The sequence below is a fragment of the Mixophyes fleayi genome, chromosome 7 (genome assembly GCF_038048845.1).
Source record: "Mixophyes fleayi isolate aMixFle1 chromosome 7, aMixFle1.hap1, whole genome shotgun sequence".
Classification (NCBI taxonomy): Eukaryota; Metazoa; Chordata; class Amphibia; order Anura; family Limnodynastidae; genus Mixophyes; species Mixophyes fleayi.
In genome coordinates this window covers 137,736,287-138,005,463 of record NC_134408.1, presented here as the reverse complement: position 1 = coordinate 138,005,463, position 269,177 = coordinate 137,736,287, and the positions used below count along the sequence as shown (strand labels likewise).

The 269,177-nt window shown below is 40.7% G+C and overlaps 4 protein-coding genes across 8 annotated transcripts; 3 read left to right on the top strand and 1 right to left on the bottom strand.

Annotated features, from left to right (window-relative positions):
• Positions 1-63,533: 63,533 nt before the first annotated feature.
• ACVR2A (activin A receptor type 2A) lies at positions 63,534-94,864 on the top strand. 2 transcript variants are annotated; one of them, XM_075180927.1, is made up of 12 exons: positions 63,534-64,009; positions 81,302-81,515; positions 82,636-82,745; positions 83,236-83,390; positions 86,738-86,761; positions 87,481-87,624; positions 88,602-88,745; positions 89,025-89,170; positions 89,333-89,447; positions 89,749-89,887; positions 89,980-90,110; positions 90,248-94,864. In XM_075180927.1, exons 1-12 carry the CDS (start codon positions 63,955-63,957, stop codon positions 90,440-90,442), a joined length of 1,572 nt encoding a protein of 523 aa, XP_075037028.1. In that variant the 5' UTR covers positions 63,534-63,954; the 3' UTR covers positions 90,443-94,864. The 2 variants fall into 2 exon arrangements, with proteins under 2 accessions (XP_075037028.1, XP_075037029.1); XM_075180928.1 differs by lacking the exon at positions 86,738-86,761 and having other exon boundaries at positions 63,535-64,009.
• A 9,498-nt stretch (positions 94,865-104,362) lies between these two features.
• ORC4 (origin recognition complex subunit 4) lies at positions 104,363-126,590 on the bottom strand. Of its 3 annotated transcripts, none has more exons than XM_075180925.1 (14): positions 126,513-126,590; positions 124,011-124,086; positions 121,586-121,662; positions 118,501-118,591; positions 116,541-116,616; positions 116,366-116,451; positions 115,807-115,855; positions 115,197-115,348; positions 113,248-113,421; positions 108,839-108,925; positions 108,283-108,391; positions 107,406-107,501; positions 105,931-105,998; positions 104,363-104,614 (listed from the first exon to the last, which is right to left on the bottom strand). In XM_075180925.1, the coding sequence occupies exons 2-14, from the start codon at positions 124,065-124,067 to the stop codon at positions 104,432-104,434; spliced, it is 1,305 nt and encodes a 434-aa protein (XP_075037026.1). In that variant the 5' UTR covers positions 124,068-124,086; positions 126,513-126,590; the 3' UTR covers positions 104,363-104,431. The 3 variants fall into 3 exon arrangements, with proteins under 3 accessions (XP_075037026.1, XP_075037025.1, XP_075037027.1); XM_075180924.1 differs by having other exon boundaries at positions 126,443-126,560; XM_075180926.1 differs by lacking the exon at positions 126,513-126,590 and adding an exon at positions 124,183-124,206.
• On the top strand, positions 126,591-181,449 carry MBD5 (methyl-CpG binding domain protein 5). 2 transcript variants are annotated; one of them, XM_075180922.1, is made up of 13 exons: positions 126,591-126,931; positions 142,568-142,650; positions 151,005-151,102; positions 151,190-151,575; positions 153,424-153,526; positions 155,183-155,276; positions 158,729-160,801; positions 169,984-170,307; positions 171,633-171,817; positions 171,918-173,081; positions 175,216-175,289; positions 177,436-177,511; positions 177,648-181,449. In XM_075180922.1, exons 4-13 carry the CDS (start codon positions 151,463-151,465, stop codon positions 177,708-177,710), a joined length of 4,269 nt encoding a protein of 1,422 aa, XP_075037023.1. In that variant the 5' UTR covers positions 126,591-126,931; positions 142,568-142,650; positions 151,005-151,102; positions 151,190-151,462; the 3' UTR covers positions 177,711-181,449. The 2 variants fall into 2 exon arrangements, with proteins under 2 accessions (XP_075037023.1, XP_075037022.1); XM_075180921.1 differs by having other exon boundaries at positions 155,183-155,363.
• Positions 181,450-210,820: 29,371 nt separating this feature from the next.
• Positions 210,821-253,438, top strand: EPC2 (enhancer of polycomb 2). The gene is made up of 14 exons (XM_075180920.1): positions 210,821-211,249; positions 240,388-240,547; positions 241,473-241,618; positions 244,207-244,413; positions 244,538-244,686; positions 244,848-244,980; positions 245,339-245,527; positions 245,608-245,697; positions 246,606-246,751; positions 247,002-247,330; positions 248,545-248,684; positions 249,303-249,465; positions 250,938-251,271; positions 252,213-253,438. Exons 1-14 carry the CDS (start codon positions 211,097-211,099, stop codon positions 252,283-252,285), a joined length of 2,412 nt encoding a protein of 803 aa, XP_075037021.1. The 5' UTR covers positions 210,821-211,096; the 3' UTR covers positions 252,286-253,438.
• The last annotated feature ends 15,739 nt before the right edge of the window (positions 253,439-269,177 follow it).

Sequence of the window (269,177 nt, the reverse complement as noted above, 5' to 3'; positions counted from 1 at the left end):
AGGGCTGCACATGTTGCAGCTAGCTAACATCAACAGCATACTAAGAGAAAGTGAGACTTTTGTTACAGTACAGTAGATACAAAACGACAAGAAAAATGGTTCTAGTGATGGAGACATATTGTTTTAAACTGCCAGTTCTAAGACTCCAAATTATTTTTTAAAGTAAATATATTTTGAGTTATTAACAATTAATTTTATTTCTCAAATTGTTAAAATGCGTATCCAAGGTACAGTATATAACGTCCTGTGATGTCCAGCGAAATATTAAAATAAAATTGTGACATCATCATTAGATATTTATATAGCGCCACTAATTCCGCAGCGCTGTACAGATAACTCACTCACATCAGTCCCTGAACCGGAGCAGGTGTGAGTGTTGTCTGATAGTGATGACTGACACGTATGCATGCCACAACATGTGTTTGAAAGTAAGAGAAACTAGTGAACTAGTAAAATGCATTGTATGTACAGTACGTATTAAGAACATCCTGATTTATGTATTTCATGTAAAAAAATATATATATATATATTTTTTTTAATACATGTTTTTTATTGCATGTCTTCTGATGGGACTTTTCATTGCACATATGCATGTGTGTATCCTGCACTGTGTATTGTCTGTCTACATAGAGCAAGTAAGGTATAGCTAGAGCATACTTATACCCAGATTCAAATGGAATTTTTTTTGAGATCTGCTTGTCGGGCGGATGTGAGTACAAGTTACATCTGATATTATATTAAACGCAAGTTGCGTTCACATTAGAGATGCTCACTGACCCCTGTGAACTGGTTTTGGTTTTGGATCTCGATTAGCTTCGTGTTTTGGTTTTGGTTTTGGCAAAACCGCCCTCATGTGTGTTTTGGTTTTGGATTTTTTTAGAAAAAATCCTAAAATATGCTAAAATCACATAATTTTGCTCTTTTTTTGTTCCTACATTATTATTAACCTCAATAACACTAATTTCAAGTCATTTGCAGTCAATTTTGACCACCTCACAGATCATAATATTGTTTTCATAGACTTTCAAACAAATACTGCAGCGACCTGGCTGGATGGTAAGCGGCAGAACAATGACACAAACACACGGCAGTTCCTAGCACATCTAGGACACATTGGCACAGCAGTGGTAGAAAAGAAAAATGGGGGTCCGCTCTCGCTCCAACCCTCCATGATGTTGGAGTTTAAAAAGGAATCCAAAACTCGCGAGATCCGATGGTGTAACGATGACGTTTTGCCTCGTTTTCAAATCCGAGAGTGCGCGACAGTCCCAAGCCAGCTCGGCTCGGTACTCAGATCTGCTAAGTTCGGGTATGTTCGGTTATTATTATTATTATTATTATTAATTTTTATTTATAGGGCGCTACTAAGTGTCCGTATCGCCGTACAGGGACAAACGAAATTACAATACGAGGAGAGACAGCACAGTACAGTAAAACAATAAGCACAATAACTCTGAGAGCTCAAAGCACAGCTAGTGGTGGGGGAGGGGAGAGGGGAAGGTCCGCATACGACGGAGCCCAAGAAGGAATGACAGGAAGACCCCCAGGGGGGAGAGGAGGAAGTGAGAGGGCACAGGGGGAAGAGGGTCCTAGAGGAGGAGGGCAAAGTAGCTGGAGAGCAGAGTTAAAAGTGGTGAAGACAGGAGGAGAGGGTTCTCGGGGAACCGAGCCTGAGCATCTCTAGTTCACATTGAGTTTGAAGATCATCATCATCATCATCATCATCATCATCATTTATTTATATAGCGCCACTAATTCCGCAGCGCTGTACAGAGAACTCATTCACATCAGGCCCTGCCCCATTGGAGCTTACAGTCTAAATTCCCTAATATAGACACACACTCACACACAGACACACACTCACAGACAGAGAGGGAGAGACTAGGGTCAATTTTTATAGCAGCCAATTAACCTACCAGTATGTTTTTGGAGTGTGGGAGGAAACCGGAGTACCCGGAGGAAACCCACGCAAACACAGGGAGAACATACAAACTCCACACAGATGAATGAGGCCCACAATGCGCACTACAATGACATGCTTACTGTACTATAATAAATTAGAATTAAATCAGACAGCAGAATTGAATTTAATATACAGATTTACAAGGATTATACTGTGCACTCGGTCAGTAGTGAATAAAAGGGAATTTGCTGGGACAAACATTTCCAGCGACAAATCTTTCAAACTTGGGACCATCTCATCTATGGAAATTAAGATCGGTTGGCAACCATGGCTCAGTCAACAGCTGCACAAACATCGTATCCATTGTACTCTGAGCCAACATAGTCTGTAATAATTACTCCTGTGATAGATTCACCACCTGATTACTGTTTTCATATACAAGACCTGATCTCTTCAACATCATTTTCTTAAACGAATTACAACACGTAAACATGTTGAAATTGTTTAGGCTTTTAAGCTCAGGCACATGCACCATATGGGTCCCACAATTCACTTTCTCCCTGTCTGATTTTTTTTTTTTTTTCGGCAGACCAGGAGACTGAAATCCAATACTTTTGTCTGCATCTGTTCCTAAAAGGTTTTTTTTCTCCCCAGCCGTCCCACAGATCCCTTGAGGCTCATTAAGCACATTTACATTCTCTCTTAAAATCCTAAACAGTCCATTTCACGCCTAGGAATTGTGTATTGATAAAAGGAGAAAGAAACAGGCCTCTTAGACTAACAAATAGTTTAGAAAGCTGTGAAGGCCCACAAACATCTCCGGTTTATTGGCATGCTTAAAAGAGGGTTAATGCGTACGTGTGAAATCCCCCCTTCAAATATAGAGATAGCTAACTGTAGACATATAAACATAAGTTTACTTAAAGCTAAAGGTTTAGTTTATACGAGGTGCATTTAGTTATTTATTTTTATATGTGTTTACTAGGCACGCAAAGAAGCCACTCCAAAGGGACAATAGACTTCTGGGTAATGCCATTTATTTAGCAGAATACGGTCTCAGGCCAAGATTTACATGTTTGCCCCTTATTCAATGACACCCCCTTTTTATACCGTGAGAAATAGTCTGCAAGGGCACAGCCACTTGTGATGTTGTGTGGGGGAGAATAGTTTAACATGCACAATGCCTTATCACTGTCTACTTTGAGTACCATGTAACTAGATTTCACTCTGCTTTTTAACCTAAAGCTGTTGTGTTGAACTATTTTGATCATTTGATCTATGGAAGCCCCCTAATCTTACTCATAGCCCCTTCCAACATTGCTTTACTAATTTGAGAAACGCGTGGGTGGCGAGACCCAGAGGAGACAGCTGGTGCAGGAACCTACCTATCCAATGAAAGTGTTGCTTTTATCTATCATAACACATGGTTATATCAGTACTTAGCCTGGGTATACAGTACAGGGTTTTCAGGCGCTTATCGGGCCATTCAATGGATAAACGACCGTTTGGCCCGATATCGCATTAGTGTGTATGCTTCAAGGATGATCGATTATCAGTCCAAAGCACATCGTATCATTTGATTTGATTTTTAAACTGCACTAAAACTCTCATTCAACGATGGAACAGTGTTGTGCAAATTCTGCAGTGTGTACACACTCAGGACTGGCAGTGTCCATAGATCTCTATGGAGTGTGCAGAGTCACCATCTTTTCAGCCGATGGTTATGACAGATGAAGAGCACAGATCTGAAGGTAAATCATGTAAAATGTGTATTGTGTACACAGGAATCGGCATGCTGATCGGGACTTTTGTCTAGTGTGTGTACCCAGCCTGAGTCCTTATGATTATTGGATTGATTTTGCCACTCGGCATGACATATATTCCCGGTGACTTTATGCAGTTGCAAGACAATTTGCAGGAAACCAACCATGTTACATAGAAGACCCATGCTGCACTATATCCCCAAGTCACGGATCTAATTGGCAGCCAATTTGCAGACATCCCATTTTGTACAAGATGAAAATCTGTCCCCCCCTACCTCCAAATGTGAGCTACTTTGCATATACATCCAAACTGCCCAAACCCCATTGCTAGCCGCTCTGCATAACAACCTCCCTGCACATTGCTGAGACTGTGGAGAAAAGCCCTAGATCCAAAGATAACGGGTGTTTTCACCAGATTTAGGGTTTCTCCATATTAAACACAGCCCCCAGGAGGGTAAAGCCAGAGATAGCCTCCTCTGAAGCACTAGCAAAAATGTGTACATGTAGAAAATCCCCTGATGAAGTCATACAACGAAACGCGTAGGGTCAATGAGAGCTGAGATTCGTTGCTTAGCAACCAGTATCCGGAAGTGACTGAGATACCGGACGATGAGGAGATCCCCACCGAGTGTGGGATTCAACTCGATACCGTCAGCATGAGCGTCTGAGTCAGAACACGTTTAAAGAAACCTTTATGTGCACAGTTGGACTTAGTGAATGTAAGTTCATTTTTATTGTCCTTGAATTAAATGTCTATATGTTATAACACCATCGGAGCTCCTGTGTCTTCTCTCACCCCTTTCTTTGTATGAGGTAGTTTGGAGACACCAGGAAACCCAGAGGAACATTTTATCACGACATGGATGAGGACAAGGACTCTTATACATTATTATGCTATATGGGATCTATATACTGACTTTTATTTATGTTACAGAGCATCGCCATTTATTGTCTGTCTGTTGCATTGTACATTTTAGTTTCCTATATAATCCATTGACAGCCACTTTGGTGGTTATATATCAATGTTATATTGATACAGATTTTTGATTTCCTTCTCTGTTTTTCCCAATCCCTTTTGCACCTTATCCCATTTCATCATGTTTTTATTACGTAGGATTTTTAGGCAACCCCAAGGGATTATAGGCTGCATTCCAAACCCCCTTCCCATATCCTTAGAGGAGCGCAGGTAAAGCAGTTATCCATTTTTGTTTTAACATGTAGAAGATAGAATAGATCCAGTGCTCAAAATCCGTACTCAACACAGAAGTTTATCTGATGATAAGTCTAAAAATCTTATTTAATGGAAAACAAACACATGCAGAAAATATCACAATTCCAAATGAACAATAAAATAATCAAAATAGTCTAGTAGCATATTATATAAAAACAAGTCCTCTAAAATAGGTGGGCAGTGTGTTCACTAATGCAAGTCCCAAAATCTCCCAAATCGGCTGTGGATAGAGGATAGGTATCCAAATGTCCAGTACTGAGAGAAGAATCACATCCCGATGGGAACAGAGAGAATCACAAAATTATGAGGTATTCCAATATACTTCCTGTTGTGAGATATCCCCTTGATTGCGATGACACAGGGTAAGCGTTGGCCGACTTCTTGATAGAAGTGGGTGTAGGATGGAAACGCTCCTTATGGGGTGTATAGGTGAAGAGAATTGGCGTGCGTTCCCACTTCCGATCGGCGAGTAATGTCATGACAGTGGAAAAGGCGGTAACCAAACGCGTTTCGTCACCATAATGCGGAATGCAGAAGTCCTAAGTGTATCGGTTTATATAGCTCACAGAGTAGTTAACAGCAAGTAATTAGCACATGATCCAAGTAAATGTCGTGATTAATTTATATTAACAATTCCTTCATATAGTGTGTATATTAATAACATGTCATAAGTACAGGCAATAAAGAACAATAACAGATGTAATGAATTAACCTTATACACACAGATTGGTTGGCAACTGACATTGACAAATGTAGTACAATCTCCAAATGTATAATCATACAGACTATAGGCAACTGACAGACAAATACTGAATAAACGAAAGGAACACTATAATTTAACTTAATCCCAAAAGCATAAAAATAATATATAAAAATAATTCTAATATAAAAATAAAAATGGTAATATAAAATGAGTATGCGGGGCTGAAATATTATTGTACACAAATATTATTGTACACAAATATTAGTTCTATATTTCAATCCCCTTTCTGATCTGCCTATTGAATTAATTTGTCCTCTGGGGGTGCACTTAAATATGATACAGTGGTAACGTCTACCCCTGTCAGCCTAATGTTTAAAGAAAAGACCTTGGGGTAAATGTATCAAGCTGAGAGTTTTCCAGTGGGTTTGAAAAACCAATCAGATTCTAGTTATCATTTATTTAGTACATTCTACAAAATGAAAGCTAGAATCTGATTGGCTGCTATAGGCAACATCTCCACTTTTGAAATCCGCCGGAAAACTCTCAGCTTGATACATTTACCCCCTTATGTCTATAATATGGTTGATAGCATGATCTCCAAAAAAAATGGGGGAGGGATCTAGATATGAGGATGGCGATAAGTAATAAGGAAGAACGGACGTGCTCAGTGATAATATCCCCGGTGGTATAGCCTGTTGGTTTACAACACTAGGTATTCCCAAAGCTTCCAGACTTCGGTACTTACCTAGGCCAACCTGGCTTCACTTCCAAGTTCTGATAGGTTTGGGCTTATTCCAAGGTGGTATGGCTGCAGATGTCAGGTCAATGCCACTATGGTATGATAATGATACTAAATGCAGCTCTGTATTTCAAAATCTATATTCACACCCCCTGGGGGCAGAGTCTTTAGCTCATAGATCCATCTAGTCTCAATAGTGTTAAAGGTTTTTAGAAAATCTCCTCCCCCTCCAATTTCTATTGACCTTTTGAATGGCCAAGAACTGTAAAGATGATGGATCTCTATTGTGTTGGCGTTTGAAATGGTACAATACACTATGTGTATCCAACCCTTGATATTCCGGATATGTTCCCCTATTCGGGTTTTTAGGGAACTGATCGTTCGGTCCACATACTGATAAACGCATGGACACCGTAAGACGTAAATCACATCCCTAGTGTCGCAGGTAAGTGTGTCCTTGATATATCTGTTGCGTTTGATTGGACTTGAACTCGGTAATGGGTTTGGTACTATTTTTTGTTGTGGATAAACATGCTGAACATGTGAAAAGGTTTGTACATGAAAAGGTGTGTAAATACCTCACAGACATAAGACCTAATGAGATTTGGAAATATCCCCAGTTATGCTTCTCAGGAAGTATGTCTATGGCAAGACACTGCTAAAACCTTAATTCATGCACTTATCATCTCCCGCATTGACTATTGCAATTCCCTCCTTACTGGTCTTCCCAAAAACAGACTCAAACCCCCTACAATCTATTTTGCACGCTGCGGCAAGACTGATTTTCCTTGCAAATCGCTATTCCTCTGTTGAATCACTCTGTATGTCTCCACACTGGCTACCTGTCTTCTACCGAATCCAATATAAAATACTTTTGCTAACCTACAAGGCCATCAACAAAGCTGCACGAACATACATCTCCTCTCTTGTCTCAAAATATCTCCCAACTCGGCAACTCCGTTCTGCAAAAGATCTACGTCTCTCATCCACCCTCATTACATCCTCCCATTCCCGGTTACAGGACTTTTTTCGGGCTGCACCCACTCTATGGAACTCTCTCCCTCTCGCACAATAAGACTCTCCTCTGGTCTACAAACTTTCAAGCGTTCTCTGAAACCTACCTAATCAGACAAGCTTATAATATTCCTCAACAACCCTCTTAACCTCACTACCTTTAGCCTGTTACTGCCTGTTACACAATTTCACACAAGACAACTACCCCCTAACCAACATTGTTGTGTGACAGGATCATTTAGCTTATGGGCCACTTTTACCTTTGCAGTCTGGCTGGGCCAAGATGCAAAATGTAGACTTAACCTCATGTGTCAATCTCCTATTGTCCCATAGATTGTAAGCTTGCGAGCAGGGCCTTCTCACCTCTTTGTCTGTTTTACCCAGTTTGTTTATTAGTTTATTATGTTTGTCCCCAATTGTAAAGCGCTTCGGAATATGTTGGCGCTATATAAATAAATGATGATGATGGTGTAAAGATACGTGCTGATAAATGATGCGACCAGTAGCACCATCTAGCTGTTTCTGATTGGCTGTTTGTGTATTCCAACTATATATATTATGTCAAGTTGTAGCTGTCCAATCAGATTTCTTATTTTTCATTTCCATTTGGACTACTGCATTAATAATATTCCTATAAAGAGGTAAACAGCAGATGTGGGGGTGTTTGCATTTAATTGCCTTTTATACAGAAAATGCCATTTGCCAGTTATTAATAACACTGTCTAAATGCTCTTTTCTCTTGTGTATATGACACTTTATTACATGATATTGTGAACGAATAGGATAATGCGACTTTCATCTTTATAACAATGTCCAGTTCCATCTCTACACATCTCCATTATATGGCCATGCCTAAAAGCTCCCCCTTTACCTGATGAAAATCAGGACTGCTTTAAGGGGAAATGGGATACTGTCATACAACAAGTGTGAGATAATACGTGTGCTATAAGAAAAGTCATTGTATAATTAGTCTGCGGAACATAACTTGTCCTGATTGTCAGTAGCCAAGTGTTACATAACAGTTGTGATATATCAGCTGTGAAATAACAAGTGCGACAGACCAGGCAAGACGTAAATATAGCATAACCAGTGTGGCAGGCCAGCAGTGATATATGTGGTGTAATAAGTGTGGCTTATGTAACTGACATATTATGTGTGACAAAAGAACTGTGACAGAATAAGTGTGGCATGCGAAATATGTGACAAACTGGTGCACTCTACTAGCTGCACAAACAAAGTAGTTTAACCCATAGTAATCAGACGTGGTTATCTCTGGTAAAAGGTAATAACATATAAACAGGGGCACCAAGTGAAATTTTAGGCAACTTCTTGAGGCCTTCCATAGCCACTGAAGGGGGCAGGGCCAAACCAGATTGATGGCTCCTCCCACTACACAGGTGGGCCCAGGGCCCGGTACTTTGTCCTGTTGGGACAAAGTGGGTGGCCAATGTCACAAGGGGTCACACTCAAGTCATATTGGCCAGTTAGACTGCCCCCAACATCCCTGCCCTCCACTAAAACAACTCTGGGAATGCCATGTGGCACCAGGTCTAGCGGTAACCAGGAATCCCCTCCTGCTGGTATCGTCCAGCCAGAACAACGGTATGAGTGGATGGGGTGGTGTATGGGATAATGCACTTCCCAATGTCAAGTATATGGATGTTAGAATTCACCTAGGATCTCTGTGACCAAGGCCCCCAGAATTCTAAAGAGAATATATGTAGTCATTTACAGTAGGGGGTGTATTATTTTTTATAATACACACAATTTTAGTAATGAACACTGAAGCATTTCTAAGCCATGACACCAGAGCGGACTGTTAGATATTAACACCACTTGTGTATTTTTATACATAAATTCTCATACTGCCCTTCTTCAACTGTGAATATTAAATTGTGTCTGCACCAGATGGAGGCAGCCATTTTGGTGGCTGACCAGGAGAACGAGGCCTACCCATAGAAATGAGTGACATCAATACATACACTTTGTGCCTTTGTGAGGTCACTATTTCAAATGGATAGGCTGCATTCTCTTAAACCTAAAAAAATATATTAATAATTAGAGACTAGTGACATTAGTTACTGTGAGGGCCTCTCAAAAATGGTTCAGTCCACAAAATGGCTGCCACGACTGTGAGTGGGCGACAGATACTTTGTTTTCCCTAAATCACACTGGGGGCCATCTCAACTGCAAGAGCTGCGTCTGGAATGTAATTTCCTTCCTTCCGTGATAGGTCGGTCATTAGCAAAAATAATCATCTATCATTAATGTGCCTGAGGTAATCACGCTATGACATCAAAAGAGTGTACATTGATTTCCACAGTCATCCATTATGTAGGGCATGTCGAGGCATGACCAATAACGTGTTGAAAAGTCTCTTTTTTATGTTTAAAAACAAGCAGTTCTTCCCTCCCACATCGAAGAAATCTCAAGTAAAATCAGGCAATACCTGGGCTTTGCTTTGCTTGCAGGAAGAGAAGAAAAGGCTGTTTCAATGCAAACAACCATTCTCCGGCTAGGCGCTGACAGATCGCTGCGGTGTTTGATATCGATCAACAGAACAAACTCCTACAATCCAGAGGATAAATAAACACAGCAAAAGAAAAAACGGAAGAAAAGGCATCGCATAGAGAATTTACAGAACCCAGGGGCTGGGATCTAGAAAGAAACAATGAAGTATATGAAAAACAAATTATAGGCTGAACTCACATCAGTATTTTCTCAGATCAGTCTGTAATTTTTTTCATATTATTAAGTGTCTCATTGAACCTTCATTGTTCAACCTTTGTAAATCACTCTTTAATGAAGCATAATAAATATAATAATATACTGTAAATGATGGATAATGTCAACTTTTTCCAGGATAAAGTGAAATACAATAAAGTGAGAAAAGCTTACAGGGTAATTTTTTCAGGAGACCGACAGGTGTGATACTGGCCAAGGGGCTGCCTGGTGGCCCAGTTTGTTTTATTTGGATAGTCCAATAATCGCTGGATAGACTGAAGTTATCTGGATAACGTTGATCTTTGTCACACTCCCGGTCTGCCGATCGCTCGGTCGGGTCCCGGATCACATACCTGGAGGGTCTGCCGTGGGTGGTCTTTCTCGGGGAGACGCTGTTCCTGCCATGGTCCAGCGCCATCTTGTTCCCGGTCTGCGCATACGCAGTTCGACCTTGTGACAGCTCCCATTCATTTCCATTGGCAGACGCCCCATATTGGTTACACTATTGAAAACACCTATTTTTTTCTATTAATTGCCAGTTTGTTGAGTCTCTCCTAGTGTGAGGATGTTAATCCTGGCTCCTGTTTGCTTTGACAGCTATTTCCGTATTTCCAGCCTGTTGTACCTGAGGTGTTTTCCTGGCCGCACTCCCGCCTTCTCTGCTTTACCAATACAGCGCACTCTGTATCCCTGCCGCGAACGCTGTACACGTCCTGATCCAGCGTCAGTGCTCCCAAGCATATCTAGACCCAAGTGTACATCAAACCGCAGATCCATAATCATCGATCAGTACCTGTATTGCCATATTAGTATTCCGTGGATTCCTGCCGCTAACACTGTACCTCTCCTGGTCCAGCTTCCATGCTTCCGAGCGTACCTGGACCTGTGTACATTTAGCCGCAGAACCATACCTCCGCCAATACTTGTACTATTTATCGAATCTTACCTGGGCCTAGTACTTAAAGGGCCATAGACTCAGGACCTTTTATTCCTGTTATCCTACTCAGAGCATCATCTTTTTCTCTACCTTTATATCTCCACTAGATCTCGACTAACACCTACCAGGGAGTCAGCGACCTGCGGCACAAAAGCAGCCAAGTCCATATCCCCTTGCGCGAGTCACTGGTGAAAACCTTTCGAGTCGTTAGACTCCGGCACCTCCTGGGAGGTAGAGCCAAGTTTGGCAGGTCTAAAGGGCCCTACCCAATTGCAGACTTGTGACAATTTTATCTAAACTTTGATATTATCCATATTATAAAGAAAAAAAAATGACCTCTTCACATCCAAAAATATGATGCTGTTGTCACATAAGCCGCAGTGTGGGGTCCCCCTCTTATAGTGTGACCAACTTGTCAAATTGTGGTGCTCATTGCGGCTTATGACCCTCCTACATTGCTGGATACCAGCCCAGGCTAGTGATTGGTTCACTTTGGGTGGAGCTGAAAGTTTATCGCTAAGCTCTTAATAAGGCAGCTTCTAGTAAATGATTTCAGGTTTTTACATTAAAGTCATAAATCAGGATGTTATTAATGCGTACTGTACATAAAATGCATTTTTATAGATTGTTTTACTTGCAGACATATGTTCGGTGCTATCTAGTGACACACATACGTGTACTCATCATATCAGTCACCACTTATTACTGCCCTGTAGCTGGTGCAAATGATACAGCTCAAAATCACGTACTTTAGAGATACCTTGAACTTGAATCGACCTCCGTTAACACGCCCTTGGTCTACATTGCCTACGTCTGTCCACTCCTGCCTACCCTATTCTGCCCTTCAGGTCACAGGCAGTCGTAAGTGTCATTAAAGTACATGAATTGCATGCAGTTGCGTTCTTTGGCATAAGTCCCGTTCAGCAGAGCTATTTCACACAACATACGGCACATAAATGAACTTACGTTCAAAGATGGATCAGGCCCTATATGTTAAGCCCATTTGATTATTCTTAGTCCTACCTTGTGTCACTAATATCCTAACTCTTGACTTGTTCCTATACCTTACACAACTTGACTTCTCACCTCTTCTTGCCAAATGCAACTGCCTCTTCTCTACACCCATTATATTATCTCCATTTCATCTCCCCTCTTTAAAAACTCACAAGTATTCATTTACATCCTAGCATACAGATACTCACACCCTCAGTTCCTTATCGTCAAAAATAAAGATGGAGTACAACACCACCCCAGAGGTTATTCCACAAGACATCTAAGAACCAGCCATAGCACTCCATGGCTACAATTGAATAAGCACCCCTCAAGATTCTCCCATTTTCGGCAGGCACACACCAGCACAAGACCTGCAGAGATTGGGTACAAAGGAATAGAATGTCCTGTTCTCAAAGTCCTTCTACTTAGACTCCAATCCTTGACAGTCAAGTAAAAGCCGCAACCCCTGCCCAGTCCCGTCAAGCTCTCCAGATCTTCAAGGTCTTCAAATCTCTTTACACCACAGTATGCAATATACAGTCTTGCAGTTAATCACAGTGCAGCTTACTCAGATTTTCATTAATCATGACAAATCGCTGCATACCTCCACCCCAGCAGTGAGTTTTGATTCACAGGAAAACACAAGAAGGATACAGGGGCAGAGAGGCAAAAACGTGACAATCCTGCTGAAATCGGAACAGGTGGGAGTTATGTGTATAGATGCAATATTCAACAATGTATTTTTTCCTTTCCACCAATAACAGAATTATTGAACCAGTCTTATAAGTCTCACTTCCTCCTCCTTAGAGCATAGCAGCGACATGAGAGACACCAGAGCAGCAGACGTTGGGAACCATTCTAAACCCTCTGTGATGGTCCACGTTCCTTCACAAATTCCACTACTGCTGCAGTAGGGCTAGTGGAAATAGTGCTTGACCACGTAAGATTCCTGGAGAGGTGTTTCAGCCTCTGAGAGAGCTGAAACCGCATCTGCTTCATCTCCTGTCTATCCTGCCCACTTCAATTATGACATAACTTTTGTTACAGAAAGGCCCATGAAACCTCCCAATATGGCTCAATACTCTGCTATTTAGAATTCATACAAAGTCGTCATGATACTGGGGATTGTCCAAAACTGGCAACTTTTCATCATCTCAACAGACGAGCAAAACTCTAGGCTCTGAAGGCAGAAAAATGATTGGTCCAAAACAGGCAAATGAGTTCAACCACTTTTGCACCCACATATAGAAATTAATTTTCATTTTGCAGAACAAAATCTCTTAAATGAGGTAAAGGGGGGAGCAAGGCGAATTTAGTTGAAGGAAAATCTCTGCTCTGCATCAGGGTGCACAGCCTTTAACTATCCAAAAATAGGATTTGATTTTGGAATCCATGGAACCCATATGCTCTACATACAAAGTGATATGAAGAATATCAGTGTCGGGATGACTGCAATTGCCTTTACCCACAAAGTATGCCAGGCAATCTCTTGAACTAACCAATCAAAACCATCTCACACACGTGCAACAATATGGCAAAATCCATGTTTCTGACAGTGACAAAGGGGTCACAATCATATGTCGTTTATCAGCAAAACAGCAAAATAAATACAAGTATTTTGGCTGCACCTGTCTTGACTGGTTCACAGCTCTCAGAATGAAAAGCGTTCAGCATTAGAAATGCTGCCACCTCATATTTACAACTTCTAACAAAGTTTTTCATTGCCGTCAGCAGAGCTGGAATATTGTTTTGTCATTCTGCGATGTACCATGGCCAGCGAGGCAAAAGCAAATATTAGTTTGAGCTGTACATATATATACTGTATTTTTATGTTTAAGTACACATATTGCAGAAATGTGCGCTATTTGCAGAAACCATTACAAATACTAAATAAAGTTAACCTGGATGCTCTGTCACGATACCTATAGCATTCTGGCATTTTTACAGATTAAAATGCACCTGTCACCTGCTTAAACTGGAGTCAGCCTATCAATATCCTAGGAGCAAGTGACATCATTAAGGCTCATTTACAAACCCCCAAAAACTACAGACCACATCTTCTCTCCTTGCACAAGTGTGTCTACTGGATATTCAAGGATGTAGCTTGGACAATAATGTTTGTAACAGTCTCTACTATGGGCATTTCCTGGTGTATCTACAAAACACGTATATAGGCGCAGATTAATTTTACAAGCAATCAGAAAGTGGACGTGCAACTTGCAACATTACTGTCCGAGCTACATCCACTTAAGAGCCACCCCTTCATTAATTTCAGCTTTTACATTTTTCTCCTAACATATTGCTCAGTTTGTGTTAGATTATTGATAAGAGTTAGGGGACATCAGGACTGCCTTTATTCAATGTCACTTTGTCATTACACTGGTCAAAGTGCGCCTACAAATGTGTTTTCTTGCAAGCGTGCAAGTAGAAAGTGCAAACTGCAACCCATTATAGGTATTGGGGAGGCAATCGCTGGTGGTGAATGCAATTGCTGGGGGGGTGGATACAATTGCTGGGAGATCATTTTTCTTCCTTAGTGATTTTCTTACAAAGTGATGGAGAGCCACACAGCGCTGTTCGGAGAACTCATTTACATCAGTCCCTGCCCCATTGGAGCTTACAGTCTAAATTCCCTAATATACACACACAGACAGAGAGAGAGACTAGGGTCAATTTGATAGCAGCCAATTACCCTACTAGTATGTTTTTGGAGTGCGGGAGGAAACCAGAGCACCCGGAGGAAACCCACACAAACATGGGGAGAACATACAAACTCCACACAGATAAGGCCATGGTTGGGAATTGAACTCATGACCCCAGTGCTGTGAGGCAGAAGTGCTAACCACTGAGCCACCGTGCTGCCCCACTAACCTATCTACTCAGAAAACAGTTGATAGAGGCCTCATGTGCTCATCCCAGCTAATTAACATCTGTAATCTCCCTGTCCGTTGGTATTGTAATTAACCAGAAGTCTTAAAAGCTGTCTATCTATGAAACCTTCGGTAACAGGTCAGTAGGAGGTACCAATGCGTTAAAAAAACACTCCAGGTTGCACTATTGGCTGATAAGCAATAACTGGACTACCTGACTATTCAGATGCTGATTGAAAACCCGTAACAGTATCTGTCCATCATTATTCAAGCATGCAGATATTAAACCCCTTTTCTAAAAAAGGTAATTCTGATTCTCTGTCAGATCACTGTCCCATCTCTTAACTCCCAACCATCTCTGTGCTTCTTGAGAGATACATATACCTACACTCGCCTCTAACACTTCTTTTCCTCCCACATTCATAGGACCCTCTCCAGTCAGGCTTTCACTTTCAACACTCCACAGAGACGCTGATATTAAGTGGTCAATGATTTGACCACTGATATGTGCTGGAGATGGAACACCCAGCACATATCAATGGTTTGCAGCGAGGTGGAAAAATCTGAAGGTGACCTCTTCCGTTAGATTAAATATTTCATTTTTTTTCTCCTAAAATACTACTTCATTAAACCTCATTTATCATCAGCGTCAGGGAACATTGGATATGTGTTACTGCATTACTGCATATGATATTTTAGGTTTACATTGAGCAAAGAGCTTTTTTTCGCTCTACTTTCCTTAATGAATCAGGCACTAAGTGTTTTGGGTACCACTGTTTTGTTCTCTAGTATGAAATGACTATAAACATTTAGATTTTAAGAAAAATTGCTAAACGGACTGTTAATAATACTAGAAATACTGACTTAGTGGGACTTTCTTCTCCCAGTGCAACCGGCAAGAATGCAGAAGTGAATATGCTGGAGCTCACTGCAACATAGTGAAATGGGATATATTAAAGGTTCTCCCCCTCCCCCCCTCCCAGGGCTTGCCTAGGGGTTCCCCTAAAAACTCCTTTGAAATGCTGTGCAGACCAGCGACAACTGCCTCTGGTATGTGTGTACCCAATTACCATCATGAATGGGGATATAACTCCCAACTTTACGCAAGTTGGAAACAGATGGACTGTGGCCCATCACAATCAGGGGCGGACCTAGACTTTATTTTTAGTGGGGGGTGATTTTGCATAACTACGTCCCTCCTTTACTCTGATTGGATGGCCCGCGTTTAGCCCTGCCTGCGATTGGCCACACCCCTTTCTGTTTTGATCGGCGGCTGGGACCTATTTTAAAGGTAGGCTTTCTGTTGAATGCCCCGTTCGCCCCCCCCCCCCCTGGATCCGCCACTGATCACAATCGGTATGTGGATCAGGGACGTTCCCATATATGGTAGGGGCGTCCCGTAAGGATGCATCTTATTTTGAGTTGAATACTTTAGCTACAAGATGTAAATATTGCACCTACATAAACCTGGGTACGAGTTTTGACTTGATGATGATTGTCGCACCTTCTGCTCCAGACGCTTTTCTACACGAGATTTATATCTTAAGATGTGAACAACTCAAACTGCAGACATGGAAAACCAAGTCTGCAAACGCATTTTTACTCCTATATAAATTAGGCATAGTAATGTTCAGCTCTAAATCATGAATAATTAATTAGGAAGATCCCAAGAAACGCGTTAATCAAAACAAGACACAGGATTCCTTGAAGTGAAGATACACAAGTCAAATTTCCTGCAGGCCATCGAGTGTAAACAAGTTTTGCATGCGTACAAGAACTATTTGGACAGACCATCAGCTGCGAGAGTGATTGAGCACAACGGGGCTGTCAGCGACTGGGGCTGGTTTATGGGGCCGGGGAAATCAGTAACTTAATTTGCTTTAGATCCATCCCGCACAAAAATAGATTTGAGGTTTCAAAGGGACTTATATTCTTCTACAAATAAGACGCCAGGGTTGTAGCTGACAGATATTAAATTACTGAGCATCATGTAATCCATTACAGGACTAATTTGTTGCTAACAGATGTGAATGACAAAACAACGCTTTCTTCTAAATGAGTCTCGTTAATGACCAGAATATGTTACCAGCTACATTCTGTGACATTAAGTCCGTTAGATGTATAATGTCGCACACCAACATTTCCATACTTGAAATATTTTTAGATATTTGGCTAAAAAAACTATGTAAAAGCTCCTGAATAGAAAAGAGTCAGGACAAAATTTTCTGAAGTGAACTCTGACCATACACCACACAAACACACACATATATATATATATATATATATATATATATATATATATATATATATATCTATATATATATATATATATTGTGAGAAGGTACAGCATTCACAGGAATCCGACACAGGTACACTGAACCACTTAACTATTTATTAGCAGTTGTCAGGATGGTAAACAATTCTAGTGATGGTACAGCAGTCATCCAGAAAAAAGGTACACAAAATCCCCATCACCTACACCTGGCTAAACATTACTTCCCTGTCTGCAAGCCGGCCACTTACTGGCATCGGTGGTCCCACCCACACATACAGACAGTGTCTTTATGCTCCACCTCAAGCACTACAAACACATCACAGCAAAGCATAACCAATCACACCCATGTGGAACACCTGTGTGTGTGTGTGCTAAAAGAGGATCCCAGGGAACCTTTAACCCTGTCTGCTGCTGCAGACTAGTTGTGTTTCTACCAGTTCCCTTATTGGGGAACTGTGGCAAATATGCCTCTTTGCCACTATATATATATATATATATATATATATATATATATATATATATATATATATATATATACCCTTGCCTAGTCTCTTCACCAGAATAATATAATTTATGTGAAATGAATCATAGAGAGCTCTGGCTCAGGAGCACTCAGTATAGTGAAGAGATTTTAGTAAGAGGGGGGTCTGCACACCGAGGTCTTAATCAGCTATTCCACTAGTCACAGAGCAGGAGAAGAGAAGCCAAAGTGGGAGAATCTAATATACAGCTAGCGAGTGTCAGCTCCTGATACAAGTGAACTTTGTCGATAATCTTGAGACAGGGTGGGATGATGCAGCACTGATAATGCAACGACAGTTGAACGTGCTCAAGTGATTTATGTTTAAATACCCTATGGAATGTGAGGTCATCAGAATGTCCATTGAGACTTTCAATATTTATAAGTTATTCACCAGTGGCCAGTATCATCCGCCTCACCTGTATTGCTTGTTTCATCCTGTGTGTCCAGGATTCCGAGAAGAATCCAGGTGGTCAGCCTAAGGGCAAGACCAGGTATGAGTCATAGAAAACACACTACCCACACAGGCAAGCAGGCGTTACACTATTAATAATCTGATCTGACCAAAGTACATTCCAGAAACATGGCAGGGTTACAGGCCAAGCTAGAAAGTCAATTTAAATGCACCACTTTCAGGGAAAGGTGGTCAACCAAAATGTTCCATAAAGTTTCCAGCGAGGGTCTTATGTTAACAGAACACACCCAGCTGAGACCCCCACCCTTTCTCTGTGCCCTTGTGTTCATTCTAACCAAATGCACATGTTTTAGCCACCTGCCTCGCTTTCCATTCTGTTCCCCATCAGTTGTCAAGTAAAAGCATATGTTTTAAGCACATTTTATTGGAAATACGACCCCGTTTTTAATACATTGACAGGATTCAATATACAAACTGCAAACACAATTTTCCATATTACACAGCTAATGCAGCTCTATGGGGACATCTGTGCAGGGATTATGTTGGCATGCAACCTTAGCAGACATCTAAACACGTCTGAAGACGTGTTGTTAGGTCCCAGAAACAGCAAGATTCGCTGGGCTCTTTATTTATGTAGCAGGGAAATATATGTAGATGGAGAGTGGGCTGGGATAGAGCGGGAACAGAACACTCAGTATTCAACAGCGAAACATTGCAGGAGAATTGTCTGAACACAGTCATTGTCAGGGGACGTGTTATGTTTTATTACGACACGGGATCGAATTAGCCTTATTAACATCATTTTGCAGAATCAACAGGATTTTTAAGCACATTTTACTTTTAATTTTAAATGATATAAAAATAGGCAGTAAACATTGTGTAAAACCACTTAAATATGGCCAAGTAAGACTCGTTCTGTACAATTTTTTGCATTTAAGTACGTATGTGATAGTTATGGCTAATTAGCCAGGCACTTTGGCTAAAATTAATTATATTCTATAGCATTGTCAGGATTCATTTTCATGCATATGTTATGTAAGAGTTGGATGGTGATAACTTTATATAAATTTACACAACTCTCCTGCTAAAAACTGTCAGCAAACAACAGTTTGTATAGTTCAGAATTCATTGGATTTTGGTCTCTTCTCACTTTTAACCTCAGTATCGCTCACACCTTCATTCCACTATACGATTGTGGTTTTAACTTAAACGAAGTGAGTGACGAAGATAGCTGTGTCCCTTTAAAAAAGCCAAGAGGAAGTGAGTTTTGAAAACACGAACATGTAAACATTGGCGAACGACGAAGAAAGCCGAATTTTAATTTTTCATTTTTTTTTTTATTGCAGACAGCTTATGGGCCTGGTGTGAAAGGCAAGGTGGGGGCGCTATGAGTGTATTCGGTGGTAATCGTTTTTACGATTACCACTATTCACTTTTTCATAATTTCGGATTTTCTTTGTAGGCCTTCTCCATGTCGGATTACTGGTAATAGGCAAAGCGCACCCAACCCAGTGTATTAGCCTAGGCCTGAACCCTTAGTCAGGCCATCTATCCATAGCTCTTTTCAGTCATACCGATGAACTCATATCTGCTTATGGAATATGATAGTGGTGCAAGGAGGGGGGGTGAAGGGGGCGGCACAGCTGAGAGTAATACAGGATACCACTGTAGTGCTGCATGTGTGAATGGAATTAGGTGCTTTCCACTTACCACACTTGTGCTGCATCAATTCAGAGCTGCCCCGCCGTCTCCAGCTGACTGACGCAGCTTCCACTGTGACCACAAAGGCGTGCCCGTACCTTAGACCACTGAATATAGCAGTGAATGAGGGATTTTGAGATGTTATAAAGGGGAGGGTTACATCACTGAAAGGGTGGGTGTACTGATCAAGTGATTCTAGCGCAGGGAGCGTTTCTGTACCACAGGAAATCCCCCCCCCCCCTCCTTCTAATACCTCTTTCCTACTGCAGCCTTGACACAGGTTTTTGTCGGGTCAAGGCTGCAGTATGAATGACTCCAGGGGGTAAATGTATGAACCTCCGGATTCTTCAACGAGTTCAGCGTCTTCAGCGCTTAAATTTAAAGCGGCGCTGCCTTGTAAAGGGAGACTTCCCATTACAAGGCAGCGCCGCTTTAAATTTAAGCGCTGAAGACGCTGAACTCGCCGGAGTTGAAGTATCCGGAGGTTCATACATTTACCCCCAGGTCTAATTCGCCCACACTATAAATGGTGAGGCCGGGGTTTTTCAACCCGGGTCTCCCCAGACATAATGTTAAAGTTTGAAAAAAAAAAAAAAACATCACAAGAGGAGCCAATCAGAGCTCCTCTTGTGATGTTGCCATGGAGACCCGGGTAAGAGCCTCATATACCTGGGATATTGCCGCCGCGGCAGTATGAAAGCGGTATTAGTGTGCCCCCGGGACAAGTGTCTGCCCCATTGAGCATCCATCATAATCAACATTTTCATGGTGAAAATCAAATATACATCTCTCACAAGTGAAAACGCCAAATGCCTTCTCCAATGAGTTAAACTTTTTTTTCTGCTTTTATCCCAACATGCAGGTCATGTTATTCTCATTTATGCTTCCTTCGTTTGTTTAATGTTATAGTGGTTATAGCATACTTGCCTACTCTCCCGGAATTTCCGAGAGGCTCCTGAATTTCGGGGACTCCCGGAAAAGTAGGCAGACCTCCTGGATCCTATAAAATGCCGAAATTCATGGCATTGAATAGCAGGGGGGGGAGGGATTAATCGTCACATTAAGCCCTATCCCTCGATATTCAATACCTTGAATTTCTGTATTTTAGCGAGGGCGGGGCTATAATGACGCAACGACTTCATCACGTCCCCTCCTACCCTCTGTCACATGACCTGTACTCCGGGATCTCAGATTTAAAAAGTAGGCAAGTATTGGTTATAGCTGGCGTATGTGCAAGGTAATTAAGTTTATGATGTTGTGAAAGGCATGAGCAGATAATGGCACAAGTAGTGTGTAAGGTGTGAGTGTGTATGGGTTCATTAACTGTACGATTGTGAGCATATTAGTGTGATTAAAAGTGATCCTGCCATGTGCTCTGCGATCGAAGTTGATCACTATTGGGTTGTGCGTGCGATATCATATTTTAACTACACAAACAGGCCCCAGTGTAAGCCAGAGGTAATCGAGACGCCCATATAAAGAGGTTCAGGCAAGTTGTTATATTTAACAGCAATCAGCCCAGGAAAAACTTGAATGGAGCCGGATATTCTGGGGCAAAGACAATGGCACGTGATTGGTCAGCTGTGGTCTATGAACCAATCAGTGTCATTCTCTGAGAGACAATGTTCCATGATCCTTTCCAGCTTTTTATCTGGGCCAATCTCTGTCAGACACAGCAATTGATTTACCTCTAGGAGGTGATCCATCTTCTGCTTTTGACAGTACTTGCCTTGTTTATGTTAGTGTGCTTCCGTTTCTTTGTCATGCAATTAAATTACTTATTTGGGTAAAGTTGATTCAATAAGAAGTGTAATTTATCACCGCCAGCATGAAGGAGGAAGGAGTATTCCCATCCAACCACTGTACAATTCAATATCAAAATATGAATTCTTATCTTGCAAATGGTTTTCTGCTAAACCGTGGATACTGCAGTTTATTTAATTTACTTTTTTATTTATTATTTTAAACAAGTGCGATGTGGTTAATCAGTTTAATGCATTCTTGGAGTCATGTCGTAAATACTGCAAATGCACAAAATAAATCTAGCTCAATTGCTATTGAGGTTTAGAAGTAAAAGGATTTGTGAGCTGATCACCCAAACCAACAGTTTCCAAACCTCCCGAGCAAATGTCTGTTTACACTGTGCCTTGTTAGACACATATGGTGTTAGGCAGATGGACCTTTTTTCCCCAGAAAAGGAGCCTCACAAGGAGGGGATTAAAGAATTTAAGTCTTTAAACAAGGTTCTGTGTCTCCGTCTTTACTTGTGTCAGCATTTTCCATAGACTGGGATTAGCTGTCAGTGAATAGCCGTTTACAATATATATTAAAGAGACACCTTATTTATAGAAATGCTTTAATGTTAAGGCGCTATAATGAACAATTTAAACACATAGGTTCTTTTACACAAACAGGGCATAAACAATTTTTCTCCCTCTGCAAATGGCAAGACATTGAGTACAGGAGGAGTAAAATTTGGGCCTATAATTAGTGTCTTTACTGCTAGAAATCAGCCTTGCTGGCTACCAGGGGTGGGCTGGACCAGGGGGCAGGGGGGCAGCGGGCACCCGGGTCGCTCAGTCTGACGGCTGTTCGGGCCAGTGCTAGGGTCCTCGGCGCCCTAGGCACAATGTAAAAGGGGCTACATAAATAAACAGCAATAAATCTCTTTGCAAGGAACTAGTGACATAGGCAAAAAACAACTAAATTCCGAAAAGGTGAAAGCACAGTGATGGGGTTTTTCTTGCCTTACCCAGACTTGCCTACTTTTTAAACTTTTCCTGCGGGAGATCCTGGAGGAGAAGTCATGTGACTAGGAGTGGGAGGGGGCGTGAGCATAGCCCCGCCCAGTGTTAGGAAAAGCCGAAGTTCACGACATTTCAAAGCAGAGGATGGGGCGTAATGCCGCGAAATTGCGTCATTGAGCCCCGCCTCCATCACCTCCGGGAGGACACCTACTCCACCCTTTTCCTTCCCCTGTCCCACTTCTCCAGCCACTGGCAGGCGTAAGTGCCAGGATCTACAAGTCTCCAAAGGCGCATATTAGTGGGCCCCCTTTCAGAGCGATTTCAGCCAAGATACACTACACAAACTGGGGTACATCCCACACTGCTTCAGCCCCATACAGTCCAAAGGGAATGCTGTTTCGTTGTCAGACTGGAGTGCTTCAGCTGTACAAATGCTGTACGGCGTGTTTATTTTCAGCTGACATATATGTAGCAATAACACAGTTCACTTATCCATTAAATATAATATACTGTGCAGCTTTATATTTTCCAAATGTGTTTTATTTCAGCAGAAAAAACCCACAGACTACCTACCTCCCAAGGACAGCAGTGCTTTTGTGCCTAAGGCCATGGTAGAAGGCAGCCTTCAGCAAGGTTCTGAACGCCATGTTTTCCCTGTCAGCTGTATTTAACATCTGTGTGCACCAGCCACACAGTGTCAATATTTCTTGTGATTTCGCTGTTCGACCCTGGATGTCTAGCTGCGTTTCAATATTGTTCTATTGTAAGCTGTCTTACACAGTGGCACTGTGGTTAGCATTGTTGCCTCAGAGTGCTGGGGTCATGAGTTTAATTCCTAACCAAGACCTTATCAATGTGTAGTTTGTATGTTCTCCATGTGTTTATGTGGGTTTTCTCCTACACTCCAAAGACATACATGATAGGCAAATTGGATGCTGAAAAAAAAGACCCTAGTCTATGTGTGTGAATTAGACTGTAACCTCCAATGGGGCAGGGACTGATGTGAATGACAAATATTGTGGGGTATATTTACTAAACTGCGCATTTGAAAAGCTGGAGATGTTGCCTATAGCAACCAATCAGATTCTAGCTTTCATTTATTTAGCACATTCTATAAAATGATAGCGAGAATCTGATTGGTTGCTATGGACAACACCTCCACTTTTCCTTTTTTAGAAGGTTTGATAAATATACCCCTTAGCGGGGTGTTTCCTGATTTGAGGGAGGGCATACAGCCATTTCCCCTTCACAAAATATCTTAAATTCTCTGCCACATCTGCGGTCCTCTATGTCTCATCCCTATATTACAAGGGTTGCATGATTAGGAGCACTTTGTCCAATGTGGTAAAAAGCTTCAAAGACACAAAAGTGAAACATACACGATGTCCCCTAACTCTCATTATTAATTTATCTCATAATTGAGGCTAATCCGACCCATGTGACATTTTTTGCTGTTCTCTTCCTGTGAGTGTCCGGCAACCCCAAATATAGGTGCAGTTTCATTTCGTAGGGGTGTTTCAAAGAGGTGAAGGGAGTGCCAACATTGAAATGCCCTTGGCAGACATATAAACAGACTTATAGAATCCTCAGAATTCTTGGGGTTCCGCAGATTTTTTTTTTCAATGACCCTTAATGTTTATTCCATAGGAAACTCAGTGGAATATGAATGTATTACTAAAGGAAAGCTAGAATGCCCATAACATTTCACAATGGATTTTACATGGTTTTGCAGATAAAAAAGATCATTAGCAAGTCTGGCTTATTTAAATGAGAACTAATGACTGTATCATCATATGTTATGGCTGAACACCTATAATACTGCTTAAGAGCTTTTAATGTCTGATATTTTCCTAATGGGATTATTAGACAGACAGGGAGTTGAAGGCATTGGGATGTTTATAATGTCAGCACCTGAGGAGCAGCCCGGGAACTCAGGAAAGACTGCTTAATGCTTCATAAATATCTCTAATCGCTCAACATGATAATCTTTCTCATTTTGCTGACACGTCTCTATGGTTGAAGAAAGGTGACGAAATGTGTGGGCGTATTGACATACACATAAGGGGTCATCTCCAAATGGACGAAAATCCATGTCACAGCTCAACCACAACTACACACATATACCGTACACATGTGTGCACAGTGTGTGTTTGTGTGTGCACAAAATCAGAAGAAGAAAGATGCAGCAGAACATCCATAAATCGTGAAGACTCAGGGCTAGATTTACTAAGCTGTGGGTTTGAAAAAGTGGGGATGTTGCCCATAGCAACCAATCAGATTCTAGCTTTCATTTATTTAGTACCTTCTACAAAATGATAGCTGGAATCTGATTGGTTGCTATAGGCAACACCCCACTTTTTCAAACCCGCAGCTTAGTAAATCTAGCCCTCAGTCTAAATGTTATAATTTATTTATTAAGACGTCACACAAGGCAACATTTTGGGGGTACAGTGCTCCATTATCCAGGCATTTGTTTGCGGCAGCGCACAGTAGATTTTAATGTCTAAATTGGTGTCATATCTTACACCTAGGGCTAAATGTATCAAGCTGAGAGTTTTCTGTCGGGTTTGGAAAACCAATCAGATTCTAGCTTTCATTTATTTAGTACATTCTACAAAATGACAGCTAGGATCTGATTGGTTGCTATGGGCAACATCTCCACTTTTCAAACCCGCCGGAAAACTCACAGCTTGATACATTTACCCTCTAGTGTCATATTATCTTGAATGCCGCATATTCTGATGCTATTACCACACATGGTCAACTAACTAGTAATTTTATAAATAAAAATCATTGGTCTGTTTGTTTGTCCAGTTATGCATTCGGACACCCCTGCACCAATTGGGATGAAACCAATGCAAGGTGTTCCAGTTGGATCCCCAGGTTTTAGTGGGGGTTAGGGTCCTGACCGGACCTCCAGTTGGTGTATACTGGCCAGAACTTTGACACACGGAGCCTCTTCTGAACCTTCCACTAGATGGATTTGGATGACATCTTAACTGCTAATTATTTTAAAAATGTTGACAGTTAACAACTGATTGATAACTTAATAACTTGAATATTTAAACCTGGCTGACGCCGGATACTTCAGCTAGTAATGCAATATAAACTTAATAATGTGTATACAAGGCTCAAATAATACATGGAAAGTATCCAGGGTGCAATTCTTATGTAGAGTTTTGTCTAAATCAGTGTGCAGAAATACATTATCAGCCACTTAAAGTAAAGATTTGTCACTGTTCAAAGGGTTGATATCACCAAATGTATCTCAAAAAGAAATGTTAACGAGAACATGTATCCGAGAATAGACACTAGTCTCATTCACCGTGACCAGGTAAGTAAAGAAAGTGCATTATAAGGAGATTCAGGACAGCTGATCTCCCCAGGCACACAATGGAGTCCACTTAGGAGTTACAAAAACAGCAGCAAGCAAAGGCCTGGTTCATCAAGGGATGATGTTTTGTGATTTTGTGCACAAGATCGCTCTATGAATGCCCAGGGACGGACAATACGCCACAGAACACAGCCACGTTCAATTCATCTTCCAACGCAAAGGACACTTACTACAGACTACAATTTCATGGAGGGAACGGAGCGTCGAAGAGGCGTTAGATCATAGTCAATGTACAGTAAGGGCGTGGCAAACTGGAGCAAACAAAATGTAAAAGAAAACATTAAAGGGTCTATGCAACAAGCATATTTGACACATAAAAGATACGGAAACTACTCTTTCCGCACCTTTTATGTATGTTTGCTATGCATTACATGCCTAAAGGAGGAGATTTCACAGAAATCTCCTCCATTTACGCTAACACCCTGCAGCATCGCAGTCCCCATAGTTTAATATGGGAACTGCGATGTTCTCCAATGCATCAAGCTTTGCATTGCGCAGACAGATATCGCCATCTCAGGATGGCGTTACCTGTCTTTTCCTATGGGATTTTGATGAAGCCTCTCTGGCTTTGCAGAATCCGATACAGTGTTAGTGCTGTGCAACTTCCTTCCGCTATCACCGACAGCTAGGAAAAAAGTTTGCAACATAGGGGTCACTTTGCCGGGGCTCCAAGAGTAACCCCGGCATAGTGCATTGCAGCGGTACATAAATATGCATCACTGCTATGTGCAGTGATGAATATTTAGCTGTACCACATCTAATTGATGCATAGACCCCTTAATTTTTATTTTTTAATGTTTTGTCATTAATGACTATATTATTAACATGCTATATTAATTACATATTTTTTTCCTGTGCATTCCTTTGAGAATTCATATTACACATATGTATTGGACATATCCTGTGTATTAGAGCAGATCAGACCTACACCCGAATTCATCAGCGCAGGTATCTTCATATCTGTTCCTTGTTGAATTCGGGCATGCGCAAATCTGAATTCCGAGCATTCTGAAACAATCGCACATTGCGCTCAGTATGAATGTCTTAATGAACCAGTCCCACTATCTCTCAAAGATATTCCAGCGTTCTTCTAAGGCAATTGTTGTTACTTCCAGAAGGGGTAAACATAGTCTAAAGAATAACAAAACTACCTGATAGGTCCCTGCTTAACTGGTTAAAGTTGATCAATTTTCTATTAAAAATGTACAATTTACAAAGCGACAGATCAGCCTATCAGACTCCGGTGTCAGTGTAAGGTGCACCCACAAATGTTCTGAACACTTATAAGATGACAAACCTTAAGTCAGACACCACTACAACAACATCTTCAGCATCTAGTGGATCTCATCAAGGCCTTAACTTATTCTTTGATCAGACAGCTGGAAAATCTCAAAATGTCGCAGTCAGTTTCTACAAAGGGAAGAAAGTGAAGGTCACAACAAACTTCTCAACGAGTAGCAGAATTAAACAGTGATAGGACCAGCTGAGTTTAACAGCTAAATACATTCCTTAGATAAATAAATGAAGGATTAGAGATACCAGTTAAATAAAGACTTTTAATTAATACATAGGGGATGTACAGTATATGGACTCTGATTTTAAGAAATCTACTGCTGTTGAGGATTATGGTAGGGTGCATGTTGCATTAAACCTAAATATTGAGAATTGAAAAAAAACTCCTTCTGCACAGCAACTTGCAGAGGGATAATTTACTTATGACACTAAGATATGTGGCCATCACGGCGGCACAGTGGTTAGCATTGCACTGGGGTCATGATTCTGACCGCGGCCGTATCTGTGTAGTGTTTCTATGTTCTCCCATGTTTTCTTTGGTTTTCTCCCACAGTCCAAAAAATATATTGGTATTGGCTACTGACAAAAATTGACAGCAGGGTGGCTCAGTGGTTAGCACTTCTGCCTCACAGTACTGGGGTCATGAGTTCAATTCCCAACCATGCCTTTTCTGTGTGGAGTTTGTATTGTATGTTCTCCCTGTGTTTCTGTGAGTTTCCTCCCACACTCCAAAAACATACTAGTAGGTTAATTGGCTGCTATCAAATTGACCCTAGTGTGTGTGTGTGTATGTATGTTAGGAAATTTAGACTGTAAGCTTCAATGGGGCAGGGACTGATGTGAATGAATATTCTATACAGCGCTGCAGAATTAGTGGTGCTATATAAGGTTCCATTAATATATTTGGTGACAGGACTATGTACCTATGCTTAGGAAGTGATCTTACCTCTGCTTTTATAATGAATTTAAATTGATGCTTATGAAACCAGTATCATGGATGCCAAAACATTAAAGCATTTACTAAGGGAAGACCTAGGAGGTAAATGTATCAAGCTGCAGGTTTTCGGTGGGTTTGAAAAGTGGAACTGTTGTCTATAGCAACCAATAAGATTATAGGGCTTGATTCATTAAGGATCTTAACTTAAGAAACTTCTTATTTCAGTCTCCTGGACAAAACCATGTTACAATGCAAGGGGTGCAAATTAGTATTCTTTTTTTGCACATAAGTTAAATACTGACTGTTTTTTCATGTAGCACACAAATAATTGATAGCTTATTTGTACACTGAAATTTACAGTTGATATTTGTGTGCTACATGAAAAAACAGTCAGGATTTAAGTTATGTGCAAAACAGAATACTAATTTGCACCCCTTGCATTGTAACATGGTTTTGTCCAGGAGACTTAAATAAGAAGTTTCTTAAGTTAAGATCCTTAATGAATCAGGCCCTAGAATCTGATTGGTTCTCCACTTTTCAAACTCACTGGAAACTCGCAGCTTGATACAGTAACCCCCTAGACTTCCTATACTCTAATTACTTCTGAAAATACATAAACATTTCTCGTAACCCGAAAGAAGACCCATAATCTGTGATATCAACTTCCTATTACAAACATAAGTTATCTATGTGGAATTTTTTTTTATGTAAAACATTTATATAACTGTTTGAAAGACACCACAAACTTTCTTTATAAACTTGATTCAGCAGATGAAAAAGATGTGACCTTTTAATGTTACCTTGATATCTGTAGCAGATATACATCCATCTAACACATAGTGTAAAATTTGGTGTTATACAGGATGTATCTCTGTTTAATCTTATGGTCAGTTTTCTAATAACTCTCCTGGAACCTAGTTTAACTAAAATATCAACTTCTGGTTTGGTGTTAAATGTTACATACAGTCACCAGGTTCTCTTGTAGCTCAAGATTTGCAAAATATCTTTATGGCAGAAAATGAGGACTTGTATATTGTGAGCTACGGGGAATTTCATTTATTCACTAAACCTTGGTATAGGTACGTGGATGACATTTTCATGCTGCGGATAGGGTCAAAGGAGAAGTGAGTAAAGGATGTTCTGAATTCTATTCATAGAATAGTCAAGTTTACACTTGAGTTGAATATTGCATTTATATAGGCTTAAACTGTAAACACCCTGACTGTGGCTGGATCTTCCATCTTCCACATGATGATGGGAAAATATAGTTTATTGTATACATTTATTGATGGTGCAATGTATAATAGTACAGGGGCTCAGTGGTTAGCACTTCTGACTTACAGCACTGGGGTCATGAGTTCAATTCCCAACCATGGCCTTATCTGTGAGGAGTTTGTATGTTCTCCCTGTGTTTGCTTGGGTTTCCTCCGGGTGCTCTGGTTTCCTCCCACACTCCAAAAACATACAGGTAGGTTAATTGGCTGCTAACAAATTGACCCTAATCTGTCTTTGTGTTAGGGAATTTAGATTGTAAGCTTCAATGGGGCAGGGACTGATGTGAATGAGTTCTCAGTACAGCGCTGCGGAATTAGTGGCGCTATATAAATAAATGGTGATGATGATGATGATTTCAGCATGCTTTTTGATGTAATTTTAATAGAATGTGCTGTGATAATTTGCTTGCTTTTTGCTGATAGAGTAGGAAGGCATGTTACTGGGCAATCATTGAATACTGTAAACTGTATTTAAGTGTATTTTAGACAGCCTATTGCCCCCTGTTGCAAGAGCTACACCCTATTAGTATACTATATAAATTAATAATAATAATTAATAAGAATAATGTAATATCACTATGTTGAAAGCTGTCCTGTTTGGAAGAGGAGAGGCCTGCCTTCATGTCTAAACATGGGAGATGCTATGTCCACGCGCCTCATTGCCGGCAATTAAATACCCCCCTCTAAGAGTTCTATAAACAAATAATGAGATCATTCTACAGACTGGTAATAAATAGCAGAGCAGCAGTTGTATGTACATACTGTGCTAAAGATACTGGTGTTTTATTATTAACAAATACTGCGGCATTTTGCAGAAAAATCCTAAATTTGGGAATGCTTTTCAAAGAAATTGTAAAGCGCTACGGAATCTGCTGGCGCTATATAAATAAATGTTGATGATGATGATGAAAGGACTCCCCCTTTGTCTTTTCATATAGGAAAAGTAGAGCAATCACAAATCAAATATTGATAAAGACTCCTCCTAAAATCTAGAAAGTTAGGATTTTTGAGGATTATAATAGGATTATAAAAGGTTATTTATTATGTTTCATGTCAAACTATTTGGTTAGAATATTCCCATTAACGTTTTTTTTTACCTGTAATAATAATTGCATGTCCGTGTGGTCTCACCTACGTCGGACAGATTAGTCCGCCTGTATGTTTGAGGTTAAAGGAACATAAATCCTGTATACCTACTTTTGCCAAATCTCTTGATTCTGTGGAAAGCTGTAAAGATGAAGGTTAAAGCGAGAAAAATAAACAGTTACCTGACACCGTGGTACGTCGCTTATACTTTGTAAATTGTTAATGGCAGCTAACAGATGTTGGACAGTCAAAAGCATCAAGTCCAGGGATTGCCTATTGTTTTTAGTTATCATCCTTCACTTTAAGGCTTACGCTGGTTGATTTTTAAGTTAATCCTGGGACTAATGGGAGAAAGAAATTGTCACACTGTGACACACTGGATATTTGCACTCAGTATTGTACGGCCCCTCGGTATTACTGAACCGTGATTATTTACCTGTTCTCTCTAATCCTCTGTTTATCTCTTTAAGAAATGTATCCCACTAATCAACTCAGCTTGTCCTACAGATAGATACAGTACTTCATTATGTTATGTATTGAGATGCTTGTTTGGAACCTGATTTTTCTCTTTGTAGAAACTCCAGTGGTGTAATAATTCCCTTAAAATATTCTTTACTTGCAAGATTATCTATATAGAGACAGACAGACCTGCAGACAGGTGAGTGGGCAGAAAGTCAGATAGATAGATAGATAGATAGATAGATAGATAGATAGATAGATAGATAGATAGATAGATAGATATGAGTTAGATAGATAGATAGATAGATAGATAGATAGATAGATAGATAGATAGATAGATATGAGTTAGATAGATAGATAGATATGAGTTAGTTAGATAGATAGATAGATAGATAGATAGATAGATAGATAGATAGATAGATAGATAGATAGAACCCTCTGAGCCTCTCATCAACATTGCTGTGTGACTGGATCATATGGCCCACTAGGCACTCTTACACTTTGCATTCCGGCTGGACCAATATGCAATAAGTGGAACTTGACCTCATGTATCAGACTCCCATTGTCCTATAGATTGTAAGAGCTTGTGAGCAGGGCCCTCTTACCTATCTGTCTGTCTGTATAACCCAGTATTGTTTTATTATTGTGTTTGTTCCCAATTATAAAGAGCTACAGAATTTGCTGGCGCTATATAAATAAATGTTGTTGATGATGATAGATAGATATGAGATAGATAGATAGATAGATAGATAGATAGATAGATAGATAGATAGATATGAGACAAATAGATAGATAGATAGATAGATAGATAGATAGATAGATAGATAGATATGAGACAAATAGATAGATAGATAGATAGATAGATAGATAGATAGATAGATAGATATGAGACAAATAGATAGATATGAGACAAATAGATAGATAGATAGATAGATAGATATGAGACAGATAGATGGATAGATAGATAGATAGATATGAGATAGATAGTTTGATAGATAGATAGATAGATAGATAGATAGATATGAGACAAATAGATAGATAGATAGATAGATATGAGACAGATAGATAGATAGATAGATAGATAGATAGATAGATAGATAGATATGAGATAGATAGATAGATAGATAGATAGATAGATAGATAGATAGATAGATATGAGATAGATAGATAGATAGATAGATATGAGATAGATAGATATATAGATAGATAGTTTGATAGATAGATAGATAGATATGAGACAAATAGATAGATAGATAGATAGATAGATATGAGACAGATAGATAGATAGATAGATAGATAGATAGATATGAGACAGATAGATGGATGGATAGATAGATAGATAGATATGAGATAGATAGATAGATAGATATATAGATAGATATGAGATAGATAGATATGAGATAGATAGTTTGATAGATAGATAGATAGATAGATAGATAGATAGATAGATAGATAGATAGATATGAGATAGATAGTTTGATAGATAGATAGATAGATAGATATGAGATAGATAGTTTGATAGATAGATAGATAGATATGAGATAGATAGATAGATAGATATATAGATAGATATGAGATAGATAGATATGAGATAGATAGTTTGATAGATAGATAGATTAGTCAGTTAGACTTCTAGCCTATAATAGTTTCTAACATTTAAACAGGACATAAAATAAAATGAACACACATAAGCTCCCGCTTACTATATGCAACTATAACTGTTATATCCACTATAACTCACAATAACATGCATAGACAAGCCATGTAAGATACTGGTGCCCAAACCTCCCACCTCCGTATACTTCTACACCAGAACTTTTATTTGACACATAAAGAAGTCTTTGCACCACACAAGCACTTTCTCTGGCTCCTATATGAGCAGCAATTTCATGTGGCTAAATTTCTTTGTTGAATGTAATCAGGGCAGCACCTCTATAACCGGGTCGGGTAAGAAGCTTAGACACATGGACAAGCTACTGTTACAGGCCAGAAGAGCTACACCTGGAGAGGATTGAAGACTTTACCATCCCATCAAACTTTCTGCATGTAGTGGATGCAGTGACGGTGGCAGCTGGCTATGACGAGGAAACAGGTATATTTAAGACACGCTCATTGGCACTGAAGGTCAGGCCTGGTTTGCCAAAGATATCAAGCTTTGTGGAGTGCTGAGCAATGGTGGAGAGCTGCACTGCTGTGGCTGAAAATGCACCAACTTCAGGAAGATCTATAGTACAATTAAATGTGTTCATCTCATCGGCTGTCTTGGAAACTCTTAAGGAGTTGCATTGGAACCTGCTTCAGCGCTCACCTTTCACTGAAGATGTGAAAAAGATGCACTGATGACAAAACAACAAGCATACCAAGCAATATATCCACCGAGCCTACGCTTAACAACTGGGCATTTCTTACAAAGGTCATCCTGGCATAGGTGATCTCGTTCAATCGGAGAAGGGAAGGGGAAGCTTCCAAGAAGCTGTTAACTACCTTCTCTACAAGAGATACTTTGGATCTCCACGATGTTAACCTAGCACCTTCCGGGTTTGAAAAGAAGCTCTGCTGGCACTTCACACGGAGGTAACAAAGTTCCAATCCTGCTGACACCAGCAATGCAAAGTGCATGGGAACTTCTTGCAGAGAAGCGTGAAGAATGTGGGACTAAAAATCCCACAACACTGTCTTCCAAGAATCTTCAAAAGCATATGACCACTCTTTCAAAATTCCTCAACCTAAACAACACAGAACTGGAACAATTGGCAGACTTAACTGGGCTCCACATTATGGTGCACCAGCAGTGTTACCACCTCCCAGAAGGGAGATCAGCAAACTTTTAATGGCTCTCCAGAGTGGTAGACTGGTTGAATTCAAAGGCACGAAGAGATGGACATTGATCTAGACGGTAAGTTGGAAATCTTATATTTCTTATGTATGTTTGAATTATACCTACATATTTGTTTCTTTTTAGAACCGGTCCAGCTAGAGTGACGGGTCAGATGATGAGCACTCTCCTGTAACAGTGAGACAAGTGCATTCAGTCGACGCTCCCCCGTCTGAAGGGAGACAGTGCATGGACCTGGCAAAATGGGGCAATGCCCAGCCAAGGCTTTCCCAGGTTGGTGTAGACACAGTTTTGTTATGCAAAAGCAGGTTGCCTTCTTTGTTTTTTGCAGATTCGTAACGGACCACTCTGCTTCCTTCCAGGTTGTGAGAGAAAACCTGGGACGGAGGCGAGATCCAAGCTGTGGAGAACACATGATCATTTTTATCCAGACGTACTGGGTGCCCATAAACATGATGTCGTTGCATGCATCATGACCAAACTATCAGCACCGAAAGATTGAAACTGGTTAGCTGTGAAATTCTACATAAAGGACTGTATAATAGCTGTAAAGAAAAATAAAATTAGTTGAAACAATACCCAGTGGTTGACCATAACTGTAACCTGCCTGTTGGTGTATGCGGGTCTATGGATGTCCTCAGACGGTCGAGATACATGAAACCTTCCCCACCATGCAGTCCATGTCAATACTTTAATCAAAGGCAAACTGAAAATCTCAACTGTTAATTTTGGTGACAAATAGCTCTTACACATACCCCTATGATTGTCCTGTTGACAGCATTAGGAAAAGGGTGTCATTGTGTGTCATGTTCCAGACAAGAGTCCTCACGATGCAATACAAACAATTGTGCGTGTGTGGTGATTGGAATCATATCCAAATTCCATTGGTCAGCTAAAAATGTTCAGATATATACTGCTGATATCTGCGTGTTGAAAGCTTTTGATTTAGTGATAGAGTTTAAGTCGTTGGGATGTTACAATTATAGTACCTGAGGAGCAGCGCAGGAGCTCAGGGGCTGAATGTGGTACAATTATCTCTATTCTTTCAACATTGTAATCTTTCTCGATCTGCTAACTTGTATGCATGGTCCATGGTTAAGGTGAGGTTATGACATGTATGTGCAAAGTAATTTGGTCTTATTTATATTGTAATATAATTCCCATTTTCCAATAAGTGAGATCCAGGGGCCAAGTGCAGGGGGCGGGAGGGGGAGTGAATACATAAATCTCATCATTAAGCCCTGCCCCCGAGGATCAGTGCCTCAATTGTTGGCCTAATACAGTGAGGGACGGTGGCCAGGATGACCCAATTCACTGTCATTTGCTTCATTAAATCATCAGGGAAGTGGGCAGGATGTTTCTCTCGCACTCCTAGAAACTCGGGAGTCTCCCAGACATTCCGGGAAAGTAGTCAACCATGATATAATGAAGAGAGTGACGGGACCTTGGGACCGTCTTTAGTACATGTAGTAACGTTTGTGTGTCTGAAAGTTTTCATTACATCGGTTGAAGCTCGTCTAAAAAATGAGGTATTCAAGGTTAGGGTGAATTATACATCCACAATTCATAGCACTCATGCCCCTAATCTGTATGCAGCAAAGATCGCCCTCGCAATTAGTTCCATCAGACGGCACAAATTTTTGCACCCCTGAAATACACCCATGTATTTACAGCAAAGTATGCTTATGACACCAGAAACAGGATCTGTACTGAGCTTTTGCACTTTCAGTAATGAGCATTCGTACCTCCGTCCTGAAGTGCTCCTCATTTGGCAGGTTCAGAATATTGTGTGTCAGAAGTTTAAAGAAAGAGAAATGAAGATCTCTTAATCTAAACATGTTGTAACATGATTTGTATCGCATCATATAAGTTCAAAACAGGTTTAGGTTGTGTAGTCTTGGTTGTATGCCCAGAATATTTAACATATAAAATACAATGAATAGATAATAAAGTTGGTTTATTATTCATGGCAGACAGAAGTCATAGCACAACAAACAGCGGGCCAAGCTAAATGTATACAATCCATGTATATAGTCTATTGCCTTCATCATCATCATCAGCTAGTTACATAGCGCCACTGATTCCGCAGCACTGTACAGAGAACTCACTCACATCATTCCCTGCCCCATTGGAGCTTACAGTCTAAATTCCCTAACAGACAGACAGAGAGAGAGAGACTAGGGTCAATTTTGATAGCAGCCAATTAACCTACTTGCAACACAGGTAGAACATACAAACTCCTCACAGATAAGGCCATGGGCGGGAATCAAACTCATGACCCCAGTGCTGTGAGGCAGAAGTGCTAACCACTGAGCCACCATGCTGCCCACCTTCTCTTGTTCAGCCTCTCAAGTTGTAGTCATTTACGTCATTTGCATTCAAACAATGTGCAGAGCTAACAAACGTTACTGTTTATGTCACAGGTTTATGATAGGAACAGTGCCTGAGCATGAGGATGTGCGAATTGATTGCCCAAATAAGAGAAGAATCATATGCAGATTTCACAACTGTCCCTGATTAATACATGTAAATTCATCTAAATATCAGCAATCGTGCATGCAAAATAATTTGCAATAAAATAACAATATATCTTCAGACCAGTATTACTTCAAGAATGGGCGGGCGGGAGAGGATTATGTCATTATCTTAGATGTCTCTTTCTCGTGTTATGTCCATGTCTTTATGGGTTTCATCACTATGTGAATTGTTTAGAAGCACAATACTCTTTAAACTGCAGAAACATATGGGAATATACATGTACATGCATCAAATGACATTACCTTACAGAATTGCCTTAATGTACAAGTCTGCATTCATATATAGCTGTATATTTATATACAGAATTACATTCATACATTCTCCCCTCTGATATCTGTGCAGGGTCAGTGCCAGGTTGTAGAGCAGCATTTCCCAAATCCAGTACTCAAGTACCTCTAACAGTGCAGGTTTTCCGAGTCTCAAAAGCTAAATACCACCTGCGGATCTGTGCGCTCCAACAAGGACATATCCTCATCAATTTATATAGCACCACCAATTCTGCAGCATTGTACAGAGAATACTAGACTATGGTTAGTTTTTGTAAGCAGCCAATTAACCTATCAGTATGGGTTTTTTTTGGAGTGTGGGAGGAAACCAGAGCACCCGGCAGAAACACAGGTAGAACATACAAACTCCTCACAGATAAGGCCATGGTTGGGAATTGAACTCATAACCCCAGTGCTGTGAGGCAGAAGTGCTAACCACTGAGCCACCGTGCTGCCCATACTATGGTTTTTGTTTTGTAAGCAGCCAATTAACCAATCAGTATGGCTTTTTTTTGGAGTCTGGGAGGAAACCAGAGCACCCAGATGAAACACAAACAAGATGAGAGCTTACAAACACCGTACAGACAAGGCCCTGGTCGGCAACTGAACTGGTGACCCCATAGATTATCAATAGCAGTCAGAAGAAAAAGAGCAAAGGAAAATGGTGACTACCAACATTTTTCTTATAGCCTACCACAGTGATACGTATGTATGTATTGTAGGAAATAAAGATTCTTCAATGCCATTGCTATTGGTTCTGAAGCACAAGAATTTTATTTTCAAGATAAATAATAAATAAATAAATTGAACTGGTGACCCCACCTGACAAAGCTCAGAGGGGCATTCCAAAGCCTCTCTGCTCACTACATGATTTGCCTTGTGACTGTGGTTGCCATGGCAGAACATAATCATAAATCATTAATAACAGTCTGAAGAAAAAGAGCAAAGGAAAATGGTCAATACCAACATTGTTCTTATAGCCTAACACAGTGATACATCCACATGTATCATATGAAATAAAGATTCTCTGATGCGATCGCTGTGGTTCCAAAGCACAAGAGTTTTGTTTGCAAAATAAATTACAGGGCAAAGTATTGCATGCATACGCCCAACAAGCTTCTATTTGTATGCTCTGGTTTCTAAAGCCAGAGGTGAACAATTTATACACATTCCTCATTCATAGGTAGATGGGTCGTGACCTCCCAAGAACTCGACACCCCATTGGTCGATTCCTTTGATCATTGTTCCTTAAGGTGGGGATCATCTTTCCATGTGTGGCCAGGTGTCCTTCCTCAGGCTCCCACCTCTAGACCAGTATAAACTGGTCCTTTTATGACCTCTCTGGAGTTGCTATTTGGTGTATGAAAAGTAATATTAGCTATAACTGGCGTTCACAATTTGCGAACGCTTCATAAATAGTACCGGAAAGGTTCTCATGTGAACAGAATGAGTCCAAACTCGATGTAATAATATGTTGGAAACATTAATTAGCTTCTTCACAAGATTATATTTTGCATTTACTAAAAGAAATAGATTAAACTTATTTATATGTTATTTGCTAAGATTATTGTTTGATTGCTCACTAATTGCATCGCAGCTGATATTAGTGTACAGAAATTGTTGATTACCACTTTCATCCAATTATTAAACTTAAACAACAGTGATTTAAATTTGAAAAAAAAATGCTGCTTTAAGCTTAAAGAGGGATAATTTTATCATTCATTTAAAATTCTTTAAGCTGCGAAATTCAAATTACAAATACAACTACAACTATCGCCATTAGAGGGTACGACAGCAACAAAATTCAAGTGAAAAGCAAATAGCCAATTTTAGGAGAAACAAGTGAAATAAAACACAAATAATATTCTGGTTGCATTAGTGTACACACCCTTTCGTAATGGGGCTATAGATGTGTTCAGAGTTAACCAATTACGTTTAAGATAATGTTCAAGTTGTACAACAAAATTCCAGGCTTGCAGCGCTTAGGTCTAATCCCAGTAAATAAACAGTGGATAAAACAACCAGAAATGTGTGTCATATGCCTTCAATACACTAAAGCTGCTTCCAGATGTTTTTGCACCTGTGATCCCAGAAGAGCCAGTTATGAGGTCAAGATCTGGAAATTTGTATTGAGCCTCCTTTCTCAAAATAGCTTCAGAGTAATCCAGTTCATATCCAGGAAAGGACCTTGGAAATGTGAGCTATATAATATACTTTATAGTGTAGTCATAATTTTATTACTCTTATTTCAACAGTTTTTCAGCATCCTACTGGGATAGCCATGGTCTGAAAGTAGGTTTAAAAAAAAATACGGGATATCATTGTTGAAATGTACCAATAAGAAGAGGGGTAAACATGAATGTCAAAGGTATTACATGGAAGACTGTGAAGACGATCATCAATAAGTGGTTGGGGACTAGATCAGGACATCCATCCAAAGTTGATGACAGGACAAGGAGAAATCTCCTCAGGGAGGCTACCAAGAGGCCTAAGGCAACAATAAAGGAGGTGAAGCAATTAACAGCAGGAACTCGCTGCATGAGACAACAATCTCCCTTATTCTGCATGTGTCTGGGCGATGGGATTGGATGCCAAGATGGAAGCAATTTTTCACAGAAAAGGAACATCCTATTAATTTCACAATAGCTTTAACATCCCCATCGATAACCTCTCTGACCCGGTTTCCATCAAACTTCTTGCTCTTTCCTCATCTTTTGGCCTATCACAATGGACCCCCTTTGATAACCATTGTCTTGGACATTCCCTTGACCTTTTCTTCTCCCTCGTTTGCACTCTTTCTGACTTGTCCATCTCTCTATTCCTTCTTTCTGACTATCATCTCCCCTTCTCATCCTCTCCTGATCTCCGACACCTCTCCCCTCGCCTAAACACTCTCTCACTCGGCACAATCTTGATACCCTTGACAGTGCGGTCTTTTTCTCCTCTCTCGAAACTCTCCTCTCACCCTTAAGCGCCTTGACCTGTCCCAACCTGGTAACCTCCCTTTACAACCATACCTGCTATTCTGCCCTTGACTTGCCTGTCACACCACCTCTGTTTGCACCGCCATTCCAGTCCCCAACTTTGACACTCTGAACTTGTTTCCTAAATAAATGTTGAACGCCACTTGAGGAAATCTTGTTCCCTGGCAGATTTTCCTTATTTTAAGTTTTTCTTCTTCTCCTACAGCTCTGCCCTCTCCCTAGCCAAACAATCCATCTTGCATAACATCTCTGTTGTCTAACATCCATTGCCTCTCTCTGTTTCTAGTTGAGTTGATATTTTAAATGCACACTGCTTATTGTATTGTCCAGTGATGCTATAGTCTGCTTTTTCCTATGCTCTCTGTATGGTGCTGCAGACCCTTTGTTGCGCCAAATAAGTAAAGGATAATAATAATAATATCATCCTAACCTGTCTAAAATTAGCAAATAAATACAATCACCACAAGCCTAACGATGGTTTGATGAGACCACGGTTGAACATTTTGGCCTTAATTCGAAACGATATGTTTGGCGCAAAGACAACACAGTTTATTACCCAAAGAACTCCATACCTAGCATGGTGGGCAGTCACATGCTTTGGGATGGGACATTAGTCAGGATAGAGGGCATAATGAATAGCACCAAATATCAAGATATTTTGGCCTCTGTCAGAAAGCTGAAGCTGATGAGAAACCTTTCGACATGATAACGATCTAAAGCACACATCTAACCAAGGAACGGCTTGTCCGCATGTACTGTGCAGTCAGCCTTAATACTCCCAGATCATCATGGTATCGCTGACCTCTCTCTGTGTTCCAGAACTTCTCTCTCAGAACTCTGACATTCTTGAGCATCAAAAACCTATTAATCACATTAACTTGAGCAAGATGCCTGATAATGAGCCTGTTTTTTTTTTATAGGATCATTTTTGTTCATTAAGGCTATAAAGGAAACGTCATCTAAACTGTAAGGGCATCTTCGAACCACACTGACAGGCTACAGCTGTGTTGGGGATCCATAATCGCTTACTCTTTTGGAATGTTCAGGACTCTCCTGAATATCAGTGAGTCCTCCCTGACTCCCAGCACAGTAGGCCCCCTCCAGGGCTTCCTCTGTGGAGAGGTGAGGCCTTGATGACACGATTCAATGTGAAACATGTAAGAAGACCCCATCCACATTGCACACTGACGGGAATAGTACCGATGTGCAACAGGGTGGAGCTGTGATGTTGCAAATCATGTTGCCACTTCCCACTCACACGTCGCTTGGACCCACTCCAGTATCTCCTGGAGGGGAGGACCAGTGTTGGACTGGGGCATGAAGGGCCCACCGGGGGACTGCAACGCTAGGGGCCCACCAGAGGCGGTGTGACAAGCCATCATAGAGGCGAGACCAGACACTGGAGTGGGAGTGGTCAGCCCACGGAGGACAGCTAGCACCATAGTGTAGTATATAAAGAATGCAGTGTGTATATAAAGAGTACACAGTTTTGACTTGCCCCTTAGATTGGGCAGAACAGTCATTAAAAATCAGGATTGTATCATTAGACCAGGCTTAGCTACCCTGTGGCACTCCAGGTGTTGTGAAACTACAAGCCCCAGCATGCTTTGCCAATATATAGCAGATTTTTGCTGGAATAGAAGAGTATGCTGGGGCTTGTAGTTTCACAAAACCTGGAGTGCCACAGGTTAGCCAAGGCTGCACTAGATTCAGAACATTTGACAGACTGTCCTACCTGTTCTTGTCACTTTTACCACCTGTACTGCTGGTTTCTTTAGTTGCGGCTTGTCTGGATCCTGGAATGTTGAGGGCCCTATTTGGAAAAAATAATGGGTACATTTCGAAAATTTCAACCAGTCCCGGCGTTAAATCAATAGGACCCACAATTAATACTTAAGCCTTCCTCCAGCCCCAACATTAAAGAAATAGTATTCCCATTTAATAAACCTATTTCCCTCCCTCCAGACAGCCCCTATTTCCCGCAACCATTACTTGCCATTAAATAATTCATATTCACGTTTAATAGATAGACCTCATGCTCCTCAAACTCAGCGCTTCATTCAATTAATAGCCCCCAAACCCCCCCATCTTAAATTAATAGTCCCCACTATAAAATTAAATTGCCCCACCTTCACCCTACAAACAAAATAGCAACCATTATTTAGCCACCACCTACCACACACACATTACATTGCCACAAGCCCACTGTGCCATCACACACACATTACTGTGCCCCTTAATCACCATGCTGTGCCTGCTTATGCTTCCCCCACCAACAAAGAGGGGAGCGATCAGGGTCGGGGCCTACTGGGGGATAGCCCGGTCCCCCGACGGGCCAGTCCGACCATGGAGAGGACCAAAAAGTAGGGAAGTATGGGTTGCTGCTAGGTCCTAATGTTGAACAGTTGGATTTTGTCTACTTTGATCATCCACACGTTGGGCCACATTTGAGAATAATCCTATCCCTCGACTATTTGGTAACTATCATTACATAATGCCTACATAACAAGACCAAGATATCAAGGTTCTTAAAAAATTCTGAAAACACAGATTTCAATCTTCTCATGCTTATGACCCATTGATGCAATTATTCTGAGAGTAAATTAAAATCTCAAGCTGCAAAAAAATATATAATATAGTCATATTATATACTGAGCAGCGAGTCATATTTACATGTTTCTAATTAATGCTTTGCTTAAAGAAGTAAACAGCTGGTCACATGATCCTAAACCCTGGGCAGGGGTCACCCAGGAGGGATAGTATGAACTTAAAAAAAGATTCGGGAAGTAATTGGAACCTCAAGTAATACTGAAAATGTTTCTATGAGCTCATGCTAAGCTTATAAATGATACACTGGTGGTAGTAAAATTGAATATTTGAGTTATTTTGGGAAACCAAGCAGGCCGCTGATTGGTTAGCTATTAACTAAGGTGACATAAAAGTTTCTTTAGTGCTAATTTTAAACATGAGTTTAGGATCACATCATGGTAAAAATATAAGGCTGTGGAGTGCGCTGTTTAAAGACTAACCGATGAGATTAAATTCATTGTGGCGATGTAAAGTCATTTATTGAGCCCTGTAACCTCAAGATCAACCCTCCCAGAAGTGGCTCACTGACATAATAAACGTAAACAGATGCATGGAAGGCTCTGAATCCAACATTCATGCAGAACAAACTTTGTGATTTTCAGCACGCTTCAGCCAAAAAGCAAATGTGACTTGTAGTTTCAATATTAAAGGTTTAATGTATTAAAGAATGACATGCACCTTAGTGAAGAAGACACAATGGGTTATTTATTTCAGGGGGCATTTATACACTAAACCATCATCATCAGCTATTTATTTATATAGCACCACTAATTCCGCAGCGCTGTACAGAGAATTCATTTACATCAGTCCCTGGCCCATTGGAGCTTATAATCTAAATCCACTAACATACACACACACAGACCGAGAGAGACTAAGGGAAATATAATAACAGCCAATTAACCTACCAGTATGTTGTTGGAGTGTGGGAGGAAACCGGAGCACCCGGAGGAAACCCACGCAAACACGGGGAGAACATACAAACTCCACACAGATAAGGTCATGGTTGGGAATCGAACTCAAGGAACCGTTTTTCATCAGAGGTCTACATCCCATTTCCGAACTATCTCATAAGACGGCATGTTGTGTTGCAGGTTTCATACGTGTAAACATTCAGCATTTATGCACAAAAAATATACTTATATATTTAGATGGATGTTTTTATTGAGAAATAGAATAGAGAACATACTTTTATAACTCAAACTTAAACTTTGAGAGGAAGAGAATAAGGCTCTGATTCATGTCCGAATGCAACTTGCACATGCGTTGTGTTTTTGAAAAGTGCATGCACCTTGAGCGCTGTTCCGTCCATATTCAAATCCAAGCGGATCTCAAGGAACGTTTTGATTTGAATCTGGGTATAAATAAGCCTGAGCAGTACTCGCCGTACGTAGACACACAGAGCAGACTGCAGGATACGCACATGCGTAAGTACAATAAAAGTGCACGTTGCATAAAAATTCTAATTTGTCAAAATTCTGTAGCGCTTTACAATTGGGAACAAACATTAATAAAACAATACTGGGTAAGACCAGTAAGGAGGGAATTGCAATAGTCTATGCCAGAGATGGTGAGTGCATGAATTAAGGTTTTTGCAGTGTCTTGTGTGAGATATGTGCGTATTCTGCAAATGTTCTTTAGATGTATGTAACATGATTTAGATTTAGAGTCGATGAAACAAACCAGGAAAACAAACATAAAATAAGTAAAAATTTTCCCCAAAAAGTTTTAACATAATAAAATGAAACATAATGTGATTTCACCTTGCTGAGAGCATTTCAGATCTACTACATTCAAAGATTTTCAACGTGCTGCAGTGTTAATGAGCTCAGATTAACAGTTTCCTACTCTTGTGTCATACTTTATTTTTTAACTTGTGTGGTTTGGAAACAACGGAACTAAATAATTTCCAAGAATCTGATGTCATGCAGAATAATTTGCCAAGAGAAAGTTTTCCCGTCAAAATGACAAGAATTTCAACATCATGTACAGCGTAGAAGTATCAGAGGCTGTGCAGCTTGATAAGAATGTGAGCCGGGAGTTATGATATCCTCCCATTATTGTGAAGGATGATAACCAGTGAGATGCTGAAGTAGAACCATATTGTTCTTGAATTCCTAACTTGACGTTTTTGTGTTACTCCTTTCCTGTTTCTGCATGCAGATAGCAGAGGCGGAGGTTTTCATGTGCTCTTTGTTTGCTATGTACTCTGTTTATAGGCAATGCTAGTATTTTATTACCTTTTTATTGCTATGCCTATTTTAAATTGCTTTTAAAGTTGTATCAGACTGCAAATCAGAGAGATAGATATGCAACATGGTAACTGTGATCAGTGGGGACAGCCCGGTGGCTCAGTGGTTAGCACTTCTGCCTTACAGCACTGGGGTCATGAGTTCAATTCCAATCCATGACCTTATCTGTGTGGAGTCTGTATGTTCTCCCCGTGTCTGCGTGGGTTTCCTCCGGGTGCTCCAGATCCCTCCCACACTCCAAAAACATACTGGTAGGTTAATTGGCTGCTATTAAAAATTGACCTTAGTCTCTCTGGGTCTGTGTGTGTATGTTAGGGAATTTAGACTATAAGCTCCAATGGGGCAGGGACTGATGTGAGTGAGTTCTCTGTACAGCGCTGCGGAATTAGTGGCGCTATATAAATAGATGATAGTGATGATGATGACAAACACAAAATAACCTGTAATGTCAAAGCTGTTTGTTGATTAATTGCAAATGAAAAAATGAGACAACATTTTATACCTTATTATTCATCCCTTTTGTTAAATGACATCTATATAAACCCTAGTGCAATCAGTTGTCTTCAGAGGTCACATAATTAATTGATCGGTGTCCATCAGTGCACAATTAACGCGTTTCAGTTCATTTCAAATTAAATACACCTGTGGAATAAACCAGATTTCACCCCGAGTCAATACCTACCCCGCTTTCAACTGTGGTTTAAGAGAGGCATCAGGATGTTTTCGGACATCTTGGAATCTGAAAAATATGTCCCACTGGCTACCTTATGGGTAAAATATAACTATATAATATATAATATATAATAATATAATATATAATATAATATATCCCAACAGTCAGCCCTTTGCATTCTTCCAAGTGAAACATTTTATTGACATTTTGTTGGCTCTCTTTCCAAACCTGATACATCTAGGTCCCTGATAAGACCAAGACTGAAATTTTTGGCCAGAACACTGGGGGCTATGTTTAGCACAATTCTAAAACTGCAGATCGTCCCAATAATATTATTTCTACTGTGCAAAAGGATCATAATGCTATGGGGAGGCTTCTATGCTAAGGGCTGGAACACTTGACAAAATAGAGAGCAATACGGACATAGCAAGATATAGGAAAATCCTGGAGGAAGATCTACTACAGTCTGCAAGACTTTGGAGAAGACTTATATTCCCGCAGGACAGTATGTATAGATATATTATTAGAAAGTGGAGGCATTTAGGAACAACAACAACTCAGCCACGAAGCAGAAGACCACGTAAAATGACAGAGTGGGGTCAACGACTGCTAGGACACATGGGGGTATATTTACTAAACTGCGGTTTTGAAAAAGTGGAGATGTTGCCTATAGCAACCAATCAGATTCTAGCTGTCATTTTGTTGAGTGCACTAAATAAATGAAAGCTAGAATCTGATAGGAAACATCTCCACTTTTCCAAACCCGCAGATTAGTAAATCTAGTCCATGGTGCATAAAAGTAGTCAACGCTCTGCTGATTTCATAGCTGAAGAGTTCTAAACTTCCACTGGCATTAATGTGAGCACAAAAACTGTGCGACGGGAGATTAATGGAATGGGTTCCCATGGCCAAGCATCTGCATGCAAGCCTCACATCACCAAGACCAATGCTAAGCATTGGCTGGAGTGGTGTAAAGCACACTGACATTGTGCTGTGGAGCAGTGGGAACGTGTTCTGCGGAGTGATGAATCACGCTTCTCTGGCAGTCAGATGGACGAGTCTGTGTTTTGTGGATGCTGGGAGAACATTATCTGCCTGACTGCATTATGCCAACTATGAAGTTTGGTGGAGGAGGGATAATAGTATGGGGCTGTTTTTTAGGGTTTGGGCTAGGCCCCTTATCTCCATTGAAGGGTAATCTTAATGCTTCAGCATACCAAGACATTTTGCTATGCTTCCAACTTTGTGGCAACAGTTTGGGGAGAGCCCTTTTTTACTTCAACATGACTGTGCCCCAGTGCACAAAGAAAGGACTACAAAGACATGGTTTGATTAGTTCAGTGTGGAAGAACTTGACTGGTCCGCACAGAGCCCTGACCTCAACCCCATCGAACACCTTTAGGATGAACTGGAACGGAGATTGCGAGCCAGGCCTTCTAGTCCAACACCAGTGTCTGACCTCATAAATGCTCTACAGAATGAATGGGCACAAATTCCCACAGAAACACTCCAACATCTTGTAGAAAGCCTTCCAAGAAGAGTAGAAGCTGTTATCGCTGCAAAAGGGGGACCAACTCCATATTAAAGTATATGTATTTGAATACAATGTTGTTACAGTCCCTGTTGGTGTAATAGTCAAGCGTCTGAATACTTTTGTCCATCTAGCGTATATATATAATATATATACTATATATATATATATATTACTTTTTTTTTAAAAAAAAAAACTTTATAGTTTTCTATCAAAACTATTTATCCCTTTGGTATTCTTTTTAAATTGAAAATATTTTTATTAAAGTTTCAAAACAGAAAAGTATACATAGACAGTCACAGTTGAAATGACTGGTAAACGCATCAGGTATCATAAACAAATACATCCCTTTACTATTTTTTGTACATTTTAATTTCTTACATCATGGAGTTGAAATTAATTTGTCTGAGAATGTTTACCATTGATAAAAAACAAAAAACTCTGTGAATACATACTTCATATACATTGTCCAAAAACTTACTAGTAGATTAATTGGCTTCTATCAAAGTGACCCTAGTCTCTGTGTGTGTATGTGTGTATGTTAGGGAATTTAGACTGTAAGCTCCTATGGGGGCAGGGACTGATGCAAGCGAGTTCTCTGTACAGCGCTGCGGAATTAGTGGCCCTATATAAATAGCTGATGATGATGATGATGATTTGCTAGCTGGATAAGTGACAGATTACCAAAAACCAATATGAAACTAGAGAATATACTTTTTATTGATAAGAGTGAACAAAATTAATTTTGTTATCTGCCATACTTTATTTTGTTTTACGTCATTTTGTAGACAAAATATATTTTTGACGAACAGCGTCTCATCAATTCTGTAGAAGCCACTTCTATAGGGAAGTGTGTCTTGTGTGGGAAGGAGCTTGGCAGTGGTCCACCAAAATAGTGTTTTCTAGAATGCTAGAAGAAATGTTTTGCAGACAATTTTTTTTTTTTCGTTCAAATTCTTTACATGAAAGGCTGATAACAAATACAAACAACGCACAACAAAGCAACATGGCATGGTGGTCTCATTAGGAAAAAAAATAAAGGCTGGCCTTGCTGAATACCAGTCAACAGTGTCAGAATTGTTGATGAGAAAGGTATTGCAAGGGGGATTTTTAAAGGAGAAATTAAATATTTTCAGAAAAAAATCTTCTCGACCAGGGCCATCTTAACAACATTATGGGCCCCCGGGCAAAGCAGTGCATCGGGGCACCTACATATACATATACATATATATATATATATATATATATATATATATATATATATATATATATATATAGATGTATAGAGATATAGATACAGATAAAGACCTAGATATACAGAGATGGAGATAGATATATGTACTTGCTCAGTGACCCTTGAAGGTTTTTTTGCAGGTTTTTTCTTTTGCAGGATTATTTATTCTAATTAAGAGCCCTGCCTATGGGGCCCCCTTGCCTGTGGGGCCCCCGGGCACCTGCCCATCGTGCCCAATGGAAAAGATGGCCCTGTTCTCGACAAGACATATATAACACGGACAGTTAGTTCACCCACTGACTTGGCCCCACAGCTCAGACACTAGAGACATTTATGCTACCTGGTGCAAAGAAAAAAGTTAGCAACCAATCAAAAGTTTTCGTTTTCTAAATTACCCTAGGAAAATGACAATTAAAACTGCACAATCTATAGGCAAGATCACCCTTTACTTTTACATCATTCCATTCTTGCCTACACTGGCATCAAGCTGTACGGGAGGTGGCTCCATCATGGGGCATGGCCACGAGATTTGCGCCATTAGGATGACGCTTTTTAGCCCGCACCCACCCTCTTCGCCAACAAAACGGAGAATGATCCGGGAGGTTGCCCTGCTTTCTCGGGAGTCCGGGAGAGCTCTCGCGGACATTCCAGGAGACTAGGCAACTATGGTTTATTCATAAATATCCCCAATGTTTTATACTACAGTCTCTTTGCTTAATTGTCAGATATCTGTCTATTTTCACAAAAGCTGCTTGTATACAAATAAAATCTTGCCAAGGCAGCTGAGCGATACTCTTGCTCCATAAACCTATGAGATACTCAGCTGTCTATACCCATATATGCATGTGTGAGGTGTTTAGAAGGGTCCCTCTGGTCCGGTGATGGGCAACAGATGGCCCTAGGGCCACAGGCAACCCTTCGAGCCTTCACCTGCGGCCCTGAGCTCCTTCCTAGTTTACTGTAGATTTGTTTGTTATAACTGGTAACACTTGTTTAAAATGCCCGCTATGTTATAACCGAAAGGTCCTTCTTAGATTAAATGTATTGTTTGAAATTATTATTTAGAGTAAGGGTGTGGCCCTTTTGAAGTCTGAGACCCCCACTCCAAAGTGTCTTAGGTTGCCCGTTACTGCTCTAGCAGATGGGGTGTAGCTTACATCACCAGCGTGTGTTTGTGTCTATAGGATCCCCAAAAATAAATATGGGCATACCAGACACCAATCATTTGTATTTTAACGGTGGTTGATTTTATTTCATGTATGTCACTTTAGAACCTTTGTTCTAAAGTGTCAGCACAGTTATGTGATCATGGCTCAGTGGTTAAATGCTGCTGTCATCAGTATTTATATACACCGATCAGCCACTATTTTAAAACCACTGACAACTGAAGTGAATAACATTGATTATCTCGCTACAATGGCACCTGTCAAGGGGTGGGATATATTAGGCAGCAAGGCTCATTGATGCGTGTGGCGAGGGAAGACTTAACCACCTGATCCAATCCCACAGAAGTGTTACTGTAGCACAAATTGCTGAAAAATGAATGCTGGCTATAATAGAAAGGTGTCAGAACACACAGTGCATCAAAGCTTGCTGCGTATGATGCTGTGTAGCCGCAGACCAATCAGAGTGCCCATGCTGACCCTTGTCCACTGAAAGCGCCTACAATGGACACGTGATCTCCAGAACTGGACCACAGAGCAATAGAAGAAGGTGGCCTGGTCTGATGAATCACGTTTTCTTTAACGTCATGTGAACGGCCTGTTGCATGTGCGTTGTTTACCTGGGGAAGAGATGGCACCCGGATGCACTATGGGAAGAAGGCAAACCGGCGGAGGCAGTGTTTCATCAGGATAATACGCCCTGCCACCCTGCAAAAATTGTTCAGGAATGGGTTGAGGAACATGACAAAGAGTTCAAGGTGTTGACTTGGGCTCTAAATTCCCCAGATCTCAATCCGATCGAGCATCTGTGGGATATGCTGAAGTACGAGCCATGGAGGCCCCATCTCGCAACTTACAGGACTTAAAGGATCTGCTGCTAACATCTTGGTGCCAGATACCACAGGACATCTTCAGAGGTCTTGTGGAGTCCATGGGCTAGATTTACTAAGCTGCGGGTTTAAAAAAGTGGGGATGTTGCCTATAGCAACCAATCAGATTCTAGCTTTCATTTATTTAGTACTTTCCACAAAATGACAGCTAGAATCTGATTGGTTGCTATAGGCAACATCCCCACTTTTTCAAACCCGCAGCTTAGTAAATCTAGCCCTATGTCTTCATGGGTCAGAGCTGTTTTCATGGCACGAGGGAGACCTACACAATATTAGGCAGGTGGTTTTAACGTTGTGGCTAATTGGTGTATGTCCTAAAAATAGAGACGGCACTAAGTAAAAAAAGGATAAAACAATCTTGTCGTTAACTCCATTGGAAACAAAGGAGTTAAATGCATGCTTGTTTGTAAATAACAGGATTGTAATAAACTAGAATGAGAATATATACACAGTATAACCATAACGATACAGTCCTAATTGGTAATACTTAAACTAAATGCATGCCTGACAATACCATAATGGGATTCAAGAGGATACTTTAATGGCCCATGTTTAGCAGATCATGAAGAGCACATATAGAATAGATATTCATCATTAAATGTATCTTTCGATGGAGATGTTTGACCTTGGGGCCATTAATGTCTTTAAAAGTATCTGTAGCAAGATAGTGATTCATTGTTATTGTCACAGTAATTCCATTAGGCCAACAACAACCATTACACTCCTTTCCCCTGTAAGAATAAGAACTCTGCTATAGCCAGCATGCGATAATTAATGTTTTGAGCTTTAAGAATGCTATTACATGTGCAGAGGCAAGTGGTTTTCTTCCATATGATAGATTATGCTATTATTTAGCATGGTGATATTTATGCAGCCATGACTGATTAGAGAATGAAAAAAAAAGCAGTTTGTTATGTTTCCAGGCAAATGCACTTTAAATGTAATTTTAATTTAGATTGAATAATATGTTAAAAGAAGGGGTACTGAGCCTCTGCTACCACTGGGGTGGAGGCCCGGAAAATAGAGGCTTTTGGGTGCTACAAGATCTTAGACCAAAATAGAGGAGGGAACTTCCTCCAGCATATGGAAGTATAAGATTTTATACATAAAGCACGTTCTTCAAACACTCAGGAGGGGGTATAGTAGGTGTTCCATTCAATCGCGTCTAGCACCTGAATGATCCTCACGTCCTAGTTCATAAATGTGTTCTAGAATTCTCAAGGTAGTAAGCCAAGTAAGAACACTCCTTGGGGTGAATTCAATCGCTGGCGATGTGGTGCGCCAGCAATTGTCGGCATTTACAATAGAACTCTCCGCTCATTTTTCCTCAAAAAAATGAGCGGAGGTTTCTGTCAAAATTTCAACCGCAAAGTGTCTCCGTAGAGTCTGTGAGGCGCTAATTGAATTCCCCCCTTGAAGTTCATTAAATTATCTTGTCCAATAAAAAAATTTGGGCGTTTTTGCGCAGAATCAGGTGTACTACTGCTGCCACAGTGCATTCGCCATGGATCTATCCACATCCATACACCCCAATCCATCCATGTCCATCCAGATTGACCCTCAGATCTATGTGCAGCCAGTTTAAAAAAAACAAGTAAAGCCACTATTTCACATTACTATAGATCAAAGTTGTGTACCACTGAGTTGAATAGTATAAATTAAATATCTGCTTTGTTTATAGTTCACTAAAGCTGGGTACACACTACACTGTTTTCATCCAATAATCGGCTCAAACAGCCGACATACGACCGCTTGTTCAAAAGTCGGGTCAGTGTGTGCAGTGACACGATGGTCGAAAGTCTGCCCAAATGGACGATTGTCACCTCATTTGGTTGGTTGTACCGTTTAATATTTTCGGTCCAATCTCGTTTCCGTTGTGTAGTGTGTATAAACTTCCGACCGAGCCACAACAGTGAGTACGAAATTACAGTCATTGCTCACGACAAAATGGCTGTAAAAAGTCGCTAAAGGGACGTCCACTCTTCCCTTTATCGTCCTAAACAAGGCTAGAGTGTATGCAGTCCATGGACCGAGCGATAGGAATATCGATCGCATGTAAAATCGCTCTGCATAAAAAGTTGGTCGAAATTTCTGTAGTGTGTACCCAGCTTAAGAGGTTTAACAAAGGGAGATAAGCTCTAAATCCTGCAAAAACGGGAATTTTCACAAGATTTAGGGCTTTGGTTGCAGAGCGGAGACCCCTTCGAGCTGCACATGTGCATTGCAGAGCAGAGCAGAGACCTCTTCCAAGCGGTGCATGTGCATTGCAGAGCAGAGACCTCTTCTGAGCTGCACATGTTCATTGCAGAGCAGAGACCTCTTCTGAACTGCACATGTGCATTGCAGAGCAGAGGCCTCTTCAGAGCGGTGCATGTGCATTGCAGAGCAGAGACCTCTTCTGAGTTGCGCATTTGCAATGCAGAGCAGAGACCTCTACCGAGTGACGCATGTGCATTGCAGAGCAGAGACCTCTTCCGAGCGGCGCATATGCATTGCAGAGCAGAGATCTCTTCCGAGCGACGCATGTGCATTACAGAGCAGAGCAGAGACCTTTTCTAAGGGGCAAATGTGCATTGCAGAGTAGAGACCTCTACCGAGCGACGCATGTGCATTACGAGCAGAGCAGAGACCTCTTCCAAGCAGTGCATGTGCATTGCAGAGCAGAGACCTCTACCGAGCGACGAATGTGCATTGCAGAGCAGAGACCTCTTCCGAGTGGCGCATTTGCATTGCAGAGCAGAGATCTCTTCCAAGCGGTGCATGTGCTGCTGGGTCCCTACCCAAAATTATTTTATGGAGCCAGCAATGCACTGTTCCACCCCGTCACCAGTTACAAAATCACAAGTTATCCCAATTGTAAAGCGCTACGGAATTTGCTGGCGCTATATAAATAAATGTTGATGATGATGATGATATTCATCTACTTATCTGTGACAGTGATATTGATCTATAGAATGAAATGAATTAAGGTGCAGGGAGGAGTGTTTATTAGGTAATTAAAGGTATGCCTGCAGAATTGTATCCTCCCTCACTTGGCACCAATCACCTTCTCATCTCACATACTAGGTGACAAGTGACTTCTATAGACTGTATGGAGTATAAACGCATCTGTCCCCACTGCTATTTAACAAATCTACCAGCCAGTCATGGGAAATGTGCTAAGAGTGCTGTAGGGAAGGGTAAGACAAAGACCCCAGTACCAGCTATTATACTCCACTAATCTTATGTTAATTACTTCTTATTTATGTCTCTCCTGCAGCCTCTCAGCCCACTATTGTTTTCACTAACTCTGCAAACTGGTCAGGAAGTGAGTAATTACATTTGTATCTGTATTCACAGCCATCATAATACATATTATACATAACAAAGCCAAAATTGGTGATACTGAACCTGTGGGTACTGGGCCATTATTAAAATTAAAGTAAAAACTTTCACACCCAACAACAGAGTGGTTAATTCTTCGGAATTCAGTTACATTTATTCTCTGTAAATGTATGTAGCACATAGACACTATATAAAAAAATGGTTCACAAATAAATAATAAATACATTAATGTACCTTTAATTATAATGAATGGATGATAATCATTGGATAAATGTCAAAAATGTTTCGATCACCTGTCTTAGTGTGCATGAGAACAGAGGAAAACTTGTTAACAAATTTGAGTTTCTATGAATTTCACTGTTTTATGGCTGGCAATTAATTTTTTAAAAAAATCCCTAAATTTGGAACAAAATTGTCTTTACAACCTAATTTTTAACACATTCTAGAAATAAAAATAACAATTAAACAAACATTATAATTAGACATGTGCGTTAACCCTCAGTGTTTGGGATTTGGATGTGGTTTTGGTTCTAAAATGTCTTTGTGGTTTGGTTTCAGGTCTTGCCCAAAATTCCTGAACGGTTTTGGTTCTGGATCTGTATTTAATTTACAAATGTGAAAAACAGGTAAAATTATGTGATTTTGAGTTGTTTTTACTCCTATATTACTATTTATAGCATTAACATTCATTTACAATCTATTTTCTTGCATTCATTACTGTAAACATATTCCTGAGAATTTCATATATCTATATATAATATATATATAATAGATCCGCTAAAACAACTTCCTATCAGCACAACTTTCTAGCAGATATTAAACAGCAATTTCTTGGCTGAGAGAGGCGGATAAACAGAATATAACAACTGCCGGGGATTGTTAAATGTAAGCACTGATTAATTGAAATTCCAGCACCACTGCTGGTCGTAGAGAGGGATATATACAGCGCTGACCTTCTCCAAGGCAATGCTGACTACTGTAGCTGATCTGAAACAAAGAAACACTCATTTTTTTTCCAGCAGGATAAATATTGCTTGTTCTGCATTCACACCAGAATGACAGGGGGCTTCTGAGCACTCATTTCGTCCCACAAAGAATTCAAGGGAAGTTCCAATCGGCCCCTCATTGCAGTGGTGTGAAAAGCTTTAATTGTCTGACAGACGCAATTGGAAAAATGAATGGAATTTGAAATGTTTTTTAACAAACAATAACCACCTCATTTAAGAACTGAGGCCGCAGGACGAGAAGTCAACAAGTTGTTTGCGTAATTTGAAGGACTTACTAGAAGAAATGATATCAACGAGCAGCTACTGCTTCCTTTAGATCATGACAACAGTTTTAATTATTTGTGACATGAAACGGCCACATATAAATATATGTTTGATATGAAAGCATACATTTGGGGACATTTATAAAACTGGTCCAATAGAAAAAAGTTTTATTGCTCATATAGCAACCAATCAGAATCTGTCATTTATGTAGTGCTGTTTATAAAGTGAAAGCAAACATCTGATTGGTTACCATGGACAACGTTACACTTGCGCTTTGCATCAGTTTTCATAAATGTCTCCCACACAATGCTAACGTTCTAATATAGAGGTGAAAATGAGTTGACGAGCATTTTCACTTGAATTTTTAACAATATTTCAAGCTCACTGTAGGCTTAACTTCACTTTAGCCTAATTAGTAACTTAAATTAATCATGAGTGGACATCATTACACGTGGGACTTTTGTGTGTGTGAAGATTTTCATTGTATTGGGAAAAAAGTGCTCCTACAATAAGCTTTTATGCCAGAGGTGGGCAACAGCAAGCCCACAGGCCGCCATTGGCCCTCTGAGCCTTTTTCTATGGCCCGCCCCAGCCAACTGGTCCCGATCTTATCAGAACTAGGGCAGACGACTTCCACATCACGCAAACTCAGCCTTCACAGTGCAGAGAGGCATAACCGTATAGGCAAACCGAGGGGGAGGGGGGGTTCCCTAGTGCCTGTAAACCCCACTCCAAGCCTGGAGCACTGTATAATTGAGGTGGCTGGACCCTGCCCCTGCTTTACACGGCTCTGCTTGAAAAGGGAGAGCTGTGTGCACCTAACAGTAGTGCACGCAGCATTGCCCATGTATATTATGGGGATAGGAAGAGTTGGAGAGCAGCCAAGCACTGTCTAATATTATAGCCACGCCCCCATTTATGCTGGTCACGCCCACTGGTGGCATGGTGTGGAAACCCCCCTCTACAAATCCTGCATTTGCCCCTGAACCGTGCACTCCCTCCTTCCTCTGCGTAGCCCATTTAAAGGCTTGAGGTCAGGCCCGGCGCTCCCATTAGGCAAGGTTAGGCAATTGCCTAGGGCGCCGGGCTTTGCAGGGCGCCTCGAAATTAAAAAAAAATGACTTTCACTTGCCCCTCACTGTTTTATGCAAAAGTGCAAATTGAAGGCGAAAATGTGTCCCACTAAAAATATAGGATGAGACCTAATTTCCACCAACTTTGAGACTGGGGAAAAAAATAAGATCCTTTTGCTAAATGAAAATGTCTCTGCACCCCTCACCCTACCCTCCGCCGCAAAGGAAGAAACTCTAAAAATGCCCACTCCTTTTCCCTTTATTAATTTCTATAATCTTTCTCTGCAAACTGGAACCTTGTTGTTTGCACTGTCCTTCAAAAGTAGACACACCAATGCACCTATTCCGTACTTAGCAAGAAATGCAGTTAACTCAGCCAAACTGCTCCCATTGGCTGGTGCAAAAGTCTGCTCCTTCACGAACGTCATTTGCCCCCGCGCTCATACACTTTAGTGCACAGGATCACCAAAGAGGATTTTGTGATGCACATCGGCCCTTTTGAGCTGCATTAAAGAGGCCCTCTGTCTCTAAATTTGGATCCCGTTTGTCGCACAGATCTGAAGGTAAATCGTGTGTGTACGCATGTATCGGCGTGCTCAACGGGAATCATTGGTGAGAACTGTTAAGCTGTCGTAAATTGAGATAGTAAAGTAAAGCGCTACGGAATATGTTGGCACTATATAAATAAATGATGATGATGAATGATGATGATAGTAAGGCTACAAAAAAAGTAAATGATCAAAAACAAAGCTTCACTTATTTTTATGTAAAAGAATACCAATTTCATAACTTTCTGTATAGAGATAGTTTAGCAAAAATCATAAAAGCCATGTTGATATTTTGATTTGAACAGTGATTTTGAGGAAGATGCTGTTTGCTGATGATAATATGAATGCATGCCAGAGCTCAGGAATATTGTGCAGGCCTACGAGAAGACAGGTGTCTGCATGTATCAGAATTAGGCACAGACAGACTGAAGAGTTTGAAGAGAGCGGCCACACATGTAGTCGCCTGGGGTACTTAGACTAATAAGACTGTGGCAGAAAGTCAACAGGTTATCAGACAACTTGCTTTGATGGCGTCTGTATTTTTAATAAGCGCTGCTCACAGAACACATTGTTGCTTATTTATTAACATGAGATAATGTGCATAAATGTGCAACTAATTGGATTATAGATGTGATATTTCTACCATAGATTGAGAATAATAGCTAAAATCTGATTGGCTGCTCCATTTATTAAGCTTTGCCATCTCCCACAGATTGATGGGGGAGGCATTAAACACAAGATGCAAAACGCCTTAAGCTCCAGCAAACATCAAAAGCTCCAGAGGTAAATTGATCAAGCTGCGGGTTTGAAAAAGTGGAGATATTGCCTATAGCAACCAATCACATTCTAGTTATCATTTATTTATTACATTCTAGAAAATGACAGCTAGAATCTGATTGGTTGCTATAGGCAATTGTAAAAAGGAATCCTCTCCTCTCTGTAACTCTTCCCCTCTTCTAACTCCTCCCCTCTGCCTGTGAAAACTTCTGCTCCTGGTGCAAACAACACCATCTATAGCTGCTTTCTCAGTTGAAATTTTTCACTTCATAAAATCACCTCAGGAGGCAGCCATTTTGAGCACTGAACCAATATTTGAAAATGCAGACAATAGCATTCAGGACAACATTTTGTAGCTCTAGGTGACAGGTTCTGGGGAGCGTGCCACTGCAAATAGCATCTTCAAGCCCCTCCCCCGGTAACAATGATGCAATTCACACAAATGTTCCTTCATCCCACAAAATGGCTGCAGCCACTGAGTGTAGGAAATAGGTACACTTTATAAAAGCCTCAATATGTTTTATGAGCTTTGCCAATAGAATTGCATAACTACACTATAATGATCAATTTGGATAGCTTCATTATTGGGCATTGCAGTTCATTTGGAGCTACACAGGCACCAAAATACCCAAAAGTCTTCAGCTACTACGCTTTGTCAAATACACTGGTGATAAAATGTTTAATTTGCCATCTTGGTAACAAATACTTGGTAACAAAGAGCTATCGATCTGTCAATCCTTTCCGTGTCCGGGTCGGGTGAGGTTTCCCGTGTTGGGTCAAATAATATATACAAAACGAACATATTTGATATCATTGCCGTTGATGGTACTTTTCTCTGTATGGCTCAAGCATATCAAACACATACTTGCCTACCTTTGGCAAGTTGTATCCGGGAGAGGGCCGTATCTGGAGGGCGGGACACGGTGAATCGCGTCATTTTGGCCCTGCCCCCGGCGTCAAATATGCCATTTTTGTTTCGGGGGGACACGAAGTGCGTCATTTTAGCCCCGCAATTGCAGGATGCGGGAGATTTGCCAGCTCCCCCGGGAGTCTGTGAGACCAACCCGAATTTCGTGATTCTCCCAGTTGGCAAGTATGAGCTAACATATGCAATCGTTTTCCAGTGCACAAAGCAACAGGTTTTCAATTTCATCAGGTACAAACATTGACACACAGAGTGATCGAACTTGCATAATTTACATAAAACTGATCTTTTGTCTCTCTCCACACACAGCAATTTGAATCTGCACAACCAGATCAAAATGTCTTTCATATGCAGATTCCATTCAGGCATGAAAGAACTGGTTACTGTTCAAGAGACAGAAGGCTGTAACACCAACTTAAATGATTTTTGTGATCAAATTTAACTTTTATTAAACAATATGCATTTAATCCGATTATAGCAATTGCTAGATTTTTACTTCCGGGTCTACATAATTACCTCTATAGGACCAAACTTCTTTGATGTGGTGCAAACCTGGTATATGCATTATAACTAGTAAGCAATGATCTTATTTTTCTGCCCAGTGCAATTGTGACAATGAGAGCAAATGTCTAAATGTCTGGTTTCTGGTTGCTAGGGTAGATCTGCACCTTTCAGCATTGTTAGTAAATAGCACTCTCATCTCCCAGCAGTATGTAACAGCTTAGTGTTGCGTATTTTTGTACTATAGAGTGAATTATATATAAGACCTCAATAATTACCCAGCAGTATAATGCATCTCTGTGATGGTCTGCTAAATCTGTCTTATGCTGAGCTTTGTGGTCAGTATATAGCTGCTCTGTGTCATTCATTTTCTCTTACTCTTTACTAAGGCTAGATTTACTAAACTGCGGGTTTGGAAAAGTGGAGATGTTTCCAACAGCAACCAATCAGATTCTAGCTTTCATTTACTTAGTGCATTCTACAAAATGACAGCTAGAATCTGATTGGTTGCTATAGGCAACATCTCCACTTTTTCAAACCCGCAGTTTAGTAAATATACCCTTAAGGGTTATTACAAGATCGCTTTGCTCCAGCAGTCTAAGACAGCTTTGTATTATATCTGTCTTCCTCGCTATGGGGTGATTATATGTACAAGACCCTCTGCCCCAGTAGTCCAAGGTAACGCAGTGCTATCTATCATCATCAGCAGCAGCAGCTATTTATATAGCGCCACTAATTCTGCAGCGCTGTACAGAGAACTCACTCATATCTTCCTCTACATCGAACGCTCTGGGGGATCATATAAAAAATAGCCATTACCCAACATTGATTAAAAGCTAAAATATCAATATATTAAATATAACTAAAAATACCATTTGTGGTGCCCTCTAAATAAAGGATGATAATAATAATAATAAAAAAAATAAAGGGTATTTTAAAACATTCTAATCCATAAGGAGTAGCATGCTATCAATTCAGATTTATATATATTTTTTAACTTAGAAAGTTTTTTAATTGTTTTTATAAAGTAAGGTAAAGTATAACAGACATAACAATGTATGGTGGTTACAGTCAATATAAAAAAAATGTGTGTTTTTACATTGTTAACATATCGTAAAGACACTGTACAGGATAAAAACATAAACCAAAAATAGAGGGGATATAAAAAGCAAGGAAGGGGGGGGGGGGGTGGGGGACATATCTAGAGATAATCAACAGTTTATAAATGGCACCTCTGGGAACATCATAACATTAGAATTTTCAGAGGTCTGATCACTAACTTAATAATATACCGTATTTCCCCATGTACAGGACGCACCTTTTTCCCCAAAATTTTGGGTCTAAAAACTGGGTGCGTCTTATACAGGGGTAGTAGCGCTTACCCTGTCAGATGATTCCTCTGTCCGGTAAAGTCTTTTTTTCTGTCCGTCCTGATCCTGGAAAGTAGCTTACTGTCCTCTTCGCGATGACCGGATGTGGTGCATGAACCGCAGTTGGAACGCACACTTCCGGTTTCTGCATTTGGCGTTTTGTCCAATTAGGACCTTGTCAAAGTCCAGATTGGACATCCGGTCATCGGGAAGAGGACGGTAAGCGACTTTCCAGCATCATGATCAGAATGGACAGAAGAAAGAAGACTTTACTGGACAGAGGAAGCATCTGACAGGGTAAGGCAGAATTGACAACAGCGTTAGAACTCCGTCTCTCCTCTCTGTATGAGCTGCCCAATTACTCTGTGAAAAAAATGAGGATAATGTTATCCTCAATTTTTTCACATGATTTTTACGGTTGCGTCTTATACAGTGGAGCGTCATATACATGGGGAAATACGGTAATAGACACATTCCCCAGCAGTGAGTTGCATGGTCACTGTGCCTCTATATCTTTCACACTCTGTAGTGTATTTCTCACTAGGGTGAGGATTATATGTAAGACTCTCTGTCACTCTGTACTGTGGTAGGGATTACACATAAAACCCTCTATCTTTCTATCTCCCTTACCCTGTATTATGATTGGCATTACATATAAAGCTAGGTACACACTACAGTGTTGTCAGCCGATTATCGGGCAATCAAAAGACAAACGACCGTTCGGCCCAATATCGCATTAGTGTGCGCAACGATGAACGATTATCGTTCCAAAGCATAAAAGCAAAAACATAAAACCCTCTGACCCCAGAGGCGGAACTAGACAGCTGTGGGTCCCAGTGTAGGAAGGCGGGAACCGGGGCCCACGACCAACTACCAAGCAGCGGGCTCCTGGTGATTGGCACCTGCCACACCAATGGTAGTTCCACCACTGATGACAGCTGTATACTAATATTGGGATTACATATAAAACCCTCTAGCCCCCTTACCCTGTACTAATTATGGGATTACATATAAAACAATCTAGCTCCCTTACCCTGTACTATGATTGGGATTACATATAAGACCCTCTGGCTCCCTTACCCTGTACTATGATTGGGATTACATATAAGACCCTCTGGCTCCCTTACCATGTACTATGATTGGGATTACATATAAGATCCTCTGCCCCCAGCAGTACATAGCAGCTGTATACTATGAATACATATAAGACCCTCTAGCTCCCTTACCCTGTACTATGGTTGGGATTACATATAGGACCCTCTGCCCCCAGCAGTACATAGCAGCTGTATACTATGATTACATATAGGACCCTCTGCCCCCAGCAGTACATAGCAGCTGTATACTATGATTACATATAAGACCCTCTGCCCCCAGCAGTACATAGCAGCTGTATACTATGATTACATATAAGACCCTCTGCCCCCAGCAGTACATAGCAGCTGTATACTATGATTACATATAGGACCCTCTGCCCCCAGCAGTACATAGCAGCTGTATACTATGATTACATATAGGACCCTCTGCCCCCAGCAGTACATAGAGCTGTATACTATGATTACATATAGGACCCTCTGCCCCCAGCAGTACATAGAGCTGTATACTATGATTACATATAGGACCCTCTGCCCCCAGCAGTACATAGAGCTGTATACTATGATTACATATAGGACCCTCTGCCCCCAGCAGTACATAGAGCTGTATACTATGATTACATATAGGACCCTCTGCCCCCAGCAGTACATAGCAGCTGTATACTATGATTACATATAAGACCCTCTGCCCCCAGCAGTACATAGAGCTGTATACTATGATTACATATAGGACCCTCTGCCCCCAGCAGTACATAGAGCTGTATACTATGATTACATATAGGACCCTCTGCCCCCAGCAGTACATAGCAGCTGTATACTATGATTACATATAAGACCCTCTGCCCCCAGCAGTACATAGCAGCTGTATACTATGATTACATATAGGACCCTCTGCCCCCAGCAGTACATAGAGCTGTATACTATGATTACATATAGGACCCTCTGCCCCCAGCAGTACATAGAGCTGTATACTATGATTACATATAGGACCCTCTGCCCCCAGCAGTATATAGAGCTGTATACTATGATTACATATAGGACCCTCTGCCCCCAGCAGTACATAGAGCTGTATACTATGATTACATATAGGACCCTCTGCCCCCAGCAGTACATAGCAGCTGTATACTATGATTACATATAAGACCCTCTGCCCCCAGCAGTACATAGCAGCTGTATACTATGATTACATATAGGACCCTCTGCCCCCAGCAGTACATAGAGCTGTATACTATGATTACATATAGGACCCTCTGCCCCCAGCAGTACATAGAGCTGTATACTATGATTACATATAGGACCCTCTGCCCCCAGCAGTATATAGAGCTGTATACTATGATTACATATAGGACCCTCTGCCCCCAGCAGTACATAGCAGCTGTATACTATGATTACATATAGGACCCTCTGCCCCCAGCCCAGCAGTATATAGAGCTGTATACTATGATTACATATAGGACCCTCTGCCCCCAGCAGTATATAGAGCTGTATACTATGATTACATATAAGACCCTCTGCCCCCAGCAGTACATAGAGCTGTATACTATGATTACATATAGGACCCTCTGCCCCCAGCAGTATATAGCAGCTGTATACTATGATTACATATAGGACCCTCTGCCCCCAGCAGTACATAGCAGCTGTATACTATGATTACATATAAGACCCTCTGCCCCCAGCAGTACATAGAGCTGTATACTATGATTACATATAAGACCCTCTGCCCCCAGCAGTATATAGCAGCTGTATACTATGATTACATATAAGACCCTCTGCCCCCAGCAGTACATAGCAGCTGTATACTATGATTACATATAGGACCCTCTGCCCCCAGCAGTATATAGAGCTGTATACTATGATTACATATAGGACCCTCTGCCCCCAGCCCAGCAGTATATAGAGCTGTATACTATGATTACATATAGGACCCTCTGCCCCCAGCAGTATATAGAGCTGTATACTATGATTACATATAGGACCCTCTGCCCCCAGCAGTATATAGAGCTGTATACTATGATTACATATAGGACCCTCTGCCCCCAGCCCAGCAGTATATAGAGCTGTATACTATGATTACATATAGGACCCTCTGCCCCCAGCAGTATATAGAGCTGTATACTATGATTACATATAGGACCCTCTGCCCCCAGCCCAGCAGTATATAGAGCTGTATACTATGATTACATATAGGACCCTCTGCCCCCAGCCCAGCAGTATATAGAGCTGTATACTATGATTACATATAAGACCCTCTGCCCCCAGCAGTATATAGAGCTGTATACTATGATTACATATAGGACCCTCTGCCCCCAGCAGTACATAGAGCTGTATACTATGATTACATATAGGACCCTCTGCCCCCAGCCCAGCAGTATATAGAGCTGTATACTATGATTACATATAGGACCCTCTGCCCCCAGCCCAGCAGTACATAGAGCTGTATACTATGATTACATATGGGACCCTCTGCCCCCAGTAATACATCGCAGTCTTGCTCTGCTCTGACTCTCTATCTCCCTTACACTACGCTCTCGCCCCTCCTCCCTACAGGCGATTCCACGCCCATATTCCTGCGTCACCAACACGCCCCTTCTATAAGCCCGCCCCCCTCTATAAGCCCGCCTTCTGAAGCTTTTCCTCCCATACCAGGACGCCTACCTCACTGTGATTGGCTCCGGACCCCGTCAGTCACGTCCAGAGCCGAGCCGCCCCGCCCTCCCTCCCTGTAGTCGCGGAGGAGGAGGAGGCGAGAAAACAAAAACAATCGTCCGGAGCCGCCATCTTGGTCCGGGCTCCGTGCGGCTGAATGGACAGCGATGAGAGGACTATGCGACAGGAGGCGCCCTGTAGGCCGGACACACAGTGTGGACACTGAGCGACCTCCCCGGGGCCAGTGACTGGGAGGACAGCGGGCCGGGAGCTGGGGGAGGTAGTGAGACCCGATCTCCCCCCCCTCATCGTGTGCGCTTCATCCCTCGGCTCTTCCTTCTCTCCCCGCCACCCCCGGGACATGGGGGCCCCTCTCTTCCGCCTGCTGCTGCTTCTCACCCTCCCCTCCGGCTGGTGACCCGGCTCACGTGCTGGAGATTATCATCGTTATTATTATTATTATTCTACCGTGTGGATCTATCCCCGGCCCGGGAGCCATGGGAGCTGCCACTAAGCTGGCCTTTGCTGTTTTCCTCATCTCCTGCTCGTCAGGTAAGTGCTGCACATACTACATACATGTGTCATGCAGTGCACATGCCTGTGTCAGGGGTCTCAGACCAGCCCATATGTTCCTATACTTGGAAGTTTATTTTGGGTGTACTTTGGGTCCACACACTGGTTATGTACAGTATTAGGAGTCCTGCATTGGGTATATTTGGGGTGCACTCATTGGTGTGTTATGGGGTCTACTTTAGGTTTGGGGTGCAGACATTGCTGTAGTGTATCTGGACCACATCATGTAGATGCATCCAATAGACAATTTATCTGGTGCATATATTGGCTATATCTATATAGGACATTTTATATTGTATGTTCAAGTGGGGGTAAGGGCTCTACAATGGGTATATTTGGGGTACACTCATTGCTGTGTTATGAGGTCTACATTGGGTTTAGGGTGCATGTTCTATCTGGACCACATCCCATGTAGTGACTGATAGATGCATCCAATAATCCACTTATCTGGTGCATTTATTGACTATATCTATCCTACTTGCATCTATGTGTTATGGGCTCTATGATGGATACATGTGGTTCCTATAGGGATCCTGCATTGTGTATGTTAAGGACATTTATATTGTATGTTCAGGTGGGGTTAAGGGCTCTACATTGGGTATGTTTTGGTTTCATACATTACTGATATGTATATATGAGCATGGTTATTAGATATGGCAGCTGTAATTCCAATGGTGTGCACCAGGTGAGCTTGCATTCTCCATGCTGGTTGGGAGGGAGCAAGGAATGGGGATCCTGCCAGGCTGGAATGAGCACTTTGGAGCACGGAGCATTAACTCTCTGATCGCTGGTCATGTGGCTGATGGTGGAGCATTTCAGGACAGTTCTCCATGTGCAGCCACACTGCCTTTATTGGTCGTCTCCTTGTCTTATGATGTGGCCATTTTTTTTTTCTTCTTTTGCTGAGGTTGACATGCAAGTAATGTGCATCAGCACAAGTAATGCATAAATGCCTGGAATGCCCAAATAGTAGACATTAAAAACAGCTGTAAGTTTAACGTTTGATAAAGCATCTCGCTCTAAGTGGTTTAAGCAGGTGGCTGGCTATAGGCAAACATGTAGCACAAATCCTCTCGGTGACAGATATGTTGCTGCAGTTGCATTTCTCACGTAATGGAAGGTGACATTCTCCAAAAGGCGTGTGCGAGTCCCCCCTCCCCTCCAGTGTTGTCCTAATGTTATCTCCTCTGCGGAATTGCAATTTTCCCTAAAATGTCATGCTTTAAACATTTACATTCAGATGATGGTACGCTGGTCACCTACCAGGGTGTGATCACTATTAACGAGTCTTTACATTTATTCTAAAGTGGCATTCATTCAGGTGGCAATATTCTTTCAAATGGATTTATATGTTAACATGCACAGTGGCTGCTTTTTACATTGATGCTGTGATCCTGGATTCTGACTATTATTTCCCTGTCCAGTTGGGGTCTTATAGCAGACATCTGATTCCCACACTAGGTATACAGTTTAGCCGCTCACACCTTAAATGACTTTTATTTGCTGTTGGATGATGAAATGCATGTATTTGGTTTGTGTGATTGTAGTGTAGGCCTGTGTTGGAGCTTTTTGGAAAACTATGTGGTTGCAGAACTAAAAGACTATGGGATTTGCTAACAGAAGCAATCAGAATGTCTGATTGTCTTTCCCTTCCAGCTAGTGGAACGTGTTCTGCTTCATTGGTGTGGTGTGACTGTGCCAGGGCTATTCAGCACCGTTTTCACTCCTTATTTACCCCACGGTTAGTTAGGTTGGGTATTATTCGCTAAATGCAGACATTCAGCTATGCTTATGAAGCTTTCAGGTCTTCCAGAGCTCTGCTGAATAGATCAGTTTCCTTGTGGTTAATAAATAGGGGGAGTTAAGTTTGTTGTCTATAGTGGTATTGATTCAGTGTGGCAATATTGTGCTGTGAAAGTGCAGGTTCTGCAGGCGGGTGAACCAGATGGAAGCTATAAGCTTTGTTTAAATTGAAAAGATAAACCTGATCAATTTACTTTTTTTTTTTTTTTTTTTTTTAAAGCTCTGCTGCTTGAAGTGCATAACTGTTTAATCGGGGTGAAGTGAGGCTTGTGTTCACTAGTGTAAAGGGAAAGGGAAAAATCCCACCTGAAATTATGGGAATCTTGCAAGTTCCTTCCTGCTGCAAATGATCACTTGTCACGTGAGGTTTTATTGCATAATGTGGTGTTATAGAAAGTTGGACTTCCAGTATTTTCATGTTTTACTTAAGCATTGCTGTAGTCTACCACACGTGACACTGAGGTTTTACATTTTCCCTGTAAGTATGCATTGTGCATTCTCCACTTCCTGAAACCAAGGTTGTATTAGTAATTTTATTTTATTAATGTGTAAATATTGTTTTATTTGTATGCTGCTGTTTTAATAGCAGTGAACTTCCTTGAAGACGGCAATCCCTGTGTATTTTGGTCCTATTTGTGGATACCCCTGTATTTTTGAGATGCATAACATACATTGTGATCCTTTTAGCTATCCGACATGTGATTGGATAAAAGACCAAATACATCACAATTAAGTGACGAGTTTATGGTTCTAGTTTGAAAACTGGACCATTTATAATGTTTAGGGCAATAGTGGCACCATGATATTTTTAGGAGCCTCACAAGTGGCCCATGGTACCACAAGAGCCACATTACAATAGGCGCATGAGATGGAGAAGCGTTGGATCATAATGACCCTGTTACAACTTCCTAGGTTTTGTGTGGTCAAAGAGAATGAAATGTTCATGATGGCCAACCAATAGGTAAGCCCGTAGTGGAGTAGGTGAGAGAACCTCTCCATCTAATCATGGACTATTCTGCTGTATAAGATGTGCGCATACTGTGAGATTTGCCCTTAGGAAGGGGACCATAAAGGAGAGACCACTTCTGGAGTAGGTGGCTGCGCATGACCACTTGCCCCTTACGGACCATTATTGTTGTAGAACACTTTGTTGACTCGCCAATGTGCCCTTTGTTGATGGTGCAAACCCTACAAAATACTTTTTGGAAAGCTGCATTGCAGCATAGTCATGCATATTTATTACCAGGCTCTCTTTATACTCTTGTTTAAATGCCATCAGTCTTTGAATCGGAATCAATATTTCCTACGGCGGAAAACAGCCAGTTATTCTACCTCTCGTAGCAGAGTACATAGATGCAGGAAATGTCCACTTGAAGTCTTCTGTTATTTCTCATAGATTATTGCATTTCTTTTATTCTGTCCTTGCGTGTCGGAGCTCAATTTTCCTTTAACTCGTACATGTGCTTGTTCACACAAACGTTTTATATTTATACATGTGATACACAACGGACATCACGGATAACACTCCTGCAACAAGCCTTTAATGATCAGTTCAATGTCTTTGCATTATTTTTCAGCATTGTGAAAAGTATCAAATATTTTTTTCTGGTGAAAGTAACATTTCTAACATCTTCAATTTGTGTTTTATATTCATCTCCAGGCTGGGCAAAGTGATCAGTTAAAGAGTTCTAGCATGCCCATCTGTTATGGGGGCAGGTCATGTCTCAGCAATGCAGCATGTGCATCAACCGTTTTAAGGGGAGCCCATCGGCTCCACATAAAAGCACTCTAGTGTCAACGTGATGTCACGTAAAGATCTATCCTGTAGACTGTCGTCGTAGCATAAAACAATCTTGACTTGTATCCTTTCCTCTCCCAAAAAGCTAGAATAGCTGGCTCCAGCCATAATTCTAATCCCTTCATTTGAATATTTGAGCCACTGGCATTGGGCAAAAGGATAGGAAGGTCATCAATTAAAATGGAAAACTAAATAACTGATATGATAGTTTGTGTCTTGCATCACTTGAAAAAAAGAAAAATCACAATATTCAGAGTCCTTTGGCCAGTTATTGATACATCTTTGACATATATCTTATGAATTTCTCTCCAATCACAAGGCACAATCTGCTTTTGTGGCTTTTGATAGGTCCTGCCGCTCATTTAGTGGAATTTCAGCATAGTAAAAGCTGTGAAACCCTTGGGTTATTTCCTCAATCTATAGCAATCATCAAAAGTTGCATCCTAGAACTCGAAGATATTGGAAAGAACTATTGGTACCCATCTAGAACAAAACACTGGAATGGCATGCCAGAGCATGTCTGTAAAGCCGGCTGTGACATTAATGGGTCGTGTATGTGTATTTTACACCACTCTACCCAGAACACTTGTTACCTAGGAGACGACACACCTGTCTCACTGAAGCTCGTGCCTTTGCATATTCTCAGAGTGAATTGTCCTGTGATCAGCATTCTAATTGGGGAAAACATCACTCCTTATTAATGATTTTAAATAATCATTTTGGCAGAGCTACAAGAATATTGCACAGCTTTGAGGTCTTACTTGGTGATGCCTTCTGGGATTCTTTCCACATGTATGAAGTTCTTGTTTCCTTATCATCATTCTTTTACCTTTTTGTCCTTTTTCCTGGGGGAATAGAGCCTCCAGAGGAAAACTACAGTGATGGCAGCTTCAGCTCAGAAACGTAGGACATTTATTACAGCAATAAAAGAGATTTGTGAGTACAAATGTTGTCCTCAAAGCAATCTTTGTCTATCTAAAAAGAACCGTCTTTAGTGCTCTTACATAAAAACGGTTCATAATTTAAATTTTTATTTTACTGGTATAGTTGTCTCAGTATCTGTGTTTTTCTTTCTTACAAAAATATCTATTAAAAAAAAAAAAAAATGCGTATAAATGTCATATACAGGCAGTTCCATGACCAACATATTGTAGTGTCAGTGAGCATTAATGTGCCAAGAAGTACTTTGCGATACGTCATAGTAAGTGTTACCGGTAAATGAGCAATTTAGTAGGTTGATGCAATAATTAATATGAATGTTTTACAGGACAGCGGGTTGCTGTGGTTTTATTTTCTGGTAGAATGTCTGCTCGTAGAGCCTGCTTGATCAGTTTGGGGAGCTTGTGCAAGTAATATTAAATTTCATGATGTATAGACAGGTATCAAGCAATTTGATGGTTTGAATGTGTATTGTTATAACTGGTGCAGTAATCCAAGAAGCGCACACATTTTGCCCACCCTAACATTGGTTTAAAAGGCGCCAGTTCTGTTCATTGTGAGTGGTGGAAAATGTATGCACCAGGCGATTGGCTGCTTCAGTGACCTCGTACCTAGGACTTTGATCAGTGGGATTTCGTATTGAACATGATTCTATATCAGTCGATGAGTGTTCCTTCTGTGGTCTGGTTGGATCATCAGTCCCCCAACATCTCCCTTGTGCATATCCACTACAGAAAGGAAGAAGGTTTATTGTTGAACTGTCTGCATATAATAGTTATTCATATAGTTAGGACCAACATATATTTGAGATGTATAGTGTATTTTGTCTGTGTATTCATGGGTATATTTCCACAATATTAATGACTTGTTGTAGAAAGTTACTTCCAGATGAGTCAAGTGGATGGCGGTTAGATTGGGCTCATAAGTTTATTTTATGCTGAGCATTGGTTGCCCTCTAATACTGAATAAAGTGTGGTTTCATTTATTTTTTTTCTTCTGTATCTACAAATCTGTGACCAAGAAGTAACCACATTTAAATTTCTGGTTTCTGTAGTAGTGTGACTGAAAGTTACTTGCTTTTTGTTTTTCTCCGTTCCTCATTTGCAACCGCTTCCGGTGTTTTGAGCGTCGTTCCTGTTCTGCAGCAATCATTGATTTATGGTCTGTTCTGGTTGCACTGAAAATTGAATGTTAAAATAGTGTTTGTCTTAAATAATGTGGATTTGATGCTTGTTGAGAGAGCTTTAATATTTGCTGTGAGAAGTGTAGTAGTTCAATCTAGAGGTGCCCTTTTGTGCAGCAAATTGATTGGCCTTTTAGGTGGTTATTAGAATGAACATCCACTTCATATTCATCCAGTCTTCCTGTTACTCTACGCTCTTATCAGCAAGTATACGTACTTCAGATCACTATTCTCCACCCTGTCAACAAAGCCTGTTTGCTACTGTCAACCTGCTTCTCTGCCCTCCCATACCACCCACCACCCTCTTCCCTCACCTTGCACGATTTCACTTTAAAGGTAAAGTTGACACCATCTGTCATTAAATCTCCTCACCAGTTCCAGCCTCCTTGCCACCTTTAGCTGTTTCCATCCTGTAACACAGTCCAAGGTCCTCAATCTCCTCTCCCTCAACCTGCCCCCTTGATCCCGTTCCCACCTCTCTCTCCATCTACTGCCCCGTGTCTCTGCTTCCAAGGCCCTCAAACAGCTTGTCTACAACTGCCTGACCCACTTTCTCTCCACTCACTCTATTCTCAGCCCTCTGCAGTATGGCTTCCACTCTCTTTACACAACTATAACTGTTGCTCGCTGATTTTGAAACGAACGTTCACCCTCTCCTCCTTGACAGCGTTCACTCCCTTGCCCTTAATAGTTCTGTCCTCTCCTGGTTCACCACTATTCTGATAATGCCTTCTGAAGCCTGCTTCCCTCTTCATACTCTATCTGTTGGGGTTCCTCTAGGCTCTGTTCTCGTCCCTATACTTTTCTCCCTTTACACCTCTTAGCTTGGTGATCTCATACACTCCTTCAAACACAACTACCACATTTATACTGATGGACCCAAATGTACCTTTCCAACCATGACCTTTCTCCTTATCTTATATCCTGTATGAAAAATGCTGCTTCTGCAGCAGCGGGTAGTTTATCCCAGGACCGTGGCAGATATTGGGGGGTCAGATATAGATGTCTGTGGGCAACACACTGCAGGCAGGAGAAAGGTGCAGGTTAAGGTGTTGCCCTCACCCCAACTTTTCCTTTTAGCATAATATTTTATTAAATATTATGACCCTGACACTGAAATAGAATTTTGCATGCATGCGTCTCAGTTTTGATTAGACACAGGAAGAGAAGCTTGTTTTTTCACCGAGAGCAATGAGTTTTGGAAGTTGTTCAAATAACTGAAGAGCTGTCACCTGTGGCTGACAATGATAGAAACAGGCTTTACTGTACTATATTGTGTGTGTGTTTATATATGAGGAAAATATCAAACGTGCCTTCAGCTGTTTGTGAAATGGCAGCTCTTTCTGCAGGTGAATGTTAACTATTTTACACTGACTTAAAATCTAGATCTTGTTGAATGCCACAATATGAAAAGCAGTACACCTCACTTGGGGTGTAACACAATAAATCGAGAAAAAAAACAACCCACAGTTTATGTAGTCTCTAAAATTGGCAATTTCCTGCAGTTATCTAGCTTGTACGTTCCTGTACACGGCTAGTTCACACAAGCGCTGGGGAAATGGGTAACGCTTAAAAACAACTGCCTGATTTATACGCATTTTCTATGCGTTTTTTGTGTGTTGCGTTTTTACCAACCCTATCTATTCTACCGACGTATGAGAAATGGCTTATGCCACATTCCAGGTTTTTAAAAACATTAACTTGTTAAGAGCACAATGGTGGGAACATGCACATAGGAAACCATTCATCCTAATTTTAATGTGTTTTTCAGGTGTTGGTTTCTGAAATAATGCATGACCAGCGGATAGGTGAGAATGAGCTTTTATACCTTGGGTGATGTTATCAGCTCAGAGCTATATACACATCAAACACTGAGCTGTTAATATACACCCGATCAATACGGAGCTGAGAATACGTTCGTTTTACACCCATTATCGTTTTGTAGTTCAATGTTTTTCAGTCTTGACCTACTTTAACCTTTTAACAGTGTTGTAAAACATGTAATAAACACTTTGATAAATGTAATCATTGTTGATGTACATATTATGAAAGCTTTAGAAGTTATATTAATGTGACTTTGAAGAACTTGGCAACAAGTCAATTGCAATTTCTGAGAATGGAAGTCTCTCATATGACAGAACTTACAGCATGGCATACAAATATATATCGGTTTCTATTGTGTATTAGAAGAAAAACTCGCCCACTACTGTGTTGCTCTTGTTTGTTTTTTAAGGTCTGCAAACCTCAATGACTTCTAACAACCTCCATAATTTACAATTGTCCTTTTCTATTTAGCTTGTAGTACCTGAAGGTTTGTACACTTACAACTTTTTTAAATCCCTTTCTAGTTCTGGTAGGATAAATAACTGAATGTTTTTGAGGGGTTCACAATACACCTTACCAACGCCCCATCTTTAGCTGAGCAATTGGTATGTTGCCCAGTTTTCCTGTATTAGAGGAAATGAACCACCATCAAGTTAATGATTCTCGCTGAAAAACCTATTGATCCACGTGCTCCTTGTATGTTACAATGTATTGGTCATTTGCAAGAGGTGGAGTCTGTTATTTTGTGTTGTGAACCAATTTCCAGCTTCTAAATCACCAGGAACCGGTAACCTCGCCGTCTCTAGTTTCCGGTGAGTAACAGGCTGTGTTCTTGGGCACATTGGTTTATTTCATGAAGTAGCTGCATATGTTGTCGGTAGATAATGTGCACATTATGTAGTGACTATTACAGATTGTGAACAGGTATGGGGAAGAAGAGAATGCTGAGCTATTGGGGGAAGCCTTTTCTTTGTCTTCTGTGTACACCACTTCCAATGACCCATCAGCACCTAAAATTACTAATAACCAAATGAAGGAAGCCTGCATTCTTCTTTCCAACAAGTGTACATATGTTGCAGAAGATCTTTTATTATATGTGATTGTTACAATGCCATGATAGTTTGTATGCAACCGCATTAGTACCAATTGCAATCGGTTGTCTTCTGTTACCTTACAGTGGTGGCTTAGAGAGGGAACCTTACCTTATTTTAGGTGTTTATTTCCTCATGTAGTCCCACCTCCAATACTATAATTTCTGATTAGTTCCTTAAAACGTGGTCTTGCATATTGCCATTTGTAAATGTAATGTTCCTTGTACCTGACCCCAACACGTTTAACACTTCCTCTAGATGGTAGTCCCGGGTACACCAGTGTTGCTGGACCCACACTGTCAATGGTTTGGCCTTATTGTCCATCATTATGCATTTTGGTTTCACTGCTGTGATCGACTCATTGTTCCACACCAAGAGCGTTTTTTCAGCATTATTAGGATTATAGCACTCACATGTTCCAGACAGCTGTACAATTGGGCAGTCCATGTTTCTGCCTTTATAATTTTTCCTGAAAGATGAAGATTTTCCTTTTATATAACCGTTGAATAAGAAATTAGGTTTCAGAAATGTAAAGCTTTCTCGTGGTAAAGCACCTCCACATGTGAAAGTGTCACCATAACAGCACCTTTCTTGTAGTTTGCTCTTCTGTCAGTGATGGAGGGTTGATGTTTGGGGAGCAGAATATGCTGCATATATTTGAGGTCTCTGTTTACGTTTGAAACCCTGTTTAATTTGAGTACACTGCTGGTGTACGACACTGCATGTATTGCTCCTATTTCTGATCCTTGCTACAGAACAGTGAGACTTAGACAGTGACATAATGGTATCCTGGTTTAATATAGACTCACGCGTTACTAGAGAAACACAGGAATGGTGTACACATTATTTACAGTGTTTCTGTAGCTTTCCCACTTTCCCATAGAAACAGATCAGATTCTAGCGATAATATTTCTAGTACAGTAAATGTCTGGTCGCACTGGGTTACAATACCTTTTGTGTTTTGTTGCCTGTGCGCTCACCTTTTTATAAATGTCCCCCAATGTCTCTGCTCTTAACTTCCTACTTGTAGTGAATAGTTAACTTTTCCGTAGTGTAGAAGTATCCCTGGTATGTATATCTACAGTGTGATTACAGATAATTCCGTGGCGTGTTCAAGGAGTACCTGTGGTGTGTTGGGAGGCTTACTCTTGCTGTGTCAATATCAGACCTGGCAGTAGTTATGTAGTGACTTGTACAAATGTTTTCTGAGCCATGTTGTACTTTTGATCTGTTCATTAAAGGTGCAGTTCCACAGGTTTTTAAACAGCAAGTTTTGCACCTCTACAATATGAAGCGGAGTCATCTTTTCCAGGAGGTCTTTCTATAAGCCAGTGTCCCCATTCATTGCAAAATCACTATGAAGGGTTTCCTGAGCCAGTGAGGAAGCTCCTTGGGGGTCATGTGATTCAGAGGAAGGGAGGGGCAGCTCTTTATGCTGTGAATGTACTACATATGTCATGTGACTGTGGTTGCCATGATAATCAGTGAAACTTTGCAAAGCGTAAATTATTAAAAGCAGTTTGGACTCCAAACCCTAAGGAAACACAATGTGCTTTGTAATAACCAGGGTAATATATGTTTAAAAATAAGAGTGCTTGGTGAGAGAAGTGGATTGCAGCTTTAATTTATACTTCAAAGTCTTATGTCAAAGATGATATAACAGGCTAGTCATTGGTTTTCTAGATAGATAACTTGATAAGTCTGCTCCCTATCATGCTGTCATTCCGTGCCTAATGTCTGTGGTCCTTGTATATAAAAGAGACCAACTTTACACAAATACTTTTATTATCCTTGTACAGTTATATATCAATGCATCATCATCATCATCATCATCACCATTTATTTATATAGCGCCACAGATTCCGCAGCGCTGTACAGAGAACTCATTCACATCTGTCCCTGCCTCATTGGAGCTTACAGTCTAAATTCCCTAATGCAGTATATATATTTTTTTTGTTAGACACAATTATAGACCGCCATGACCACAGTTACATAATGCACTTCCTTCTCCTCTGATAACTTAGTCTGTTAGTGTGGGTTTCCCAAAATATTTAAATTTTGCCAACTTTTAGCCATTTGAATCAGTAATTGTTACAGGTGCGCGTTATGCTGGGTGAACACTGCATGCAGAAGCCGTCTCTGTTTGTCACTATAACTACTGTATTATATACTGTGGGAATACTCTTCCCCTCTATGACTGAGCAATCTGATGAGATTGTGTTTACTGTATATTGTTCAGCAAAGGCTTCCTTCCTCCACTATGTCTACTGCATGTGTCCTGGCTCCTACATGTCTGCTATCCGAGTGCTTTCATTGATCAGCCATAGATTCTATACATATTCCGAGCCTGCAAAAGTGTTTAGGTAAAGGTGGGATATATATATATAGATAGATGTGTGTATATATATATGGCCTGAGCGTGTTTAATGTAATCTGCACATGTTGTTTTATATACTTCACATGCTCCCTCTAGTAGAAGTCAGTCTAGACTCCTTGTCTGCATTCTCTTGCTGCTTTGATCCCGACTCCCAGCTTGTAATATTGCAGATTTGCGTGCTGTTTTAGTGTAACTTTATGCTGTGCTTTGTCTTTCTCACCACAGCAGGGTATTTCAGATTTTCTTTTTTTCTATACGGAGACAAGATTAGAAGTGTAAAGCAGTCTCGCCAAAGAGAAATCGAGTTTGATCAGCAAATCTACAGATCTACGGAAAAATTTGAGTGCAGATGTGTATATAGATGAATAGTTAGAAGTAGATGCACTTAACCTATGATATGTCTGTGTAGACTGGGAGAACTGTGCTTCACTGGTTACAATTTAGCCAGTTCCGTTTATTACATTTATTTCTTTGGACACTTAGTCGTAAATGCAGTTTAGTCCTGTGGCACATGCAAGAAGGCACGCGCGTTTCTTTAGTGATGGAATTTGTGTCAATTGTTGCACAATCAGATTTATTAGCTGTTCCATTTTTTTATTAGATGAGTATAAGACAATACAATATTCCATGTACCTGTGTTGATATTTGAGATGAATAGCAGTTGTCTATTGCTGCGAGAGAGGTTAATAAATGACTTTTATAGTAGTATTTGTAATAACTGTAATGTATACAATTTTAATACATGCTAAAAAGAGGAAGTTTTAGATTTATGTCTGTGATTCATGGCAAGTCACAGTTTAAATCAACTCTGTGTTTAACAAACTAGTGAAAAGCTTGGTAATTGTACCATAACCATAAAATCAGTTCTAGTTAGAATTAGGTAACGGTAAATAAAACCAGCGCTTTACCTGTGGTCTCGCAGTTCGCTGGATTGCCGTGTATCAGTTTAGCGTAGGATATTGTATCTTCTGCGTGGACGCCACTTCTTCAAACTGGATGCGCTGTCTGGTTATTAATGGTGGAGCGATGTCCCTTTTTGGTCTGCCTTGGTGAACACCGCTTAATCACCACTGCAAATAAGGATCATTGAACCCTATAAGGAGAAGATGGTCCCAACAGCACACACTAGTGTAATTCTAAGCCTCACAGGCAGTGTATGCAGCGTATCTTGACTTTGCATCCATGGTCCATCCAGCATTGTCTCTGTTAGCGCCGTCTGCACTTAATATAGTTACTGTTTGTGCGCTGGTTAAGTTTGGTGAACGCAGCTCAAACTCAATGTTCACGGACGCAGTAAAAGTGTATTTGCCAGCACTTAAGGTGATGTTTGGTTTGTTGAACCACAGTGGCTGGACTGGTTGTCTCCAGAATGAGATTGTGATGTATGTCTTTGTGCCACAAGATATGATCTAAAGTTATAGCACTTTATTTTACTCACCAATCCTGAACATTTTTCCAAAATAGGTAGGTAACCTTATAGGGGAAAGCAAGAACCTGATTCTTTTTTTGGGGTGGTTTTAGCCATACTCCCAACCAAGGGTCTTGAAACAGGTGGTGGAAGTTGGGGCAAAAGCTATCCTGATAAACTTCTTATTGGCCAGAAACATGGTTTTACAATATTAAGAAGCAGTCACCGGGCAAAAAGCAAATAAGAAACTCAACTTACTAGTTAAGCTGAAGGTTTTGGAAATTTTTTATGTCCTAGAATAAGCGGTAAAAGTCTAAGGCAGACACATCCCTCACCTAGATACGTACGTACATACTCAGTGTTGAGACAGAAGCGTAACACAGAAATCCCTATGGAGAGATGCCAATAAAGATCATATGACTGTATTTCCAAAGCTGCTGACAGCACAGGAAATGGGGAAAGTGTAGGTGGTTCTACATTACCGGCACCTCCTTCCGACAACCACATGACCTGGATGGCCGTGTGCACGGCCTCAGCCATCCTTTGTCAAGATCAATAATCTCTAATAGTTTCTTTGCAAGCCTCCATCTCTCATCAATTTACCTGTCGGAGAACGGAGGGGAGAAGGACATTCTAAATACCCATCTATACTGCCTTGTACTGAACAAGCTAACAATGATAATGGCTTGTGGTTGTAAAGTGTTGCAGATCACTCTTTCTCCTGCTAAATTTTGGAGATAATTATTTGGGATGAATCATCAATGACGGCACCAATATATTAGATGTGCATTATTAACAAATAATGCCCTAGTAGTTGTTGGACACTAGGCTGCCATGGTATTATGGCAGAGGGATTTGTAACATCCTCTGCTTTGTCCAGATGAGTATACTGGGCCTCTCTCTTGATGCTGTGGTCATGGAGGTAAAATAACATTTGAACTTTCTTGACAGTCTCCTTATGCACACAATACAATACAAAGCAAGTTATGACCTGACTGTCATTTCTGTAGAGCAAACCCTCCCTTGCACACTTCCACTCTGTCCTGCGCACATCACATCCTCTTATATTGTGCATTTTCATTCGTTATGCTTTTGAATCAATGACTGCTAGGTAGTGTTTAACACGTGTCTTGGGCATTAGATCCTGATTTACTGGTTTGATGCAGGGTGTATTTCACCTTTACTAGAAGGTGTGTGATTCTTCCCAACAGAGAAACACGTTTGACCTGAATTTAAATATGGGTGTGTCTCTTTAGTGAAGATATAAAAAGAATGTAATAAAATCGGGTGCATGAACACACACGTTGTGGCTGTAGTAGGAAGAGTGAAGAAGAGTACAATCTGCATTTTACATGTGGAGCTCTAGTTGGTGCATTATAAATGTGTTTACACATTTTTTGCAGAAACTGTGCTTTTTGTTTGTTAGAAACTCACTAAAAATGACTGTATTTAAATTTAGTGCAAATGTATCTCCAATAGCTTTTGATGAGAAACTTTAGTGCCAGTTTTGCCTAAGGTCCCCATCTGTGTACTCGAACAATGTTTGGCAAACTTTTTAAAAGCCACGTTAACCCTTGTATAAATGTAGCACTTGCTTAGCACAGCAGATGAATCATTGATGCTTATGCAGAAAGGGATGGTTCGGTTTTTAAGAAAATGTTTGATGTTATGTACTGCGACATGCCCACATTTTTGCTTTTATTAATCCACCATGTGTTTTCTTGAAACCCCGTGCACACTACCCATCTGTTTCTACGTAAGCGTCACTCATTCCACTGCAAATAAGGACTACTCATGCCCAGACCTGTGAAGATTTAGTGCATCCTACACACAGTGCGGTTAGTCCCTGATTAGTCCTTTATTCTGAGCTATGGCAGGAATCCCATCCATTGGATCCTTTTTTTTTTTTTTTATGTGTATTTATGTTAAAATCAAATATATAGCTACCTTAGACAATAAAATATGACCTATTAGTATCTTTTAGTCAAAACTTGGTGCGTTTAGATGGCTTTCTGTGTATTACAGGGAATTACACTATTGTTTTGTCGTCCCCTATTTCATCTGCGCTTCCTTCAGTAGATCGATGGATCCTCCGCCAGTGATTTCTGAGCTGCGATCCAAACTCGTCTCGACTATAGAAAGCAGCCGGGGAAATGGCCGGTGGAGGGACTCATTGATCTCTGTTCCACAAGTCGTGTATGACCTAGAGATTGTTGTAAGAAAATAACATTTTGTATGGCTTTTCCCCTCAATGTCTGTTTGGTAGTGTTCACCGAATGTCTTGGGCCTAGGTTCTGGTGTACTGGTTTTATGTAGGATGATGTGTACTAATGTATATGTAATACATGCATTGATCGTTGCTTTTTTTTTTTTTTTTGGGGGGCCATATGGACTCTGAATTGTCAGGTCTGAAAATGTTTTGATGTCCCTTTTTGTATGAGATAAGGACTGTGTTGGTAAATTAAAAAAACAAACTAAAACCCCCACAGTACCCAATTTGTGATCTGAGTGTGAAAAAAAATACTCAAGTCTTTTGATGTATTTGGTGGCAAACTTAACTCCCTTGAAAGTTTCTTTGTTCCTCCAGTTGATTAATGTTGTAACCTGATGTCTTACAGGGCAGTATCCTGTATAGCTGTGTTTATAGCCTCTTGGAAAAGTTTACTCATTTACTTCTTCAGTTTAATCTGTAATATGTGCAAATCCTTTCATCTCACAAATTGTCCTCTTGGAATATACTGTATTGTGTGTGTGTGTGTGTGTGTGTAACATAGAGGATGTTATTGCAGTCATTTGTGTTCCTTTATACAGGTGAATGAAGTCTGTCTATAATGTCTCAATAATAACCAATGACATTTGATATGACTAGTAGTAGTGCTGTATGTATGGAATCCCCTTATTCTCTTACCTCTTATACATGTAAGGCAGGCAAAATAAGTGCAGATATGAAAACAAGGGAGGATCCTGATTGTGCAAGAGCTTACAATCTAATGGGAAATGGGTAGAGCCAGAGATAAGAGGGTGGCATTGAATGGAGACTTGGACAGTTGTGAAGGGTGGTTACTACTGTCATGACATTGGGAGGAGGGAAGATGTTGAGCTTTGGGTAACATTGGGACATCCATGCGGACATAATAAGATGTTATAACAAGCTATTAGAGATGGGGAGAAGCCGGGGGGGGGGGGGGGGGGGGTGTGTGTGTGTGTAACAGGAAGGGGTGTGTATATGAATCTGGTAGAGCATTTGGTTCTCTGGTCCCCAATTATTGAATCCAGAACACTTTCTCCTCCTCTAGTACTTGCTCCGAGTCACTGGCCCTAGTACGTATCGTTGCCCTTATCTGCCGTTGTACCTACCTGTTGCTTCTCTGTGAGGTATCCTCTTATTACAAATATATTACGAATGTGTTCTCTTATGTGATCTTTCAGTTTCCGTGTGTTCTTCCCTATGTAGTCAGCACTGCGTCGCACTACAAGAAATGTCGTCTTATTTTACTTGTATATTTTCATGTTATCAACATGCTACATCTATGTTCCCACACATGCTCCACCACTTGTTTTATCATATTAATGGAGGTACTTGATGATCTCAATGCTTCACATCTGCAGTTTTCTGGTAAAACAAATTGCGGAACTTCATACATCTGCAAGAGAGGATAATGTTTACATGTAATACCACAGGGATCATTGTCCGAGTAGTCTGTGACCAGTCAGTCTGTGTCCATTCAGGCACCTGTCTCTTTAGCGATATATTTGTGACCTGGCAATAGTGAATCCCTGTCTCCAATCTTGGCCTTATCAGATGCTGCTTCATTAATTAGTTCAGTCTCTTTCTCTGGAAACCTTTCCGGGGTCAAACAAATTATTGGTAAACAGATTGTTCTCTGTAGTTAATTTTAAATTAAAATCTTTTCAGTTATACTTGGGATTCACTTCCAGGTCAAATTGGATAATCTGTAAATGGAAAAAAACTATGAGATCTCTAAATGGATTACTATCTACAAACGAAGGTGCTTATCTCACCGTATCATAAAGGAGGTTTGCGTAATATGGCATAACTTAGAACCACTGTGCCAAGTATTGGCATTAAAACATTAATTATGTACAGGTAAAACAAAACCTATCATCTGAAAGTCTATATGAATCTTGTGTAGGTCCTTATTTTACCAAAAAGTGTTGCATCGCTTTAATACCGTGTTCAGTGGGGGGAATATGAAGAGGACACATCTAGTTTACTTTAACAGTAGCACAACTTTCCCATTTGTTTAATGGCTCATTCCTTTCAGTGGATTTTGCAGCATGTAGAAACGCCATTGACATTAATAAGAGAAGCTTCATACCTCCTATTCATTTGAAAACACTCATTAAGTCAAGTGAGCGCATTTTGTATATCGACCCTCTATCAAATGCTTGGCTTGTGTGCCCCCACGATGTTTGTTTGCTTTTTTGATGCAATGCCAGTGGGTACGGGGCCCAAGAGTCTGGTGGTATTAAAGTGACTGGGTGTGTAACGTACAAACGTCGGTCCCTTGGGCATTACATTGTGAGCTGGTTCTTAGATAAGACTGTGATGGTTGTAGGTTTCTTGCTCTTCCTCTTGTATTTTGTTAATAAATAGCTTCATCATGTTAAAGGATACCCTTAAAGGAACATTAAAAGTTGGTATTTTAATTTACAATCCCCCCCCCCCTCCTTCTATGAGCGGTTGGATTGAGTTTGGAAAAGTAAGATGGGGAGACAATGTCAGAATTATAATCCTATGTAGTTATTGTGGTCATTTAAAGAACTAAATATATATAATGTGTATTTGTTACTATGTTAATATGCAGTCTGGTCTATTTCATACAGGAGCCATACTGGGCAGGTCGGAGACCAAGGAATGTATCTACTATAACACCAGCTGGGAGAATGATAAGACTAATCGCAGCGGCATTGAGCACTGTCATGGAGACAATGACAAGAGCAAGAGAAGACATTGTTTTGCTACATGGAAGAACACCTCTGGTTCTGTAGAGATTCTTAAGCAAGGCTGCTGGCTGGATGATATAAATTGTTATGACAGGTAAAGACACATTTACTGCACTGTGTGTGTGTGTGTGTGTGTGTGTGTATATATGTATATATATGTGTGTGTGTATATATATATATATATATATATATATATATATATATATATATATATATATATATATATTTAGTTAACCTGTGCATGATACTCATGCATTCTAGTCAAATCAAGCTACTTAAGGTGTTAAAAAGGTTCTTGTCATGCATTTGGGCCTAGCCCAGGCCTCCTCAGGGGAAGAGCGTTACTTCCCGACGCAAGCGCCCTTTTTTAACGTGGTTTTGTCCACATGTCACCACCTCATCATTTTTCTCCATCACCTCATCCTTCATCTTCATCGCCACATCCTTCATCAAGTTACTTAAGGTGTTAAAAACTCCCCACTGTCACCCCCGGCAACCACCAACCACTCCCAACTGTCACTTCTCCTTCAAGAAATATATAGGTCAGTGTATAACTCTGCCCAGCAGGTGGCGCTGCAGCTTGGTTTTTTTTTTCCCACACGCCACTAGGCTTTATATAGTAGATAGAGAGAGAGAGATATAGATATAGATATATATATATATATATATATATATATATATATATAATTTTCTCCATTTAACACCGATGTTTTTTTTTCTCTAGTAAAATTGGTGGATATTAAATAGTGAAAATATTAAAATATTGACGGATGTTTAATGATAAATCTGTGTAAGCTGCAATGGGAAGCAGACGGCTGATATGAATAGGTTGTATATAATAACTGTGTCTGTTTATCCTGCCTCTTCCATGCTGGCTGACTGTTGTCACCAGGCTGCTGGGGAAACTCTCTAATCTACACCTGGATCACAGTAATTTGGACTTCTAGCGTTTTACAATAAGGAAGCGGCATTAAAATCCAAACCCTGTAGTAATATATCCTGTGTTGGGAAAGTCATGTAAATTATGGTCCTCAGTTTAGGCTGTTCTGTGCCCTCACCCCCTCCAGCATAGAAACCACCATTGGGGAGGTGGTGGAACTGTAACGGGACTATACTGTATTAAGCTAATAGAAAATGCTATGGAATTATATATTTGCAGCATGTTGTACATTTGCTGGTCATAAGTTTATAAAAAATCTTTTGTTTTGATCCAGGAATTATTGCACAGAGCGGAAGGAGAACCCGGATGTGTTTTTCTGCTGCTGTGAAGGCAATGTCTGTAATGAGCGATTTTTCCACCTTCCGGAAACGGAGACTACACACCGTAAGTTGGTTTTGTTGTATTTATTTTTTAAATATGTTTTGGGGTTTGTCTTTCACTGCAGAGAAATGTATTTGGCTACAAATGTTAGTTTTGTATTGCTTAAAAATCGGCTTTTTTCTAGGCCCTGTAATGCCTTTGGACCTTAGATATCCGTCACTTTCCCTATACTAGGGAGAGTTATGTTTTGACTCCATTTTAATTGTGTTCAAAGCATGTCGCAGTATGTGAGAGAGAGTCTATAGATTTCTGGGGGGGTTTTGTACATAACCATTAGATTATCGAGCAGTTACAGCAGCTTTATTGCCATCATTGAGGGGATCATAATACAAGTTATGTACAGTTACGATGAAGATGGCGCTACTCTCTAATGAGATTACAAACTAAGGGGGGGGAACCATTGTTACCAATGCAGAGTTCGTTTCTCTGGTGTAATGTGCTGATCAGCCGCTCGGTCGCTTGCTCTCTCTGATGATGTTACTCTATATTGCAGCAACCTCAAACCCACTTACCACGAAGCCGCCTCTGTTCAACACGTTACTTTATTCTCTGGTGCCGATCATGGGATTTGTGGTCATCATCCTCTTCTCTTTCTGGATGTACAGACATCACAAGCTTGCCTACCCTCCGGTGCTGGTCCCGACGCAGGTATGTCTCTGTCGTATTACATGTGCATTCAGTCTGATATCTGAGAGCAGTAGTCTTGGCGTATGTTTGCTCCCTGAATAAATAATCAGAGCGGTCAGTGCACCGAGACCTGACACCATCGGGTCAGAGAAGAATGTGGAGTACATTGTATTTACGGAGTCCTTTGTAATTGCTGCTTGGAACAGGAATCCTAAATCTGTTTGGTTTGATTTATATCCCGACCTGTAATTGTTCTGTGCTCCTGAGCTCTCCCTTCCGTGTCCTACCAGGGTGCAGTCATGTGTTTAGGAGATGCTGCTACTGGGACGTGTGACCAGCTTCAGAGTTATCACAGCTGCAGAAACTGAACACTTGGCTCTTTAAATAGTATATCGGGGTAGAAAAACCTGGCAAGGAAAACTAGAAAAAAATTCCCAGATTTTTATTTTTTAGTACGTTTAAATATAAAAAATTGTCCTTCATTTCAGTACCCTATGTGTGTGTGTGTGTGTGTGTGTGTGCGCGTTTTTATAGTGACGAGGGTATTGCCAGTCTGATACTGAAGGATTAATTTCCCAGAGCCAACCCTAAAACATTATATAAACATGATTTAGGTCACCATGTCCTCTGATGATGGAGCCTTGTGCACTTTCTGTACTTGGTAAAAAGCAAACCATAGCCAGGGTTCCACCAGGACCCAGTTAGCTTGGGAGAGAGCACTGAATACATAGAGCGCTAGGTTCTCTTTCTGGCAGGGGAGCTGGGAGTAAGCACTCTGACAGCCTGACTCGCCTTCAGAGTCCAGTGTTCAGGCTGCATTGTCCTTCCTCATCCCACAGCGCTCTCGCTGTACCTGCGACGGGGAAACAGATTTTTTTTATTTTTAATACTTTTTATTTACAACTACTTTTATGTAGTAAAGAAAATCTAACCTCCCAGAACCCGGTAACAGATCCTCTTTAATGTGTTCTAGAGGCGAGTGAGTGAATTACTCAGAAAATGATGCATAAAGCGCTCGTTACAGCGGCCATATTTTGCTGTCTGTCGCAAATCACAGGCCCTGGTTTGAGATCAGTTTAAATATTTTTTTTTTTACTTAACCGGTATACACACAGTACGGTTTAATCTTACAATAATGATTGTATAACGCAGTAGGTGTTATTATTTTTTAATGCTGCTTTATCCGACAAAGGGGGAACATTGTTTTAACGGACACATTGAGAGAAATGTCAGCTCTGTCAGACAAGTCGGTTACTATAGAACTGATGCAACTGGATGTAATGTCTTTAATTCCACTTTAATCTGATCCAAATATTTTACCCAGTGCTGTATACTGGCCTGTAGCAGCTATGGGATTGTTAGACTATTTGTTTGCATTTCAGCAGCTTACAGTAATTTAGGACAAGTGTGTTTTTTTAGAGGAGAGAATTGCATTGCTTACCCCAGGATTAAACAGTTTTATTTGTCTTGTAGCTGTTGCATTAATGGTGAGTGTAGGAATCTATAGGTAGATGTTTGTCCGTATAGACTGATTTCCACTGGCTGCAGCCAGGCCTCGGATATAGACGTCTGTGAGCGGTTTTTAAGATGTTTGTGTCCTGTGATGTCACCGGTGAGGCTTGTTCAGTGGTTATCCTGCAGCCTAACGCTTAGTATGGAGCGTTATCCACACGCAAGGAAAAGGGAAGTCTATAATGAATGGTAATCATAAGTGACAAGTGAAAGTTCTACATTGTCCCCAAATTACCGGGTCTGTTCCTCGCCACTGTTAGCTTTGTACATTTTTATCTGTGTTCATACCACAGGGGTAACTGGTCCAAGAATAAACTACTTGTTTTCCTTATGATATGGATCCTCTAGATTGCTCTGCCTTATGGGTGAATGTTCGTGATTGTGCAGAGAAGAACACGTGGAATCTGTGTCACAGATGTGTTGTCCACGTATCTGTAGCACACTGTCAGTACTAGGGTTCTCTGTCGCCCTCTAGCTGCCATCACTGCAATGTTAGTTTTCAGTGATATTAGTATATGCACATTGTGGGTGATCATGCAAGTTGCGGTTGTTTTGATAGGAATTACACTTTGTCATGTATGCAGACAAAGGTGTTTGCGGGTTAATGTATTTGTACACTTTCTGTGCATTATTGGTAAGCTACAGCTAAAGGAGTCCTGTGTTGGCCAAAGACTTTCATAGGGAAAACAATAGGTAAATGCTTTGTGTTGGAAAGGTTTAGTGATATTATAGTGAGACGGACTAATAAAACAAATCTAAATCAAAGTATTTGTTAGTGACTTCAAATCCGTATTGGATTGTGTTTCCAGAATAAATGTACAAAATGAAGACGTGGCACCATTTAGTACATGTTTGTGGGACAGGCCTCAGCTTGAGCTGGGAGGTCAGTGCCCCCTCTTTATAGATGTCCTGCTGGTGGACGCTGCCCCCTACTGGTTAAGGATGCAAAGTTACTGATTGTTTCAAAAACAACAATTCCAAGATGTAGTTACTTATACTGTCTGGATAATGAGCTGGAGTAAAGACTGTGCCGTTTGTGAGTGTCTGGATGTATAGATATGATCTGTCTGATGTGCTAGCAATCAATGACATTTGTACATGGTCTTTGAATCACTCCCACAATAGATTTGGACTAGTTTTCCTGTTTCTTTCCACTTATCGAGTGATTTGTTGTAGTTTGTGATGGAGCAGCTGGGCAGGTTCAGTCTCTGCATGTAGAACCTTTATTTGCTCTAGGAATCCTGTTACATATCCACTCCTCAGCCATGATGACTATAACACCCTGCATATCTGTTTGTCCTGTCCAAGCATTTGTTATTCTTCTCACCTTCGTGCTTGGATCAGCAGGATGTAAATAGGTTGTCTCGGTCATATTTCCCATGACCGTTTTGCCTTGTACCTTCTAGTTACTAGTGGAGGGATATGTATTTCTGCATCTTATGGGTAGGACGTAATGTTGAGTATAAATCTGCAATATGTCCGTTCAGTTGATTAACCTTAGATGTGCTCTGTGCGCTCCATCCAGCAAGAGAGAGAGTATGTCGGGTTCTTGTTGTCTTATACTGATTTAGAGATGTGAAGTTTTTACTACAACAGTGACCTCTTGTGCACAAAAGTAAAAGTGCAGCCTTCCTGCATGTCTTAGCGATTACATATTGGCCGAGCTGCAGATTTCTAATCATGTTTAGAAGGACTGATGGGATTTATTTGGCCTGACACGGTTATTTAGTGTCTGGTTTTTTTCTGTAGTCTTGGAGAGATTATAGAAACACATGCAATTCTAGGAATGTAAAATGACCTGAACTTAATGAGGTGCAGATAGTAATTCCTTTTGCATCTGTGTTTTTCTTCACAAGCACGCCTTTCACATTATGATAGAGGTAAGATGATTTGTTTCCGCAGATTGGTAACACTGGGCGCTATGCATGATACATTTGTGGGTGTTTTTTACTTTTCAGACTGTAACATGCAAACACACATGGCCTGCGCACGTGATCAATGCTGGATACATTGTGATGTATTAATAGCGACAACATACTGTCTAACAGTTTCTAAAAACTAGCTTCGCTCACTGTTACAGGGGCTGTCTAATGGAAAGAGGAATGTACATAATTGATGCTTTGTATGATTTTGTTTTATTCCAAGTTATACCTAAAGAACTGTATGCTATTTGCTAGAACAGTCAAAACTATTGGGCATTATAGTTAGAGCTTATTAATCGTAACAACTTAAAATAATTTTTGATCTTATTGTTTCTGGCATGCTTTGAAGCTTAAATCTGGCACATGTGTGAGGCACTTCCACACTAGGGAATACAGATATACAATATATAGCTCTCTTCCTTTAAGAGCCTACAAAAGGTCCTTCTTTAACTTGTCATATGTTGTAAATACACACGTGTCACTTTGCATGTGCTACATGTCTGCAACATTTCTCATCCTTATGTCCAAACATTATGGTGAAGAATGATTCCAGATTATGGCAGAACAGTCTGTTTTGCGATGTACATTTCCTTAGGTATTGCATGTATGATACAAACAGCCTTTTTGTCGTGATCCCGTAACACAGAACCTGACGTTAACGGCTACCTCTCTTGCAGGATCCAGGCCCTCCCCCGCCCTCTCCCCTGCTGGGGTTAAAACCTCTGCAGTTGTTGGAGGTGAAAGCTCGAGGAAGGTTTGGTTGCGTGTGGAAAGCTCAGTTATTAAACGAACTTGTAGCTGTCAAAATATTCCCCTTACAGGTATGTCATGGCATGTTTAAACTTGATTGTCCAAATACTTTATACTGATTGCACAGACTTGTTATCTCTATTCAGTGTACACAAAAATGTGTTTTTAGGAAATGTTTGTAACCTGAGCGTATGTTAAATTCCTGCCCCAGGAATCCCGCCAAGGCAGTTTGCTTGTTAGACGACACTTTCTTTACACTTTGAGAAAAACGTAACAACTGTTTAAAACATTAAAAGGTCATAATTAGTCTAATTTGGTGAATTTAGTTTATTGTGTTAAATTGTTCAGTAGCCATTAATTGTGATCACTGCTATGTCAAAAATAAAACTGCTACAGCTATTTTCCTGTGAGTAGCACTTCAAGGGGAAGATTAAATTCTGTGTCGCTGGAACGTCCCGCAAAGACTCTACCACCGCGGCCGCTTGAAATCTTTGCTTACTTTTGCTTGAACCTCATTGTTGTGTGAGCAAAAATAAGGTGAAGATTTCAGTGTCGTAATAACTGGAAGTGTGCTCAGCCGGGCTTCTCACAGAACTGAATTTGCCCTAAAAAGATTTCCTTTCACAGTCCAAAACCTCATACTTGTTGACAAAATGGACCCATGTGTACGTCTGTTGGGATTCTGGCCACATAACAAATGAAGTGTGAACGTTAATAGTTTTTTTTAAAAATAATTATATAGCGCCAGTTATATTATGTCCCTGCCCCATTGGCGCTTACAATGTAAATTCTCTAACACGCACACACGTGTCCATTTTGTCAGAAGCCAGTTATCCTACCGTTGTGTTTTGGACTGTGGGAGTAAAGTGGAGCACGCAGAGGAAGCGCATGCAAACACGGAGAGAACATACAAACGCCACAAAACTAGGGCCCTGGTTGGAAGTGAACTCATGATCCCAGTTCTGTGAGGCAGCGATACTAACCACTGTGCCACTATGCTGTTGTATTAACGGAGCTAGAATGTAATTGTGTACATGTTTCCATCCAGGACAAATTGTCGTGGCAAAATGAGTATGAAATTTACAGCCTGCCTGGCATGAAGCATGAAAATATACTGCAGTTTATTGGTGCAGAAAAGCGTGGGACTAACCTGGACACAGACCTGTGGCTGATAACAATGTTCCACGACAAGGTAAATGATTGATTTATGGTTGAAATTAATGGACTGCGTCCTAACTTCTCTACAGTCAAAGCGCATTTTTTTTTTTTTTTTTATTTAAAGTGTCCTTTTATTTGTGTATTATTCTTGTGCTGCTTTTTGAAAGTTGTAGGGTCGTCCATGCATTTTTTTGAAGTATATCTAGTTGCCCACCATGGTCAGTTAATGTTATCCCTTAATCTGCTGTGTTTGTTACAGTGATCAGGATAAGCTCTTGTGCTCTGTGTGTAACTGTGATTACTCCCTTCACAGGGGTCACTTACAGACTTTCTCAAGGCAAATGTTGTCACTTGGAATGAACTCTACCACATTACTGAAACGATGGCTCGGGGCCTGGCTTACCTCCACGAAGATATCCCAGGTCTAAAGGACGGGCATAAACCGGCAATAGCCCACAGGTAGGTCTGCCTCCATCCTCAGCCCCCCATCTTTTATGTTATGTACCAACACGTGATCATTAGGGTGTCATAGATGTAGAGCCCCCCCTGTTCTTAAAGTTCTTTCCTAATCACCTAACCACATTTTAATACATATGTATATATATTTTATTTTTTTTATAGGGATATCAAGAGTAAAAATATCCTCCTGAAAAACAACCTGACGGCCTGTATAGCAGACTTCGGTCTGGCTTTAAAGTTTGAAGCTGGGAAATCTGCTGGCGACACTCATGGCCAGGTAAGTGCCCGACTCGTGTCCGTTTGATAGGCTGTGGGAGCAGGGGTTGGGTGTGGACAGTTGTCATGGTAACCTTGTCACACACTTCCTGTTTGGAGAATGGGCAGGATATGTGTCTGGTGGTTAAACGGTTAAGCATGTTACAGTATTGCCTCTGTGCAGGGTGTGCATTGGTAATATTTATCTTACAATGTGCTTACAGTGAAAGTGATGTATTAGATGAACAGTTACATGGCAGTTTGATGCACGGAAGCAGTGTGACCGCCACCCGCTCATTTCTCTGACATCCGTTGTATTTCAGGTGGGCACTCGGAGGTACATGGCTCCAGAAGTGCTAGAGGGCGCTATCAATTTCCAGAGAGACGCCTTCCTAAGGATAGACATGTATGCGTTGGGCCTGGTTCTCTGGGAGCTGGCGTCGCGGTGCACGGCATCGGATGGTTAGTATGATATATAGCCTTGGGGGGGGCGGCTATGTCGCTGTCACATGGAACTGTTGGTGACTGGTATTTTTGCTACCCCCTCTTCGTAGGTCCTGTGGATGAGTACATGTTACCGTTTGAGGAGGAAGCGGGCCAACACCCGTCCCTGGAGGACATGCAGGAGGTTGTTGTACATAAAAAGAAAAGACCCATTTTAAGGGATTGTTGGCAGAAACATGCGGTGAGTAACCTGGCCTGCCTGGCTGTCTACCTGCAGCCAACGGTATATTTGTTATAAAATACCAGATGTTCCTGGTGCCTGTGTCCCATCTGTGAGCCTTGTAGGCTGGTTCTTAAATGGTTTCTGTTTCCGTCCAGGGACTGGCGATGCTCTGTGAAACGATAGAGGAGTGCTGGGATCACGACGCGGAGGCCAGGTTATCGGCGGGCTGCGTGGAGGAGAGGGTCATCCAGATGCAAAGACTTACAAACATTATCACAACAGAGGATATTGTGACAGTGGTCACCATGGTGACGAACGTGGACTTCCCGCCCAAGGAATCTAGTCTATGATACTTGCACTTGACCAACAGAACTCAGAGCTGCTAAGCTACGGAATGACTTTCTCAGAAAGGTTGGTCATTGTTTGCAACGTCCGTCATATAGGAAGCACCAGACTTATTTCATTCCATGGGACCTGCAACGCTTCTGCCCCAAATAGAGGAATGAATTAAATATGAAGAAAACACTGTCCTCTCCCTGGATAATTAACTGACACCAGTTTTCTAATCATGTCAGAAAGGACTGAAACCTTGAGTGAACTACTGCTATAATATATATATATATATATATATATATATATATATATATATATATATATATATATACTTTTTTTTTTATTTTCAATCAAGCATTTCATTTCAGACTTAAAAAAGGGTAACTGTTTTTATTGCATTTGCTGTTGTGTTTCTATAAATGACTATTGTACTACCAATATGACACAGCTTGTGAATGTTCCCTGTGCTGCTGTTTTATGTATAGAAACCTAAAATAATTTGTGGGACACTTTAAAGAGGCTTCCAAGCGTACTTTAACCTCCCTCGACAACCTATACCTCAGTTCCACAGTCTCTAAATTATACATTTGAAAACACTAAGCAATTTTAATAATAAATGTAACCAGTTGTACCACATTTTCAATGTGTTACTTAACAAAGAAAAATACACAGTAAGAGATGTTTAACCCATCAGAGATATCGCCTATATATCCACCCAAGGTGATGCATTGCTTATGGGTTAAATAAATGACTTACTAGCCCTTCTCACTGGAAAGGTTAATGTCCACAGCCAATAACCATTCCTAAACAGTGTTTTATAAACTTTTTAATTTCTTGGAGCCCCCACTCCACCCCAGGTAGGTAAATCTATCTTACCTGCCAGTGTATTTATATAGGTTTGCTGTGTCTGAGGAATTATTGAACATAGAAGCATGTTTCTTTTTAATTTTGCAAGCGCTAACACTGGTTCTCCTCCGTTTCTTTGTGGTGTGTGTCGTCTGTTCAGAGAACGGCCAGCACAGCTGTTTCCGGATCTCCTCAGGAAGCTTCATAACCCACAACTCCTCACTACGCTTACAGAATTAGTCACACCGTGCCATCGCGTCAGCGCAGACCTGGAAACTTGCGGTCCAGAGATCTCCCCGTTTCTATAAACTGATGCAGATTTTGCACCGCAGATTTCATGTGTTGCAGTTTTAATAGAGAGAAATATAATCAGGGAAAATTGGTGAAATATTCTCCATTATGCAAATAGCGGTGTAACCAATACTGATGTGGTTAGGACACACTAGCAGAGAAACCGACTGACACACCATGGTGTGTTTCGGCTGGACATAGGAATAGGTGCCAAAGTCTGTGTCAACGTGGAGAGGAGGAAGGTACGGTGCCTCCGTGACCCCACACATAGTGGAAGCAGCCTTGTCGTGTGCTGAGCCAGTGTTTGGTAGAAGGCCACCTCTCTGTTCAATGCACTGGGTCCCAGTATCACTGGTTCCTAGTGTATGAATAGGCTGCCTTATCCGTCAATACAGTTCAGCTAACAGAATGGCCGCCTGCACTGCTTGTTTGGCAGAGGTGCCCTTTAATTTGTTCTGTGCATGCCAAAGCAAAGCTTTGTTTTTCTGTAATTTTACAGTGAACCTACATGAGCAAGTATTACGTTTTGTCAACTTTTATATGCAGGAAATTTTGTTTTTACCAATCAGGAGCTCACTGTAAGGGTGTAATGTCCCGGGCTGCAGGTTTGGTCAGGCAAAAACATTGGTCAATTAGGGGTAGATTTACTAAACCTTCTAAAAAAAAGTAAAAGTGGAGGATCAGATTCTAGCTATCATTTATCGTGTACATTCTGGATCAGAGGTGTGCCCAAAACTCAGTCCTCAAGAGCTGCTAACAGGTCATGTTTTCAGGATTTTTGTATGCAGAAACGGGTGTGATAATTACCTTTCCAGGAACATTAACTCTGCTGTACATGATTAAAGAAATCCTGAAAACTTGGACTGTTGGTAGTTCCTGACTGCTGCGTTTGGACACCTCTGTTCTAGAATGTACGTGATAAATGATAGCTACAATCTGATTGGTTGATATAGACAATACCTCCACTTTTCCTCTTTAGAATGTATAATTAACCTGTCCCTTAAAATACAGTTCAAGCCACAGAATGACCAGCGTGAAGGAGGCAAGAAAGTGATGGACGTCTAGGTTCAACATGCAAAAAACTTTTAGTTCTTTGTGACCTTGTTTCCCTCAGGTTTCAGTAGCTGTGCCCCCTACACCCCCCTGCCCCCCACCACACACAGGAATGGTAAAATGGTACTCTGAGTGTTATTAAAATAAGAGATTCTGTTCAAAACACATTGTTTTGAGTAAATATTTATCGGATACTTTTATCAGGCATAAGTTGTGTTTTTCTTTTCTTTTTGTTTTAACAAGTATTTAAACAAAGTTGTTTGTTTTTCCCTAAAAAAATCATGTAACTTAAAATCTGCGCATTTGTACTGCGGATTTGTATTCTAGCAGTTGACCAGGAATTATTGTGTTTTTTTGTTTTTTAAAGAAAAATTGTGAGCTGTTAACTTATTTCTCCCTTTCGAATATGCCAACGACAAATGGCAGCGATGGGATTTGTCTGGTGACTTGCCTTAAATAAGTAACTGTATGTTATTCTTAAATCTCTAATTTTATCTCCAGAGGTAAAAACTCTCCCAATAGCTTGTAATGCTTTTGAGACTTTATGCCCTGGGTAGAGTGCGCCCAGGGAAAATCGGGCGTATTTTTTAATGCTCGGACGGTCTTGTGTTTGCTGAAGAAAATGATGCCCATGTATCCTGTATATTCTCTTTTGCCGTAAATGGCTGGTTTAGGGTCAAAAACTTGTTGGCCATCTTCTGCTAAGCTGGAATCCACCTCCCAGGACCCCAGCAGTATCCTCTATGGACACAGGGATGAATGGACAATAGGCCGTGTGAGAGGGGTCTCTGGTCTTGTGCTCGTGGTTCCATTAAAAAGTGATTTACTGCAAAGAAAAAAATGTCCTTTTCTGTGATCATGTCCTGTATATGATGGATCAATTCATTTAACTTACTGGTGTTTTACCAGGATCAAAACAATCAACTGGTTCCCCAAATAGTCACTGTTGGGTGGGATTTCGTGTATGTATACAGTGTATGTATATGTGTGTTACATACTAAAAATCATGTATTTCTTTAGATCAATGGAAAAAAAAATATTCCTGCTCGCTGAGCATTTTATTTAATGAATTCACCATTATAGCTTTTTATTTTGTGTATGTACAATATCACCGCCGCCTCCTGTATAGACACATTTTCACAGTATACCAATAACACCTTATTTATTTATAGTACAACAAACGCTATGCTGATTTCAGCTTTAAAACTGCTGTCTGACTATTAAATCTACTTGCTGAGGTCAGATGTACAGTTCATTTATGTACAGATGGGAACATCCTAAAGTGTGTACACCCCTCTCTCCTAATCCTGTGACCTTATCTGTTCTACTTTAACCTTCATATAGCTGATGCTGCCAGTGTACCAGTATTTAGGACGGGATAGACTAACACTATCCTCCCCCAAAATAGCAGCCTCTTATGTGTAAGCATCGGGTATATGTTAAGTCTCTCATCTGACTTATAGATCTGTAGCCAAATATTTGGCTTGAACGACAATCCGATTCAAATTTAAATTGAGCAGAAATGAGTCAAGAAACGCTAAGAATCGCTAATCGGGCTTATTCTCAGAAGCGTTTACTAGATCAGTGTTTGACAATACAAATCAGCGATACATTTCATAATCTAGAAACGAACGCTGACCTGTTTTCCCAATGCCTTGAGACATGTACTGAATGTAATGAAGGTCTTTTTAATCCCGATTATCTGTGACAATAGCTTGACTATTATAACTGCCAATTTTTTTTATTTTTGTTTGTTTGCTAAAGGTTTTTTCACTTTTTACCAATGTTTTCCAGTCTCTGTTTGAAAACTTTTTATGGCTTTTCTTACTAGGTGCATTTGGTATAAATATGCATAAAATTATTTATGGTTTCATTGCCAAACGATGCAAAGGGAAAGTGCCGTTTGATGGAAAATCATTTACCTCAGATAATTCAACCAGCAACTATGTCATTATATGCAGTTCCTCAGTCCATATAATCCGTTACCTCTGATATTTGGTAAGCAATTCTAGCTTTGGCTCTGTGTATCGGCCAGCATTCAGGAACAGCTTGCTGTACTACTGTTTAATAACTGCAGTTCTTTTTTTTTGGTTTTTTATTTGTTTTGTTTTTTTCTCTCCTTTGTTTAGCAAGTACCTACAGAAAATACCCTGGTAAAAGTGATTGTTAAATATTGTACAAATAAATAAAACCTGTATGCTATCCCCACCAAAAAACCAAAACCAATAAAAATGAAAATGACACTTACATTGAGACTTTTTTTCTATTTCTTTGAAGGTCACAGTAAATATAAACAGATCACTCGGTCATTTCATGGTCTTTAGTTTTGTGGGAATGCAACAGAAACCGGGGGGGGGGGGTAACTCTGGTTATGAAGACACAGCCCATTAATATAGGTTAAAGCACTTCTGCCTCACAGCACTGGGGTCATGAGTTCGATTCCCGACCATGGCCTTATCTGTGTGGAGTTTGTATGATCTCCCTGTGTTTGCGTGGGTTTCCTCCGGGTGCTCCGGTTTCCTCCCACACTCAAAAAAACATACTGGTAGGTTAATTGGCTGCTATTAAATTGCCCTTAGTCTCTCTCGGTCTGTGTGTGTCTTAGGGGATTTAGAGTGTAAGCTCCAATGGAGCAGGGACTGATGTGAGTGAGTTCTCTGTACAGCGCTGCGGAATTAGTGGCGCTATATAAATAAATGATGATGAAAGCGAGATGACCTCGAGCTGTGGTCTGGATGCGTCTGATTTAGAAGGCACCGTAAAGATTCCGTTTCCAATGACAACGTATTTAATAAAGGTTGCAGGGAACACTGTACAGCGGCATTGCCACCATAGACACCAACATGATAATTGTTATCCAGCTCCATTTACTTGTTGGGTTCCTGTGTGGATGAGCCCTATGGCTGTTAGTGGGACTGCACACCCAGTAATTACAAATCAATAGTTTCTACTTTTTGTTTTGTTAAATACAGGTTTCAGGCTAGTAACCACATACAAAATAACACTAGACTCTTCAAAAGTATACACAAGTGTTTGAGGGCTGAAGTGGGGTGATTACAATAATTCAGATACTGAGTAAATTTGTCCTCCATATTGCTCACAATTTCAACTGAAAAATTTGACTAGATTTTCTATTGGCTTTTGCAGACAATACATAGTACAATCGTCAAAGACCCTGAGCTGAAAAAAATAAGCCATTCTAGTAAGTATTAGTCTTCCAACCCAGAGTATTTAGGGAAGGGAAAATATTCCTCAGAGGAGATGTAGGTTGTAGACTATATGTGCTCAATTAAATGGCTTTCTGGAATCTCTACTTTAGCAAAAACACAATGGTTAAGGGTGCATACTAAATCCCAGGGCCTTAGATCTGGTTTTAGTGAAAGCTGGGGAGGAATTCAGTATTTTGTGATATGAAACACTTCGGGGGGGGAACAAAAAAAAACCCCTATGGAGTGTTGTCCAGCACTAAACTTTTTGTTGATTCCCCCAACTCTAGTTGACTGTAGGGGAGCAAGTTACCCTTGTCCACCTCTCTGCAATTCACAAACTTATGGAAGGGGCTTGGGTTGCCATTCAGTGCTAAATCCACTACGTTCGAGAGACAACCGTTTAGATGAGAGCCAGAGTAAGAGGAGCCTGAAGAGTGACTGACTGTAACTCATGCCAATGGTGATTTTCCAACTGTATCGCAGAGAGTGACTGTGCTTGTGAGGAGATCTATATATACCACAGAATAGGAGATAGATGTAAGCAGTGTACCTATAGAATGTGTGGGTCAGGGTGACCCTATAAAGTTAAGATGGGCAGCTCTATAGTTACAGGGCTCAACAAACCCCCAAGGTCAAGTCGCCATGGCACTTACCAGAGCCGGATCATCCGTTAGGCAACCTAAGCTCCTGCCAAAAGGCTCCGTTTTTATGGGTGAGTTTTAATTTATTTTTGCAAGTGGGGGGGAGGGGGCAAAATAAATTCTTGGCTAAGGCCCCATGGGGTCTTAATCAGACTCTGCACTTAACTTCATCTGCTGGATCAGAATTTACCTCCCAGAGCTGCTGTCATCTGCATTTTCTGAAGACTGCACTCTGCTCTGAGCACCAACACCGGAATCTAGTTGACACCGCAGAATCCAGTACACATGGTCCAGCATTCTGGAACTGATCGAATGGGCTCAGTGGTGGCATGGAGGTAATTTGGGCTGAGCTGATGTATAAACTGTTCCCAACTTTGATTAAGTGCAGAGGTGCAGCACAGTGGGTAAGAGAGGGGTTATTAACTACCAAATAAAGCTACATTATGAGGACTAGATTGGCTAATGATTCTTGATTGGTGACGGTGACGAAAACTATTAAATGGACCATGATGAAGTGCAGGAAGGAAAGGGGGGGAGGGTAGAGAAGGGTTGTCATTTGGATAGATGTATCATGTCTAGGGATGAGCTGTGTAAAGAGGGAGGGGGTAATGTGTGTAGTCTGCTATTTAGTAGATACCATATGGGAAAAAAATGTTTTAAGATTTAGCAGCTCCTAAAACATTTGTAGAGCCCTGCAATATTATTTTAGGCAAGGACTACTCTGACCTCCCCTCTTATGTGTGTGTGTGTGTGGACGATTGCTTTAAAGACCATGGGATAAATGTATCAATCTGAGAGTTTTCCGGCGGGTTTGAAAAGTGGAGATGTTGCCTATAAGCAACCAATCAGATTCTAGCTGTCATTTTGTAGAATGTACTAAATAAATGATAGCTAGAATCTGATTGGTTTTTCAAACCCGCCGGAAAACTCTCAGGTTGATGCATTCACCCCCATGAGTCTTTACCATGTAAAATGAAAGAATTGACCTTACTGTAAACTTGAGACGCTCTCAAGGCACCAAGACTGTGGAAAAGTAATATAATGGCCTCTATAAGAATATCATCTAGACCAAGTGTGTGGTAAGGTATGCCCACAATATTACAAGTCTGCCAGGTAAAGTTGAAATTGCATTTGAGTAACGTCACAGTGAAGACCAATAGTTAAACCTTTGCATTTTATGGAGTTCACTTAAAAACTTGAAAGCGTGCAGCTCATCAAAACAAACCGATAAATAGGCAATAGGACTGGTGAAGATTAATACATCATCGGCTTAAAGGGAGAGTAAGATTGGTGATGACAGAATGATGTGGTTCTGTCTGATATGAAAAGCTTGGGGATCATTGGTCACAGTAAAGCGGCCAGCTATGTTACGTGTCTTATAGTGTAGTGAAGGTGGTAGAACCATTCTGGATACGTTGTTTCCTAGCTGTAGGAGAGGAGTACACTGCTATATCCCATTTTCAGAAGTGTGGACCAAAACTGAATTTATGTAGTTAGATGAATCCAGTCCCAGTATAATTTAGTGACGGCATTTTCAGTGTCTAGTGATCCTGCTTCTAGATTCTAAAATATTTGTTCAGCCCTGAAGTAATATTTTAGGCAAGGAACTCAAGCTACCCTATGTGTGCGCATAATGGCTCACAAGACTGGGAGTGTGGAGATCAAAGTCTCATGTATCAAGTTATGGAATTGTTATATTGTTTCTGGTCTATTTGGGATGAAGCCTTCTGGGTCTATGTAACAGTCTTTTGTGAGGTGACCATTCAATCTAGTGGTGAGGATTTTGATTTTGAAGTAATTTCAAATCTGAGATGTTGAAAGAAATTAGTCTGTAATTTGTGCAGTTTGTAGGTGAGACTGGTGTATTGCCAAACATAAAAATTGGTGTAGTCATGGAGGGTTTAAAATAAGTCTGTCCACATGAACGTGTTTTAGGGAGTGAAAAAACCCCCACATAATTTTTCACAATACAGCGCTCGCCCATAAGAAAAGGAGCACACAAGTATCATTGTGCTGCATTAAACACCGTTGTGTTTAATTACAGACTATTAACAGAGCAAACAGGTCAAAACAGATTATTAACAGAGCAAACTGTACAGAGCTGTGACAGCTGCAGTTTGACCTGTTTGCTCCAACCGTCTTCTCCACAGTGCCACCATCCATCCACCTGAATATGTTTTCGGGCACCAAAGCCCTATTATGGGTGCCCCTCATCCTCTGGTGGCTCTACTGCTACATTGACTGGGGACCAGCCAATGACCAAGAGGTCTCTTCAGCACCATCAACTGAGGTCCTCCACGCCTCATTCCTCCAGTTGACCCTGCAGCTACCTGTCTTCATCACCTTGGGGGACTAGGCTGTACCTCTGCCTGGTCGTTAGCAGCTACTGGACTCCTTCCTGATGGATATATGGATGCTGCTCTGCTTGATCTCTGCAGGATCTCCAGCAAGTCCCTCCAACCCATGCTGGGCTGACTGGACACTGATCTTCTCAAAACCATCACAAATCTCTTCCACTTACTACCAAGTACCACCACCCTGCACTCTCTCTGGGGCATGCCAAGCTGTCTCTAGCCCTCCCTACAACTCACACTTCTGCCTGACCACTCCACTGTTTACATCCCATGCTCCCCGTCAGTACTCACACCACCTCTCCTCCACTCATACTCCCTCTTCCTCTCAAATCCTGCCTCTTTGTCAGTCTGAGACCCCCCTCTCTCTCATACTCCTCACACATCTTCCCCAATCACTTACCCCATTTGCCTAACTCTCATCCTCCTAGTGTCTCACTGCCGCTCTCATAAAGCCTCACATTCCCTATCTAACTCCTACCTCAACAGGCTGCTGACCCTGACCTCCTCCACCCACAGCTCTGCTCCTGCCAGCTGGTGACATCTACCCAAATAACAGGCCTTGTCCTATCCTCACCCTTAGCCCATCTCTTGACTCCAAAAGGCTCTCACCTTTTCCTTACCCCCCTCCATTAGTCCCAACCTAATGGGTAATGGCCGCTGCCCACCTCCCTTTATAACCACCTCCCACCTGTCTCTTGTGTTGCTCCCCTCTCCCTCTCAGACCCTCCCCCAGCATTCAATGCTTCAGACACCCCCTCAAAACTCACCTGTTCACCAAAGCCTACATACCACAGCCTAAACCAGGCCTGTCCAACCTGCGGCCCTCCAGATGTTGTGAAACTACAAGTCCCAGCATGCACTTCCAGCTATCAACAGGTTGTCTACTGGTAAAGCATGCTGGGGCTTGTAGTTTCACAACACCTGGAGGGTCGCAGGTTGGACAGGCCTGGCCTAAACCCTCCCCACTTCAGAATGAAAGCATGTCACCAACCCCCCTGCTTATTCCTCTAGGCTGCACCCCCCTCCTGCCACCTACTTTTGTTTCTGGTACGTCCTCTGCTATATGTTTATATCCAACCTTCCTCCCTGTACGCTGCTCATGTCATCCTTCTAATTCCGCCTCTGTTATGCTGCTCATGTTTGTTACACTCTTCTTTTGTCTTGTTTTATAGCACCCTCATATCTCATCTGGTTCTAATACCATGTTAATTTACATAATTGTGTTTACCCTATTTGTACTACCAGTATGGTGCTGCCTTATAAATGTTAATAATAGTAATGCAGTTTACCTAATGGTAAATGGTACAAACCTGCATTTAAAATCCTCCATGTACCATAGGGTTTACAGCACTGTATCATCACTGGAGCACAATGCTATGTGTGTATCAGTCCAACAGCATTTTCCATTATGGCCAATAATAATTAGATCAAATTCAATCAGATAATTATCAGGCTTGTTGTGAAGCCTTATATGCTGATATTGCACCGTGGCCAGTCACTGTCTGAAAGGTATTTATTATCTTTTATATAGCACCAGCCAACTGCACAGCACTTATAATTGGGAAATAACTATAGCAAAGGCTGAGCAGTATAATATATAAATAATAAATAAAATGTTTGCTCGTAATGGGTAACTTTGCAAGAGAAAAAAAAAATGTTTTTGCCTAATTAGAATCAGTTTTCCGGTTACTGTGATGACTCACACCTGACGTAGGATTTCTGCGTAACATCGGGAGCTTAAAACTCCAAAACACAATGCTGCTGGCAGATGACAGTTCTATAATGTTTGTTTCCGTGGTTACAGATGTTGTTAAGGAGTGTCCGTCTTTAACAATCTCTCAGTCCAACAGCAGCAACGGTATTTTACGCAAATGATTTCAGACAGAGTTTTATTTGAAGTATCGAGAGTAAGTTGTAGCACCTAATATAATGATCCTCGTTAAGCAAATTATTATGCCTGGAGTTACTCTATAAGGTTATATGTCCACTGTACTCCCAATGGCCCCCTGCTGTAAAATGGTGACATGTTAGGAGAGAGGGTCTTCTCCAATTGTCCCAGCAGCATGTAAGAGACAGGTGTGTTGAGCAGAAATGTTCTGCGTGATGGGCTTACACACAGGAACAAGGCCAGTGATGTTAAAGCAGCTCAACTTACATACACTTAAAAAACAAATGCAATTGTGGGGTATACATGTCCTTTACATTTAAGTTTCTAACATATCTACTTGTGAGCTGGATTGATAATTTTCATTTGACATCAATTCAGTTAGAAAACAAGTAGCCATAAACATCACTTCTTGCTTTTCTCTCTTCCCTGTTCACTACAATACTGTATTACATTTCAAGCTTAGTGCTGCAGATAAAATTAATGTATTAATTGCAGCGTAATAAAAAAAAAATTAAAAAAAAAAATTCCCTATTAATAAAACAAGCTTAAAATAATAAAATCAATTGGTGAATATAGTTTTATGGCTTCAGCGCACAGTAATGAATACTTTGGCAAGTTCCCATTCCGTGCAAGATAAGATTCCTAGGGGTATATTTACTAAACTGTGGGTTTGAAAAAGTGGAGATGTTGCTTATAGCAACTATAATGGAAACTACTGAGGAGGAAAGGGATCTAGGAGTCACTATTTCAGGTGACTTAAAGGCAGGTAAGTAATGTAACACAGCAATGAGGAAGGCAGGTCAGATGCTTGGTTGTATATGGAGAGGAATCAGTAGCAGAAAGAAAGAAGTAATAATACCACTGTATAGGTCATTGGTACGGCCTCATCTAGAATACGGTGTTCAGTTCTGGAGGCCGTATCTCCAGAAGGATATAAACACATTAGAGACTGTACAAAGAAGGGCAACTAAAATGGTGCATGGCCTACAGCAAAAATCTTAATATGTATAGTTTGGAGCAGAGAAGGGAAAGGGGGGACATGATAGAAACTTTCAAATATATCAAGGGTTATAACAAAGTATAGGAGGGAAACATTATTTAAAGGAAGAGAAGTATTAGAACACGAGGACATGTACTGACACTGGGGGGAAGTAGGTTCAGAGGAAATCTGAGGAAAATCTATTTCACAGAAAGGGTAGTGGATAAATGGAATAACCTCCCATCAGAGGTGGTAGAGGCTAATACTTGCTTGGGATAGACATAAGGATATCCTTACAAAGATTAAATGACCAATTAGGGTTTGAGGTTACCATAGGTTAAAAATGGGCAGCCTAGATGCCTTCAACACCCTCAACCTTCAACACCCACACCCTCCTGTCCCCCCCGCCCCTCCTCGCCCCTCCTCTCCCCTCCTCCCTGACAGCCACTGACTTTGCCTCCTTCTTCTCCTCTAAAATCGAGGCCATCCGTCTCGAAATCTCCTCCTCCCCTCCTCCGCCCTCTCCCTCTAGCCACCACTCCCTCTTCTCCTTTCGCCCCACTACGGGAGAAGTCCACTCTCTCATTTCATCCTCTCCTCCATCTTCCTGTCCCCTGGACCCCATCCCCTCCCACCTCCTTCGCTCCCTTTCCCCCGCCACCTGCTCCCTCCTCTTCAACCTCTCCCTCTCCACCTTCAAACACGTTCTTGTATCCCCCATTCTTAAGAAACCTAATCTCGACCCCACCTTTCTCTCCAACTATCGCCCCATCTTTCTTCTCCCCTTTGCCTCCAAAATACTTGAGAGGCTCGTCTGCAGCCGCCTCTCCACCTACCTCTCTGATCACTCCCTCCTCGATCCTCTCCAATCTGGCTTCCACCCCCTCCACTCCACTGAAACTGCCCTGGCCATAGTCACCAACGATCTCCTCTCTGCCAAAGCTAGGGGCCACTTCTCCCTTCTCTTGGATCTCTCAGCGGCCTTCGACGCCGTTGACCACCCGCTCTTGCTCCACACCCTTCAATCCTTTGGCCTCTCCGGCTCTTCCCTGTCCTGGCTCACCTCTTTACCTTGCTGACAGTACCTTCTCCGTCACCACCTCTGGATCTATCTCCCCCCCCCCTGCCTTCCAGTAGGGGTCCCCCAAGGCTCTGTTCTCGGACCCCTACTGTTCTCTCTTTACACCTCTTCCCTGGGTGAACTCATCAGCTCCTTTGGTCTCAAGTACCACCTTTATGTGGATGACACCCAACTCTACCTTTCCTCTCCCGATCTCTCTCCCTCCCCCCTCTCCAGGGTGTCCGCCTGCCTCTCCGCCATCTCCTCCTGGATGTCTAGATTCCTCAAACTTAATCTCACTAAAACCGAACTTATTGTCTTTCCCCACACTCACTCCCCCTCCCCTTCCGACCTTTCTATCACCGCTCTCAACTCCTCTATTTCCCCCGTCTCTCAACTTCGCTGCCTCGGGCGTCACCCTGGACTCCTCTCTCTCCTTTGCCCCTCATATCCTCTCTCTTGCTAAGTCTTGCGGCTTCCAGCTGCGCAACATCGCACGCATTCGGCCCTTCCTCTCCCAAGATGCCACTAAAGCTCTTGTCCACTCTCTTATTATCTCCCGCTTGGACTACTGTAACCTCCTCCTTACTGGCCTCCCCCGCTCTCATCTCGCTCTTCTTCGCTCCGTACTCAATGCCGGCACTCGGGTCATTTTCCTTTCTCGCCGCTCCTCTTCTGTCTCCCCCCTCTACCAATCCCTCCACTGGCTCCCCATCCCCTACAGAATCGTGTTCAAGCTCCTCACTCTTACTTTCAAGGCCCTCTCCAACTCCACTGCTCCCTACATCTCCATTCACACTCCATCCCGCCCTCTGCGTTCGGCTAACGACCGCCGCCTCTCTTCCCCCCTGATTACCTCCTCCCATGCTCGCATCCAAGACTTCTCCCGCGCTGCCCCCTTCCACTTGAACCAGCTCCCCCGCTCCATCAGAACTTCCCCCAACTTGTCCAGCTTCAAACGGGCCTTAAAAACCCACCTCTTCCTTAAAGCCCTCCAGTCCCCCACCTAATTGGGAGGAGGTCAATTAGGTCAACTAGGTCAGTCTCCCCTACCCCCCCCCCCCCCTCCCACTTCTGTCCCCCTCTTACCTCCCCCCTTTTCATTCTCCCCTCCCCCCTCTCTGCCTCCATTCTCCCCATTCCGTCTCTGTCCGTCCTACCCTCCCCTTAGATTGTATGCTCCTTCGAGCAGGGCCTCCTCTCCTTCTGTTCTCCACCACCTTAACTCTGCTCTCCAGCTCCTTGTCTCTTCCGTGAGGTCCTCCTGCCCTTCTACCCCTCTCTCTACCCTGCTGGGGGCTCTCACCTCTCATCTAGCTGTACATTGAGCTCCTGAGTTACTGTGCTTTTTGTTAACTGTACCGTGCTGTCTCACCCTGTACCGTGTTTCTGTCTGTCCCTGTACGGCGCTACGGATACCTAGTGGCGCCCTATAAATAATAATTAATAATAATAATAGATGGGCCAAGCGGTTCTTATCTGCCGTCAAATTCTGTTTCTATCTTCAGAATACAAAGTGCACACAAATGTATAGAAAGGTGTAGGCTGCCAGCAGGGTATTTCCAAGGTTATATGATGAGGTAAAATGAAATAAAAAAAAATAAAAAAAAATCAGATATTCTGCAAAAACTATTTTATAGAAAGTACAATTACATAAAAAAACAGAAAACAGGTAATGAAGGTTCTCAGCTCAGGGAGGACATTGCCCACTGTCTCACATCGGTTGGACAATTGGGGTACTTCTGGAGGGCTTCTGATATTTGGACATTATCCAAAAGCAATTTCATAAGTCTGTATTCCTTCTGTGTCCGGACGGAGAGACCCTCCATGGGTTTGATCAGCTCCAACTGGTGTAAATGTTCAAACGCCTGAAAATAAAATATATACATCTAAGTGCAGCCTGAGAACAACGAAACTAAGTGGGATAGGCACACAACACAGCATGCCTCTACTGTGTATACCAGATTACACTTTAATTAAACTAAACACAGATTAGCATTTAGCTGTGTGTTTGTCCATCAACACATTGCTGAATCCAGCTGTGATCTAATATTATGGTAACTGTCTTCCATCGTAAACATGGAAAATGTAATATAGGAGATAAAGGGCTTCATTTTGTCTCCTGAACGTACGCATTCAAATTTGGTAGCAAAATTGTGGTCTTAAAATGTGCACCTTGAATCTCCCGTATCTCAAGATTGGTGTCCTACAGAAAACACAGCGGTATTTCTACGTCAGACGTACAAATGCCCAACTATGGTGTAGAGAATCGGCTTGAAAGTGTTCGTTATAAATGCGAAAGTTGTATCACCCTATTCATACACAATATAATGAAGTGTCATATATATATACACAAGAAAAAAAAGTTGATTTTCCATATAAAATGTAATTAAATACAAAATATTTTTTTAATTTAGAAATCCAATGGGAACCTAATTTGCTGCAGTAATCCAAACCAAAAAGTCAAATAAAAAAATCTGAACAGGCAGCTGTGACTCGATATATACCCTTCATGCTAATGGAGTACTATCAGCTGGAGGGGTCAATAAGCAAAGAGCCAATCAGAAGTGCTGCTGGTATCTTTACACCAGGCCAATGACTTCTGCAAAAGACACATGACTTCTGCAAGAGATGCGTCCTAGCCTACTTTGGTTGCATCTCTAGGGGGCGTTCTACACTTACCCATAATCGATCTGCCTCTTCAGGGGCAGAAGTCTAAGATACACTCAAATCTAAATATGTATACACTTTGGTATGCAAGCACGAAATGGAAATGGGCATATTATGTTCCACAAACGGACAAGTCCAACAGAAAGTGATAAATCCATCTAGCTTTAGAAAGTGTGTCCAAGACAATGCATTTACTGCACAGATAACGATCCCCATTTTAAAAATCAAGATGTGAATGCAGCATAAGGGGTAGATGAAAGGCTAAGCGTGTACGTATACTGAAGCATTAAATACCAGTACAGAGGTTTCGTCATGCAGTTTACAAAGTTTCCAGCAGAGTGTGCTGTGTACTGCTAAAACCAGTAATCATCTGTATTACAATACTGCAAGATGCACATGTTTATCTCTGATTGGAATAAATATATTCCTTGTCATATCAATATTCCATAGTGTACATGGATAAGCCCACAAAACACTCACTCATGTGCTATGTTACATAATTTAAAAGTCTCACCTTCAGGACCACAGGTTTCTCAAAGTTATAGATAGAATGAGCTTTCCTCTGAATGAACTTCTGAAATTCTGCAGTAAAACAGAAAAGACGGCTTATTAAATCCATGATATAATGATACAAACACATTTCCTTGAAGAGTCCACATTACGTATAGTGATCAGTGTCTTTACTGCTTTATGATAAGTATTTACATTCAGTTCAACATGGTGCTGATTAGAAAGAACCAGTAACCTCAGAGAAGATTCCCAGCATGAAACCTCCACCCATTATACCCATTCTCTGCAGTATCCACAGCCTAGAACCTCCTCCTAAAATAATCATCCCGTGCAAAAACTCCAGTGTGAATCCTCCATTCAAACTACCCATCCTCTGCAATAACCAGAGAGTGGCACTTTCAACCATTATACCCATCTTCTGCAGTAACCCCAGCATAGGACCATCACCCAGAATACCCATCACCTGCATAACCACAGTGTAGAACCATTACCCAGAATACCCATCACCTGCATAACCACAGTGTAGAACCATTACCCAGAATACCCATCTTCTGCAGTAACCACAGTGTGCAACCTCAACCCATAATATGTCCTCCAAGTGAGGACCCTCTACCCAGAATACCCATCACCTGCAATAACCCAATGAAGGTCCTTCAGCCAGAATACCCATCTTCTGCAGTAACCCCAGTGAGGAATTTCAGAATACCAGTCCCTTGCCACCACAAATAGCCTTGGTACAGATCTTTTACCCTATTCAATGTGACCCGGTAGAGAGTTGGATATGCTTTTGCAACCCCAGAGAACTACATCAAAGTGAACCCTCTACCCATGATGTCCAGTCCCAAAAACACTGCTGAAGACCAACCATACAGAAATCTGTCCCCTATAACATTCCAGAGTAAACCCCAATGCGGAGCCTCCAACAATGACTGAAAACGACCCCAGGGAAGTTCCTCCCCTATGTGCTGCTAAGAATAATGATGGTGCAGGCTCCTATAGCGCCCATCACGAATAACCCGAGTGTGGACCCCACCCAGGATCCCATTCCCCAACACCGTGTGGTGGATGCTCATCACACAATAAACCCATTGGTATATCCTAGTGATAAATTCCAGGTGGGAATCTCTAACCAGGAAACCCCTCTCCTGCAACCCCAGACATTATCAGTGCAGGCCAAGAATTCCCATCCCATGCAATCACTCATGACCTTTTCTGTTGTGACATGCCGGTGGCTTTCACAACAGAAGACCATCAGGTTTAAAAGGAGTAGCTTGAAATGCTATTTACAAATGGTGGACTTAACCTTTTACGCCATTTATTAGTAATTGTAGAAACACATAGAATGTTGCGACAAGAATGGAATGTAATAAAACGTTTGTGTTTACTCTAAGAAAAAAGAAAGAAATAGTTCACAGTAGGTGGCTCAGTGGTTATGACTCCCAAGTTGGGTGTAAGGTAGAATATAAAACGGGATCTTACCATTGTGGACCATCTGGAAGTTGAACGGTTCTCCAATATAAGTGTCCTGCAAGTGTTTCATGGCTATTATCAGACACATTTCCAGAACAGACAGCCCTGGAGGCAGAAGAGATCAGTGACATCCTCTGTACAACAAAGCTGATCTACCAATTGCTGCTCCAACTTTTATTGTTATTGTAACATATTAACGTTATTAGTATGATGTCTGCACATAATGTAACAAGCATGCAGACAATTTATGTTGTAGGCTGGAGGGGGAGAGTTGGTGGGAGGAGTGGGTGGGTGGGTAAATAAATGTACTAATAATACAAGTACGTGGCTGAAATATCACAAACAGAAGTCACAAAAATAAAGCAATGTATTTAGCAAAAGTTGAAAGAGGACATAGAAAAGTCATACAAGTTAAAGTCGTCTGAAGGTGTAAAACGAATGAATACAAGACGATTTATCCCAGGAATGAATACAAGACGATTTATCCCAGATTTATGTTTTTACTGTGCTGCGAGGCAAATTGTTCTTTTTGTTTTATCCCAGCTGTAGTGAAAATAACGTCAACAGTTATTTCCAAACATGTGGTGTAAAGTTGCACACGGCCATTTTTCCTTATCTCAGCAAATATTCAAGAGAATGCCACTAGCATCTGGTGACATCAATGAGAATGCAACACACAATCTGTGCTTAAATATGAATAATGCATTTGGCAGGAGAGTGGAAAACAGTCATGTTATAGCTCAAGCTAGGTTTCTGCCTTATAACTGACCTTGTGCAATGTCTCTGCATGTTATTGGCACACACCAGCAGGGGGCAGTATCTTGCAGTCCCGTGTATACAAAATGTGTAGGCTATGGGGAGAATAACCTGTCCTGATGACACTCACCATGCAATATATTTGCTTTTGAATCCATGCTACGGAGTCTATAGGCTTCCACAAAGTCAGCAGCATTCAGCTGTGGGTGAGACACGTTGATGTAGCATAACGCCAGCAGCTGTAGATCAAACCACAAGTTAGAGGCCAAAGCTGTGATTAAATGACACTTCTAATGGGTTAAATTGAAACTCTACAGAAGATAAACAGATGTCTGAAAACGTCACACATTGGAGATAGATAAAGTGATACAGCGGTACATAATACAGACTTGCATTTGTTGTAAAATGTTGCTGACTAGGGGATGCCATGATGAACATGCCATAGAAAGAACACGTGACTCTGCTGGAGATATGAAACCAGCTTGTACTTAGATTCAGAGCACAAACCGGATTATTTGGACGGCCCATTCTATATCCTTTAAAAGTAAACATGAGAATGTGCTGTTGGAGGACCCTGCTCATTTCACTGTCACAGACTAGTACAGACAGGCACAAAGCAGAAATACATGGCACAGATACTGCACAGAAGACCTACAGAGAGCTCCTAAGGTCAGAGAATTACTTACCAATAGCATGTGTAAGGATCGCAGGTCTTTTGAAGCATTAAACTGCTTCTGCAGAACATCCTCAACAGTTTTACCTTCCAGGAGACTCTAAGGAAGAGCAGAGTGGGGATAAGAAAGTGAATTTTAGATTGAAAATGAAATTGGGGGTCACTGCATTAAGTTGGTGGTTTTAGATTCCTTTTATTAACTGTTACTTCCTCAATCACACTGATTAACAACAGTCACTTATCCCCCTCAGCAATGCAGCAACTACATCTCTTCCTTCCCCTGTATGGTGTAGTCTTCCTCCAATTAACTCTTTCAGTGTCTCTCTCCATTTCCAATCAAAGCAAACACGTGTTAACCTGGATTCATTGAGTGCTGTTTTCCAAACATGATGTCCGTCCGCACTCTTCCTCTCTGTTCTACTTCAGTGTATAATCCCAGGATCCCCAGTGGTCCCCCTCTCCTCTATACATGACATCCGTCCACACTCTCTCTCCTCTACTTCAGTGTATGATCCCAGGATCCCCAGCACTCTCTCTCTCCTCTATACATGACGTCCGTCTGCACTCTCTCTCTCCTCTACTTCAGTGTATAATCTCAGGATCCCCAGCATTCCCTCTCTCCTCTATACATGACATCCGTCCGCACTCTCTCTCCTCTACTTCAGTGTATGATCCCAGGATCCCCAGCACTCTCTCTCTCCTCTATACATGACGTCCGTCTGCACTCTCTCTCTCCTCTACTTCAGTGTATAATCTCAGGATCCCCAGCACTCTCTCTCTCCTCTACTGCAGTGTATAATCCCAGGATCCCCAGTGTTCCCTCTCTCCTCTATACATGACATCCGTCCGCACTCTCTCTCCTCTACTGCAGTGTATAATCCCAGGATCCCCAGTGTTCCCCCTCTCCTCTATACATGACATCCGTCCGCACTCTCTCTCCTCTACTTCAGTGTATAATCCCAGGATCCCCAGCACTCCCTCTCTCCTCTATACATGACGTCTGTCCGCACTCTCTCTCTCCTCTACTTCAGTGTATAATCTCAGGATCCCCAGCACTCTCTCTCTCCTCTACTGCAGTGTATAATCCCAGGATCCCCAGTGTTCCCTCTCTCCTCTATACATGACATCCGTCCGCACTCTCTCTCCTCTACTGCAGTGTATAATCCCAGGATCCCCAGTGTTCCCCCTCTCCTCTATACATGACATCCGTCCGCACTCTCTCTCCTCTACTTCAGTGTATTATCCCAGGATCCCCAGCACTCTCTCTCTCCTCTACTGCAGTGTATAATCCCAGGATCCCCAGTGTTCCCCCTCTCCTCTATACATGACATCTGTCCGCACTCTCTCTCTCCTCTACTTCAGTGTATAATCCCAGGATCCCCAGCATTCCCTCTCTCCTCTATACATGACGTCTGTCCGCACTCTCTCTCTCCTCTACTTCAGTGTATAATCCCATGATCCCCAGTGTTCCCCCTCTCCTCTATACATGACATCCGTCCGCACTCTCTCTCCTCTAGTTCAGTGTATAATCCCAGGATCCCCAGCTTTCCCTCTCTCTCCTCTATACATGACGTCCGTCCGTCCGCACTCTCTCTCCTCTAGTTCAATGTATAATCCCTAGATCCCCAGCATTCCCTCTCTCCTCTATACATGATGTCCGTCCACACTCTTCCTCTCTGTTCTACTTCAGTGTATAATCCCAGGATCCCCAGTGTTCCCCCTCTCCTCTATACATGACATCCGTCCGCATTTTCTCTCTCCTCTACTTCAGTGTATAATCCCAGGATCCCCAGCGTTTACTCTCTCCTCTATACATGACATCCGTCCGCACTCTCTCTCCTCTACTTCAGTGTATAATCCCAGGATCCCCAGCACTCTCTCTCTCCTCTACTTCAGTGTATAATCCCAGGATCCCCAGCATTCCCTCTCTCCTCTATACATGACGTCCGTCCGCACTCTCTCTCTCCTCTACTTCAGTGTATAATCCCAGGATCCCCAGCATTCCCTCTCTCCTCTATACATGACATCTGTCCGCACTCTCTCTCCTCTAGTTCAGTGTATAATCCCTGGATCCCCAGCACTCCCTCTCTCCTCTATACATGACGTCCGTCCGCACTCTCTCTCCTCTAGTTGTGTATAATCCCTGGATCCCCAGCACTCCCTCTCTCCTCTATACATGACGTCCGTCCGCACTCTCTCTCCTCTAGTTGTGTATAATCCCTGGATCCCCAGCACTCCCTCTCTCCTCTATACATGACGTCTGTCCGCACTCTCTCTCCTCTAGTTCAGTGTATAATCCCATGATCCCCAGCTTTCCCTCTCTCTCCTCTATACATGACGTCTGTCCGCACTCTCTCTCCTCTAGTTCAGTGTATAATCCCTGGATCCCAAGCACTCCCTCTCTCCTCTATACATGACGTCCGTCCGCACTCTCTCTCCTCTAGTTCAGTGTATAATCCCTGGATCCCCAGCACTCCCTCTCTCCTCTATACATGACGTCTGTCCGCACTCTCTCTCCTCTAGTTCAGTGTATAATCCCTAGATCCCCAGCTTTCCCTCTCTCCTCTATACATGACGTCCGTCCGCACGCACTCTCCTCTAGTTCAGTGTATAATCCCTGGATCCCCAGCACTCCCTCTCTCCTCTATACATGACGTCAGCCGAGTCAGCTACATCTCAGTGCATTGATCATCCAGCATGTAGTATCTTTCTCCTCTCTCTCATGTCCATCAGCATCTGCTTATTTACCCTCAGCTTCTACGTCTTTCCCTTCCCATGTAGCTTCAGTTGATGCTGCTTCAGTCCTCTGTCCCCTGGACTCGGTCTCCTGTGCTGTCAGTGACCTCATACACGTTTACTCTGCTCTCTGTACCATTAACGTTCATGTAGCTTTCTCTTCCTTGGATGGGTCTGTAGGTATCAGTGACATTTCTTTCTGTCTTTGCACACGGCTCTTACGATCATCACGCATGTTATATGTCTCTCTTACATTCTAGGTTAGTCTTCAAAATCTCTTCACCATTCCCCTGCCTCAAAATAATCCTCGACTTTTCCAGACCTCCCAGCATTAAAAAAATACAAATCATGTCCTCTGTTCTCATCCGGTCACCTTCCCATTTCATGTTCTGTGATTCCTGATCTCTTCCACCTGACTTACCCGTTCCCTCAGCCAGATCCACTCCATGTATTACACAGAACTCACCCTTCTGTATTCATTCACCCTCTGCTTGTCCTGTCCTTGCTGTGATCCTGGTGGCCCTTATCTTTCCCACTAATATATCATACACTCAGAGCCTCACTTAGAAGTAGCAGTAAATCCAGCTTTAATAAAAAGCCTTTATATCCACTGTATTACAACATGGTTTGTATATAGGTGACAATCTGCAGCTTTAGCTGGATTTGCTCTCAGCGATGCCCTCACTGTACAGTTCTACCATACAATACATACTATGCTTACTGACATATACACAGTATTCCATATATCCCTCATTGCTGCTACATTCAATTACCAGGACACTTCTCCTCTACACTCAATACGATAACAGTAATCAATACCTCTGACCTGACAGAAAACTCCCCATTTTCAGGTCATTAAGTTTGAGCAACTTTTACCCAATTTGTCATTTGATTTGAAGAGCTATTATATTATTTTTCTTCATTACATTTAGACGTCCGGCCACATTCTAATTTGTTACTAATACCTTTGTTGACTCATCCTTCGTCCTAATACCTTATAAACTGATCAACGGTCCATTGATTTGAGCACCTCATAGGCCCATCCTATAGTTGATCGCAGCACCTTATTACAGCATCATTCCATTCAAAATCAAGATTGTCCCTTCCCCCTGGCTTTTGTTACATTTATGTCACTACTTCAATACTTGCTCCTTCATTTGACTTTTAAGACCTCCTTGGCCCATCCTTAATGCAAACTAAAAAAAATTGAGTCCTTCTTATCACTGAATACTGCTGCATGGTCCTTACACCATCTAACTCCCTGCACTTAGTTCAGTCAAAGTCCCCTGATCAACCACAAAGCTTCTGAGAAACTCATTCATTCAAATCACATAAGTAATCCCTTAATTCATGCTAGTCCGGTATTCCATCTGCAGACCCTTTGCAAAGTTATAATATGTTGAAGAAGGCTATTTATACACACAATATAACAGAGCAATGGTATGACCAAATAATGCAGAAAACAAAACCCTGGCAGCTAAATCTAGGAGCCAGCGAGGACTTTTAAGGAGCCAGGTAATATGTGCATTCCATGACATTAATGTAGGCGATTCCCAAAAGGAATATGTTAGGTGTTTTGGCTACCTGGCTCCTGGTATTGGTGCAACCATGGATATATTTGTAACTGTTTCAGACAAGAGCCCAATATCTTTGTCCCTGTAAAGCAGAGAGCAGTGTAAGTGCTACCTGAATATTTGTGTTCCACGTCTCGGCAAACTGTGTATCTGGAAAGCCGGGAGCCAGCGACAGAAGATCCTCAAATACCTCCAGGTACTCGGAGAAGCGGAAGGAGTTCAACAGATGAATCTGTCTGTGGGAGAAGCGAGACTTCACCCTCTTCTCTAGGAGCTCCATGACATCCTGCAAAACAGGGTGTGTAAGATGTGCTAAACCAGGGAAATCCCGAGCAGATCCACAGTATCCTACAGCACGGTAATCTGCTAAAACAGGGACATGATACGCAACAGCACTGATCATAATTTTTGTGGAGGATTTGCAATTAGTTAAAACTTTCACATCACAGAATTAGTATGGCAATAAAACAACCCCAATATAAATGGTATTACTACAGTAAAATCTCGTATAGCTGCAAGTCTGCTAACCTTGTGAAAAGCTGAGGAAAGATTTATAGTGCAAACACACTTTATATTGATTTCATTTACCGGCATGTCCATTTCCAATCGATAGCTGCGGACATTAACTATGGCATTTCTACTCCTTATGCTGCAGTTACGATGAACGCTGCTGTGTAACCAGAAAACACCCAAAAACACTCTTCATCATCATTATTTATTTATATAGCGCCAACATATTCCGTAGCCCTTTACAATCTTCCATCTAACTAGATCATCGACGCGACCTGGTTATTACCACTGAAAAGTGGGGTTGGCTACATCTTTCCTACAAGCCCATGCATGCCTTTGGGACCAACATATATGTGAGCATTCTACATACAATGCAATTGTAAAGCGCTATGGAATTTGTTGGCGCTATACAAATAAATTATGATGATATCTTTCTGGCTAAAATATTGCAAGCTGTATTTATATTTACATATATATGTATTCAGCTCACTTTATGATATACAGTACAACTCAACCAAGGTTTTTGAAAGCTGGTCGTCAATTACCTGTAATAGCTATGGTTTGAGATTTTCTGTAATCATTCGCAAGTGACTTTACCTATCTGATTAGGTCAGCACTTACCACAACTGTTGTCACTCTGAGAAATCCTTAGGACTTAGCTTGCCGAGAATGCTGAGGGGCCTTAAACTAAACTAGGACTAAAGAATAAGTTATAACAGACACTTTAATAGTTCCCGTTTGGATACACCAGGACTGAATGTTAGACGACACCTGATAAGTTGAAGTAACAATGCCAATACAACAGATGTAGAGGATGGAACCCAACTCTATCAGAGTACACTGCTGCTACATCAGAAAGGTAAGTGACAACGCATTTCAGAGTAAACTGCTGCTACACCAGAAAGGTAAGTGACAGCGCATTTCAGAGTACACTGCTGCCAGACCAGAAAGGTAAGTGACAGCGCATTTCAGAGTACACTGCTGCCAGACCAGAAAGGTAAGTGACAACGCATTTCAGAGTACACTGCTGCCAGACCAGAAAGGTAAGTGACAACGCATTTCAGAGTACACTGCTGCTAGACCAGGAAGGTAAGTGACAACGCATTTCAGAGTAAACTGCTGCCAGACCAGAAAGGTAAGTGACAATGCATTTCAGAATACACTGCTGCCACACCAGAAAGGTAAGTGATGCAGAATACAAAGCCGCTACACCAGTATTCAAATGGTAAGGGCCACTAAACATACAGCCTTTGTTTTGATTTGCCTAATGTTTGGGGCAATACAGGGACTTGACATTTCTAACGCATTTTGCTATTTTATATTTAACTTCAGAATAGAACATTTTGTTCTTGTAGTGATGCCCAGGATTGGAATATGAAAAGGATAAATACAACCTTTTGAAAGCCCTGGATTCCTTCTCATAAACAGTGTGATGCTACTGTGATACATCTCGTTACTAGTTGCCGTATGTATGTGAGCGAAGAGCCAAGACTGTGAGACTTGGAAGCACGTAATAAAAAGGCAAGTACAGAGCAGAAACCTCTCACTCACCAGCCGACACGTGAGTCCAATAACAGCGACAGGAGTCTGCGCTGACTGCGCAATGTCAAAAAGATTATAAAGCAGCGTCTGGTTCTTATGATGGGCGAACAGATCAAACTCGTCCAGTATAAAGAGCACTGGGCAGCTACTGGTGCGATCACCTGGAAGTACAACACTTGCTGTCATTTATCTGCAGAAGACCTAAATATAAACACACCTCAGTTTCTGTGTTCTATAAAGACATTAAAATTATTAAACTACCTGGTAACATTATTAACATTAGATATTAATTAGTGCAATTGCATTACGAGTAACTGTAATTGCAAGCTCTTGGGACAAACAGTAATAAATTATGAATAAAAGGCTTGGAGAATCATATCCTGCCTCATCTTGGCTCCCTGGCGTGTAGATCAAATGCAACAGGGACCTTTTTTTTTTTTTTAAGTTTCTTTTGGTTTATAATGTCAGCAATGTCTGATCACCTTTACTGATTGTACAGTGCTATGTAAAATGTTGGCGCTTAAGTACATAATTACTGAAAATAAATATATACTTTACTGAAGTATGAGATAATCTGTACGGTGTAGGAAAGTATAGGTTATGCATATGGTTCACTTACCTGTTTTTAAGGCTTCAAGGAGGAAAGAGAGATTTTCTGAAAAGCTGCCCTGTGAAGCACAATGAACAGTTATAACCCAGTCGAGTACAGAGAAGACGGAGAACACAGGACATAGACACTAAAGGAAGGATTGTACATCTAATTACAACACTACTGGTTTCAGGTGTTATAACCCAGTTGTGTACAGAGAAGACGGAGAGCACACAACGTAGACACTAAAGGAAGGATTGTACAATGTAATTACATTTCATCTTCATGTCTGCGCAGCATTATATATAGAGCTGGGTGTGGAAGTATCCACCTTACATGGAAGATTTGAATATAATGCATAATTTATACAGGTGAAGCCGCCCTCTTCAGGCTTTCAGCAACATCATACAGTGTGCATCAGTGATGTCACTAGCACCTAGAGAATTGATATAGATACACTGGATCAGCCAGCAGGTTGACTTGCCTTTCATGACAGGGCCACTTTCATGTATTTTTTTAAACTAACTAATGTATAACAAGATCCCTTAAAAGCTTAAATAAACACCACCATATAGAACAATATACTTACAAAGACTCTATCTCCAACTACATTCTCTAGGTGTAATTGTCTGGTAATCTCCTTTAAAGCAATCCTGTCGTTAGTCTGCAAAAGACCTAAATAAAAACGCATCATCTTAGGTCCCTTGTCCTATAAACATATGTATATTATCTTTTTATAATCTGTTCCATGAGAACACACGCACCGTTCAAATGAACCCGCAAAGCATTCTCCTTCATTTCTTTAACTGCGAGGATATCTTCTAGGGTATCCTGTAACAACTGGAAAACAAGCGCAGGTCGAGTTATTACTTATTACACAGACGGAGAAATTCTAGTTCACAATCAAGAAGGGAGAAAATCACACACATAACCACTGATGTCAGTACCGCCACTGGACTCACAACTAAACAGGATGAACTATGCGTGCAGCATCCAGCACTGTAGACCAACAAACCCATCTTCAGAACCACCTAAATGGACCCAGCATGACTTTCGCCACCTATACAAGCACTGGGCAATCAATGGCATCACCCTCACCTTCAAATCTGCATGCAGGCGTGTTGCAGGTTGTTTGTCATAATGCAAAGTGCTACTTTTTCTATTTAAAGAGCAAACATGAAGAGGGTTCCTTTCATCCACACACTCCAATGGGACGTGGCGCCAGCATAGGCAAATCAGCATTCACAAAAATAATAGGAAATTATTTATTGAATATCATTTAAAAAGGTACTGCACCATATTGAGATTAAAATGTGTGTATATTGTTGGCCAAACTAAAAAGACAATCAAGCAATCAGTAAATAGTATACTATAAAACATGTAAGTATGTCAGCTGATTGTATTGCCTTTACAATTAGACAGTAAGGAGCAGATTTATCAAAACTTCTAAAAAAGGAAAAGTGGAGGTGTTGCCCATGGCAACCAATCAGATTCTAGCTATCCTTTACATAGTACATTATAGAAAATGATAACTAGAAGCTGATTGGTTGCTACGGGCAACACCTCCACTTTTCGTTTTAGAAGATTAGATAAGTCTACCCCTAAGTATAGTGAGTGATATAAAGTGTAACTGCTACAAAACTGTAACCATGTTAGATAACCAAGATTAAGCTACAATATTACATAGAATATCACAATAGCCTGAATGACACCGCATTAATGGTCATGCGATCAAATTGTCTTTAAGGTACATTCCTAATGATCGTGTGCAACGTAAATGTTGCATGATAAATATTTAGAAAACAACGCACCACGAAAACAAGCCACAGGCCACAAGAGGGCCTCAGGCCCTAATGAGCAGAGTAAATGTTCCCTATCTGCTGTTTTCCCAGGGACTCCAATATCTTTATATAGTAAGAGCAGTGTATGCAAATCTACGTAAGAGGTTAGTCCATATCTCCTTACTAGACAACCACAGTTTACTGTTTGAGCTTCATAAAAACTTCTAGTGCCACTAACTGATCCAATGCTTACCCATAAATATCATTTTTGGGGGGCTAAGGACCACTGTAAAATAGAAATATTGCCTATCAATGCCTTAGACCAGGGTTTCCCAAACCCAGTCCTCAGGGCTCCCCGACAGTGCAGGTTTTCCATATCTCCTTGCTGGAGCACAGGTGTATTCATTACTGACTGACACATTGTAACAGATCCACAGGTGGATCCAAATTATGTCAGATGTGATCCAGAAAACCTGCACTGTTGGGGAGCCCTGAGGACTGGGTTAGGGAAACCCTGCGGCTTAGACAAATAAATCCACCTCCCATTTATCTTAAAGCAGGCAATGGGCTCTATAGGATAGTGAGAGGTCATCACAGACCGATCCTTCACAAGTGGTTGTAACAAGACAACCTATTAGCTGTCATTACATAACAAATATGTCCTACTCCAGTCATTGTAACGGGAGTGGTGTAACAGATAGCTTAGTGATCAGCACACTGGTGGTAGGGAGTTTTCAACATTCATTTTTGCACCTGTAATGTGACCATAGTATGCATGCATGTATACAAACACAAAATGATCAATGCATGTAAACAATAGAACACATTTCTGTGAACACATACATAAACACACACATACATACATGCATACACACATGCATACATACACACATACATACATAAACAGTAACTTGGCTACTAAGAGACAATAATGAATTCTCACCATACTCTTTCCCGATCCCCTGGGACCTATGATCAGCGCAGAATTACTTTCCCCATGAATCACTGTTCTCTTCAGAAGCTCAACTAAGTGCCTGAAATTATAAGAACAAAGGCCGAGCTTCTCAAAGTCTCAGAATAGCACAGAAAAAAGTCTTCCACTGAGCTGAAGCACAGACATCTGAGGAGAGGGTTCTATCTGGCTTCTGACAGCAGCCAAGTGAGAGGCAAGCAGCTGTTTGACTCATGTTGTAGCGCACAACAAAGACATTATAGGCTTGAAGGGATCTGTACACGGCATCTTTTACATGTTCCCAATGATAATGTGTCCTTGACAAGACAAAAATGCTGATTTTATTTTTTTAAAGTAATAGACTGACATAGCACAGAGCTGGAAGAATACTCTGAGGGGGTATTAGAAGTCACTATATACTGCACTGTCCTGTATCACTATATACTGCTATATCACCATATACTGCACTGTACTGTCCTGTATCACTATATACTGCTATATCACCATATACTACACTATACTGTCCTGTATCACTATATACTGTATTTTACTGTCCTGTATCACTATATACTACACTGTACTGCAATATATCACTATATACTGCTATATCACCATATAATGTACTGTCCTATATCTCTATATACTGCACTGTACTTCTATATACTGTACTGTTTCTCTATATACTACACTGTACTGTCCTGTTTCTCTATATACTACACTGTACTGTCCTGTTTCTCTATATACTACACTGTACTGTCCTGTTTCTCTATATACTACACTGTACTGTCCTGTTTCTCTATATACTACACTGTACTGTCCTGTTTCTCTATATACTACACTGTACTGTCCTATATCTCTATATACTACACTGTACTGTCCTATATCTCTAAATACTACACTGTACTGTCCTGTATCACTACGTACTGCACTGCACTGTATCACTAATACACTGCTATATCACCATATACTGAATGGTACAGTCATGGCCAAAACTTTTGAGAATGACACAAGTATTGATTTTCACAAAGTTTGCTGATTCAGTGTTTTTAGACCTTTTTGTCAGATGTTGCTATGGTATACTGAAGTAACATTACCAGCATTTCATAAGTGTCAAAGGCTTTTATTAACAATTACAATAAGGCTATGCAAAAAGTCAATATTTGCAGTGTTAACCCTTCTTTTTGAAGACCTCTGCAATTTGCCCTGGCATGCTGTCAATCAACTTCTGGGCCACATACTGACTGATGGCCGCCCATTCTAGCCTAATCAATTATTGAAGCTTGTCAGAATTTGTTGGTTTTTGTTTGTCCATCCGCCTCTTAAGGATTGACCACAAGTTCTCAATGGGATTAAGGTCTGGGGAGTTTCCTGGCCATGGACCCAAAATTTTGATGTTTTGATCCCTGAGCAACATAGTTATCCATTTTTCCTTATGACAAGGTGCTCCATCACGCTGGAAAAGGCATTGTTCATCACCAAACTGTTCTTGGATGGTTGGGAGAAGTTGCTCTTGGAGGATGTTTTGGTACCATTCTTTATTCATGGCTGTGTTCTTAGGCAAAATTGTGAGTGAGCCCACTCCCTTGGCTGAGAAGCAACCCCACACATGAATGGTCTCAGGATGCTTTACTGTTGGCATGACACAGGACTGATGGTAGCACTCACCTTACCTTCTCCGGACAAGCGTTTTTCCAGATGCCCCAAACAATCTGAAAGGGGATTCATCAGAGAAAATGACTTTACTCCAGTCCTCAGCAGTCCAATCCCTGTACCTTTTGCAGAATATCAGTCTGTCCCTGATGTTTTCCTGGAGAGAAGTGGCTTCAATGCTGGCCTTCTTGACACCAGGCCATCCTCCAAAAGTCTTCACCTCACTGTGCGTGCAGATGCACTCACGCCTGTCTGCTGCCATTCCTGAGCAAGCTCTGCACTGGTGGTGCCCCAATTCCTCAGCTGAATCAAGTTTAGGAGACCGTCCTGGCGCTTGCTGGATGTTCTTGAGCACCCTGAAGACTTCTTCACAACTACTGAACCTCTCTCCTTGAAGTTCTTGATCATCCGATAAATGGTTGATTTTGGTGCAATCTTACTAGCAACAATATCCTTGCCTGTGAAGCCCTTGTTGTATAAAGCAATGATGACTGCATGTGTTTCCTTGCAGGTAACCATGGTTAACAGAGAAATAACAATGATTTCAAGCACCTCCATTTAAAACTTCCAGTCTGTTAGTCTAACTCAATCAGCATGACAGAGTAATCTCCAGCCTTGTCCTCGTCAACACTCTCAGCTGGGTTAACGAGAGATTCACTGAGCTGATGTCAGCTTGTCCTTTCGTGGCAGGGTTGAAATACAGTGGAAATGTTGTTTTGGGGATAAAGTTCATTGTCATGGCAAAGAGGGGCTTTGAAATTAATTGCAATTCATCTGATCACTCTTCATGACATTCTGGAGTATATGCAAATTGCCATCATAAAAACTGAGGCAGCAGACTTTGTGAAAAAGAATATTTGTGTCATTCTCAAAACTTTTGGCCATGATTGTACTGTCCTATATCACCATACACTGCACTATACTGTCCTGTATCACTATATACTATACTGTCATCTCAAGTATCACCATATGTTTGGCTGTAATGCCCTGTGCCTCTACAGAGTTTTCTGCTCCCTTGTACTATATTTTGTATCATTCATCTTACTGTGAAAGCTATTAATGTGGAGGAATTCAAACACTCTGGTAGATAAATTGATGGTGGAAACAGACATGTCTGCATAATTTGCCCATCCCAGACTCAATTACTGTTTATTACATTTAATTATAATGTTAGGCGATATAAATTCTAGAAGAATATGTTATATTTAATGATAAATAAAAAAAAACCACAAGGGGGAATATTCAAACTAACACAAAATAGAACGCATTTCTAGAGTCAAATTATTGATCCACCATGTATTTGTATTAAGTATACCAGTACAGTTATAATACTGATATAATTATAATAAATAATAACAATAATACACAGTCAGTGATTTCACAGGAATCTGTCCATTAATTATAAGCGACAAAAACATTCACTTACTTATGCTGAGATTCTACCCCACATCTTTTTCCAGGGTGGGTTTGTTGCAGAAGTCTCTGCCTCAGGTGGGCTTGTACCTACATGTACAGGGAACAGGCGTTACAAAAGACATACATTGAATGACAATAGATATTTGTCCAAATTCACTCAAGCATTTCAGTGTTACTATAGTTTAGAAAATGGGCTCATGTTTTCAAAGCACGTAAATTTGTAATATATTATATTAGAGACTGTAAATAATTATGTTGTCGGATGGGTGTATGAAGGCAGTTCTTTCACATACTACATCTTCAGAGTTCAGTCACTTCCGTGTCCCACATTTACTTCAATCAGTCAGCTCGCGAGTGGTAGAAGCTTTGGAAACAGCTTGTGTGCCACAAAGATCACATTCCATAGAGTTTAGTGGTCTAAATTAACAGCAGACATCCTCAGCTTTTTATTGACACATAAAACACTGCTTCTAAAACACATTTGCAATATCAGCCTTATTACTGGATTTTATATTTTTTCTGATGTTCCTCCTATTTAGAAGGATAACAATAATACAAAATTAAGCAGAATTTATTTATTTATTTTTAACGGCAGTGGGAAACTTCCCTAAAATTTCAGCGCCTTATAAGGGCTAGGACCTTCTAGTCCGAAGCTCATTGTCACAATGATATACACCTGGACATATGGGTGTGAAAGGGTTAATCAAAACAAAATCCACTGGTCATCGAAATATGACTACAGTCCCCCAAAATTATGTCTCGCTATTAACCACAAAGACACCCCCTAACTTAAACTCAAAAAAAAAAATCGCAACCAAAGTTAATTAACGGTGCTGTAACCCAAACAATTCCCTGCAGAAACGTAGTATTATAAAAACAAAGCCTGACAGATGCCTTCTTTAAGAACACTAAAACAGAACGTTAATAAGTGTGATTTAATATGACAAAAAATCTTATGGAATAAAATGGCGATAACAATTGGACATACAGAAATATAAATGTTAAATAGTTTCTTTAAAATAAAGACAGAAATAAAACATAGAAACAAAAGAATTACACACATATTCATTTGCGTAATCTGCCACCTTGGGAAAACTAGGAGGTATGGGAAATTCCTCAGAAGACATAAAAGTGATACATTTCTAAAATCATTCACAACTTTTTAAACTTTCATCATTGCTCAAACTCCTTTCCTCAGTGACATCACGGCAAGAGTTGTGCTGGTATGCTAATCTGTTTTGCAATTGTTTTATCACTCTCTTGTCTAAGAACAGGCCTAGAAATATGTTCTACAAATATGTAACTCTTCTGCAACATAGCAGAGATGTCGCATTAATTCTATGGAATGATATTTCTGCACATACACAAATGAAATGGTTATGTTTTATGGAGTTCCTTATGTCATTGACACATTATACAGACTTCACAAATATGGATTATGGAAAGTATTGCTTTGATCTGTGGAAGGATGATACACTGAACTTGGAATGACCCAAATACAGTCCTTTCCAAAAAGAGCAATACCAAATAAAAAATTGAATGATCTTCTGTGACAAAAGGGCATCGCTGAATAAACACATTCAGGCCAGGTGACAGAAAATAGGCCCCTTAAGCTTGCATCAAAATACATGAACCCCTTATCTGCTTACACACAGTTATGTTCTGTCAGCAGGTGGGATACATTATTCCTACAACGAATATACATACAAAATAACATTGACGTGATATAATATAGCGACATTGGCATTTCCTTATTTAAAGCAGCAATGCCAGGACCCGGAGCCTAACTCTAACCCTTACATTAGATTGTACAGTTGCCAGGACCTAGCAGTGCCGCTTTAAATAAGGAAATCCCAATGTCGCTATATTATGTCACGTCAATGTGAAGTGCCGACATTTACTCTATTCGGAATTGATAGCAGGCGGGTTGCAGATCTTCTGTGTCTCTTTTATAGTAAGTGTACATTTCATTCATATCAGACTCATACTCTTCCGAATTATTTTGGAATAAGAATCGTAGGAATAACTAGTACCACCGCTGTCAGCCACTTCTGTATATCCACAGGGAGCAATGATTTTTACGGAGTGTTCACCTTTCTAGTTATTTGTCAAAAATATAGAAGTCGGATAAAGAAGTCTGTGGTTGCATAGTCTGAATTAGGTTTCTCTTTTTATTTTTACTAGAGAGTAGGACACCCATGAAAAGTCACAGCAGTGTTTTAGAAGAGAGTCAGTATTCCATCAACTAGGTACACAACCTACGTACAATGCAAGGTAAGCCATGTGTTTCCCCTACTGGTACTCCCCAACTCAATGTGATCAATAAAGTGTGAGTTGTTCTCAGGGGTCAGCACTGACGAGTAAGCCCGTTGGATAAGAATAACTATGAGACCTTTAACTCACATCATCATCGTTTAAATAATTACAGAAGGTACCTGAGAAATACATTCTCCAAGAGGGAGGCTCTTGTCCTTACTCTTCCGTTTGCTCATCACACGCACAATAAAGTCGCTATAAGGGAGAAAACAAAGACAGTTAACAGTATTGCCAAGTGTGAACATGTAAGAAGAAGAAAAGGTTTCAAAATAACAATCATTTAATTCACACCAGAGCAGAAATGGTGACACGGAAAGCTTGGAGACTAGACTGACCAGACGCGGTTTGGAATGTTGTCTTATATTCTTATTTATTTATATAACCACCCTACACATAATAGGGAACAAGTAGTGGGTGCGAAACCCCTACAGAATTGCTACCTACTGGCATAAAAAAAACAACAGAGTGTGCGACATGCTGTGTGTAACCATCACTGACAACTGCAGACAGGGTGGGAGACCTTGTATTGAGGGCTGTTCTACATTACAACCCACAACAGACCCCCCCCCCACCGCCCCCCTGTTCTGCATTACACTCCACAACAGACACTCCCCCCCCCCCCCACCAGACACTGCCCCCCGTGTTCTACATTACACCCTCCCACACCGGACACTGCCCCCCTGTTCTGCATTACGCCCCCCACAACAGACACTGCCCCCCTGTTCTGCATTACACCCCCCCCCCCACACACACACACACACACACACACTGCTCTCCTGTTCTGCATTACACCCCAAAACAGACACTGCCCCCCTATTCTGCATTACACCCCCTCACACCGGACACTGCCCCCCTGTTCTGCATTACACCCCACCCCACACACAACAGACACCGCTCCCCTGTTCTGCATTACACCTCCCCCCCACACAACAGACACTGCCCCCCTGTTCTGCATTACACCCCCCCCCACACCGGAAACTGCCCCCCTGTTCTGCATTACACCCCCCCACAACAGACACTGCCCCCCTGTTCTGCATTACACCCCCCCACACACACACAAAAGACACTGCTCCCCTGTTCTGCATTACACCCCCCCACACACACACACACACCAGACACTGCTCTCCTGTTCTGCATTACACCCCAAAACAGACACTGCCCCCCTGTTCTGCATTACACCCCCTCACACCGGACACTGCCCCCCTGTTCTGCATTACACCCCACCCCACACACAACAGGCACTGCTCCCCTGTTCTGCATTACACCTCCCCCCCACACAACAGACACTGCTCCCCTGTTCTGCATTACACCTCCCCCCACACAACAGACACTGCTCCCCTGTTCTGCATTACACCCCCCCCACACCAGACACTGCCCCCCTGTTCTGCATTACAACCCCCCACATCGGACACTGCCCCCCTGTTCTGCATTACACCCCCAAACACTGCCCCCCAGTTCTGCATTACACCCCCCCCACAACAGACTCTGCCCCCCTGTTCTGCATTACACCCCCCCACAACAGACTCTGCCCCCCTGTTCTGCATTACACCCCCCCCACAACAGACACTGCCCCCCTGTTCTGCATTACACCCCCCCCCACACACACACACAAAAGACACTGCCCCCCGTTCTGCAATACACCCCCCCCCACACACACACACAACAGACACTGCTCTCCTGTTCTGCATTACACCCCAAAACAGACACTGCCCCCCTGTTCTGCATTACACCCCCTCACACCGGACACTGCCCCCCTGTTCTGCATTACACCCCACCCCACACACAACAGGCACTGCTCCCCTGTTCTGCATTACACCTCCCCCCCACACAACAGACACTGCTCCCCTGTTCTGCATTACACCTCCCCCCCCCACACAACAGACACCGCTCCCCTGTTCTGCATTACACCTCCCCCCCCCACACAACAGACACTGCTCCCCTGTTCTGCATTACACCCCCCCCCCACACCGGACACTGCCCCCCTGTTCTGCATTACACCCCACCCCACACACAACAGACACTGCTCCCCTGTTCTGCATTACACCTCCCCCCCACACAACAGACACTGTTCCGCTGTTCTGCATTACACCCCCCCCCCCACACAACAGACACTGCTCCCCTGTTCTGCATTACACCCCCCCCCCCCCCACCGGACACTGCCCCCCTGTTCTGCATTAGAACCCCCCCCCCACATCAGACACTGCCCCCCTGTTCTGCATTACCCCCCCCCCACACACACACACACAAAAGACACTGCCCCCCTGTTCTGCATTACACCCCCCCACACACACACTGCCCCCCTGTTCTGCATTACACCCCCCCCCACACACACAAAAGACACTGCCCCCCTGTTCTGCATTACACCCCCCCCCCCACAACAGACTCTGCCCCCCTGTTCTGCATTACACCCCACACAACAGACTCTGCCCCCCCTGTTCTGCATTACACCCCCCCACAACAGACTCTGCCCCCCTGTTCTGCATTACACCCCCCCCCCCACATCGGACACTGCCCCCTGTTCTGCATTACACCCCGCACGTCACACACTGACCGATCCCAGCAGGGGGGGGTCGGGTACGCTGTCAGGATCTGCTCTCTCTCCTCTACACGCTGACAGTTACCCTGGAGACGAGGAGACCAGTTCCGGGCTGCCGTCACTTCCGGGACCTTCTGCGCGCACTGCATTGTGGGTCCCCACCTCCCTGGTCTGGCCCGGACATGCGCAGTTGGAAAACTCCCATCTTTCTCCTGAAGAGCCAGGGAGCTAGGAGCAGCCCGGGGAGCCGGAGTGGGGGCGCCGAGGGGTGTCACGTTAAGCCCAGGGGTACATGCTATAGAGGGACAGCTGCCCTCCGGCTCCCAGCTGGATGCGGGTCGGGTTGACCCGGGGGGGAGGGGGGACTGCTCATCGGGCCTGGGCCGCACACTGAGAGGGACAGGAGCCCCCCGGAGCCCACCTCAAGAGCCGCCCTACACCCCCTTGAGGTGCTTTGCTCGGGAGTGCGCTGGAGGGACCAGGAGACAACTCTGCGGCCACTGGGTGAGTGGGGGACACTGCTCTGGTGAGGGGACTAATGGGGTACACTGGTTTGGTGAGGGGGCTAATGGGGGTGTCACTGTCCTGGTGAGGGGGCTAATGAGGGACTCTGCTCTGGTGAGGGGCCTAATGGGGGTGTCACTGTCCTGGTGAGGGGGCTAATGGGGGTGTCACTGTCCTGGTGAGGGGGCTAATGGGGGTGTCACTGTCCTGGTGAGGGGGCTAATGGGGGTGTCACTGTCCTGGTGAGGGGGCTAATGGGGGTGTCACTGTCCTGGTGAGGGGGCTAATGGGGGTGTCACTGTCCTGGTGAGAGGGCTAATGGGGGTGTCACTGTCCTTGTGAGGGGGCTAATGGGGGTGTCACTGTCCTGGCGAGGGGGCTAATGGGGGTGTCACTGTCCTGGTGAGGGGGCTAATGGGGGTGTCACTGTCCTGGTGAGGGGGCTAATGGCGGTGTCACTGTCCTGGCGAGGGGGCTAATGGCGGTGTCACTGTCCTGGCGAGGGGGCTAATGGCGGTGTCACTGTCCTGGCGAGGGGGCTAATGGCGGTGTCACTGTCCTGGCGAGGGGGCTAATGGCGGTGTCACTGTCCTGGCGAGGGGGCTAATGGCGGTGTCACTGTCCTGGCGAGGGGGCTAATGGCGGTGTCACTGTCCTGGCGAGGGGGCTAATGGCGGTGTCACTGTCCTGGCGAGGGGGCTAATGGCGGTGTCACTGTCCTGGCGAGGGGGCTAATGGCGGTGTCACTGTCCTGGCGAGGGGGCTAATGGCGGTGTCACTGTCCTGGCGAGGGGGCTAATGGCGGTGTCACTGTCCTGGCGAGGGGGCTAATGGGGGGGTGTCACTGTCCTGGCGAGGGGGCTAATGGGGGGGTGTCACTGTCCTGGCGAGGGGGCTAATGGGGGGGTGTCACTGACCTGGCGAGGGGGCTAATGGGGGGGTGTCACTGACCTGGCGAGGGGGCTAATGGGGGGGTGTCACTGACCTGGCGAGGGGGCTAATGGGGGGGTGTCACTGACCTGGCGAGGGGGCTAATGGGGGGGTGTCACTGACCTGGCGAGGGGGCTAATGGGGGGGGGTGTCACTGTCCTGGCAAGAGAGCTTATGGGGGGGTGTCACTGTCCTGGCGAGGGGGCTAATGGGGGGGTGTCACTGTCCTGGCGAGGGGGCTAATGGGGGGGGGTGTCACTGTCCTGGCGAGGGGGCTAATGGGGGGGGTGTCACTGTCCTGGCGAGAGGGCTTATGGGGGGGTGTCACTGGCCTGGCGAGGGAGCGAATGGGGGGGTGGTGCCACTGTCCTGGCGAGGGAGCCAAAGGGTGGGGTGGTGCCACTGTCCTGGCGAGGGACCCAAAGGGTGGGGGTGGGGGATAGGTGCCACTGTCCTGGCGAGGGAGCCGAAGGGTGGGGGTGGGGGATAGGTGCTACTGTCCTGGCGAGGGAGCCGAAGGGTGGGGGGGGGGGGGATAGGTGCCACTGTCCTGGCGTGGGAGCCGAAGGGTGGGGGGGGGGGGAATAGGTGCCACTGTCCTGGCGAGGGAGCCGAAGGGTGGGGGGGAATAGGTGCCACTGTCCTGGAGAGGGAGCCGACTGGGGGGGATAGGTGCCACTGTCCTGGCGAGGGAGTTGATGGGATGGGGGGATGGGGGGAGGGGGGGAGGGAGGGTGTCTCAGCTCTGGTGTGCGAGCTGATGGGAGTGGTCATCTGAAGGGGTAGATAGCTTAGCTTGGAGTCCCTACACTAGCAGGAGCCAGAGAAGTTATTGAGCATGTGGTCACAAAACTGGGTAAGAAACTAACTGAACAAGTTACTATAAGTGTAGAGGGCTCTGATGGGTCACCTGTCCTTACTGGGGAGGGCTTCTGTAGTGGGGGAGGTGTTACTGACTCTGTCACTGAGATTTATCAGAGATCTGGAGAATACTGCTCTTGTCACTGGGACTGATCGTTCTTGCCCCTGTGCATTGCTCCTTCTGGCCAGTTGGGGACACTTATAGCTCACTCTGGATTAGTTTTGAGAGGAGGGAATGTGGGGTGAACTGGGAGGTTGGGGTCCATGGTTGTAGCAAAGAGGAGGGTGGCAGTTCTGAAATCATTGTCTGAATGAAGGAAGCAACAGTTCTGCGTTCACTTTCCAGCTGGGGAAACAAAACACTTAGGGCTAGATTTACTAAACTGCGGGTTTGAAAAAGTGGGGATGTTGCCTATAGCAACCAATCAGATTCTAGCTGTCATTTTGTAGAAAGTACTAAATAAATGAAAGCTAGAATCTGATTGGTTGCTATAGGCAACATCCCCACTTTTTCAAACCCGCAGCTTAGTAAATCTAGCCCTTAGCCTAGGGAGGACACTAAACCAAACAGGAGATGTAATTGACGGGGCACTAGCCTGACCTGGTGTGGTTAGCAGGCAGCCACTGGTCTATAGGGTGCCTGAAAGCTGTCCAGAGGTTGCCAGCATGAATAGCGGAGTGAGAGAGAATAGTTCAGTAGAAGCCAGGCATAATTATATATAAATGCATGCATGGTGTATACGTCTTGAAGTATTGGTACATAGGTGTTAAAAGCATCATATTCTACAGTTATACAGATATTTCCTAGAAGTGAAATTTTCCTATTTAGATTGTAAATATTCAGTGACATCTTTGAACTTGTTAATGAATACCAGAAAATGCAAATTTGTGCAGTGCTGTTTTTATGATGGATGTTCTTGTCTAGTTTGGGATATACAGCGGTGCTAAGAAGTTTGTAAACACTTTAGAATTTTCTGAAATTTTGAATAAATGTGCCCAGATCTTCATTAAAGTCATAAAAAAGAAAAAGAACCCAAATAATCAATTCACGCAAAAAAAACAATATATACATTTTCATAAATGTTTTTGATCAAAATGATCCAACTTATATTTCTTAAGAAAAAGTATGTGAACCTATGATTTCAGTAATTAATGTGACCCTTCCTTGAACAGCAATAACTTCAATAGAATACAGCAATTGTTAATTATTCCAGCACATGGGCCTGGAGGATTTTTGGCCTGTTTCTGCCTTACAGAACTGCTTCAACTCATAGATGTTGGTGGGCTTTCTTACATGAACACCTCACTTCAGGTCCTGCCACAATATCAGAATTGGATTAAGGTCTGGACTTTGACTCGGCCATTCCAAAACGCCACAAAATTTTCTGCTTTAACCATTTATTTTTTTTATATAGACTGACTTGTGTGTTTATGATTGATGTCTTGCTGCAAAACCCACCTTCTGCTGAGTTTCAGTTCAAGGACGGATACCCTGACATTCTCCTGTAGAATTTGCTGGTAAAATTCAGAATTTCTAGTTCCATCAATGATGACAAACCGTCCTGGTTTTGTTTTTTGTTGGATGACCCCTTCTGAGGAGAGTAGCAATGCTGTTGAATTTCCCTCTTTTGCATACTATCTACCTGACAGTGGATTGGTGAAGCCCAAAGTCTTTAGAATTCGTTTTCTAACACTTTCCAGCCTGATGAGCATAGACCACTTTTTCTGAGGTCCTCAGGAATCTCCTTTCATCAAGACATGGCATGTGTTCACAAACATGTATGTCAAAGACATGTCTTTAGTAGCAAAGACAGGTTTGTTTTTGTTTTTTTTAAATAGGGCAGGGCCACCCAAATTTGCACCTGCTGGGATCTCATTAATTGACACTCCTGACTCAAATTATCCCCCTAACTTAACTGATCATTTTAGAGGTTCACATGTTTTTCCAACAAAGAAATTTACCGTTGGATCATTTTAATCAATAAATTAATTACAAAGTATATTGTTTTGTGTTGTTTATCTATTTTTGACTTAGATGGAATTCATTTTGCCTTAGGGTCTTGACTCAAGCTGCTGTTAATGATTTACGGTTTGTGAAGTGTCATCCAATTACCATGGCAACCACAGTCATATACGTGATGTTTAGAGGCTTTGGGACAGGAAATCTAATGTTCAGTTCAACTGGACTGCAATCGAACACGCTCCTCTATTGACAAGTGCTGCTAATATGTAAATAGTGCAATTTCATCAATTTTTGGTGAATGTTTAACAGGAAACAAAACACAACAAAAATAAGGATCAACTGATACAAGCTAGATGTGTACAAGTCTTGATTGAAATATATCGGTGATACACTACAGGGGCCGGATAGTGCGGTTCTCTAATCTTCAAAAGGACCGTACATTACCTTTAAACTCAGTAATAAGTTAAAACATTTAAAAGCATTTAATCAAAAAGAGACACTTCTCTGTACTAACATAAGCAGGCTGTTTAAACAAGTGTTACAATATATAACAAACAAATCTGTCAATAAAGTAGGAGTGGCGTGTGAAGGCTCGGAGGGTCTCTTGACCTTCAATGAACTAGATAAACAGCATTGGTTGTTTTGTCTTTTTGTTTTTTGGTGTGTTTTGTTTTTTGTTTTCACAAGATTGATCTGGCAATTGCCCAATGTGAGTTTAGAATTTTAATCCTAATGAACCATTGCATTATTGGAATGCTAGTGGGCGCAGCTTTTAGCTAATATCTAGGAAAGTGAATGTTATAACAGTAATTTGCGATATTTCCTGGTAAAATACAATATTTAAACTGAATACAGCATTTTTGGTGCAAATTAAATAATGTACTAAAAATAACCTTTTTTCTTTTTTTTTTTTAAATCTCCAGACTGATTATTTTCCATCAGATTTGTGGAAATTGCTTTATTACTAAAAGACCTTGAAGAGTCACTGGAAACTATAGTGTCCCGTGACTCTTTATAATTACATTTTTGTGGTTATGTAATTACATTTTTTCAGCACTAATGTGAAAACTGATGTGAACTATCTATTAATAACAGCTATAGAAACTACTATCAAAGCCCATTCAGCATTGGATGGCCTATTTCAAGTCACTTCATGTCTCATGTCATCTACCTTAGCCTGCCTGTCATTAGGGTAGGTCTGGCCAACCTGTGGCTCTCCAGGTGTTGTCAAACTAAAAGTGCCAGCATACCTTGCCAGCGATTGGCTGGCTGTCTACTGGCAAAGCATGCTGGGGCTTGTAGTTTGACTGCACCTGGAGAGCCACAGATTGGCCAGGGCTTCACTAAGTAATCTCTGATGTCACCGTACTGCTTCCTTATTCCGCCATGATTGGTGGTCCATGACTACAAAATAGAGAATCAGAAATGTGTACAGTGATGTGTGTGTACACTAGGTGCCTGTGTACTATGCATGTTGGTTTCTGACAAATGTGTTCTAGTGCAGATGGATTAATCTCTCCCTGTATCGTATTATATGAAAGTTGTGTGTATTTACTGTAGCTAGAAGTCAATTCCGTTGCGGAACCATGAATGTCCCACTTGCCTTAAGGTGCAAGATCAGTGAATTGTAATTGTAGATTTCATCCCATATGTTTTTATATAATTGGAGACAACATTGTATGAAACGGTCAACGCTCAAAGTGTAGGATCTTACCAAATGTAATAATGATTTCAACACACAAGTATAATGACAAAACCTATACATTCATTGGTATGGCTCACCGTAGGCTAACAACTAGCCACTAACATGTCCATATTTAAATAAAATAATAATTAAAATACTAGCGCTGTTCATGTAATGTTACAGAAATGCTGCAGAGTAGGAAATCTGGTGATAAGTGGTCAGAAATTTTGGGTATACAGACGTGAGGACCGTTTCATGGAGTACAAAGACACATGGAGTGTAGACAAGGGTTTAATTCAAGGATTTGAACCACGTGACATGAAGCTTCTGTAGGAGCTGGCAGGTCGATGGACAAGTGTCTTATACCAGGACCAGAGATACGTTTCCTGTCTAGGCAAATATTACTTATGTATCAGGTTCTCGCAGTTCTATATTTTGGTTGAAACCATCTACCTTTAAGATTTATTTGGAGTGCATTTATCATAATGTTACGTATAAAAAAAAAAAAAAAAAAGTTTAAAGTGTTTCTTATTTTTCAAGAGCTAAAGTTATGGCTTAGGCTACAACCATGGACAATTACAAACGCAAAACGAAACAAAGCAACAAAATGACTGTTTATGTGTTAGAGCAGAGCTGATCCACGTTTCATGGGGTTAGGTCCATATATTCCACATACATTTCAGCCAGATCATATAAAAAATAAATGCCAGCAAAACACAGTGTGATTAGTTCAAACAATATAACTGTTTAAAACTATTGTGTTCAATGTAAATGCTGCAGGAGAATGAGCGAGCTGTCCTGAAAGGCACCCTGAACACTAAGCAGAAATATGAAGCAGTCGTGTAAATGACATGTTTTATAGTCCTATTATTTATCTCTTTTGTTTATCTTTCTTCTTTTAAAGCACTTGTCATTTTTCTCAGACAATATAGTAGCATTTTACAATGCAGGTTCCAGATCCTTTCTGAGATCAGTTAGTTTACACACCAGAGCTAGAAGCTGCCATGAGTGAATGAATATGTGTATTTTGAACTTGTATTTTAAGACTTCGACAGGACTGGCATTAAAGTCCATCCAGGACTATCAAATATTAATGAAAACATATATTGCCCATCTGGCTGAAACATGGTCAGTTAAATTGACTTCAGGCCTAAAAATGGTGACACAAATTGACTAATCCAGCAGAGAAGGCTTCTCTATCTATTACCAGACATTAAGCTACTTCTGTGACGTTATTTCATTATCATTTATGTAGTGCCGCCAATTTCACAGCGCTGTACAGAGAATATTTGTCATTCACATCAGTCCCTGCCCCCATTGGAGCTTACAGTCTAAATTCACTAGTACATGCTGTAGTGTTAGTTTTTGCCAATTAACCTACCAGCATGTTTTTGGAGTGTGGGAGGAAATCGGAGTACATACATACTTCACACAGATAAGGCTATGATTGGAAATTGAACTCATAATCCCAGTACTGTGGGGCAGAAGCGCTAACCACTAAACCACTGTGGTTTCAGAAGTTTCCCACACACATTAGAGAAAAGACACTTACTGTACCACATCCTTGGGGTTACGGGACAGTGTAGAATACGTATCATGCCAGAGATACAATTCTTCCCAAATGTGTAATCTGTAAGAAGTTGTAACTTGGAGAACATGTTGGTGTAGAAAAGGGGTGTTCTGAAGGTAATGTTTATAGCAAGCCTGTCCAACCTGCGGCCCTCCAGATGTTTGTGAAACTACAAGCCCCAGCATGCATTGCTGGTAGACAACTAGTTGATAGCTGGAAGGGCATGCTGGGACTTGTAGTTTCACAACACCTGGAGGGCCGCAGGTTGGACAAGCCTGGTTTATAGTATAGTATTGAAAGGGGTGCTCCCCAGTGACGTCGGAGAGCATCTATATACCAGGGCAAAAGCTGGGAATATGAAATCCTACCAATTATAGGGAGAGATTGAAATTTCATGTGAAGTGATTGCTACAAAATGAGCAAGAGTTGCTGGATATCCAGCTTATCTATTCACAAGGAGCTCGTGGTGTCATTATTTGACTATTAATTCCTTATGTGATGTCGCTGGTTCCTAGTGATTGGATAGGCTGGATTCTAGTGAATATTGCCTCCACTGCGTGACAAGGCAGAGGCTATAGGTTGGAATTCAAAACTAGGGTCTCCATGGAGCTCTTGGCTTGGATAGTGACTTGTGTCACCTGCAATACATTTTGATTTGTTATTTTCGACTCATCCTTTTTTCTTTTCTCCACTTTATTCTGCATGCGATTTGCCACATATCACATCTCCCATTGAAGTCAGTGAGTGCGCTCCAACAAAGATGCTGCAAGCTAGGTCATGCCCTGATTGTAGTTTAATAAAGCAACAATCCGTAAGCAGAAAATACAACTTGTCACTATCAGGTTTTTTTTATACGCATAGCGCTTGATTACTACTTTTATAAACTGTGTACGTTCTACTAATAAACTAAGCATTCATCGTTATTAAGCTCACAATTTCCTATGTCACTTATTATTAAGAGTATTATGATTGGTTTGTAAGATGCCACAGTGCTGGACAGTGAAGGTGACATACTAAGTGGACAAAATAAATGCAGATATGAAAACAAAGGTTTGGGAGGGTTTCATTGAAAAGGGGCTCAGCTGAAATGAGGCGTGAGTGTGGCTCAGTAGGTGGGAGTAGGGTTAGCTCTAATATATAGAGATGGGGTTTCAGAGGGCTTTCAACGTTTTGAATGCTGTGGGAGAGTCTAATCGGGTGTGGTGGGGAATTCCTGAAGTGGGTATTGGCAAGGCGCACACAAGTCCTATAGGCCGGATTGAGAGGTGGTTAACAGAGGTAGGTCTAAAGCTGGGTACACACTACACGGTTTTCATCCAATAATCGGCTCAATCAGCCGACATACGGCCGCTCGTTCAAAAGTCGGGTCAGTGTGTGCAGTGACACGATGGTCGAAAGTATGCCCAAATGGACGATTATCGCCTCATTTGGTTGGTCGTACCGTTTAATATTTTCGTTCCAATCTCGTTTCTGTTGTGCAGTGTGTATAAACTTCTGACCGATCCACAACAGTGAGTTCGAAATTACAGTCATTGCTCACGACAACACGGCTGTAAAAAGTCGCTAAAGGGACATCTGCTCTTCCCTTTATCGTCCTAAACAAGGCTAGAGTGTATGCAGTCCATGGACCGAGCGATCGGAACATCGGTCGTATGTAAAATCGCTCGGCATAAAAAGTTGGTGGAAAATTCTGTAGTGTGTACCCAGCTTACGAGGGGGGAGTGTTTTGAGATGAGATTTCCAATGTATGAAGGGGTAGAGTTATGGACGGCCTTGTAGGTAAATGTAATTGTTTTCTGGAGGACACAGGAAGCCAATGTAGGGATTATAAATAAAATAACAGGAGGGCGCCCTCTAATTTCCAAATATATTAAAGTTGCTGCACTGCTGTGACTGAAAGTACAAAACACAATTAAAATGCAGGTGCACACTCTTAGCACTAAGACCATATTTATACATAATTAGAGACAAATCTATGTTAAACTCTGCAGTAGTATAAACTCTGTAATATAACTTAGAATAAAAGTGAGGTTCCAAGTACACATTTTGATCAAACTATAATGTATACACACAAAACAAGTGAAACAATACTTTCATTAAGAGGCAAACTGAACCATTGGTTTTAAAGCTGATGTAATGTATTAATTTAGCTTCCAACTGGTAAAATTGTGCCAATATAATCAATATAAGACACAAAGCTCAGATAGCATGTACATTATGCTAACTGGTCATAGCTCATGTATGGATATGCACCAGTCTGTACAGAACATTTAGAAGACTACAGTACATGCCTGTTTCTCCAGCTTTTGTACTGCCCTAGAGATTCAAGATAAAGAGGCCGGGCACAGGCTGGTGAATGGCGTGATGTAGAGCACAAGCTGGTGAATGGCGTGATGTAGAGCACAGGCTGGTGAATGCTGTGATACAGGGCACAGGCTGGGGAATGCCATGATGCAGGGCACATGCTGGTGAATGCTGTGATGCAGAGCACAGAGTGATGAATGCCGTGATGCAGGGCACAGGCTGGTGAATGGCATGATGCAGGATACAGGCTGGTGTCATGCAGGGCACAGGCTAGTGAATGGCGTGATGCAGGGCACAGGCTGGTGAATGGCGTGATACAGGGCACAGGCTGGTGAATGGTGTGATACAGGATATAGACTGGTGAATGGCGTAATGCAGGCTATAGGCTGGTGAATGCATAATGCAGGGCACAGGCTGGAGAATGGTGTGATGCAGGCTATATGCTGGTGAATGGCGTGATGTAGAGCACAGAGTGATGCAGGGCACAGGCTGGTGAATGGCGTGATGCAGGCTATAGGCTGGTGAATAGCGTGATGCAGGATACAGGCTGGTGTAATGCAGGGCACAGGCTGGTGAATGGCGTGATGCAGGCTATAGGCTGGTGAATGGCGTGATGCAAGATACAGGCTGGTGAATTGCGTGATGCAGGCTATAGGCTGGTGAATAGCGTGATGCAGGGCACAGGCTGGTGAATGGCGTGATGTATAATTTTTGGGTAATTTTGTTCTTGTGGGGTTTGAAGTCATCTATTGATCTCGTTTTGAACATGTGACCTATTTTTCTACAAACATTCCTGTTATAAAACCCTTTATGGATGGTATATTTCCATGTCTGCCTCAGGGCCTGTTTTCCTTTGCTGTTTTGTTCTTTGGTTGACCTCTATCACTGCTGCTGGTGTTGTCCTACAGGAATAACTTGCGGGAAAATATCTGGTTGTCTTTCTTGTGCACATATGTCATCCTTGTAGTAACCTCATCATAACCTAATAGGCCATATCTCTGCAGCCACCAGCTTTCTTTCTCACTTCTACATAGAAGCGATGGGTTCCTCTGGAACAGTGATTACAACTTCTCTTTAGTTCTGCTGGGATCCCAAGTGACGATGTACCATCTACTAGTGGTGGATTCTAATAGATTGTATTACATGTTTGACAATCAGGGGCCTCCAAAAGCAGATTTGTGAACCCCTTCCGCCCTTGGGGTCCTAAACCACAAGCTGTGCTCTTATATTTAAGAAAATAGATTCTAGGCTTTGTGTCCACCTTAATGTGTATTACACTGGGAAATATTACCAACCACCTTAACCTTTGTTTTCACTTTTATATAAAATAGTAATGACTTTGGTCATGTGATTATTCTATGCTGCTTTTTCATGTTAGTCTGGCTGTGTTTCATGCTTACATTTATAGCTTGTTTGTGATTGTTGGTGGGGGGTAATAATGTAGTGAAGAGCTCCTATATATGTAAAATCTTCAACTGACCATATGATATTGTTTTAGAAAGCGATGAGTTAGTACCTTATGGGAATACTTATTGTCTGTGCGTCTAAGTGTGATATGTTATAAATATAAACATGCATTTAAGTGCATTAAATATGTTATATGTTTTGTTATAGTTCATGCTTTGTATGTGTTAGACACTGGTGATATAAAGAGGATGTATATATATATTTATTGTGTGTGTACCTATACATATATGTTTGGGGAGGGTGTGTATATATATATATATATATATATATATATATATATATATATATATATATATATATATATATATATATGCTATACATTGTATGTGTGTAATATATATATATATATATATATATATATATATATATATATATATAGATATATGTGTGTGTATATATATATATATATATATATATATATATATATATATATATATATATATATATATATATACACATACATATATCTATATATATATATATATAATGTATATATATATATATTACACACATACAATGTATATATACATATACATATATTGAGTGTGTGTGTGTATATGTATGTGTATATATATATATATATATACACACACACATATATCTATATCTATATATATATATATATATATATATATATTTGTGTGTATATATACACACACACTATATTAATATATACAATAAAAACGCAGAAAATATATATGTATAGATACACGCACATTATTTATAATATATATCTATATTATATTTCATGTGATGTGTATGTAGCAATTTGTGAATTAAATTCCAGGCTGTGTTGCGTCATGGCCGGCAACTATAACAATATTAAAGCTTCCCTGTTCAAAATACTTAACTATAACTATAATTTAATTGAGCTGTATTTACACGTGACCACAATACTTCCCTTCTTACGCCAGCCGACATACAATAATTAGAATGCAGTAACACCTAGGTTTGTGTAGTATAAACCTCACCATATCTACATGTTTATACTTAATAGCATCAGGATATTTTGTAACTCATACATTTGAAGTGTCTGCTTTTTACAGAAACATTAACTGCCCCCAACTGATTCTTTCTCAGTGCATATACACTTTAGAGCATGCGTAGACAACCTGCAATTCTCCAGCGATTGTGGAACTACAAGTGCCAGGAAAATAAATCTTAATCTTATTTCCATATTCAGGCTGCGTATTGCAATATTGGCCAGGGAAACCCTTATGTCTTCTCTGGTGAATATTGCAAGGTTACCATTAATATATGTAGTGTGTTATTAATACACATAAACAGTGAGATAGAAGCAGCGCTCTCGGCAGACAATGAAAGCTGCGTTTGTGTACATTGTAAGCTGTCCAATTCTGAGGTGGCAGAGCCGATATTGTAGTTCAGGGGTTGCCATGGTAAGATACAGTTTTCTTATTACTATTGCAGAGCACATTAGGCGTTGAGGAAAATGCAGTGTTTATTGATGCACATAATGTGACTGCCCCAGCTCCTTCCATCTCCCACAAGCCAGCTTTGTATTGCCCACGTTAGATGTCCATATCACATTGTCATATAGGCATCTATTTTCTTGTCTGTGTCCTTTGCATACATCTGATCATTAATCTGATTAAACACTGTGATTTTTTTGTTTTTGATTCTTTCGTCTTCATGTGTTCTATAGGCCAGGTATTACTGATGGGTTATAGTATAACGTATTACATAGATCTGTGCTATATATAGTCTGTTCTGTAGTATAGATTGATATTGATCCATGGATATTTAATAGGGAATCATGCCTTGCAATATTGTGTACTGTTCTTAAAATATATACATTTTTAGATTTGGTGACTCAAACCCCTAAATATTGAAACGAGTCTTACAATTTCATATCAATTCCCCATAGATGCAGCTTGCATCAAGTACCACTTTAGCAGGTATATAAACATAAACTTGCTTTTCCCAGGTATGTAATGAGATAATGGAATCTAAAAAACTCATATAAATTAAAAATGAGAGAGAAATTGCTTTACAGAAATATATACACTTTGTTATTTTCAGTGATGCACATGTTCTAATATATATAATTTTACAATAGTGAGCATGCTCCTATAATAACATTCTATCTATCTGCACAAACAGAACATTGCCATCGTCTATAGTACCATGGAAAAATGGCAGAACACAAGTTTGGCATTACTGAGCAAAGCCATTCGACATCACTACATATAGGACATTCCAATGTCTTTACGTTATTCCGAGAACAGTCGTATACAATGTACATTGGCTATAAAACATATTCACATTTTTGCCATTTTTCACATTTTCTTGCATCATGGAGTCACAATGGATTTATTCGGAAATTCTTACCACTGATAAACACAAAATACTCTAATGTCAAATGAAAAAACACAACGACTCTAAGCCGCCCCTACCATTTGTATTTATTGGGGGGTATTCAATTGTTTGTTTTAACGCGCTAAAACAAAAAAAAACGAGCGCTCTAAAAATATTACCGTTAATATGGTAATTACTCGCTAAATTTCATCTCGCCAGCTCCCTGAGCAGCGAGCTGAAATTCAGCCCGCTGGCAGCGAGTAAGTACCATATTAACTGTTTACGCGCGCAAAATTACCGTATAATATGAAGTTTTTTTAGAGCGCTCGTTTTTTTTGGTTTTAGCGCGTTAAAACAAACAATTGAATACCCCCCATTGTGTCTACTTTGTATGTCCCTGGTTTATGTATGACCTGTTCTCCTGGAGCTGCGGGGCACTATGGTGCCTTACAAATCACAGTAATAATATTAGATTTAAGGCTTTTTCTTAATTACAAACAAAAAACAAACCATTAGCCACATACATGCTCATCCACTCCTTTATATTGATACTTGGTAGCAGAACCTTTAGCTGCAATTACAGCTGTTGGTCTATTAGGTTAGTGTCTACCTCCTTTTCACCCATACTTCTTTGCAGCATTGCTCAAGTTCATCAGGTACTGGGATGGGGACTAGTGGTGCACAGAAGTTTTAAAATAATGCCACAGTTTCTCCATGAGAATGAGGTCTGGGTATTGTCTTGGTGGCCTCCCAAACCATTACCCTTGTCTCACAGATGCATTGTGGATGCTAAACAAATTCACAGTTGTGTCTTATTCTCTCCTTTTTATGATGAACTTGATTGTATTTGGTTTGATGATATAAGTATTTGAAATCTTCCCTGATTGGTGCTTCTCAATATCCCTTTCTCAGATTTGCTTTGAATGCTTGATTTTCATGATGATGGCGTAGTGTTTAGCACTTCTGCCTTACAGCACTGGGGTCATGAGTTCAATTCCCAACCATGGACTTATCTGTGAGGAGTTTGCATGTTCTCCCCGTGTTTGCGTAGGTTTCCTCCGGGTGCTCCGGTTTCCTACACTCCAAAAACATACTGGTAGGTAATTGGCTGCTAAAAAAATTGACCCCAGTCTGTCTGTGTGTGTGTGTGTGTGTGTGTGTGTTAGGGAATATAGACTGTAAGCTCCAATGGGGCAGGGACTGATGTGAGTTCTCTGTACAGCGCTGCGTAATTAGTGGCGCTATATAAATAAATGGTGATGATGATGCTTTACGGAACTGTATTCAACAAGTGTTTGACCTTTCACACCAATATAAATGTATTTGTTTTGAAACAGCCATTGTACTCAGATGTGTTTCGCTTATTAATGGTACCTCGAAAGCTGATTTTTTTTATTTTTTTTTTACTGTATCTTAGCAGAAGGGTTGACAACCTATGTAATCAGTTAAAGCTTTTTTCATAATTAATTATGAATAGAAAAACTGCATAGTTGTCGTTTTTTTATTTGTCAATAATTTTGTGTTAACCAGTGGTAAAATTTTCCAAATCAATTCATTGTGATTCCACGATGTAAGGATATAAAATTTGAGCTTGTTTGGTGGATTATTTTACATTTATTACATTATTATTAAGGAGCTCTTGTATCATGGAGATTATTTTATGAAAGTCAAAATAGGTGTCTGGAGATAGTGGTAAGATGAGATGTTACCACCTAGCGGACAGATCTCAGATCGGCCTTATGGTAGCTAACTAGTAATGCCGTGGAGTCCCCAATTTATAATAGAGTCTGTACTATTACAGCTGTCGTTAAGTGTGAAATAGAACGGCAGTTCTGTTCTTAGTGGTACACTAACCACAATTAAGAAAGTTTTCATTTATGAATTTGCTAAAGGAGTTGTAAAGAAAGTTATTTTGCAATAATTTGTACAGAGAGGTGTTCCGTACATTCCGTGACAGCGCCTGCAGCAAACAGTTGAATGGACCATTGCTTTCATTGGCCTTTCAAAGAAAGATATATGTACTAAATTCCAACCCCACCTCCATCTGCATCCTTCCGTATTGCAGAAAAAAGTAATGTAGACAAATGTGCAATAAAAAAGTAGAAGTTGGTTGGGGACCACTTGTGTTTACTTTCCTGCACATAATACAAATAGGGAGAGACTCGTTCTTTGTTGTTCCTTTAAACTGGCCTGATGGACAAGCAACCAGATCTGTGTCCACTCCTGCCACACACATTGGACAGATCTGGTCGTTCTGCAGTCAAATAAAACTTCTAGAGACATAGCAACCTATCAGGGCTGTTGGCAGTTTATTTCTGTCTCGTTGCGAACAATGAAAAGCCTATAGGGCTTGTGTTCTTGACACATTGCCGGACAAAATGAGTTGTATAATACTATACTATACTATAGAGAAACTTCTGGCTGATGTAATTGTTTGAAGTCAGGACGTTGCTGCCATGAGATGGGGTTGTAAAGGATTACATTGGTAGGGGGTGAAAAGAGACAGGAATGGAGGGATAATCCCATTCTTCTATCTTTCAGAAATTCGTGGAGACATGTGACATTTATTTCCGTGACATGAACGAAGAACAAGATACTTAGATTCTACTCTTCTTGGAAGACAGGTGGGTTTACGTTTACGTTTTCTTGGTTAAACGTGATTCTTTCTTTTTGGGATATTCTTGTAAGCTCGACACATACCAGGCGCCAGCTTGTCAATGTCTAGAAAATGCCAAGTGTTGGTTTTAAAATTGTTGCTGTTCTGGCGCTCATATGCTCTTAAATCAATCCTAGCTCTCAGGTGTGTGGGTTTTGTAGAATATACTTCATTTCTTATGATTGTGCTTGCTATGAAAGTGCTTTTAATTAAGGCTATACAATATTCAATATATCTTGGTCATTATTGTATATAATATGTTATGGAATTTTGTTGCCTTTGTGTAACATTAATAGACATCATCCATATAGACTCACTCGCTGGTTTGCACAGACATCCGTTCCTGAGATGTCAGGACCTGTGGCCATTCTCCGCTCCAGAACCTGGTATGTTGGTACCCAGGAAACCAAGTCTACAGTACTACAGAGATCTTTCACCAAATCAGTGTTGCAGATCTACACAATGGCCAATATCGATGGTACAAATCACTTGGGGGTTTTGGATTTTTGTTTTGCTTTTTTCCAACAACCTTCCCGGCTCTTTCCTAAGCATATATCACTACAAGCAAGAAGAGCTGTCACATCTGGGTATCATGACTTCGTAACTAAGTAATGCATACATATTCCGGGGTACTTCAAATTACAACAGGGTTCTTTTAAAAAAAAAAAAAAAAAAAATCAGTTTTACATACTGATAAAATAATGAACAAATGAAATTTGTACATACGACGTACGTACGAGTTTAACTAGAGTGTGTTTTTTCCCCCCTTAGACATAATGCTAAATTTATTGTGCTATTTGTTTCTTTTATATTTAATTCTAGACGCTATTGGGCCGATTCATTGCATCACTCCACAACAGTTCAACCGTGCACATTTTTCCTCGCAACCCACAGAGGTGCGCGAGAAAATAGCGACGTTAATGTGCCGTAGTACCCGGAAAAGTGTGCAGCTGATTATCGCGTTGGCTCATCACTGGTGCTTGAATCGGCCCCTGTGAATAATAGGTGTACACTATAGGATTCTGATATAATAGTGGAAATGCTGTCGATGTATGTGATTTTTTGTTTTGTTTTTTGTTTTGCTTTTATTTTCATTTTTAGTTTTATTTATTTTGTTATTATTTTGTTATTATGCCAAACAGAAATGCAAAGAACTTGTTTCTTTTTAAGCGATTCAAGCTGTTTGTTGCCTAGCTTGCAGAGTGTCCCCTTCTTCCCAAACACAAATAAGTAATATCAAAGTATATAAATTGTGGGGCTAGTCTAATATATTAATATACAGATAGGTCAGTATTTATAATCCATTCAGAATTTCAATCCTTTGCTGTGTAATTTTCCCTTTGAGGTTTTTTTTTTTCTCATGTAGATTCAAAGATATATCCAAAGGTATACGTGTCTAAAAAAACCAAAAAGAAGTAAAAACATATGTTGCAGTAAATCAATACAATTTCCTACACTACGTGGAATATTGCACTTACTCAAAAAGTGATGTATCATTCCTATCATTCCTGTTTGTGAAGCCCAGTGAGTATACTGCCTCTTCTTCCAACATGATCCTTGTGATCTCCAGTGCTCAGAGAAAAGCAGGAGACAACGCAGCCCGATTCAGAGGGAGATGTCTGGCCGTTTGCGTAGCATATATTTGCGTGTTTCCACACCGCGCTGGTTAGAAAGTGAACGTAGACAACTTCAGCTATTCAGATCTGCCAACTTTTTGCCAATTATGACTCCTTATGACGGAATGGGTGTTCTAACTTAGGCAATGTACAGTAAGGGCGCGTTCAAGCAATTGTGTACAGATTCAGACTGGGACGTAGACGCAGATACAGATAGAAAAGACGTTTCATTTGCGAACACCAGAGCTAGAGAAACGCTTGTAAGTAGAGGTTTTGCGAATGATTCGCAGACGCTCACTGAGACTTTAGTAGTGGATCACACATAAATTAGTATTTAGAGAGTTGTTGTAGATTAGTAAAAAATAATTGTTTCTCTTACAAGCACTTCAGGAAGTTGTTCCTGCTGTATTAGGTTATTCAAGTTTAAATGATGCTTCATAGCAATTGTGTTCATAACATATAAAATAAAAGGTGTTTGTAAATGTTCACCAGTTGCACGTAAGTGTCTGAGGATTGCATCGGTTATCAAGTGTGTTCTGCTGCTCATTCAGTCCTGACTACGGAGTTCATACATATAGACTTACGTGAGCATTTTCAAATCCTGGTTATGCTTGTATACCATTCTGATTCTACTTGTTTAGACGGTCAAATTTATCAGGGACCAGTTGACACATGGGGTTGCACTTACACATTTTCCCACAGATCAATATACATCAGATAGAAAGTCATTGGGAGACCTCTTCCTTGTGTATTACCATTTAATGATTGCATAATCCAAAACACAATGGTACACTTATATTACATGTTAAAACACGAGATTAAAATGACCAAACCCTGTGGTCTGACAGGTTCCTCGTGGCTCTCCAGGTATCTCCCACCCTACACGTTCCAGAGTGTTTCACACTATAACACTGTTCTCTTAAATAAACATTTCAGTCTTGCATACTAATAAGAGAATCACAAACTTTAAAATTAAATTTAGAATTTAAACACCTACAGGTTTAACTAGAGTGTGATCTCTTTTCTTCACTAGGATCATACATATTTCTAAACTGATTGTTTATATATATTATTTACAGTGTAAATGTCCTTTTTTTAATTTAATCTTCTTTTCATTTATTGTATTTATGTTCTTAGTGTATCTTATAGAAATGTTTATTCAATAGAACTCTGCTGTAATTTGAAGTTCCCTGGAATGTGTATCACTGAATTAACACTTTAATGATTGAAGTCCTAATACTTTGTCACCAGATAAATACTCAGTAATGCCTGTTCCTACTATGATGCGCTTTAGAGCCGGTGTGAAAGGCTTGAAACTTTGTGCAAAATCTTTAGCGATTGGCAGCATTGATATTGGTTATTGTGTGGATTTAGAGGGAGTTCCGCAATATTGATTTGATAAGTTATTGGAAGCGGAGCAGCACTGTTGATTGATTGAGAGATATATCTGAATTCTACCAATGAATATTGTTTGTTTGCAAAGTGCTACATATACATAACACATGATTTTTTACATTATTTATACCATACTGTACACATTTGTAGTTTACTATGCACATTGACACTTTTTGAGTGTCGTGAGCCTGTGTACCAGAGTAGACGTTAAACATATACACTACTGGACATGATGGAGGTAGAGACACTGTGTCTGATTCATTAAAGAACAAAAAGGAGTAAATTTGATCCTGGACAAACTATGTTACAATGCAAGGGGTGCAAATTAGTTTATTATTTTGCACATAATTTAAATACTGTCTGTTTTTTCATCTAGCACACAAATACTTGATAGCTTTATTTTTAAACTAAAATTTAAAGTTGATCTAGGACATGCCCTACCCCAATTATAAATCTGTCCCAATATTTTTAATTTACCCCCCCCCCCCCCACCCCCTCCAATGCAACATAGTTTTGCATAGATGCAAAGTTACTACTTTTTTTGCTTTACTTTCCTTAACTAATCAGTCGCACTTTTGCTTTTTTTAAATTATATTTATTATGTTGTTATGTTACAAGCTAACTAAATAGCGCTCCAATTACAGTTATTGTACCAACTCTTTCCCCCCTCGCTTGTCTGTACTAGGGTATATTAGTAAGAGATACTAATCATACTTTACCCTATTACTGCAGGTTTTACATTTCTACTAATGCGTACAGCTTTTGTATAGGTTATCCCTGATCATACCACTTATGATGACTATAATCTACTATACTGTAATAGCACGCAGTATGGCCCTAGAGATGATCAAATTTCATAAGAAAAGACTTTTTGCAGTGAAACAGGCCACGTTCTGGACATACAGTCCCTGGGCCTGATTCATTATGGAAAGTAAGGCATAAAAATGAGTAACTTTGCATCTTAGCAAAACCATGTTGCATTGGAGGGAGATGCAAATTTAAAATGTGATGACAGATTTATAGTTGGGGTAGGGTAGGGCATGTTCTAGATCAACTTTAAATTTCAGTGTACAAATAAGCTATCACGTATTTGTGTGCTACATGAAAAAACAGCCAGTATTTAACTTATGTGCAAAATAAAAAACTAATTTGTACCCCTTGTATTGTAATATGGTTTCATCCAGGAGAAAACATACTAATGTTTTTGCCTTACTTTCCTTAATGAATCAGGCCCAATGTACTGTACACATCATACTGATGTAAAAATCAAGACACACATACGAAAAATCAGGACAAATTAGGATATGTCCCATATCTCTACAGACATTCCTGCAATGTGCCTTGGCACACCCCTAAACTGTTGGGCACCTTTTCCTTAAATTAAATTGGCACTGTAGTTTGAAAATCGAGACTCTCTGTATATACATAGGTATTGTGTGTCATTTTTGAGTTGCATTTAGCGGATAACCATTCTGCACTGTATTTGTAAATTAACATTTTACTGAATTTATGGTTCATAATTAGAGCTGGGTCGGTGACAGTCTATTCATTCTGCTGTGTGGTGTGCTTAGGGTAGGCCTGGGAGCACTTGAGAACAAATCCCGTCAGCTAAATTTCAAAGCCAAATGGACAATGTATTGTACATTTGTGAATGTTTTTGCGGAGCTCTCCCTGTGGCACATTAGAATCAGTTGTAGGTGGCAGAAACTCCAAAACTTGGGAATTCTGTTAAATATTATAAGTGTAGCATCCTACAGCCATGTCCTGTTAGGAGTAGAAGGGGGGAATTCAATTGGCCGCGTTACCTGCGCACTGTTATCGTTAATACGGTAATAGTGCATGTAATTACCATTATTACGGTAGTTATAACGCCGGCTTTTTGCTTGCAGTTCCCTGATCTGCGAGCTGAAAGCCGGGCTAAAACTACCGTAATAATGGTAATAGTTTTAGCGTGACGGTACTTCGGGGGGAATTGAATTCCTTCCGAAGAGTCTACAGTGGTTGCTGCCACTGCAGGATTACAGTAATAAGGTGGATAGTGTCTCTTACTAGTACACCAGTGGCAAAAGTGGAATTTTAAATGTGGCAGTATGAAGAATGGAACATGATAATTTTACAATGAAGGCAGTGGCAGAAGTTGCAGCATGGCATTACCACAGTGTAACCTCTACTTCCACCACTGTGGTATACGGTAGTTTAGAAAAGAGCGTCAGAGATGAAAAAGTTAAGTGAAACTGGGGGTCCCCATTTAATTTTGTGATCCGCAATGTCCTTATAAGAGGCGCACTCAGCAGTCAGTGTCTACCTAGTGATATTTCTGCCTGATCTATAGACAACCTGTCACCTAATAGATAATACATTTACTTGTTGTGTTGCATTACACAGTGACGAGACTGAAAGAGAAAAGCTTAATCTACAACTGCACTAACATGTACAGACATTTATTTCAACAATAAAGTGTACAATTGTATTTATTATGAAAAAAAAAATAGCCAATGATACCCCCCTAACGTTACTAGTAATCATAACCCTAAAATACAGCATTGTGATGCTAGTGTCTCTTTAAAATACAATCCCAGCTGTTTAAACATTTAGTTCTTTCTCCGTGGTCATTGACAGTCCCTCTTCTCTGGCTTAAAGCATTGTCTGAATATTCCCTTTCTTTCCTTTTTTCTTGTTTGCTGTCCCTATTGTATGAAATGTCATCGCTGCACAGTCACACGTTTCATTTATGCTTTTATTGAGAACCTATGTTTTCTTTTCGGTGTTTTGATTAGCCAGTGTCATTCCTGTTTACACGTTATGTTACATGGAATTAGTATAGGGCTAGACCACCTTGTATTTGTTCCAGTTAATACGATGTGATTACAGATGTGTAAGTATACTCTCTAGAAGCCACTTGGTGACCGTGCCGTGCCTCTGTTTCTCCGTATTCAGCTATGTTTATGTGACCTATTTTTTCCTAGCATAATTTCTATAGCAATAAGTAGGATATTTATAGATAGCTGGTAAATGAAATGGGCTGAGTTTTAACCATTTCTTTATGTGTTTACGCTGTATAACTTTACACATTGAAATGCTACAGACCTATGCTTGTCAGGAAGGTCTTATCTGTTATTGAATTGATAAAGAGGATGTACCATCTTTTTGTAGATTTCCATAGAATTCATCTTGCGTTGTATATATTTCATTGATTCCTCCATTTCTTGTTACGTACATTACCTGTGCAAAGCTAGTCCTGCTTGCGGGAGGTTTGTCTATACATAAAAAGATACAGGACACAGAACACTGACCACTAAGTAAGACCCCTCATCTTCACTTGCTTAAAGAAGACCACAAACAAGAGTCAATTATTGAAGCTAGCAATGCACAAAACATTAGTTATCTTATTGGTCATAGGTCAACCTCCCTTAAAAACAACTTAACCTCACATATTTGTGGATGATTGTTTAGGGGCTCACAGATCTCCCCCCAGTTCTCTGCAAATTTAGTCAAAAATTCAACTGGTGACAACATGCGTATTTCTGTACAGATCTTGAAGGGCTTATTTTGTACTTTTGAGATAAATTACTGTGTGCAACCGAAACGGTCTTTTGAGGCGATCAAAATGGGAACTGATAGGATATTGATACTGTAGAGAGCTTTGGCTACACCACAAAAGATTATCTATTCTCACTCTTTGAAAACACCATAGACATTTTTTTATTCCTTGTTCAGCACCGAAGAGCTTGGAAATTGAGGCATTCGTCACTGAAAACAAGGCTGTACCTGGCAAAATGCACTTGGGTATTTATGAGAGGCTTATGTTCTCTAGAATCCTATTGAAGTGGATGGAGGGGTGTTTTATGAGTGTGAGGAACCTATCAAGCATCAAATTGCTTCAAATATGCTAAAAAAAAATAAAATCCATTTGGGCATAGCCTAAAAAGAACCAGCTATTTTCTTATACAATAATAGGTTTCAGTATTATTTAAATATAAAGTTGACAGGTCCTCTTAAAAAATATACGTTTATGTGAAGCCCTCTGTTTACGTCAATCCTCAACTAAGGGTCTAATATCATCGCTCTACCATGAGCTTGCTCCCCCCTCTTCAAATCTTAGAACTCCCCATGAACTAGCCTGGGAAGGGGACCTTGGTGAAGAGCTGTTAGATGAGGAGTGGTCTGAGATTCATGAAAATGCTGCCTCTAGCTCCATTTGTGTCAGAATTAAAGAGAATGTTTATAACATCTTATACCGATGGTACTATGTGCCTTCCCGCCTCTGCAAAATCCTTCCTGACTCGTCCGATCGGTGCTGGCGAGGGTGCTCCCATGAGGGCACATTCCTCCACATATGGTGGTCGTGCCCAAAACTGTCAAGCTTCTGGGTCGAGGTTAGAGACCTGATTAATTCAATCCTCCAGGTGGACCTTCCACTGGAACCTAAATTTTTTCTCCTCCTTGTGGGGGCTCCCTCGGCATCCCGACATCAAAATAAATTGATCAGGCACATTGTCTCGGCAGCGACTTGCCAAATATAGGCAGACTGGCGCTCGCAATCCCCTCCCTCTATACAGTCTGAAATTAATAGAGTCTGGCAGACGCAACGGATGGAGTATATGACCAGTATTATTCTGAATACCTCGAAAGCCTTCACCAAGGTTTGGGACCCATGGTTATTACACTTTCAGGCGTGTTCACCTTTTTCCTAATCCAATTCTATCATCTCAGCTCCTCTTAGGACTTCTCCCTTTTCCTACGTTGGATCCAGTCACTTTTTACCTTTTCTCTTTTTTCTCCTTCTTTTTCTGTCTACTCTCCTTTCTTTTTTTTATCCTTTTATAAAACTCAGGTCATTTGTTTCTCCTTAGTCTAATAGTTCGGTTGACTTAATGTCTTACATGCTCTACGCTGGTCGTAGTTTCGATAATCTGCTGTGAATTTCTCTTTATTACTGTTTTATTGACTGTATTCACTATGCCAATCGTTCTTTTTTTGTTATTCTGACCTTGCAAAAATAAAACAATTTTTTTTAAAAAATAAAAAATATACGTTTATGTGCCAAGACCATAGAGCGTGGAATTGCTCATATCGGAGGCCATTGCGCCATTCCCAGCCCATGTCTATCCCATTGTTCATAAGTTCATAAACTCTATTCCTTCTGTTTGTTTAGTATAGTTGTAACATGTCCAGTTTATCCAACTATTGCAAATTATAACCAGGTTAAAAATAAGTAGAAGCTGGTAATTCACCTGTGCAAATGTTTCCAGCTGTAATCACAGGGGTAAGCTGTCTTTAACGTCAATGTATATGTCATGTCTCTTTCTAGGAGAGAAGAGCTGAAGAAGTGTCCTGGGAATTATTGCTATATTCTGGCTACAGGTTGCAAAATAAAGAGAAAGCAGAAAGGATGCGGCATATAAAGGGGTAATCTGCAAAAACATCTCTATTTCGCCCTGCGCTGACATAGAAAGATAAAATGTTTATCATATATGTGTATCTGTTATCGTACAGGCTACAGCGCATGGACGGACTTAACCCTTTCACAGCTGGGGGAGACAACCCCCTTCTAAGAGGTTTCTGTTCCCGGATCGGGGTGGGATATCCGAAAGCTATGGCATATGAAAACAACGATCGATTCTTCTGACTTGTCGTGAACTTTATTTACCAAATGCACTTTGTGCGGTTTACACAACTGTGTAGGATTGGTCCTCTCAAAGACATGAGTACTTGTGACATGTCGAAGTCCTCTTTCTGCTGATATCTTGGCTGAATCACAATAAGAAAATGAATGGTGGAAAGGTATCTGACGGAGGAGACAATGACCGCGTCCCACTATCAGTGCAAGTACCGGTGGGCTGGCAACGACGGGTGGACCAGTGTGGCGTTCTCTACGTTAGGTGAATATTTTTGGGCCTTTTTAAATGCGAATTTATGTTCCCTCTATCTAAATAATCTGCTGTGCCTCATTTTGTTTCTCCCTGGACATTGTATGTTGGTGTTAGATGTGGGATTCTTGAAGCATGTCAACGCAGCTCCAGCAGGGAACAGGCCAGAATTTTAGGATTTCATTAATATGGTGCTTTCTCAGCTGCATGTTTGATTGGTATAAGGTGTGTAATGCTGACTACCAACCCAAAATGCCTTCCATAGAGCATCCATCACAGTTAATGTTATAGTTAATAACCCCTGCATCTACTTTTCTCTATTTTTCCCAGCTCTTGTGCCCGGTGAAGGAGTAGGTGCAGATGCCACTGTGGCTGATTTTTTTTTACCCCAAACAATAGAGGTCCTGTGCATGGGATCTCGGTGGTTTTAGGGTGAGGAGTGTCGTTCATAAAACTTTTTCCTGGCTTTCTCCTGTAGATCTATAATGGAATATGTATGATTTATTTGCTAATTTTGGTCTTTAGACTGAAGAAAAAAATAAAATTATACCTTAAAAATGAATGATCCCTAGAGCAAGACAAATCTTAATGTATAGTGTCCTATATATAACATTCCACTTAATGATGTTTGCTGGTTGAGAGAAACAATTTCTCAATGTTATTACAATAAAATTCATCCCATAATTTGCAGAGCATTAAAGGGATTGTATGTCTTCCATTTTCAGGCAAGGGGTGGACACTTTCCCGGGGATAGTACGTCCACCTATTTTCTGTGCGGGAGGTTTTTTGTTTTTTTTAAGGTGGGATTGCCCAAAACTGTTTTCGTGCAAAACTCTACCAGAAGACTTTACTTTTCAGCTTTAAATTTATCTTCTTTTCGCTCTTTGCTTTGAAGATTTCTTTTAATGCTTTGTACTACATTAAATTTGTCTGATTGATTTGCGTTTATGGTTTGTTGCCAATGCTGATGATATACTTTATTGGATCAATACAGATAATCTTATGTTGTATTGAGAGCCCTCAAAAGCCTCTGCGGCTTTATCTCCAACTTCCTAATCTTTGCAGACAAGAACACTGAATGTTCTCTCTGTGGCTTTATGCCGCTTGCTGATTACAACCTGTATTTTTCTACACTTTGCCTTTCATAGTATGCTGTATTTTAAGCACTTACACTGCTATAGTACGAAGGGAAAAGTGGTATCTTGAAAGTAACAAAGTTGAGTATATAATAATTGCTTCACTTGATACACTTTTGTCCTCATCATACAATTTATTTTTATCTATAACAAAGATATATGATGTTTGCTATTTAATTTCTTTGCTTTTCTTAGTTCATTTCGCTTTATTGAAAATATTGGAAAATATATATAACAAGTTAACCCGTGCATGATACTCATGCATTCTAGTCAAATCAAGCTACTTAAGGTGTTAAAAAGGTTCTTGTCATGCATTTGGGCCTAGCCCAGGCCTCCTCAGGGGAAGAGCGTTACTTCCCGACGCAAGCGCCTTTTTTAACGTGGTTTTGTCCACATGTCACCACCTTATCATTTTTCTCCATCACCTCATCCTTCATCTTCATCGCCACATCCTTCATCAAGCTACTTAAGGTGTTAAAAACTCCCCACTGTCACCCTCGGCAACCACCAACCACTCTCAACTGCCACTTCTTTAAGAAATATATAGGTCAGCGTATAACTCTGCCCAGCAGGTGGCGCTGCAGCTTGGTTTCTTTTTTTTCACACACGCCACTAGGCATTTATATAGTAGATGTTTACCTGCCTCGTGAACTATTTTAGACAAATCTAAATACAAAAATAAGCTGATTTAATGCGAATCGATCTGTTTATACTTCCTTTGCAGCCCAAGCGGATCCCATCTGTCATGCTTGGACCAGGTGAAAGCGTATCTTCTCACGGATGGAACCTGCAAGTGTGGTCTGGAATGTCCTCTTATTCTACCGAAGGTACTGTTACTGGATCATCTGGTTTAATTGCCAAAAGACCTTCGTAGCTTTCCCTAACAAAATTTGCCTTCAGTTACTGAAATAAGCATGTAGAGCAGTGGTCAGGGAACAGGGGTAAATTACCCCAAATGGGGTAAAAATTAAATTCCTGGGGGTAATGCTGCCGATTCACATGCCGTCAGTTGGATTGTAGACCCCTTTAAATGTGAAATTTCTGTTGTACCAGAAGAGCCTCAAGGGTTGGCAGAGGCACTTCTTGAGCTTCGATGCAATAATGAAGCACGTATTGCATTTGAAAATAAAGCAGATCAGTCATATTTTTGGATGTCAACAGCTGCAAAGGCATTTAAAATTGCGCATGAGGAGGCAGTCAAAAAGTTGCTGCCTTTTGCAACAACCTACCTTTGGGAACAAGGATTTTCCACTCTAACGAACATAAAAACAAAGCAGAGAAATCGATTGGACGCTGAAGACTGTATCCAAATTGCTCTGACATCAAAATGCCCCAATATTGATGCTCTCGTATCAAAAATGAAGCAACATCATTTCTCCAAAAGCTGAAGTTTTGAAGTTCAAGCTTTCAAATAAATTTTGAATAGATTCAATACAATTTTGAATTGCAATAATTAATAATATATGATATATATATATAAATATATTTGGGGGTAAAAGGTAAAAAAGTTCCCTGACCCCTGATGTAGAGGATAGCTCTATTTAATGACTGATTCCTTAATGTAGCTTGTTTTGTGTAAAGTACTTTGCTTTGTGCTCCAGTTTCCAGGCACAACCTGTCAAACACGAGAAGATATAGTATATGGACCACTTGGCTGCCACATTGTTTACTGGGTATCATTGGGGAAATGGCTTTCTAATAGAGACTATGGGGTTGATTTAGCAAACCTTCTAAAAAGGAAATGTGGAGGTGTTACCCATAGCAACCAATCAAATTCTAGCTATCATTTATCATCATCATCATTTATTTATATAGCGCCACTGATTCTGCAGCGCTGTACAGAGAACTCACTCACATCAGTCCCTGCCCCATTGGAGCTTACAGTCTAAATTCTAAACATAAACACACACACACAAACGGAGAGAGAGAGAGAGACTAGGGTCAATTTTGATAGCAGCCAATTAACCTACCAGTATGTTTTTGGAGAGTACTAGATGATCAGTAATGGGTAACAGGCGTCCCTCCGAGCCTTCACCCTCGATCCCAGCTTCTTGAAGAAGAGAGGCCCGCACCATGAGGCCCCTGAAGTGTATCCGCTTCCCATCACTGAGATAGATGATAGCTACAATCTGATTGGTTGTTTTTGGCAACGCCTCCACTTGTGCTTTTAAGAAGGTTTGCTAATCCTACCCCTGTACCTTCAGATCAAAGGAAGTCATAATAGTGCATTTCATTTAATTTACATAATAATTTTCATAAATGAGGTTTGAGTTTGTGTATTTATCCTTCAAAATATCTTAGATAAAGCTGTTATCATGTGGTATGCACTGCAGGCAAGTCTTTCCAAGACTTATATGGCCTGTAACTGAGGGCATGATAGACTCCTATGTAACAGAGGGCAATCTCTATCACGCCAAATATCTTGTCAGAGTTGTGATAATTAACACATGTATATTTGTGTTTGTGTACCGTGACTGTTGTAGGTGTTTAATTTTGACCCTGGAGCTGCTGTGAAACAAAGGACGGCAGAGGACGTTAAAGCAGATGAGGATGTGACCAAGCTTTGCATCCACAAGCGTAAGATCATTGCTGTGGCCACACTACACAAGAGCATGGAGACACCACATCCCTCACTGGTGTTAACGAGCCCTGGGGGAGGGACAAGTACGTTTTTTTGTGGGGTTTTTTAAATGGAATGTACCAAATAGGAGTTAAAATCTTGTTACATCAATGCTTTTTTTATTACAGCTTTTTTATATGATATAGATTACAGCTTAGTATTTTGGTTTCTACTTCCAAATTAATAACATGACAGTTTTGTAGGGAGGAGCAGAGTGAGAGATGGCTGTGTATACTATACAGAGAGGACAGAGGGAGAGATGGCTGGGTATACTATACAGAGAGGACAGAGGGAGAGATGGCTGGGTATACTATACAGAGAGGACAGAGGGGGGGATGGCTGTGTATACTATACAGAGCGGACAGAGGGAGAGATGGCTGTGTATACTGAGAGGACAGAGGGGGAGATGGCTGGGTATACTATACAGAGAGGACAGAGGGGGAGATGGCTGGGTATACTATACAGAGAGGACAGAGGGGGAGATGGCTGGGTATACTATACAGAGAGGACAGAGGGAGAGATGGCTGGGTATACTATACGGAGAGGACAGAGGGGGAGATGGCTGGGTATACTATACGGAGAGGACAGAGGGTGAGATGGCTGTGTATACTATACGGAGAGGACAGAGGGGGAGATGGCTGGGTATACTATACAGAGAGGACAGAGGGGGAGATGGCTGTGTATACTATACGGAGAGGACAGAGGGGGAGATGGCTGGGTATACTATACGGAGAGGACAGAGGGTGAGATGGCTGTGTATACTATACGGAGAGGACAGAGGGGGAGATGGCTGGGTATACTATACGGAGAGGACAGAGGGGGAGATGGCTGGGTATACTATACAGAGAGGAGCAGAGTGAGAGATGGCTGGGTATACTATACGGAGAGGACAGAGGGGGAGATGGCTGTGTATACTATACTAAAGTAGACTTTGTATATTATGGATAGTATAAAGCGAGTAGTGGAGTGAGAGATAGCTGTGTGTGTGTGTGTATATATCTATATATAATATATATATATATATATATATATATATATATATATATATATATATATATATATATATATATATATATATACACACACAGAGAGAGAGCGATAGATAGATGGATAGATATACAAATATATATAGAGATAGATATATACGTGTGTGTGTATATATATATATATATATATATATATATATATATATATATATATATGAAGAGGAGGAGCAAGATGAGATATGTGTTTTCTAGAAAGGAACAAACTGAGGTAGCTATGTTATATAACAGCAGAGTAATTAGTTATTTGTGAGGAAGTTTCAGAAGAGTATATTCATCTTGGTAATGGGTAGAAATGTTAAGCTGGTATTTCCATATAAACTGTGTGACTGGATCACTTATAAATAACTTATGGTATAAATTTATTCAAAGAAAATAGCGCAGGGTGCTCATTTATATAATTGCCAATGCACTTATTTTTAATATTGTGTATATTTTGATATAGGAAATCTTTATTTCTAAGACCAGGGGAGAAAATTTGCTTTTTCTGTTTTAACCTTGCTAAAAGGAAATGAATTATTTCTAATGTATATATCTGATACAATAAGCCTTTGTTTAGAAAGTCTTTTGTATATCTTGGTGTATATCAAACCCCAAACATTGGGGTTTGCAACTTTTCTTGGGGAATTCTTTTTTTTTGGAGGAAATGTTTATTCTGCAAATTTTGGAAGAAAGCACCCATGCTAATCTCATGTTGATTAGACCTTTTGTGAGTGTCCAATACCCCTTAAGGGAAAGGAAGGGGTAATTAGACTTGCTGTCAGATGTACACTGTATCCAAGATAAGATGCAGGAAGTCACAGCAAGGTTTTAGGATATCACAGATAAGCGTAAATATTTTTACCTTTGCATTGAATGTAAATCCATGTTTGGGTAAACAGGTTGCATCCTGATTCTAAAAATAGCACGTGAGGCTGTGTCTAAAACTGTATAAAAAGAGAGCCCTTGTAAACTGAAATGTATCATTCTGATGTTCCATCTGACCTGACCACTGATACCTTTAATCAATGGAACTGTCTCTGTCAGGACACTTGAGCGAAATAAACATCACTCTCTGCTTCAAGACCCTGCTTGACAACTTTTTCAAAATTGCTGTAATCCTGTGACCTACATATTAGACCCTAAATCTAATCCATCCTCCGGCTGTTTCTGAGGTTTGGGCCCAGATCTCCAATACCACCACTCTGCAGCTAACCAGCAGCTCTGGCCAGTGTGATAGGCCAGGGGGATCCATCTACAGCACCCTGATCCATAGTAAGCAGTCAGGGGTACCAGCCCAAATGTATTCGCACGGGAGTACACTAGCAGCGACAGTTACTCAGAAGGAACGTGGTTCTGGATGCCATAAAGGAGTCCTTTGGTGGCAGCAGGCTCCTCCTTCTGCGGCAGGCGGGGAGTATTCGGAATAACGAAAGGGGACGGTGGCAAAGTAAGCCCAGCCGGTTCCCAGCAACAACAGACAGGGTGGCATAGGCGGTTCATGCTGTCACAAACCGCAAAAACTTTGACTCTTATGGGTATGCCAGAGATCCTAATTCTAATGTCAGCCACCTCTTTCCCAGAGCAGCCAAACCCCAGCTAGAAAATCATAATAAACATGCTCCTAATAGTAGTAAAGGAGATAACAATGGTCAGAATATAAGGCTCTGTGAGGCTAGCAGAGACTTCCAAGCCCACCCCCCCTCCCCCCTGATTCCTTTACCTCTTCAGCACATACCCTGCCTTAACTTTCTATTTACTCTCAGCTCTCTATGCAAAACACTGTTACTCCCCAAAGTCACAAGGATGACCCTGATATTGCAGCATCTACTTACACAACATCCATCATTTTAATGGTTACCTCTGAGTCTATTTAGCTTTGGGAAGTTGTGTGATTGCCCAGTGTTGTTTCTGGGGGGGTTGCTGGTCAGTATTTGTGTATGTTTGTGTGGACAATGAGTAGCCTTAGTTTGTGGTAGTGGTAGACTGCACGCGTTTATCTAACGTTTCTGTCTGGTTTTCCAATTGTTTCTCTTTTTCAACCAGTGTCTGAGTCAACAATTCCACATCTGCGAATGACTGGGTCAACTGCTATTAATAATTTAAAGCAATGTTGAACCAGAAATGTTAAAGATTTATAGTTCTGACAGGAGATAAAAATATATACGTAACTGATGTGCAGTTTTACTTTTCTCAGAGACAGAGCTCTGCCCAGTGAGCTATTAAAATACTGGGTGCGCTACTTACCCAAATTAGGGGGAAGGGATTTTTATTTGGTTCAGTGACTATCCAGCTAATTTAAAAACCTGCCTTGCACAACGACTTTTTGTATTATTATATATTAGCTAATAACTCTAATTATTAATATATTTCATTTCTTTGTGCAGATTCTGCTCCCGTGGTGTCCACACGTGCCGCAACCCCACGATCCATAAGGAATAAATCGCATGAAGACGCTGTCAGTTCTGTGCTGCCAGAATGTAAAAACCCATTTAAATTGATGGTTAAAGAACATGTGGGCACTCAACCGCATGACCTTCATTCCATGTATCCACGGCAAAGGTTAATTAGCAGTAAGCATGGACAGAAATCGCCATTTCGTGGGGGCCATGGAAGCATGCCAAGTCCGGCTTCATCTGGATCCCATATTTATTGTGATGGGTCTGCTTCTCCCAGGACTGACCCATTGGGAAGTCCTGACACATTTACAAGGAACAATCTCAACTATCATGTTCCACTCAATTCCAGTCCCATTCATGTGAACAGGACTCCCATGTCGCCACAATCCATTATGTTGCATGGTTCCCCTGTGCAGCCATCGTGTGCAATGGCTGGTAGGACGAATATGCCTCTGTCCCCCACTTTTACTAGCCCAGTGTTGAAGAAAACCCTTTGCAATTATCCACCCAACATGGATATGTCACGTGCAATGTTCCACCATAAACCAACACAAGGTCCCCCACCTTCCCTGCCACCACCGCCGCCGCCACCACCACCTCCACCACCACTTTGTGCTCTTCAGAAAAAGCCATTAACGTCTTCAGAGAAAGATCCACTTGGTATTCTAGACCCCATCCCCAGTAAACCAGTTCTTCAAAACCCTGTAATGAACACTACCACGTTTCATCCAAATGTTCACTCTCAGGTACCTGTGATGAATGTAAACATGACACCTGCTGTTGTTCCTTTGCCAAGCAATCTCCCTTTGCCAACTGTTAAACCTGGTCACATGAATCACGGTAATCACGTTCAAAGAGTTCATCCGGCCTCGACATCCTTATCTCCTTCACCGGTAACTTCCCCAGTTCACTCGATGGGTCCCGGTCTTGGAAGGATTGAGGCATCACCCCAAAGATCACGCTCCTCTTCCACATCATCCGATCATGGAAACTTCATGATGCCTCCATTAGGAACACAACCTACCTGTGGTGGCCTCAAAGTTCCACCACGTTCTCCAAGACACACTATGGGTTCTCCAAGACCATCCATGCCATCAAGCCCTTCAATGAAACATGATGGACATCATCCATACAAAGACATCCATAACCCATTGATAGCTGGAATGAGCAATGTATTAAACCCTCCAAACACAGTTTTCACCCCACCTTCGGCTGGTAACACTCCGATTAAGAGTCAGATGGGTTTGCTGGGGATGCCTTTAAATCAGATCTTGAACCAGCATAACGCTGCCTCTTTCCCTGCAAGCAGTTTACTTTCAGCAGCAGCCAAAGCACAGCTAGCAAATCAAAATAAACTTGCTGGTAATAATAGCAGTTCTGTATCTGCTGTCAGCTGTGGCAGCAATGATGGAAATAGCACTTTACCCACAATGTTTCCTCCAGCCTCCAACGTCCTACTACCCCCACCAGAAGGACAGAGCGGCCGGGCAGCTCTGAGAGATAAGCTGATGTCTCAGCAAAAGGACTTAAGAAAAAGAAAACAACCTGCGTCAACGGGGATGAATCTACTCAAGCCACCACCCATGGATAATTCGGGCCTCCAAAAACCTGTAGCGGATCTGTTGAGGAAACAAGGGCAAAATTCATTTCCAATTAATTCAATGTCACAACTCCTCCAATCCATGAGTTGTCAGAACTCTCACATGAACAGCAATAGCAGCACCGTTCCTGACTCCAACATGAGTTTGCCTTGCTCTGCCAACCAGCTGAATTATGACAACAGCCTGAACTCTACTAATCTCCATAATTCACTGGCACACACTTTACCAGTTAGAGGGGAGGGTGTCTCCTGCCAAAATCTTAACACTAACTTAGTCCATAGCAATCCAGTCCCTAACGTTCATCTCACTGGACTCATCAACCAGATGCAAAGCGGCAGTGGTTACGGGATGTTACCCCATCCAGGGAACCCTTTACATCTCGCCCCACCCCAATCAAGAATGCAGACATCATCCTCCATACCAATGTTATCCAACAGCATTGGTAACTGTTCTGATTCAGGTATGCTCTTCACTTGAGTATGCTTCTGTGTATGCCTGGGTTCCTGCAGTCATACCTTTACACTGCTATTTATAAGTAATTAATTTATATCTATATATAATATGAAAATATTTAATTGCGATTTTCCTCTTGTGTTTCTGTCTTATTTTATATATTTTTTGTTCCGTTGTAGCATAAAATAAAATAAAAAATAGGTTAGATAGAGTTAACAGAACGCTGTTCTGGATGGGTCTGAAATCAGACTGAAAATGTCATTCGCATGTTGGGATTACAAAAAAAAAGTTGTAAATCTCCTTTGCATGCAGAATGCATGTCCTATAACAGTGTTGGCTAACCTGTGACACTCCAGGTGTCACTACAAGTCCCAGCATGATTTGCTAATATATAGCAGCTTATTGCTGGAAGGGTATGCTGGGACTTGTAGCACCGGGAGTGTCACAGGTTAGCCAACACTGTCCTATAACCTAAAGCAACCAATCAAATCTCATTGATCTCTACACACTGAGCTAAAAAAACTGATAGCTGATTGGTTGCTGTGGGTTCCAGCATATCATCGTTCTTTTGCATCATATTATTAAATAAGCCTCAGCATTGTACAGTTTTACTTTGCTTTGCTCAGAAACAGAGCACTGCCCAGTGAGCAGTTAAAATACTGAATGCTCTACGTACCCATCCCTCTCCTGTGCAAAGTAATGGAGGAAGGGATTTTTATATTACTTCAAAACTCCTGACATACACTGTAAAACCGTTATGTATTTACAAGTACTGTCATTATACTCAATAATAATAATTATGCTCATATAGGTATGATTTGCTGCACACTTGTTGGGATAGCACTCTTTGTTACTCATGTTATGAGATGGGATTAATACAAGGTGTGACTCCTTTTATGATATACTGTGATCCCTTCTCACTTATATAGTGGTATAAGTTTAATACAAGAGAGGATTCTGTTGTTCACTTGCTTGAATAAGATTGATACAGGATGTGGTTCTTTTTCAATCATTGGTTGGTATAAGATGATACCGGGTGTGATTCAATGTCCTTTATGTGCTGGTATAGGAATGTAAACACAAAAAGAGTGAATCTTTATGTTTGTGTTGTCTAGAATAAGTTAGGTTTTTGCCAATTATCACAACTTGACCGCAAACAAATTGACTAATAAAAGTGCTCTGATGTTCAGTTGATATCCCTCTAACATGTTCTCATGTGTCTGCACAAAGAAAGAGAGATTCATCTTAAACACGTTCAACTACCGGAGCCCGACCTGCTCCAGATTCTATAAGACCATAGTGACTCGTCACTAGAGCCATTATTATTATATACAGTATTCCTAATAAACGTGATGTTCTGGTGTAATCAATACATCTACATGAAAAAGTTTTTGTGTGTTCCTTAGTTTGTTTTTGTTATATGTTTGTGTTTTTTACACTAATTTTATAAGATCAGAGCCCTTTTACTGCACAACCAAAATAAGGTAATGTTCAGTGTTCTTCCCAGCACCTATTTCCCGGGGGCTTCACCCGGCTGTCTCTATTTGCCACCCAACTCTTGGAGCCCAACAGAATCCTATTATAATAGAATAAACCATCGGTTCTCCTATTAGAACAGGTACTATGTGAGCACTACAGCCAGCAGTGTGTCACGGGCACTAGGAGTCTTTACCCAGGGATCACCAGGTGGTAGGCTTACCAGAGCAATGTAGATGGTAATAGGGTACTCTGGTAGCAGGGTGATCACGGAACAGGCAATGGTAGATGATGAGATGCTCAGGAAAGTCTATGACTAGCAGCACTGGTAATATGGAGGTAATAATACACGAGGAACTGTATGGACAAGGGCATGTGAAGGTAGTCAGTGGTCTGCGATAGCAAGTTGTACCACTGCTATAGTGAGGAGGAATGTCCAACAGAAACGAGGAGGTGATGAGAGTCAGCGGTCTGCGGATAGCAAGTGGTACCGCTGTCTGAGTGAAGGAATGGAATCCAAGTGGAGGTATCCGGGTAGTCAGTGGTCTGCGATAGCAAGTTGTACCACTGCTATGTGAGAGGAATGGAACAGGTGATACAGGAACAGGGATCAGTGGTCTGCCTTCAGCAAGTTGTACCACTGAATATATATGTGAAGAGGTGTACGGGGAGAGACTGCAACACAGGATGTACACGGGCACCTTAAACACGATCCACAGTAATATGCACAATATATATATAAATGACTGAACAGGTCTGCAAATGTAGAGAGTCTCTTGAAGTAATCCAGCACAAGATAACACAGTCAATGATGGCAATAGACTCAGCGGATTGCAGACTCCAGAGGAGAACCAATATAGTCCAGCAAGATATGCAATACACCAGCACAGTCAATGAGAAGTATGCATACCGTGGTTCAGAAGTAGGCAGTCAGATAGGAGTGCAGCGATACCTGAGCGGCAGGAGGCCGGCAGGATGAGAAGTCCCTGGATGTATGAGGCAAGGGTCTAGTAGGTGCAGCGCACAGGTAAGTAGACCAACAGGGACACGAATCCACAGGAATCAGTAGAACGTGGAACTGGACTCATGGAGGACCCAGGAGAATAGAGATGATCTAGCAGAGGAGTAGCTGATGAGATACGAATCCAATGCTGACAGGAGGGTAGAGACCAGCGGGACACAGGAAGGCGTGGAGAGCGGATCAGCAGTAGATGGACGATAGCGCTGACAGCAGCAGCAGGACTCTGCGGACACACGGAGGTAACCAGTAGCAACCAACAGGTGCCAATAGCGATGGAACACGGGAGAGCAGAGTAGACCAGGAGCTGTTGATCACGGAGAGTAGCGGATGGCAATAATAGCAGCAGTCTCGAGGAAACACGGGAGAGATGAGATGAGGCTGACGTGCACAGGAGCAGCGGATAGGAATCAGCTAGCAGTCACGATGATGAACACAGGCGAGTTGCAAGCTGGAGACTGTAGTGCACGGAGGCAGCGGTTAGGAATCAGCTAACAGTCACGATGATGAACACAGGCGAGTTGCAAGCTGGAGGCTGTAATGCACGGAGGCAGCGGATAGGAATCAGCTCACAGACTCGATGATGAACACAGGCGAGTTGCAAGCTGGAGACTGTAGTGCACGGAGGCAGCGGATAGGAATCAGCTAACAGTCACGATGATACAGTTGATGGTAGAAGTGGTATGAGAACCACAGTAGTAGAAGTGGTTTGGAAACCACAGAGGTAGAAGTGGTTTGGAAACCACAGGAATCAGCAGCGCTGAATACACGAGGAAACACAGGAACACCTTCAGAGACTCATAGGGAATGAGACTCCAAGATCAGGCAACGTGGTGTTGACCACAGGTGCTTAATATAGGGAGTGTTGCCTGATCTGCCAATTGAGTTAAAGGGACATACACTGAAGTATAGGAAAGGGCTGCGCATGCGCAGACCCTCAGGATGGAGGACGGCCACGGTTCCTAAATGTCCGGGAAGAAGCACTCACAGTCCGGTGAGTGACACAGTGTGTGTTGGACCACTGACCACCAGTCTGACCAGTCCTGGCAGGTGTGGGCAATAACCTCCAAAATGTTTCTGTTATTGCAAAGTATTACAACTTCCCTCGCTCGGCTACTTCTTAATGTCACCCGGCTGGCAACGTTTTCTGGGAGAACACTGATGTTAAAGTTTGCCTTCAGTAGACGTCTTTAATGTTCTGCGTAATATGTAACAGGATTCCAAATGTATTTCATTTTTTAATCGGTCTGCCATACTTATCTGAAAGTCGGTGGTCTTCCTAGAATCTACCTGCTTGATGACATAATTAACTTAAAAAGCTCTATGTTCTTATATCTTCATGTGGATTTTACCTCCTACAGTGAGAATATAAAGGTTTCTCTGTTTCACTCTCTCACTGCTGATCTCAGCAGTATGGTACATATAAGGTGCGTTCTGCGCTCCACACAGAAGTGCGACTAGGTGCATGGAGAGGCAGAATAAATCTGAAGAGAGACACTGTGCAAAACTGTTATGGTTACATCAAAAGTCCAACCTTCTAACTCTTCAGTTTTTCGTTCCAAAATAATGCTCCTTTTAGCCCCGCACCCACTGGCGTTTTCTCAAAATCTGTATGTGAAAATGCTTAAAAACGTTGTGTGGTTGCGCATGTGTCTTATATGAGGTTGACATGTACTGGACTCATTGACTTCTAACATTGAAAAACAAGAGAACACTCTCCTCCTGTTTTCTTCTTTTAGTACAGCGGGAAATATCCTTAATTTGGAAACCAAATGAAAAGCCAAACTAGATTTTTCTCTCTTGAGACGTAATCATGGAAATAATCGTCGTCTTAATCAACAGTTGATTAAAGAAAAACTAAAATCCATAAGACATTGTGGGGCATATTCAATTAGTCGTGATGTTCGGATGCACTTTTTCTATGGTAATGCGGTACAGCAACCTCGCGTATTTCCCTTCGCAACCCTATAGGGGACAAAGGGAATTTTGCAATATTATGGTAACGCGGAGTGTCTGCGTGCCAGTTCCGGAGGCAGTCGGCGCACAATTGAATACGCCCCTGTGAATTGCTCCTCTCGGACACCCAGTACAGCATGAGAGTGCATTCAACTGACCTGGTCTCGCCTTGGCCACTCGGCCAATCACAAGCGATTTCACATGCTAGCTGCAATGTGATTACGTGGCGGTGAAGGGAAGTCCTGATGATTCCCTGCCTTGATCAGACATTAATATAGATTAATTGAATCTATATAGTTGTGTAGAAAAAATAATTACCAGTACTGTGCAGCTTCATTTATGTCTATGGCCCATTTATTTCTATGGCCCATTAATGTCATTGGAGTTTTTATATGTAGTGCTCAACCCCTTTAAAATGACGGGCTATAGCAATGAATTGGCCCTAGAAGTCAATGTGAAAAAAAATGATAACTATATCCATATGTATATACAGGAACATTGGTGTCATTTCCAGCCTTTGATTCCAGATACAAACACAAAAGAATTAAAAATAAAATTTATAAGGTTTTACAACCAAATTCTACAGTAGAATTTAAGGGTATCCAATTTCCATCTGATGCATGACAGAATATGGATCATATGACTCAACAACATTTTTTTAAAATAAAAATATAAAACAGCTGAAATGATTAAGGGCCTGATTTGGAGTCGAATATAAAATAACCATCTACGTATATAGAAAAACATACTCAATTACCCAACTGAGTTTTATTTTGAGTTGCATTGTATGTTCACATACACTATGTGGCCAAAAGTATTTGAACGCTTGACCATTACACCAACAGGGACTGTAATGACATTGTATTCAAATACATATAATTTAATATGGAGTTGGTCCCCCTTTTGCAGCGATAAGAGCTTCCACTCTTCTTGGAAGGCTTTCTACAAGATGTTGGAGTGTTTCTGCTGGAATTTGTGCCCATTCATTCTGTAGAGCATTTATGAGGTCAGGCACTGATGTTGGACGAGTAGGCCTCGCAATCTCCGGTCCAATTCATCCCAAAGGTGTTCAGTAGGGTTAAGATCTGGACTCTGTGATGGCCAGTCAAGTTCTTCCACACTGAACTCATCAAACCATGTCTTTGTAGTCCTTGCTTTGTGCACTGGGGCACAGTCATGTTGGAATAGAAAAAGGGCCTTCCCCAAACTGTTATCACAACGTTGGAAGCATAGCATTGTCTAAAATTACTTTGTATGCTGAAGCATTAAGATTGCCCTTCACTGGAGATAAGGGACCTAGCCCAAACCCTGACAAACAGCCCCATACCATTATCCCGCCACCACCAAACTTCACAGATGGCATAATGCCGTCAGACAGGTAACATTCTCCCAGCATCCACCAAACCCAGATTACCCATCTGACTGCCAAACAGAGAAGTGTGATTCGTCACTCCACAGAACACGTTTCCACTGCTCCACAGTCCAGTGTGCTTTACACCACTCCATCTGACACTTGGCGATGTGAGGTTAGCATGCAGCTGCTTAGCTATGAAAACCCATTCCATTAAGCTCGTTGGCCCCGCTCTATAATTTTACATGGTCTTCCGCTTTGTGGCTGAGTTGCTATTGTTCCTAAACGCTTCCATTTTCTAATAATATCACTTACAGTTGACCGTGGAATATCCAGCAGGAATGAAATTTCACAAACCGTCTTCCCGGTACCACGCTTGAATTCACTGATTATGACCCACTTTGTATCACAAATGTTTGTTAATGGAGACTGCATGGCTAGGTGCTTGATTTTATACACCTCTGGCAGCGTGTCTGATTGAAACGCCTCAATTCAATAATTAACAGGTGTGGCCAAATATTTTTGTCCATATAGTGTATGTGCAGTTTAAATGTAGCATACAGATATGTCAAGCACAATCATGAATTCAGAAACTAGCGCAAAGCTTATGGTATGCACAAAGAAACACCTCCTAAAAGGCATATCCTAAAGATACATATAATTCAAAATCAGACGTGTCTCTAACGGGCAAGGTTGACTTGCGTCTCCATGCTCCTAATTTACTGAACTTGCACATGAACGCCCCTGACCCCCTCATCCAAGCACAAGTGGACACAAGTATGAGATCACTCCACTCAAAATATGGGTGCAAGTTGTGGCCTTGCGCAGAGCGTCAACTTTTACACATCTTTATATGGCGCAAATGGACTCACAACCAACTCTAAATCAGGCCCTTGTAGTGCTTTTATATGGCCTCACCGTAAAGGAAAACTTCACCCAAAACTATGTCTGTCAGAAAGCAGTTTGTGCAAGTTATTCCAATAATATCAGTGTGCTAAAGTTTCAAGTGATTGCTATGAAGTGCCACTCGTTAGTAAAGGTTCACATACTTTTTCCAATAAATATAGTTAATGTTAGATTCTTGTGTTGATTGTTGGAAGTTTTTTTCTGCGCTATCTCTTTAAACCAATTCTATTTATCTACGATTATGCTGGACACACAGGCTAACATGCTGCTGGGTCAGATGGTCGAGTGATGGGTTCTCTTTCCAGTTAGGAGATGCATGGGTGGCTCCAGCCATTCATCACTCAATCCAATTGAATATTTTAAGGCTTGTGAGGATACCAGATAATGCTGGTCCTTTATACCCTGCCAGATGAATGGTTTGCCCGGAAGTTACCTTATCTGTCGTACTGGCATACCCAGTACCCTTAAGTGGTTCATAATCACTTAGGGAAAGACAGTTGTATTCAAAGTACAAATATGCTTTAATATAACAGTCACACTCAGTGATAGTCTTTTAACAAACAAGTATCACCATGTGACAGACCTAACCAACAATACCACCTTGAAAGGTGCTATAATTACCATGTTCCTGGGTGATGATCCTGCTAACAAGGCACACATTCTATCTTGTGGAGTAGGGACTGAGTCCAATGTCCTCCTGCTTTTGGCAGATACACAGTGTAACAAGGCTCACAGAGACTTGGATGTTTCACTGCGGTCGATCAAATCCAGGCCAGCCCAATGGGAGCCATATCTCCTAGTCAGAACTTTCCCAAAGAGACAACTCCAGTTGTTGGGACACTGCCCCTTTGTAACAATGGAACTGGTTCCCCACAGTGGTATGGCTACACTGTCTGGGATTAGAGCCGGTTCCATTAGGGGCTGTCAGGTAGCCTTCTCACTTACCCAGGTACCATTAGGCACCCTATAGTGAGCGACTTTGGGAAGTCTAGTTGATCCTGAAGCGGAATAATGGCATCCACTTGACTGAACAAAAGGGCATAATCACAGTAGATGTTAGGTCCATCAAGCCATACCCCTCTTTTACCCTGTATAGTAAGTTTAGGGTTCTGTTCTGTACCTTCCAGCACAACATGGCAGACCACTAATGTAGGGAATCCTGCAAAAGTTTATGCCAGTGGTTGGCGAACTTCTCTGGGTGCTGCCAGTCAGTGAGTCCCCTTTATAACAACCCCTGAAGATAGCTCTTTAGGGGGACATGCTAGGGGAACTATTGGTGCCATTCTAATCCACCTGGCACCATTTAAGAATTGTACAAGAACATGTTGCATCTACATAATACAAATACAAAAGAGGGATTCCAATTATGCATAACCTTTATTTTCAATATGCCCTGTGCCCTGCTCTTACATAAAGGGCTGTGTATTTGTGATATTGAGATAATTCACAGATACTACAGAATGGATGGTTCCCTCACATTACTTTATATCACATTTTCAATCGAATTAATACAGGAATATATATATAGTGCTAAAGAATTCACAAACATATAGATATAATGAACTACATACTAGATGGATCGCAGATATTTAAAAGATTCATAGACGGACAATGGGACTACTTTACGATGGTCCACAAAATACTGTGTTCAACATTTATGTGCCTATTTTTTGCACTGTGCACCTACTCTTGTAGGACATCAAGGATCCCTGTGATTTCCTGGGTGCCTAGTGAATGACTATTGCTCCACCACATCGATTGGCTGTCTCCACTGCGTGTAGGAGTTAGGAGTACTTTCATTTTCTCTCCCTACTAATAGATGGCGAACCTAGGAGAAAGTGATTCAGAAAACATGAATAGTTTATGACCATATGTACCCTGAGCTCTATTTCTCAATATGAATCTAAAATAAATCACAGTTACAAATAGCACAGATTTTTTTTAATTTACTTTAAGGGGGGAATTCAATTGTAAAAAACATACGCGCAAGGTGCCTCCCAATACAGCTGGGAGACACCTAATGCAGATTGATTTTTCTTTTTTCAGAAGTAACTGTCATTTTTGATTGTGCCCCTAGAGGTGCACGCAAAATTGAGCGTTCCTTTTTACCGTAGTAACGATAAACATGGCGGACAATTGAATCTGCTCTTAAATGGAAAAAAAATAGATGCAAGTAAATACATTACTTTTAAACAACTTTGAGTTACTTATTGCAGGATGATACTCTTATTGTAAGGTTGCTCATTGATGTAAGTCATTGCTGTTGCCTTTTTATTGCACTCCAGTTAATGAAATGCTGTTAGAAAATGACTTACAGTGTTCAAGGACAAGAGAGACCTTCATGTTATTCCCAATGTGGTCTCTGTCGCTTACACACCGTGACGGAGCCATGTTCCTGGGAATGCAGTCTATCCACTCACTGTTATTTAACATATGTGCTCTTCAATGCGTTGTAACATCTGACCTTATGTTTGTGTCTTAGGAGGTCCGTTACCTTTGTCATCAGTAGCAATAGCCGGAGCAGGTCAGCCAGCCATCACAAAGACTACGTCTGTTCTCCAAGATGGTGTAATAATCACCACGGCATCTGGGACTCCAATGCAGGGCCACCTTCCAATGGGCAACTCCTTCCCGTTTGCGGGATCGGAGCACGCTAACCACTTTGCACAGAACACGAACAACAACCACCTTCCACGACCCGTCAACTCCAATCTTATAAACTCTATGCCAATGGCGTTATCTCTGAATCAGCAGCATCTCCTGAATCAGAATATTCTGCATATGCTGCAGCCCTCAGCGGGAGAAGGTAAGTGTCCTCCGTTCTTTCCAGTCTTATCTCTCGGAGGGCCGTCAGAGCAAAATCTTGTAAGGATTTGTGATAAAAATGCATTGAAATGCATTACAAAACAAACAATGCAGCCATAGCAAATGTTTGGTAAATGGTAACTCAAAAATGATGTTGTCCAATTAAAATCATTCTGCTAGGCACTTACCGAAATGGGATTTCTGTCTGAAATTGTCTGTTGAAATCTCAGAACCACACTGTTACTACCAAGTTGTGAATAGCTAACGGTCCTTAGCAACTTTTGTATCCGTGGAAACAAAGTGTGGTCTGCATTTGTTTCCATGGTTTCAGATGTTGCACTAGTTGCTTCCATGTTACATTCATTCATTCACGTCCTGACAAATGTCAGGCATTTTCAGAAATAAATCCGCTTTCAAATATCGCTGGTTATTCCAGTAAGTAGTTGTACCCAACATAATGATTTAAATTTCCAAAGATCATTTTTTGTAGAGTTAACCTTTAAATTAAATATGACAGAATCTAGTTGCTATTGGTTACCATACCTTTAACTGTGCACCTGTTTTTAGAAAGGTTCCCATAGAAGACTAAAAATGTTAACAACATACCACAATTTAATTTTGACATTTAGATTTAATCCTCTAAATTGTTCTTGTTTAGTTTGTTATTGTTTTATATTGTTTCCAACAACACTGGGCACACTTACACAAGCCATTATGGACATTAGTCGCTGACACTAGTAATGTTCTGAGCCATCCAAAGTGGAAAAACTAGCAAATGTGTAACCATGTTAATATTAATAATATATTTTTATTTTTAAGGTGCCGCAAAAGGTCCACAGCACCGTACATAAAATTTACAGAAGTATATAACATACAGACAGCAACGATCCATAATACATTACATTACAAAATAAATTATTAAGCTAAACATGATTATAAAAGGCCCTACCCTACAAAAAGAAGGTATAAATAATAATATCCTGCAAAATAAAATCCTGTTTTTACATGTGGGTGTATAGGTAGGATCATTCATGCTTATAACCCATGCACGGCAAAACATGCTCAGAATCTGCCCAGCTCTTGCCATCAGAAAATGAACAATGTTGCATTTTTGCCTGCAAATATTTGCACTTCCCTGAAAAACGGTTGAATTTGGGCAAACCTATATGAAGTCACAAAATAGCATTCGTTCTGTGCTTTTGCAATTTTGCCAGTGATTCTTCGTATGTGTCATTATTCACAGAGATCAATGAGTCCATGTGCACATACCCTTACTCAGAGTGAGCAATACATAACCGTAGTGACATCTCATCCATGTTTTCACAGGAGACCTGCCTTCAATAAACCACCCCTTGAATAACCATCAGCTGTCCCACCTTCAGTCATTACTGAACAATAATCAGCAACAGCAGCTCCTGCATAGGTTCCCCAATCTACACGCCTTGAAAGGACATGTACCGGGGCCCCCGAACAATTTCAACCCCATGGCCTGTCTGTTTCAGAACTTTCAGGTAATCGTACCAGTCCTCGCATCTAAAATAGGATATTACAAGAAACCAAGTCCTGTCTTCTTCCATCTCTTCACTAATACATTTATTTCCATTTCTACAGGTGAGAATGCAAGAAAACAAAGAGGTCAATGCTCAGATGGGTGTACCTTCAATACCTGAAAACCCAAACCCTGCACTTCCTCCGTTTCCAGGCAAGTCTTGTAACATGCCGCATAGGACAGAACAATATATAAAAGATAACATACGGGAAGGAGACAACTCGGTAGATGCCATTTACAAAGCTGTGGTAGATGCGGCCAGTAAAGGAATGCAAGTGGTCATCACCACGGCGGTGGCCAGCACAACACAGATGAGCCCCATCCCAGCACTAAGTGCCATGAGTGCCTTCACTGCGTCCATCGGTGACCCATTGAATCTCTCTAGTACGGTGAGCACCGTCATCCATGGGAAAAACATGGGAAATTCCGATCACGAGGTCAGAACACGAAACTCTAGAGGGAACCGGATCCGAAAAAACTTGGATCAGAACAAACACATGGCTGATGGGGACGGGTTTGATTATTTCAAAGCAGGATGTAATACACCTAAAAGACATTGGAACGGAGGTCAAAGTCCCGGTGAAGTGAACAGGTGGAAATGTGAGGAGTTCTTGGAACACAACTCGCAGGTCTACGGCAATCCTTACCAAACCAGATCTGGCAACGTCTCTATATTGCACTCCTTCGAAGACGAGCAGTGCCAGATTTTGCTGCCACCCAGGCACTGTCCAAACGAGAAGATGCTAGAGGATAATTTCACATTTAACCATTACAAAAGAACTATGATGAGTTTTAAAGAGAGGTTGGAAAGCACGATGGAACGCTGTGCGCACATGAACGGGACCCGGGCCCCGCAGCACAGAGGCTTCGGAGATTTGCTCAGCATCCCTAAACAAGAGATCAGCATGGAGGAACAATCTCCCAGCTCTTCCAACAGTTTGGAAAGTTCTTTAGCCAGAGACTATATCCATTATAATGGAGACTTTCATGCCAAAGGCATGAACGGATGCGTCCCCAGTCCCTCAGACACAAAAAGTATCAGTAGCGAGGATGACATTAGGATTCCCGACTCCCCTTCTTCGAATGACTTTATGCGCTATAGGCCAAGGACGTTTAATATGGGAGACTTGGTCTGGGGGCAAATTAAAGGACTGGCTTCTTGGCCCGGAAAATTTGTGAGGGACGATCTGCACAACTCATATCAGCAAAACTCAGAGGAAGGGAAGGTACACAACGGCTTATTACTTATTTGCCGCATGCAATATTTGTACATATTTGGGAAATTGACGTTAAAGAAAAATTTATACACACTCAACTCTTTACTTTTTTCTTCTTTGTATTCTTTACAGATGGTAGACATATTTTTTTCTCATTGCAATGTGTAATAACTGATACTGGGTCACAATTATCCATTATTATTAGATTGAACCAGTACAGCATGTTGCAATACAAATAATTAACTTATCTGTTCCATGGAAATGTAAAAAAATATTTTATTTTGAATTAAGAGTTTAAAGTGTTTCTCACCTTCAGGTTAATTTATTGTCTTGTATATGCCATCCTAAAATCTTTACTAGATGCATTGTTATATCTTTTTTTGTGCTATTTTATCTATCTTTATTTTAGGCACAGTTGTTTATTAGAGTTGCTGTTAGTCGGAGGCTACTGTGCTCTTTTCATGGATGCAGTTGTATCCAAAGGGTGAGGCTAGGTGAACACTACAATAAAACTACAATACAGTAGACACATTACCTTCAGATCTGTGCTCTTTATCTGGTCCAAGAGCATTGTAGTCCTATGCAGGTTTCTAATCTCTCTGAATTGATGTGTTTAAACCATTTAACCCCCTCAGCCCCAGCTGCAAATTTGGGCACCCAGTCCTAACCTGTGACTTTTATAAACTTGTCAGCCTTCTCCATTTGTTTACAGGAATTGTGTGAAATACAGCCGAACACACATGTAACATAATTACTGCACAGATGGAATCACAGCCGTCAGGGAACATGTATTTATATTTTTAAAAAAATTGTGCCTATCAGGGGGTTAGGAGCAGGCTGGCACTATATCAAAGTATTCTCTCAGGTTCAATTGTATTGGCTCCTGGTGTCACATGGAGGGTTTTACAAACAGTTCCTCCATCCTGCAATATCCTGGTGCACATTTCTACTGGTAAGTCTCTCAGCACCTCCGGGCCTTAGCTAAATTGTCGAGTACAGAGAAAATCCCCCAGCACACTGCTATAACCAGCAAAGAAGCTGCCATTTCTACTTGTACAGCTACATTGTCGTTCTAGTTCTGCAGAATGCATACACACTGCAGAATTGGAAAGACATTGTTCCATCGTTGAACGAGAATTTCATGTCGGCTTGAAAATCTCGATCAACGATTTTATTTGCTCTGGAACGATAATCGTTCATCGTTCCAGGGTACACACTACTGTGATATTGGGCCAATCATTTGTTTGTCGGCTGAAAACGCAGTAGTGTGTACCTAGCTTAACTTTGTGCTCTGTCGTAGTAGAATGAAAATGAATAAGGTTTATATAAATACATGGCTGCGAAACCAGTATGTAGTATGGGGTTGTATAGTATATAAGTCGTGTATTTAGTAAAAGTTGAGAATACGTTCAAGCCAATAAATTAAACTGAAGGTGAAAAAAATATAGAACCATCACCACATTGTAATAATGTCAATTTGTCTGTAATTTCTTTAGTGATTTTTGATTTTTCAATTTATTTTTCATGACACGCTTTACTATGTTGCTGTATTGGAAGGGTTAATAGGTAATATTGGTGATTTACGAGCCACAACATTTTTGCACTCATTTCATGGACCTTAGATCCACCCGGAAAATGTGCTTGGTTGAAGGACTGAAATGAGACTTCAAGGTCTACAATAAATTCCATTTGCAGGGAGAAAAAGTGTTTACACCCTCCCACGAAGCTAGGGCATGCCCTTTACACTGACCAAGACCCCTGATCCCCCCCAAACTCTTCCGATTGGATGGTGCAACATTTTACACCCCCATATGGTGCTACCATTTCTGCTGCAGATGTACTTATTTTCCTATAAAAAGAGGTCTAATTACGGAAAAGTAGGTGTGTAAAATCACAAAAGAGCGTTTGCACCGAGAGATTGTGAACTTACAGTGTTGTGAACGAGCCTTAGTGAAATCGGTAGTCCCACTTCTCCCTGCAGGGTGTAAGGATATAACCCACTGAAGCACCAGGGTGTAATAACCAAACTGAATATAAATTTACTACTTACAGTAATTGCCATATTTATGACCATTAAGTGAGTTATCACTGAGGTGACAGACACCGGTTATAGGTTTGGATAATGTCATCTGGTTTTATTTAGGTGGAGAGTGAGAAGTTGAAGACACTGACAGAGGGGCTGGAGGCGTACAATCGAGCCCAGAAGAGGAACAGAAAGTAAGGACCTTCTTATATGTTCTTTTATTGTTTTAATATATATTTTGCTTTTTCAAATATAACAATGATGGGGCACACACAGATGAAATCAGCGATGGGAGGATTGGGATACAGCACAATTGAAACTCCAAATAGCAGAAATACAATTTTAACCAACCATTGTTTGGTCATTGAACAAGAGGGGGACACTAAACCTGAAATTGTGTGGTCAATGCTTTAAAGAGATGGAAATCTGAATACATGGTGGGGAGAGTCTACATGGCAGTGAGTAGAGGGCAGGAGTTTGAGGGGAAAGGATGGACGGGACTTGTTAGTATGGAAACATGAAGAGTGAATTGGGGGGAAGGAATATAGAAGTAAGGGGTGTATGTCGGAGGCTCAATAACAGAAATAGGGAGTCAAACAAATTGTGTCTGGGGGCCCCATGATAATCCAAGAAGACCAAACGCTTAGAAGTTTCTTGGAGCGTTCGTGAAGTATGGCTGTTATCTGTTCAAGCCAAATTGTGCTGTATTATCAGAGAGCTCAGGTTTCTTCCATTGAGCCGCTAGACAACAGTTGGCTACATTTAAAATGAGAGGGATCAAGACTTTTGTGTGTTTGGGGACACTCTAGGTGGGTAGTGTAAATAATAGACAGCAAGGGAGACGGAGACCCGTGATTGAATGAATTAAGGTGTGTATTTTGTTCCAGTAATCCTTGACTTTAGGACAAGATCCCCATATGATACTCTCAGTCCCACAATTCATCCAACATCGATCTGATGACCCTCCTTATATCTTATCAATTAATTACTGAAACATTACCTATCGACTATTCACAGTAGAGGCAGCCATTTTGTGTGTTAAACCAATATATATCAGTATTCACTAGTGAGACACTTTGTGCCTTACACCTTGGTTATGTTAATAGGGAATTGATAGGAAACTTGTCGGTTGGGATCTCAGAATTTGTTCTTGGGGTCTCTGAGTTGTCAGATATGCAATACGTTATATTGGAAGCTGCCAGAGCAATGCAACACTGATGATTATTGTCTCTGGGCAATTAAACACGGATGATTGGGGTCCCTGGTCAATTGAACACTGATGATTATTGTCCCTGGTCAATGGAACACTGATGATTATTGTCCCTGGGCAATGGGACACTGATGATTATTGCCTCTGTTCAATGGGACACTGATGATTGGAGTCCCTGGGCAATGGGACACTGATGATTGGAGTCCCTGGGCAATGGGACACTGATGATTGGAGTCCCTGGGCAATGGGACACTGATGATTGGAGTCCCTGGGCAATGGGACACTGATGATTGGAGTCCCTGGGCAATGGGACACTGATGATTGGAGTCCATGGGCAATGGGACACTGATGGTCGGGGTCCCTGGGCAATGGAACACTGATGGTCGGGGTCCCTGGGCAATGGAACACTGATGGTCGGGGTCCCTGGGTAATGGAACACTGATGGTTGGGGTCCCTGGGCAATGGAACACTGATGATTGGGGTCCCTGGGCAATGGAACACTGATGAGTGGGGGTCTCAGAATAATGGAAAAATAACATTTGTGGTCCAAGCTATAAAAAATGTTAAGTACCATTTACACTAGTTCAGGATTTATATATATATATATATATTTCTATTTGTATATTGTGTGTATCCTGTACATATATGTACAAATGGCATGTAGCATTTGACAAAAAAAGTAAATGTGGCAGTGTGGGGCTGTCTGGTTCTGTTTCATACACTGAGGTTGGTGTGATCAGCAGTCTGGAGCTGACTGGTCCTGTTGCATAGGCTGAGGTCGGTGTGATCAACAGTCCAAGGCTGAGTGGTTTTGTTTCATAGACAGAAGTCAGTGTGATCAGCAGTCCGGGTCTCGCTGGTTCTGTTTCATAGACAAGTTCAGTGGAATCTGCACTATAGAGCTTATGCAATTTGGAAACAGTAACTAAGAGAGATATGGTGTGAGCAGGAGATGGATTGCTCTGGGACACTATAATGTGGTCACAGTTTTATTTCTAGTGTGTATTATATCTCTTGTACATTTAAATGTTGAAGTGTGTTTCCTAGTCTACTACACAGTTTACTTGTCCCCCAAATTAGCATAAAGTACAGAGAATAGTAACTATTTGTTCCTGTATTTTCTGTTGTAGAAGTGGAACACTAAATAACCATCTAGAAGCTGCGATACACGAGGCGATGAACGAGCTGGACAAAATCTCTGGCAATGTAAGTCATAAAGTTATGACTGGGCCCAAGCTTCCATCTTCCAACAGTTCCATCTTTACAGTTCATCATTCATCATCATGTTATTCTATGTATTACTATGTATAACCTTCTCTCCTCGCTTCCCTGTGTCTTCCAGGTGCCTCAGAGAGAGCGACAACTCAAGCCCCCGAAACCCAAGAGGAGGAAAATCTCCAGATAACATTGATAGTTCCAAGATCATATATTTGTATATAGGCATTGATATTAATATATGTATATCAATATTTCTAGATATCACCACCTGGTGTAAAGTGAATATGTGGTAAATATTTTTGCATTTTAGGCAGGTGGGGCGCTGGAATCCTAAAAAAAACCATGTGACTGAATGGAGATAATCTGTTTTTTCTATAATGCTACAATTGTGATTATAAAGAAAAACAGTCGGATGTTTCTGATACATTTTCAGTGTGTATATAAACAGATCTAGAGTTTGATGCTGATAACCCAGATGTAAATAGTGTACAATATTGTCATGTACAAGCCGACTTAATGCACACTTTATCTTTTACTGTACTATAATAGTGTACAAAAATTCTTTGGTTTCTATCAAGTTGATGTTCAAGCGGTGTATAGGTAAAAAAAATATAACTGCTTTTATACCATACTGTCAGGTGACAGCAGGGGGCGCTCCACAAATCCTGATCATTTCCTTCCCGGGGGGAGCCTCTTAACTCCCATTTCAGGTACCTGTAGGAGAGTGAGGTCTGAAACAGAATTATATGATTGCATGTCCACTGCTTACCTAACAAACTGCAATAATTCGTTTTCTCATTTCTCCTTCGTCGTTAGCGTAGAGGTAGGTTGATCTGGGCAGCGCTTGCTTTCATTTTAACTTTAGATCCTTTATCCTGTCCCTACATCTAATTTGCTTCCTGTTCTGTGGCAACATTCGGCAGTCAGGTGATTAACAGCTTTTAATTACTAGGAGGTTCTGCAACAGCTAATGTTTTATTGTTCCACTAGGGCAGTAATGGCTAACCTGTGACACTCCAGGTGTTGTGCAACTACAAGCCCCAGCATGCTTTGCCAGCTATCAGCTAGTTATCTACTGGCAAAGCATGCTGGGGCTTGTAGTTTCACAACACCTGGAGTGTCACAGGTTAGCCATCACTGCACTAGCGGGCCCTACTCTACATTGTGAAGCAAGGAGGAGCCTAGCATCCAGCCTACCTATATATCATGTAGCAGTGAGAACTATACTTACTGCCCTCCAAAGGTTTACACTGACCTGCTGCCCACCTCTGTATTGGCCCAGTCCCTATAGAAGTAAAACAGAGAATTTTTATTATTTGCTAAAAAAAAGTATATATCATATTTTAAAGCTACTACAAGAACAAGCCAATAACCGCGATCAAGTGACGAATTTAAAGCAACAAGATGCATCTTTCGGGCATAATGCATTAGATTCTTCCCCTCGAAACGTCCTCCGTACGTCTCACCTGCCCTTTTAAATTGCGCCTGTTTGCAGCGTGGCCGGCTCCGTAACAAAGCAACGTTTCCGAATAATCCATATATTACTATGATGTGCTAAGAGGAGATCCTCTTTGTGTTAGTTACAAAGCTACCGGTGCGGTAACGAGGGAAAGTGTCCCTGTATTTCACTGGTAAATTTATATTGCTAATTTCTATGACACTACAAACTGTACTGTCCCCATAGCCTTGACCTAGGCAGCATGATTCTCCGTTATCTCATCCCACAGTATTAACACGTCACAAGCTGCTGTGATAGACTCACCCTAAGCAGTTTTTTTTTTCTTTTTGTTTTTAATCAGTATTATGTAACATATCACAGATTTATTTTATTTAAAAAAAAAAAAAAAAGTATTTATACTGTTAACAGATTATATATTAACGTGGCTGAAACATGCAAGTTATTTTATTAACCAAATTATTTATGTTACGTAAAGTGAAAATGTGAAACGAAAAAAAAAAAAACACTACATATAAATGAGCCGACAACATTGTATTGTACAAGAAGATTCACTCGTACGTTGTACATATGTATAGTCACCTACGTTAAGACGTAGGTGATTATACATTTATTTTCTCCAAACCTGGTGGATTGCAAAATTCTGGTGTGAACACCACAAAGCGTTGTAACCATCCCCGCTCACGGTGGAAGCTGCCATGCTGTGGTCTGTGTGCATGGGGAGGCCGCCAATCAATCCTCTAGGAACTGGTGACATCACTGAGGACCAACAAAGCTTCTCAGTGATGTCACTAATTCCTAGGGAATTGATAGGCTGCTTTCTCATATATATATAGATGCAGCACAAAAAAATGGCGGACTTAACTGTGCGTTGGCGAGGCACGCTTTTTGTTTTTTACCCCAAGCACCCTGGCCTGTCCCCCATACAGATTATGTCAAACAATGTGTGTGTTTTAGTGTTACTTTTCAATTGTTACTCATTTTTTTTTTTTTGTAATAGTCTGCTTTTCTGCTGTTTGTCCATAAAGATGTGTGAGTGTATCTTATAAGATATTTTAATTTTTATTGTTCCATTGTATCATTTGTAAACAATCAGACATTTCTTCAGTGTTTCCACCAATTCTGTTCTGTACTGCTCACCGCTCCGTACTTTACTTTAGTCAACTATGTAAAGTATGTGCGACCTTTCTCTTTCGTTTGTTTCTTATAGTGTGGATGATAGAAGTAGTTGTTTCAGTCCATACTGTTGTTTTCCTCTCGAGTTTTTTTCTCCTGGTTTTATGTATGCAGTTAATGTAAATATTGTGAGCATTACAGGTCATTGCAGTGTTGACATTTTTTTTTTTTTCCAAAAAAAATGTTGCACCAATTTAAGATTAAAACAAAAAACTGGTCACATACTTGAATCTCTATCTGCAGAACCATTTATTTCTGTCTCCAAGCAATAATTGTCTTCAATGGATCATTATTTTGTTTAAAATAGAAGAGAAGTTGTTAACGAGACCCACATCACCATCTGACCCTTTTACCTGTATATTAGGTTCCCTCCCCTGATACCCCCTGTGCCAGAGGGGACCCCGAAAGGGATCAAGGGTGCTCATCGAAGCATTGTGTTAGGCACAGCCCACAGCACATCATCCTGGCGTCAATTTCAGGAAGTTAATGTGATTTTGAAATGAAGTTGCAGTATGACGCGTTTTGGGGTGAGCAGAATAGAACTCTTCAGGGTAGAACCCTGCACATTAACTATATCGTTGTGGAAGCCTGATCTCTTCTAAAGTTTCTTTCAATGCAGACTAAGATGTACAACAAGGGGGGCATATATTTAATTTTTTTTATAATGTCCTTTAACATCCGGACCCAACGCGTTTTATGGGTTCCCATGCTGGTTGAGGTGGATCTCCAACGTTCTCTTTTTGCAAAGCTGTTGTGCACTATAAACTAAAAATATGTTATTAAAGGTGTTGTCCTTCAATGGTTTTAATACTGTAGCGTGTCAGAGTTAAAATTAAGGTCATGGCAAGATCATAAGCACAAATGTAGCCAGAGCCAACACAGCTCTAGGACTACCCTAGCTAGTACAAAGGACGTCCTACAGGTGAATCTCCAATTATTGTCAAGTTGATGCGCGAATGCTCCTATTTAGCATTCCAAGCGTCACCATAACCAGCGAATCACCCCAAAGAGAGATTGAGAGGCCACTGAAGGCCTTAAAGTCAATCTTTATTTAACTTCCAGCTACAGATATGCTAAGTTATATTTTACTAAAAAAAATAATATAGACTATATATATTACGTAGCCAACGGTAAGGTAATGAAACGGAATCACGTTGTTAATTCAAAGCTGAACAATGGGTGCTCAAGCTGACTCTGACTTAATTTGAGACCTACAATTATAAAGATTAGGAACCTCTAATTTAGACTGGTCAATAAGGTGACATAAGGTATAACTTAACTTTCAGACTATAGTATGGATCACAGTTTTTTTTCTTTATTATGTTAAAAAATAAATATTGATAAGTACATTTTTCATGAGATTGCTTATAAAGAATCAAAAGCACAATGTACTGTATAAAAAAAAAATCCTCGTTATTTTCACAAATATGTATGTAAAATGGCCAGGAACTTCTGAGAACGGAATATAATTAAGATAGTATTTTGTAGGGGCACATTGTGTTTCAAAATTTAAGGACCTTGCACTTCTTCAGCCTTAACATTGATTATTTTTTTAAAGCTTTCCTCCTTTTGAGGCACAGTTGTTTATTTTAATTAAAAATATACAATGTCATATTTTTAAAGGTATGTTGGGATATGTTAGATGTTTTCTTGACTTTTACGTTAAATCAGCAATCCCACATAAAACATTTATTTTATTTTCCCTTTAAATAGCAAGTTAATTACTTTCTAATAATGCATTTGATAATGCATCTTTTTTTAGCTATCCTACAAATCATCTCCTTTTCAAAAGCTCTGTAGGCAAGCAAAAAGTCTGAGACACAGGCTCACAGCTGTCAGCATGTCATGTGATGGCAGAGGGAGGAGAAGGAAGATAGTGCAGACAGAGCTCAGAGGAGTGTTCCAAAGCCTCTACCTCATGTGAAATGTGACTGTGGTTGCCATGGTAGACCAGCATAATAAATCATTAATAGCAGCCTGAAGAAAAAAAACAAGGGAAACTGGTAAATACCAACATTCTTATAGCCTGCCACAGTGATTTATGTTGGGAATAAAAACACCTGGGGCTAGATTTACTAAACTGCGGGTTTGAAAAAGTGGAGTTGTTGCCTATAGCAACCAATCAGATTCTAGTTATTTATTAAGTACATTCTACAAAATGGTAGCTAGAATCTGATTGGTTGCTATAAGCAACATCACTACTTTTTAAACCTGCAGTCTGGTAAATATACCTCCTGATTTTTTTTCATGGGGTTGCTGATTTAAGTGGGCCCCTAAATAGATTGATAGATATCGTCACTGTACTTTACCAGGTTGTAATTACACTCAGCCAATCATGTGGAAGTAACTCAATGCATAAAAACATGCAGATATGGTTAAGAGGTTCAGTTGTTGTTCAGACCAAACACCAGAATGGGGAGGAAATGGAATCTAAGTGACTGTGAAATAACTTGGAGTGGTTTGAATATATCGGAAACCGCTGATCTCCTGGTATGTTCACACACATCAGTATCCAGAGTTTACAGAGAATGTTGCGCAAAACAAAAAACATCCAGTAAGTGGCAGTTCTGGGGGCGAAAACACCTTGTTAATTAAGGAAGTCCGATGAGAATGGCCAGACTAGTTCAAGCTGACAGGAAGGTGACAGTAACTCATGTAATCATGTACTACAACAGTGGTCTGCAGAAGAGCCTCTCTGAACGCGCAGCACGTCAAGCCTTGAAGTCGATGTGCTACAACAGCAGAGGTTCCTGTCAGTTATGCACAGGAAACAGGCTACAGTGGGCACAGGCTCTCCTAAACTGAACAATTGTCACCTGGTCTGAGGAATCTCGAATTCTGCTGCGATATGCAGATGGTGGGGTCTGAATTTGCTGTAAAGACCATGAATCCGTGGATAAATCCTGACTTGTATCAATGGTGCAGTTGGGGGTGTAATGGTGTGGGGAATATTTTCTTAAAACAAATTAGGCCCATTAATATCAATTGAGCATTGTTTATATGCATAGCCAACCTGAGTATTGTTGCTGTCCATGTGCATCACTTTATGGACACAATCTACCCATCTAATGGCTACTTCCAGTAGGAGAACACGCCATGTCACAAAGCACACCTCATCTCAAGCTGGTTCCAAAAACATAAAGAGTTTGGTGTACTCCAAAGGCCTCAACAGTAACCAGATCTCAATCCAATAGAGCACCTTTGGGATGTGGTGGAAAGGGAAATTTGCAGCATAAATGTGCCGCTGACAAATCAGCAGCAACTGCCTGATGTTACTATGTCAACATGGACCAGAATCTGTAAAGAATGTTTCCAGCCTTGTTGATTTCATGCCACAAAGAATTCAAGCTGTTCTGGGAGCAAAGGAAGGTCCTACCCAGTACTAGAAAGTTCTACCTAATAAAGGATCCACTGAGTGCAAATTGTTGTAGTGAATATAACCTGATACCTTTACACTAAGCTAAATAAGTCTGTTCCTTCCTGGAGAAAAATGACAAGTGGACTTCTCTCAGATCTTATTACCGGATAAACCTATACCAAAACTATACAAAATTGGAGATGTTTTTTTTTTGTTTGTTTCATAGCCCCAGCTGATGATTATGTTGTTTATGTTTTTGCTGGCTATAGGTGATCTGTCACATGTGATTTCTTCCAGCAGATGCAAGACATTGCTGCAAGTGTAGGCATGGCTTTATCTTTAATTATTAAAGGCTTAACCTGTTGTGTTTTTGACTGGCTGACACACACAACCATTCGCGGGTCAAGATGTTAAAGTACTCCATGGCAGCACTAACAAATGGATTGATCCTTAATCAGTTGTAGGGACAGAAACAAAAGTTGATACCGCCTGGAAAACATAGAGTGTGGCCCCTTCATGCATTGTGTTTGAGTGACTTCCCAAGCTCTCTCTGAAAGATATATAAACAGATAACATGGGAGGAAATATTTGAGCTGTCATGGAGTTCTTCACGGAAATTAAATTATTGGTGAGTACAGTTTGCTTATTTTTTCTCCATGGCAGCCCTAATGATAACACATGATTGGCCCAAGAAATCAAGCACTGATCAATCCATGCATATAAAATATTTGATCAAATGCTTGAAGCATTTTCCATCCAAACTGAGCTTTAGCCGAAGCTACGACATCCTGAAGACAACGTTTGAAGACGGTATGAATGATGACCAGCCTACTGATCGCCATAGATAATTTGCTGAAGCCTGAAACCTGTTTGCCCAGGAGATGGTCACGGCCCTTGTGGAATGCGCCCTCAGTATTTTTGGCACCTCACCTCTGCTCCTCTTAAAAGTCTGTGAAACAACTTGTCAAATCCATCTTGCAAGAGTGCCTATGGATGGAGCATACCCTGAACGTGGACCTTAAGGAAGTACAAATAGATGATCTCTCTTTCTGATTTCCCTTGTTCTCAAGAGATACATTCAAATTGCTCTGACCAGGTCTAGTGTTTGTCATTTCATTTCTCGTTTTCTTAGATGGTTTAGAACAAAGGGACAGAAGTACAATTTCTTCATTGAAATGTAATGTGGAAACTACCTTAGGCAAAAAAGTACTATGTTATCAGTGTACATGTTAAAAAATTGTTCCTTAAAGCAGCACCATAAAGCCTTAAGTTGTTCTTCTAGCAGATGTGATTGCCAACAAGAATAGGAATTTGGCTGTAAGCCATTTAATTGAGACTTCATGTAAGACTTCAAATGGTTCTGATGCTATTATTTTTATTGTCGTAGATTTGTAAGGCATCACAGTGCTCAGCAGCACCGTACAGTAGGGAAAACAGGACTTACGTAAAACAGAGACATGCAAAGAAGACGAAATAAAGAGTATGGAATGCCCTGCTCATTAGAGAGCTTACATTCTAAGTTGAAAGGAGCACAGCTGAAACAAGAGGAGCGAGTGTGGCTCAGAGTGGAAATTGGTATGGTTCTCATGGTGTATTAGTGTGAATAGTGTAAAGAGTAATTAGGTGTAATTGTGTACATGTGGATTTGGGTGCAGGGAGGAGGGCGTGAAGTAAGGTGAGGCTGAAGCAAAGAAGGTTGTGGTAGTTGTTGGAAGTACGGGGTAGATGGAAAGTTTTGGGGTGGAGTGAGTCGTGTGAGCAGTGGGGATTGTACAGGTCCCAGGGTTAAGGGAGATGTCACCAGCAGCCATGAGAAAGAACACAAAGTGCTGAAAGCTGTACCTTCAATGTACTAAGGGCAGGGCCCTTCTATAAACCTTTTTGAAGGAAATTTAGCACTTGAGGTATGTTAGACGCAACTACATTGAGCAATCTGGATTTGCACCAAAGTATGAGTAGGAGCATCTCCCATGCTACTGTGAACCACGGCCAACAAGCTCGAATGAAACTGCTACTACTTCCACTGCCTCTTTCTTGGTCTTCAGTGTGTGTGCAATGAGCTGAACAGGACAGAGTAAAATTGCTCTGTCTTGGTGTTTTAACTTGTGCCATCAGATCTATCTGATGGACCCTAAATCTATCTGATGGACCTCCTTGTGCAATGCCCACTCCCCTAGGTGGATGTCATTCCGATGGAGACAATCTGCAGATTTGCTGTTCTTGCCCGCTACTTGAACAGCTGACAGAGGTATCAGATTGTTAATATGCCCATGATATGATTGTTGAGTTGATATGATTGTCTTAGTGCCCCCATCTCAGTTTATGAATGCCATTACCATCCGGTCTGAAAAGATCTTGAGCTGTTTGTGTTGCAACTAAGGCAGAAAATGCTGTATTACATACCACACTGCCTTTGCTTCCAGAATTTTTGCGTATAGTTTATTTTCCTTTTGAAGTAAAACAATACTAATCAATTTGGTTTACTTCATCCAATTATTTGACCTTCACAGAAGCCACTTTACTAATTCTGTGTGCAGATGAGAACCTTTGGAGCTTGAATATGTCATTAGTCCATTTTGACTCTGAGAGGGGTACTCCCTTTTCCTTTAATGCTGGATCCTGCCACTGGTTGAGAGATTCCCTGGTGCTTCGTGCAATCTGATCCAGAGATCCTACCGGTCGAATATCTCTAGTATAATATTCCCAATGTTCCATCTTGTCCATGGAGGACCCTGTGGTTGAGGAAAACATCCCTAATAGATTGAGACAATCACTTATTGAAAATTGTTACTGACAGTGAATTTGATAATTGAGGCATTGAGTTCTCACAAGTCTTTCCTCTTCCTATCATTGTGCCTAAAGCTGGGTAAATTATGCAATCATACTTTAGATGCAGTGTCTCTAACGATTTCATCAACGATTGAAATACCCGGTGAACATGCCGATTCATGCATGAATACACACCTACACAATTTACCTTCAGATCTGTGATGTACATCTCTCACAACCATCTGCTGAAAAGACTTTGTTCCATCGTGATTTTTAGGAAGTTTACTAAACCAAATCGACAGATGCAAAGTGTTTTGGTATGTTAAAACCTGATCGTGGAAGTGTACACACTTGCAATATCTGATGAAATGGTCATGAATCATGTGATCTGCACGATAATCTCATAGGTGTGTACCCTGCTTACATGTTATCCCAGAACCTGCATTTGCTGAGACGGCATAAGGTGACTCTTGACTGTATTCATGATACTACCATGTTCTTTTAGAAAAAAGATTACTTTCAGCTTAGTTAGATAGTTTGCAATCCTGTCACCCATCAGGCCTGCTAGAGGTTACATTAGCAAGAGAGTCATTGTGAATTTCTTTCCTTTCCTCTAAAGGAATGAAAAGGCTGCCTAGATATTTATTGCTGCAAACTGTCTATCATACTGTTTGCCAGTATGGTACCTTTGGGCCTCTGTAAAATGTTGTCATGAAGAAGGAGCGGAAAATTGTCTTCTACAATCCATTGGCAATTGAAAGTTTACCTTCTGTGACTTTCTGAATCAGCCAACAGACAGTGTGCTACAGCATCAACTTTAGATATTGTCCCACTTGGTGGATTCAGTTTCTTGAAAGGGATACATGCTATCCAACCTTTTAATATTGGATTGCCACTTCTCCAATTGATCCCATTTCTTAAGCAAAAGTTGTTTAATCACTCTGTGTATAATAAACACTCTATTTATTTATTGTTCTATTTATCTGCAAAAAAATCATTGGCATATCCGGTATTCCCATAGTCTTATAAATATGTCTAATCAGTTTCCCGTTCATGAGTAAAAGAGTCTTCCCCATACAAATCATAGGTCCACATGAAGAAAGCTCTTGTATACTATCCAAGTCTATACACATCTGAGACCACATTCTTTTAACCCCTTGACATGGGTGAAGCTCATCTTTTGCGATTATAATCTTACTAGTCTTTCTCCCCTCCACCGGCTTTGAAAGAGTGCCGAGAGCGAAATGAGAATAAGAAAACTAAGTGAGGGATCGCAGGAGATCCAAATTAGGTTGAACTTGATGGACTGGTGTCTTTTTTTCAACCTCATCAACTATGTAACTAAATCAAATTAGTGAAATAATTATGCCCCCGCTAAAGGCTCCTCTACAACAGGAGTCTTTCAGCTTTTTCAGGGCTGGTTGCAGATTCCTAGTGCAAGCTGTGTACCAGGACTCCTCGATCCAAGCTGCAATCAAACTCAACTCAATTGATTGATCCAGAAGGGACGTCCGCCGTTCAGGTCACGTTATCTGATGACGCTACAACTGCTGTGCCTGCCTTTGGAATAACCTTTGTTTGGACAGAGTAGCAGCTTTACCCGCAGTTGCCACCTAACGGCAGCAAAGAATGGTCCAGGGAGCCACCCCTGTCCCGGAACAACACCGGAACCCTCAGAATCTTTCCTGGGAATATAAAAAAACCCACATACAAAACCAAATAAAATAAACCTTACTACACTCACCGTGGCCACGCTCAGCTTTGAAGAGACATGAAAAAGACAATAAAGGAATGAGTCACACTGTACTCCTTGGGGGGGGGGGGTCAACTTTTGTTCTTGTCTCTACTCAGCTGATTAAGGATTGACCTATTCTTTAGAGCTGACATGGTCTGAGGAGGAAAACCATATAACCTTAGGTTCTCTGCAACCCGTAGGGTTAAATGTTTTGCAGGGAGCTACAATATTGTTGCAACAAAGTATAAAAAACAGTAGTATCATCATCACCATTTAATTATATAGCGCCACTAATTCCGCAGCAATGTACAGAGAACTCAATCACATCAGTCCCTGCCCCATTGGGGCTTACAGTCTAAATTCCCTAACATACACACACAGACAGTGAGGGAGAGAGAGACTAGGGTCAATTTTGATAGCAGCCAATTAACCTACCAGTATGTTTTTGGAATGTGGGAGGAAACCGGAGCACCCGGAGGAAACCCATGCAAACACGGGGAGAACATATAAACTCCACACAGATAAGTTCATGGTCAGGAATTGAACTCATGACCCCAGTGCTGTGAGGCAGAAGTGCTAACCACTGAGCCACCGTGCTGCCCAAGAGCTATTGTAGTAAATATGGTGGAGGGGATACAGAGCTGATGGCTCTGTCTCTTCCAACTCACTTGATATATTTTTAATCATCTGCAGCTCAGACATAAAGAATTTAGAAACAGCTTTAATGACCACAGCTGGGGACATGATCATAGTTATTTTCAAATCAACTTGGTAATAATTAGGGAAAATTGATTTAAATTGTGTTAAATTTCCGTTCTTCTCTTTCTTTTGAATACAGTCTATTATAACTAAAAGTGTATAGTTGTTGTTTTGTTTTTTAGAAATAAAATTGATTTTGTAGCAGTAGAAATGACAGACTATAACATGGTGCTTTCCTAATAACTTCCTATGTGCATTTGATCCGGGACCTGGAGTTGGTGCCAGGGGAGGGCTGGCAGATTTTAGCCCTGGGGGTAAGACTCGACCCAGCAGCCTATTTTAAAGAAAAAAAATGCAGATGGCCCAGTGACACGGCCCAAGGTAGCCCACTATGGGACCAGCCCGGTGGGGGGCAGATGCCCTTCTGCCCCCCAGCTCAGCCTGCTCCTGGTTGGTGCCCACCTTGTATCTGCACCATGCTACACGTAGCAGCCTGACAGTGGTAAAATTGTTATCCAACTTCTAACACTGTGCTTATGGCGGCCGCCCAGGGAAACAGGAACCATGGCATGCTGATTTGTACAGAAATATGGCGAGACAGACAACAGCAGGGTAAGTGTGCTGAACACTAAAGTAGGAGATACACACTAAGCTATCTGTTTTGTCACCAGGTCATAGCGTGGAGCCATGGTGCCCAGAGCAAGCACATGCTACGGCGCACTGCCCCCGCCCCTCCCTAGTACTGAAGTACGGGGAGGAGGGGGGGGGGGCAACATTTGGGAGCAAGTTGAAGTGGAAATAATGGACACTAGTATAACACAAGGACATGATGCTGATATAATACACTATTTTAATGCAGGGACACTGATTGCATAATGGACACTATCTCAGTAACTGGATCCTATATATAGACAAAATATGTGCCCACTGATATTTTCTCCTTATCAAGAGAAATATGTCCAGGCCCCTAGAAGCAGCCATTAATTCTCCCAGAAATAGTAACGCACTTCCACAGGGAAAGAAACCGAAAGCTTAGTGCTGGATCCACACTGAGAGGCGGCCATTTTCTTGTGGTCTGAACTGCCCAGGAAATAGACACTCTCTGGTCCTGATCATACCAGGGGCCCACCAGAGAATAACCCCAGCCCTGGCACCCCGAAGCCCATCTGGTGCCCGAAGCACATCATCCACTAGCTCTGCCCATACTATGCCTCTGCTTGTCACCAAACACATCTTTCACATACCCACCACGCAATGTGCATCAATGTACTATAACCCCCTTGCTTCTGTTTTGCAAACTGCACTGAAAAATGACAGAATATGGTTGCTATGAGTAACAGCACATTTGTGCTCATTGCACCATTTTATTAAATAAGCCCCCATGTGTCACACTCCCTCCACTTGTTTAAGTGAAGCCCTAAGCTGAGGGCAATTAAAATATCGTGTTATACTTCATCAGTACTGACCAGTAGGGGTTAAACAATTTTGGCAGCCAGCCTATCACTCTGGAGGGAGTGGCTTTGCAGGAGGTTATACATTAGCTTGGATTAGTGGGCTGGCTCTCTCTTAATTCTGGATTTCAGATACCTCCCTCCCGCCCGGCATAAGTTGGTCATGCTACGAGTTAAGTCCTTGTCTTATGACATGGCGCAGTGGGTAGGAGAGCAATGCAGTCAGCGACTAATCGAAGGTGCTACCGTTTAATTGGCCGCACGTCACTGCCCCTTTTGCAGTAACCTGACTCTTGGGCCTCTGGGGCGGAGGGTACCCTGTCATACGGGGCAATGTGAGTCCAGAAGGGGGCAGTCGCGATGACGCCAAGTTTAGTACCGACCAATCATAAAGACTTGGGATTCGTAAAGTCTTGGGACAGCGGTATTGAGATTCACCTTACGCTGTATTGGTTTAAAGTTTAGTCATTAGCTGACTGCTTCGCTCTCGTCGCCATCAGAGTTTTAAATAAAATTTTCCACTAAATAAAATACGCCCTTTTTTGCCAAACTTATATCTGGTGTCCGTGTTGTTATTTTAGATAAGAAGGTTATTAAGTTTTAACTATAAGGTATAAGTGTAATGATAAAAGGTATTAACACTGAGTATTTTAAGGGCTCCTTATTGTCACTAAGTTTTTGGTAGTAAAAGTCTATGAAACTTTAATAAGTGCCAAACCAATGATTTTGAAATTGTTAAGATCGTGAACACATTACATAATGTCACAATTCTCTTCTAGTTCTAAACTAGATCTACTTTCCCATTTAGAGGTATTTAATGTAAAATAATGTCAGTATATATTTATATTATAGTAATATAAAAATTCTAATTACCAGCAGATTAGTATAAAATTGTCAGTAAAAAAAAGATATGCAAGGGTTGGTTCTTTTGGATCCTTCTCTTTGCTGCGATCGGCAGATTTCTTTAGTTGGCATCAAGATAAAAATCCGACTGGTGTGTTCATGCTGTTTACAAAACTGACATACAATATAATAACAGACTTATACTTGCCTTAGTTACTGAGCAAAGTGATACCCCATTCATACTGCACCAAAATCCCGGGTTTTTGCCGGGGCGAGCTCAAACGACCCGGGTCTTGGTGCAGTATGAATGGTACAAGTCAAAAATCCCGGGTCTAAAAACCCGGGATTTATCGAGGGGTAATTCCCGGGTCGGACCCGGGTTGCCTGCACTATGAATGGTGCAACCCGGGTTTTTCAACCCGGGTTGCACAGAAAACAAGCTGATTGGCTGTCTGCCTGTCTCTATATTAAATCTAACAGTTAATAAGAACTGTTCTTATTGCTCTAAACAAATTCACTGTCTGTTTAGAAGAGATAGATTGCTTGGCTGGGTTGACCCCTTAGATACCAGTGTGTGAAGTGTTAACTGTGTAGCTACCAGAGCACAGAGTGTGCACAATTGAGCAGTCATAGGTTTGTTATAGAGAAAAAAACAGTCACCTTTCAATGACATCACCATTTTTCAACCAATGAAAACTGCTCTGGTGATGACTCCCACAAATTGCCAGGGCACAGACTTGTGCAGTATGAATGGGGTCAACCCGGGAAATTCCCGGGTCCGAGCTGCAGTATGAATGGTGTTTCTGAGCTGGGACGCTCCGATCCCCGGCAAAAACCTGGCTTGAAAAACCCGGGATATTGCCGGGGCGGCAGTATGAAAGCGGTATGACAGAAAAAAAAGAATACAAATATAGGTGCTTTCATCCCTATTAGAAATACAGATTGGTTCTCTTAGGGGGGGGGGGGGGGGGAAGTCTTGCTATAGTAGGATAACCTTACAGTGGGGGGAGCTCACAATAGAATTGAGATATCAGCAAGATATCCACAGATAACTAACATTTTGCTAAAAACTGAACTTTCTCGGTAGTAAGCAGTTTTAGAAACTAATATATCACGAAAGCTCACAGAGGATGTCATACAAGTGCTGGAACTATCGGGTAACATATATTAGAGATTGTTACTACAGCTACAACAAACAGAAAAAAAAATATTTTTAAAGGGATACTCCTGTCAAAAATGACAAATAACAAATCATTTTGCTGGGTACCACAATTTACTGGAATAAGTAAATATACTTGAATTCGGACTGCTGTCCAAAATCAACAGTTGAAGACAATTGCTGTTAACACCCCATAGCAACAAGGAAACAGATAAGAGTGTGCAGTTTGTTTCCATGGTCACGACTGTTGCTAAGTGTGTTCGTTATTTGCATCAAATGGCAGCAACAGCCAAGATTTTGTCTTCAACTGCTGATTTCGGGCAGGAGTTGCATCTCACACATCAGAGTTGTGGTACATATCCTAATTTAATTAAACAAAATGTATTTATTTTTTTAAACCATTTTTGAGCGATGTTACACTTTACTATCTATGTGGTTTACTAAGGAATACACACACACACACGTATATATATCTACTATATAAATGCCTAGTGGCGTGTGTGAAAAAAAACAAAAACAAGCTGCAGCGCCACCTGCTGGGCAGAGTTATACACTGACCTATATATTTCTTGAAGGAGAAGTGACAGTTGGGAGTGGTTGGTGGTTGCCGGGGGTGACAGTGGGGAGTTTTTAACACCTTAAGTAGCTTGATGAAGGATGTGGCGATGAAGATGAAGGATGAGGTGATGGCGAAAAATGATGAGGTGGTGACATGTGGACAAAACCATGTTAAAAAAGGGCGCTTGCGTCGGGAAGTAACGCTCTTCCCCTGAGGAGGCCTGGGCTAGGCCCAAATGCATGACAAGAACCTTTTTAACACCTTAAGTAGCTTGATTTGACTAGAATGCATGAGTATCATGCACGGGTTAACTTGTGTATATATATATATATATATATATATATATATATATATATTAATATATATACACACAGTGTGCATAACAGTTTAGGGGTGTGCCGAGGCACATTGCAGGAATGTCTGTAGAGATATGGGACATATCCTAAGTTGTCCTTATTTTTCGTATATATCTGTCCTGATTTTTACATCAGTATGATGTGTAGAGTACATTGGGCCTGATTCATTAAGGAAAGTAAGGCAAGAAAATGAGTACGTTGTAACCATGTTACAATGCAATGGGTGCAAATGAGTTAATTATTTTGCACATAAGTTAAATACTGTCTGTTTTTACATATAGCACACAAATACTTGATAGTTTATTTGTACACTGAAATTCAGCGTTGATCTAGGACAGTGTTGGCCAACCTGTGACACTCCAGGTGTTGTGAAACTACAAGTCCCAGTTTACCCTTCCAGAAATAAGCTGCTATATATTGGCAAAACATGCTGGGACCTGTAGTTTCACAACACCTGGAGTGTCACAGGTTAGACAAAACTGATCTAGGACATGCCTTACCCCAAGTATAAATCTGCCATCACATTTTAAATTTACATCCCCCTCTAATGCAACATGGTTTTGCCAAGGTGTAAAGTTACTCATTTTTTGCTTTACTTTCGTAAATGAATCAGGTCCAATGTCTTGACGTTGTCTGTAAGATCACAAATTATTCCACAACTGCCATGCACAAATTTAAAGGCTTCCTAGGCTGCTTCTGCTGTCACACCAACTCCACAGCAAATGTGTGTGTGTGTGTGTGTGTGTGTGTGTGTGTGTGTGTGTGTGTGTGTGTGTGTGTGTGTGTGTGTGTGTGTGTGTGTATGTATATATATATATATATATATATATATATAAAACCATCACTAAATATCTCTGTATTCGGGAAACATCCTTACCATTTTCAATAATCACTTCTATTAAATTTTATGAACAATAAAAATCAATTTTCCCTTGAATATGAAATAGTTCTCCACCTATTTTTAGGAAAAAGCCCTCAAGGGGTCCTATTAACATTTCAATTCTGTATCTCGTTGCATTGGTCCCTGCAAAAGCTAATTCCCAGTTCAATTAACTCATGGTCCTGGGTGAGGAACGACCCCAGGAGATGTGAACCCTGTACAGAATAGCCATGTCTTTAGTATTCGGCTATATATTGCACTTTCACTTTCAACTTGAGGCAAGAAAAGAGATCGGTGATATTCATGAGCGAAACTCCACACCAGCAAGACTACAGAAACCAGTTCCTCCAGGGTATAGTGTGTGCAGATGTGTTTTATATGCTCTTAGGAAGATAATGTTCGCAGGGAACCAGTAAAAGATCTTTGTTTACGGAAAACATTTTTTACTTTACACATGCAATAAAATTCCAACCAAAATGCAATTTAATATGAGAGGGCATTACCAACATACACAAGCGTACAGATCAATATTTCCAATACAGGTGCAGCAAAGAGCAGCATGTAAGGACACAAGGCACCACTGAACATTGTATACAACATCACATTATGGGGAGTCATATATTAAGCAGAAAAATGCAAAAGCCAAAAACAATTTCTTATGATTTTTTTTTAGACATCGTGTGATAATATTTGCACAGTTGTGTCAGTTTGTACGAACACATGCCCAGGTTACTGCAGCAGATGTCACCGATTGCGCTAGGAGCTGACTGCACACTGGTGGATCAGGTCTTTTCATGGAGAATGCGGGTTTAAGGAGAAATGTTCTGCTTCTGTGCAAAAATGAGACTTAATTTTACAAGGAAAGGAATTCTACAGGACTTTAAGGGATTTCATGATTTTGCTAATAATTTTTGCATTTTTGCTGCTTTTCTGCTTTATTTGTGAAGCCTTTGATAGTATTTGTAGTCACATGAAGTGGCAGTAACAGTGGGACACAGCGTGGCCAGTAGCAGTGGGACAGTGTGGCCAGTAGCAGTGGGACAGTGTGACCAGTAGCAGTGGGACAGTGTGGCCAGTAGCAGTGGGACACAGTGTGTCCAGTAGCAGTGGGACACAGTGTGGCCAGTAGCTGTGAGACACAGTGTGGCCAGTAGCAGTGGGACACAGTGTGACCAGTAGCAGTGGGACAGTGTGGCCAGTAGCAGTGGGACACAGTGTGGCCAGTAGCAGTGGGACAGTGTGACCAGTAGCAGTGGGACAGTGTGGCCAGTAGCAGTGGGACAGTGTGACCAGTAGCAGTGGGACAGTGTGGCCAGTAGCAGTGGGACACAGTGTGGCCAGTAGCAGTGGGACAGTGTGACCAGTAGCAGTGGGACAGTGTGGCCAGTAGCAGTGGGACAGTGTGACCAGTAGCAGTGGGACAGTGTGGCCAGTAGCAGTGGGACCAGTAGCAGTGGGACAGTGTGGCCAGTAGCAGTGGGACAGTGTGACCAGTAGCAGTGGGACAGTGTGGCCAGTAGCAGTGGGACACAGTGTGGCCAGTAGCAGTGGGACACAGTGTGGCCAGTAGCAGTGGGACAGTGTGACCAGTAGCAGTGGGACAGTGTGGCCAGTAGCAGTGGGACACAGTGTGGCCAGTAGCAGTGGGACACAGTGTGACCAGTAGCAGTGGGACAGTGTGGCCAGTAGCAGTGGGACACAGTGTGGCCAGTAGCAGTGGGACAGTGTGACCAGTAGCAGTGGGACACAGTGTGGCCAGTAGCAGTGGGACAGTGTGGCCAGTAGCAGTGGGACCAGTAGCAGTGGGACAGTGTGGCCAGTAGCAGTGGGACAGTGTGACCAGTAGCAGTGGGACAGTGTGGCCAGTAGCAGTGGGACAAGGAGAATCCCAGGACAGTGGGATGTTGTTAATCCTGAACCAATGAAGCATGTCCACTGCTTGTTGACACCTGTCAGACAGTGGCATGTGTTTTCAGTATGTGGGGAACTACTGCTCCTAGCAACACCGGGTATGCCAGAGTGTCCTTACTGATAATGGACATTAGAAACTGACCTTATTCCAATTTAAGATCTTTTACATCTGTTGAAGTAACTTACTGGAGGCGTTTGGAGGAGCTGCACGTGCATCCACTATGGTATCTGCTGGAGGAGTTGGCGTTTGTATAACATTAGTGACCGGAATGTGATAGTGTTACAATGACGGCAATAGGAGTGTGGCGGTATGGCATACCACCGTATACCTCCCACTTCCACCACAGTATATATACATTTATAACATTGGTGACTGGAATGTGATAGTGTTACAATGAAGGCAGTAAGAGAAGTTGCGGTATGGCATACCCCTGTATACCCTCCACTTCTACCACTGTATATATACACTTATAACGTTAGTGACCAGAATGTGTTACAATGTAGCAGTAGAAGAAGTGACAGTATGGCATACCCCCGTATACATCCCCAATTCCACTACTGCTGGGAGGTAAAACTGTGTGATTGTGATTATCTATATGGTTCTTTTTATATTCCATTAATGTCATATGGTCACAATGCTTAGCATTAATAATATCATGGAACATATACAACAAAGGTATTTTAGGAATGTGCAAAGCACAAGACATAATTAGCGAGAATGTTCCCTGATTAAAGAATTGCACAAAATAACTTTTTACATATCCTCGGAGGAAACCAGGAGTTAGCTTATCACAGAAAAACCAAAATAGAATATTGGCTGCTCTAAGCAGACCCTTAGATATTAAGAAAAACATCAGTTAAAGCTCAGAAACAAATATGCAAAACATATCAAATTATAACTGCATCACATTTATTATAATAAACACCAATACATTTAAAAGCAATAAATAATACTAGTACTGCTTATATACTAAAGCTAAGATGCGGACTAGAACATGTAGAGATAAGTATCTACGGTGGATAAATATAGCACATTCATATAACAATATTCAGTTCCAGTTCACTAATGATTGTGAATCAATACAATCCAACTCAGTCCCATTTGTTATATGGCTCTTTATAGTAGCTGAAGGAATAAAAGGGACAGGAACTATCCTATCCGTAATTAGCTCTGAAGCAGGGAATAAAATTCAATTACAAGATCTCACCAATCTCCTAGTAGTTTTCTCCTCTCCAGTCCCCTGAAATCAAGGGCTTTTAAGTGCACCATAGAAAACTGAAATTGAACTCATGACTCCAGTGCTGTAAGGCAGAAGTGCTAACCACTAAGCCACGTGCTGCGTTCTTCATGTCTAAACACACTTACAGACAGGGGTGGCAATGGGGGAATAAACTAGGTAATGGACATTAGGCTGTGCCGAGGGCTTGCCAATGCAGATGTGGCTGATTCAAGTCCTGGGTTTCTCTCAAGGACGTGTTTTTTACCCCATTTGCACCAGCTACAGACCAGGTGTAAGTGCCGACTGATAGTAATGACCAACACGGCATAGTCTTTGATCTAAAAACTACACGTGCCACTAGCTAACACAGATCATGTGTATGCAAAGAAGATAGACTATAAAAATGCATTGTATGTACAGTACACATTGAGACCATCCTGATTTATGTATTTAATGTACAAATCAATAAATGAACAAAATATTTCTTTTAAACACATATGTACACCTAAGTATGTTAGAGACAGGAAAATAGCAATTACATCATGAATAAGCTCCGGGTGCCGGCATGTTTTGTATTTTTGTTGCAATTCCTCCTTTAATTACCAAAACAGAGGCCGCTGATTTGATCATTTGACGCCTAAGTCAGTGTTAAGTCCGCACAGTTTATACAGAATTCCAGATAAATACTTTTTCTAACTTCTTCCTGTAATATTTCTTCTCACGTTAGATGGAATAAACCCTGAAAATAACTTCCACTCTTTAACTGCTATGCAAATCCATGCTGAAAACAATTTTATTTTTTAAAAAAAAGATTCTTGCTAAAAAAAAACTTAACTGCTGACTCATACACAGCAATGATTCATATGTTTTATATTTAAACATTTTTATTTGATGAAATAGCATAAGAACCGTTTAAAAATGCACGAAGAGCAGAAGAATCTGACCTTATAAAGGATTCAGCGGAAGACAAGTGGATACAGTTATTTATACTCGGGGATGTAAATAAATGAAAAAATAGGAGAAAGAAAGGAAAATGTATCTATCTCCAGAAAGGGCACTGTGGGCAAGAGGCTTATTCAAATGAGATGTCCCAAATGAAAAAAGAAAGATACAATTTACTTACTCTGACATCTGCAATGCACAGAGGTAATTGGTCTGGAAATGCTGCTTTCAGAACCCCTATTGTACTGGTTTTATTCCACATACGTGAATTTGCATCTTTGCCCAAAAATTCAAGAGGAGTAACAGCTAATACCCCTCTCCTTAAACTAGTAGTTCATGACAACACATAATGGCAGAAACTGTAACCTCAAAAAATGTGTGTATATATATATATATATATATATATATATATATATATATATATATATATATATATATATATATATATATATATATATATATGTATACTGTGGGTGAAATAAGTATTTAACACATCAACATTTTTCTCAGTAAGTATATATTTAATGTGGCTATTGGAATGAAATTTACACCAAATGTCAGCAACAACCCTTGCAATCCACACATGCAAAGAAATCAAAGCATAGATGTCCATAATTTAAGTTTTGTGCAATAATATGAAATGACACAGGGAAAAAGTATTGAACACATGAAGAAAGGGAGATGAAAAAAGGCATGGAAAGCCAAGACACCAACTAAAATCTATCAGTAAGTAGAAAGCAATCCTGCCAGCTGGTTCAGCCACAACTGATGGCCTATATAAAGGTATCTCATTACGAAGGTGTCACACAAGAAACATCTCATGATGGGTAAAAGCAAAGAGCTCTCTCAAGACCTTCACTACCTTATTGTTGCAAAACATACTGATGGTATTGGTTACAGAAGGATCTCTAAACTGCTGAATGTTCTAGTGAGCACTGTTGGGGCCATGATCCGGAAGTAGAAAGAACATCATTTCACCATAAACCGGCCACGACCAGGTGCACCTCGCAAGATTTCTGACAGAGGAGTGAAAAAAATTATCAGAAGAGTTGTCCAAGAACCAAGGACCACTTGTGGAGAGCTTCAGAAAGACCTGGAATTAGCAGGTACAATTGTTTCAATGAAAGCAATAAGTAATGCGCTCAACCGCCATGGCCTGTAAGCACGCTCACCACGTAAGAGTCCTTTGCTGAAGAAAAAACATGTTGAAGCTCGTTTAAAGTTTGCTGCGCAACATTTGGACAATCCTGTGAAATACTGGGAGAATATAGTGTGGTCAGATGAGAGCAAAATTGAACTCTTTGGATGCCGTAATACACACCATCTTTGGAGGAAAAATGGCACTGCACATCACCCCAAAAACACCATACCAGCAGTGACGTTTGGAGGTGGCAACATCATGGTGTGGGGCTGTTTTTCTGCACACTGTACTGACATAGTGCATATAATTGAAGGAAGGATGAATGGAAAAATGTACCAAGACACTCTTGATAAAAAATCTGCTGCCATCTACCAGGATGCTGAAGATGAAACGAGGTGGACATTTCAGCAAGACAATGACCCCAAACACACAGCCAAGGACACTCGCAATTGGTTTCAGAGAAAGAAAATAAAGCTGTTAGAATGGCCTAGCCAATCACCTGATTTGAATCCAATTGAATATCTATGGAAAGAACTAAAGATCAAAGGTCATAGAAGAAGCCAACGGAATCTTCAAGATTTGAAGATTATTTGCGTTGAAGAATGGGGCAAATTCACACCTGAGCAATGCATGCGAATAGTTTCTCCAATCAGGAGGCGTCTTGAAGCTTTCATTACCAACAAAGGTTTTTGTACAAAGTATTAAATACATTTTAGGAAGCGTGTTCAATACTTTTTCGCTGTGTCATTTCATATCATTACACAAAACTTAAATTATGGAAAAAAACTTAATCTATGGATTGATTTCTTTGCATGTGTGGATTGCAGGGGTTGTTGCTGACATTTGGTGTAAATTTCATTCCAATAGCCACATTAAATATATATTTAATGAGAAAAATGTTGATGTGTTCAATACTTATTTCACCTGCTGTGTATATATAGTGGTTGAAATTTAGAAGAGGAGGTATGGAAAATGTAAGTGAATGGAATTTGATTAACTCATCACCCAGCAAAGAAAACCCCTGTAGCTTTGCCTGTGAGGAGGTGAAAGAGATGATGTACAACAGCTCTTAGGACAAGTGCATTTTGCAGTTGGCAGCACGGTGGCTAAGTGGTTAGCACTTCTGCCTTACAGCACTGGGGTCATGAGTTCAAATCCCAACCATGGCCTTTTCTGTGAGGAGTTTGTATGTTCTCCCCGTGTTTGCGTGGGTTTCCTCTAGGTGCTCCGGTTTCCTCCCCTACTTCAAAAACATACTGGTTGGTTAATAGGCTGCCAACAATTTGACCCTAGCCTGTGTGTCTGTCTGTCTCTGTGTGTATTATGGAATTTAGTCTGTAAGCCCCAATGGGGCAGCGACTGATGTGAGTGAGTTCTTTGTACAGCGCTGCAGAATTAGTGGCGCTATATAAATAAAAAATGATAATAATAATAATAATAAATGATAAATTACTTTGGGACCAGACTACATATATAGGGTAGAGCAGATTTGTGGATAGCTTTATAAGTTAAGGATACTACTTAGAATTTTCTTCTTAAAGGTACAGGGAGCCAGAGCAGGGATTGACAAAAGGGGACATCAGATTGCAAAATATATATTTGTAAATTACATACAAGGTACTCCGCTATAGTGTATCTCTGCTAGATTTAAGTAGACAGATGATGCCTTGCTTGTAGAAAAAAAAATGCTAACTGGAGGTATACAAGTGTTACTATACAAGGGTTGCCGTTAGCAATGTAAATTGTAAGCTGAAATGTTCATAGCCCATATTTAAATATCTTATAATGGTCACGATACTCCCTCATGTTTACATAAAAAATATTCCTCAACTGCAGCAGAAACATTGAGCAACATATCGTAGTGTTATATAAGGTGTCAGAAAGAAAGAATGCCTTAAGAACATAAATGAGGAATTCACACCTTAATAGGTTTAGAACAAATTTTACAATGGAGGAAGGAGGAGGGGCAGGTACAGTTCTCTTTTGGTATCATATTGGAATACATATTATATAAATACATTTATATATATTATTATATAAATACATAATACATATTATTATATAAATACATAATACATATTATTATATAAATACATAATACATATTATTATATAAATACATTTATATATATTATTATATAAATACATAATACATAGTATTATATAAATACATAATACATATTATTATATAAATACATAATACATATTATTATATAAATACATTTATATATATTATTATATAAATACATAATACATAGTATTATATAAATACATAATACATATTATTATATAAATGCAATAGACAAAAAATATAGTAAAAAAAACGTTTTCATGATTCTGTTAAATTTACTTTCACACAATAAATGCAGGCCCAGCTATTGTGTCAGGGACATCAAATATGTTTACTTTATACCAGGGGTGGGCAAACCAGTCCTCAAGGGCCATATAACAGTTCATGTTTTTAGGATTTCTGTCTGTAGAAACAGCTGGGATAATTACTGACCCAGCCAAATAGATTAACTCAGCTGTGCATGATTAAAGAAATCCTAAAAACATGAACTGTTATATGGCCCTTGAGGACTGGTTTGCCCACCCCTGCTTTATACACATGTGACTCAATAAAACAAGTTTATCATTTTAAGTTTATACTTTTTTTTTTGCAAAAAGAGACACTGAAAATTCAGAGGAAATCTATAGTCAGCACTAACAGTTTTAGTGTAACCTGCTGACATGTCAGTTACTATTAGATCCAGGTTACATGGAATGATCAGTGCTGAGGTGCAAGGGAAACCTGATACAAGCTTGTCTGTGGCTTCCACTGATATACTGGCTTTAACAATATAATTATTTAATAAGCACATGCTTTACCTGGGAGATTTTGTAGAGGTGGGGTTAAAATGTAACCTCTTTGTTTACAAAACTCCCAGTTATGAAAATTAAAACCTTCCTCCAAAAATGACATCTTTATTTCAAATATTTTGATTTCTGAATAACTCCAGATATACCTCCCAACTGCTCCAATGTTCCTGAGACAATCATAAGTTTTGAAAGTCAAAAGGGTTGTGCTCTCCTGGTCAATAGGCATGGTATCATTGGGTATCAATGTGGCTTCATCAATTCCAATTTTCCATAAGATGGAATAAGATGGAGTATGCAGAGGAATTTTTACATTTTCCAAGTAATTATTGATACAAGTTGGGTGTATGAAGTGTATTTAATATAGAAAGCACATTACACACTTCTTAAATAAATATCATTATTAATATTTATTTATATATACAGTATGTATCACCATCATATTCTGTAGTGCTTTTCAGTTGGGAACAACCATAGTAATAAATTGAGACTGAGTATTAGAGACAGAGAGATAAAATCTTACAATCTATAGAACAATGAGGTTTTGACACATGAGGCTAAGTGCTACATATTGCATATTGGTCCAGCCAAATTTCAAAGGTAAAAAGTACCTAGTGAACTATATGATCCAGTCACACAGCAATGTTGGTCAGAGGATTATCTTGTGTGAACTGTGTAAAGGGTGGTAATAGGGTAAACTAGGGGGATTAAGAGTGTGGTAGAGGAATACTATAAGCTTGTCTGAAGAGGTGGGTTTTCAGAGAACACTAGAAAGCATGGAGGCTAGAGGAAAGTCTTATTGTGCCAGGGAGGAATTCCACAAAGTAGAAAAAAAAAAGTCCTGTAACCAGGAATGGGGGCAGGTAATAAGTGTGAATGAGAGACGCAGATCTTGCGCAGAACGGAGGTGTCGAGTTGGGGGATATTTTATGTAATAAAGTTGAAATGAAGATAGGAAGAGGAAAGCACTTGCAGGACTTGATTCAGTTCAATGAGTCACGCTCATTGCATTGAAAAATTTTGAAAAGCTTATTATTTTTCCTCTTGCTAAGACGCAGTAGTAACTGCTCTGGCTATTTGCAGCCTAATGGCTGGGGATACTAAAATTCCATGCGCAAATATGTCAGGAGAGAATGAGCTCAGGTGGTCAGAGGGGATCAGTAGTTGGTAGTAAGAAATGTGATGTACCTCTTATCGAAATGTGATTTATGCTGACCAGCCTCTGGAGATAAACAGCATAGCAATAATGCATTGGAAACTGCTAGTCCTGGCTTAACAGGAGAAACTAGCAGCATGCGTTACCCTCTATAGTGTCATATACAACTCCCAGGCTGGTCAGTGTAGGGATCGATGCCAAACCTTCACCGTCCCTTAATCGCTGCAGGATCAGCTCCCACGGGGAAAAAATAAAACTTTCTGAGCGTAGGTTTGAGCCGCAGTGTTCCAGAGATAGATGTGATTGCCGATCACAGCTGCTTAATAAACAAGTAAACATCTTTCGCTGCTGTTATCAATCTTTAATAAGTGGGGCAAAAATGTTTTCCCTACAATATAATGGCCGCCCAGTGTACCTCTTACTGAAAAGCGGCAAATACTTCTACCCCTCCACTAGTTACCACAGGGGCAATTTACTAAAACGTTTAGTGATAAGCTGGAAAATGGCAATTAATTGAGATTGCAAAGCACCAACAACAAATGAAATGTAAAAGCTAAATGGTGCACTATATATATTTATAGTTAGGAAACAATTTGGTTAATTCCAAAAGTGAAACGGAATGAAAACATTTGCATGAAAAACTTTTTAGAACCTTTTAAAGACTTTTATTTTTTTTATCTGTTTGAACCAGAAAAAAATATTTTTAAATCTGTTTGATGAAAATAGAACCACTGGCCGCTACCCAACCATCCATAGATATATTTGTCTATAGTTCCAAGTCTGGATTTTATCCTGTGTGTGAATGGAGCGGTATACAGCTGACTCCACCGAGCCTGTGCAGGTGATGGTGTTTTGTAGAGATTTATTTGGAAGCTGTCCCAAGGTTGCCTTGGAAACATACAAAGACGATCAATATTTCATTACGTTGGAAGGCTGGGGCTATGCTAAGTTGTAGCTCATTAAAAGAAAAGTACCGCACACAAATAACAAACATCACACGAAAAACCAAATCCCAACTCCAGACAAGAGCCAATGGAAATAAAATAAAAGTATACATGGATACAGGTAAAGCTAAATTGATCAGCATGGAGAATGATGAATGTCACATAATTTCAAATTGGCTGAAATTAAGACATCAGGCAGTCCTATGTAAAAATGCCATGAACTTCTACACAAAAGCCTTCGTGCTACTTTCTGAAGTCATGGCATCTGTTCTAAACTTGTGAAACTTTTCTAAATTATAGATTGTCTTAGTATAACTACCAAATGTTCTTTATATAGATTGACTTAGTATAGATTTAATACAGATTGATTGATTTGTTTATTTTTAAAAAAACTTTAAGGGGTAAATGTATCAAGCTGAGTTTTCCGGAGGGTTTGAAAAGTGGAGATGTTGCCTATAGCAACCAATCAGATTCTAGTTGTAGAATGTACTAAATAAATGTTAGCTAGAATCTGATTGGTTTTTCAAACCCGCCGGAAAACTCTCAGCTTGATACATTTACCTCCTAAATGTTCATTCATAAACATTTAATAAATAACCTGTATTGATGATGAACAACTATTCACTTTACTTGTACCCTAAATTTCAGGCGGTGCGTCCAGTAACAAAAATGAGATATAGCAATTTGAGTTTATAGCACATACCATAACCAGCCAGGCAGTGACTATAGATTTAAAATACTCCCATTTAAATGTGATTAGGCTTCGAAATCGGAAATCTGAATAAAAACTAGGTTGTTGTACTAATTAGTAGTTAATATTAATAATAACATTTTTTTAATTGTGTATAAATACATTTTTATAGTAAAATAAACAATGAAACTGAGGTTGTCCAACCCCTGAAACATTGACAAATATTAACATATGTTTGGGAGTCTTTGTATCTCTACAGTCACTGTTACAACTGTCATAAAACGATATACCAAATGTGAGAAAAGGGGCTCCAAGCCCTATAGCAGTCCTTGGACTTTTGCCCCTCCCCCCCCATGAAAAATGTAATTCCTATGCCCTTGTCTGTGTGGTATTTGCATGTTCTCCCGTGACCTGTGGGCACAGGTGATGGTACTAATAAGGCATGATGTTATAATCCTCAGTTGCAGATAAACACACGTCGTCATGGACTGATGTCAAACGCAGCCAAAACATGACACTAGGTCCTGACACTAGAAAACCCAATTAAATGCAAAAGCATCACCAAACTTAGGTGTCATTTTTTCCCCCCTAAGACTCACATGTATATGTTACTAGAACACAAAAACAATCTTACCAAATTCACTGTGAATATACTCAATAAAGCAGAAAATCAGTGAGATAAAAAGAGATAGATGTGGCATCATATCTAATGAAGAACAGACTGCCAGAATTAATCTGGTATACCTGGTACCTCAAGACCCTAAACGGGAACGCATTATACCAAGCATGGCATTATCAGCTAATCTATGTTTTACCTGCAGTTCAGATTATACAAAAGATGTATTGCAAGATCCACAAATATAGGTGACCACGAGGCTTCTCTGTTGGCCTTGGAGGCCTTGACTTCCTCTGATTTTTTTTGATGGCAATAGAACCACTTTATTGCAAGACTTGTCCTTCAATGCACATTCTGACACCCATATCTGAAAACTCGATTCAATGGGCTGTAAGTTGAAAAGGAGAACATCTTTCAAACAGATTTGTCTACTCAGGGAGTAGAAGTTGCAAAATGCAAGAATGTCTTCTCCCAATATCACCTAATACAGAATCCAGAAAATATTTTTCATTTATGCTCATGGGAAATATATTGATCCTTCAATTCAACAGCATCAACATTCATTATTCGTGTTACCTGAAGCATTTCCATTTGATTAACAAGTAACATTTTCAGTAATTTCAGCCTAATGAACAATCAGTGGACCCCCCATGCCTTATTTTGCAAAAACAGTTTCTAGAGTGAGACCTCTCCAAAAGTCTTCTTTAAATGGGATCTACCTTTGAGACTAACAAAGCTAATAGGAGATCGTTCAGCTCTCTAATAGGAATCTAATCATAAAAGTGATGTTCCTGGCTAGCTCAGGTAGAATTCTCATGTAAAGATCATATATTGTGCTTTTTCCAGAATAAAGTAGCACTATTATTATTACTACTACTTTATTTAAAAAAGTAGTCCTAAGACTGAAACATAGAAAGTGACCATAGATAAGAACTGCTTGGCCCATTTAATCTGCCCAATTTTTAACCTATGGTAACCTCAAGCCCTATTTGATCCTTTAATTTTTGTAAGGATATCCTTATCTCTATCCCAAGCATGTTTACATTGCTCTACTGTATTATCCTCTACCACCTCTAATGGGAGGCTATTCCACTTATCCACTACCCTTTCTGTAAAGTAATTTTTCCTTACATTTCCTCTGAACCTACTTCCCCCCAGTGTCAGTACATGTCCTCGTGTTCTAATACTTCTCTTCCTTTGTAGAATGTTTCCCTCTTGCACCTTGTTATAACCCTTGATACATTTGAAAGTTTCTATCATGTCCCCCCTTTCCTTTCTCTGTTCCAAGTATACATATTAAGATCTTTTAGTCTTCCCGGGTAAGTTTTGTGTTGTAGGCCATGCACCATTTTAGTTGCCCTTCTGTGTACAGTCTCTAGCATATTTATATTCTTCTGAAGATATGACCTCCAAAACTGAACACAGTATTCTATATGAGGCCGGCCATACCAATGACCTATACCAGGGGCAAACGCAGGATATGTAGAGAGGCGTTTCCATGCCACACCGCCAGTGGGTGTGGTCAGCATGCTTTGGGGCGTAGCTATAATTTTAGACAGTGCTTGGCTGCTCTCCAACTCTTCCTATCCCCATCATATACACTGGTAATGCAGCGTGCTCTACTGTTAGGGGCACTCAGCTCTCCCTTTTCAAGTAGAGACGTGTGAAGCAGGACATACGTCCCAACTATCCCTACAATCAGGACAAAGTAATGACTGAGTCTGTCAGAACAGTTGACAGACTGTCCTGCTCTCTCCTACCTGTTCTTGCTGCTTTCAATACTTGTTGGGGAGAGATGGCTGTGAACAGTGCAGATAGAAACGGTCTGCACACAAGCTGCAAAGTGGCGGGTCCCGGGGCAGGGTCCAGCCACCTCAAGCATACAGTGCCCCAGGCTGGGAGGGGGGTTTCCAGGCACTAGGAACCCCCCCCCCCCTCCGGTTTGCCTATGTATACAGTGGCATTCTTACTTCTTTCTTTCTGCTACTGATTCCTCTCCCTATGCAATCAAACATCTGACTTGCTTTCCTCATTGCTTTGTTACATTACTTACCTGCCTTTAAGTCACCTGAAATAGTGACTCCTAGATCCCTTTCGTCCTCAGTAGTTTCCCTTATAGTGCCATTAATACTATATTTAGCCTTTGGGTTTTTGTTACCCAAGTACATGATTTTACATTTATTGGCATTAACTGTAGGTGTCACTCTCTTGACCATTCCTCTAGTCTACCTAGATCATCAATCATTTGTTTTATCCCTCTTGGTGTGTCTACCCTGTTGCATATCTTTGTGTCATCTGTATAAATGCATACTGTCCCTTCACGACTGGTATTGGACTCTCTACCAAACGGGGTACCCTCATTATCCCAATCAAGAAATCATCCTTCCTACATTCCATCGCTTAAGTCTCCTTAGAAAAAGACATGATACACTCTGGTCCCGCTCTGCACCAGATTGTCGCCAAGCGGCATAGGCTTGTGGAGCAAGATGGCTGCTGGAGGAACACAGGTTTGGGTGCAGTCCGGGCTCTCCATGCAATATATGGAACAGGGGCACTGCAGCAGTTACTTTTGCAGAGCCGTTCAGGAACAAGATTTCCCATTGTGGAGTGAAATGATTGAAATTAGATAAACGGGTGGAAGGGTGCATTATTAGGGGTGTTTGTTGCTCTGTGGAGGGCAGCACAGCCATGTCTATTCTGCTAAAAGACTTGAATTTGTACCCAGCTCAGAGCTGGCATTTTTTGGGTCTTGTTCTATACTTTTGATGGGACAAATTTTGCCCTTTGATGTTTCACTTTACAAGAGAATCACCTTTTTAGGTGCATTTCTAGGAATGTAATAAAAAGATTCACACACACAAGATTGCCATATGTAATAAAGGTAGTCCTGATATCCCCATTATTAATTCAAACCATCAGGCAACACCAAGCTGTATTTTAGGGGGGGGGGGGGGGGGATAAACATTTATTTTATTTATTAAGTTATTGTTATAGCACTTATATATTATGCAGTGTTTTACCAAAATGATTTAATCAATCACATGGGGAGCTTACATTCTAAGTTCACATAGACACACACTAGGGTTAATTTCCTCAGTATCTGACTATCCTACTCAGGGGCAAACGCAGGATTTGCAGATAGGGGTTTCAACACCAGCCGCCAGTGAGTGTGACCAGCATGTATGGGGGCGTAGCTATAATTTTAGACAGTGCTTGGCTGCTCTCCAACTCTCCCTATCCCCATAATATACATGGGCAATGCTGTGTGCACTACTGTTAGATGCATGCAGCTCTCTCTTTTCGAGCAGAGCCATGTGAAGTGGGGGCAGGGTCCAGCCACCTGAATTATACAGTGCCCCAGGCTTGGAGGGGGGTTTCCGGGCACTAGGAACCCCCCCCCCCCCCCCCCCCCCCCCTTGGTTTGCCTATGCTACTAGTGTGTCTTTGGAGTGTAGGAGGAACCTAAAGCACCCGAAGGAAACGCATCATAGGGAGAACATTCAAACTTCAAACAGATAGTGCGGCATCGAACCCATGAACTCAGCACTATGTGCGATGCTAACCAGTGTGCCACTGTACTTTGAATTACATGGATTAAGGTAATAAAAAAAAAACCTTCACTTTCTCAGGAAAAGAGGTTGTTACAAAGGTATGAGCTCATTCTACCAGGGGAACGGTACCATTGTGGGCAGCCTTCCTTGTGACTACCTGCTAGGCGGCTAGCTGGTCTTGTCCTGGCACCTTCATCATCCACTGTTCTTATAGAGGAGAATTAAACTCTATCCTCATTATAGAAAAAAAATCTAATTGTGCAGCATCTCTATCAACTTGTGTCTTCTCTCATTGTACTGCTCGCTATTACCAATAGTAAGCTGCCATGGTAGATGCCAGGTAAATAGAAAATTGTTCTCCAACACCATCATTTCTGTTACATGGTATATATCCGTGGCAATAAAGTCGCCCTCCCTTTAATTTCTGTTGATACTAATAAAAGAAAGAAAAAAAAAAGTGTCAGTGGGAGTCACATTTTTACTGATTTGTGGAAGGGTAAGGCTATTTCCAGGAGACATTTAACCCATTAGTGTGCTATCATAATGGATTCTAATTACTCTGAGTGTTAGATAAGAACTTATCAGAGGAGTCTTTGAACTCTTCCCAGGACACTGATTTTTGTGCATTGTTGTCCAAATTCTGCATAATCAAGATCACACCCCAGCAGTGCTTTATAACCTGTTTTTCTCTTAAACTTCTCTTAAGCCCATTTCAATACAAGATAATATCCTGTTGTCTCAAGATCCTGCTACATTTAAATTACATGCTGGTAATATTAACACCCTACCAGGATTACCAAAATGTACAAGAACTTTAAATTAAATATGCATTTATAGCTAGGGGGATGTAATGTACTTTAATTTTTTTTTAAATAATTTCTATTAAAAAACTGGGAAAGCATGATCATGATGGTCCAACCCAGGACATGATGCCGGAAGCAGGACTATCCTGTACAGAATGTGGTAGACATTAATTAAAGCTCGTCCGGAAAAGCATATTTGTTTAAAATAATTATTTCCATTACAGAGTAAATCTCAAGTTAAATTACTACAGGCATTGGATCCAAGTATCCGTCGGCCATGCCGTGTGTGTTGTCCATATAGACAGCAATAAAATATATGCTACAAACATGAACTGGATTAAATGCGCATCTGCCTAATTTTCTTGCATTTCTCTCCATGGCGCATATTGCATATATTAGGGGGGGGCTGCTGTTTTTAATTTTTGTCTCGTTGGGCTCTGACACCTATCTCCAAGCAAAATGTTACTAAAAAGGACTGAACAGAAAAAATAACAAATATTTAAAGCAGGTTATTGTACATAACAACAAATAATGGATCGTTTTATTGTTCTATGTAGTTAGGAAATATTATGTCATACCATTAGTTTTTTTTATTTGATAATTTTACAGTGCCACTATGTAGTGTAATATATATATATATATATATATATATATATATATATATATATATATATATATATATATATATATATAGTTCATATTTTCCTCAACTTTAACAAAGAAAGTGATCGACCAATATATATATATATATATATATATATATATTTATAATGTTCATATTTTCCTCAACTTTAACAAAGAAAGTGATCGACCAATAAGAAGACGCATATAAAACAGTAAAAATCTGTAGTGAGGATATTAATGGTAAATCTGAAGGATAATATATATAATATAAAGAATAAAACTAATTATAAGGGTTAAGCGCGCAATCTTGGGCCATTGAGAGTACAGAGCGCGCCCCCGAATCATAATGCGCGCCCCCGAACCCCCCTGCTGCGCGCGCACCCCCCCCCTGTGCCGCCGCTCGCGGGGGCTGCTGGGATCGCTCGCCGCCTTGGTAATGTCCGCCATGTTTGCCATGGCGCAGGGAGCGGATCGAGCCAACAAAACCCGGATCTAGGCACGACGAATTACTGCCTGGAGCGTCGCTTTCTGCCCCTCACCGTGTCACGGGGGCCCCATGAGTCGGCGGGGGGAGAGAGCGAGCGGCTTGGGGGGGTCCTTCTGACCGACATTTTTTTAAGTGTTTTTTTTTTTTTTTTTTAATTCCTCGACCCCCCCCCTCCCCCGGCTGTGGCGACAATGAGTAAACTGTCGTTCCGAGCGCGGGCACTGGATGCCGCCAAGCCGCTGCCCATCTACCGGGGCACGGACATGCCCGACCTCAATGACTGCGTGTCCATTAACCGGGCCGTGCCGCAGATGCCCACGGGGATGGAGAAGGAGGAGGAATCGGTAGGTAATCTTTTGTCAGACATTTGTTATTCAGGAAACACACTTACGCCGGCCGGGCTGCGTAGAGCGCGCTCTAATCTGTCTGTCTACGTCACGTATGGGGAGGTGGACTGCTCGGGCTGGCGTAGTTGGCGGGAGCCGCCATGTTGTGGCGTCCGAAGCCTACGTCACAGTGTGTGGAGAGCTCAGCGTGAGCGTAACCCGCGCTGTGAATAGGAAATGTGCGTAGCACAGCCCGGCAGGTTTGATGACAACTGGAAAGCACTGAGCTGCTGCAGGCGGCTTCTGTAGACCCAAGAGGGGCTGCAGCAGCTCAGGCCTTCTATCTGTGGACATTGTGTAGAGTTAAAATGCGTTTACATTGTGAGGCCAGCTGTGCAGTGCTGATCTCTAATGTATGTGTAGTTTGTATTAGAAAACAAGAAGTGTGTGTGTGTGTGTGTATATGTATGTATATATATATATATATATATATATATATATATATATATATATATATATATATATATAAATAATGAGGTTAATAGTGTAATGTCTGTATGCTGCATGTAGAAGTACGGTGTTTATGCTTTTATAAGAAACAATGCAACCTCACATAGTGTGAAATATAATTATGGAAGTGTGATGTGATTTTGGAGATTGACAGTGTAGTGGTAATTTTATGTATGCTGTATATTTGTATACATGTGTCATGCTTTTTTACATTGATATTAGGAGATTAGCAATAATGTGCTATGGTGAGTAATGTACAGTTGTAAAGTCAGTAGCGCATGATGTTGAATACTGTAAGATAAACAGTGAAAGTATCATGTGCTGGATGTTTATAATAAGGACAGAAGCGCGTTCTTTATATTCTGGAGTTTGCAATGTAGTGCGATCAAAATGATAGTGTCACACATGGGTATTATTACTGCGATGCTATAATATATAATTTAACGTTGACTATGCTGTCTTGTATATCTGATGGTGTGTATTCTATTATATATATATATATATATATATATATATATATATATATATATATAGATAGTTAGTAGCATTGGTGATAATGAGATTACACTGCTGTATACTTAATAAAATATTTATAAAATCAGAAACTGTAATGAGATTAGTAGCGTTGTAGTATTACCCTGTGTGTGATGAGTGTAAAATGTGTGTGTGTGTATGTGTATATATATATATATATATATATATATTATTGTCTTATGGAATTAGCATCTGTGTGTTCTGGGTGATTGTATGATCAGCGCTGTTATGTCATGCATGCTGGCATGTTTGTGTGCTATGAAGCTCAATGCAGGGTGGTTATTTCTCACGTGTAGCGCCGGCTGTCACGTCTGTGTTTATGTCTCCTGTGTAGTGGAATGATGTAGTGTGTGAAGGTTGCAGGAAGACGTCACAGGGACAGCACGAGTAGTGTTGTAGTAAGTGCACTCTGATTTCTTGAATGAATGGCAGCCCCGCCCCGCCGTGCTGCCATTGGCCGAGTCTGATTTGTTGCTGTCACTGTATGCCCGCCTCCTTATGTCACACGCTGCGCTGATTGGCAGAAGCCTTTTCCCCCTTCTCTTTCGGACTCAGATCATTGAGGATCGTTTTACAATGTGTGGTTGTCTTAAGGGGATTAGAAAATAAAATACATTGTAATCTTGTATACTATGCAACTACAAATTCATAGCGGATTCATTCATATAGCACATGCATGCCGACAATCGTCACTGACTAGCATCAGGAAGTTACAGCACTTAAGACTGTCACGTTGTGTGCATGCTGTCATTTTAAGCTATCTTGGAGGGCAGTGGCTTATGTTGAGCTCAGAAAATAAAGAAAATCGATTTTATTAAAGTAGTATTGAATGAGCCTATTTTCTGGATTGTTGGTATGTTATAAATAAATTATGTGTAAAGGCAATAAAAAGCCTATCTTAGAAAGTGCTGCAAATATTGCCATACTTGCTTAGAAAAACAAGTTATACTTCACTGTTTACATAACTAGCCTTAATGGATTTTAATTATCATAAAAGTTTTGCAACATACTTTGGTGTATTCTTTTGTATTTTGTTGTAAGCCTTCCTCTTGTCAAGTCAATAAATTCACTTTACAGCTACAATCCATCTCTAAGGGGGGTATTCAATAGTTAGCGAGTTTGGAAGTTCGAGCGTGAAAAGTCATTTTTTTTGCTATTTTTACCTTATTTTCGAGCGCGAAAACTTCTCACGCAATTCTTTTTTCTTTTTTTTTTTTTTTTACCGAAATGGTGTTATCGCGCTCCAAGCGTTTGTCAATGTTAAAGTATAGTCTGGCTGCGAACCCTTAGCGGAAAAAGCTATTCAATTGTTTTTTAACGCCGAGTGTGAAAAAGGCAAATATGCTGTTTTATCTCGCACCTCCATGGTCTGCTCAAAGAAATTTTTTTGTTATTAAGTTAAGAAAAATATACATTAAACTGAGAAAATAGGTGTAAAAGTTCATAAAAGTAACCTAAAAAAATTAATAATTTTTGGATATTTCCCCCTTTAGAAAAAACCATAGTGGTGCATGTATTTAAACTTTTTTATATTATTTTTTTGTTTTTAAGGGGGGGGGGGGAGGGTGGTTGTGCCAAAAGTATCATGGTTTTTTTTTTGTTTTTTTTAAAAGCAAAATCGTTTGCTCCCCACTCTATTTAGTCTTCACCCTAGTGCCGGCAGGCTATTGATGTGTGAAAAATTTGACGTAGGGTTCCCCCTAATTTAATTGAACCAGCACTAGGCAAACCAGCCGGGGTGATAGGCACTATAACGGGGGGGGGGGGGGCGGGGACGCAGTTTGGGTCCCACGGCCATAATGACTAAACACCCACAGACTGTTCAGCGCTGGCCTGGATTCCCTAGGGATTGTGGTCCGCTGAAAAATGTAAGCGGGCCAGGCCAGTGCCGATAGCACTAGGGCTCTTCCTACTACCCCTTGGCTGTGGGTAGTAGGGTAATAAATGGGGATTTTTTATGAAAAAAATAACAAAAAAAAATTGTTTTTACTTGTGGAACTACATGTCCCAGCCAGCCATGTTGTCCTAAATAGTGTGGGCATGCTGCTACTTGTCTAACTACAAGCACCAGCGTACCCATAGCACCCAGGGCATGTTTGCACTTGTAGTAGAACCACAAGTGCCAACATGCTCTTACACCCACGGCTGGCTGTGATCTGTAGTTCCACAAAGCAAAATGTTAAATAAAAGCACAACACCCTCATTCCAACCACAAATCTTTATTAAAAATAATAAAACCCCAAGAAATACAGTAAACACCCTCATGTACACCATAGATTTTAATTAAAAAAAAAAAAAAACTCACCATGGACGAAATCCTCAGTTTTATGATGCTTTACTTACACACACTCATTTACGCAAAGTCCCAACAAATATTTTTACCTTCGAAGAAAGGCCCGGCTTGCCCACTGTCCCACAAATATTTGTACCTTACAAATGTCCATGCCTGGCCAGTGTTCAAATGTTTGTAAATTTCAAAAAATGTACCTCCTTGTAAAATCTTTAATTCTGCTGTACAGGGGGGGCCATTGTTGCTTGCAGTGCTGGGGCCCTTCTTCATTGCAGTGTGGGGGCCCATTCTCTTGTGCAGTGCTGGGGCCCTTCTTGATTGCAGTGTAGGGGCCCAATCTCCTTTGCAGTGCTGGGGCCATTCTTGATTGCATTAATTTACTTTTATTTTTTTATAGGAAAATGAGTGCCTTAACCACTCCTCATTTCAAACTCGCTAGGACCAATAATAGAGCGCGAGGGGGTGAATGCAAAAAAACAATTGAATTGAGCGTTTGTTTTTTTTAAAACGCACGCTCGAACAGGAAAAAACGAGCGCAGGGGTTTTTTTTAGCGCAAAATTTTAACGCATCTCGCTAACAATTGAATACCCCCCTAAGTATGCATTCCATTTATCCATGTGGCTCTTTAATCCTAGAAATTGAAAGTGAAACCATGTTTTACATATGTGTGGACCTTTTATGGAACAGTTATATTTCCCAAATGAAATATAGTGCATCATTGCATATACTAATTGTTCCCTTATGTTGCCATTTTGTATTTGAAGTTGAAGACTTTATGCATCACAATTTAAATTTGCATCGCTTCGGTAATGTATTTTGAAATTCCATGCCCCATCTATATTGCCATAAAAGTAAAACATTATTATCGTTTATTTAGAAGGTGCAACAAAATTTTGAAGCGCGTACAGTCTCGTAATACAAAAAAGTAGACACCATTCATGTAAATTAATATGGCACCTCCTTCCTAATTTCTTTTGCACACAAAATTGATTTTTCTACCATGGCTCATTAATAAGAGTTTGTTCCCCATGTGCTATTTGTCTGAAACAAAATTACAAAATGCATAAAAAGCTTCTTAGCTGGCTAGCAGCGAGGCAGACCTATCCTAAGTTTGTCTGCCATTAATGCATCAGGTTTTAACTTGGAAAGCAGAGGACATTTAGCTTGGAAGGGGGGTGTTGTAGTCCATGATACAGGAGCAGCCATTCTCATTGACAATTAATAAGTTTGCAGATTGAGTAACTCATGATGAGCTAGGGGCCATTTCTTCCTGACCAAAAATTATGGTTAACCCTTTTTTTTTGCTTCCTGGATAATGTATTGTGGTACTGCTGGTATCGGCAAGAGACTCTGCAGTGGCTATGTTTCTTTTAGTGCGGAAATTATAGCACTGGAAGGTGCTAACCTTCATCTCTGAAAACAAAGACAACCTATGGGGAAATTGCCTGCCTTGCTGGGAAGGTGTTCTTAAAAGTTTCCTCTCATTGCTTAAAAAAATGATGTACAGTGCAATTGTTTTTTACTTATTACGTTGTACAAAAAGAGGATTAAGAGACTGACCCATAGGTAATTAATGGAGTTCTATTTTGTTTGATATCAGCATTGTAAATAATTCTCCATGTATTTAATTTTCTTTAGTGTATGAACATTTTAAACCAGAAAATACTATGGTCTTAAAGAGGCTTAGCAGTGATTGATCACGAAAAGTATCCTTGTTGTATTTTGTATAATACTGAAGCATTCTCAGGATTTGTACAATTATATCACAGTATTTACATGTAAGCAGTGGAAATGTCCCTGCTTATAACTTTTAAACTATATTCTCCCATCAATTGCTATTTCAAAAGGGTTTTCCAAAATATTGATCCATCGGGGCTGCTAAGTAAGAGTTTAGATCCTCTGACAAATTGGATACCCAAATTCTTAACGCAGCCAGGTGCTTGGTAGCTTGACACTGGAAGAAACCTAATTCCCCATCTATGCATCTTGTGTATAACAATATTTGGTATCTCGCAAGTATGGAAAAAATATCCGCTTAGCTGAACAAAAAAACTCATACATTTTACCTATATATGGAATCTCTGGTTCTATTATAACACCTCGTCCGATCGCACCTGCTACACAGACAGATTCTCAGACCTTATTTGTTAGTTATAGCTGAGTGTACCGAACATGCTGTTCTTAAGGTTATTTTTTGGACATCTATTTGCAAAATCTATAAAAACAGTAAGTGTGTGGTGGAACCAAAGCTTTTGTTACTCGAAGATCTAGAACCCAAATGGATTGCATGACAAGTAGGTAAGTTTTCTACAAGACCGAACACCCTTAGGGACCAAAACATCATATGAAATATTTTTAACATTGCAGGACTCTTGTAGAGTTGGACGCAACTCTTGTTGTCTGCATATAATATGCCTTTTTACTTCTGTGCATGCCCACAATGCACTAGTTACGGTTACCACCAAATGTAGATTGGGTCACATCTTCTTGCAATTATTGCTGCTTGTGGCCCCTTTACAATTGAAGAGGTTTAACGAAGGAAGATGCAAATGCGAGTTGTTTAGACTGAGACTTGGGTGCATGTGCTCCAGTCAGGAGACTGGAAACTTGCAGGTGCAAAATTCCTAAAAATCACGATCAATGATGGAAAGATATGGGGGCAAACGTGGTAGTGTGTACACGCTAAAACTTTCCATTCCCAGTATATATAACATAAGAAACATAGCCCTATGCTGGTATTATAGCCCTATGTCTGCCGCATATTGTCACATGCCCTCTATATACAGTGGCATTAAAAATTGCATACCCAACTTTGGCATTTACTGCATTTTATTTTGTTGCATAATAGAATCAAAATGATATATTTGGGAATTCTTGTTACCACTGCCCAGCACAAAATACTCTGTTATGTCAAATGTATAAAAATGATTGTATTTGTAACTATTTGGGCACCACTTGAAAGAAAATTGTGTCTGCCACCTGTTCTCCCCCTCAGGAGTACTTGCCTGTATGCTGTGCTTGTTGGTCCTACTCTGTAGGCTGACTGAGTAAGAATCGCTGCTTTTTCCTCTGCCCGGTTCACCCTATGATCAAAACTCACCCAGGCCCCTTGCTGAATCTCGTACTCTGCGCTTCCATTCAGCAGTAGCAGTTAAAGGGTTAACCAAATGACAACTGGATTGTGAGATCTTGCGTAGAATTTTCCAGAAATAATCTAGGAGACCCATATGGCAAGTGGAGTTAGAATTTATGGTCTGATGAGACCCAGATTTTACTTTATATCCTCAATTCTAGGTGCTAAGTTTGGCGATAGACTAACACTGCGTATCATCCCAAAACACAAACTCTCCTTTTAAATATGGTGATGGTAGACCTGGAAATATTGTCAAAATAGCGGACACAATTGAGGGAGCAAGCCAAATCTTGGTGGAAATTTGTGGGCAGTCTGCAAGATACCTAGAGCCTGCTAGAATAATATACATTGATCCAACACATACAATAAGAGACAAATTTCAGTGCCTTAAGTAGAAAAAAAAAATCAATGTCCTGGAGGAACGCAGATGTCGGCACCACTGAAAATTTGTGGAATGACTTGAAAATGCTACGCAACTAAGAACAATGGATACAGAGTGGTGTCTAGACTGGCCCAAACAGACGCACCGCTGAAATTGCAGTTAAGGTGCTTCTACCAAGTATTAAAACAAGGTGTTTTCTGTTTGCAACCAAGAAAACATTTTAGAGGGGCATTTGTATTTGACATTCGTGTATTTTCCTTTGATCATAAAAAATCCAAAATCCTTTTGGACTCCATGATGTTAGACAGGGATGCCCAAATTTTGTAACATGGTATCAACTTTCTGTTGATCTACTAACTAATTTATTGGGCATAACTCTTTTAATCAGAACATTCCTGGTGTTACTGAGGATATGGAGACTGTGTTCTTTTTGGGTGGGTTAGGTGCAAGAACCTCAAACACCAACTGATCTTTGGGTAAACCTGTCTTTACGAAGAACTTTATTATCATAATAAATATAAATTACTATCGGTAACCAGGAACAGCGCTTGTTTAAGGCAGAGTACCGACCAATGTATAAATATAACATTTAGGCTCGGTTGCTGTCTTCTTAGGCCTTGTTTGGGCAAGTTGAAGTGTAGACACGGTTGTCAAAGCACAAGATGGCAATTAACTAGATACAAACAACATCTTACATTTCATCCGTTTTTAAACCTATTTTGTCCTAATACTGGGACGACTTTCATTGATGACATAATTTTGCATAGCCAGGGCAGTAGCTGCTAATTCCTAGTTTTTAACAGGTATCAAGATGGACATCTGTTAAAGTTGACCAGTACTTAGATTTTATGATTTTCATATACATAAGAGAAGTATTCCACTCAGAATAAAGGTCACAGTTAATATCCCCCACATACTGGGGGGGATGCTTATGGATGAGATGATTTGCACTTCATGGCATCAACAAGTCTTGCGTAGGCTGGGTACACAATACAGGGTGTTCAGCTGATTATCGGGCCATTCACACGATAAACGACTGTTCGGCCCAATATCGCATTAGCATGTGTGCTGCAACGATGAGCGACTCGTTCCAAAGCTCATCATATTGTTCCATTTGATTTTTAAACCAAACTAAGAAATCTCATTCAACAATGGAACAACGTTGTTCCAATTCTGCAGTGTGTATGCAATCATGACCGGTAGTGTCCTTAAGCTAGGTACACAATGACAAATTTTTCCGATCGACGTGCTATCTCAAGCGATTCTACCTACGACTGAAGGTCCGATCAGTCTGGCGATTCATGTATACACACTGACACGATTTACCTTCAGATCTGTGCTTCTCATCTGGTCCTTTATCTGGTCCTCTAGTCCGGAGAATGACAGCATAATATTCATTCATTCATTCACTACTGTCACATTGTCACACTGATTAAAACTGCCTTGTTATAATTATCCACATGTTCTAACGAATTTCATTAGCATCTGTGACTCTGAAACGAAATATTCTGTCTCAGAACGAACAAATGAATTATTCCTTCTACAGCACTCTCTACATTTATTCACTCTGACATTCAGTGCTAACATCGGCTGAAAAGAGCCCAACTCTGTAAACTCTATGGTGATCGTCAGCATGAGTACATACACATTATGATCGTTAGGTGATTGATCGGAAAATATTAAACAGTACGACCAACCAAATTAAATGATGATCGGCACTTTGTGACGACTTTAGATCATTGTGTCGCTATACAGACTCACACGATATCTGACCAAACAGTAGGATGTTGGCTGATTTGTCCAATTATTGGAGGAAAATCCTGTAGTGTGTACCCAGCTTTAGATCTCTATGGAGTGTATAGTATTACACGGGAATCGGCATGCTGATCGGGACTTCTTTTTTTTTTCTTCAATTTTATCAGTCGTTGGTAAAATCGTTATAGATAACACATCTGGAGAAATTTTTTGTAGTGTGTACCCAGCCTTAGTCAATACAGTAGCTGATAATTCTTAGTTGTAAGCAGGTATCAAGATGACCCAAAAGCAAACAAAGAGGTTATGACCTCTCCATGTGTACATAGATTCTTATTAAAGGTGTATTTAGAGAGATTTACTTGTGAATGTTTTGATGCAACTCCAGATCCTATAATACTGCCATCAATAACCCCCTTCCCCCTATCCTTATCTCTGTTTATATACAAGTAGTATTAGAAAATCACAATAAAAGTCCTAAAAACATAAAAAGCTATTCAAAATGGCATCCTGAAGTGTACATTATTTTAAGAAATATCTCCAGTGTATTCACCAGTACTTTTTTATCCAATGCACTTTTCAAGCTTGGAGCAGGGCTCAACCAATGTTTATTTTTTTATTTTAGATTTTTTTTTTCTCTTGGACTCCGGCAATTTTAAAAAATCATTTTATATGGGATTCTCTAATAAATAGCAGACCAGACACATAGCCCCCACCCTCTTTATGTACAGCTCACCCCTCTTGCAGACATTACTCACACCCTTTAGTCCATATTATAACCATTCTCAATCCCCTTCCATCTTCACCTCAATACTCTTCTTAATCTCACACATTTATCCTCCCCCCTCAAGTTCTTTCTCTAATCTTCCTCTCATTTCTCAAACCCATTTTCCCCATCTCCTCCCCATCATCGTCCACTCAGTTCCCTTCTCCATCCCATTGTCCCCACTGTCGTCATCCTCTTCTAATCTCTATCATTATGTCCCCTTTATCATTAATGCCATTCTGTAACCCTAATCATCAAACTACTCAGTGCCACCGCTTGATTAGAGAGGAACTGATATGTGCTCTCCGTATGTTTATATTTTGCACTCCAGACTGCTTGGCCGTGTGCACAACATTATGAGGTGTCAATTAGACGACTTTCGCCTGTCAGAGAAGTCCTCAGTATGAGACGGCATCAGGGCATAGCTTCCTTGGACTTAGGTGCCATGGCACAGTATTTTGGCAGCCTGGCGCCCTGCGTTCGTGGGGTTGTCGTGGAGGTATAACTGTAATGTGTTTTCCTTGTCAAGAGGTTTATAAATCTGTTCCTTCTTTACACATCATTGAGATACTCTGTGCTGCCTCCTTCAGGGATGTCATTAGCTTTTAGTAAATTGTCAGGCCAAATATTCAGCCCAATAAATGGCTGTCTCCACTGTGCTTAGATGACAAGTTACTTCTGTGGATAAATAAGGGAAACATCACAAGAAGCTAAATTGATTTTAAACCTAATGTATTGATGTTGATTTCATTTGTAACTTTAGTCTCCACTGATTTATTCTACCAATGTCTAGGGAGCTGCCTTATTCTGTAGTGGTCTGTTGGTCAGTGGGAACACAGGGTAGGTGTAATTATCTTTTGAGGCTTATCTTGTGAGTGTTCCACAGTGGAATTTTCATATACCTGAACATTTGGTTTATACATGAGCTGGAATGATTTGCATTAATTCACCATCATCAACTATTTATATAGCGCCACTAATTCCGCAGTGCTGTACATAGAACTCACTCAAATCAGTCCCTGCCCTAATAGAGCTTACAGTCTAAATTCCCTAACATACACACACAGACCGATAGAGACTAAGGGTAATTTAATAGCAGCCAATTAACCTACCAGTATGTTTTTGGAGAGTGGGAGGAAACCGGAGCACCCGGAGGAAACCCACACAAACACAGGGAGAACATACAAACTCCACACAGATAAGGCCATGGTCGGGAATTGAACTCATGACCCCGGTGCTGTGAGGCAGAAGTGCTAACCACTTAGCCACCGTGCTGCCCACACTTTCCTAATGATTTTAAATAGATCAACATCAAAATGTGTACAGGGCAAAGAACGTTGTGTTTCCTCAGCATATTTTGACATTTCCCCCATCATTATTAGTTTGAAATTGTGGGTTACCCAGCAATGCTTGAGTTTAGAGCTTAAGCTGGTTGTCCATTAACCCGTAGTCTGGCCCTTTATTACAAGTTGGTCCCCCCCCCCCCCTTTGCTGATATAAAAGTTTTGTCTCTTCTGAGACGACTGTCCACTAGTTTTTGCAACATGGGTGCTGGGGTTCGCGTTCATTCAGCCACAAGAACATTAGTGAGGTTGGGCACTGATGTTGGCTGATGAGACCTGGCTTGCAGTGGGTGTTCCAGTTCATCCTACAGGTGTCCAATGGTGTTTAGTAAGGGCTCATTGAAGGCATATCAACTTTTACCTCCCTAAACTTGGGAAACCGTTTATTTTTATGTTAGGCTTTCTGCACGGGGGCATTGTTATGCCCAAACATTTGCCACAAAAATAGAAGCACACAGTTTTCTTCAATGTCAGTGTATTCTGTAGCACTAAGTTTTCCCTTTCACTGGAATTAAAGGGACAAGACCAAATCATGACAAAATGGTTACAGATTTTTATTCCTCCTCCACCAAACTTTGTATGTGAGTCGTCGCTCCAGAGAACGCATTTCTACAGCTGCTGAGTCCAATGGTGGAGTGGTTTACATCACTCCAGTCAATGTTTGGTATTGCACATGGTGATGAGGCTTGTGTGTAGCTGTTCGCCTGTGGAAGCCCAATCTGTGAGGCTCCCTATGAACAGTTCTTGTGCTGACCTTGCTGCCAGAGCAAGTTTGGGACTTGGTAGTGAGCGTTGGAACAGAAGTCAGAGAGGTTTTACACGTTTCAGCGCTCCATAGTCTCTTTCTGTAAACTTCTATGGCCTATTGCGGCTGAGCTGCTGCTGCTCCTCAATGTTTTCACGTCACACTAACAGCACTTGCAATTGACCAGGGCAGGACTTTGATGAAGTGACTTGTTTGAAAGTGACAGTGCCACATTAAAAGTCATTGAGCTCTTCAGTATGATTCATTCTACTGCTAATGTTTGACTGTGGAGATTGAATGGCTGTATGCTTGATTTTATGATAAACCTATGCACTCGGGGGAATTCAATTCTCCTCCGAATACCGCCACAGAAAGTGTATTTCCATTAATATGGTAAATTTAACCCGGCTTTCTGCATGCGGCTCCGAGAGCCGCAAGCAAAAAGCCGGCATTGCAATTACCGTATTAACAGCAATTCCGCGCACTATTACCATAATATTGGTAATAGTGCGCAGTTCGCGTTACTTTAGGCAGTAACGCAGCCAATTGAATTCCCCCCTCAGTGGCCACTTTATTAGGTAAATCTTTCTAGTCCCATAGACTGTAAGCTTGTGAGCAGCCTTCTCACCTCTTTATCTGTTTTACCCAGTTTGTTTATTAGTTTACTATGTTTGTCTTCAATTGTAAGGCGCTACGGAATATGTTGGCGCTATATAAATAAATGATGATGATAGTACTGGTTAGAACTTCCTCCCTGTTTGCCCCAAGAACAGCCTGAATTTTTTTGTCATGGGTTCCACAGGGTGCTGGAAACATTCCTTAGAGATTCTGATCCATTTTGACATGGTAGCATCAGGCTATTTCAGCAGATTTGTCAACTGCACATCCATGTAGCAAAACTCCTGTTCATTACATCCCAAAGGTGCTCTATTTGATTGAGATCAGGGGGTATATTTCTGAACTGCAGGTTTGAAAAAAAAAAAATGGAGTTGTTGCCTATAGCAACCAATCAGATTCTAGCTATCATTTATTTAGTACATGCTACAAAATGACAGCTAGAATCTGATTGGTTGCTATAGGCAACATCTCCACTTTTTCAAACCCACAGTTTAGAAAATATACCCCCAGGTGACTGGAGGCAATTAGAGTACACATAACTCATTGTCATGTTTGTGGAACCAGCTGGAGACTTGCTTTGTGAGATGATGCATTATGTTTGGAAGTAGCTATTAGAAGATCAGTAGACTGTGGCCAAAAAGGGATGCACATGGTCAGCAACAATACTCAGGTAGGCTGAGGCATTTAAACAATGCTCGGTTGGTATTAAGGAGTCTAATGTGTTCCAAGAAAACATTCTCCAAATGAAATAATTGTTGGGGAGCTCCTCAGAGTCCCAAGACATCCAAGAACAGCATACAGAAAAAGGGCACTCACCAGACTTGTCAGATGAGAGAAAAATCACACGTTTTATTTATGACCTACACATTATGGTCTATACTTTTACCTCTCAACAAGGCCTTATGAGGTCTTGCCTCATTCCAAGTCAAACCATGATGTGTATGCCATATTAATAGTGTCTCACTTCCATCTTCCAGGTTTTGTTGTTGCCCTCTTTAATTTCAATTTTTATATCCCCCTCCCACACCTCAGTGGATTTTGATTATTCTTTATATTCAATATCTATGTGGTGTGTGTATACTGTATATTACTACAGTAAGTTTTTTTTCTTTCAGCATTTTGGTCATATGTTCCCTGGACAGCTCTAAGGGGCATATTCAATTCCGATCCGCGGGATCGCGCCAGAACGGGCGTGAACCTAATCCGCGGTACCGCAATAACGTGGATTTTCGTTCGCAGCCCATAGGGCTGCGTACGAAAATCCGCGTTATTGCGGTACCGTATTACCGACAGTACCGCGGATTACCGGCAGTACCTCAGATCGGAATTGAATATGCCCCTAAGAGTTAATATATATGTGTTTGAAAAAATAAGTGATGTTATTTTCCCAAGAACCTGTGGCAGTCCTTCCTGATTACTTACACAAAGTATTGCTGCAGCAGGCAGACCGAAAGTGAAAGGATAAAATGCAGTCACCCTAACCGTGCGTAGAACACTTAGAGCTTTATCATTCAAAGCTTGTGGAAAATACAGATGGCTTAGTGTAGAATATGATCTTATTGTGCCTAAGGCTAATAAAAACAAGATGACTCTTTAAAACCAAAGCTGGAAAGGAAAAGCATATTTTTTTTTGTGTGTGACTTTAAACGAAATAAAAATATTACAATTTGTTATTATTTATTTTAAACAATAATTTGTATGTTTAGATGTTCATAATTTCACAACAGCGATATGCTACAATTATATCTTATTCTTTTGTAGTGTTGAGACTTTTTGTCATTTGTTGCTTGGTGGAAACTAAGTTGTTTTCTTCCCTTGGTCATTTGCTTCTGAGACCAAATAATATTGAAAAACTGGTTGGGCTGTACTAGCATTAAAGGAAGAGAGGGCCAACTGGCTGACAAGCAGATTGTAGCCATTTCTTGTGAATTTTAATCTATATTTGTCTGTAAACCTGCACAGTGCTATATGATGTTCATGTCCCCTAGAATGTAAGCTCTTGTGGATATGGTCTTCTCTACCTATTGTACCATGTCTGTCTACTGCCTGACTCCCCCCAATGTCTTGTCTTGTCTTTTGCTGCTTTCTTTGCGAGTCCCCATACACTCATCTGTGCTGCTTACGTGTGTTACCTCATGTATTTTTTACTTGTTTCTGTATGCAGTGCTACGGAATATGTGGCACCTTATAAATAATAATAACTTGAATGCAAACTCCTCCTGATTCCATGTGTAAAGCGTAGTAGACACAGGTGACTGGAAAGAAATTGTCTGTCGCAATGAGAAGGAAAGTAGTTGGCTAAAAGTGCATAACCCCTTTTAAACATGCGTACATAGTTTTAGCAACGCAGTGAATAATTTCAGCAGGGCTTTATTTCCATGTTAAATGTACTCAATAAGAATTTTATGTATCTATTTTTGGATGCACAGCATTTACTGCTGAAATCATGAAGTCAAGTGTCATTCATCATTTACATGCAGAAACTGTCATAACAACCCCCTCCCCCCCCCTCCATTTATTTATATACTCCATATTTGGGAAGACAGCAGTATATATTTGTAATCCGTGAAAGAAGCTACAAGATTTGTATCCACTATAAATAGAGATATAGAGAAATTACATATCTTCCAAAATCATATATAATTCATAATGATGTTTCATATGCCTCTGTGTGTAAATTCATGATTTGTTTAATTGGATTATTATTAAATCTCTTGCTATTTAAGAGTGATATTCTATTTAGCATTCATCATTAGAAAAGTGTGTGTAAAAAGGACCATTACAGCCAATCGTTAAACCGATCAGTATACCACACTGTTCTTTCAGTGACCTTATATTGTTTTTGACCTCATGAGTTTTCGGTTATGTTGTGTTTATTTTAAGAAACTTTTATTTGTATTTCTGTATGTTTTTTGTTATCCTTTTTTAGATACTTATAAGCATTGTGACTTTCCTTGACATGTTAAACACCAATTAATTACAGCCTATCTTTGTGGTGTTAGAGGAGTCACGTGTTGGTAAGGCACATAATTGTTTAGTTAATAATAGCGCTGATTAAATTCTGTTGATCTTTTTATGTTTAATAAGTCAGGGAGTAACTGAAGACTTCCTCAAAGTGTCAGCTTTAGAACCAAGTATTAGTGGTGGTAAAAGAAGGTAGTTAATAATAAGTATGAGATGTATGTTAGTGGGAGATAAAACATTTTTAGACAGTAGGTGGTCTTTTAATGAACCCTTTCACACCTCAGCCTGCTCAGGTAAATCTTGATGTGACAATGAAGTCGGGACAGTTCTGTTGATTCAGGAGATCATTCAGATTTTGCCATTTATCTGTGAAAGTCATTCCCACATCCCTAAATCACATACTTTAATAGATAAATAACCTGATCTAATTGCAGCATTGTATTGTATAGCAGTTTTTCTCAATCTGTCACATCATGCAGACCTTTATGTTGTATAGTTAAATCAACTATACCATATTATTTTCAGTATACTGCATTTTACTCTTTACTAATATTACTGAACTTGTTTTTTTTTGTTTTTTTTTCTCGTGTCTGTGATAAATTCACGATGACAAAATACCCATTGACATTATCAGAGGTACGCCATCTAAAACTTGAGATACTGCTATAGTTAACTTTCTATTTTTACATCATCATACCATAGTTAACACTTTTTTTATATTGGCCCAACTGCTTCATTAATTCTATATAACATTATTAACCCTATTCTATATGTTAAAATATATATATATATATATATATATATATATATATATATATATATATATATATATATATATATATATATATATATATACACACATAGATCGGCTGAGCATATAAAATATTATTTTGCTTTAAATGCATTTTTCACCTTGCTATTAAGTCAGTGTTAAAGTTGTACAGGATAATTTCTTTCCCTTTCAAACTTGCAGTATGATTACTGGTCCTTTACGGGGACTGTAAGATATAGCCCATCCACATAGACACTAAAATAAAAAAAAAATCCCCTTTTTAAAGCATTATTTTTGTGGAAGGGGAGCTTTACAGGTGTGAGGTGTATCTGCATTAAAGTTTCTCCCATGATGTGCCCCCCTCCGTCACTGTTGATCTACTTAGCATAGCCTTAATTTTAAAAGATAATTCCTTGTTTAAATAACAATTGTAATAAATCTAATATTTTCTTAATAAATGTCTTGTTTTGTTGTTTTTTTTAGTTAAATTATTATCACTCCAGAAATATCCTAATTTGTAAGGCCTGCGAGTTGCAAATTCCAGTTTTCTGGCTGTGTCTTATCAAAACGCAGTCATGTTGGTGATGGTAGCATGCAGTGACGTCACACGGCTATGTGCAATGATTGTATCTATCTCTCCATCTGCCTGAAGCATAGCTGGAGCAGCTAGTAATGATTGCACACAGCTAACTGCTGCATAAAAAGGAACATAAAAAATAATTTTGAAATGGGAGGGGTTGGGGTTGGGGTTTGACCAGACAGAACCAAATTAAACAGTTTTAGACCAGGCATATGGCTGTATCGTCTAATGCTCCCAGATACAATTTAGTATAGGGAAAATATGTATGCTTGGGCCTAATATGATAGAAACAACGTTGTTGAATGTGGATATGTTCTTTAATGCAAAGTACCTAAGTGGTTAGATGAATGTGCTCAGTCCAGTTAGTGGTGATGCTCTGTAGATGCCTAGCATGTTTAACCACCTGTGGTGCCTAGCATGTGCCCAGCCCATTTGCCTTCCTGTACATGTAGTACTGGGCACTTGCAGGAGACTTGATATAGCTACTCTTTGCATCACCATCCCACAGTGACACTGGTCCTGGGATATCTGTGGTGACTACATGCTTGCATCCATTGAATGAATGCTCTTGGCTCTGTACGGAGCTCTAGGCTGAAGTCAGGGATGAGTGAATGCAAGTTTACAGCTGCAGTGAAAGTTATCCTGGGCTGGAAGTCACTGTGGGATAGTGAAGCAAGGCTCTTGTGAATGCTATGTAGTTAGAGCCTGGATATTCTAAATTAAAGCACGCCTCTGTCCTAGCCACCAGGGCAACCGGAAGCTGTGCAGTCCAAAGTAATACAAATGTTGTTGTTTCATCACTATACTTGTTAACATTGTTTTAATTTTGCTCATGGTTATCACCAGGAGAGAAAGCAGTCTCATACCATGTATCCACCTTGGCCCTCCGTCCAAACAGTACAGTGCTCAAGGCAAACAGACAAAGTTGCTTCAGCAGCGTGTGTTCCCGAACTCTTATTTTACAGCTGTGCCTGCAGATCTGCTCCTGCCATGTAAACCTTACAGACCATCTGTGCAGGGAGCAGGGTTGCCACAAAGTGTTAAACTGCAAAGAGGAAAACATCACTGTGTCCCAAATAAGTCTGTGTTGGAGAAACGGGCTTGCAGCTGGTTATCGGCACCCTAATTATGGGTAACCAGGCTCTTGGTGTTTTTACACCCCTGCTTTATATAAAGGCTCTCCTTTGTTATATTCTGTGTTTTTCCTGCTGTATGACTTATGTTCTTTCCACCCCTCTACCTAAGGGAAGGGTATGGATATATAGGCATGTCTATGTATTTTTAAACTTTATTTTGAAATGCTTATGAACAAATTTTATGTAGTGTATTTTATTTATGTGTCAAAATAAAATAATCACTATTTATCTGAAAACAGGAAGGCATTTTTGTACATATAACCATCTAGTTATTGGCCAGTGCTCTATTTGGTACTGCAATCAGTCAGATTCTCATTATTCGTTATAAAAGTGTGCCTCCCCCTCCATGGGTGATGCTGCTGAGAGATGTGAAATAGACCTGACTCTTAGCTACCCTTTGTATGTGTTAGCCTGCAGGGTCTCCTTGCCTTGGGATTTGTATTCATTAGTAAAAAAAAAATGCTAATTTAGACTTTCTCAATTAGTCTCTTAGCTGCCTGAAAGGTCATTTGCACACAGCACAATGTATTCCTGGCTTCCCGACAAGCACAGCTGCAATTTCTCTTATTGGTTTATTGAGCAGCAGTAACCACAAATGAGTTTTTGGGTTTTCTACAGATTACATTGATTTTGATTAATTCCACTTTATGTAACTTTTTATTATTACATCCGATTTATATTGGTGGTACCTAAAAGTGATTTGACAGAAGGGACTGCATGTTTTCACAGAGGAGAAAAAAAATATTTTGGCTTTACAGTAACTAAAGCTACAATTCCATTAAAAAAAGTGTATGTTTTTTATTTTTTTTGTATTACATAAATCTCGGGTTTACATTATGGGGGTCTTTTTTCCTTAACTATTTTTTTTTTCTTTGAGTTACTATTTACAGTTTGCTGTCATGTCACTACCATGGCAACCACAGTCGCATAAGTCCGACCTCTGACACAGTGATACAATGTGGAACCAGCTTGCGTGATAAAACAGATGTGTTCCAGCTGAGAGACTGAGCTTTATAGTGGCAGACATATATGTTTCATCCAAAGAGATGACCGCAATATAACAAAACTTGTATATTTAAATTAATGTTTGTTACATCTGTATAGTTTTTGTATTCAACTATACATGTCTGTGTGATAGTAGCCATCTTGTGTGCAGGTGTTAGTATTTATGCGCATGAAAAAACTATAGGGGAGAATTAAAAATAGTCAGATGTAGAAATATACATATATGTATCATAATTTATTCAAACAAAATGTTAATTCAACCTGGGATGGCACATAACTAAAATCATGTTAAACGGATGGTTGAACTTTAGTCATGTAGGTGGATCTATACATGAATGTATAAGGAACACATAGTCCCAAAGGAGGAAGCCAGCAGTTTTCATTGTGTTAATAGTGTGTTGACACAAGTCCTATGTCTGGTTTACTCCTTTGTGATGGTCAGTGCTGTGCTCATGTATCCGGAATTCAGTGACTGTGCGGAAGGTGTCTATAAATGCAAGGAATATTGCGTTTTATTTCTTTTTTTTTTTTAACACATTAGATATCTATCTCTTAGGCCTATTAGATATGGAAATGTATGACTGAAGAAATCCAAAACAATAAATAGATATGGTAACAGTCTAAATTAATAAAGGTGCATTGAGGACATAGGTGCTGATTGGTCGTGAATGTTGGACCCCTGGTGTATTGGAAATATATCTTCTGTAGGTAAAAGTGAAGGAATGTTGCAGGCAAGAGGTCCTCTCTGTGCTTAACAAATAATCAAACCATCAATTCACTAGGAACTAATTTAAACTGGCTATAAAATGTATCCACCCCCTTGTTGTTTTTAACTTTTTACTTCGCTCACAGTCAAAATTGATGTATTTTAGGATTTTATACCACTGATTATTGTAAAAAATTTCATGTTTAATCTTCACTACAAATGAAAAATCAGACAATAAATTATTACATAATCCCCTTTTTTCTGATATGTACGTAAATAACCAGTGGTGCAATGTAGTTGGCTTCAGCGGCCACATTTAATTGATCAATTGAAAGTATTGGTTTTTAAAATATACGCCAATCTGTGAGAGATCTCACAGTTGTTTTGTGCATTTTCAAACAAAAGCTTCATCATGAAAATCGGAGATCATTCAACGCAAATCTAAGTGAAAAGGTTTTTGGAAAGTGTCAATCAAGGGAAGGTTATAAGATCTGAAAGCACTGCCCAAGCCATCATAAAGAAATTGAGACAATAGGCCACAACTGTGAATTTGTCTACAATTGTGCATTCTCCAAAACTGAGCATCCATGTGAGAGGCACTTGTCATATGTCTCTTTGTGACCATCTCAAAACTATGACAGAGTTGTAATCTTTTGTGGCAGAAACCATGGGGCAACAATAGTTTGGACACTTCACAAATCTGCATTTTAATGGGAGGGTGGAAAAACAAAACCATTGTTGAAACTGCATGAAATCTGACTTGGAGTTTGCCAGAAACCATGTAGAGAAATCCACCTAACAAGTGAGTTTGATGAGACCGAAATTGAATTTTTTTTACCTCTGTGATAGATGTTTGCCTCAAGTCTAACACGATGGTGGGAACATAATGCTGTGAGGATGCTCCTCCTATTTAGGGCATGTAAGATGGATGGAGCAGGATGCAGACAATTTTGGAGGACAACCTGCTGCAGTCTGTAAAAGACTTGGGACCTGAGAGAAGATTTGTATTGCAGTAGGACAATCACCCAGAGTATACAGCAAACGCCACAAATAAATAAATAAAATGTCCTATAGTGTCCTAGTCAAATCCTGGACCTCGGTCCCACTGTGGGTCTGTAGAATGATTTGCAAATTGCTGTTCACCAATGGTCCCCATCAAACCAGATATAACACAAGCAATATTGCAAAGGTGAATGGGTGATAATTGCAGTTTCTAGGCATGCAGGGCTGATAGAGGCAGCTCAGAGCTGTAATTGAAGTTAAAGGTGCTTTTACAAATTATGAAAATGAGGGGGGGGCGGGGTAATCATTGTGTGATTAAGAACAAGTGTTGGCATTGCTTTTGTGCTATATTTGACAGTACAGTATTGTGTGGAGATGTGTGGAATTTATGGATAAATCCATTAATATTTCATTATATAATATGAAATGTCAACAATGCCAAAGATGGGGGAGGTTACTTGTTGTGTACATCACTGAGGCATGAGATGCACACTGCCTCATACCTCAGCTGCCTCCACTGGGAGCAGGTGATGGGGACACTGTGTTATGGCAGAAAAGAAGAGCTATATCAAAATCACTTTGTCAAAGAATTACTTTTTGCTAGTTACGCTGCAGATTTTATTGATGTTTCAGACATTGAAACATACATTAGTGTCTTTTGATCAGTGTTACATCAGTGGTTTTTGTGTATTGTTAATTTTTCTTGGTCTTGAATCAGTGTCTCTGGATCTGTACTAACGTCTTGCACATTAGCCGAGTTTGGCTTGGTTATTTCTCTTGCTCCATTTACTCCCATTAGCCTGATTAAAGCTATGAACGGCACTATGAAGTATTTGACAATAAGATAGCTCGGTGAAAAGTGACAAGACATTGTGACTGAGAGAGAGAGTCAGTCTACAATAATAACGATGTAACTCTCAATGTAGAGATATTCCTACCAAAAATACAACCGTGCAAACAGAGAATGTTGTGACTCATTCCAATCATTTAAATGACACCAATACTCTCTAAATGATGCACATTGTGATTTTAGTTTGGTTCTGTTTTGTGACAGATAATTTAGACCAGCTAAACTTTTGTAATATATTACCTGAAATGGCAGAAATATGTTGTATATTTTGTTGTGATGAATTAAATACTAATTGAATTGAATTTTCATGCTTCATCTGGTTTCGAATTTATTCTTGACTGTTTTACTGTATTTGCATTTCTGGTACAAGGTTAATTTGTAAACATTTCGTTAATTTTTACTTGGTATAGCATTGTGCTTTCAGAAAGGTAATGGTCCATTTAAGCTTCAAATATTAAACTGTTTATTTTCCATTTGTCTAGTACAAGAATATCTATGAATCAGCCAGCACAGTCCAAGCACAATTTAGCTTTATGTCTTCTCTTTAATTGTCTTGCTCTCTCTTGCAGCATACATTCTTCCTTTTGAAAATGTATGTGTTTTATAACCTTTATATTAGCAGATGGGAAAGCGTTCCAAGATGCACTACTAATTTGCTGCAAGCTGATTGATGTGGTCCTGTGATTTGTGTTGTACACATCCTATTATAAAGCTTAGGATGTTTACTTTAATTAATTTTGTATAGGCCGCAATTTCTCACCGGTATTGTCCAATCTGCAAGCTGTACACTCTGGTTAATACCTGAATGCCACTGAAAAGATACAGAGTTAAATAACATTATTTCACCCTATCGCCTGGTTTACAGACAAGCCTGCAGTAACATAAAAGGTTTCAGTTTAGGTTTCTTTGGATGAAAGGGTATTAAGACAGATGTCCCTGGCAGTGATTGCTGTACGCCTCCCTCGTTCTAATTAATAGAAGATTTCACCTACAAGCTGAAGCAATCCGTGCCTTTACAGGGACTAATATGCAATGTTGCATTTTTCATTTGAAAATAGTTCTACTAACAGATGGATGTTTAATGTGTTGCAAAAAATAAGTCATTTAGATTTAATGAAGTCATAAAACAGTGTACACATTTTATAACACAAACTTTGAAATTTTAATGGCAAATGTTGATGCCATTTGTGACTGATCTCCTGCTGAAATTGCTGCCTGTTCTGCGAGGCTATCGCTGCTGTCATGTGAGAGTGGGGGATGGAGCCGGAACGTGCTGGGATTTAAGAAAAGGTTATTTAACTAGCAGCCAAACCGCTAATAAACTGTAGTAGGAGGATAGGACTGGAATAACTGTATGCTTCAAGTCCGATCCCTAGATTTGAAATTGGTATTTCTCATTTCTGTCTATTACCAGATTATTGCTAATTTTTATCTATACAGTGGTCACTTTTGCTTCTATAAATATTTGTTTTTTGATATGTATTTTATATAACCTACACTAGTGGGAGTATAGTAGTCGTTAATATCCAGTGCTCAGTGGGTGCATAAAAGCATGTCACATCCAATGCTGTCTGGGGGAACTTTCATCTCCCTGTAAAGATTGTCTCCTGATCTTAGTTATGTAATTCATGAGAATGCGTAATGTGTCTGATATGCAGGGGAATAGCAGTTGTAAAGTGCAGTTTGTCATTCTTAGAAAAAACATTTTCATTGACAAATCTGAAAAGCCTTTTGACATTGGCAATAGTTGACAAGTGTGTCCCTGCATAGTAACGATTATATGGACCTTGATATTACCAACATCTCCCATTACATATTATAAGCCAATTTTTGCTGTAACTAATTTATGTTCATATAAATATCTATATCGAGAGGGAGAGATCCGATAATAAATGTAATGAGAATTGCATCCACTATGTTCGATACGAGGAGTTGTATTGTGCAGTTAGGTACCTTTTTGAGGATAGGGACATTTCCAGGTAGAAGTCTTTCAGTATACAGTTAGACTGTCTCCAGAAATAGATTATAGTTGACATCTGTGATGGGATTTCCCTGGGGAATAGAAGAGGGGGATGGGAATTGTAATTGCACGCCACTACTGGTTACATGATACTGCACACATCCTTAATATACACCAATGGCCTTTATGATTACCTTAATTACCCAGTGATTGAGACTGGGAATGAATGGAGAATTTTTCAACCACATGTGTTTTATTCTTATGGATTCTTTTAAAACATTCCAGTGTGGAGCGTATCCATCCGAGTGATGTCACACTGAGTGGGTGTATAATGGCAGATCAGCTGGATAGTTACTGCTTACACTGGAGTTGCTTTGCGGTTTTACGTGTAAGAGAGTTGTGAAGTTTGTTTAAAAAAAAAGTATACACACCTCCTAAAAAGCACTACAAGTTTGCATTTTTCCTTCCTCTTTTTACCTGCTTGTGCTGTCCCCCGGCTGTACCTGCTTGTGCTGTCCCCCATCTGTACCTGCTTGTGCTGCCCCCCCCGGCTCTACCTGCTTGTGCTGGCCCCCCGGCTCTACCTGCTTGTGCTGCCCCCCCCGGCTGTACCTGCTTGTGCTGCCCCCCCCCCCGGCTGTACCTGCTTGTGCTGCCCCCCCGGCTGTACCTGCTTGTGCTGCCCCCCCGGCTGTACCTGCTTGTGCTGCCCCCCCGGCTGTGTTTGAAAATTCAGACAAGTAACTTGCATACATTCGTGCCTAGAAACATTGTGTGAGAATCCCATTTGATATTGATGACTGACCCGAGGCTTTGCTGGGAAATATGGCAGGTATAAATAATACTGACTTAATAATAATAATAATAATAATAATAATAATAATAATATTATTGTTATTGTAATTATTATTGTTTTGTTACAATAAAAAACAAACAAATACCTGATTACTATATCTGCCTGTTTGTTTTTATATGCAGTCACTTTCAACAAAGTATAAATCAATGTTGTGTGTGCTGTCCACATATGACTGCTGATAATGATAGCTATCCTATGGTTGTACACCCAGCTGTTGAATAGTACAAACTTTCACTTCCCTGCCACACCATTTGCTGGACTCCTGACGGCCGTAAACTGTCTAATTCCCACTGGGCCAGTTTCAAACAAGCTGAGCAGTGTGCCATGGGACCCTTGGACCCAGTGTATAACCAGTGGAAGCAACCATTAACCAATGTTTGTCAGATTGGAGCCACCAGGGGATGGTGACATCTCTTGGGGATTAATATTGGCTCAGCCCAGAAAAATGTGACTGTCATTAATAACTCTCTATTTAGATATGCAGAATTCAGGAGCCAGCCTATCAAAGGAATATTTGTTATCTTCTGTAAATAACAGATAGAATCCAAAATCACATGATATATATCTATAGCTAATTGGAATCTATGTAGATGAAGATGTCAAAAGATGTCTCAACAAAGAGCCAGATTGCTAACATATAACGGATTGTCCAAATGACCATATGAGTAATAGCTCTGTATACGGGTATGGATGAGAGAACTTTGTTTCGCCAGCTTCCGGCTATAAAATTAGATGACAAGTTCCCACAAATAGAGCGGTATATTCAAATATGTAGCTCCATAGTAGTAGCTGAAATACATTAGCAGTGGAGCAGTGCGCTGTTGGTGGTGTTCATTATGCCGATGTAATGAATCAGGCTTGTAAATAAATGTAACATCCAGATCTTACCCGTTAAGGGAGATACAGATCCAAATTCACGTCCCGCCGCACAAGCGGTTCAGACAAGCGGAGACTCCACAATGTGTCTTCTGTGGTGCGCACCACCTAAATCCGTCCGGATTGAAACACAGTTGATTGTAAAGATGCCCAAGCGGACTTTTTCAAGCTTGAAAAAGTCCGCTTGGACGGACGAAACGCGTCACTGTTTGTCATCTTCCTATCTACGGAACACCTACTATTGAGCATCAGCTCTATTGAGCCTCATCTATCGGGAAGACATTTGATATATTGTCTTCAGAGGCTCTTACGTATATTGTGTCCTTTAGAGGAACATCTTTACAATCAACTGTGGGACGGGAATTTGGATCTGTATCTCCCTTAACGGGTAAGATCTGGATGTTACATTTATTTACAAGCCTGATTCATTACATCGGCATAATGAACACCACCAACAGCGCACTGCTCCACTGCTAATGTATTTCAGCTACTACTATGGAGCTACATATTTGAATATACCGCTCTATTTGTGGGAACTTGTCATCTAATTTTATAGCCGGAATCTGGCGAAACAAAGTTCTCTCATCCATACCCGTATACAGAGCTATTACTCATATGGTCATTTGGACAATCCGTTATATGTTAGCAATCTGGCTCTTTGTTGAGACATCTTTTGACATCTTCATCTACATAGATTCCAATTAGCTATAGATATATATCACGTGATTTTGTATTCTATCTGTTGTTATATTTTATTTATTTTCATTATGTATTGTATTCATCTATTGCCGGAGTAAACATGTGTGTGTGTGTATATGTATGTGTGTGTATATGTATATATATATATGTGTATATATATATATATATATATATATATATATATATATATATATATATATATATATATATATATATATATATATATATATATATATTTACCCATTGAGCTATTTGCTTGCTTATTTCCACATACAATTATTTTCAATAGAACATCTCATGCGCAATCTGCTTTTTGGTTAATATGTTTGTTTGTTAGAGGATTGCACCCCCTCTATTGATTTGCTGCAATTGATGTTCAATTTGATTTTGTGTTTTTATGTTTATTGTGCTACCCATTAGCGCCGGAGATTCCTTATATATCTTCTGTAAATGTTCAGGTCTCATGGGTAGTTGGCTCTGGGGTATTTTTACTCCATACATATGTTATGTAGTGTAGCATCGCCAATGGATGAAGCTGGTATTTTGAGCACTGGCTGCATGGGTGGCACTTTCGAAGTCGAAATTCCAAAAATGAACCCATATGCTCCCCCATATCATTCTGTTTGTTTTGTTTATTTTTTTTTAAGAAGGAAGAGATGTAAGAACATGTTGTAGACCTTTTCCCGGTAACTTTGTATAATACATTGTCTTGCCAAGTTATGCAGCCTGTTATAACCATCTGTGTATTGATGGTCCCTTAATACATTCCATATAAGCCATAACTATCATCTCATAAATAGTGGTGCTGTTTCCCTTAGTGGTTGGAGATTGAGTTCCCTTAGTTGTGTATGTACTGTCCCCATCTTGTGCTTAAGGAACCTCTGATCGCCACCTACAACTGTTTTATATATAAACATTTATCATAGCTGTAACAGGCATTTCATCTTTTTTAAGTGATTAATGGCGAAGGTTTGCAGCATATTTTCTGCAAATTGATATGCATACTAATTGCAAAAAGTTAATTGTTCATAAGTGAGAGCTGTGTTTTATATTGTGGAATACCATTAATCATATAGGAATTTCCCTCTAGGAATTTCTCCCATTTAACTCTGACAGACTCTAACATTACTCTTTTTGGTCTATGTAATTGTCTGTGAAAATTGTTACACTTAGGATAGGTACGCACTATATAGATATTTCATCCAATTATCGGGCCAAGCACCGACTGTTTGGCCGGTAACGCGTTAGCGTGTATACTTGCACAATGAACAACAGTTGTTCCAAAGTATCGATCGTCGTTTCATTTGATTGCTCGTTCTGTATAACAATCTCATTCTAACCACCTTCCGATCTTGCAGTGTGTATACACTCGCCTGACTGCACAGAGAAAGAGTAGGAACCTGTCACTGTGTTGTTAAATATAGAGTGTGCTATAGGTGGATTAATTCATCTGTTCTTTCTGAGACTGATTATTTAGTGTGTCACAAGCTAACAAAATTTATAATGACATTGTGAAAAAGTCAAAAGTTTATTTTGTGTGTTATCAGTGTGACAGGAATGACCAACTACACTGCTCTTGGGACCATATGCAGAGCACAGATCAGAAGGTAAATGGTGTATAGTGTATACACATGAATCGGCAGACTGGAAATTTAGTTGTAAGTGAAATCGTTGTAAATAACACATTGGCAGCATGGTGGCCTAGTGGTTAGCACTTCTGCCTCACAGCACTGGGGTCATGAGATCAATTCCTGACGATGGCCTTATCTGTGAGGAGTTTTCATGTTCTCCCCGTATTTGCGTGGGTTTCCTCCGGGTGCTCCGGTTTCCTCCCACACTCCAAAAACATACTGGTAAGTTAATTGGCTGCTAACAAATTGACCCTAGTGTGTGTGTGTGTGTATGTTAGGGAATTTAGACTGCAAGCCCCAATGGGGCAGGGACTGATGTGAATGAGTTCTCTGTACAGCGCTGCGGAATTAGTGGCGCTATATAAATTGATGATGATGATGGTCAGAAAATTCAGTAGTGTGTACCTAGCATTAAGCTGGGTACACACCTATGCAATCTTACTACAGACTTCTGTAACAATGTAACTAGTGGTTGAAAGTCCTAATGAGCATGCCGATTCATGTGTACACGCCTACACAATTTACCTTCCGATCTGTGATCTCCATTTCTCATAAGATATCTGCCTCCGCTGTGGATTGCGAGTGTGTACAAACTTCCACATTTGCCCGACATCGTGATCGTGATGTTTAGGAAGTTTATAAAAGCAAATCAAGAGTGTACACACTCTTGCAATATCTGTTTAAAAGTTTGTGAATTGTGTGATCTGCACAATATTTGCATAGGTGTGTACCCAGGTTTACAGTTACTGGTTATGTATTCCTGTGGCAATCCTATTTGGCAGCTTTTCTGAATTATATGAACGTAATAGTGGCACAGTGGTTAACGTTTTTGCGTCGCTGGGCTGGGGCCATGGGTTCCGTTCTGACCAAGGCCTTCTCTGTGTAGAGCTTGTATGTTCTCCCAAGGTTACGTAGGTTTCCCCACACAGTCCAAAAACATACTAGTAGATTAATTGGTCGATGACATAACTGGACCCTAGTGTGTCTGTATTTAGACTGTCTGCTCCAATGGGTCAGGGACTGATGTGAATGACACAATAATTCTCTGGAAAACGTTGTGGCACTATACAAATAAACAATAAGAAATCTATAGTTTAGCACTGGTTGAAGATTGGTATATTAGTACATTGTATTTTCAGTGTTTTGTAATGGAACTGGTGCCTTTGCGTGTGTCCTGCCTTCATCAATGGTTGTTCATGTTAATACAAGTGGTGGCTCTTCACTGTGACGTGAGTTTTTGAAGCTCCAGGAGACCTTGTTTTTTGTTAATCACATTAATTCATGGGTAGGGCTTTACCCTGATTATTGTAATATATTCTTCTTTGCCTGTAGCAATGAGAAACCATTCACCTCTACTATTAGTAGCCATTTTCAATGTTGGGCCATTCAAATGTCAGACCTTAAAAGAAGGTGACCAACAATTTGATTTCCAAAGAAGTTCTGCAGCAGGTTCCCTGAGTTCTCAGACCTGATGTTCCTGCCCTGGTAGGGCTGCTGGACTGGGTGGCAGTGCAGATCCAGACCGCAACACGAGACTGAAGGTCCATTTTGTTGAAGCTGCTCATGCGCTTCTGTTGTCAGACACCAGCACCTTTGGCTATTTACGGGTTTTATTCCACCTAGCAAGAGGCGTGTTGTGGTCTTGTCTGCTTGGCACAACCTATCCCAGATTTGCAGAGTGGAAATCAAGCAGTTGGTCTCCCTCTCATGTTTTTCTTGTACAGCGTCTGACCTGGAGGAGTGCCAGGGTTTGCTAGGCATCAGGGATGCCTGTATATGATATCTGGGCTTGAATGATGTGAGAATGTATAACGTAAATGCCAGCCATGTTCTGCGTCTAATGTCCGTTTCAGAATGATTGATTATTTTGCATTGTGCAGGAGAGTTATGTGATTCAATGAGTTCTCTCTCAGGTTTATTATCTCGCATATAAAAGGTGTGTGATATATGTATGTGTACTGATTCTTGCTTTATCACCACTGTGGATACATTAATGATACACTTGCTTTCATTGCCATTTCTACAGCATCTCTCTCTATTTGCAGGAACATCACTTACAACGAGCTATTTCGGCACAGCAAGTTTTTAGAGAAAAGAAAGAAAGCATGGTCATTCCCGTTCCTGAAGCCGAGAGCAATGTTCTCTACTACAGTCGCCTGTACAAAGGGGAATTTAAACAGCCCAAGCAGTTCATTCACATTCAGCGTAAGTTTATCTGGTAAAGTGCATCCCATGTATCACACAGGCTGTATCTGTTGCTTGGAACTGGATGAACCACCTGCCCTCTAAGACAGGAAGCCGAGCTTCAATGAGCGCTCTTCTATAAACATGGCTCTGTTTCCCATGTCCCGTCCCCCTCCCTTGAAATCTGCCGACTGATAATAGTCTTGTCACAGCATGCAGGCCAAAAAAATAAATGAGCAGCGCATAGAACGCATTGAGCATACTAATCTATAAAGGTGGTTACTGGGTATATTCGATACGCTGGTAGTAACAGTGACTCCTCTCCTTTGTTGTGTCACACAGATCCCTCACTCCTTTCATTGTGTGTAGGGCTGTCCTATACCAACTACTCATTGTAAAGCTGCTAGCAAGACAGTTCTGTCATTACATCTGTAAGCTTACACAGGGTTAAGTGTCCTTAAACAGTTTCTCTGAGGTTAACATTGTTGGTCCATGTATTGGAGGCTGGTTATACCAGTTCAGCTTGTTGTAAATGTGTTACTTCATAATACTACAACACATTTCTACTTTTATGAAGAATGGTGTTTGCATACCCTGCTGTCTAGTTGTCAATATGAGTCATTTAAATTTGCAAGAGTAATTGTGAATCCTGCAGATTGTAAGTGTGCGTGCAGGACCCTCTTACCTCTCTGTCTGTATTACCCAGTATTGTTTATTGCTGTGTTTGTTCCCGATTCTAAAGCGTTACGGAATTTGCTAGAACAATATAAGTAAATGTTGTTGATCTTCCCTTGTGCTGGGAATATATACACATACTTATATGTGTGTGTAAAATATATATTATTCTACTTTTTCTTTTTTATGGTGATGCATTTTCATGTGAAGTCAGACATGTGTTTGGGGTATAATAATTCAGTTAATAATTTTAGTTATTCTTAACTTTTAGCGTTCAATCTAGACAATGAGCAGCCAGATTATGATATGGACTCTGAAGATGAGACTTTGCTTAACCGGCTCAACAGGAAAATGGAACTGAAACCACTGCAGTTTGAGATAATGATTGACAGGCTGGAAAAGGCGAGCTCCAATCAGGTACTGAGATCACAACGTCTGATAGACAGTTTATCATTTTTTTTAAAATTCCTTTCCCTAAAAGAACAATTGATGTTGCTGGGAGTGGATTCTTCATGAGGGGATACAGGTTTCCATCTTGCACATATGTTGTGTATGATAAAGAGGATGTTTTAGCAGTTTCTCCTTTGCTTCTTATTGCATTAATACATTCTAGTCTCTCTTGCACCAACTTCCTCTTTACATCACCACCTCTTGCTTGTGGGATTTGGAGAACGCTGATCTGGGAGAGAGCATAGTGCATAGAGAACAACATATTCTTGTCCTCCCTGTTTGTTTATTTATTTTACTAAATATGTTGTGCACAGGATACTATATAATAAACATATGAAGCCTCTTTAAACAATTCAATATCTATTAAAGAGAGAGTCAAAACTGCCCACACTCTTCAATGGCATTAACTCCTTCTTGACAATTGTTAACTATTAACCAATAGCGTACTGAGAGCTGTTATGTTTAGCAATGCTGTTCAGTTGTTATCTATGGGAGGGAGATTTAAATTCCCTATGGTTACACTCGCAAAACAGTCAGTTACGGTAATGATAGCTGTGCTCTTTTTTGCTCACACTTAATAATTGATAATTGAATCTTCCCCATATGTAATGTTGGCCTCTAATTTAATTTATCTAAAGTGTATCTAGTGAAGGTTAATTTTGTGGTGGATCAGTATTCCCCGTCCACCCTCTCCCTCCCTCCCTTTACTTTTTCCTTCCTTCATTATCCCCCTCCCCTTAACATATTGGTTTAAAAAAAAAAAAAAAGAAAGAAAAGACCTAACGCTGTTCATAATTCACCTTTATACATATATAATCAATAAATAAGTTTAAAAATTATCTGTTGTAAGTGCCCGACCTGGTGGCCAATGAGATTGATAAAGGCACAATGCCACAATTGGTTGAAACAAACTTGTTTACTTATTTCCATTGGACAAACGACAACCAGGCTGGAAGGCTGTTTGAGAAAAGATTTGGACAGTAGTACCGGCACACTAAATAGATTACACTACAGTACTTTATAAAGTGCAGGAGTCCGTGAAGGCACATGCTTGTGTTTGGTTGATAGCTGTCATTTTATAAGGTTGTTTTATTTTTATTTATGTTTGTCATCAATGTTCAGTTCTATAGACTATTAAAACTCCTTAAATCTCCAAATGTGTTATAGTTGTGAATAAGCATCGCCATTGAGAGTCCCTTATGAGAACACAGAGCCATCTAGCTTTAGGTTCATAGTTTCAAATATGTGTTCATCAGGGGTGGGTATTACTAGTTGGGCATTAAATCAAAATTATGAACCACAAAAAAAAAAAGAAGCCGGCCTACGTAGCTGATAATTCCAAAACTTAGGTATGTTAAATAAAAGGGGGGATGGTGGGATAACGGTACACATTTCATCCAGAACCTCCATACACTGAGATTATTTGAGGTTTCGGCACGGATCAGATGAAGCGCATGCATGATCACGTCTCTAGTTATAACTAGCACAGACTCTGCTAATTTGTGCCTTTTATCACATGCCGTCTGGCTGACCAATGATCAGGATACGTTACCAGCTCAGTATAGAAGTGCATTTCCTATTTACTACAGGCAATTGATACAATCCACTAGCATTAAAGAAGTTATTGTACGTCCATTATTGTGTAGTACATACTTTACCTTTTATATGGAATCAATAATAAATGTGATCTGTATTCCCCTTTGCAATATTGTTTTCATGTATTATGGACACCTGAAAAAATTAGGTATTTATTTATGTACTTTGTCTTATTTTAGTCATAACGTGTAAGAATCTAAGATTTTTAGTCAGCACTAAGGTTTATAGAGGAGGTCATCACCAGGTACCACCTCTACCGTACACTAATGAAACCTGTTTAGGGTCGCTAGAGTTAGATAAAGGTCTGCTACTCAGGCACAATAGAGATAATTCAGAAATTGAATACTGTCAGAGACAGACATGTTGAGCAGCAGACTTTTCTCCTTTACTGATGAGCTCCAAGAAGGGTAAAACAGTCTGCCTGTAGTGCGGCTTTAGTCTGTCTATCCAGCGGGAAAATCCATATAAAGTGTTCTCAGAATTGAAAAGTCCTGTAATAGAGAAGGGAACGGGAATGTGTTTGCATTTTGTGAGTAAAGGCCTCCTTTCCTCAGTGAAGGAAATCCAAATTGCACCTTTTAGAAATAGAAATACCATCCTAGAACTTCAGAATAATTGAAGGCCAGATTAATTAGTTACTTGGTAATTGGCTTTGTTCAGTGTTTTTCATACAGGTCTTAATCTTTGTGGGTATCATTAATTATATAATGGCAACTTATTATGCAACGCTGTACTGAGACTGTAATAATTTCCTGCCTATTCCCAGACCCTGCCCATTTGCTCCTATAGTCTAATAGTAATTTACATACATTACATCGGTAATGATATCATTCTAATAACACGACCGAGTACTATAGTAGAGACGGAATTCTCATTCATATATAATTCTTAGAACACTTACAAGTGTATGTAAATATCAGTAGCAATATGTTCATACTATCCTTTGTGATTTCTTGCAGCTTGTGACTCTTCAGGAAGCTAAGTTGCTGCTAAATGAGGATGATTACCTTATAAAATCTGTGTATGACTACTGGGTAAGAAAACGTAAGAACTGCAGGGGGCCCTCCCTCATCCCTCAAATTAAACAAGAGAAGCGCGACGGGTCTACAAACAGTGACCCATATGTTGCATTCCGGCGGAGAACTGAAAAGATGCAAACTCGAAAGGTAAAGTCCCAGCACAATGTACCTGTAACATGTACCTGTAAGGTAATGCAGGGCTCCCTATTCCTCTTCCTGTAGTACATGGTGAGAATGTGCATCAATATGGGTCTTACTGTACTTTCTGCAGAATCGCAAGAATGATGAGGCCTCTTATGAGAAAATGTTAAAGTTAAGAAGAGAGTTCAGCCGAGCCATAACCATATTGGAAATGATCAAAAGAAGAGAAAAGACGAAGCGGGAACTGTTGCATTTAACGCTGGAAGTGGTAGAGAAGAGGTAAAACATAATGCTCAATTATCAGGATACTGAGTTGTGCCATATGATAATCCTTTAGACCCGTGCTGTCTAATACCGCCCTCTGTATTAATGCAGGATGGCAGCAGCTCATCCCTTTTACTGTAACTATTTTATTAATATATTTTTGTTTTTTATGAAAGGTACAATCTGGGTGACTTTGGAGGCGAAATATTGAATGAAATTAAAGTTTCAAAGGTTGAGAAGGAGGCCCACACCATACCAACATCTCTTCACAACGGCAAACATCACAGAGCTCCTGAGTGCAAAACTAAGGTATGTCCTGAACAGACTCCTCTGTAATGTGTGATACATGGGTGTCCATAGTCTTATTATCCTTATCCATTTATCCATATAACGTTGTATAAAATAAGGAAATGAATTGTGGTCAAAACCAGCAAAAATAATCTGTACTGTGCAGCATACAACAACTGGGGAGCCCCAATCTATTTTCTCTTTGGTGGGTTTTTTAATTTGCTTTTATTGGAGGAGGACAGGCGGCTGAATAGCTGCCACCAGGCCAGTATCGCCATTTCAGCGGGTCAGTACCGAGCCTGGTAACATTTTACTTCTGTAGCAAGCAATAGATTTTTGTTTTCCCAATTGTAGTAATTCCTATAAATGTCCCTTGCAGAATATTCACCATCCCTCTGTGAAAGAAGAAGTTTTTGAAATCGTCCGGCTAAAAAAGAAATACCCAAAGAAGCCAAAAGCAGATCCGGTTGTGACTCCTCAGCCAGCCTCAGAGCCATTGCCAGTAATTAACAAGAGTGATATCAAACAATATGACTTCCAGAGCTCTGACGATGAAGAGTTTCCACAGGTTAGGCCTAAAACTGTCATCAAAGAAGAGGGTTCAAGAGAGGAGAGTCTCCGGGTTAATCCCCTGTTTCCCTTCTCCAGGTACCCTCTCCAGTGTCTGATCTAGAAGAAGAGAACGACCCCGATGGGCCTTTTGCCTTCAGGAGAAGAACTGGATGCCAGTATTACGCCGTAAGACTCGCCTCTGTTTCATGTTTCAGTGTAGATGATTAGTAAATGGTTTATATCAAATGTGTGTTGAATGTTTCCAAAAGCTAAACCAAGTCAAGTGTATTATTGTCAGGCCTTGTACAGACACTATATGCATGCAGGCATATATGTGACCAAATCACTTTATATGTATATATTATTTTTTTTATTTTGTTTAACTATTTAATTTCTCATAAAAGCCATGAAGGTTTGGAGCAGGTTTGGTTACCCAGTAAAAGCAGCTTTCACAGCCAGCAGGAAGTCTGAGAACTAGATACATACTGCTCTAATTAATCTTAAGGAATTTTCATTATCTAGTGTAAAAACTGGTTTTGTGGGGTGGGGATGGCATCTGGGCTTGAGAGAAGTCTAGAAAATTCTATGCATCTTATACATGAGAGTCTGATGGCCGTAACTCCCATGGTTCTGGTCGCTTGTATGGGCATGAGCTTGTAAAATATACATACTTATTTCAGCTTGTATTAGCCGGCTTATTGGGTGGTTTGTCCAATCAGTTACGTTGACAACCATTCAGTTTGACCTGTCAAATGTTTCAGGCAAGCAACTGGAGGTAAGTAGCTCCCAAGCTACTAGCATAGAAGAGAGATTTGTACTATTTGGTATGAGTGGTTTATTGATAAAGTGTTTTATTGAGATCTACGCGTTTTAAAACCTTTTTAAATGATCCGTTAACACGTGTACCGGTCAGATCAGAGGTTTTAAATGGCACCAGTGCCAATTGTACAACACAACACGGAGCCCGCATGGTAGTTATAAGGCTGAGCGGGTAATAAGACCATACCTTGTGCCAGGACAGTAAAGGTCAAACTTTTGCCAGTTCTCAAAAAAAATAATATATTTACGGTTTACTGGTTTGTTTGTATCTGTAGCCACGTTTGGACCAAATTGACGATCCTTTAGAAAACCCTGGTTTGTCAGGACTGGCTCGGCTTCGGTATAAGCATTGCCTCACCGCTCTCACAGTCCCCAGACGCTGTATAGGATTTGCAAGGAGACGTCTGGGCCGAGGTGGAAGGTAAATTGTTTTTTGTTTGGCAAAGGGGCACACCCTTCTTGTGCTTGTTTAGTTTTGTTTGGGTTATACTCTAAAAATAAATCATGAAACGCTTTACTGGTTTCTGGTGTTACATTATTAATTTTCTTGGTAAAATGCCCATTTGTCAATGAAGACAAACCAAATCTGTCTATGTGGATCACATCATATGAGCAACCAATTACCTTTTCCCCTGTGTAAACTTCTTTTTTTCTTATATCTTGTGTTTTAGGGTTATAATGGACCGGTTATCCTCAGAACATGATCCCATCCTAAAGCAGCTGGACCCTGAAATGTTGTCTAGTTTTTCAAGCTCTTCCCAAGTTGCACATTCCCCTCCCGATATCTCATGGACCAATGCTTCCGATAAACATTGTACAAACAGACTGTCTCTCTCAGAGATCCTAAGCAATATTCGGTTGTGTCGACTGCAGTGTTTCCAGCCAAGGCGAATACATTTTCAAGACAACGATAGCGAAGAATGTACCTCAAGGATAGTAGGGCATGCCGTGAGCATAAAACGAGCCGCTTTACTGAACACCAGCAAGAATGGACTGACAGGTACAATTCTGTCCTTTCTCTACAAGATGCATCCAGTGACTTCTTATTGGTGTTCGTGTTTTAGTACTACAGCTTAATGACTACATACCTGTAGGTCTGTCTGAATTTCTTAACAATGAGCCTGTATTTTATAATTATTTATTATCTTTTATTTATAAGACTCCATAAGGGTCCCGCAGCGATGTACGTAGGGGTTAGAACATAAAATGAGAAAATAACAGAAGTGCAAATTAAATAAATACCAACAACAAATTATTAATGACTTCACAGCCCGCAAAATGACATAAGACGTACATGCTGGCATTGGTGCAAATTAAGGCGGTGCAGAAGTCCTCCTATTTGGGGCAAGAGGATTCAGGACTGGAAGTTGGGGATTTGAGGCTCCCATAATTCTGAGTGTCCACAGAAGGGCTTAACAAATACTTACAGGCACCACAAACTGCAGACAGGTAGCTGGGAAGCCATTTTGCCAATGATTTTTAATGGCTTCTGCAGCTGTTACTGATAACTATACCTCATTATGTGTAAATGGCTTTATCATAATCAGCTTTACTGGGGATGTTCTATTGATACATTTTATTTATTTTAGAAAACCTTCTAATTCTTAATGCACTTAGAACTTAAGTAATTATCATCCGATCATGTGCGGCTCGGTAAGGGAGACTTTGGCAAGTAGTAAAAAAAGTTTGTTGTGTGTAGATTTTGGTGCATAGACAAGTATACCTCCAACTCTTATTCAAGGAAGTGTTATAGGCAGTTGGTCATTTAAAATTTTTGTATTGCTCCCTTAAACTTTAGGGGAAAGGGTTTTTATTTTTGTTTATTTTGCACAGATAATGACATTATATTCTGTTTTGATGGAGTAGTTAAATAAGGACTTTATTCATGCACCAACCATACAGAAAAACTAACAAACTAATTTATGGATCTTTATCTTGTGATTTATTTATTTTTATTTATTTTTTGCTGAGCATTTTATTGGTTAAATTGCTCTTTTACCTGCACCCAATGGAGGCAGACCTTGGGTGGGATGTACTGTGAAAATGCAGCCTATCGGTTCACTAGGAGATGGGTGAGGCACACTTTATAGATGAGTAACACATGAAATGATTTCCTGTGTGGTCAGAATGACCTTTTCATATCCTAATTTATAGGCTGACTTTTCCAGATCCTCCTTTATGGAGAGTAACCTGTGTGACCTATTTCTCTTCCAGTCACGGGGGGCATCACAGAGGAGCAGTTCCAGACGCATCAGCAGCAGTTGGTTCAAATGCAAAGGCAGCAGCTGGCTCAGCTCCAACACAAGCAGCAGTCGTCCCAGCAGTCGTCGCAGCCGATACATCCGCACGCACAGGTACGCCACCAGTCATACTATACACACGTTGTTCCCTGGTGCGTGATTTACACTGCATGGTACTGGCACTCAGGGACTAGTAATGGGACAGGTTTTAAGGACGGTGTCGCTACAATACTGCTGCTATGTCATTAAGCTGTTGGTTATTTTTTCTCTTTCTCCTTGAGGCAGCCAATTTGCAGCTAGAACCAATATTCACCCTGTCCATTCACTAGTTGCTAGTGCTGTTATCAAGATATTGAGGCACAAAGTGCCACATGCCTCAGTGATGTCGCTAGTTCCCAGTGTATGGACAGGGTGAATTCTCTTGAATATTGTTTCGGCCACAAATCGACGGCTTCTGCTGTGAAATAGGTGATAATTTCACCATAATTGTACCATTAGAAATGGTTTGAAATCACGATTTATTTGAGTACTGCGGCCTCTGCTAAGGTTTAGCTCAAACAAAACTCTGCTTAGGCCACATTAGCGCCACCTAGATGTCATCAGATTTATTGCACACAAATAAAAGATCAGTGAGCAATTGTTTAGTCTACAATACAGATCTTAAATAGTGATCCGTCCTTTTCAACTATCTGACTGTTCATCTTAAGTGACCTTGATCTGTGTCTTCTCCAGGGCTCTGGAAATACCGACTGCATGTCCAAGACACTGGACTCGGCTAGTGCCCACTTTGCTGCGTCTGCCGTGGTCAACTCGCCAACTCCAGGCCGCAGTGAGGTCACCAAGGATCAAAGCACCGGCCACAGCAGCCTGAATGGCATTGTACAACCGCCAGGAGGTATGTGTTGGCTACAGAAACAGTACGTACTTATTTCATAGACCCAACCAACCATCTTTGGGGTCTTTCCTTTTTTTGTGACTATATTGTAATAAGTAAGGTCTGTTAAGTTATAAAGAGCGTAGGAACATATATGTTGTTCAGAAATTATTATACTTGCACAGTATAATTGGAAGACTAAATACAACTGGTAAATAAAAATAAAGTTTAATAAAATGTGTACACCTGATCAAATATATTTATATAACAGTCTGCACCTGCCGCTGCCGGCATCTTCCTGCTTTATTGTCAGATGTTTGTTATATCTGGTAATACTTGTTTATGTTATCACAGATAAGTGTCTCGTTAATTTCATATATTTTAACTTATTACTAAGAGTAAGGGTAATGTGTGGCTCTTTTAAAGGATAGAGAGCCACCCATTGCTGTTCTAAATTATCTGCTAAAAAAAAGGTGATATTTATGCACTCCTGTGTAAAACAAAGTGGTTGGTGATTGTGTATGAGAGGAGGGAAAAGGATCATGGGTAAGCCACAATGTCGCGCAGGAGACGAGCAGACACAGGAATCCTATTACAGCCTTCTAGTGTTGGGCGTCCATTGTTGTGGCCCAATATAAACATAAACCCCTACAGTGCTGATTAGAGGCTTCCAGGGGATGGGGAAACCTATAATTCAGGTAAGGGGGGTGTGGTGAGTTACTCTAGGACATTTTATAAAGCATGGTGGAATTGGACTTTTATCTTTTAATCTTTGGGTTAATATTAGAAGGGAAAAGGTTACTGTATAATTTAGTATAGTGTGTAGCAGTAGTTTATTGGCTTACATCCATTGCTTCCAGTTCTAGTAGCAGTGACCTCCTTTACACTTGCTGTCCACGCACAAGCGGATTGTACTGCTTGACCCTAGTGCCAAACAGGATCCATTTGCCATTTTCCGGCCCTGTTGGTGCAATCAGCAAATGACTGAAAAGACAAGTAGATTGTGATCATCCGCCTGCTGTATTTAGAGACCTGCCCGAAAATCTTCAGAACCTTTATAACCCGATTGATTCCAGGAAGCTGATACAGGTGAACTTACTGGCGTCCGAGCACGAATTTGAACTCACAAAAGACGTGGTGTTTAGTTTATGTGGAGACAACGAATAGGGAAACAAGGTTCTGTCACTCGAACAGCACGTCCTATCGTATGAGATGCTCATTTGCTGTTGGAATAAGAGCTGTTATAACTAGCGACTGTATTTACCTGAAAAATAAACCTTTGTTATTTGTCTTTTTTACAATAAAGAGTCCTGAAATCTTTTGATATGCGAAATGCATGTTACTGTTTCTATTTTTGAATTGTACACTGCTATTGAGGCTGATAATTGTATAGACTTTGTTATATTTGTTACCTGGCAACCTTGAAGAACATTTGTAATCCGGTTGTTGACCATATTGGCACCTGACCGTTTCCGTTTTCTTGGGTTTCCCAGGGACTGCAAAAACGTTGTACTCCACAAACATGGCTTTATCATCCAGCCCAGGGATCTCCACCGTTCAGCTTGTACGGACAGTTGGACACCCCACCACTAACCACTTAATCCCAACATTGTGCACAAGTAGCCCCCAGAACCTTCCTATGAGTAATTCCTGCCTAACGAACACCGTTCACCTCAACAACGTCAGTGTTGTGTCACCTGTCAATGTGCATATCAATACAAGGACTTCTGCACCATCTCCCACAGCCTTAAAACTCGCCACAGTCGCTGCCAGCATGGACCGAGTGCCAAAGGTTACTCCGAGCAGTGCCATCAGCAGCATAGCCAGGTGTGTATTATAATGTCACTGTTACCTTCATATTATGTTCAGGATGGCATTCTCTATGGTTACAAGTAAAAAAATAAAATTTAAAAAAGTGTTATTTATTGTAAATGTTTATGGCTGGTTGGGTAAAAGCAGCCATTTATTGTTACCTTTTTGTTAATTTGTGCCAGTAAGAGAATCCATTATAGCACTTTGCTGATATGTGCTCTGTGCAAATCGCCTTTTTGTTCTTGCAGTGTTCTTATTTTTCTACTTTTGTTTGTATGGAAATAAAAATTATCCACCAAACATTTTACTTACTATGGATTGTGTTCTGTTATTTGTCAGCGGTGTGTTCTCTGGGTACTGAACCACAGGTTAGGTTTGTCACACTGAATGGGGACGAGCAGTGCATCGGTGATGGTACAGCTTGTGTTATGTTCCATTATATAGGTGTGGAGATCCTAGGGCTTCAAGATTACAGTCTACATAATAAGAAAATAAGGCATGCTCTAAAGCCCAAGGGCCATCCAGCTAGGTAGCCTCACTGCCATGTAGCCGTCACCTCATTATATTCTGCTTTTCTTATGGAATGCTGTATTGAAATGTGGAGGTCATTTGAATAAAAAAATTATTATAATTAAAGAACTTGGACTGCATGTATCTTATTGTCACATTTTCCTTGGTGTATTTTGGATTTGTGCTGCTAGAGAGTCGCGTTACCACATAGACTAGTAAGGTAGAGCAGGATAGCAGAAACTCAAACTCTTTCCTTATTTCTTTCTTATTATATTTAGTTAACGTGATTTACACATTGGTCAAGGACTTATTAAACACAAGATCTTTGTGTAGGGTCTTTCTTCTCAGGCAGCCTCTAAGCACACTTACCTCGCAGAGCTCTGCAAAATAATTTCGCCTTTCTGAGACCACTGTACTAATTACCGTCCCTTTATGTTCTGTTCCAGAGAGAATCACGAACCAGAAAGGCTGGGCTTAAACGGAATCGCAGACACCACAGTAGCCATGGAGGTGACATAACTTCAGAACATAGACTTGACCTGACGTTTTCAGGAATTCTTTCTTTATTTTCTTTCCCCCCCACCGAAATGCAAGCTGCAACGCTCTGCGGATCAGAGCCTGCTAACATGGACCTAAACGGACTATTAAGTGTATGGGACGTTCCTCCCATTATACTCTCTGTACATTTTGTAAAATTGGAAAAAATCACTACCTTGTAAAATAGTTTATTTGTATCATTCATATTATTTCTGTTACTTGAATAGTACATATTCATCATCATGCTTTTGCACTTGAATTTGCAACTGAATGGATATAAAAACAAATCTTTAATGGGATCATGAGCATGGAATTGGGGTCCTGCATCACTTGTTTTAGCTATTTATTTTGCCATGTTTACATTTTGTATCTTGTACAAATAAATCCAACTTTGTGTCTAAAACGAAAGTTAAAGTGCACGGTCACCTGCGCACAGTGCCGGTTGCCATTTTGTGGGCGGGGCCAACATTCGGGCTTGGGAGCCGTTAACACCACAATTTGGCCGCTTCCACTGTGGGAAGGTGACGGATTCCACTTTAAAGATTCATAGATAGGAAATTAAAATTCTTGTAATTTTTTTCTAAAGGTAATGTAAGGTTTTCACTTTGTTCATTTTGTTTCACAATTTGACTATATGGACCTTTTGGTAATAGTGACACTTCACGGTCAGATATGAAGTTTGAGGCAAAATAGTATTTTCTATTACTGTGCAGGGGGAGGGATGGATCGATACAGACAAAATTTAACGTAGAATCTCAGTTTTTTTTCCCCCATATATTTTGAATGTATTTCTATTTATAATTCCAGTTTATAAGAGTAAATTACACAAAGTCTATGAAAGATAAAACGATGCGTCGGGCACCAGAGCGGTGCAGCTATTTCCATTTTATCACAGATTTGGCAGCTGGATAAAATAGGCAATTCTCTAACACCCACAGTAGAGATTCTCCAAGGTCCGTATTGCATCATATAGCATTGCATTAACTATTGGAAGTTACTATCGAGCCATCCCTGGTGTCAGCGGGAGGGGACATGCTGAACGATTTCCTGTCCAATAAGGCAAGTAACGGGTCTGAAATAGTCTGATTCTTAACTGTTGAACACTTTTTGCTAATGTTAGTGACCCTTTTTTTTTTTTTTTTTTTTTTTTTTTTTTTAAAATACCTTTCCTGTAGATGAGATGTGCGGCTCTCTCTATCAGACTGTTTGTTGATGCACTAGGTCAGACAACTTTCCCTGTTACTTGTTCTTGATAAGTGAAAACTGCAGGGAAATAAAATCCATCTAAAAACGTAGACACCTTGCACAAATGTTTCTTGCACATTGTGTAAAAAGTAAGTAGAGGTTTAGAACAGTTGCTGGTTTATCTTCCTCGTGGTTTTTTACAGAAAATGATGCAGCGGATTAAGCATCAACAATACGGCTTGTGCAGGACCCTGGAGCCGGCCTTCCTGTGCTATAATGAAAGATGACCCAGTTTAAATAGTTGTGTGTTGGGAATGAGACGTAAAGCAGGGCTGCTCCCAAGTGTGACGTTCCCGGTCTCCTACTCAAAGTGGAAGCTGAAGTTTTGTGGACTAAATCGGCATTAATGACAACACAGCTCATCGGTACTCTAGGAACGAGTGACATCAGACAAGCAGCCATGATTCAATCATTTTGTGAGCTTACACCAATGTCCATAATAATGCAATCTATTGATTTGTCACTGAAGCACAAACCTATGTATGCTTCAGAGATGTCACTGGCTTCTAGTGAATGGGTGGTTTGCATACTTATTCAGCTTGTAGAAATGCCACACTTCTGTAGGACACGGGTACATTTTAAAACCAAGTAAGTATTCAACATATCTTCTTGACCATTTGGCCACTAGGGGGCAATGTCACATTACAGTCTATACATGTTTATCTGCTGAACAAAGCACTAGAGCAGTTCCTACTAATAAAATAAACCTTTGTGCAGAGTAATGCTTACACATAATATATAGAGACATTTAAAAAGTAAAAATAAATATTTCTATTTACCTTTTCCATTAAATTATTATAGATTAGTCATAAAATATAAACATGAACCTCTTTTCCATCATTTCAATAAAAATAATAAATCCTATCTGCATAATGCAGCTGGAAAATGTGTCATTCTCTTTCTGCATTTGAGTAGGAAACAGAAACCTCTGAGATTAGTAACAGAAAAAAAATCTGCACTTCGCCCCGTGCTCCCTGTCTGCTGGTAACGCTTGCCTGCTCCAGCCTCTCTAAAAATGGATTTATTTGCCCAGTAAGGAGCCATGAGTTATTTGAACAAATAAGCGTCTGCCACAACCTACAGGTGGGGGTACTTATACTGGTAAGGAGGGAAGAAGAGAAATTAGAAAGTGGGATCTGAAGTTTGAAAAGATAAGGACTAATGATTGCTTTGTCAGAATGTTCTACATTTGTGTTCTGGAAGAAGATGCAAGAGAATTGTTGAGAAGATACTGCAGGCACGGGGTTAGTTATTTCCAGTACCAAGATGTGTTTGGGTTTGGCATGGGTGACGGCGATCCCTGCACTTCAGTCTGAGCAGTATTCTATACTGAACACTAGACGCCTGGACCAATACACTACATCCAGAATATAAGCACAGAGTGCTTGTCTGAATAAACCCTCGTTCTCATTCCTCTTATTATACGCTCACAGAAATGGTGAAGAGATTTGCCTCAGAAATACACTTCCATGGAATAAATAGTTATATTAAAAGACTTCATTAACAAAATATTTACTAATCTCTGAGCATAAACCCTAAATGACTTATATTTCAGGCTACACGTACCATCAGTGAGGTTTTAAATATAATGACGGAATAACTACCCTGCAAGCAATGTACAGAATATGAGCATCTGGTCTCGCAGATGCTACTTCCAAAAAAACAAACCTACATCTCGGAGAGAGAGAGTGAAATCTGTGACAATCTCCACACTGCATCGTACAGCAATACACATACAGTTATGTGAAAGAAGTTCACCCTCTTGCAAATCTGTTTTTACATTTCAATATAATCAACAATCATCTAATCTTTATTGAGTCACCGCATTTAATACATCTAATATCATATGACGTATAATGAATAACAGATAATAATTTGTCATTATTTGTTCAAAAAAGAAAATAAGCCAATGTGAAGAAGGGAAGTATATCCCATGATTCGGTAGCTTGTAGGAAATGCCTTTAGCAGTAATAATGTGACACAATTGTTTTCTATTTGAGTCTATCAGTCTCTTGCATCATATTTGAGGATTTGCTTTAATTGATTGTCTGTAGGCATTAGTTTATGTACAGCACTCTTAAGGTCTGGCCGCAGCATTTCAATGGTGATTGAGGTCTGACCATCCCAAAAACCCTGATGTGCTTTAACTTTCCTGGTTAAACAGAAATGGAACATTTCAATATTAAGTATGTAAATATATAGTCTGCTTAATCTTAATATAATCTCCAGGTTCCAAAAGGATATATATATATATATATATATATATATATATATATATATATATATATATATATATATATATATATAGAGGGCTGTAAAGCGCTACGGAATTTGCTGGCGCTATGTAAATAGATGTTGATGATGATATAGCCCTTATGTGGATTATACTATACCAGTCTCCATGTTATCTAATCATAAAGCAGATATGTCATCCAAACACTCAGCCTATAATCATTGATGGGCAGCATGGTGGCTCAGTGGTTAGCACTTCTGCCTCATAGCACTGGGGTCATGAGTTCGATTCCCGACCATGGCCTTATCTGTGTGGAGTTTGTATGTTATCCCAGTGTTTGCGTGGGTCACACTCCAAAAACATACTTGTAGGTTAATTGGCTGCTATTAAATTGCCCTTGGTCTCTCTCGGTCTGTATGTATGTTAGGGGATTTAGACTGTAAGCTCCAGGGGGCAGGGACTGATGTGAATGAGTTCTTTGTGCAGCGTTGCGGAATTAGTGGCGCTGTATAAATAAATCGATGATGATCGATTACTCTTAAAAGGATATAGGTCCCTACATTCAGGACACCAATGAGTCACAACTTTAATTGGTTCAAGGATTCAACTATATATGCCCATGGAGCAATTATACAAGACAGTATTACGCCATCAAAAATGCATGAATTGCCCCTTCCGTGACTCAAGTCTCTATAATCACTGGTTTAACAAAACCGGCCTGGATGACAATCTAAAAGGCGGTCTCAAGAGGGAAGGAGTATCGAGGCTTGAAAAAGCATTGGAGTGAAACGCGCATTGGTGTCTCGCCTTGCTGCACCTTTTTCTGCTATAATATCTTTCTCCCTGGATCGTCCCCCAGATTGCTAGTAGGCAGGTTTATTCTCATAATCTCACAATCACAGGGCGTAAGATTTTTGGGCACTCCATTTTTAATGCCGTATTATCTTCTTATCGGGATACTCCTTCCCTCTTGGGACTTCGTTTTAGATTGTCATCCAGTCCGTGTTTAAAGTGATTATAGAAACTCGAGTCTCGGAAGGGGCAATTCAGGCAGTTTTGCTGCCGTAATACTGCCTTGTATAAAAGCTCCATGGGCATATATAATTGAATCCGTGAACCCATTGAAGTTGAGATTCCTTGTCCTGAATGTAGGGACCTATACCCTTTTAGGAGTAATCAATGATTATAGGCTGAGTGTTTGGATGACATATCTGCTTTATGATTAGATAACATGGAGACTGGTATAGTATAATCCAAATAAGGGAGATATAAACAGCCCTCTATATATATCTTTTTGGAACCTGGAGATTATATTAAGATTAAGCGGACCATATATTTACATACTTAATATTGAAATTTGCATTGCATTTTTAATTCCACAGGACACATGTTTTTTAGCTATTATTTTTATTTTGCTCTTTACCCAACCAATCCTACAGTTTGAATGCATACCTAATAAAGTTTATATATTTTAATGCATTGGCCACCCGGGAGTGCCTCTAAAATACACATCTTTTTCTACCTGTTTTTGATACTTAAATGTAATGTGTTTGGGTGCACCATTTAGGATTACATTTATCCTAAATCATCTCTATTTAAGATATATCAAGGGGTAGTGCCTATAAATGTGTACCTGGTGCGGTTGACTCTTCCTCTTTTTCTGCCTCACAATTTTCTCTAGAATACTCTAGTATAAAGAGACATTCATGATTAATCCAGGTCTTGTGGATGCAAACAACCCCAAATTATCTCTCCTCACCACTGTGGCTGATGGTTGTATAAGGTGATGCTGTGTTTGGATTTTGCCAAGCTTGGCATTGTGCATTAAGATTAAACTCTTCCACTTTGCTCTTGTCCAGAGGACTTTGTTCCAGAAGACTTGTGTTACATTCAGGTGCAGCTATGCAAACCTAAACCACCAATCAGCAACAACATTAAAACTACTGACAACTAATGTGAATAATATTAATTATCTTGTTACAACCTGTCAAGGGGTGGGATATATTAGGCAGCAAGTGAACAATCCGTTCTTGAAATTGATGTGTTGGAAGCTGGAGAAATGGGCAAGTGTAAGGATCTGAGCCACTTTGACAAGAACCAAATTGTGAGCAAGGAAGCTCACAAGGAACCGGTGACAGGGTCATGGACGCCCAGAGCTCATTGATGCACGTGGGGAGGGAAGCCTAGCCCGTCTGGTCCAATCCCACAGAAGAGCTACTGTAGCATAAATTGCTGAAAAAGTTAATGCTGGTTATGATAGAAAAGTGTCAGAACACACAGTGCATCGCAGTTGGCTGTGTAGCTGCAGAACGGTCAGAGTAACCATGATGACCCCTGTCCACTGCTCAAAGCATCTACAATGGGATTTGGAGCGCCAAAACTGGACCATGAAGCAATGGAAGAAGGTGGCCTGGTCTAATGGATCACAATTCCTTTTACATTATGTAGACAGCTGGGTTCATGTGCATCATTTACCTGGGGAAGAGATGCACCAGGATGCATTATGGGAAGAAGACAAGTCGGCGGAGGCAGTGTGATGCTCTGGGAAATGTTTTGCTGGGAAACCTTGGATTCTGGCATTCACGTGGATGTTACTTTGACATGTACCACCTACTCAAACATTGTTGCAGACCAAGTACACTCCTTCATGGCAACAGTATTCCCTGATGGCAGTGGCCTCTTTCAGCAGGATAATGCGTCCTTCCACACTGCAAAACTTGTTTAGGAATGGTTTGAGAAACATGACAGAGTTCAAGGTGTTGACTCTGAATTCCCCAGATCTCAATCTGAGCATCTGTGGGATGTGCTGGAAAACAAATCCGAGCCAACTTACAGGACTTAAATAATCTACTACTAATATTTTGGTTGCCAGATATCACAGGACACCTTCAGAGGTCTTATAGAGTCCATGCCTCGACAAGTCAGCTGTTTTGGCGGCACGAGGGGGACCTACACAATATTAGACAGGTGGCTTTAATGTGGCTGATTGGTGCAATTATTTTTTTTAAGAGAAGTGTGTTTCACCTGGCTTTTTCATGGAAGCTATACTTGCTCAAGTGTTTTCCTGACTGTAAAGTAAACATTTACCGTTTTAACAGAGTCCTGTAGATCCCTGGATATAGCTGTTTGGATACGTTTTGTCACACTTTGAAGACACGTGCCGATCCTAAATTTACCTAAATAATCTCCCTGTAGAATGATGGAATTAATATGGTTTTAAAATGACCCACTAACTATTTTCAGACTGACCAGCAGCGTCAGTTGCTTCTATGAGATTCTTGCAGTTATCTTTACACCTAGGAATGGTGATAACACAAACTGGAATATGGCAGAATGAACGGCTAAAAGTTCTATTTTTAAATAGATGTAGCGCTTTCTGATGATCAAATGATGTGCGCCTAATTAGCAACACCTGGCTCAAATGATTCTCTTTACATGGAAGCCGTAAGGATGTATTTAATTTTTCATACATAATTTTTCACGTTGGCTTCTATTTTTTTTGTTGAATAGCTAATGACAAAATAAAATCTGTTATGGGTTATTTATCACAAAAAAGTAGCTTTATCAAATTTGAGGACTTGGTGAGGACTAGATGATTGTTAATGATGTCCCGATATGTAAAAACACAGATTTGTTTTCACCTGCCTTTTGTGCAGTAATGAAAAATTGTAGGACTGCAGTTTTTAAACTTTGCCTAATCCCAATGCATGTTTTGTGGCTGCCTTCTCATAACGACCTGTATCTTAACCCATTAGACACATTCACTTTAACAGAGGAGATCTAAAAACATGAGGTGAGACAGGAGGAAAAATTTAAAAACCACAGCGGTAGTCCAAGCTACCGTACTAGACAACACTTCAACACGGACAATGGCAAGACATCCATCTGCTCCAATCAAAGTAGAAACATACAGAATCCCCCATTATACTGCTGGGAGCCAGTAAAAAATGTCTTAATTAAAACCGAATCCTATATATAAATGAAATTTACCTGTTTATCCAGAATGAATAGAGCTTATTCTATGTTCTGTAGCTGGTTCAAGCAAGACATAAATGGTTGCTCCTTACCAGAGCCAGAACAAGTTTTCTTTAAACTTGTATCCACAGCAGATTCATTTAAGGGGATAATGACACATCTATGTCCACTTCTGGAGAAATCTCTAACTAAAGTTTTGGAGCAATGAGTATGTGAATCCAGCAGGTTGATATGGAGAGTACTTGGTGAAGAATTAGCCATGAACAGAGAATGAGATGTGTACAGTCTGATTCCTGGAGGAAATGTAATCTGTACTCTAATGTATAACTTCCTGCAACTGCAGAATGCTGTAGAGGAAACCAAATCATCAACCTCCCCCCCCCTGTTTGCTAGTTGACGATGGTTTTCTCAACATCTTCAGTTGACCAGACAATATCCATTTACTGTAGATGGCCACAGAAGAAGAACCTGTTGTTGGGTCCAGCCATCAATTAAAAGATAAATGGTAATTATATTTGCCAATAATTCCTTTTCGTCTAGATACTCCATGGCAGACATTACAGTAGGTTGGCCCTTTCTAGCTTTAGATAGAGGCAGGATATAAGAAATGGCCCTAGAATGTATATAGTACAGCTCCTCTTTCCTTGTCTTTGAGCAACTTCCCAAGCTGTCCCTGTTTATATAAGCATAACATACTGAATAACACGGGTGCGAAATTTGAGGAAAAGGAATTACCGGTAAGTATACCCATTATTTCTCTAGTGAAGGCACGAATAGATGACCACCGTAGATCCACTGTTGAGGCCTGAGCTCTATGTGCCCAAGAGATTGCCACTGCTCTTGTTGAGCGAACCGTCAAGATTTGTGGCACTTCATGTCTGTTTCTTTTGTGTGTCTGTACAATGGCCTCTCTAATCTATTTTAAGATGGGGTACATCGATTCCTAGGTCCATTTGGATCACAAAGAGTTTTCTGTGTTCCTAAAACCATATGTTCTAGATAAGAACACAGAAATTGCTCTGACTAAATTCAATGTGATCAGCTGGTGGCCACCACTTTAGGTCAGAAAGCTGGATTAGTCCTTAATACCACTCTGTAAACATTCAGAAAAGGGCTATTTGCGCCACAAAGCTTGTTCTCCCATTCTTCAGGCAGAAATAATTGCCACTAGGATTTCCACCTTCAGTGCAAGCCACATTGTAGAGGGTCAAGGGGCTGACAGTGTTAAGAACTAAACTAAGATCCCCTGGTGCACAAAGGACTTAATGTGAGGACAAATTCTCTACTTCTTACCACAACCAGATAATAAAATCTTCTGAAGCTAACTTGACATCCAGTAAGATACTGAGTGCAGACATTTGAACTTTTAAAGTTGAGTGGGCGAGAACTTCACTAAAGCCATGATGTTGGAGATCAAGGACATGTACAGAAGTAACTTCTTTCATTCCTTATAATAGACCACCAAATAATTTTCCTTGCCTGTAAAAGTGTATCAACCACCTTCTCTGAGATTCCTTTACTTGTGAGCTGGGCCATCAGAGATAGCCTTTTTAGATTTGAACAAACAATTGGACCTGGTGTAGGAGGTCTGGCTGTAGACTTGGAGGCCACAGTTGCTCCTTCAAACTATGGTTGTTGTGGCCGGAACTGAAGGATTTCTATGATTTCTGCTTTCTTTAAGAAAAACTTTCGCAGTGTGCGAGCAATGTGAGGAAAGGTGGGCAAACTGTCTTGCTAACAATTGGAATATTTCCCTGTGCAGAATTTACTGTACTTGTTGAACTTGTGTTTTGACAAGATAATCGGCTATGACGTTCTGTCTGCCCGCCACATGATTTCAGGTCTCTTTCTGCCCATGACATGACCTTTGCTACGACCTTGGCAATTCCTTTTGTCTGAGAATATCCTGAGACCCTTACTCTGTAAAGCAGCATGAAATGATAAATTGCATTTCCAGCACATTATGTGTATTTTTTTTTTGTTCTGTGACCATGTTCCCGGTACTTCTCTTGACAGGAGATGAGTCTGGTTCTGACTGGGACACTCCCAGTTCTGTTAATTTTAGATTCTGACATCGGATGAAAGACTCCGTGGTAGTCCTTGTTCATCGAATGACATGATCCAAAGATATTTATCTGTGATCACATAGTCTAAGTGGAGATTACACATGTGTCACCTTGTCCAGAGAATAATTCCTATGGTGAAGGAAAATATTACTAGAAGGTGAAAATCCCCTTTGTGTTGTAATCTGATGATAGTTGATAAGCTAATGACTTGATCTCTATACATCTTCAATTTGGCAGAGATACTTTGTTCAGTGTCCTGTCTATTTGAACTCCGAGAAATCTTATTCGCTATGTTGACTCTTTGCACTGGTTATAATCCAGCTGAGTTCCTGCAGAATGGCTATTATTTGACGTATCTTGAAACAGACAATGTACTCTAAACTCCCGACACTAAAATGTTGTCCAGATAGGTCCAGAGAGTGACCCCCCTGTGATACTGCCACTAGCTTTGATGAACACTTTGGTGAAAGTTTTCGGGGATATTGCCGAACCAAAGAGATGGCAAGCAATCTGGAAATGTTGTCCCAGGACACAGAACCTGAGAAATCTAATGATTTGAACTGCAGAGGTATGGAAGTAAGCATCCAGAAGCTCTATGAATGTGAGAAAATCTCCTTTGCTTATAGCTGTGAGAATTTACAGAATCCAAACGGAAAACGTCTGGCATGAACAAAATTTGAGTCTCAAGTTTAAGACAGTAGGGAAAACCCTCAAGGATTTTCTAAGCAGCAATAGTCTAGGAAATAGCCTGTGCCCAGCACAGCTAGAGGAACAAGTGGAGATCACATCGTTTCCTGCAAGGTTTGTAGAGTGATGTATAAAGCTTCAAATTCCGCTTGGGCTGAATGGGTTCTGGGTCTGACAAAGAAATTTCCCCTGAGAACATGATGAAACTCTATCTTGTAATTTTTGGGTCCTGCAATTCGTGTGGATGTTACTTTGACGCGTATCACCTGCCTACTTGCAGACCAATTACACCTCTTCAATGGTATTCTCTGATGACAATGGCCTTTTTCATCAGGATAATGCGTCCTGCCACACTGCAAAAATTGTTCAGGAATGGTTTGAGGAACATGACAAAGAGTTCAAGGTGTTGACTTGGCCTCCAAATTCCCCAGATCTCAATCCAATCAAGCACCTGTGGGATGTGCTGGAAAAACAAGTCCGAGCCATGGAGGCCCCAACTCGCAACTTACAGGACTTAAAGGATCTGATGCTAACATCTTGGTGCCAAATACCACAGGACACCTTCAGAGGTCTTGTGGTGTAAAAGGCCATTTCTCTGCATACACTGTGATCCTGCCAACCACAGTTGTTATTGGGGACTGAGCCAGGCCTTAGTCATTGCAAGATCTTGTGACCTGATCTCCCTTCTTTGAACCTGAATGCTTGACAGGGTTGTTTTGGATGCAGTGGCTCCACCTTTTCTGGTGCATTGTTTGTCAAGGCTTAAAACTTCTTACATGTTTGAAGCATTGTTGAGATGAAGATGAGAGAAAATACTCCACCCCCTGGTCCTGCAGTTAGGTATAACACCAGAAAACATGTGAATCATGATGTCTTCATCGGCGAAGAACCTTCAAAAGTGAGAATTGCTAGGCCATTCATAGACTGAGCATCTGCTGCCTTTGGACAGATGGCTCTCCTAGCTACTACCACCAATAATGCCTCACAAAGGAAATCTATTTCCTCTCTGCATAACTTCATTGCTTTTTAGCAAATTTTGTCTTCTAATATTTTCCTGGATATCGGTATGAAGAGTCTCACCCCATAATCTGCAGCCACTGAAGCCATAGCTATATTTGATGGGTAGCTATGGGGGATCTCTCTTTTTACAGAGAGATCGAGAACCCCTACTACTAAAGGGTTCATCCATATCCCCTAAAGTGTCAATTTTTGTCTGGGAGCCCCTGTTCTAGAAGTCCATACTTGTCTGTGTCCTTGTTCTTTTCACCCCTTCGTAACATATAAATCCTGCTTACTTACAAATTTAGTCATCCATGCCTTAAATTGTACAAGGGGCTATGCTTACCTCCTTGTGGCTGAAAAATACAGGTTGTATATAAGTCTACCGCAATGGCGAGTCATAGACTCCACAGATCTATGGGGCCATTCCTCAGCAAACGCCATCCTAACAGTGAAGTATGGGGGGTAGCAGAATCATGTTGTAGGGAAGCTTTTCCGTAGCGGGGACCGGGCATCTTGTCAAAATTGAAAGACGGGTGGATGGTGCAAAATACATACAGCCTGCTTCAGTCTACTTGAAAACTAAACTTTCAGTTTTCCTTTCAGCAGGACAATGATCCCAAACATAAGGGCAAAGTAACACTGGTATGGTTGGACAACAAGAGGGTGAATGGTCTACAATGGTCCAGAACTCGAACCAATTAAGATTCTGTGACACTATTTGCAGTCCACGAGCGTCATCTGAACAACCTGCAGCAAATCTGCCTGGAAGAATGGCCAAAAATCACTCCCAAACAGTGTGCAAACCTGGTAGAAACTTACCGATTTAAAGCTAATATTGCAGCAAAAGGTGGTTCTGCCAAGTACCAGTCTGCATGGGGTTAAATACTTATACAAGCAGATTTTTTTTTTTTAAAAAAATAATAGATAAATCTACATATAAATAATTAATTTTGAGTTTGAAAATTTTATTTAAGATCTTACTGGTTCGCAATAAAAATATTGTCTGGAATAATCTGTGTAACTGTCATTTGTAATACCGACAAATCTGTTGACTTTGGGGGTTGAACACTTCTGCAAACCATTGTATTTCCTGGGGGTATTTATAATTTCCTGTCTCTACAGCTAGAAGTGGCTGACCCACTGTAATGGATGCCATGGAGGACAGAAGAGGAATAATATAATTGTCGTAAGCTGCAAGCATGTCTAGAACAGTCTAAATACAGACGTTCATACCTTTTGGGAAAAGGGGAGGGGGAGTGGCTGTCGCACCAATCATCATCATCATTGTTTATTTATATAGCGGCAACATATTCTGTAGCGCTTTACAATTGGGGACAAACATAGTAAACTAATAAACAAACTGGGTAAAACAGACAAAGAGGTGAGAAGGCCCTGCTCGCAAGCTTACAATCTATGGGATAAGAGCAAAAACCCACTTTGCATTGATCAAGCACACACAGCGAAACGCGCGTTGGCGTCTCGCTGGATGCATTAGCTGATCTTTCAATTCATAGGGGTTACCTTACATGACACTTTGCTCCATTGAAAAGCTACAAGTTATCTGTAGCATAGAGGAGGCAGACAGGCAACCAGCTCACTTACTGTTTACTCTTATAGGAAGAAGCTGATTATGTGGTAAGATGTTCTGCTCCATTAAAAAGCCACAGTTTATTGGGAGCATTTAGGAGACAGATAGCAAAGCACCTCCCTTATTATTTATCTTCAGAGGTAGCAGCTGATTATTTGGAACTGGTAGTTTAACTAGCAATCTTGCAAGCTCTGATCTGCCTGATCTTATTATATTAACCCCATAAACTACTTGATATTAGGACTTATGTATGGATCACTTATCTGGGAGGACCATGTATCCATCTAATACAATGGGGGATTATTATATTATATTATATTATATAGGAGAGCATTCAGTTATACATAAATAGTGTCTACTTCATATATGGTACTCCCCAGACATATAGAGGAAATGGCTACAAGTGCATCCAGCTGATTTTAAAATCTCACATTATGTCTATATACACATGTTTTTCCTTCTTATTTTGTTGAATGGTTTTAATATTTCACTGATTCTTAACAAATATAATAAAAGTTGAGTTTTATTATATGTTCCATGATACTTTTCCCTACATGGAATTCCAGAGCTCCAGTGCACCGAATTGACTTCTTTTTGCTTCTGATATATTTAAATCCAGACGTTTCCTGGTTTGATCAGACATTCTTCACCTGCTGTCTATGCTCAGACCACTCATAAATGGTGCCCTCAGCTACGGGACTAATTGAATACCTATAGGTTTTAGGAATGACTGGAGCTTCAGTAATCTTAGTATATTTTATGCCAGCCCCTAATAATGTTGCATTATTTATATGCATACTCAGTTGCCCAGTAATTACTGGCCTCATGTCTTGATTGAAGCTTATGATGGGTCCACCCGCAAGATTAACCCTCTCTCCCCCTTCCTTAGGGAATAATGATACTGCAACTTTAAATAAAACCCCTAATACTTTTCCACTCTCAGATGACTCATATTTATTTTAGATAATGCTGTATGATCTGACATGAAGATATAAACCTCTTCAGCGATTGTACAAGTAAATAATGCAATATAGAGATCCTTTTCTTTAACTATTTCCTGGTTGTTTTATTATCTGATTTAATTATCAGTCTCGCTGTATTACAGACCACACACTTCCCCTGTTACCTAGGCAGCTCTTAGAGGACATGCAACACACACAATGTAGACACTTGAGACAGAATCCTATTCTATAAATGGATTTAAACATTGTTATGCTCAGTGAGCCTTTATCCAGTTTTTGCCACATACATTAACTGGTATTCTGCACATTCATGTATTATTGATTATTTATATAGCACCAATCATATTACATGGTTTTGGAATCAAACTTGCAACTTCCGAGTTGGCTCCTAGCTCAATTCTTTTAAAGTGACCTTATCATGAAAATAAATGGTTTTGGACTTGTGTACTTTTAAATATAAGTTAGTGTCCTGAAAACAATGTTAGAAAGCAATTTTTGTTACAATGCAAAAATGGAATGTTAAAGTACTGATTTATAATCTAGGTACGCTGATATACTGTGATATACTGATATACTGTAATAATAATTATTCTTGTGCTTTCTCAATTCTCCTGGTGCTGTGAAAAGTGAGAAATCATTGAGGCTAGGAGAGAAACAATGCAAGGAAAACAGCTGCAAATCTGTATCCTTACCAAGTAGATAAATGTATCTTCAGTGCTACGGTTATATATTACTATAAATGATGATCAGCAACTTTACGTGCTCCCACTAGACTCATCACAGCACAAGATGTGGTTACACCAGCCAGAGATCATTTTGCATGTTGACGTCTTGTAAGAAAGTCTGCTTGAATTATCATTCCCAGCGCAATGAGATTATGCATTGGTTCAAAGAGACTTTATTACTGGAGGAAATGTTTTCAGCTCTTTGTAGAAGTTAGGATCTAGTGCAATATAATCATGAGTCAGTCTACATGTAATCACGAGTCAGTCTACATGTAATCATGAGTCAGTCTACATGTACATGTTGTGAGTAATGCCTGAAGGTCAGACCATCTTTGAGGCAAGCTTATTTTTTGCACTGGTAGATTATGCTGCATTGTTAAAGGGACCAATGTTACTAATATTTATAAGCAGTAATCATATATATACCTGCCAACACTCTTAGGTTCCAAATTTAGGAAAGATGTGCCACCCTCAACTGAGGTTCAAAATTTAGGAAAGAAGATGTGCCACCCTCAACTGGCCAATAGAACATATATTGTGATCATGCCCCTCAACAAGTAAGATGCACATATTTTCACAACAGAAACTCTGGGTATCCTGTACAGTTACCTGACGCATTTCGCTGCCCTGGTGGAGTTTGAAACCTCAGTTATTATGTATTGTTATACTTCACACAGTATAGACTGTATGTTTGATATTGCACATTGTTGGGAGCGGCATCTGGTGATTAAGGATTGGTCCTGCATTACATTTTAAGCAAGAACAAATCTCAGTGCACTGGACCTGTCAACTATATAATTATTACCTAGTAGAGCTACAGATTGGTAAAGTTTAACCATCCTTCCGAATACCTACCCTATATTTGAAGTGAGACTGTGATATTGGGCTAGTTTTCCTTTATTTCAACCCTTTATTTACGTAAAGATAGTGTGGACTGTCTGTGGATTGTGATCTTTAGTGAACCGCCTTCATCTGTCTCCAAACACTGGCCATGTTCCTGGTGCTCCTCTCCCGCCATGACACGTTCAGTGACATGTTGCAGTTTGTGAGCAGAAGAGATTGCAGCAGTCACTGGACAGTAGAAGAATAACAGAGCAGGATACTGGAGAACTCTGATGATGCTGGTTCAGTACCGTGGGCAGTTATTGTTTAGTTCAGGGACAATCCATGGCCAATACTACCTGAGGTAAGTAGTTCAGTGGGTGGTAGGTTCACGCATTTCATGGGAACGACCAACAAAATAGAAGTCGAGAACCGTAAAACTGCAACAACTACTGATGGAGAATTTATGACACTAAACTTCCATAAAAGATAATTCTGCTATAACAGACATTACATAATATACACCCCTCCAAGATGACCCCTTCTAGCAGGTACAAAAAGTTCTCCTACTAAACATCCCACTTCATTTACTTTTGTAGATAACTATGCTGAATTAAGTAATTTTTATATTTTGGATTTTTTACAATTTGAGTATTGATTTTACTAGAGATGAGCGGGCTCGGATATCTGAAATCCGAGCCCATCCGAACGTTGCCGATCCGAGACAGATCGGGGTATTCCCACCAATTGCAAAACTGAAACCGAGGCTCTGAGTCATAATCCCGCTGTCGGATCTCGCGATACTCGTATTCTATAAATTCCCCGCTAGCCGCCGCCATCTTCACTCGGGCATTGATCAGGGTAGAGGGAGGTTGTGTTAGGTGGTCCTCTGTCCTGCTATATCTTGTGCTGTGCTGTGCTCAGTCCAAAAAAAGTTATAAAAAAAATAATTATAAAAAAAGAAATTAAAAAAAAATATCCAAAAACAATTCTGCAGTATAAGTCCAGGGGTACTGCTATATTACAAAGTTCACTGATTCAGCAGTATAAGTCCAGGGGTACTGCAATATTACAAAGTTCACTGATTCAGCAGTATAAGTCCAGTGGTACTGCAATATTACAAAGTTCACTGATTCTGCAGAATAGACTGGGAATTAGTGGAAATGATTGTTATTAAATGTTATTGAGGTTAATAATAGCGTAGGAGTGAAAATAAACCAAAAAAACTTGATTTTAACACTTTTTATGTTTTTTTCAAAATAAATCCGAATCCAAAACCTTAAATTTCGAACCAAAACCTTTCGTCAGGTGTTTTGCGAAACAAATCCGAACCCAAAACACAAAACACGGGACACCAAAAGTGGCCGGTGCACATCCCTAGATTTTACCAAGGACTGAAAGTCCCGATGAGTATGCAGATTCATATGCACACACCTACACAATATACCTTCATCTCTTATAACCATCTGCTGAATAGATCGTGACTCTGCACACTCTACAGATATCTGCCTACACTGCTGGTGGTGAGTGTGTACACACTTCCATATTTGCCCGACATCGTTCCATCAC

Bases quoted from the DNA above. Each gene is read 5' to 3' on its own strand.
- ACVR2A (XM_075180927.1), top strand. From the start codon at position 63,955: ATGGGAGCTGCCACTAAGCTGGCCTTTGCTGTTTTCCTCATCTCCTGC. The intron at 86,762-87,480 runs GTAAGATGATTT...CCTCTCTTGCAG, and splicing joins CCTTTCACATTATGATAGAG to GATCCAGGCCCTCCCCCGCC. The intron at 88,746-89,024 runs GTAAATGATTGA...CTCCCTTCACAG, and splicing joins TAACAATGTTCCACGACAAG to GGGTCACTTACAGACTTTCT.
- ORC4 (XM_075180925.1), bottom strand. From the start codon at position 124,067: ATGAGCAAACGGAAGAGTAAGGACAAGAGCCTCCCTCTTGGAGAATGT. The intron at 121,663-124,010 runs GTACCTTCTGTA...CTGTACATGTAG, and splicing joins TTGGAGAATGTATTTCTCAG to GTACAAGCCCACCTGAGGCA. The intron at 108,926-113,247 runs GTAGCACTTACA...GCTCTTCCTTAG, and splicing joins CGTGGAACACAAATATTCAG to AGTCTCCTGGAAGGTAAAAC.
- MBD5 (XM_075180921.1), top strand. From the start codon at position 151,463: ATGAATGGTGGAAAGGTATCTGACGGAGGAGACAATGACCGCGTCCCA. The intron at 160,802-169,983 runs GTATGCTCTTCA...TTTGTGTCTTAG, and splicing joins TGGTAACTGTTCTGATTCAG to GAGGTCCGTTACCTTTGTCA. The intron at 173,082-175,215 runs GTACACAACGGC...GGTTTTATTTAG, and splicing joins AAAACTCAGAGGAAGGGAAG to GTGGAGAGTGAGAAGTTGAA.
- EPC2 (XM_075180920.1), top strand. From the start codon at position 211,097: ATGAGTAAACTGTCGTTCCGAGCGCGGGCACTGGATGCCGCCAAGCCG. The intron at 244,414-244,537 runs GTAAAGTCCCAG...TACTTTCTGCAG, and splicing joins AAAAGATGCAAACTCGAAAG to AATCGCAAGAATGATGAGGC. The intron at 245,698-246,605 runs GTAAGACTCGCC...TTGTATCTGTAG, and splicing joins CTGGATGCCAGTATTACGCC to CCACGTTTGGACCAAATTGA.